At 42.8% G+C, this 232467-nt stretch overlaps 1 protein-coding gene and 1 long non-coding RNA gene across 15 annotated transcripts; one reads left to right on the forward strand and one right to left on the reverse strand.

The window, feature by feature from the left end:
- Positions 1 to 8062: 8062 nt before the first annotated feature.
- On the reverse strand, positions 8063 to 18113 carry LOC128350252 (uncharacterized). The gene is made up of 3 exons (XR_008319211.1): positions 17976 to 18113; positions 9569 to 9660; positions 8063 to 8571 (listed from the first exon to the last, which is right to left on the reverse strand). It is a non-coding gene; the product is annotated as an uncharacterized LOC128350252 (long non-coding RNA).
- Positions 18114 to 69600: 51487 nt separating this feature from the next.
- On the forward strand, positions 69601 to 205016 carry AGPAT3 (1-acylglycerol-3-phosphate O-acyltransferase 3). 14 transcript variants are annotated; one of them, XM_053308237.1, is made up of 11 exons: positions 74457 to 74530; positions 97769 to 97870; positions 146977 to 147042; positions 173823 to 174049; positions 184482 to 184651; positions 184922 to 185083; positions 187474 to 187627; positions 190242 to 190344; positions 193876 to 193951; positions 195851 to 196049; positions 203038 to 205016. In XM_053308237.1, exons 4-11 carry the CDS (start codon positions 173872 to 173874, stop codon positions 203124 to 203126), a joined length of 1131 nt encoding a protein of 376 aa, XP_053164212.1. In that variant the 5' UTR covers positions 74457 to 74530; positions 97769 to 97870; positions 146977 to 147042; positions 173823 to 173871; the 3' UTR covers positions 203127 to 205016. The 14 variants fall into 14 exon arrangements, with proteins under 14 accessions (XP_053164223.1, XP_053164210.1, XP_053164211.1 ...); XM_053308238.1 differs by lacking the exons at positions 74457 to 74530; positions 97769 to 97870; positions 146977 to 147042 and adding exons at positions 134950 to 134984; positions 135923 to 135992; positions 136157 to 136205; XM_053308236.1 differs by lacking the exons at positions 74457 to 74530; positions 146977 to 147042 and adding an exon at positions 69806 to 69930.
- The last annotated feature ends 27451 nt before the right edge of the window (positions 205017 to 232467 follow it).

Consider the following 232467-nt stretch of genomic DNA (forward strand, 5'->3'; position numbering starts at 1 on the left):
ACAAATCTATATCTCAGAGCCATTGCTTCACAAAGCAAAGCACCTGCTCTAATCCTCGCCCAATAAGAGCTTCTTGAGACGTGCCCAAGTGATGCAATTTTAATTTCAGAGCTGATTTCCATTTGGAAACAAAACTGTCTGATAACACTAAAGGAACAAGACCAGCTGGAAAGAAGACCAGGCTTAACAAAAATTTAATTATGCAAAACCATACTTTCGCTTTTGGAGTGGTGACCCCTGTTTCCCTACGAAGGACGGCATTTGCTGTACACCTGGGTACTTGAAAAATGGCCCTCGGGAATTTAGTTCGTACTGTTTCAAGCTAAGAGAGGTTTTCCAGAGGACTGATCTGTGCCCCATAAAGAATTTGGGGGTATATCTTGTCCTTCAACAATTTTATAGACACTGATACGAAAAAGGCCCTGGAGTAACAGAAGAACTTAATCACATTTGCCGTCTGTTGAGCACCTTGGGAAATATAATCAAGATGGGCTTTACGTATTCTGGTTTGGTGGAATACCACCCCCAAATAATTAAAAACCTTAACCTGTTCACTACTATGCCTGTTTATTGTCCATTTAAAGATTTTGAGGTGCTTTGAAAACACCATTATCTTGGAGTACAGGTGAAACTCAAAAAATTAGAATATCGTGCAAAAGTTCATTAATTTCAGTAATGCAAATTAAAAGGTGAAACTGATATATGAGATAGACGCATTACATGCAAAGCGAGATAAGTCAAGCCTTAATTTGTTATAATTGTGATGATCATTTCCTCAAAAGATGCCTGGCATATAATTTGCTGACAACGCTAAGGAGACTAATCGGTCGGTAGTTATTTGTTACCTCCCTTAATCCTTTCTTGTAATGTGGTACTATTATTGAAACATCTCAGTCCTCTGGGATTATAGCCAAAGCATCTATGTAAGTAAAGACAGAAGCAAGAAGGGGAGCCCACTAATCAAGGTTATTACTAACAAATTCAGTTATAATACAATCAACTTACAGGGCCTTTCCCTTCTTGCAGTTTTTAACTAGTGCTTCAATTTCTGAAACAGTAACTGGATCCCAATTTGGCAATTGACTAGGATTATAATCCACTATTACAATATCTGGTCCATCTTTTTGATATAAATTGGATAAATGACATACCCATATTTCAGCTGGTATTACTGATATAGGTGAAGAGGGAACCCTACCCATAGAACCTGTAATTAGATGCCAAAATTGAGTTTGGTTTTTTAGATTTGGAGGCATCAATAAATTCATCCCATTCAGCTCTTTTAGCCTGTAATTTCTTGTTTCTTACCAGTCTTATATTGATTCTTAAGCATTATTATAGTTGATTGTGCTACATTAGAAGTACCTGTATCATACAATTAAACATTCAAACATTCCCAATCAAACCAGGTGTACGAAGTATATTTAATAACCTTAGAGGGTGCTGGATTCATAGCTACTAGAGCTGATGTAAAAAAAGCCACCAATCAGTTGTATAATTCGACTTATACCATTTTGAGAACCTGTAATAATATCTGCCCGAAGGCCAACTACTTCAAAATAAGAGATTATTTTATCTACACATTGTTGGAAAACAGGTGTCCATCTAGATGTAATCCAGCCCGTTTCCATCTCCTCAGCAAGAGGCTGACAAGCTTCTAAATGGAATAATTCATTGAATGCCAGTGACAGAGTCAGAGGGGAATGGTTGCTTTCAATACGTGTAATAACCCCAAAATCCTTAAGGTAGGGTTCCCTTTAAGAAAAAGGTCATCCTCACAACCAGCCCTACTTGGGTAGGACATGGCTAGCCCAGGTAGAGTTGGTCATGAGAAACACCGGAATTGCTCTCGATCCTGCTGCTCTTCTCCCAGGTAGCCCAATCTTAAATCTAGGCAGAAAGTGAGGCAGGAAGATGAGCGTGCATTTCCTACCTCACTCTCTGCTCTTGTGGGTGCCTGAGCTGCCAGCAGCTGCTCCCAGACTGTCTGCAACCATCTTTACAATAAAGCCGGGGGGAAGAACTGGACCAGTAGCACAGTGATATCCCACGCTGTTTGTGTGGTGCATTGTAGAATACCTAGTGGCCCTGCTTTCTCCCCTCCGCCATCACCGCTTTTCAACTGCCACACCGCTCATGCAGACACGTGGGCAGCAGAGACCTGATTGGCCCAGCCTACCCCCTTGTGGTTGTGTGAACAACCTTAGAGCCTAGAGAACACATGGGGCCAATTTATTGTGCTGGCAGTGACTGTAAAAAATAGCAGACTGCTTTAAGAAACTGCTGGAGCAACATATCCCAGGTATTGCTGGACCCTTTCCCTTCAGAGCTACCAAAGTTCTGTGACCATCACAAGTACCTGCCTTAGTGGAGACTCTGGCTTAGCCTAGAACAAGTTAGGCAATTGCCCAACAATGCCGACCCCTGATACCATACCTTCCCCCCACCTCGCCATGGCTTCCTGAGAAGGAGAACAATAAGGTGGGAAGTTCTTCCTGTATGAAAATAATGCTTCCTTATGTTTATTCAAGACTTAATCCTAGTTGGAGATCTGTGGCTGTCAGTTATAGTGACCATAGCCTTTGGGTCTGGTGACTAGGGGTGTGCACAAAACAGGTTTACCGGTTTGGTTCAAGTCTAAACTGATCTGAGCATGTTTGGTTTTGTCGCACTGAACACACACCTCCACCCCGGCCCGGCTCAAATTCAAGCTGATTCGGGGGTTCTAAACTAATTTTAAAAATTATAATGGTTTTTCTAATGTGCAACTATGTTAATTTAGATGAACGTATGGTGTTGGGGTCATGATCAGCCACCTAATGGTGCAGCAGGAAAATGCTTGACTGCCAAGCAGAAGGTTGCCGGTTTGAATCCCCACTGGTATGTTGCCCAGACTACGGGAAACACCTATATCGGGCAGCAGAGATATAGGAAGATGCTGAAAGGCATAATCTCATACAGCGCAGGAGGAGACAATGGTAAACCCTTCCTGTATTCTACCAAAGAAAACCACAGGGCTCTGTTGGCACCAGGAGTCAAAATCGACTTGATGGCACACTTTACCTTTATGGTGTCATAATGTATCCATGGGAAGCCTGGAAAACAAAACCAGTTCTGGCAAGAATTAATCTTCCTACTTTCACTACAATCTTAACTGATAATTGCCATCTTCACAAGTTAGCCCACTTCTGTCTCAAACATTCACATGTCCGCCATCTTGAATTGGGGGGATGACATCACAAACTACAGGATTGAGGTGTCCCTACAACTATACCAAATTTGATCCAAATCGGTTCCTACTGGAGCCTCAAACATTCATGCATCCAGCATCTTAAACTGGAGTTGATGGCATAATCACAAACTACGACGTTGAGGTGTCCCTACAGCTGTAGCAAATTTGGTTCAAATCAGGCAGTTCTAAAGTTAGCCCTCTTGTGCATCAAATGTTCACATGTCCGCCATCTTGAATTGGAGACAAAGGACAAATAGTCTTTATTAGTACAGCCAATGGCCAGAATTACAAGAATAAAATAATTTAGAATTAACAACTTCATTCCAAATAACACCACAAATATAACAAAATTTAGCAACATTGAATAAATTATCCTCCTTACAATCCTTTAAAATTAAATTTAAGTAGTCCATTTTAGTTAATCATGGAAATATGATAGGTTGAGGAGAAATATTTCTTCCTAATGTCACTATAAAATTGGCAATACAAAAGGACATGAGCCATCTCAACTTCTCCTGATCCACACGGACAAACACAACAACGATAAGGAATATTTTGGAATCTCCCCTGCAGCACAGCTGTATTCATGGCGTTACAACAGGCCAAAGTTAAAGCCCAACATCTTGAATTGGGGTGGATGACTTCATCACAAACAATGCTGCCCTTTGTGTCACTCACTACAACTGCACCAAATTTGGTCCAAATTGGTTAGGTGGTCCACAAGTTAGCCCACTTGCACCTCAAATGTTCATGTGTCCGTCATGTAGAGTTGGGGTGGATAGCATCATTACAAACTATGCCCTTGAGCTGTCCCTACGGATTGCAAACTTGGTTCACAAGTTAGCCCAGTTACGCCTCAAACATTCATGCCATCTTGAATGGAGTGGATGACATCATAGCAATAGCAATAGCACTTACATTTATATACCGCTCTATAGCTGGAAGCTCTCTAAGCGGTTTACAATGATTTAGCATATTGCCCCCCAACATTCTGGGTACTCATTTTACCGACCTCGGAAAGATGGAAAGCTGAGTCAAATAACAAAGAACACTGTTGAGATGTCCCTAAGTGTCTCTACCACTGTACCCAGTTTGGTTCATATTGGTCCAGCCATTGTGAAATTGATACGGGGACACACACACACACACAGCCGGGTGATCTCATACGCTTACTTTCCTTAAGGAAAGTAGGCTAAAAAGATAACCATCTCTTATAGATGCGCCTACAGCAGTTCCCAAACACCCACACCAAACAGCTGTTCCAGCAAGAACAACATAACAAGGCCAGAGAAGCTGTTGCACTAATTGCTCTGTTAGGGCCCCTTCAGCCAGGAACAGCAACGCAGACACTTACTTATACAGGTAAGAAACATGAAGATATTAAATCCTAAGGCAAGCCTTCCTTCATTCATGCTTTCAGAAAGAACCCTCAACTTAGGAGGCTGTGTATAAATAGAAACATCAATTTGTTCTCATTTATTCAAATAGCATGTAATAGATGAACTGCATGAAGTACGCAGAGTTCCTGGCTGCACCACTGCATTTCTACCAGTCATCCAAGTTCTATTTTGAAGCATCCATGGAATTAAAAATACAGCAGAGCCTTCTAGAAGCAAAAATATTTCTCAATCACAAGGCTCGTTGTAAAGATTAGGGCTGTTACTTAAAAATTTTACACTTGTTTATTACTGTTCAAGTACAAAATACATATTTCAGTTCAACTATCAGTTCTTGTAAAAAAAAAATCTCCAAATTCACATATGCACTGACAGAGTCTGAGCTGTCAGGAACTGACCAGGGCCTTTCCCAGACAGCAGGCTTTACCGCTGGATTAAGAGGGGTGAGATACTGTGAGGCATATCTCAGGGTGAAATACTAAAAGTTGGGTGAAATACTAGGAGATATATCAGATATTTCAGATTCACCCAAAAACCCGATGCAAAATGGATTTTTTTTTAACACCAGACATATATTGGGCTGAACTCCAATGCACAAATCATGTATGAAGTGCTCCCCAATAGCTCAAAGGAACTTCAGTGTAAATCTGGACGATATTTGACTGTATACCTGTCTTTCCCAAGTAAAATTGCCATCTGGCAGGACTCCAGGAGAGGGATCTTGGGGTTGTGGGAGACAGCTTGTTGAAAGCGTTGAATCAGTATGTGGCAGCTGTGAAAAAGGCCAATTCCATGCTAGGGATCATTAGGAAGGGGATTGAAAATAAAACTGCTAATATTATAATGCTCTTATACAAATCTATGATGTGGCCACACCTGGAGTACTGTGTACAATTCTGGTCACCACATCTAAAAAAGGACATTATAGAACTGGAAAAGGTGTAGAAGAGGACAACCCAAGTTCACCAGGAGCCTAGAGCACCTTCCTTATGAGGCAAGGCTCCATCATTTATTTGATTTGATTTATTTGATTTATATACTGCCCTTCCAAAAATGACATCTAGGGCTTTTTAAAGAAGGGATGTGCAATTCAATTCAACCCCAAATCAATTTGGGTTGAATTGGGGGCAATTTGGAGATTCAACCTCAAATTGAACCACCCTCAAAATAAAGGGCCCAATTCAGGGTCAATCACCCCCAATTTGACCCACATTGATTCAGGTAATTCAGGTTCCATTTTGAGGTCCATTTTGCTGGGGAAATGGGCCTCAAAATGGTGCTTTTCCCACAGGATAGCAGGGTTTGGGATTGGCAGGTAGACCAGCACTCTACTCCGGATTTAGTGCATCTGCCCAGCCTCAAGGACTGGTTGCTCTGGGTGGGCAAGGATCCTTAGAAATTTAACTGTCATATCTGAAAAGCAAGTTTCTAGCCCTTAAGGTTCTGACAATGCGTTTGCAAATTTGTGGGCAGTGTAAAGGGGAGGAGCAATCACTAAGTCCAAGAGCATGTACTTTGCATAGGAAAGGTCACGGGGTAAATCCCTGGCTGAGCATCAGAGGCAGTCTTTCCATGAGGCAAGGTGGAGTAGTTACCTCACATGGTGGATTGGCACCAGCAAGCCCTAAAGGATTTGGTACCAAGGATCATCTTCACCCATAAAAGTCTTACGCACCCCTCACCCTGTGCACTCATTCTGATCAACATCTGAGGTCCTGCTTTAGGTGCCGCCCCCACCCCCCAGCGGGTGAACTTTGGTGGGCAACTACTAGGGTCAGGGCCTTTTCAGTTGTGACACTGGCGCTATGAAACCTCTTCCCCAGGGAAGACCATTTGGCCCCATGTTTTTTTGGCTGCCTTGTTAAATTGTGTCTTTTAAGTCTTTGGTGGAGGCTGGCAGCTGCTGGATTTCTCTTGCTTCCAGTTGAGACTGATTCCTTTTTTAGTTCCGAGACTTGTTTTGTTCTTCCCACTGCTATCTTTTTCTTCTGCTGATTGATGTGCTGTTTGCTATCAATTGTATTCTATGCAGTGCTCAATACCTAGTTAGCAGGAAGGAAGAATGGTTCTAACCATCATAATGCCCTCTTTCCCCCATTTAACTCTCCATCCACTCCACTCTCTTTGCAGGATGTTATAGAACTGAAATAATGCAAAACTGAAATAATGCTCATTAAATGCCACATACTCATTAAATGCCATTAAACTACACATGACATAAAATGCATATATAGAGGGGGGAGAGGGAGAGCTGCTGCTCAGCAATGCAATCTGGATTGGTGGTGTTAACTCTTTCCCTCATCTTGGTGGATTGATAAAATCCCCAGTCCAAAGCTACTATGTGTTGCTGCAGGAGAGAAACTGCTGTTGGTTATTCGGATGTAATCTGAAGTGTTTTACAGTGAAAGAAGGTCTCAGGGTTAGCAGTTAATTTGCGCTGTTTTACACCTGGTCTACCTCTGAGGTCTTGGACAGAAAAATCAAGGCTTTGTTGGGTGGAGTCTGTCATTTAACAGCATGCCACATTGAGCTTTATTTTGCATTTATTCCAAGATATTTATTGGGCAATAAATTGCTAGGGAACAGTAGCTTCCATTAAACATCTCGAGATGCATTAGGGATTACGCTATAATAGTAAAACTGCAGGAGGGAGGGAGGACTAGGATTGCTTGGAGCAGTGTATGCCCTGAAGTCCAAGATTTATACAAATCAATAGGACAGGCCAAAAAAAAAAAAAAAAAAGGCAAGCAGACATATGAGCTCATTAGAGAAGTCTGAACATTGTTGTAGCTGTGCAGCTCCTACCCCCATGGGAGGTGACTCACTGTCGCCAGTTGTGGTAGCCAGCATTTCCTCTGTTCTGGGGAGTGAGGGAGAGTCATCTACCTCTCTCCTTGGCTTTTGCATCTCATGCCTCCATTGTGCCTAACTGCATGCATTCCATAATAGGCTTGTGCCCGAAACGTTTCGGAGGCCATTCTAAAGGCCTCCAAAACGTTTCGGCACTGGGGCAGGATTTGGTGCTTCGGCACCAGCGGGGGTACTACTTTAAGGGCGGTGGAGGGTGTACTCACACCCCCCCACCGCATTTCCCCCGCCGGCGCTCTCCAAATTTCAAGCCCCTCGGGGCGGCAGCGTTCCTCCCTGCTGCCCCGTTGCCCCATTGGCCGGAAGTGGCCAGAAGTCGCGGGCGCGCGGGCGCCCATCATGCGCGAGTATGCCCGCCAGCCCACCATGCGCGCGCACGCACAACGGGCGCCCACGCGCTCGCGACTTCCAGCCACTTCTGGCCGACAGGGGGAATGGGGCAGCAGGGAGGAACGCTGCCGCCCCAAGGGGCTTGAAATTTGGAAAGAGCTGGCGGGGGAAATGCGGCGGGGGAGTGAGTACACCCTCCCCCACCCTTAAAGTAGTACCCCCGCTGGTGCCGAAGCCTATTCGGGCACATCCCTATTCCATAACCATGAAGCCCCACCTGCTGGATAGCCACAACATCATTGATCACGTTTTTGGAGTCACGCTGTGTGGCACAACCTCTCCCCCATGCCTGGGCTCCTTGACTATAAAACCTTGTCCTGTGCCAAATAAGCCACAACTGTCCTTTTATGGTGAAAGACAAACCATCAGCTGCAGAGGCTTCTAGTTCTACAGCACCCGTCTGTTTTGGACTCACAGTGGCAGTGTTGCCACATTCCTATCCTCTAAAAGGTTCTAAGCATTCATTGGGGGGGTTAGGGTAGGAAAAGGCCTATTACTTTAAGGCAAAAGCTCCACCTCAACTATGGATTGCAAATACATGTGCCCATAATGTTTAAATATGTGTCTGAAGTCGATGGAATGTTCCGTCCGTTACAAAAAGGCATACTGTGCATCTCTTCACAGGAAGCAACAAATTCTGCCTGAGTATCTGATTCGGTGGTTTCCAGGAATGTATGCAGGTGTCTGTGAAAGCGGGGAAGAGAGAGAAAACACAGGCACATCCTCCTTAGTAACACTTGACATATTAGGCCCATTCACTTGTTATGTTAAACACTTGTACGAGTGCACAGTGTACACAGGTTCAGATTTTTACACAGGCACAGTCATTCACATGTTATGTTGAATGCTGGTACAGAAGTACACTTCCTATCTGTACCATACATTTGAAGAGCCTGTTTCCAGGTTCACTTTTAAAATGAACACAGGTACAGTCATTCACACCAACACATGTACAGATATCTGTACACTCTTACAGCATAATGTCTGAATCTGGCTATTGTGTTATTGATATAACATGGTTCTCACCCATCAGCGCTGGGTCATGGGCAACCACTTTAGGATGTGCCAGAATCTGGTGTTGGGACCAGGAGAGCAAGGGAACAGGCCATTATTTGGGATCAGAAAACAACCTGGGAGTCAACACCATCCCAATCATATACAACCTGATATATGATGATGGCTTTAGAATTGAGGCTCCATGCACCCACACTTTGCCTTGGTCTTTCAGGTGGACATTAGGCTGGGGAGGGATGCATCCAGGCAGACATTTAACAGGTGCATCTTCCCTAATCACTTCCTAGAGATGTCTCTGATGAATTTCTGCCTGATGCATCTCTGATCAAGGCAAAGTGTGGGTGCATGGACCCCCATTTTTATAGCCATCATCATATACCAGACTGTACAAAGTCTTTACAAGCTTATACGGCATGGAAATTAAGATAGGCACCTTAACTTGCAATTTCCATTCTTTTTAGAGCACAAATGAAAATATAAAGCATCTTAACTTTCATCTTAAACCAAAAGTTTTTGGATTACTGAATTTTCAGTAATTTAGATTACTGAGTTTTGGATTACTGAATTTACTGATATTATTATACATAATATAATCAATTATACATAAAATGGTTGGCAGTATGTATCACTTAGTGAGTTTTAAAGATCAGATATATGAGTTAATTACAGGTATATTAATATTTATATTGCTAGTCCATCTGGTGTCCAAGTCAAGGTCTCTGTCACGGCTGCTGGAAGTCCCTCAGCATCCTCTCTGGTCTGCAAAGAAAATACAAGAGAAACTTTACTCAAAGTAGCCAGTTCAGACAGTCTCCCCCACAAACTCAGTCCACTCACCAGATAGCACAGGTCCAGAGAAAAAGCAGTGCCAGGCATTCCCTGGGGTGATGTTTCAGGTAGGGCAGTTGTCAAGACTCAGTCAGGTAGCAGAGTAGAAAAGGAGCCAGCGTGGTATAGTGGCTAGAGTACTAGGTTAGGACTGGGGAGACTCAAGTTCAAATTCCCGTTCAGCCATAAAATTAGCTGGGTGATTCTGGGCCAATCACTTCTCTCTCAGCCTAACCTACTTCACAGGGTTGTTGTGAGGAGAAACCTAAGTATGTAGTACACTGCTTTGGGCTCCTTGGAGAAAGAGCAGGATATAAAATGTAGTAGTAATAATAATATAATCAGAAAAAGCCTGGGTCTCTAGAGGCCAAACACATAGCTGAGGTGTTCTGTGAGGGTCTGAGGCCCAGCTACAACAGGCTCAAAGAGACTTACTGCTTCCAGCAATGCTCACTGCCTGCTAGCCTTGATTTATGGTGCTTTGAGTAATTGGGTTCCTCTTCTGATCAGCTGCCAATGATTCAGCATTTATCTTGCTTGTTAAGCAGTCTCTTTCTCCATCTACCGTATTTTACGGACTATAAGACGCTACGGACTATAAGACGCACCTTAATTTTAATCCAGTTTTTCAGAGTTTTAACATATTAAACTGTTAAAACATATAAGACGCTCCTGAATTTTGGCGGATATTTTTCGAGGAAAAAAGTGAGTCTTATAGTCCATAAAATACGGTAAGTGTTTCCAGCTGTCATTGTCTCTGCTCATATCTCCTTTGTCGGGGTGTTATTGTTTGTACGTTCTCTGGCTCTGGGCTTAGCTCTGTATCCTCCTTCTCCTGTACAGCTTCTGACGGCCCCTCAGGAGCTGAAGTCTCAACTTGGCCTGCCTCTGTTTCTTCCTGTGGCCCAACAGGTGAACTCTTATTCTGTTGCTCTGTTGGAGGGTTGCTAACTTCCTCCTTCTCTTCACTATCCGAAGGTAGGGGCATGACAGTGGATAAAGACATTTTGATTGTGCTGGAAATCCAATTGAACCAGATCAAGATGGTTAAAAGAGAGTCGCTGTGAAGTACATGTATGTGCTGAGGAAAATAACTATATGGGAATAATCATATGGTTGCTAAGTGTATTTATATCAATTTGGTTTTCTCTCATTTCAAAAAGAGAATCCTTAATAAGCCTATATTATAATGTTTAATTATAATATAATTATACTGTTGAAGAAAATAACTATATGGGAATAATCATATGCTTGCTAAGTGTATTTAAATCAATTTGGTTTTCTCTCATTTCAAAAAGAGAATCCTTAATAAGCCTATATTATAATGGAACTTTAAAAGACCAATGCAAGGAATGTATAGCTCATAGGGTTTTCTTGTTTAGGATGAGTGAACTTTATCCATAAAGACAATTTATGGAGTCAATTAGCTTATGCCTTCAAGGACCTTGTCCTCTTGTTTCAAAAAGCTGGCAAAGCCCTTCCTTCATCCATCTTGTCCTTTTTGGACTCCTTCAAGTGAAAGATCAACATGAGGAACCAAGGGCTGCTCTCATATTAAATTGGCAGCCCTCAGGGACATATTCCTGAAAGTGAATAGTCCTTTAGGAAGGAGAAGAAAGCAGTGAAAATCGCCCTTCTGCAGCTGCTGGGCTGCAGAAGAAGAAAGAAACACCAGTAATTTCCAATCTCTGTGTGTCCCTGCAGGGTGCCTTCCATTGTCAGAGTATTGTGGAGAATGTCAGCCACTCTGCATAATGTGCATTTTATGAGGCTACCTTGGACTTTTCTGGAAGCTGTAGTTGGATAATCAGCTCTTAATTCCATGAACCAATTCAGAAAAGCACAGAGCACTTTTTTGTTTGGCTTTTCACCCTATTTGAGAGTCTTATTGTTTATTTGTTTATTTCGGCCCAAGGCCAGCATAGAGAGTCTTACTTCAGTAATGTATGCTACTCAGTCTCGTATGGATCTACTTTGTCTCATGTGATACAAGTCAACAGGCAGAATAGGGTAAACTCTCTACCTGCTTCTAAACATGACCAGACATTTTTAACTGAAAAGTTTAGAATGTGTATGTTTCAGCCACGAACCTGTCTTCTGTCTCAAGAAAGAAAGAAAAACAAAAACAAAAACTGGTCTCTGTCCATCCTCAGTTGAACAAAATTAGCACTGATTGGCCTCCTTAAAACCACTTCATGCATGACTTTTCCCCTAACATGTAGATAAACCCTTTGTAGAAAAAACACATCTCCTCTCATGCTGAAAATGTATCCCAAGATACCTGATCCAAGTGTTCACAGCATAAGAAGATAATATATAATGAGGTATCTGCTTTTTTCCATGATGGAGATTATCTTCATAAAGGGAAAAAGTCATGTAAAGCAAACTATATCTCTTTCTTGCTTTCATGGCCATTTGATCTCACTGGCAATGCTACTGCAAGGTATCCGTCTAACATCCTCCCCTGCCCCACCACAACCTGCCCCCAGCCAGCCATCTGAAATTTTTAACCATAGATGTCAGGAATGAAACTGGAGATGTTCAACTTGGAAAGCATGTGCCCTACCACTGAACTATGGGCCCAAGGTATGTATCGTGCCAAAAGCAGTTCTATATATGAACCTCTCATTAATCCAGTTTTGTGCTTTAGTCAGATTCCTCAGAAAAGAAGATAGCAGATACTGAGCTTAGCCCCTGCACCACATTTAAAGTTCTTCCAACTGAATGGCCTGTGTTCAGTTCACAATCATGCCCATTTTCATGACAGACATGATAGCTACCTGTGGCTTGTGGAGCCCAGATGGAATGAACAAGTGCATCATCTCCATAAAAAGCTTGATGCATATACACTGATGAAATAAGAGGGGCACAATGCTTGCTTAATCCTGTTAATCCAAAAACATTGCCAGAAATGTGCTTTGTACATGCACACATGCATACACAAATATCAGGGGATCATCAGGGAATTTGGTGCAGGGTGTTATCAGTACACTGATGACACCCAAATCTATTTCTCCATGTCAGCTTCACCAGGCAATGGCATAACTTCCATAAATGCCTGTCTCAAGGCAGTAATTGGCTGGAGAAGGGATAACAAACTGAGACTGAATCCAAACAAGACAGAGGTGCTCATTGTAGGAAGCCACACTTCAGGAAATGGGATAGATCTGCCGGTTCTAGATGGGGTTACACTCCCCTAGAAGGAACAGGTTTGCAGTTTCGGAGTATTTCTGGACCCAACCCTCTCTCTGATTCCTCAGGTGGAGGCAGTGGCCAGGAGTGCTTTCTATCAGCTTTGGCTGGTTCACCAACTGCACCCTTTCCTGGAAATGAGTGACTTCGACAGTGGTGCACATGCTGGTAACCTCCAGGTTTGCCTACTGCAATGCACTCTACATGGGGCAGCTTTGTATGTTGTCCAGAAGCTGCAGTTGGTGCAGACCATGTTTGCTACCAGATTGGTCTCCGGGACATCCCGAAGAGACCATTTAATCTGGTTTTAAAAGAACTACACTGGCTACCAATAGTTTTCCGGGCAAAATACAAAGTCCTGGTTATTACCTATAAAGCCCTGAATGGCTTGAGCCTAGGGTATTTAAGAGAACGCCTTCTTTGCTATGAACCCCACCACCTATTAAGATCTTCAGGGGAGGTTCGTCGGAGGGTGCAACTGGCTCATCTAGTGCCGACTCAAATGTGAGCCTTCTCTGTAGTTGCCCCAGGGCTGTGGAATGCACTTCCTGCTGAGATTAGAGCTGCTCCATCTCTGTTGGCTTTTAGAAAACAGCTAAAGACACATCTTTTCAGCCAAGCATTTTAGCCATCTGGTAGTTTTATGGGTATTTTAATTTTATTTCTAAATATGTTTCAATTGTTAAAATTTCTTGGTTTGTTTTATTGCTGTAAACCACCTAGAGACTTTGATAGTGGGCAGTATACAAATATGTTTGATAGATAGATAGATAGTCTAGAAAATCTTAAAAAGTAGGTGGGACAAAGATCATCATTTTCTCTTTTTCCCCTAATACTAACACAGAAAAGAGTAAGACTGAACATTTATAAAACTGCAATTCAAAGACTTCTCTGTCAGTAGCCAAATCCACTTCTTGCTGAGTATTAACATAGATTTACTTTATTTCATAATTGAAATGACACAATTAATTTGAGGTCGATTTGTACCCTAATAGGATTTTTCTATAAAAGTGGGGGTGAATTGTACCCCAAGAAAAAATTAGGGTATTAGGTTTGTATGGGGAATAAAAGTCTTAAAATAATTTTTGCTCTGTGCTCTGTAATACATCTCCGAAAATGTGATAAAGTCATATTTTGTAACAATACAAATTTCTTACACTTCAGAATCATATTTTTAAAACCAGTCTTTGAATTCTCTTTTTGCTACCTTACTCTCTCTACATAAAACTTACTCTCTAGATATTTGCTAACTAACTAGCACTTTCTAGCATGCACCATATCATGGTAAATGGTGAATAGCAGGATCACAGTTTATCCCTCTTCAGTACATATGACACTAGTGTTTGTGGCCTGGAACGTAAAAAACCCCAAAATCAAGGATAGCAGGCTTCCTTGCAGGATGTGGTTGCATCCTTGGAGATATTTCAAACTTGTTGTACCCAATTGTGCCAACAAAGGTCAAGCAGTTGGTTAGCAGAATTGCTGCCAGCTCTGAACTGTCATGGTAAGGAAACTATCCACTTTTTTCCAGTTCTGTACCACAGATGTACTAGTTGTTGCATTACCTGGCTACCTAGCTGCTCTTTCATGTAGTGCAACAGACTGCCTGCCAAGGTAGATATCTCCTGCCCCAAGAGTGAAGGAATGTTGCAGCTACGGGTGTGCACGAACTTATAGTCGTGGTTTGGTTCAAATTTGGACTGAATTTGAACTGAACCGGCTGTCCCCAAATTAGTTTGGTCAAACCAGTCTATTTGACCACACCAGTTCGGCGGTTGGAGGGACTTTACTTGTAAAGGGGAATCCAGGGAGGATTTCTCTTTACAAATAAAGAGATGGAGGAATTCTCTAAAGGGCAGGGGGTGGGTGGCAAGAGAAGTAGTTTACTGGCCAGGCCTGGTTGCCGGTGTCACCACTTGCCTCCCTGGCACAGCCCAATTGCATGGCGATCCTCCTTTAGCAAACTGCCCCGTCACCTCTCTCGTCACCTCAAATTGGCCCAGTTCTTCAGTCTCCAAGCCTTAGAAGCTCAGTTCCAGAGTGGGTATATTGTCAGTATCCTCCACTGTACAGACAGATGCAAAGAACTCATTCAGCTTCTCTGCAATCTCCTTATTCTCCTTAATAATCCTGTTTTATAGTTGCTTCCCTTACAAGCAAAAAGCAATCTCATATAGATTTAACATATTCAGAAACAACTCAGTTTTCTCCTTCTCTTTTCCCTCGTTTTTCTTTCTGATTCCACCCCCAAAACTCTCTACAGGATCCCCACTGGGACAAACTTCTAAACAACAAAACATAAAAGATACTGGATAGAATACAACAAATCCCTTTCACATCCTCATCATCGAAGGGTACATCCAGCTCCCTGGCAGGTTTTCTGCTTCTGACATATTTATTATTGATTGATTGATTTGATTTGTATACCGCCCTTCCAAAATGGCTCAGGGAGGTTTACAATTAAAACAAACCACTAAAACAGTAAAGAGATAAAACAAATTAAAAAACATGACAATTAACAATTTAAAAACATTTTAAAACAACAATTAAACAATTACAGTGATTAAAAACCCCGAAACCGGGTTTTGAATTTTAAAATAAACCAGATATTAAAACCCCCAAAATTTAGGAAGCTGAGAAAGCTTGGGTGAAAAGATGGGTTTTCAGATGTTTTTTGAAAATTGCCAGAGATGGGGAGGATCGTATCTCAGCAGGAAGCGCATTCCACAATCTCGGGGCAGTGACTGAGAAGGCTCGTCTCTGTGTAGCCACCAAACAGGTTGGCGATAACTGGAGATGGACCTCCTCAGATGACCTCAATTCTTCATAATGATGAAGATGCTCTCTTAGATACCCAGGGCCTAAGCCGTTTAGGGCTTTGTAAGTTATAACTAGCACTTTGTATTTTGTCCGGAAACCTATTGGCAGCCAGTGTATCTCCATCAGTAAAGGAGTAACATGGTCTCTCTGAGATGACCCAGAGACCAACCTGGCTGCCGCGTTCTGAACCAACTGAAGTTTCAGGACTATGTACAAAGGCAGCCCCACGTAGAGCGCATTACAGAAGTCCAGTCTGGAGGTTACCAACAGATGTACCACAGTTTTGAGGTCATTGATCTTGAGAAATAGGCGCAGCTGGCGTATCAGCCGGAGCTGATAGAAAGCACCCCTGGCCACCACCTCAACCAGAGAAACCAGGGAGAGGTGTGAATCCAGGAGTACTCCCAGACTGCAAACCTGTTCCTTTTGGGGAAGTGTGACCCCATCTAGAACAGGCAGATCAAAATTGTATCTAGAGTTCTGACTTCTCACGATAAGTAGCTCCGTCTTATCTGGATTCCAATTTAAAAAGGGGGGAGCTTTACTCACCCCTTCCAGTAAAGTAACGTATTTCATGTAGTAATTGGGCGGCAGAAAAGGCTTCCTAGGAGCCATTTGCAGCCCAGCCGGCAAAGGAGAAGGGGGACGGTAGGGAGTTCTCCTGCCGTCCTCCTGTAATGGGGGACCATTTGACAAGAAGGGGGTGGAGGGGAGGGGGGAACCCCTTGATAGCCACAGGGGGTGGCCGCCAGCCGAGGGGGGCTTGCTTAGTTTGAAGAGGGCGGGCGGCAGGGACTTGGAGCGATCCTGCCACCCGATTATGTCTACCAAGGAGTCCGCGCAGCGACCGGAGTCGGAGATTGAAGCGGGCGGCACCCTGCCGCCCAATTACTACATGAAATACGTTACTTTACTGGAAGGGGTGAGTAAAGCTCCCCCTTTTTAAATTGGAACCCCCCACCCCAGTGCCGGACCGGTTCCGTGCACACCCCTACTCTCAATTACCTTGCCCAGCCATGGGAGATTGGAAACAGGCCTATAATTGCTCAGCTCTGAGGGATCTAATGCAGGCTTCTTTAGAAGAGGCCTAATGATTTTCTCCTTAAGACTAGGAGGCATCCTGTCCTCCCTCAGAGAAGCATTTATGGTTTCCACCAGGCTGTTTACAACGACCTCCCTGCTAGATCGAACAAGCCATGTTGGACAAGTGTCAAGAGAACAAGTGGTAGGCCTCACCACTCCAAGCAGCTTGTCCACATTCTCAGGAGTCACAAACTGAAACCTATCCAGTCAAATCACATAAGAGGAGTCATTGGGCACCTCCAGCTCAGACATCAAATTAATTGTGGAGTCTCCATCTAGGTCGTCCTGAATCCGAGAGATTTTATCTGCGAAAAATTCTTTAAACACATCACAGCGGGTAACTGATGACTCCAAATTCTGGTTCAAGGGAGTGGGGGCAGATACTAATCCCTTCACAACCCTGAACAACTCTGCTGGAGGTGAACTCGCAGAGGCAATACGGGCAGAAAAGAACTGCCTGTTTGCTGCACGTATTGCCTGAGCATAGATCTTTAGATGTGCTCTGTCACAATCTGTCAGATTCGAGTCAAGTCTTTCTCGCTGCTTCAGCCCCTGTAGATCTTCCGTATACCAAGGGACCAAATTTGAAGCGGGATGGAGGGGATGCTTAGGAGTAATCGTGTCTACTGCCCTGGTGAGCAAGTTGTTCCAATTCTCAAACAGGGCATCAACAGGATCACCAGCAAAGCCAACATTAAATCCCTCCAAGGCTTCTTGGAATCTTAACGGATCCAATAACCTCTTAAGGTGGACCATTCTAATGGGCCCTTCGCCCCTGTGAAGGTGGGAAGTGGTTGTAAGTCCAACCTTAACCAAATGGTGGTCCATCCATGACAATGGGGAAATCACAGGAGTCCCCACCCATGGAACACCACCCTGATCAGAGTAAAATACCAAATCAAGCGTGTTACCTGCAATATGCGTCGGTCCAGAGACCACTTGGGATAGGCCCATAGTTGTCATGGCCACTATGAACTCCTGAGCTACCCCGGACAGATTGGTCCCGAAGTGAACAATGAAGGCCCCCAGCACCAAGAGTCTGGGAGACTCCAACGCAAGTTCTGCGACCAAGTCTGTGAGCTCAGTAAGGGATTCCGCTGGGCAGTGGAATCCCTTGTTAGGGCTTGTTTCTATCTCTCAGCCTAACCTACCTTACAGGATTGTAGTGGGGACTGACCTGTACTCTTGGAGAAACATAAAGATAAAAATAAATAATGAATAAATGCCATAGGGGAGGGCAGGGGTGTAGCTAGGGGAGAAGGGGCCTGTGTTCTCCCCTCTCTCTGGCAGCCCATCTAAGTGGGGGAGATAATGACAAAAATAGGGAGGGGTGGAGCTGGGGTTCCTCAGGAGCTGGGGGAGGGGCCTAGGTTCTTTGAACCCATCTGATCAATTATAGCTACACTCCTGGGGGAAGGTCTGCATAATGGTGGGGAATTAGGAGCAGGTCAAGGGTCAGACTGAGCAGATTTCTTAGTGCAGATATCCAAGCTATATTTTCCCGTTATTTTTTCCCATTCATATGACGATCCAGCACTTGGAGACTATGAGGAAATTGACTAGATAGCTGTACATGTGTTGACCTGCTGTTTGCAACATGTTGGGCTTGCAAGAAAGTGTTGGGAAGTGCTAGGTGAATGCACGAAAGAGACTCCCTCTGTTAAAAACTAAACAAACATTTTATCATTCACTGGAACAAAATTTTCAGACTTCTTTGTTGGGGAAAAATAATATACACAATAATTCATGAGTTGGCTAACTCGTGAGCCTTAAAAAACACAAGGCATTTTCTGCAGAGGATGGCTTTTTATGCCCGCCCCCCCTTTTCATAATCTCATTTGCAGTTAGACTGTGAAAGCTATCTTCATTTCAATGAGGCTTTGAATGACAGCAAATGAAGGAAATAGTTCTAGAGTTATATCTAAATATTCTGTTTAATTCGGGGATATTTTAAGCTCTATTATTAAGAAAACTTCATCCTTGGATTAATGGCTAAGAGGCTCAGGATGCCTTTATATAGACTGAGACCCACAGCTACAAAAGGAGGTACAAGTGAGGTTCCTTTTGCTAGATTTTTGCATGCAGCACCCAGGGATATGCACAGTTTTGGGACTGCATTAGAAACCACGTACACTGCACTGATTACCTATTTGGAGGCGGGAAAGGCAGCATTCTGCCCCATCTTCTGCCTTCTTTCCACCTCAAAGTGGAGTAGGGGAGAGCTTTTATTCAGGTCCTTACACCCTTCTCCAAAAGATGACTTGCATGTCAAAGCTGACAGCATAAGCAACATTGGGCAGACAGGCATATCGTATGTACCGTACAAGCTATGTACATACAGCAGAACACAGATAGCCCACTGCTACATGTTTATATCTCTGGATCAGAGCTATAGGGGCTAATGATTATTTAGGAGACTGCTAAATTCTCAGGAATAGAATGCTGTGTGGACTATGGGTTTAAAGAAGCAAAGATTGCAGTCATTACAATAAAATGGATTCTTTTTCTTTGAACAGTCTCTCATGTGATCTTATCTGGGATAAAGGAAAGTTGGTGATTACTCTCATTAGTCTGGTCCCAGCATTTCTAGTCAAAACCTAGCAATATATTGTGATAGCATGGCTTTAAATAATGCCAAACATGGGTTATTTTGCAACAGTACTGGCTCAGAATCCCATTATTATTGTCTCCAGAGGAGTGGTTCCCAACGTAGGAGCCTCCAGATGTTGCTGAACTACATCAGCTCCAGCTACAAATTATTGTTGCTGGGGGTGATGGTAGTTGTAGTCCAGCAACATCTGGAGGCCCCCAGGTTGGGAACCCCTGCTCTAGTGAACAGCTTCACCGTTGTATTAGTATTTAGTCCATTGCTTCTTGTCTTGGCCCTCAGTGAATAGGTGAGCAGTTTGGTTTCTCTCTTCTGCTATGTACTTTGAATGTAATTAATAGGTTCCCTGTTAGAGGCTAGCACAGACCTTGCTTTTAAGAACAGCGTCCTGTTTAGGGGTAAATCTGTACCTCAGGGGCAGGTGTCTTGCAAGTTAATAGCTCGGCAACATTGGCCTTTCAAAATATTGTTGCCAGCACTTTGATATGCAGCATATCCAAAGTTTAGCCAGATACCCTGTGCCATTTATTTCCTGTGAATAAAGATGTGCTCTGGGTCACAAATGCACCTCAAATTACTTACAGGGTACATTTGTACCTCATATATCAATATAAGTATTTGGGGCACTAAACTAATCCAGCTTATTCCCAATGCTTTGTTTAAATTAAAGTTACACTGAAAGGTGTTAACTGCTTGCAGTACCTGCCCTCATGAGTACCTGATGCAATAGGTATTTTTGAGACTTTGGGGGTTTTTTTTTGTTCTGTTCTTTCTTTCTTTCTTTCTTTCTTTCTTTCTTTCTTTCTTTCTTTCTTTCTTTCTTTCTTTCTTTCTTTGCTGCATTTGTATCTTGCCATTCTTCCAAGCAGCACAAAATTGCTTACATAGTTCTCCCTGGTGGAGCTAGGAGCCTGGCAGCATCAGCTCTCAGCTGCAATGTCTCATAGTGACCACTGGGGCAGTTTTAGAGTCATGGATAAAAGTGCTGGACTCCTCCCCTCTTTGTTCTTCCAGTGTTAGTCTCCATTTTGCCTCTCTGGAGATGGCTGTCTGTTTTGGTCGGTCTCTTCAGCCATGAACTACAGCTGAAATTAAGATGTAGACATTTGTTTGTAACCTTTTCTTTAAATAAATACTTGTAGTTCTTCAACACTAAAGAACTGTCTCAGGACCTCTTGCTTTGCTGCTTTCTCACCCAACTGGTTTTGCTTTGCTATCTGGGGACTGAATTGCCAGTCTTCCCCTACACTTTCTCCTTGCAGGAGGGATCAGTGCTAAAGTCTGGATAGGGAAAGAGCAGTCCCACACACCACCATCCACTCTCCAACCGGGAAAAAGTGTATCCAAGCAGTGTTCCCTCTAATTCTTTTCATCAGTGAGCAGAATGAGGTTGGTTCTGGGCAGCAGTATCAGGGAGGTGTGTGCATATATGCATTATCATGTATAGACTAGTATTTTTAAGCCCGTTATGATAACGGGCGCTAGCTTTCTATCCCGTCTTTTCTGTCTCTCTCTCTCTCTCTTTCTGTCTCTTTTTTCCCCCCTTGTCCCCTCTCTCTTTTTGTTTTTGTTGTTGTCTCTGTTTTTGTTCTTCCTTATTTTGCTTATACTTTTTTTGGGGGGGGGTGGATGAATAACGGCCAAAATGGCCCATGAGAAGGTGGCCGCCCCCGCCTATCGCCCTCCCGCGCACCCAGCTGCCGGAGCCCACCTTACCCGCTCCAGCCCGAAGGAGAAGAGAGGAACTCGGGAACAGAGCTACTCTCTGTGTTAAGCTGCTGCCCATACTGTCGCAATGGACGCAATAGGCGTCCTTTGCATCCATAGCGGCAGTTTGAGCAGTGACTTAGCACAGAGAGGAGCTCTGCTCGTGAGCTCCTCTCTTTTCCCTCGGGCTGGAGCGGGTAAGGTGGTCTTCGGCAGCTGGGTGGGCGGGAGGGCGATAGGCGGGGGCGGCGACCTTCTCATGGGCCATTTTGGCCCTTAATCTTTTTTGGGGGGGAGCGGGGAAGGTGATTTTGGGCAGCTGGGAGGGCGGGTGAGCAGGCGGGGGCGGGGGTGACGGCTGTGAGTGGGCGGGGGCCTCGTTGGCGGCTTCGCCGCCACCTCGCCCAGCTTCCCTGTCCCCCGTCTCGGTCTTCCCCCGCCGCCATTGCCCTCGCCTTTTTCAGGGCGGCCGCTTCTGGTTGCCTTGGCCTCCTCTCGCCGTGCCGCAGCTCATGGCCGAGGCGGTGGCTCTGCCGCCGCCTCGGCCACTTTCCCCCGCCGCCACACACCGGCTAATGGCCGCGCGTGGCTGTGGGACACTGGTGTCTGCAGTCCTGTGTCCCTTGGGCTCTTCTGGGCCTGCGCTTCGCGCAGGCCCAGAACAGCCCAGGGAGGCAGGGACGCAGATCCCCAACGTTCCAAAGCCACGGCCACTCACTTAGCCTTTTATTATATAGGATATAACATGCACACACAGAAATACTTTCAATATTTGAAAGAGCCAATCAGGATGAGAAGATTTTACCAGTTCTGGATGGGGTTGCATTCCCCTTGAAGGAGCAAGTACACAGCTTGAGAGTATTACTGGACCCGGCTCTGCTTCTGGAAGCTCAAGTGGAGGCGGTGGCCAGGGGTGCTTTTGCACAGCTTTGGCTAGTGCGCCAGCTGCCCCTTTCTCGAGAAGGCAGACTGGCCACAGTTACCCATGCCTTAGTCACGTCATGGCTGGATTACTGTAACACGCTCTACGTGGGGCTGCCCTTGAAGAATATCTGGAAACTGCATAAGAACATAAGAACAGCATCTCTTTGTTTCTTTGCATTTTCTTCATGTAGGTTGATTCCGCCCCGCAAATATAAAGTAGAGTCCTTTATACAGAATATAAATTGAATGAATAACAACAACAACAATACACCTGCTGGATCAGGCCCAAGGCCCATCTAGTCCAGCATCCTGTTTCACACAGTGGCCCACCAGATGCTGCTGGAAGCCACAGGCAGGAGTTGAGGGCATGCCCTCTCTCCTGCTGTTACTCCCCCGCAGCTGGTACCCAGAGGCACCCTGTCCCCGAGGCTGGAGGTGGCCCACAGTCCTCCGACTAGCAGCCGTCAATAGACCTCTCCTCCATGAAATTATCCAAACCCCTCTTAAAGCCATCCAGGTTGTTGGCTGTCACCACATCTCATGGCAGAGAATTCCACAAGTTGATTATGCGTTGTGTGAAAAAGTACTTCCGTATAAGAACATAAGCTAGTGCAAAATATGGCAGCTAAGGTTTTATCCGGAGCTGCCTGGTGGGATCATATCACACCCATTTTGAAAGAGCTGCACAGGCTACCAGTTCATTTCTGGATGGTTTTGACCTTTAAAGTCCTTAATGGTTTGGGCCCGGGATATCTGTGGGACCGCCTGCTCCCAAGGGTTGCTGCCCTCTTGACGAGTTCATCTGAGGGGGCTCTGTTCTGGGTGCCAACAATGAAGGAGGCTCAGTTGTCGTGCACGCGGGACAGGGCCTTCTCTGTTGCTGCCCCCAGACTCTGGAATGCTCTCCCGGTGGCTATTTGCTCCTTGGTCGCCATAATAGTTTTTAGAAAGCGTGTTAAATATTGGCTTTTTACCCAGGCTTTTATGATTGTCTCTACTGCTGCTTATTTGTATTTTGTACAGATTTTATGCTTGTATTTTAAATATTTTTAATCATATTTGTTTTACATTTTAGCTTAATTTTTAATTGTCATTTTTTATAGACTTGTTTTTAATTTTTGTGTAAACCATCTTGGGATTGTTTTAATGAAAAGCGGTATATATATTTAACAATCAATAATAAAATAAATACTGAAGCAAAAAATATTTTGCAATTCTGTTCTAATTATAAAATTATAAAATATAAAATAATATTTATTATATTTGGAAAATTGGGTTGTATAGCTTTACAGTGTTAAACTAAGTATGCTAGCTTTTGGTTTTAAGCTGAGCTTTTAATATTCCATAAAGACAACATTTATTTTGTCTGAACACTTCTGAAAGTTGTGTCTTCTTGATATAGTGATTTGTTTTGAACTGTGTGTTAGACTCCTACTTGCTGTACTCTATTATCTTCTCTGCCACTTATCAAAATTTAATAATTCTAGGGGAATAGTGCTAGATTCCTTCAGAATACAGAATCTGGAATAACTGGATCACATACAGAACAAAAACCTTCAATTAATTAACTAGGAAATATATTTATAGCTGTTCTTGTTACTTAAACATGAATCTTCAATAGTCTTTTTTTCTTTTTCATAAAAATTCTGAATATCATATTTTAACTATTGTTCTCAGCAGAGTGTTAAAACTCAGTGATCTCAATAATAGTTAAAATATGTTCAGAATTTTTATGAAAAAGAAAAAAATTCTGAAAAAGAGGAAAAGACTCTATTACAGACCCATGTTTAAATAATGAAAACAGCTATAAATATATTCCAGATCTTGTCTACTGAGGGAATCTAGCACTATTCCCCAAGAATTATCAAATTTTGATAAGTGGCAGAGAAAATAATATAGTACAACAAGCAGGAGCCTAATGCACAGGTCAAAACCAATCACTATATCAAGAAGATGCTACTTTCAGAAAAGCTCAGGCAGAATAAATCTTGTCTTTATGGAATTTTAAGAACTCAGCTTCAACACCAAAACAGCATGTCCAAGAAAAGCAGAAACACGCCCCCCGCCCCACTCATTCCATTCGCCCTTCCTGTGGGGAAGGCACCTTAACTAGGGATGTGCACGGACTGCGAAGGCGCGGTTCGACACCGGGGAGGTGGTGTCGCTTTAAGGGCCGGGGTGTTGTACTTACCCCTCCCGCCGCTTTTCCCCCTCTGGCGCTCCATTTTTTTTAGTGAAATTTTTGGGGTGGCAGTGTTCCTCCTTGCTGCCCCTGCCCCCTTGTTGCCTGTGAAAAGCAGAAGTAATTTCTGCACATGCGCGCACTACTGATGCGCACACACGCGCCGCACACTTCACACATGCTGTGCGGTGTGTGCGCATCAGCGGCGTGTGCATGCATATCAGTGCCCAATATTTAATTAAAACAATTTTTTAAAAATCAATACTTATTATATAAGCTTCCCAGAGTTCTGTATGGAAGAAAGCTGGTGTTTTCCTACTGTACCACCTCCTTGTTCTATGATGCTCAGACAGGACCACACCACCACACAGCACCCACAATACTTTCTTTGTTTTATTTTTTAAAAATAAAAATAATTTGTTTTATTTCTAAAAACTATATGCAATCCTTCAACAGTGTTTCTAGAACAGGTTACAAAATATTTTACTGTTTTTTCTTCTTAAATGTGAAGCAAAAGAAAGTAAACATCCAATTTTATAAATAGATATAATTTTAAAATAAAATTCTTTATGTTCCCTTCCATATTTATGGTGTGTATGTTGCATCTATAGTTGCACCAGCACATAATAAAGCACATGTGTGCACACTGCCTTGATACTGCCACCCAGAACAAAACTCAGTCTACTCACTGATGAAAAAAATTTAGAAGGAACACTGGCATGGAGTAGAGAGAGTGGACAGAGTGAAATATATACCCCCCCTCTCTCTCACACACACACACCCCACTAGAACCAGGGGTCATCCCATGAAACTGAAGGCTGGGGAATTTAGGACCAACAAAAGGAAGTACTTTTTTACACAGCATATAATTTATCTATGGAATTCTTTGCCACAGGATGTAGTGATGGCCAATACTTGGATGGCTTTAAAGGCGGTTTAGACAAATTCATGGAGGACAGGTTTATCAATATCTAGTAGACTGGTGACTATAGGCCATCTCCAGCCTCAGAGGCAAGATGCCTCTAAATACCAGTTGCAGGGGAGCAACAACAGGAGAGAGACATGCCCTCACCTCTTGTCTGGGGCTTCTCAGAGGCACCTGGTGGGCCACTGTGTGAAACAGGATGCTGTATTAGACAGGTCTTGGGCCTGATCCAGCAGGGCTGTTATTACATTCTTATGAGATTAGACACTGTGTTCTATAGTCTGACACATTAACACAACCCTATTGCACCCCAGGTAGCTCTTTTGTATCTTTAAATACAGACCTCCCTCCCCACCCCCCTCCACTTTCCCCCTCTCTTCTAAAGCCCTAGTATTTGCTTTCAGGGTCCCAATAGAAAGTTTCCAGCAGAAATATTTTTGTCCACACGCCAGAAACCACAAATCACTGCCAAGTTGCTTACAATACACTTTACAGAATGTGCTTTCAGCTGTATCGAGATCACCCGCACAGAAACAGAACCATGCACTTCCACAGGCATTTGTGATAGGACCTGCTGTCTGCCTGACCGCACTGCGTTTGTGCCTATTATAACATTTGCCTTGGAAGCATTTTATGATTGATGCACTCAGATTCTGTCCTATGCAAAAGAAGTCCACCAACTCTTGCAGGCCTAGCCCAAGTTTGTTTGGCAGCTGAGGCAATGTGGCGAACTGTCTCAGCCATTGTGCGCTGTACATGCTGCAAGCCAGTTCCCCCCGAGCTCACCCCTTCAGTTTCCCCACTCATGGCCCACTTTCCCTCCATCTTCCCCTACATGAAGGTGGTAGCCACCACTGCTCTTCTGGCTTCCTCTGTGGGAAATTAATTAGAATAAAGTGTGTGGAGGACTTTCCCCCCATTTCCTGTCTTGCCTCCTACCTTTCCAAAGAGCAGGGAGCAGACAGGCAAGTGGGGGCAAGGGGTGGGGAGGAAAAGCACCTGTGGCAGCGGCAGCAGGCACTACAATTAGCACCAGCTTATGAGTAGGCTCTTTAAGTGCTGAGGAAATAGCAGTGAGATGATGAAGGAATCTAATTTGCTACCAATCCACCACCTGAGGTGGCAGCCTCACCTAGAGGCTTTGCACACAGGGCTTTTACTTCAAATCTCCTCCGGAATTGAGTGGGCCAGTCCACATATTAGCTGCATTTACCCCAAAGTAGCTGCAGGCTATCAGGGACCAGTACAGACAGGACTCTGGGGTTTTTTTTCCAATCAAGGCTGCACATTCTGGCTTAGCCTAAATTATGTCCAGCTTTTAAAAAATCCTCTCTGTACAGCGGCTTTTGCAAAAACAAAAACACCCCCCCCCCCGGCTTCTGTTATGCCCTCAAGTTTCTCTGTGATGTGTGGAGGGGCTTCTTTCCAAACTCGCACTTGAAATCCTCCAGGTGGCAGCAAAGGAGATTTCCAGTTGCAAGTGCTGGAGGCATAGGAGGGGTTGTGGCAGATTGATGCAATTCCATGGAGGGGGTCCTTTCAGCTCATGTTTCTGTCAGGTTACATTAGAGCTAGGCAGCCTACATAATACACACAGAGATGTCCCCTCGAGTGGAGGCTATTCCTTACAAACCATGCTCAGCGGAGAAAGCCCTCTCCAGTCCAGCCCCTGCAGGGATGCTGTGCTGAAGTCACAAACCAGGAGCAAGTGAGACACTGGCCACGGTTCCCCACAGGAGATGCTTTAAAGCACAGAAGGAACCGTCAGCTGTGCTGAATCGCAGAAGCATTTCTGCACTCTGGTGTGGACCCAGCTGTGGTGCTCGTGCCCCTGTCTGCAGAATGCTGCCACGAAGGCTTGCTAAAGATGAATAGCATTTCACACCATCCATGGGGAGAGAAGTAGGATGGCTGGCTGCGGAAGGAAGAGGGGCCACAGGGAGAATGAGAGAGTCCAGAAGGGGAGGGAGAAATTCCTGAGTTAAACCCAAGATGTAACCTGAACCCTTGTGTTCTGCTTGATCCCCGGCTGCTTGGTCTTGCGGTCTTCCCTAACTAACTGTCAAACTAACAAACAAACAAAAGCTCTCTCGCCTCCTCCTGATGGGATTGGTTGGATAAAAAACCGGTGGGGACGCACACAGTGGAACGCAAGCAGAACTGATGGGAACACAAGCTGTGGGAACACACACAGGAAAAAGATCTGCCGGGATTGTGGAGAGGAGCCGACCCTCTGTGAACTGTCCATTTACTCCCCCGAATTAAACATCTATGAATCTGCTGCAAAGCAGATTCGCTCTTTCGCGGCATGAAGCTGTGTGTGAATAGCTCAGACCTCAGTAGCAGGCCAGCCATGACTGTGCTATATGAAATTTGGCCAAGACTCAAACTGGTCAGTGAGGGGCAGGTCTGAAGATTCCATGTACAAGGGAAGACGGTACAACTGAGCTCAAACATTTCATCATATGCACAACAGAGAGAACTTGAAGGACAGGAATTGTTGCAGGGGCTCTCTTGGGTTGCACAGAGAAATTGTAGCTGACCAAAAGCTCTGTCAAAGCAGATTACTGAAGTGCAAGTACAACAATACATTTCTATTATATAACAACAAGCAGTCCTAGGGTACAATCTATCAACATTCCTAAACTTATTTTGCCATAATACAAAAAACTGAGAGCATTGCAATTCCAGCAGGTGGCAGTAAGCAGCTCATGGTAATTAATCTGGTCTTCACAGTACGGATGGCCCACACATGTAATTCTACCCAGCAAGAATTGCACATCTGGAACCCAGCTCCTAAGACAGCTCAAGGCCACCACCCCACTTATGATTTCAGCAGGTTAGAGAAAGGCCTGCCCACTCTGTCGTGGCACTGCAGCTTTGGAACTCAGTCTCCAGGGATACGGGAGTCTCAGTCTCCCGTTTGCCAGACCCCTACATTCATGGTTTTCAAATGGGTCATTATGACCTTTCCCCCCACAAGACTTTTAGCCGAATATTTTGGTATGAGCTGCTGTTTTTATTGTAATGATTGTTTATTGGGTATTTGTTGATGTTTTGTTATATTTTTAACTCTTCTTGTAGCCACTGTGTGATGTGAAGCCGAAAAGCAGGATATACATCTTTTAAATATTTATCATGTTGTGAACCGCCCTGAGCCATATCGGAAGGGTGGTATAGAAATCTAATAAATAAATAAATAAATAAATATTACTTAGGCTCTACAGGAGTTTCTCTCGCATCTCCTGTTTATGGCTTTATGACCTGGAAGTCATTCCATGACCTCTGGCCACTGCTTAGAAGGGCTGCGGTGAAGACAGTAGGGATGGGCCCGGACTGGTCCGGAGGTCATTGAAAAGGCCTTCAGACCGGTCCAGACCTGGGTGGTTCAGATTGGGGGTGGGGGTCGCTTTAAGAGGGATCGCTTTTTTCAGTGACGTGAAGCGCGCGCAAAGCATTACTGGGAGCTTTGCAGAGCCGCAGCGGGGCTCCAATTACTCTACTAATTACGGCACCACAGCGGAAAGCGGCGGGAGGGGTAAGTAAACTTTCCCGCCGCTCTTAAAGTGACCCCCACCCCAGTGCTGGACCACAGTGTGGAGGTTCCGTGCACACCCCTAGAAGACAGGCAGCAAGAGCTCGTCTGCCTTCCCCGGCAGACAAGCAGTGGCTGCCTGTCCCTCTTCCACCCTGCGTGCCCACATAAGCAGCAGCGCATGAAGGCCAGAACTGGGAGAGGGAGGACTTCCCTTTCCCGCATCCCAAAGCACCCTGTGCCATAGTGCGGTGGCACCACGCTCAGCATGGCCACTCCTTCCCTCCAGCTTGCTGCCAGAAATGGCGGCAGGCTGGTGGGGGGAAGCCTTTTAACCCATCAGCGATGGCTCTCACAATTGCCTGCCAAAGTTAAACAAACCGCAGGTTCATTTAACCTCAGCTAAACGCCGGGTTAAAAAGTCAGGCTAGCAGGGGTGGAAGCTCCAGGACTGGAAGTGATCCTGATGCTCCACACAAGCATCCCAACCCAGGCGAGGCTGCTCGTGTGAATAGCCTCATGAACTGCCTTGTCAAGATTAGGTTGTGCAGTGTAGAAATCTGGGTCAGGAATTTCAAAACAGTAATGGTACCTTGGCAGCACCAAATCTACCTAAGGAGGCCACTGGAAGCAGGGAGTCATGTTGTAAGGGCAATTTATCCACAAATGGAAATAGGTTAAGACTGGTTAAGACAAGTGCTGGGGGATTTGTCTACAGAAGACTGGGCTTAGGCTGCAATAGGAACAAGGCTGAGGAAGTTAAGGGTTGAAGGCTGTTTCTCACATTACCTTTAAAAGGTGCACCTGCAACATTGTCTACATGTAAACTTCAAGACAAACAACAAGAATACACTTACTGACACTTTAGCAATAAGCTGGAAGAAGGTATAGTGTATGTCAAGACACAAGTCCTTCTGGTCTCTCTATTGGCCTCTTCGATTGCGAAGGTGGGTGAGAAACCAGTGTGAGCTGAAGACTTGAGAGCATGCGGATAGCAGGGATCAAAAGCAAGGTCTGAGCACTTTTAAATGTTGAAGAAAATCCCATTGTTGTGAACCAAGCCTGATTTGTATATTAGATATGCTCCGGAGCTAGCATATGAAATTAGGCTGGTTTCACCGGTGTCACAAAGTGACCAGTTCTTTTATACAGTGACCATGTATAGTCTGGGTGCCAAGGTAGAAAGAAGATCAAAAACGCTCCTAAATGATTCAGTGGGCTTTATTGAGTATAGATGAATAATAACAGCCAGCGTGGTATAGTGGTTAGAGTGCTGGACTAGGACCGGGGAGACCCGAGTTCAAATCCACATTCAGCCATGATACTTGCTGGCTGACTCTGGGCCAGTCACTTCTCTCTCAGCCTAACCTACTTCACAGGGTTGTTTTGAGGAGAAACTTTAGTGCACCGCTCTGGGCTCCTTGGAGGAAGAGCAGGATACAAAATGTAAATAATAATCTAACTGAGCAGAAAACAGAACAATCAATCAGTACTACTAACAATATCTCAATCATAGCTAGCAACATTAACCCAGTGTTCCTAACTATCATATGTGTGTGTATTAAATCTTCTTAGAGCCTAATATAATTCAGATATAGATGGAAAGTGGGGGCGGGGGGTAAGGAAGGCTGAGCAATGGCATGGTTTAGGGAGAGCAGGAATTAGTAGAGGGAAGAGGGGGAAGAAGGGGGAAGGATTGAGGGATCCAAGGTTTGTGGAAGCAGCATATTACCAGGGTCAGAGGCTTGAGAGTGGTGAGGCTTTGGCTGCAGAGAAGATGCTGGTGCTGGAGAACAGGAGCTTGGGAGTTATGCAAGCTTCGAGCAGTCAAGCAGGCTGGTGGTAGTTTGCTCAGAGCGAGGTGGAGAGTGAGAGCACCATGGCTGGGGAAGTCTTGACTTCTCACTGCGCAGCAGAAGTCACAGACAGTTCCTGTCCATGGAAAGAGTTCCTGCTTGTTGCCCCACGGCTTTAGCAGCAAACTCTGTGATGACTCTTGAGCAAGTATTGCTTGTTGGGCAAAGATTGCTGACTGCCATGTGCAGAGACTCTCTTCTTATAGTGGTTCCATCCTTTGATGTCCATTTGAGTCTCCTGGATCACAAAAGGTGTTCATTCCTGTTATCCTCTGGATATTGTCTTTTAATTATCAGGATATTAGCTCAGTCCAGGGAGATTTCAATCCCGTATTCTGTTAGTTGCTATTCTGGAAAGGAGACTGTTCTATTTTGCCCAAAGCAAATCTGCATCTCTGAGCTGCAAATGGGCATCTTTTCTTGTCCCCAGATTTCTGGCACCTGGTCCCAGAAGATGTTAAAGGTCAGAGGAGTTAGATGTACACAAGAAGTAATTTAATTGCTGTCTCACACAAATAAACCTAATTCCTTCACTATCTGGTATGTAATTATAACAAAAGAATGTTTAAAGTAACATCAAAAAGGGGTACATGTTTGAGACTAGTTAATCAATACATTTGACTAAGACAGAAGCATCCTGTCAGCAAGGTAAGGGGATTACTGGAGAGCAAGTTAATTTTAGCAGTGTGAGACGGGTAATTAAGCCTGACCCATTGTGTCTCATTGTGTCTCTTGTGAGTTTCACAAGCGCTGATAAACAATGCTAGACAACCCTGCCTTCACAAATCATTTACCAGGCAGTCATGAGGTCTGGGTATCATGTGCTGGTTAGGTTATCTGAATTCAGGCATTAATTGATTTCTTAATAAAATGGAATCAGACACAGGCCTGGGTTCCATATAATTCTGGGTTGGTAGCTCTGGGTTGAATGTTGGAGTCAGGGTATCCCCAGTACCATGTGGTTGTATCCTGCTTGCTATGCATGAAGAGCTTGATTGAAACTAATGGGAAAGCTCTTATACATGTTGGAGAATTAGGATCATGTCAATGAGAATGGTACTGATATTCAAATTTTAAAAAATGCAGGTGCTTTAAAAAAGGAATCCAGGTTCAATCAGCAGACATCATAAAATTGAACATAGTATCTGGAAGACCATTTAAAATTATGAACAGCAGTTTTACCTTCCAGAGGTGTTGCTGATGCATAAAGGACACAGCAGACTGGTTGCATTTGACGCACTCACAAAAATAGTGATGTTATAAATAATCCAGGAGCACTGGAGGAAGTCAGGACTATTTCATAGTGCTTCTTCAGCTTTTATGGGTATCAATTAGCCAGCGGGTAAAGGAGAGCAAAATAATGTTAGCATGTTACCAATAGTTCTGGTTTTGCTGGCACATGCTGCATAACCTGATTTGCTTTCCAAAACTTGTTGTCTCCTTTGAATCAAGCTGAAGCATGTGTTTCCATTTTTCTCAGGACAGGGCCCCTCCTGCCTTTTCCTTTGCTCATATACTGTGTGCAGCAAAAGCAACAGAACAATGAGGAATTAATTTATATAGCACTATCTATGTCTTTTAGAGCGCAAAGGCTCACAGACTAAAAGGGACTCAAGGGAGACAACAGAGGAAGCCGGGCTGGGGGATTGATGCAGGGAAAGGCCAGGCAAAATATGCAATCAATTCATTTACAGTTACTTAGGTATATTTTCATAATAGTGTGGGGACTAGAGGGTTATACAAAGCTTAATGGGGGGAAAGGACTCAATTCCTTTCCCCATTAGAGCTCTCTTAAATGGGACTTAATTGATGGTTTTCTGCCCTGAACTTATTCAGGAAATGAATAAAATTCTTGTATGTGATAAAAGTGTGATTCATCTAGGGCTGACCCTACCATGCAGCAGAGTAAAGTGCATTTTATCAGGTGGTAAACCTGGGAGAGCAATAGATTTGAAGCCACCTCTCTCACTTGTTCACCTCTGCTTCAGCCAGCTGGGCGCTTTCCAGATTAGCTGCTCAACAGCAGCAAAATGCTTCCATTCAAGCAAATCGCTTTTGAAACATAAACAGCAGGGGCAGCAGACTCACGGAAACTAACAACCTGAAAAAAGAGCAACCCTTTTTACACCAGACACACGACGTCATAGCACTATATCACAGCGATTAAATTCGAAACAAGGCATCAGAAATGTGAATAGCACCCTGCTGTCAGCGTAGGGACTGCAGTGTCACAACACAAGAAGTGTGGAAGCACACTTCTGAGATCTGCCGTGACCCCGTTGCAGGGTGTAATCTGGAAAGCACCCTGGCACCACTCTAGCCAGCCCAAAGCTTTGGGTGTCACCACTCTAGCCCATGTCTATGGGCAGAAACATTCAAATCAACAAGCTTTTGCACTCTTTATAACTCTTCATCAGACTTGATGTTAAGTAAAGCAAAAGGTGGAGGCAGGGAGAGAAGGTGAGCATGATGTAGTAGCCCAAATATCTGCAGGTTAGAATTTATAATAAATTTCAGAAGGAATTCAGGAGGTGTAACACAGATTTCACTGGATTAGCCCAACTTGGTGCTAAAGACTGATTTCAGGACACAGAGAAGAGGGGAAAGCCTGGCTGTTCTCCCATTTTTAGAAGATATGAATTCTAGCAGTTGCTCAGTTCCGGATTTGGGATTTCCTAGCTAGGAAGGGGAAACATTAGAGTATTTGTTTGTGAAGGGCTGCATGGCCTAAGAATGGTATAATCTTCTTAAAATGTCCCATGTAACCATGGTTATAAGAACACGCTAGAACCAAAAGGCTCAAGGTGCCTGAAAATGTTGACTGTGACTCTGAAATCAAGACTATGGTCTGTCTTTATCAAAGAGACTTTTAAAGGTTTGAGTGACTTGTGATTTTTCAGCATTTCTCTCTTAACTCAGATAGAAACAAGATGTTGGTAGCTGCTATGGCAGAAAATCCCTTGCTCTTGATAGCAAGTCTTTGCTCAGTCAGCACAATGACAGGAATTATGAGGGTGTCCCATAATGTGACACAGAAAATATGGTACACAGAAAATGTGGTACTTTCTGTCCTGGCAAGGAGAAAGCATTGCAAATTAAGCAGTATTTGTTGCTTTAAAAGTGAAGCAAGTAAGCTAAAATCTGAGTGTTCTTCCCCTAGGGACAAATGACACACTTCAGATTTGCAGGGAATTCAGTTTGACAAGGCTGGAGAGGCCACTTGTGTTAAACATGATTCCTGTATAACCAAATTCTATCTGTGTGGATGGCAGACTTCAAAAGGCTTTCCTGCTAGGGCAAGACCTCTACCTTCCTGATACAATGAAGCTCTGACAGACCTTCAAGCTCTCTTACTCTTACTTGAGGCTTGTTTCATGGAGAAGGAAAACCCCACCTTTCACTTTCCCCTCTGTAATGGTTGACTCAGGCTGTAAATGTATCTGTGCTCTGCACCATCACCCAGCCAATAACAGAGTGATATCACTACTGATCACCGCACTATCATGGCGCAACCCCTAAGCTTTCAGGGTTTTTTGAGACAACCCACCTGTATCTATCAAGACTCCTGTTAAAGCCCTTTTAAACATGCCATGTTTTGAGTTGCTACTATTAGGCTGTCTCAGAGCTGCACCTGGTGTACTGCGGGGAGGGATTTTTAAATCTCCCACTGAGAGCTATTCTAAGAGGACTGTAAGGGAAACTGGTTTTCCCCTCCCATATATCATTAGTAGGAACCCTAGAGTACCGAGCTACATATAGTTTTAAAGCTCTGTAATTACAAAAAAGAAACCCATGTCCTCACTTCTTATTTTTTGAAGCAAAGAGAGAATTCAATTTGCCCTTAGTAAGCTCCCTGATAGATATTGGTCCATACAGAAGCAATTTTTTTTTAAGTCCAAGAATTACACCCTTTAAACCAGTTAGCATCCCCTGCTAACTGAGCAAAGAGGCACCTTTTAAAAGTGGTGGTTCTCTTTATTTAGCAGGGGGAGAGCAACTGGCCCTATCCATCCCCAGCACAGCATCCCTCCAGTGGCTGCTGCTGGTATCTACCTTATGTTTCTTTTTTAGATTGTGAGTCCTTTGGGGACAGGGAACCATTTTATTTATGTATTTATATCTATGTAAACTGCTTTGGAAACTTTTGTTGAAAAGCGGTATATAAATATCCATCGTATTTTTAGACTGAGAATGATTCAAAGAAGGGGAAAACTTACTCCATGCTTCCCTTCAAACTGATGAAGATTTTCAGTAATATAATTGGTAACACTATGTGGAAAGTGGTAGGCCTTGGCATTTCCCCCCAGCCACTCATTCTTTAATACAGCTCTGAATACCAGTGTAGAGATTCCATTTACATTGGCTGCCCAAAGCAAGCATGGCCTTTTTTTTGGAACTGCCTTTGGTTGAGTTAGTTCTTTGGTCTATATCCAGTCAAGCACTGCCTAAGAGGGGCTTCAGGCAGAGAAGTCCATTCTAGCCTTGCCACTGATGGGAATGGGCTGAAGCTCAGTGATGGAGCATCTGTTTTGCATGCAGAGGTCCCAGATTCAGTCCCTGACATCTCCAGGTAGGACTGGGAAAGACCCCTGCCTGAAACCCTGGAGAGGCACTGCCAGTCAGAGTTGACAAAATTGGGTTAGATGGACCAATGATCTGACTCAATAAGAGGCAGCTTCTTATGTCCCTATGCACTTCTAACTAAAGTTACCAGGAAGTTTTTCCACACATGGCGTTGAGCCCACATCTCCTCCTGAATGGAGGCTGTGAGTCCACATATCAGCTGGATTAACCCCAAAGTCCCTGCGAGCTATCAGGGACCAGTACACAACTGAATCTGCTTTCCCCCAAATTAAAAATTACTGCACATTCTAGCTTGGCCCAAATTATGTCAGGGGTAAAAAAAAATCCTCTAGTTGCGGCAGCTTTTCTTTGAAAACCTGAGCTTTCTTGAATGCCGTGAGACTTCTCCTTTGATGTATAGATTGGCCATTGGCAGTAATTCATGTTATGGTCTGCTCTGAGTGATTTGCAATTGCGTGCACTGGGCGGGGTGTGTGTGTGTGAGTTGTGGCAGATTGGTGAATCTCTGTTCTTCCTTAACCAGCTGCCAAGCATCTCATCTCCTCCTCTGTCTCTGATGGGATTGGAGCATCTGCTGATACTCCTCACAGCCTCCCCCTGTCTTGGAGGGTCAGCAAGTTGCCTGCCCGCATCTCTGGTCTGCTGTGCGGAGCCGAGCCAGCTCTGCTGCTGCCGTGTGACCCCCTTTCCCTGCTCGCCCTTGTGGGGGGTGGTAATGCCTTTGGAGCAAAGTGCCTCTGGGCTGTGAACACCTCCCTGCGTCCCACCCACCCACCCGCCTGCCTTCCCTTCCCTTCCTCACTCTCACCCGTAGTGTGTGCCTGTTTTGTTTTTCTGGCCGCTTGCTATGTCAAATCATGGGAAGTGGAGTGGCGGCAGCAGTGGCAAAAATCACCGCTGGTGCAGACCAACCAGGAGGATGCTGGGGATCAACTCCCAGCACCAGGCAAGAAGCACAGGGATGCAGCTGCAGTAGCAGCGGGGTGTGTGTGTGTGTGTGTGTGTGTGTGTGTGTGTGTGTGTGCCAAGTTGAAGCAGAGAAGCTTCTGCAGCTGTCCTCCATCACTGCTAGGGGTCCCGGGCATGCCCTCCCTGCCAGGCAACCCCTCCCCATCCACGCCATCACCCCCCACCAATGCCCCCGCCTTGCCTGCCTGGCCAGAGAGACTCTGGGAGTGCCACCGGTTTCTCCAAACATCACCCACCCCCAGCCCAGTCATGCGAGAAATGGAGAAAAAACCCAGAGGAGGAGAAAGATCGCAGGGAGTGAAGGGGGGAGCCGATGGCTATGTGAACAGTCCATCTAATTCCCCACATTAAACTGCCTCAAAGCAGCTGCGAAGTAGATTTGCTCCTCAGATACCCCGAGGCATAAAGCCATGTGTGAAAAACCTCCAGGTATTGAACTTGGGATCTTATGCATGCAAAGTACATGCTCTGCTAGTGAGCAATGAATCCCATCTATCTATTACCATGCATCTTGGTTATAAGGTAGAAAAGCTTGCCATATGGATTGCTGTCATTCTTTGGAGAAGATTCTTGCCATCCATTACCAGAAGCACAGAGAAAGCGAGTGTCCACATAATGGCAATAGGCCAAGCTTCCAACACGTTCTGTAGCTGGTTTCAGTCTGGCACTCGCTTGCTATTTTATGCTGGTTAAATTGCTCTGAACTGTTTTAATGCTGTGCTAGGTCATTTTATATTGTTGGTATCAGAACTTTATTTTTGTATTGGCCATTGTTTTGTGATTGTGTGAGCTGCCCTGTTAGTATCAAATAATGTGTGAAACTCAGAAAGACACTGGGAGTGTTGTCGTTTTTTCTGACTGACTTTCAGAGACAGGGTGAGTTATATTTCAGGGAGACACATCTGAACAATTCATTTATTTATTGAGTATATTTGTACACTGCCCCAAACTCACGTCTCTGGGCAGTTTGCAACAAACACAAAGCAAATTAAAACAGAAATTAAAACATTTGACATACAAGGAAATGAAAACAATGACATACAAAGATGACCTTTGATCTAATCTTATTTTAAAAAGAATAAATCTTCCAACACTTCACAGAGGTGAATAAGTATACTTGTCTTGCATAAAGTCAGCATAGGGTTCATAATATGAGAATGAGCAAACCAGGAGCTTTCATCAGCTCTGATGACAAGTCCTGCCAATTAAATTTTGGAATATGAATGACAAAAGATTCATTGTCCTGTTGACCAAAAATATGCTTATAAAAAGTAAATGATCACTTAGCTTTTTTGACTCACAAACAGCAACACTGTCCGGTTTCCAAAGGGGCAATCCTATGTACTCATTACTTAAAGGTAAAGTTGTGCTATCGAATCGGTGTCAACTCCTGGCGACCACAGAGCCCTGTGGTTTTTCTTCGGTAGAATACAGGAGCAGTTACCATTGCCTCCTCCCGTGCAGTGTGAGATGATGCCTTTCAGCATCTTCCTATATCACTGCTGCCTGACATAGGTGTTTCCCATAGCCTGGGAAACATACCAGCAGAGATTCAAACCAGCAACCTCTTGCTCCCTAGGCAAGCTACTTCCCTGCTGCACCATTTGGTACTTACATTCCATTAAATTAAGTGGGACTTGCTTCTAGGTGATGCTTGGGAATGGGATTGTGCTGTATTACACAAGGTGGACACAATTTGAGAGGCTCTTTCTGTCAGTTAAGAAAGTTCCAGTTGAACCACAAAAAGAAAATTAATATGATATACTGAACATTGAACTTTTAGTCAAGACTGAACATACTCTGCCAAAAAAAAAGTACTAGAGAACCCCAGTTCTGCACCAGGAAAAACTATGCTCTGCAACCTATATAGTTTACACAAATGGGTTTATGTTTGTTATTTAAATTGTTTTGGGGTATTTTAACTGGTTTTAAATGGTTTTTGAATGGTTTTTAAACTGTTTTTAGATTAGTAGTGTGTTTTAGATGGTGTTGCTTTTATGTCTTTTTAAATTTGTTGTGCACCACCCAGAACCTTTGGATGGGGTGGTCTATAAATTAAACAAATGAACAAATAAATAGCAACCGATACTAAGCCAGTCAGACAAGCAAGTTCTAGAATTTGATACACATTGGCCGACATACTTCACATGTCAGTCCAGTAATGATGCGTGCATACACAAGTTGTGCAACAGTGCAAATTGCACACATGACATTACACATGAGCAAGCCAATTGAAATAAGAGACTTACTCTTTGCACAATTGTGCCATGTCACAGGGCTACTGTATCCTTGCCTGATATGTCAGCCAGAAGAGCTGGTCTATGGAAAGAGAGCTGGTCCTGTGGTAGCAAGCATGAATTGTCCCCTTTGCTAAGCAGGGTGTACTCTGGTTTGCATTTGAATGGGAGACGACATGTGTGAGCACTGTAAGATACTTCCCTTAGGGGAGAGGGCTGCTCTGGGAAGAGTATCTACATGCTTGCTTGCATGCAGGAGGTTCCAAGTTCCCTCTCTGACATCTCCAGATAGGGCCGAGAGAGACTCCTGCCTGCAGCCTTGGAGGAGCCACTGCCAGTCTGTGTAGACAATACTGAGCTAGATGGACCAGTGGTCTGACTCAGTGTAAGCTATGTTCCTATGTGTATATATATACTAGCAACTGGCACTGTTCATATGCCTGTTTAAAAGGTATAGTTGGAAGGTTTGACCAAGATGTGCTATACAGCAGTGAAGGGGGAGTGCATGGCAGGAAAGTTGGGACAGACGGGAAAAGCCATAGCTACTTCATATTCTGCCAGACTAGTAATATAGAAATAGCGCACACACCTGTGGGTAGCACTCTGGCAACACTAATACAGTCCCAAACCAAAAAAGCGAAACTATCCTAGACACAAGGTTAATTCTCCCACAGAAATCAATGGTGGCCTAACAAGTGCATACCTTTGTCTTGATCAGCCTCCAGATTTGCATCTGATTTCCACACATTTGTTAAAAATGTGGACCAGATCACTTGTTTGCATATCACTAGCTGATAAGGCGATTGCGTGGAGTGACTTGTTTGCTTCAGTACTCTACAGTAAGCCTAAGGAACACTGCACCCTTTGAGACATTCAGATTTAAATAGAAAAACAAATAGAATCTTTATGTTCAGATTAAATCAAACAGGCTTAGAAACCCAGTGTTACTTAATGCAATAGAAGTGTATCTACCATGAAGATGACAGATTGGATGCCGAGGAACCCCAAGTAGTCCCAGTTGCAATCTGGCTTTCAGCTAATTAACAAAAACACCCTTCCTGAATCTCACTGGAGGCCTTTAAAAAGGATTCATAAGAGACAGCTTTCTATGATTTTTTTTTAAATTGCTAAAATGAAGGAAATATAAATTACAAATAAAGATTACAAGAAAGATAGAGGGGCATAGAAGAGGAGGAAGATACAAGATTCCTCCCTCTGGATTCTTCTCCAGGAGCCGAATCAGCCGGAAGACTCCCCTGCTCTGTCTGGCCTTTGTCCTCAGACAGCTAGTCACTGGGCTAGTTCAGATGAACTTCAGCCCACTGCCTCACTTACATGTGATGAAGCTGGAGCCTCCTTGCAAATGCACCCACCCTATGTCATTCAAGGATGTGCGGACACATTCTTGGCATGTCATCTTTTAGGAACATAGGAAGCTGCCATATACTGAGTCAGACCATTGGCCTATTTAGCTCAGTATTGTCTTCACAGACTGGCAGTGGCTTCTCCAAGGTTGCAGGCAGGAATCTCTCTCAGCCCTATATTAGAGAAGCCAGGGAGGGAACTTGAAACCTTCTGCTCTTCCCAGAGCGGCTTCATCCCCTGAGGGGAATATCTTGCAGTGCTCACACATCAGGTCTCCCATTCATATGCAACCAGGGCAGACTCTGCATAGCTATGGGGACTAGTCATGCTTGCTATCACAAGACCAGCTCTCCTCTCTAGGGCTCTCTTTTACTCACATGAAAGGGGTGATCATCTGAACCACCCTTCTTCACGTACTACAAAACCCAGGTTCATCTGAATTGAACCCCTCTCAAACCCATTTCAGGGGTTTGCCTTGGTTGAGTGGTAGAACATCACAGACCAAGCTCTTCCCCTTGCTGAAACTTGGAGATGAGAGGACTTTGAGAGTGATTGACAGGTTGCAGGGTCAGTTAGATGTCTGGGAATAAACATTTTTTTTAAATGGTAACAGCTGATGTTAATTATGTTGGTCCAAGTTTGTACAATATCACTTATAATAAGGAATTAAATACAAAAAATACATATCACATGTGCTGTATTAAGTGTGACATCACTTACAACTGTTATTTATGTCAAGACAATAATTTGGTGAATACTTATTAAAGAAAAACAATTGGGTGGTTGTGTTCATAGCGATGACCTATCACTACACCCAATATGGATATTGACCTGGCATTGATGGATATTGATTGGCAGGGATTGGCAGAATGCTCAGTTGGCCTCCAGCTGCAAAGGAGGAAAGCATGTGCTTCTCAGGAACCACTGATTTGTGGAGAAAGCTTGGAGGGTTTGGATTCCCACTATAAAGGTATGAGGTCTCTACCCATGATAGAGATCCTTTCCTGCTCTACCGGAACCCACAGATTTTTCCCTTGGTTGTCCACATGCAGGCTGGCTGAACACAGAGAAAAAAAGAGAGTAGGGTAAAATGCTTAAGTCTTGTGGTAGCAAGCATGACTTGTCCCCATAGCTAAGCAGGGTCTGCCCTGGTTGCATCTGAATGGGAGACTTGATGTGTGAGCACTGCAAGATATTCCCCTCAGGGGATGAAGCCGCTCTGAGAAGAGCAGAAGGTTTCAAGTTCCCTCCCTGGCTTCTCCAAGATAGGGCTGAGAGAGATTTCTGCCTGCAACCTTGGAGAAGCCGCTGCCAGTCTGTGAAGGCAATACTGAGCTAGATAGACCAATGGTCTGACTCAGTATATGGCAGTTTCCTATGTTCCTATGTAAAGAGGCTATTCTCACGATTGAAGAAAATCAGGCTAGCCTCCACTAGCCCAGTTTTCTGAAATCTTGAGAACCAATGGGCTTGGCTGTGAGCCCAGTGGTTCTAGAGCGGGTAACCCGCTCAAGTACCCCTCCCTTAAAACCAGGTTTGCGGAGCGAGCACTTCGCAAACCTGGTTTTCAAAATCATGAGTAGCCGCAGCGTGGCTCCATGCCACACCTACTCATGAGGAGACCCCCAGAGGGGAGGTGAAAAGCTGCCTCCCGGCTCTGGGGATCTCTCCAGTATGCCCTGAGCACTCGCTCAGGGCATACTGGAGCTTCCAGGGGCTGCATGGCCCCCGAACTCCCCAGCCTCCATCAGCTCCGTCATGGAGCCGGCAATCGTGTGGGTGGCTGATCCGGCCGCCCAGGGCTCCTGCTTGCTCAAGTGCGGGAAGAGCAGGCTTAGCCCGCTCTCTCTGCTCAACCTCGCAAACCGGGTCTCACTGATCGTGAGACCCGGCTCAATGTGTACAACCATCCCAGTTCTACCACTTCAGGCAGAACAACCTATTTTAAGGCTGACTTTCCCCCATTTGAAAACTGAATTTCATGATTTGCCTCTCCAGGGCTCTAGTGGTGAGAGATACCACCCTGTCAATACATAATTACGCATTTGATGTTCTTATAGGTTATCACTCTGGACTCTGTTTCTTCTTTAATAACTATCCACTGGATACTTGTCAACATAAATAACAGTTCTCAGTGAGAAAAGAGTAGTTCATGTGGTCCTCTGTAAGGGCCTACTTAGCACACTCCCTCAGGTTCAACACTGAGTTCTATGCTTCCAAAGAGCTGCCTCATAGAGTTCTACATTCACCATTGGGAATTGACTACTGGCTTGATGGCCCACAGCTAACCTCCAGGGCTACAGGACCCATATGGGGGTGCCAGGTAGAGGAAGCAGAGGCACCACAAGTCTCTAATGCCATCTCTGCTTTCTCTCACCCACCTCTTCATATGCAAAGGGGGCTGTCCCCACCTCTAGGGGACATTCTCATTTGCAGATGGGAAGATGGGTAGGAGAAGGCAATGGCATAAGAGACTCATGGCACTGCTGCTTTCTCTCCCCATTCACCGATGGGCTTCCTCCCAGAGCCCCTGTGATGATGCAGGGGCCTCTGGAAGGGAAAGCCCATTCACCTGAGAAGAGGGGAGAGTAGAGCAGGAGCCACAAGATAACCCTACAAGTCCTGCTGCTCTATGGAATTTTCCAGACAGCGATTTAATCCTGCTTCACGAGGGTTGAGGGGAGTTCAGAAGAGGATTTACAGCAACTCCAGTAAAGTAGTACAACAACGTGTTGTTCATATAGCCCATGGCATTGTTCAGTTTTTTTCATGATGATTGGCCCTTAATGCATAATATAAGCATCTTTTAAAAGTTTTACTTTGGAAGAGTGTTGAAAATGATAGGGTAGGATACTCTGGCATTTTTGTAGAGCCGTGTGGAAAGACCTGTGAGATGAAGCATAAGATGGAGGTGTACCTACCTGTCTGGGAGTGACTTTAGAGAGTGTCAGCTTCACTTGCCAGCCCTCTCAATTCCACTCCTGGGCAGACTTGCTTCCTTCACATTGCATTCTACTTCTGGTCAAAAGCTCCATCTAGTATTGATTAAAAAACAGAACAAAAAGGATAGCTTTCTCTCCCTACCTATTCATTATGTAGCTGATAGATAGGATAGGTCTTTCCTATCCCAAATGTATTTCACTAACAAATCAATTTAGTTTAGACTCTACAGTGATTTCCATGTATGTTATTTAAATAGCTGCAATAACTAAACTCTGCACTCTGTAACTGGAATGGTAGCTTCCTTGTTGCTTTGCTAAATAATCACTAACCCCAACAAAATACACAGCAGGTTTCACACTCTGTAGTGGAGGGATGAAGGGGACAAAGGAGATTATAGCCCAGTACAAAGAAAAAACAAAGTGGGGGGGGGCGTCTTTTGGGCGGTCTGGGAAGCCGATGTTCCTTTCCAGTTGGTGCACTTGGGAAGATAGAATTTATTATGTGTGTGTGTGTGTGTGTGTGCGTGCGTGTGTGTGCGCACACACACATGAATCATAAATTCTAATATTTATAATCACATATCTCCACAGCCATCTTATTTCTTATTTCTTTATGTAAACTGCTTGGGAAATGTTTGTTGAAAAAAAGGATATAAATGTTGTAGTTTGTAGTTGATTGTGCAAGAACACCAGTACATTAGAGTAACCCAGCAACGTTTCCTTTCACAAAGGAGAAGAAGTAACTACAGTTGCAGAAGTCACAAACTCCTGATAAATGAGGAAAGAGACACATTTTAAAATAGTACAGTTCCGTGGTGTCTGGGAAGTGGGGAGGAGGTGTGCGTGGTGCCCTACTATGCCATGGGATATCATTTTCAGTGAGGTAGGGATGCAGCAGATTGCGCTTGAGTACTGGTGTTACTGCACAAGAATGTCATTGGAACATTCTTTGAAAAAATTCTTCAGGCAACCGTAAGAATTGAAAGCACTTCTATTCCAGTGGAGAGCTTCCCACCCTGACTGCAGTGAGACCGCAAAACGTGGTTTGGAGTAAGTGCTCCATTACAGTCACTGGAACTTCCAGTGTTCAGTTTTGTTGTTGTGCAAGAACATCAGGAAAATAAATTTTAAAAAAGAAAAAGAAAATTACATTTGGGAGGTATCTGCAGGCACCACACATGTGCACACTCATGTACTCTCTTCACTACCTGGGCACAAGTGAATGCGCCAATCAGAAGCAGGAGATGGGCTTCCCAGCTCATCCACAACCATGTTGGCCAGAAATGGGTAGGATGGACAAGGGAAAGCCTGCTGTGTAAATGAACCAAAGAAGAAAAACCTTAAAACAATATAAGTGTGACAAATAAATAAATAGTAAACATGCCTGTTTTATCAGGCTTTTAGTTTATGAGGTTTTAACGTTTTATTTATGGTCATTTTGATCTGTTTATATGATTTTTAGGTTTCGGTTGGTTGTTTGGAATGTAAAACACACCGAGATTGTATATTAGGCAATATATAAATAAAACAAAATTTTAAAAAGGACAATAATATCCATACCAATTCCAATTTACTCTTATACACGCTTTATATACTCTCATTCTGACTTACAACACTTCCTCCCGCAGTAAAGCGACCAGTCTGAAGAACACCTATGTTCCAGGCAGCCACAGCTATATATTTGGGGCTCTTCGTAATGCTGTAAATCATTTTATATATTACAGCTAGGGGCAGAACACTCACCACAGAGAGGCCATTTTTAGTCTGAGTGTAATGTTCATTATAGCTAGGGCTGAAAGAGATTGAGTAAGGTTGTGGGTGAGTCAGGGCACACCCTATGCTGTTCTCAAAACAAAGCAATTTACAAGGCTTGCAGCAAACTGGTATTCTAGTTTGCATATTACTCAAAACCTCAGCTAAATTTCTGTTGCTAGAGAGCTCAGATCTATGGTCTTGCATGCAGACCTTTCAAATTTTCAGGTCTGAGCAATTCAGGTTTAGCAAAGCCTGTTAACTAACACCCAATTAGCTGGCTTTTAATACAAGTGAAACATGAGCTAACTAAATTGCTAATCTATCGAGACATTTAATTATTTTATACGTACCCATTGTTAATCACATGTGTGGCAGCTCTCGCGAGAGTTTCGTGAGCAGCTGCTGGACTAGTGACAGGGACAAGGGAGAAAATAGGTATGCCAGGAGCAGGCAGTGGCCTAACTGGCTGCTGGCAGCAGGCAGTGGGCTGCCTGGCTAGTGGGAGCAGCAAGTGGTGGCCGGCCGGTTGGTGGGAACAGCAGGCAGTGGCGGGCCGGCTGGCCATCAGGAACAGCAGGTGGCAGGCTACCCAGCCACCGGGAACAGTAGGCAGCGGGGGACAACCCGGCCGCCTGGAGCAGGCAGTGGCGGCAGGCCAGCCCAGTCACTGGGAACTGGCAGGCAGGTGGGTGGGAGGAGGCCCGCCAGCCAGAAGCTGCAGGTGGGGGGTGAAGAAGCGGGCCGGGTGGGGGTGGGAAGTGGACCAGTCGGGCAGCGGAGGCACAGATGATCTGTGCCCGGCCCAGGTAGTGTGTGTGTGTGTGTGTGTGTGTATATATATATATATAAAATACCTGTCGCTAATCCCACGTGTGGCAGCTCTCGCTAGAGTTCACGAACAACCTGCCGGCCGGGGAAGTGCCAGAGGCAAGGTGGGAAACAAAATGGGGGGGGGGACAAAATGGCCAGGCAGGGGCGAGGCAGGGGGGTGAAACGACAGTGGCGTTGGGCAGGACAAAAAAGGGTGGCAGTGGGAAGGAGGGTGGGCGTCGGAAGAAAGTGGTGGCGAGTGGACTGGGAAAGAAATCCAAGGCGGAGGCAAGTGGGTGGGGGAAACTAGAGGCATAGATGCTCTGTACCTGGCCCAACTAGTCATAACTAAATTACAAACAGAGTAGAATGGGGCTTCAAAATATTACTCCACTTTAAATGGGGCTTCAAAATATTACTCCACTTTAAAGCAGAGTAATAAAAAGCATTTAGATGTTTTTACTTTAACAATATGATCTGGATAAATGCAGATATTGAAATATCTACTCTCATTCTCTTGATTCTGCTTTGATTGTGAGTGAGAAACCACAGGCATTCTGTGAGAAGGTAAGGCCACGGGCAGGGCAGGCAAGTGCTATACCACTGTCCCATCATCTTGTGTTTGGTGTATATGCATTTGTTAATGTGTGAATAGTCTGTCAATTTCCCACAATTGGATCTTAAAGTGTGTGTGTGTGTGCGCGAGAGAGAGAGAGAAGGGGGGGGCTTTTTAACAAGAGGATTTAAATCTAACAAAAGGCTTAAAAAAAAAGAAAAACAGAGCCTGTGAATCAGAACTAGAAGACTTTAAACAGAGATATTTGAAGCCATCTGTGCCAAGGCAAATTTAACCCAAGCATTTCTGTTTGAGTCTACTAGTCTGTGTTTCTGTTTGAGTCTACACTGAGCCTATGTCTGCAGTTTTCTGCAGTTTTCTAAGAACAGGCTTATGGGGTGAGGCTCAGTCCAGTGCATGCTGAAGCAAACCAACATAGAGGACATAATAGCAGAAAAACACATAGGAAACTGCCATATGATGAGTCAGACTATTGGTCCATCTAGCGCAGTATTGTCTATATTTACTGAGAGCAGCTCCCCAAGGTTGCAGGTAGAAGTCCGAGTGAACCTGACACTTTCTGCATGCAACTCTCCCCCTGAGCTCTGGCTCCATCCTCTCAGGGAAGTATCTCACAGTGCTCACATGCAGTCTCCCATCCAAATGCAAACCAAGGCAGACCCTGCTTAGCAAAGAGCACCATTCATGCTTGCTACCACAGGACCAGCTCTCCTCCCCTTAATTTAAACTTGTTAATGCTAACTGTCATGCAGCACTGATTTAGAGCCATCTGATTCATTCAGCTGGTTGATTCAGCCCTGCACTTTGTTGCTAAACCATCATTCAACTATCTCTGCCATAGTTCAACATGAAGAAGGCAGCTGTAGTTAATTTTTAAAGAGAATTATATTGGGGCTTACACCTGCCTGGAAGCCACATCCTTGACCTCAGAGTCCTAGCCTAATCTTGCATGAGCTGAAGATTGGGGATGGGAGATACCCTGTATATGATCTGAGAAACTAACTTCCTCCCTCCCTCCCTCCCTCTTTATTATATTTATATACTGCCTGATATGAACATCTTTAGGCTGTGTGTACACACTTTAAACCACAACAAATAAAAAACAAAGTAAAAACCATTAAAAAAATCACAGAATAAAAAGTGACTATATGAATATGATGCATATTTATATACTGCTTTTCAACAAAAGTTCCCAAAGCAGTTTACATAGATATAAATAAATTAATAAATTTCATGGGATAAGAAAAATTAACAGTTTAAAATTAATTTTATTTAAAAGCCTGAAAAAACTGGTGGGTCGTCCTAAAAGCAATCAGAGATGGAAATGCTCTTTGTTTGACAGGGAGCATACACAGAGAAGGCTTGGTCTCAAGTTGGCACCAAACAAGCCAGTGGCAACCATAACTGGACCTTTCCAGATGATCTTAATAGGCGACAGGGTTCATGACAAAGAAGGTGCTCTCTTAAGTACCCTGTACCCAAGCTGTTAAGGGCTATATAGGTAATAACCAGCACTTCGTATTTCACTCAGAAACATATCTGTAGCCAGTGCAGTTCTTTTTAAACTGGTGTTATATCAGGGCTGCACAACTTCAGCCCTTTAGCTCTTTTTGGGCTACAACTCTCATCATCCCAAACCACAGTGGCCAGTAGCCAGGAATTATGGGGATTGTCGTTCAGCATCTGCAGGAGGGCCAAAGTTGTGCAGCCCTATGTTATATGGTTCCTTTGGGTTGTCCCAGAGACCAGTCTGGCTGCCGCATTCTGTACCAATTGTAGTTTCTGGACTACATACAAAGGCAGCCCCATATAGAGTGCATTACAGTAGTCAAGCCTGGAGGTTACCAGCATATGCTCCACTGGTTTAAGGTCATGTAACTCTGGAAATGGGTGTAGTTGACAGGGCCAGACTGGGGTCACTGAGAGGGTGGTGGAATGTATGTGGGGAGGGTGCCAGGTTTTGAGCAGAATGGGTAATTAAGGGTGGAAGTCAGGGTGCAGAAGCGCCCTGCAGGTGGGGTGCACCGGGAATATGCCCTATTGCCCTGTGGGCCAGTCTGAGCCTGGTAGTTGACGTTTCAGCCAAAGCTGATATGAAGTGCTCCTGGACACTGCTGCAACCGGAGAAACCAGGGAAAGTTTTGGATCCAGGAGTTGGATCCAGGAAAGCTTTGGATCCAGGAGTGCTCCCAAGCTAAGTACCTGATCTTTCACAGGGAGTGTAACCCCATCCAGAACAGGCAGATCTAAACCATCTCTTGGGTTCATGACAAAGAAGGTGCTCTCTTAAGTACTCTGCACCCAAGCTGTTAAGGGCCCCCTTAACAGCCTGACCCCCTACAGTCAATACCTACAGTCAATACCTGACCCCCTAGAGTCAATACCTCCTTCTTACTTTTACATTTGCTTTCTATATTCCAAAGCTGAGCTGAGGATCAAATTCAAGAGACAGACAAAGAAGCCTTTGGGCACTCTCTACCACAATAGCAATAGCACTTACATTTATATACCGCTCTATAGCCGGAGCTCTCTAAGCGGTTTACAATGATTTAGCATATTGCCCCCAACATTCTGGGTACTCATTTTACCGACCTCGGAAGGATGGAAGGCTGAGTCAACCTTGAGCCCCTGGTCAGGATCGAACTTGTAACCTTCTGGATACAGGGTGGCAGTTTTACCACTGCGCCACCAGGGGCTTACTGAGAGCAGCTATTGGTCTGCACTTCCTCTGACTTTGCTTTATGTCTCCACAGGTGTTGTGCTGAGTTTAATTCTTTGTCCAGTCTGTTTTTTGTTTAAACAGCAACTGCACTGGAGTCCTTGGCCTCCAGTGTTCACCTGACACTGGAGGCCAAAAGGTGTTCACCTGACTAGGGCAGCTGTTTTCAGGTTTGCTTATTGAGGCATGTCAGAACCTCGATACCAATCTATTGAAAAATGAGTCAGGCAACAGGGGTCCTCACTGTCGTCAGCACGTAGAGAGCATGCAATGCAAAGCCTTTGTCTTCCTAGCATTTTGCAAGGGGGCCTATATAATGAGGGAAGGAAGAGAATGTGGATTAGTCTTGCAGAGTTAGCTTTCTTTGCCTACACCAAAAGTTGTTATGATAAAGGTATTTTGTTATGACGACTACTACAAATATGTATATATTACTTTTCAACAAAAGTTCTCATCGCGATTTACACAGAAAAATAAATAAATAGTGGGGCAATTCTCATGATTGCCAAGAGAGAGCGGGAAGGGTGTGGGGGGAAGGCTGCTTTTAACTCATTTCCCCCCCAGTTGCCAGAGTTCTTTCAGTTTGCTCTACCAGACAAGTAGTGCTGCTGCATACCTGCAGCACTGAGCTCCAGAGGCCGGGACAATGTGTCCTGGCCCCCGGACATCTCACAATGCACCATGCAAGTGCGAGGTGCATTGTGAGGATTCCCCCAGTGATGGCTGGGTGCAGCCAGTGTTCACACCCAAGCAGTTACGTTTGCGCCCTTAACCTTGGCTAACCTAGATTTTTATACTAGGCAGTATATAAATTCAATCAATCAATCAATCATTAAATGGCGGGCTCCATAGACTGCTAGGACTGTGCATTTCGGAGACAAAGGGGAATTCAGACGTCAGAATTTTCGCCCACCCCCCACCAGGAGGCATCACAATGTGGGGCAAGTTCCCTGGGTACTGCACTGGTGTGTGTGGGGTTTAACTGGACACCCAGCACTGGTGCAGGGGCGGCTGGTGGCACAGCAATGTTCAGGAGTTTTGGGGGAGGCATGGGTAGAGAGTGACACTGCTTGGAGGATGCACAGGCTTCTGGGGTTTGTAGTCCTGCTCAGAACCCCTCCCATTTGAGAAGTTCTGAGTGGAACTACAAACCAAAGAAGCCTGCACTTCCTCCAAGCAGCCATGCGGGCTTCCCAGGTGGGCCAATGTCCCTTCCTGCCCATCCCCCCAACTCCCAAACATTGCCCTGCACCCATGCTGAGCAGCCAATTAAAGGGCTCCCACCACCAGCGTGGTACACTGTGATACCGTTTGGTGTCGGGGGCTGGGAATTCCAACTTTGTCAAAATTCCCCTTTTCCCAACATGCACAATCCTATTGGCTGCCTGCTTGTGATTAGCATGCCACAGCAAACCTTTATATAGACAGGGTGGCAGTATGTGGAATTGCAGGGCCAATGTGAGCAAAAGGGGGTCATGTCCAGGGTGGCAGCCCTAGGAGCTATACACATCTTCCTTCCTGCAATGAGAGCAAGAGCACCATTAGGTGGTGGCCCAGAGCCCCAAATCTCATCAACCACCACCACCACCACCTCCTCCTCTCCTCCTCCTTCTCCTCCATGACCTCTTCCAGAAAGGAAGTGCAGCAATGGAGGCACCTGCAGAGCATGGATGAATGCTACTCCCAGCCACACCTAACTCTCTGCTGCTTCCACCTTCGTAGGTGCTGTATTATAATATTGGAGACTTTTAAAAAAACGATTCTGGGGTGGGAGGTGATTAATTACCAAAAGGGGGCTGTGGGCCTGGATCTTTTCAGTACCTAGCAATGCCCCTGAGAGCTTTTACACCTCTTGGCTGCCGCTTTGTGAGTGGGAGTAAAGGTCTCACGCCTCTGTTTTTCACAGCAGTCGCAGCAGCAGTGCTAACAGCAACAGCAACATCAGCAGCTAGATCTTCTGTTTGTTGTGCTGAATGAAGAGTAGACAGTTTGGTTTGCTCAGCAGGATTCTGTAGTAGAACATTCTAATTCAGTCGCAATCAGAGGGCAGGATGGGAGTGGGGGTGGGGAACTTTCCCCCCCACTAAATTTAGAATGTGTGCAGATCTTATCAGTTAGACAAGACAGATGCCTCACTTTTTTTCAGAGATAAGCCAGGTGCTGATTTAAATCTAGAGAAACTGATTCACGTGAGCTCTCTTTGTGTAGGTAGAGAACAATATGTTAGATTCTCCTCTCCTGTACTGGAATATGAAAGAATGACAGTATAGCAGGGAAGAAATTGAAAAATCAATACAACATACTAAATTAATCAGATGTGGCACTGCAATACTACAATAAAAAATAGCATTCTTTTAGTGCAGGGGACAGGAAGCATTCTCTTAGGAATGTGGTTGTTGGTTTTACCCAATTTATTTTAATCACATGTACGTTATGCATATCATCTTTTTGGTCTGCAGAGTCCAATTGCCAAATTATTACTGATCAGCAGTGCAAGAATGGTTCAACTGTTGTGGTTGGGGATGATGGGAGTTGGTCCAACAACATCTGGAGTCCCAAGACTGGAACCCCTGATCTAAGATATTGGGCTGGCACAACAGCATGGATCAATGTGGCTACACCTGTAAGATAGTGCCCTTGCATAGCACAATATTGGCTGGAGAACGATCAGGGCATGGATGAATTGGAAGAGACTTTTAAAGTACCATTTACGGTCACTTTGAGTGCCATGGTTGGAGACAACCATGTTGCACAGTCTGGTCTCACATGCCTAGTATTTGGTAGGGACTGTTACTGGGATTTAGTAGTAGCAGCACAACAGAAAGTTCCTGCCAAGCTGTTGGACACCTCTATAAACCATTCTGTTTGCCATTGCAGCTACATGGAAATTTATGATAAGCTTATAAGGTGCTCAAAGACAAATGTCATTGGAGGCACCTTGCTGCCTTCAGTGGGATTAAAATAGGCAATGAGGTCAGGAAAGCACCAACATTTTAGGACAACCTCTGGTTTTGCATCTGTGAGGTAAAGGTAAAAGCTAAATTGCCTATTCCATATATGATCATTCTTCAAGAACACCCATATACTGGACTGATTCACTTCTACAAATTGAATAATTTTTGATGAAGGAACCTTTGCTTCAAAAGAGAGGGCCTATTTGTTCTGTGTTGCTAACAGTGTCCTTGTTATTGTGAGATTACAGTGTCAAAAACTACAGATTTATTTGTTTGTTTGAAACATTTATATACCACGCAAAATGCATGCTTTCAAGCCATCTCCTTTTCAGACATACTCTTTTCAGCTTCACTTTGACTGTATTGCAGAGTGAACATTGTCCTTGTTGAATCTTAGCTCTGCTTCCATGAAAATCTCTTTCCCCAGATTAAATCTGAAATGGCATATTTGCATCATTGTAATAGATGTTTGTTTCAGGCCTAGCCATCTCCCAAATGTGCATCTAGAAATGCAATCCCAAGGTCATTTACTAGGCAAAAAAACTCATGCAACAACGAAAAAAAGGAAGAAGAGCCCTGCTGGATCAGACCAATGGGGCAGAGCCACCATTGGGCAAACAGTTTCAAAGAACCCAGCCACCACCAATCAGGGGCCACGAGTGCAGCCCCAGACACGCCCCCTGCATCTGACATCAGGCGTGGGGGCATTATTTTGGTCTCAAACAAGGCTGCATGGCCGTTTGGAGCCCAAATCGGCCCAAACTGCCGTTGGCAGCACAGCTGGAGTGACTCTCCCTGCCTTAAAGGCAGGGAGAGCCACTCCTGGTTTCACTGCCAATACAGCGGGGCCGATCGATCTCCCTCCCAAACGGGGCTGTGCAGCCCCATTTAGGAAGGAGCGTGATCGGCCTATGCTGCATTGGCAGCGTGGCCGGAACGGCTGTCCCTGCCTTTAAGGCCTTTAAGGCAGGGAGAGTCGATCTGGCCCACTCTGCCCAATGCAGCACTGGCTGATCTCTTTTCCAAATGGGGCCACACGGCCCCATTTGGAAGAGAGACTGATCCCCGCATCTGAAGTCAGACGTGGGGCCAGGGGGGCGCGATGGAGGCTGCACATGGGCCATCGCCAGCCTCGCTCCACTCCTGGGCCATAAAATCTAGCATCTTGTTTCCCCACAATGGCCCATAAGATGCCTCTTGGAAGCCCTCAAGTGGAACGTGAAGCCCTCTCCTATTTTTCTTTTATTTATTTATTTAATTTATTTAACATTTTATATCCCGCTCTTCCTCCAAGGAGCCCAGAGCGGTGTACTACATACTTAAGTTTCTCCTCACAACAACCCTGTGAAGTAGGTTAGGCTGAGAGAGAAGTGACTGGCCCAGAGACACCCAGCAAGTCTCATGGCTGAATGGGGATTTGAACTCGGGTCTCCCCAGTCCTAGTCCAGCACTCTAACCACTACATCATGCTGGCTCCTACTGATGTCCACTCTTGTTGTTTCTGCCTCTAGCAACTGCTGATATCTGGACATGCTGCTTCTGAACATGAAGGTTCTACATTGCCATTGTGACTAGTAGACATTTATAGACCCATCATCCATTATCTGTCTTTTCCCCTTTTAAAGCTACCCAAACTAGGTGTAGCAAATTCCATAAGTTAATTAGGTGCTGTGTGAAGAATTATGCATCATGTGAAGAAAACTCTGTGCAACACTTCTCAGTAATACAAAGTTATTGGAAGGGCATGGATAGGCTCCAGAAACATTTACAGGGGCTGAGCAGCCAACTGATCAGTAGTGGTACCTCCAGCTTGCCTATTTCCACTACATACCCCAGTCTAGGGACCATATTAGGGCCCTTACCATGGTCATTGAGATATGAAAGAATCAATTTAAAATGCAAAGCATGCTGCTATTTCAAAAATAGTAATTTTGCTAATTGGTTTTTTTAAAAAGTTAAAAAAAAAAACTTTCAAAAGCACAAAGCTTGAGTTATAATTATCTTCAAGTCAGCATGTCCCTTTTAGCCATGAGCTGAGCTGCTGTTTGTGTTTCCAAGAAGTCTGGAGGTTAAGAGAGGAGAGCTGGTCTTGTGGCAGCAAGCATTAATTGTCCCCTTTGCTAAGCAGGACCTGCCCTATTATGCATTTGAATGGGAGACTACTTGTGAACACTGTTAGATATTTCCTTTAGGGGATGGGGTCGCTCTGGGAAGAGCAGGTTCCAAGTTCCCTCCCTGGCATCTCCAGATAGGGCTGAGACTCCTGCCGGTAACCTTGAAGAAGCCGCTGCCAATTTGGGTAGACAAAATACTGAGCTAGACTGACCAATGGCCTGACTCAGTAAAAGGCAGCTACATATGTTCTTATCCTCTATCTTAAGTGGATTAAAATGAGCTGTGTTTTGCCAGCCATTGGCTAAGCTGCTATGAAGTCATGGAGGTCGTTCACTGTAGTGATCAGCCTCCCCTCACTCTAAACAGTTAACAGGGAGTGAACCCTTGTCTTGACTGACAGGCTGGTGAACTCCAGGGCAGCCAATCAGTACACTGGGTGGGTGGAACCTAAAGAGCAGTTGCTGGGAATTCTTGGAACAAGAAGGGCAGGTAGTGTTGGAGAAGCATGTGTGGAAAGGGCTTAGTGAGGGGCATGGGGTTTTTGCTTCCTCATGATCAAAGCCACCATGGAGGTTTTTCTCATGGAATAACTGCAGGTCCTTGAGAGACAGGATTTTTGGAAGCTTGATTTTCATCAGGTGTTGGGTGAGTTTTCAAGGAAAAGGTGATTTAGCATAAGGAACAGTCTGTTAGTCAGATTTTGTGGTAGATACTTATATTTCTTTGAGTGTGTGCTTTGCATATTCCTGATACTGTTCTATTATTGTTTACCTGCAACGTAATTAAAATAAGATGCAGTAGTCTATGCTCAACTCACCTAAAGCATTGAAAAGACTGTAAACCTTTAAGCGTCTGTAAATGCCACCTGAAATTGAAACCTAAGACAACCTATTTTTGTAACCTACTTAGTATTTTTGAGTGTATTTAAAACCTAAATGCCTCAGACAGAAGCAGTCTGTAATAATTGAATAAAACTGTTTTTGTTGTTATTCTTTTCTTTTTCCAAGCCTCTCAGTTGTTTTTTAACTCAAGGAAAAGGGAGGGCAGAAAGGGGATTTCTCTGGTACAAAAGCATCCTCAAGTGCTCAGCAGCTATCAGTTTTTCTCATCCCGTGTAAGCTTACACGTGGAAGTTTTTTTTATTTATTTGCCCAATACCCAGTTACAGAGGGACCTTGGATTAAAGCACCCAATCCACTGGTCCAGTTCTCTGCAAGTTTTAGGATGCTTGATGGCAGCATTTTAAATCTACCAGAAATATAGAAAGGAGTTATGAGAAGTCAGCTCAGCAGGGATGACTCGGCATTTTCTTTCCCTCATGTGAACCAGCACTGAGACAAAGGCTTTAATTTGCTACATTCACACAATCAAAAACTGTGTTCTACTTGGTTATGTAGAAGCATGGTAAGAGGAAAACCTTGGTAGAGGTGATTGTATGGAAGCAAGGCAGGAGGAAAACCTGGGTAGCTTTTCCTTCTACCTTGCTCCCACACAATTACTTCTACCCAGGTTTTCCTCTTACCTTGCTTCCACACAAACGAAAATTGGGACACACAAAGCTCCCAAACCCAGGTAGAACACAGTTTTTGATTGTGTGAATGACCTCATGGGATGTTTATAAACATTCTAATTGCTCAGAAATCAGCACAAAGGGAGTTCTCCACACAACAGAATTTACTGCAAGTTTTCTGTGAGACTTTACTGCGAACTCAAAAACCCAATGCAAAAAGTGGATTTTTTTTTTACCCCAGATATAAATCAGGCTGCACTCTAACGTGCAGTGAAAAACCTGAATTGTCTGTGAAGTGCTCTCCGATAGCTCTCAGGGACTTCAGGGTAAATCTACCTGTATTTGAACACACACTCTCCATTCTGGAGGAGATACAAGCTAAAGGGCTTTAAAAGCCCTGTGTGAAAAACTTCCTGGGGCAGAAGAGGCTACCATTTATTTGTTTGTTTGTTTGTTTACTTACTATGTTTAAATCCCACTCTTTCTCCATGGAGCCCAGAGTGGTGTACATCGTTATGTTTATCTCCACAAAAGCCTGTGAGATACAGATTTTCTACTGGCTCATCTGCTTTCTGAAGGGCACTTGTAATATCTCCTGCTGGCTGGAATCACAAAGGAAAGATTAACAGAATTCTGGGCAGGAAAGCACTTTATTTCATTTGTATTTCACTCCCCCCCCCCCCGTTGAACTGGTGGTGTATATGACCTTTCCAGACAGTCTCCCATCCAGACTCTAACCAGATCCAGACCTGCTTAGCTTCAGCAAGGTTGCTTTATATTATGTAATCAGACCTTGCCCTCATACCTTATTATGTTTACAAATGGTAAACAGAAGGGAATCATATGGACTTAAGCATGATAAATGCAAGTCTATGGTCTCCCTATATGCTATATATGTATAGGATCAGAATGTTCATCCAGTTAACATCAATGCTACTTACACAAACATAACAGTAATAAAATGTAAGGCAGACAAACTTATTGCATATAGAAACACACCTTTAAATCTCATTCCTGAAACATTATTGCTTATATTGATAATGTAGCACTCTCTAAGTTGCTTGCAGTTTAAAAAAGGAGGTGGTGGTGTGCGTGGAAGGTTGACATGGATGTAGTCTGATGCTTCCATAGGAAAACATAAATTTCCTCAACAGTAGTAATCTTAAGAGCTTCTGGGATAAGGCATCTCTGGTAGGGATGATTTATAAGTATCCAGTGAAAGTGTAGTTTCATAACAGGTGGGAAAATGAACCTCACCCTCCTGTTTGTTTGGTAATAGCATTTTAATAAGACTTTCCCAGGGGTCCCTATTAGCACATCACTGGGTGTGTTGTGCAATGTGTTTCACACTAGAAATGCCATTTCTGGATCTTCAGAGGTGAACAAAAAGATTCTTTTTTTTTGCTCATCACAGTGGCAGGAAATCTAACTGATCCTTGTCAGATGGAAGCCACAAATACCACTTCCACCTGGCTTGCCTTTAATGTAATATAGTTATGCAAGAAAATGAAGATGCAAGTCAGATGGTGTCTTTCCCCTTTGCTGATCAGCCAGTTGTGCTATAGTAAACTATATTTATTATTATTTAAAATATTTATATATATTATAGTAAACTATTATTATTATTTAAAATATTTCTATACCACCCCAAACTTGCGTCTCTGGGTGGTTTATAATTAAAATCAATTAAAACATCAGATCATTAAGAATTAAAATCATTTAAAACATTGACAACATTTAAAACCCAATATTAAAAAATTTGAAACTATAAATCTAATTAAAAGCCTGGGTGAATAAATATGTCTTTAGTGCCTTTTTAAAAGTTGCCAGGGATCGGGTGTCTCTTATTTCAGTAGGGAGTGCATTCCAAAGTCCAGGGGCAGCAACGGAGAAGGTCCGCTCCTGAGTAGCCGCCAGACAAGTTGGCGCAACTGCAGATGATCTTTACAAGCAGTGGGGCTCATGGCAAAGAAGACGTTCTCTTAAATAACCTTAATATTTCTTAAACATCCTAATAGCACCATTTTTTTTAAAGACAGCCATAGCGAAGGGCTCAAGTAACATTATACCTCCAAAAGCCATGAATCATTTTATAAATTTATTTTGTAAAGAATTCTTCACTGAGAACAAAGAATGTAGCTAATATATCCCTAGATATTAATCACAGTGCTGTAGATCTAACTTTTAATTAATACAGTTTAATGAAGGACATGTGTTATTATTTTAATGGGTTTTGTGCTATCCGTTTTGTGCTATCCATGTCATGCGCAGGGTGCATCCGCTACTTCCGGGTACTTCCAGTAAATGTAGCGAAGGGGGCAGCAGGGATGTATGCTGCCGCCCTGGGGAATGTTTAAGGAACTGAGCGTCGGTGGGGGAAATACAGTGTGTGGGGGGGTAGTGCATCACCCCCCGCTCTTAAAGCTGCACACATACCCCACCATCAAACCGACCCCTGCCGGTTCCGTGCACATCCCTACCCTCAGGTCTGATGGTACTCAACCTGCTACTGAGAAAGACCTGAGGATCTCTCAGAGTACCGATGGTGTTTATGATGCAGTTAGACTAAAGCCCTTTGGACATCTAGCAGCTGATGTTGCCATGTGGGGGTGGGGGGGAATCCAAAGCAGCAACGACAGAATTACAATGGGAACATGGAACGTAAGAAGCATGAATATGGGAAAGCTTGACACAGTGAAAGATGAAATGAATCAACTACAGATTGACATATTGGGCATCAGTGAATTAAAATGGACTGGAATTGGACACTTCCAGTAAGAAAATCATACCGTTGACTACTCAGGACATGAAAACCAAGGAAGGAACAGTGTTGCTTTCATGGTCAGGAAGGATATAGCAATGACACTTCTTGGGTACAATGTAGTCAGTGACCTACTAATAACAATTAGATTTCATGGACAACCTTTTAACATGACAGTTCTTCAAGTCTATGCCCCAATGACTGACGCAGAAGAAGTGGAAGTTGATAAGTTTTATGCTCAAGTTCAGTCTGAAATTGACAGAACATGCAAGCAAGATGTGATGCTGGTAGTTGGAGACTGGAATGCCAAAGTTAGAAAAGGTAAGGAGGAAAACACAGTCAGCCTATATGGCCTAGGAAACAGAAACAGAAACGAAGCAGGAAAACGGCTTATTTGTTCCTGCCAAGCCAGTGATCTCTTCATTGCTAACACATTTGCACATGTGTTGCACAAAGCGGCACCTGCAGGGGCGTAGCTATAATTGAGCAAAAGGGTTCAAAGAACATGGGCCACCAGCTCCTAAGGGCCCTCCAGGTCCACCCCTCCCTGTTTTCTTTATTATCTCCCTCACTCTGGGGGGTCACCAGAGAGAGGGATGAACACGGGCCCCCTCTCCCCTAGCTATGCCCCACCTGTACACGTAGACATCACCAGATGGAGTACACAGAAATCAAATTGATTACATTATTGGTGAAAGGAAGTGGAAAAGCTCAGTTATAACAGTGAAGACATGGCCAGGGGCTGATTGTGGAACCGATCATGAACTGCTCATGTGCAAATTCCAAGTCAAGCTAAAGTGGAAAAACAAGCTATCCAGCTTCCACGATATGATCTTGAGAATGCACCCACCTTTTTCAAGTTGAACATCAGGAAACACTTTGAAGTTCTGGACCTCATTGATCGGGAACCAGAGGAACTGTGGAATGAAATCAAAGAAGTTGTTAAGGATGAATGTGAAAAGAGACTGCCAAAGGCCAAGAAACAGAAGAAAGCAAAATGGATGTCAGAACAGATGGTGGAAATTGCCCAGAAGAGGAGAGAAGCCAAAGTCAAGAAAGATAAAGACCTCAGGAAGGAACTTAATAGGGAATTTCAGAAAGCTGTTAGAAGAGACAAGGAGCAGTATTACAATGACATCTGTAAAGACCTTTGAGACATGGAAAAACAGAGCAAGTTTTCCAAAAGATCTCTGAACTCAGAGGGAGGTTCCAACCTCGAACTGGTATGTTAAGGGATGACAAAGGACAGACAGTAGCTGATTCAGAGAAGATCAAACAGAGATGGAAGGAGTATACTGAAAATCTGTACAGCAGGGACGTCAACATCCAAGATACTCTAAAAGATATTCCCTACTTGCAAGAACCTCTAGTACGGGAAGATGAAGTTAGATCAGCACTCCCATCATTACCAAGTCGGAAGGCTACAGGAATTGATAGAATAGCTACAGAAATATGGCAGGCAACGGAAGAAGGATCACTCAAGGCTCTAACCAAACTATGCCAGCAAATCTGGAGAACGACACAGTGGCCAACAGATTGGAAGAGGTCAGTCTACATACCCATACCAAAGAAAGGATACTTAACAGATTGTACAAACCATCACACAATATCCTTAATTTCACATGCTAGCAGAATAATGCTCAGGATCATCCAATGCAGATTAGAGCCCTACGTGGAAAGGGAAATGCCGGATAGGGATGGGTCCGGACCGGTCCGGAGGCCATTGTAAAGGCCTCCGGACTGTCTGGACCGGTTCGGACCTGGCCGGTCCGGTCCGGGTGGAGGGGGTTTCTTTAAGGGCAGGGAGGGTTTACTTACCCCTGCCGCTGCTTTGCCCCCTCCAGTGCTCGTATTTACTGTTGTAATTGGGGCGGCAGGATACCTCCCTGCCGCCCCTTCTTGCTGCTCAATGCAAAAGGCTCCGACAAGCCTTCTGCGCAAGCTTCACGTTTCCCCGATGCCGGAGGCCCAGTCTACCCAGCCTCGGCCCCTGCTGGCGGGTAGACTGGGCCTCCGGCGGCCCGGTCTACCCGCCAGCAGGGGCTGAGGCCGGGCAGACCGGGCCTCCAGCGTTGGGGAGACATGAAGCTTGCGCGTGGCATGCGCAGAAGGCTTGTCGGAGCCTTTTGCATTGAGCAGCAAGAAGGGGCGGCAGGGAGGTATCCTGCCGCCCCAATTTCTACAGTAAATACGAGCACTGGAGGGGGACAAATGGCGGGAGGAGTAAGTAAACCCTCCCCGCCCGTAAAGGAACCCTCTCCACAGTGCCGGACTGCAGCTGTGCGGTTCCGTGCACACCCCTAATGCCGGATGTTCAAGCTGGTTTCAGAAAAGGCTGAGGAACAAGAGTCATCATTGCTGATGCATGCTGGATAATTGAGAAAGCCAAAGGATACCAGAAAGAAGTCAATATATGCTTTATTGACTACAGAAAAGCCTTCACTTGCGTCGACCATGCCAAATTGTGGAATATCCTTAGGAAAATGGGTGTCCCCGAACATCTCATTGTTCTCATGAGAAACCTATACACAGGACAGGAAGCCACAGTCTAGATGGAACATGGTGAAACAGACTGGTTCCAAATTGGCAAAGGAGTAAGACAAGGCTGTATACTTTCTCTTTCTTTATTCAACTTATATACTGAACATATACTGAGAGACACTGGATTGGAAGAAGATGAGCATGGTTTTAAAGTTGGAGGAAGAAACATCAATAACCTGTGCTACACTGATGACACCACTCTGATAGCTGAGAATATGGATGATCTGCAAGCTCTAGTAATGAAAGTCAAGGAACACAGTAAAAAAAAGGGGGGGGGGGCTACAACTAAACATAAAGGAAACTAAACTAATGACAATGGGTACAGCAACCAGCCCCAGAACTTTTAATGAAGACACTGAACTGGTGGATAGCTTCTGCCTTTTATGATTGACCATCAAATACAGCAGTCAAGAAATATGCCACAGAATAGCACTTTGTAGGGTTGCAATTAATGCCTTGGAAAGGATATTTCAATGCTGTGACATGTCTATACCTACAAGGATTAGAATCATTCGGACCATGATTTTCCTTGTGACACTCCATGGATGCAAAAGCTGGACTATGAAGAAGCAAGATAGAAAAAGTATTGATGCTTTTGAACTTTGGAGCTGAAGAAGACTTTTGAGGATACCATGGACAGCCAGGAAAACAAACAAATGGATCATAGAACAAAACAATCCAGAATTTTCACTCGAGGCGCAAATGACCAGGCTCAAACTATCATACTTCAGACACATTATACAAAGACCCAGTGATACGATAAGGGGATGGACATTGGTGGTGGTTGATTTCCCCCTTATCCTACCACATGCAGCCAACAAGCTGTCTCAAACGTTCATTTTCTGAGATTCATGGGTGATTCTGGAGAAGGAAAGATATCACACACACACACCTGTGAGTTTTAATGGGCTTTATTAAGGCTAATGATTACAAGTGTAGGTGATTAGGCATATAGACAAGTAGTTATCAATTTCATTTTTCTATTATTGTAGCGTAGTGTTCAGTAACAGCTAAAAGCATTCCTAAAATCATTTTTCCCTTTGCCAAAATGCAGAGCTGCTAACTAGGAATCAATTTAGCCTCCCGAAAAGCAGGCAGTTTAGGAATTCAGTTCTAAGCAAATGCAAGGCATCTTTGACTTAACAGAAAAAGCATTTATTTCTAACCCTTCTACTAAATGTTGAATAGTTTAAAACAGTTTCATTTCATTAGGAGCAAGTAGCTGAAGGCCTTTTTCTATCTCCTGATTGTCCCCAAAACAATACTAGAAGCTGTGTTGGCAGAGAGAGAAAAAAGCTAAAGTACAGTTTTCAAGGAGGGAGGAAGACCGACAAGAGGAATGTCCATTAAAGCAGCTTAGGAAGAAGGGAGGAGGAGGAACTGGAAGGAGGAGAGGGGGAGACAGACTGGATGCCGTTTCCTGCCACCTGGCAAACGATGGCCATGGCAGGGGCTTCGCTGGAGCTCAGGATAGGTAAGATAAGATCCAGGGACAGAGAGAGAGAAGGTGGGGAACAGGTGTGTTAGTCAGAAGTGGTTGGTTTGTGATGGCATGGATTTGGGCAATATTTACCAGTTTCCAGGAGCTGGAATGAAATCTCCACTGGCTTCTCTGGTGGGAGGGTGACTGGCTCTGAAGATACAGAGAGGGGCTACATGGTGCCTATTCCATGAAGAAGCCCATGCCTACCCTTCCCCATGAATGGCTGTCTGCAGCTTTTTATAACTTTTTGGCCACCTCTCAAAGCCAAAATAATCACCTCATCTACTCCGAGTGTCTCCTCTTTGATAAACAAATTCCGGCCTGGCTCCCCGAATTCCTCTCTTGCCTTTCATGTGAGGAGCCAATCAGGAGCCCAGCCTGGCTCTTTGTCTGATCAAATTCAAGATAGAGACACTTTTTAAATGTCCAGCTGGCCCTGGCTTGTAGCCATTTCAGATCTTTTGTTGATGCTCTTCAGCCCAGAGAAATATGTTAGAAGGACAGAGAATGTTCCATAACCAAGTGTTATATGAAGGTGTTAGCCCCCATAGCACGGAGTAGGCGTTATCATCTATATGTGGTTTCTTATAATTTCCTAAATCAGCTAGATATGATTATGCTTGACATGTCAAACTAGTTCTCATGACTGGTTTTAGCAAGTTACGAGCAGCAAAGGCTTTTTGCAAGGCAGTAAACAGCTTCAAGGCTGGGAGCGTGAGGGAAAATTCCCCTTTCCCCCCAGACTCTCAAGAATAAGCATTTCTGTTCACTGGCTTGTTTTAGAGAGAGAGAGAGAAAAAATCAAAGTCAGGCTTCAGCTTCCTGCCAAAATGACAATTCAGATGCAGACCCCAATCTAGCCTTTGGGCTTTTTGGGGTCTCAGAGCAGGCCCTGGTTCTAAAAAGGGGTCCACCCACCTGTTCGTATCACCAGCTCCCTTGAGCAGTTTGTAATGCTGGAAAACGTTGAAGGAAAGAGAAGAGGACGACCAGCAGCAAGGTGGGTGGACTCAATTATGACAGCAATGAATGCACCACTGAGAGACCTTAAAGGCCAAGCTGAAGACAGATCATCCTGGAGAGAATTTATCTATGTGGTTACTAAGTCAACACCAACTTGACAGCACTTAATCAATCAGTCAATCAATGTGTCTGTCTGACATGGTGTTCTCTCAGTATTAATATTGATGCTGTGTGTTTTGTGATTGGCCTTCTAATTGTTTCCGTCTCTAAAGAATGATAGAAATCTGGGGCAAACTTCTATACCCAGCACCATTTTAGGTATAATAGAGGTCTCCATGCAAACAACATGTCTGGCCCAATGGAGTTAGGCCCCAATAAGCACATGTTTATGGGTACCATACTCTTAATAACTAGGCCAAAAGAATTATTGGGGGTAAATAAACTTAGCCAGAATGCTTCCAGATGAGAATACAATTTATTTTACCATGAAATACATGTAAAACCCCCCACTGGCCCCCAAATTGCCGCCAGGCAACTAAAAATAAAAATACTAGCAATATCCAACTAGCATTGCGCAAATGAGATAAGTTGCACACTTAATGGCTTATGCCATGATTCCACTTCTTGTTTGTGGAGCTGCATGAAGAAGTTGTGATGCTCTGAGGTGCTGAGCAACCACTAGTCTAAGATTTTCTCTGAGATACCTAAAAGATTGCGCAACAGTTTGCACAAGGCATTGTGAAAGCTGTTCTGCAACATGCCAACATCTTCTGTTAGTCCAAGAACTAGTGTGGAACAGAGCTCCTTTCTTTGCACAACATTCTTGTGTTATGTTAGGTCTATGCAGCGTAAGGCCTGGGGGCTGGATCCGGCCCGAGGGGCCTTTTTTGCTGGCCCGAAGGTAGGAATATTCTACCTTCAGCAGGAGCCATGAAGCCTGGCCCGCAGGTAGGAATATCCTACAACAACAGAAGGAGCTATTACGTCATTACACTATTGCATCACTAGTCTAGATGTTGGCCATTGTTTATACCAGTACTTACCCTTAGCTGGTATAATAAGCAGGTGTGTATAGCTTAGATTACAGAAGAATCTGTTGCTAAATAAAGCCATTTCTAGGTTAGAAATCAATGTCCTTTCAACCTCTAGGGCTGTTACCAGCCACGCTTATTCTACCTGGCTCCCAGGAGCCTCCCTGTTGGCTTGCATCTTCAGGCTTCAAGACTGCACTTTGTATATGCTCAGGAGCTGCACTGCAATGTGAGCTCTTGGTTTATAGTACACATGGGGACAAGTCACTTAGTTGGTGATAGGCTAGTCACCCCTAGATTTGGCTGCAAACAAAGAAAATTGGAATGGGGATAAGATGTACCCCCTCTCCCCAGATGGGAGGCCCAGCTAAGTATACTGGAGAGTTAACCTTCAAGGACACCCTGTACTTGGCGTGAACCACCTTACTATCCTCCTTTCACAGGAGATAACACAACTTGCTAAGGAACAGATCTTGCCAAGCAGGGAGAAAGTAGATAAGATGGCGAAGTAATTTTCTCCCCATCACAAAGGAGATGAGTCAGTGACGTGACTTAGAGGTGTACCCACTGAAATTATTGATAAGATTATTGGAGAGCCCATCCCAACACAGATATTCTTTCATGCACCTGCATACTCTGATTTTCATCACAAACTGCCTTACTTGCAAAAGGCACACCCCCATTGTTACACCCAGGAACCAACGATCAGAAACAATGCATTCTGAACAGGTCCGTCTGGCCCTTCTGTTCAGCAAAGCATGACAATAGGTATGTGACCCCAAGGCACATTTTGGGATATAAGTATGCCCAGTTCCATGACCCCATGTGCTTCCTCGTATATTACATTTGGGACTCCACTGCAACAGCGTGCTCCCTTGTGCCTCCCACTTGGGACTCCATCAGACGCTTCAGCAAACCATCTTCACTCACCCTCCTATGCAATACTTGGGGCCCCACTGGGCATTCCATATGCTCCCTTGCAGCCTCAAAAGAGCTTGAAATAACTACCTGGATCGGTCCTTGTGTCAATCCACCCAGCTTACCTAGCAGGCATAGGAAGCTGGACCCACAGAGGAGCCATTCTCGTGTGCATCACTCCTTATACTAATCCTTGCAATCCTCCTGTGAGTCTCCAGCTGCTTGAAGCCCTGTTGCCTAGAGACAGGTACAGTATAGCGGTTGTCCGGCTCTCAGGGCCCCAATCTATAACTTCTTTTCAAACTTCCCCCTTCCCCCTCTCCTAGCCTCTTTCTCTTGCCCGCCTGGGAAACTTACACAATTAGACCTTAAAACACCTCATTGTAGATGGTTTATTTAGAAACATACTTATATTGCTCTTTAAAGTTAGAAGCACCTTGCTATAGTTAAATTGCTTAGTAACATATTTTAATTGATTTAACCACACCATTCTCTTCCTGTATCTACCTTTACGTTTAATATGTTCTTCCTTTTTGAAACTACATCCTTGTCTGGAATCCAGTCATTCCTTGAGTCCAAACATTTGCACAAATTAAAACTGGTGAAGCTGACCCCTTTAACAGCTAATTCCCCATACAAGCTCCAACATTGGGGGTGCCAGCCAAACACCCTGGGGTCAGTTTCATTAACAGGGCAGGCAGGCACATTATGGAGTTTTCGCCAGTTTTATACAGAAAGCGAAATGAAAGATTCAAGCTGAACTCAAGTCTCAAGCCATCTAAGACTTGGCTGCATTCTTGTGGACTGCAGCCCTTGTTTCATCTTTCTCAACCTGTTTAGAAATGAAATTCCAAAATCTACTGAGGTCAGTGGGCATTTTGTCATTGATTTCAAATGAGGTCGCAGTTTCATCCTAAATCTATGTTTTAGGTAGTATTTTGAACACAGTTCTATAAATTATCAGGGCTGGATACTTTAAGTATGTATTAAAATATTTACAAATGAATATGAAGATTGCATATAATTTACTTGACTTGGAACTGCCTTATTTGTAAACGAATCACAACTCAGAATGAACTGTGAGACAGCAATCCAGTTCAGGCAATATATATAAAATTAAGATAAGGTATCCTTCCTAATGAGATATAGAGAGGAGGACATAATTACTGTTATCCTTGGCATCACTGTATATTGAGGAAGATAACTGAATGAGATTTCCACAGATTATGAGGGGAAATCAATGAAAATCATGCAGTGTTTCCAGAGGGAGATGCTAACTACATCCACAGATAAAGAATTTCATCTCTGTGAGGAAACACATAAATGTTCTTCCTTTTTAACATAAATGTGGGACTGGTATGTGTGACAAAGTTGTATTGGTATGAAATAAATGGTACTGATATTACAGCAGTAAGGGAAATTCTCTCAATATGATAGATTAACATAGAGCCATTACCTGCTAGAACCCTACTTAATTTTGATGGCTGCTCACATGTAAAATGTACTGCTCTTACAACATATCTTTCTTTAGAGACAGCACATGCTGTTCCTCAAACATATTGTTATGCACACTCACCACTTCCCCAAGTGGTGAGAAGTTCCAGGGGCGCAGCACTACTTGGATTTTTCTTTGGAGGAAAGACCACTAGACTTGGAAGTATTTGGTTTATTTACAGATATTCCAGTTTGAGCATTAGAAGGCGGTGAAATAGCAGTGTACTCCTGAAAATCAGAAACAGATTACATCAGATCCTCAAAATGAAAACCCTGCATCCTGGTATTTCAGCTCTCTGCAATTTCTTATGCTCAGTCACAGTCTGTTTCACTCAGAAGCTGTCTCTCTGTTTTCCAAGCTGCTTTAAAAAAAAATCCTTCATGCACAGGGGTGAGGGTGGGATGATTTACCTTACAGTCATATCAACCTCTCTCATCAGGTGGCGGTGGATACCTGCCATTTTACCACACTAAGATGGCTTCCCCCTTCAAAATATTTCAGTGCCATTAGCTTCCCATTCCAAATCACCCTCTGGTCTCCTGGACTATCAGTCAGTGATCTGCTTAAGAAAAAAAGTTGTCCAGTCCTTAATATCACCCAAAGTTGTTACAATATACAATACAGCCTCTCTGAACAAATCTGATCTATCATCTAAATCTGCACACCTATGCAGAATTACTTGGGAATAAGCCCCATCGAAGTCAGTAGAGCCTACTACTAAATAAAGCTGCATAGAAGCAGGCCCTATTGCAGTTTGATGTAGTAGGCTCCCATTTATTGATACTACATTCATTGTGGCTGGCCTTCCAAGTATGTATCTACAAAGACAGATTGGCCTCTGAAGAGAACTCCTGTGCTTCACACTATTTTAGGTATATGGAAGGCCTCTATCCAGTGGCGGATTACCAAATTGACAGTAAAGGCAGCTGTCTATGGCAGCAAATCTTGGGAAGCAACATTTTGGAGGGAAGCTTAATTCTTTCCCCCCAAATCTTTAAAAATGCTGCTGTGTAGCGGCAGAGGCTCCGTCCGCCTCCCAAACTATCACAGGAAATGAGGTGCACGTGCGCCCATGCACGGAGGCCCCAAATTGCCCGCTCGGTGTCATTTGTGAGTAAGCTGGGCTTGAGCGAGGACTTCTTTCACCACCGTCCTCCAGTGCCCAACCTCACCTCCTGTAATGGTTTAGGAGGTGGGTGGAGCCTCCGCCACTACACAGTGGCGTTTTAAAAGATAAAGCAGAATTGAGTTTCCCTCCCCCACAAGCCCTCTTACTTTTGTCTCTGGGGAGGCAAATATTTGGCTGCCTATGGGCGGCAAAAAGATTAATCCGCCCCACCTGACCCCACTGGTGCTCAAAATGAATATCGGGAGAGTGGGATCAGGGTTGCGCCCTCTGGCCCTTTCCGCAACCTCCTTGTATTCACTGCACAAGAGCTGCGTGTGACCACCAAAGCACAGACAGGCTGTGTAGCAAGGTCTGAGTGGGCCCAGGGACGAAATGTGAAGATGGGCCTCTGTCCCCTATCTCCCCACCTTCTTCGTTAGAGAGGTGGCTCAGTTGTTGCTTCAGGGGCCCAGGTACATTTGTCCCTCCTAGCAGGGGTGTAGCAAGATTGGAGTGGGCCCAGAGACAAGATTTTGAAAAGCCCCCACCTCACTGAAGCTCAGCTCATGAAGTAAAGAAATCTTAAATGAGGCTGAATAGTGGCAACAAAAAGCATAGTAAAATTTTATGTGCCACAATAGAACATCATCCTAAATTATTTTTAAAAAGATTTTGTAAATTGTGGACAATGCAAGTCATTTAATGGTACTAGAGAAAGACATGCTGTTCTGGTAGCTCCAGGTCTTAACACTCACATCAATTTTGGAGGATGAATGCAACTGAAGGAAGCCCGGGCGGGTACGTGGCTGGGGGAGTCAGTCATGTGACTTGCCTCTGCCCCCCCCACAAGGCAGTGGGCCCCCAGACAACTGTCTCCCCTTGCCCTATTATAGTTACACCCCTGCCTCCTAGGTCATTTATAGCTACACCCCTGATATGCTCCCTACTTGTGATCCATATAAGCAAAACTGAGGCGGATGGGTCGTACTTAGGAAACCTATACAGTTGTCCCTTGTGAGGGTTCCTTTCCTGGAAAACCTTGCAGTTGGTGAATTCGAGGTTGATAAGGCATTAAAACAAATGGGAAACGGGGTTAGGGGAAACGGGGTCACAAAAAGAATGGAGAAAAGTTTAAAATAGGGAAAAAACACCTCCTGAACCCTCAAAATGACCACAACACCTGGAAATGACCTCCTGACCCCCCAAATTCCCCAACTCCCCCCCCAAATTTTTAAAAATAAAATAAAATAAAAAATTCACCAAACCACAGATGCTCAGGTTGTGGTTGGTGAGACTTGCCAGAATCTCCCAGTTGCAGACACCCATCCTCTGGGTATCTCTGAGGGTGCACATATACTAAAGCTCACTGAGGAGGAATTGTGTTGCCCCTTGGCCCTCACAAGACACTCTTAACTGTTGCTCTCACAGTTAAGGTGGCCGAAAGAAGGGTGTCTCTTTCTCATCCCTTCTCTAGGCATGGCTCTGCGTGAGATGTGGCACTGAATCGGCATTAGCGGGTGGTGAGAGCGACTACAGGACCGGGCTGGGGTTTGGGAGTGGAAGTTGCTTGAAATAATTAACTACGTCCGAGGGTGCGATGATCCCACGTTACGTGACGCGACTCTGGGAAGGAGCTGGGGAGGGGGCGGAATTGGGGGTCGGTCGGTCAGTGGGCGGTTTGAAAGAGCATCGCCAGCCGCCGCTTCTTTGAGAGGGGCGAGCAGCGAGAGCAGCCTGCGGATGTTGCTTCTGCCCCCCAATTCAGTGAGCGGGACTCAGGAGGCGGGCGCTAGAACTGCAGAGGCCGCGGCTGCTGCTCGGTTCCCCGGCACTTCTTCAGGACCCAAACCTCAGGCAGCTTGCACAGAGAGCGAGCGGCGGCAGCGATGCAAATGCCTGCCCGGGCCTCCGCCCTGGCACGAGCCTGATTCCTTCCAGCAGCAAGGCTACAAATGCGAACGCTCTCCGCAAGGAGAAGGGGGGCTTCATACAGAGGCCGACGAGCGTTTGGCCCCAAGGACCCGACCACCACCGACGCTGCCGGCGCGTCCTCTACGGCGTCCTCCGCTCGCCACCAGCTCAGCTCTCCTGCCCCCGGTGGCCTGGGAGGAACTGAACTGTCGTTGCACAGGAAGTAGCGGCTGATGGGAGCACCCATCCCACACAACACACACACACACATTCTCGCGGGCACATAGAGAGGCAGCTGGGTCTGCCGCACTCCATGCAAGAAGAAGCTGCCTGCACCGGAGCAAGGAGCCACCGCAATAGGATCCCTGCTTGCCGCCTTCCTGGAGGAGCCGCCGCCGCCGCCGCAGCAGCGACATAGTCAGTATCCACAGCAGCACAGAGGCGGCGGCCTCAGTTGCGGTAACTGGTGCGGTGGAAAAGGGCGACTGCTGCTGCTCCTTGGGGGAGGTGGTGGCTACGGGATCGGAGCTGGATCGACGGTTGGGCACCGAGCTGGGGCACAGCCACGGGACAGGAGAAGTTCCCTCTCTCCCGGAGGAAGCGGAGGCGGGCAGGTTGCAGGTTGGTACTGCTTTAGCAGGGATCAGAGGATGCAGGCGGGGCCGGGCAGTTGCTGGCAGTAGATCGGGTTCCTTCCTTCACGCCCCCTCCCCCGTTAGGAACCTTTTCATTGTTCTTTCTCGTGGCACCACAGCGTTCTCCCCGCCTTACCCCTTTTGCAGGTGGCGGGTGCTCAGCTGAACCGCCGTTTCCCTGGGCGCTTTCTCCTCCATTATTCCCCCCAAACCCATCCATGCAGCCCTCTCTTTGCTGCAGTCCTTTCCCTAGTGTCTCCACTCCCTCCTTCTTTTGCAATCCGCTTTCCCAAGCTGCCAACTTCTTTCTGCTCACTTCCCTTCTTTTCTCTCTGTGTGTAACCGTAATGGATTAGTCTGATCCGCCTCCCCGCTCCCCTTCCCCCATAACACTGCATTGTGAGAGCTGTTGTCTTACATCGGTGGCTACGGATAGCGTACCTCCTTCCTTTAATTTCGCCAGTTTTCTGAATTACTTCGGCGCGGTGGTAGCGACGAGCAGGGGTGACAGCCCTGGTGACGAGAGACCTCTAGGTCTGTCTGTAGTGAGTGTCTTACTTCTGCATTGACTTCCCCTTTAATTTGACAGCAGTGGGTTTGCCCTGCATTACTGAAGGAGCTCCTTGTCTCCTTACACACACCCTTATCATTCATCATGTCCCCTTTTGCTTTCACTAAAGACTAAAACTGTAGCTTTGCTGTCTGTTCTTGTGCATTGCTGCTTTGCATGATTGCCTTTCTGCTGGGTGCTATAAGGAGAGGAAAAGCTGCCATGCCATGTTGTGGGTTCCTTTAAACCTTGCTTGGACCCATTCCATTTCATCTAGCCATTATTTTTGTAGCCAGGAAATGTCAGCAGGCATTTCTTTTCTGTAGTGAGGCTGAGTAGTTTAGGAGCATCACTATAACAGAAACTGTAAAGATCTATAAATTTGGGTTGTTCAATTTTGTCCGAGTGTGAATGTGTATATGTGTGTGGACAAATGCAAGTGATGTTGCTTAAGGCCTACTCCACTGTTTTATTTCAAGGAAATTATTATTATTAAAGTTTTTCTCGGCAACAACAACAAAAGTTCTCAAAGCAGTTTACATAGCAAAACAAATGAGAAAATGATTCATTTTCCCCAAAGGTGTCTGTCTGTCTGTCTGCCTGTCTGTCTCTCTCACTCAGTCACACACACACACACACACACACACACACACCAGCAGCCACTGGAGAAATGCTGTGCTGAATAGGGACAGTTGCGCCCTCCCTGTTAAATAGAAGAGATCTACCACTGGAAAAGGTGCCTCTTGAATTGAAGGCTAAGAGGTGTGGGATTTGTGTAGTTTGGTTCAGTTTGTGCTTTTAAATGGTTTGGATAGACTTAGATTTTTGCAAGTACAACAAGGAAGGGTCATAGAGCTAAGGGGTGTGTGTGTGTATGTATGTACATTCAAGTTGAAGCTACTAGTGGTGTACTGTTCTCTATGCAGGATTGCTTTGTAAGCAACATTTTATAGTATTAAGTGTGGTGTGAGTATTTCAGTGGATCAGACAGCTGATGTGTGCAGCAGCTACCCAACCTGTGAGCCCGTACAGATGAGATGGCCAAACTACCCTGGGGGGTGAGCTTGGCTATCTGTATCATTCTGCCAAGCTTTTGGAAGGATTTTTGCCACATGTTGAGTGCAGATGTGTGGTAAAATGGTAGTCTGTAACTGTCCTCTCCATATACTCCAGAACCTATGAAGTACAGTCCTCCTGATTAGATATAACTTATAATTCTGGAACTGTACTGTGTTTGCCTGCAAAGTACAATAAACTTCCAGAATTATTAGTTATATCTAATCACAAGGCCATTAGTACCAGGTGGACCACTGAACAATCTCCAAGACGAGGTATGGCAAAATTACTTGTTTTGTTTGGTGGTTTATAAAGCCACTCAAACAGAAGAGGTGGTGGTAAACCTGTGTCTGGACTGTGCCACTTCATGCTACAGGAGAGGACTTGCATGATCAAATATTGTTCCATTGTTTTTAAAACAAATCCTTGCATGTAGAAAACCAGATGTTAGGGAGATGGATTCTAGCCTAGCCTTTTTTCTGACACACTGGTGTTCCATGTGTGAGAATCTGTTATCACAGGGGGAGCATTCCATCATATGAGCCTTCACTTGCAGTCTAAAATGATACAGTTGAGATTCAGATTTACCATCTAAGCTTCTGTTTGTGAGAACTAGGCCTTGGTGCTCAGTCCCAGGATTTCATGCTTTGGGTACACTCTTATCTGGAGATGCCATGTGCTGATGAACTAGATCCAGACACTCAGCTTGTTGTATTATTTATTTAGAGAGACTGGGGTTGTTTGTTTTTTTATAAGCTGAACAATGGTAATTCTTATTCTCTCTCGCCAGTGAGAATTTGTGTCATTGCTATACTTACAGACACATACAACCTGCCCTTGCAAGGTATTTTGAATTGCTTTTTATCTTTTTCAGGCTACTATTGTTTGTAGAATGTAATATTTTATGATTTCATATTGGTCTGAAATGGTGATATCCCTAAATTTTTATACAAAGCTATCTATCTGGGCCTGTCAAGCATGTATTGGATCAAAAGATTATGAATGTCAGATTATTATGTGTTCTAATATTTAAAACAAAATAAAAATCCAAAATAAATTAGTACTTACTCTCTGATCTCCCTGCCAGACAGCAGTGTTAATATTCCTCTTTACTTTTGTATACAAAGCCTTTTGTTATCTTTGTTCTTTCCTTTCTGCTTCTCACTATTTACCAGTGCATGTGCAACATGGTTCATGCTAGTGCTCTGTAGTTCATCTGCTTATTAATTAGCCAATTGTTGATTGGAAAACTTAGTTCTGTCCCTTGATTTTGCTCTATGTTGGAGCTTAAAAAAAAAGAAAGAAAGTGTATGGACTGACTTGGAACATGTTCAGTTGTGTTCCCTGAATCACTGTTTTTATGGAGACAAACTCCATCTCTGAAGTACATAAACGGGACTTTGGTCTAAGGAATTCTTTAGGTATTTTCTCGTGCCTCTTAGCAGTTACTTGTCTTGGCTTGCCGCATTTAGCGTCTAAAGTTAATTCATTAGTAAGAATTCTAATTTATGTTCTGCTGTGCCTACATTTTGTGTTCTGTTTGTTCCAAATTAATATTGCTTTTGGTTTAATAACTTCTCCCTTAGGTAGAAGCTCTCATACCCACATAAAGTCTTCAGTTATCAGAAAACAGCTGTACAGTATAATGAAAATAATATGGAGGGGAGGCAAACTGTGTGCTTGGAAAGCCATGCAAGTTAAATAAGAAAGTTCTCTACCTATGTTCCATTTTATGTTTTTTCTGAACCTCATCTATTTGCCTGTGCATAAAGAAAATGTTAAGGTAGTGTTAACTACCCTGGATTTGATTCCAGTGTAAAATCTTATTAGTCTACTCTTAGTCGTGAGTTTTAAGTCATCCCTGAGCATTTCTGAGCAGTCAGAATGCCTCTGGTGGTGATGCAGGGATTTTTATGTGTTAAGTTTGGTGTCTATGGCTGATGGATGCTGCAGCTGCTGACAATCTAGCAGGCTGGGGAGTTCAAGGGCCTGTCCATTAACTTTGCAAACTTCAATTTCCCCATCTCCATGTGATCGTGTACTGACACTACTTTGTAAAGACCCTAGCAAAGAAGAAATAGACCTGAAACAATTTTTTTGGCCCCAAATGATTCATGATCATATCTGCCCATTCTGGTTTGTTTGAAATATTCTCCAGTTTACGTAAGAAACTCATGTGTGAGCAGGATTCTGTGTAGGCACTGTAACCCAGAAGAGATTAGACCATGGCATCTAAATCTAACTTTTAATATCTGATGGCACTACTTAAATAGTTATTATTTATCATTTAACAGCTTCTTATCAGTGCTAAATAGTGACAGTTCTTATTTTCCCTTTGTATGTATGAATAGGTGAAGGTAATTAATTTGTTCCTATTACTGGAGTTTTCCTTAAAGTTATCTGGACAGTGTAATATTATCTGATCTTACTCAGGAACTGGATATCACAACTTGCCTAAAATGCATTGCATTCCAAAAGTCTTGCTAACTGAGGATTTAGTTATGAAATATCCATGTGAAAATGTGCTCATTGGATTTGTTAAAGCAAGGGCTATTTGTATTATTTGTATGCCTCTTTCATATGACGGGCACTAGATAGGCTCTGGGATTTTCATGTATAGACTCTGAAACCACTCTATCAATCTGCATGTGCAGAGTGTCACTTGAAAGCTCATGGGTCTGGGTGAAGAGGAAGTGATCCTCAATCTTTAACAAAGATTGTTAAGAATCAATCAGATGTTTGATTGATTAAGAATCAGATTTTAAGAATCAGATGTTAAACTCCTGCTAAGTGCTCAGCTGATTGGTCCCTCTGTGAAATGGGAACAAAGTGGCAACAGGGAGTCTATGACACTCCTGCCTGCAATATCTGCACTGTGACATCAGAACAGGTCAAACACTGGCATCAGGATAGGCAGAGCTGGCAGAGAGGTGGAAGAGATCATGGCAAGACCTGAGAAGGATGAGGAAACTGTGATCAAGTAGGTTTGACAATAACAGTTGCTGTGCTAGCAGATCCTTTGCTAAGTGTACTTATGTTCCTTTGTCAAAATTTTAAGGTTACGATATTTTTTTTGTTCCTTTATGTGGTGAATGTCACTTTCAAAACTGAAAAGAAAAGCATGTCTCTAAAGGTCTGAGGGGGAGACGTTTCTACCCAGGAAGTTAAGATTGGGGAGGATCTGCAGGAGGGCTTTTTTGTGGCGTCTCCAGTATCATGGAATATTTCCCCCCTAAATGCCAACCAAAGCTCATTGTTTGTAGAAAAGTGAGGAAAACTGCCTTATTTCCAGCTAGGTTTTTTTTTAGCGATTTAAGTGAATGAGAATAACTAAACTGTTATTATTTATTTTTGTTGTGGTGCTGGATGTTGATCGCAGCGATATTGGTTATAAGCTACGTTGAATCCCTGTGAAAATTTTGGTCATAGCCCAGCAAAAGTTTAACACTTTTGTTGATTTTAACTGGGAGAACTAGCATGTGCTTAACTCTCTCCCTTTGAAATTAGGAGGATTTAACTTTGTCTGAATTATATTCTTCTTTGATGCTACATAATTTGAGCTTAACAGTCAGAGGCCCAGACCAGATAGTCTGCTAACTATGATCTAGTTGCTAGATTAACTGAACCTCAGGAAACTGTGGGCTTGCATGCTCCAACCTCTCCTCTCTCTCACATGTGAGAGGCTGAAGGTAAGCTTGTGTCTGGCATGTCCAGTTTTGTCAAATGTGTACCATCTTTCCCGCTAATGCCTGCCATTACTGGTTCTAGAGGAGCCTCTTCTGTGGAATTGGAGCCCACTAGATGTCTGGGAAGGCATGCAGGGGCATCTAGGAAATGTAGTTTCTCTGAGCACTATACCCATGGGGAAAGTTATATTCGTATGCACCTTACCAGCTGTCCCTGTATGCCTTCTTGATTATTCCTGTAGGCTTTAGTTCCATATGAGACACTCTTGGTGTCAGAGGTGTCCCTTGGTTTTCTGAAGAGGTGGTTGCACTGGAGGCAATTGTCTCTATGTAGCACCAGGGTCGTGGTGGTACACATTTATTGGAATCTGATATTCTGACACATAGGCCTAGTGGAGGAAGAAAGCTTTTGCTTCCTCTTTAAAACAAACCACAGTTACATGTTACATACAGACTTGGGGAACCATGATTTAATATAGTATAGCATGTTAAGAAATTATTGCTTGAATAAACCAGGATATCAAACCTCAGAGGAACTAAAGATTGAACAAATAAAATCAGGATATCAACCTGTGATTTTAAAGTTCTGTCCACCAATATATCTTAGTTTGTGAGGGGGAAAAAATCATTCACCAGATGTTGCAGGTTAAAAGCAAAACAGTTTTAGTGTAAAATACACCATCTTCAGTTGCTAATACAGACTGAATGTCTCAGCAGTTCTTAAATTCGTTCCCATGAACAATAGGTGGGGGAGAACAAATAATTAAGGCAGTAGAACAAATAATTAACACAGTTTCCACCATTCAAAGACTAATAAATTTCATAGCCAGAACCATCTCCTCCTTAACATTTATATCTGGTTTTAACTTCCTTCTATATATTGCCTCATAAGAACCGTACTGCTGGATCAGGCTCAAGGTCCATCTAGTCTAGTATCTTGTTCCACACAGTGCCCCCGCCAGATGCCACTGAAAGCTTACAGGCAGTAGTTGAGGGCATGCCCTCTCTCCTGCTGTTACTCCCCTGTAACTGGTATTCAGAGGCATCCTGCCTCTGAGGCTGGAGGTGGCCTGTAGCCCTCCGACTAGTAGCCACTGATAGACCTCTCATCTTGGCAGAGAATTCCAAAGAATTCCATCGCAGAGAATTCCAAAAGTTGATTATGTGTTGTGTGAAAAAGTACTTCCGTTTGTTGGTCCTAAATTTCTTTGCAATCAATTTCATGGGATGACCCCTGATTCTAGTGTTAAGTGTGTGAGAGAGAAATTTTCTCTATCCACTTTCTCCATACCATGCATGATTTTATAGACCTTTATCATGTTTCCCCACAGTCATATTTTTTCCTAAACTAAAAAGCCCCAGGTGTTGTAGCCTTTCCTCATAAGAAAGGTGCTCTATGCCCCTGATCATCTTGGTTGCCCTCTTCTGCACTTTTTCTAGTTCTACAACGTCCTTTTTTAGATGTGGTGACCAGAATTGTATGCAATACTCCAGGATGGCTGCACCATAGTTTTGTATAAGGGCATTATAATATTAGCAGTTTTATTTTCAACTCTCTTCCTAATGATCCCTAGCATGGAATTGGCCTTTTTCACAGGTGCCGCACATTGAGGCGACACTTTCAACGAGCTGTCCACCACGACCCCAAGATCCCTCTCCTGGTCAGTCACTGACAACTCAGATCCCATCAGTGTATACTTGAAGTTGGGTTTTTTTGTCCCAACGTGCATCACTTTACACTTGCCAACATTGAAGCGCATTTGCCATTTTGTCACCCACTCACCCAGTTTGGAGAGATCCTTTTGGAGCTCCTCACAATCTGTTTTGGATTTCACTACCCTAAATAGTTTGGTATCATCTGCAAATTTGGCCACCTTGATGCTTACACCAACTTCTAGATCATTTATGAATAAATTAAAGAGCACTAGTCCCAGTATAGATCCCTTTATTTTATGCTTCTTCGTTTCTTTCCACCATCAATACAGAAATTTTAGTTCCAGCCAGCATGCCTCTCTTTCATATGCACATACCATGGTTTGGCACAACTCCCATTATATTGCATATCAGACAAATGCTCACTATATCTATCTCTTAAAGGTCTTTCCGTTTCACCTATATAAAAGGAGGAGCGTTCCAAACCATCAGTCTTGTATATCACCTCCTTGGTACTTCATCAAACTTCTCCCCTTTCACAAATAGTTTCACAGTCAAGACACACTTCTTGTTATATAATCAAGAAATAACCAATCGATGTTTCAACCTTGTGGAAACACTACACAACATTAGCTTTAAACCCCTTTTTTTCCCAGAAGCGTCTGAGTCTGTCAGATGAATCTGTCTGCAATAAATAGAATTTCCAACAATGGCAGATCTTTTATAAATTTCACCTTGAATTTATATTTAAATTTTACATTCACATTTGAATTTCAAATCCTGGTTTGCTCGAGCTGTGATTTAACAAACACAATTCCCCAGGTTCATACGTAATGTGGACATGCAATTTATTCTTAAAATGAAAGCAAAAGCTTTCATTCTCCTCTCTTGTGTGCGAGAGGAGAAGAGAGGAGTAGGGTATTCTTGGGCCATGGGTTAATGTTGCATCTGAACCAGTCCCGTGTTCTTCTAGGTTAAATGTATAACAGAATTTCATAATTTTGGTAATTCAAAGGGGGGAAATGTAACAGTTTAACTTGGGGTTTTAAAAATCTGTTTTAACAATACTGAGCAGGTTCAGATGATTGCTGGCTAGTTCATACGATGAGGGTTTAAAAGGTTTGAGGTGTGTGTGGGTGTGTGTGTGTGTGTGTGTGTGTGTAGAGGTGGTTCAGATGAGATCCCCTCCTCCCACCTATACACAATGAAGGGATGCCCTGAGAGGAAATCAGGATGTTCTCCTGTGATGTCAGGGCAGTGCATGTGTGCCAGCTGGCAGTTGTCCAAACCAGTCCCCTGAGAAGCTCCTTGCCACCTCCATATTTGGGATTTGGGATATGTTTTACTGCAGTGTGTTATATATCTTAGTAGAGCTTGAGCAAATCTTACCTTGCTGGTTCAGGTGTAATGGTAGCGATTAATCAATGGAGAGTGAGCATGGTAGGGGGAGCTCATGAGGACAGAATTCACTCATGTAACATCAAGCCATGATTCGTCCATTATAGCTGAACTAGTGCAATATGTGAATTGCCTCCATTTCTTATTTTGTCTGCACTTTCCCTCAAGATCTTCCTTCATTTACTTTTACCTCCAGTTTCTGTTTCTCAGTTCATTGTCTACTCTTTCTTCTCTCAGCTTGTTTCTGGTCTCCCTTACCTTTAAAGGTAAAGTGTGCCGTCAAGTCAATTTTGACTCTTGACACCCACAGAGCCCTGTAGTTTTCTTTGGTAGAATACAGGAGGGGTTTACCATTGCCTCCTCCTGCGCAGTATGAGCTTATGCCTTTCAGCATCTTCCTGTATCACTGCTGCCCGATATAGTACCAGTGGGGATTCGACCCGGCAACCTTCTGCTTGTTAGTCAAGCATTTCCCTGCTCTGCTACTTAAGGTGGCACCTCCCTTCCCCTTAAGCTTTGTTATTTCTTGAGGCTTCTTCTCAGTCCTCAACTTACTCTGAAAAGCTGTTCCTCTCCCTGAGGCTTGTGTGAAGTTTTAATTCTAGTCAAACTAGCAACCATTCCTTTTTTCTCAGAAGTTGGACTGCAAATATTCTACCAGCATTGTTTCTTAAGCATTTTAATGTTTCTGAACTTTCAGCCAGTCAGCAGGTTTACTGTCACAAGCACAATACCATATGGTTAACAACTAATGATGTTAAATGATATTTTCCCCCAAAAGTTGTGAATAGAAGGATGAAGCTTTTGCCTTTGATTTCTATAATTACGTTATTTGTGTCATCTGGTCTTTGTTTCCTTCTTTCATTTTGCAGTGATAGACCTATTTGGATTTCTTTTTCTTATTTTATTTATTTTTCAGCTTTTTTTATTCTGCTTTCCTGTAAACTGCCCAGAGCCACATGAGTTGGATGATATAGAAATATAATAAAGAACTACAATAATTAAATATTCAAGACAGCAACCAAAAGTTCAAAATTTAAAATAAGTATAACACTGTCAAAACAAAATTTCAGCTACAGTTAAAAGATCAAAAAGAGTACCAAAGGAGCTTCAGAGTTGCTTGAAAATTAGGGGTGTGCATGAAACAAATTTTGAGTTTCTTTTCAAGCTCCAAACGAAATGCAAAACGCTCAAAACATTTTGTTTGAAACAGTGATCAAGCCAGCTGTTTTGACAAACTCAAAATATTTTGAGTGTTTTGAGCCCCATTTTGGAGGGCTGTTTTTCCAGAGAGAGCTGGTCTACCAGTTGGGGTTGACAGGTAGACTAGTTCTCTGAGGTGGGCTGATTCACTGTCTGGAGTAGAGACCTGGTCTACCCACTTCACATGGAGGGTAGACCAAACTTCTGCTCTGGACTTAGCATGTCAGCCCGCCTTGGAGGACTGGTCTACGCATTGTGTGAGGCGGATTGACCAGGCCTCCGCTCTGGACTTAGTGCGTTGGCCTGTCTTGGAGGACTGGTCTACCTGCCAGTCTCAATCAGCAGACCAGCTCTTCCGGGAAAAACAGCCCTGCTAAAAGCTCTTTCTGCTTGTGCCCACCTGCTGCTCTTAAAATGTCTAGGTACATTTAGCAGGGCCTCAAGAGTCTGCCAGATTCACAAGGGTGGAGGTGATCCTTCAGATGCTCTAGTTCCAGGCCATTTAAGGATTTTAAGGTCCCAGTCTGCTTTTTGAATTGAACCTGGAAACAAACTATTAGCTAGTGCAGATGCTATAGTATCAGAGTTGTATGTTCCAGCCTGCCAGCTCAGGTCAGAATTCTGGGAGCTGCAGTCTGAACCAATGGAAGGTTCTAGGCTATCTTCAAAGGCAGCCCCACATAATCATGGAATTAAGTCATTGACTTAATATTCATGAAGCTATCAAAAACATCTTGGTGTTCTCCCTTCTTTTCCAAGAGATGTAAACACAGGGGATCCTGCTGCTCAATCAAGGAGTGTTTCTAATACCCAGGTTGCTCTCCAGAGCAGCTTTTGCAGGAGAGTTCTGGATGGAATGGAGATAGGTGACCTGCCTGTGTTTTAATGCAACCTAGCTGGGCCAAGTGCAGAGCACCTGTGCTTCCAGCCAGCTGGCCCACCCACCTGCCACCACTGCCTTCTTCCCCCGCTGGCCTGCCTGCCGCCTTTTTCTTTCTCCCTTGCCCTGCTACTTTCAGGCTAGCTGGGTGCCACCTTCTTCTCTCCCCTCCCCCACACTTTCTGATGGGCTGGCCGGCTTCTTCTCCCACCCCTCTTCTGCCGGTTTCAGGCTGGCCAGCTGGCCAGCTTCTTCTCACCCACCCACCTGCCACTTTCTGGCTGGCTGGGCGCCAGTTTCTTCTGTGTCCCGCCTGCTGGCTTCTTCTGCTGCCCACCTACACCCTGCCACTGCTGCTTGTTGGCTGGCTGGCCAGCTTCTTCTCGCCCACCCACCGCTTCCCATCTGCCCTCCCCCCCCACTTTCTGGGCAGCTGGGCTCCAGCTTCTTCTCTCTCCCACCTGCCAGCTTCTTCTCCTGCCCACCGCCGCTTTCAGGCCGGCCGGCTGCCACTGCCACCACCATATTCTTTCCCCCACCCATCCTGTGGCTCTCTGTCAGCTCTCCAAACTCTTGCGAGAGCTGCCACACATGAGATTAGCCACAGGTATGTCTTAAAAAATAATATATAAAGAAGATGCCTTGCAAATGTGCAGCAGTGTCTTCGGCTCCAAGCCATAGTTGCTAGCAAATGTTGAAGGAGCATTATTGGTTTGGTGATGGAGAATAATTTCTACAAAATGATGTTTTGAAACAACGCCCATCTTGTTCTGAGTTTTTTCTTCTTGCACTCATTAGAGTTTACTCTAAACTGGTGGTCCTTATTGCTTATTTGCTCTTGTCCCAGTCTTACAAATAAGTACAAAAATTACCCTTTCACATCTGTACCCATGTGGCACAGGATGGCTTGAGCTAGCAAACTACTGGGTATTTATTTTAGGCAAATGGCTAATAGTCATGTGTAGCATGTGTAGATTTAGGTTCTTTTCTACCTCTGCCAGTTTCCATACACCTATCCAGACTGTTAATATGGAGTTCTACTCTTTAGATAGATGTGGGGGAATTGGTGGAGGTAGATAAGAACCTGTGACGTGATGGAGGAGTGTGGGAGTTTTCCATTCGTATATTTTAACAATTTTGGGAAGGGGTTTTCAGGAGCAGTAGGAATGAATCCATACTTGGAGAATGCAAACCATGATGTGCATGGATGTGTATACATGGAAGACTTTTAACAACATGATTTTGTTGAGAACTGTTAAACTGAAAAAAGTGGGGGGGAAAGGCCCTAGAAAAGCATTCTGGGGATATGGTTTACTCTTCAGTTGCTATGATGAAATTTTGCATTTAAAAATATATCTCAATTGCCCCTATACTTGCCGACACAACCATCTTATTTTACATCTGTGACAGCCTGTTTTGAAATGTGGCTCTGGACTCAGTCATTCACATCTGTGAAAGCATGGAAGATAAGCCCAGGAAGAGTTTTCAGCTAACGTATTTGATAAATTGGCAAACCAAATGCTGTCTTTTTGTAATTTTTAAAGTGTCCATCAGGCATAAGAGAGGATGCCAGAGAGACATTTGGAGGTGAGAATGTTGCTAATAACAGCTCAGTAGAGCATAAAACTGAGTATCTGTGCTGACATGTTTTGTCTTCAGGAAATCATTTGATCTGGGTTCTGAACCCAGAACCTGTTTTTGTTCCACATCATGAAGTAGGCATATAGGCATTTACAAGTTTGGGGATATATGGAGTTTTCCTGTATGGCAATTTTATCTGTATGTTGTGGATACGGAAATTAAATCACCCCATCTTTCCGTATTTCATTTGATTCAGCTAGGCCTAGATATGATGACCTACCTGTAATTGTTTTGCCTATAATCTCTTCACTTAATGTTTGTGTTTAAGGATGTTTGTAGATTTTGAAAAAATTAATCAATTTTACCTATCTAAGTTTGCCCTTGCTTCTCAAACATAAGAATTAGTGAGGAAAATTTGAAGCTAAATTAAAAACGTTAATTCTAAATTTGGGTTTAAGTAACAGTAGAACCTGGAGAGAATCTATCTATGTGGTCGCTAAGAGTCGACACCGACTTGACGGCATTTAATCAATCAATCAATCAATCAATCAGCAATAGGACATGGACAGTGTAAAATGTCCACATGACCTATAGTTGTTAGGCAAATTGGAATGCTGAATATTTTTTGTAGTTAGAATTTTCTGCTTGATCATGAAAAATCTTAGGATAAAAACAGTGAACATTTTAATGGAGCTGGTCTTTGGGCTTCCTCACTGACTCTCTCATTTACTATTTGTAAGTACAGGTATACTCTTTGAAACGACTTTTCATGAAATGCCATGCATAATCAATACTATGTGGGGAAGAGAGGGGCGGAGAGGAGAGCTGGTGGTAGCAAACACAACTTGCCCCCTTAGCTAAGCAGGGTTTGCCCTGGTTGCATATGAATCGGAGGCTAGAAGTGTGAGCACTGTAAGATGTTCTCCTCAGGGGATGAAGCTGCTCTGGGGAGAGCAGAAGGTTTCAAAGTTTCCTCCCTGGTTTCTCCAAGCTAGGGCTGAGAGAGATTCCTGCCTACAACCTTGGAGATGCTGCTGCCAGTCTGTGAAGATAATACTGCGCTAAATAGACCAATGGTCTGACTCAGTATATGACAGCTTCCTATGTTCCTAGGAGAGCTGGTTTTGTGGTAGCAAGCATGAATTGTCCCCTTTGCTAAACAGGCTCTGCGCTGGTTTGCATTTGTATGGGAGACTACATGTAAGGTATTCCTCTTAGGGGAAGGGGATGCTCTGGAAGAGCATCTGCATGCTTGCATGCAGAAGGTTCCAAGTTCCCTCCCTGGCATCTCCAAGATAGGGCTGAGAGAAACTCCAGCCTGCAACCTGGGAGAAGCCACTGCCAGTCTGTGTAGACAATACTGAGCTACATGAACCAATGGTCTGATTTAGTTTATGGCAGCTTCCTGTGCTCATATGTTGATGTCTTAAGCTTGTCTGTATTTGTGCCTGAAGTTTTCTCTATGGAGTTCTTTTCATATTAATTATTGTCATTGCAATACCCCCATGAGCATGAACACACAGTGCAGTGTAATTTCTGGATTGGAGTCTTACACAGTAGTTTTCTCATACGTTTTACAGCTAATCTCAATATTGGAGTATAAAAGGTCATCTAGAGTCAATCCACTACATGTATAGGAAGCTTGTGTTGTGGGAAGTGGTCTTCCTGCATGCTTGGAGGAAAAAGAAAATAGTAATTTTGAGGGATTAGTGAGTGTCCTTTAGTTTTTTTGGACAACATTTGGGAGATATAACCTTTAGTCATCTTCACTTTTCTACTTGCAACTTAAACAGCCCCTTTAGACACTCTGTGTATGCATTGGGCTTGCAATGATTGGTTAATTAATTGGTTAGTTTAATTGACTGAAACACCTGATTAAAAAGTTAATTATCGTAGGGCTTTAAATAATAATAATAATAATAATACACACAGTGCCTTGAAGAATATATCAAGTACAGTGAAGAAGGTGTGCTTAAAATGGTCAATAACGAGAAACTATTATTTATTTATTTGAAACATTTGATATACCGCCCACTCCGAAGACTCTGGGTGGTGTACAAAAACATGCAAAACAAGACAGCATTAACATTACATTCTAAATAAAACTAAAGTAACTAACGGGGTGGTGGTGGACATAGATAAACTACAGGGTAAAAGCCTGGCGAAAAAGAAAAGTCTTCAATAAGGATTTCAAAATCGACAAAGAAGGAGCTAAACAAATCTGCAGGGGAAGGGAATTCCAGAGAAGTGGGGCGGCAACCAAGAAGGCCCTTTCACGGGTCCTAGCACCCCGAACCTCTTGGAAATCGGGGACCGACAAAAGGGCCATCTGACCAGATCTGACCGGACGGGATGTAACTGGATGGGAGAGGCGGGTCTGTAGGTAGACAGGTGCCAAACCCCGCAAGGCTTTGAAGGTCAAAACCAGGACCTTAAATTGAAGTCGGTAGCGAATAGGCAACCAGTGCAATGACTGCAGGAGAGGTGTTACCCTGTCATATTTTCTGGCAACCATAAGTAAACGAGCCGCTGCATTCTGGACCCATTGTAGCTTTTCGATCATCCTCAAAGGTAACCCTAGATAGAGGGCGTTACAATAATCTAGGCGGGAGATATGGGTCACTGACACTAATGCTTGCCGATCAAGTAATAATGCTTGCCGATAATGCTTGACGCATCAGATGGAGCTGGGCAAAGGCACTTCTGGCTGCAGCCTCCACCTGCTGTTCAAGCAGGAGATGCGAATCCAAAAGGAACCCCAAGTCATGTACAAGCTCCTTCGGGGACAGCGCCACCCCATCTAAAACAAGGTTCACATCCAGCTGTTGGATGTGAGGATGCGAGGGCTGAGTAAAAGTAGTTCAGTCTTGGTGGGATTTAGTCTGAGCTTATTTTGATTCATCCAGACCTTAACAGCTTCCAGGCAGCGAGTAAGCACAGAAACATCATCTCCAGAATGGTCTGGGATGGCAATATACAGCTGAGTATCATCAGCGTATTGATGAAATCTCACCCCAGACTGGGAAATGACCTGACCCAGCGGCTCCATATAGATGTTAAAGAGGACAGGGGCAAGAACTGAACCCTGGGGAACTCCATAAAGGAGTGGCCATGGGTCAGAGCATCTGTCCTCAATGCATACTGACTGGACACACCCGCTAAGGTAAGATTGGAACCACTGTAAGTGCCCCCAATACCCAACCCACGCAGGCGATCAAGGAGGATAGCATGATCGATGGTGTCAAAAGCTGCTGAGAGATCTAAAAGGACGAGGAGAGGGACACTACCCTCATCAGGGTCCCAAAGAAGGTCATCTACCAGAGCGAGCAATGCTGTCTCTGTGCTATGCCGAGGCCTGAAACCTGACTGATAAGAATTAAGATAGCCAGTTTCCTCTAAGACCCTCTCAAGCTGGGCACATACAACCCTCTCTAACACCTTTGCTACAAAAGAGAGGTTGGAGATCGGCCTATAGTTGTCAAGGACCTCAGGGTCCAGGGAGGGTTTCTTCAAGTGAGGGCAAACTATCACCTATTTAAGGGCTGCTGGTATGAAACCCTCATGTAACGAGGAGTTAACCAACTCCTGTAGCCAAGAATTAACATTCCCGCTAGCTGTTCTAACCAGCCAGGAGGGACAAGGGTCCAAGCAACATGTTGCCGCATCCATACCCGAGAGAATTGTGTCCATATCCTCAACCAACTCAAAGGTGTCCCATATAACATCACAGGGCGGAATCTCCTCTATATGATCAGATCCTACAGAAGTAGAGTCCAACTCTAGCTGAAGGCAGGTGACTTTATCAGCAAAGAATTGAGCAAATTGATCACAGCGGCCAGATTGAACATCTACTGACTCCTCTCTCCTAAGAAGGGAGCGGGTAATCCGAAATAAAGCTGCTGGATGAGAGTCAGCTGATGTGATAAGAGCAGAGAAATAGTGGGATTTCACCACTCTTATCATCCTAGAATATTCCCAAATATAGGCAAGTAGTCGTATTTGGTCATCTTCGGCACCAGTTTTCCTCCAACGGCGTTCAAAGCGTCTTTTGGTCTGTTTCATCTCCCTAAGCTCCTCAGAGAACCAAGGGAGCTGGGATCCACGAACCGTAAGAGGAAGCTTGGGAGCAATTTCATCTAACGCCCTCGTGGCCTCAATGTTCCAAGATTCCACGAGCTGTGATGGAGAAACGCCTACCAGATTGCAAGGAATGTCCCCAAGAGCCTCCTGGAATCCGACAGGATCCATGAGGCACCTGGGGCGGACCATCTGTGTTGTACTGCTGTCCCGGTAGAGACGGGGCTGCTGCAGTCTGCATATTAATCAGAAAATGATCGGACCATGGCAGGGTAGAGATGACAATATTTTCCATGACCAGATTTGCCTGCCATTGCCCTGAAAGATAAACCAAGTCCAAGGTATGTCCACCCATATGAGTCGGGCCCGAAATGATCTGAGACAAGCCCATGGCAGCCATAGAGCTCATGAACTCCCAAACCATAGAACCCCCATAAGAAGCTGGAAGATTAAAATCCCCCAGAACCATAAGTCTAGGGGTCATAATCATCAGGCCTGATACCAAATCAAGGAGCTCGGAAAGGGCAGCAGATGGACAACGAGGAGGTCGATAAATCAGGAGAAGCCCACGTTTGTCACGTTGACCCAGACTTATAGAAAGACATTTGCACCCCGTCACCTGTGGGATAGGGCCCCTGATCAACATAAGATCTTCTTTAAAAATCACCGCGACACACCACCCCGACCGTGACCTCGGGGATGATGAAACACAGAGAAGCCAGGTGGACACATCTCAGTGAGGGGAACAACCCCATCTGGATCTAACCAGGTCTCAGTGATGCAAGCCAAATCTGCCTGTTCATCTAAAAGGAGATGAAACATGTATTAAACACCAATGAAACAAAGCAGGCCTACAAGAAAGAACAAGTCAAGAACCAAACAGAAAAATGGAAAAATAAGCCACTGCATGGTCAATATTTGCACAATGTAAGTGGAAAATCAGACATCACCAAGACCTGGAAATGGCTTAAGAATGGCAACTTGAAGAAAGAAACTGAGGGTTTAATACTGGCTGCACAAGAACAGGCACTAAGAACAAATGCCATAAGAGCAAAAGTTGAAAAATCAACAACAAACAACAAGTGCCACCTTTGTAAAGAAGCAGGTGAAACAGTGGACCACCTAATCAGCTGTTGTAAAAAGATCGCACAAACTGACTACAAACAAAGGTATGACAAGGTAGCAGGGATGATCTGCAAAAAATACTGGATGTTACTGGAACATCTGCAAAAAATACAAGCTACCTGTAGCCAAAGATTGGTGGGACCATAAAACTGAAAAAATTGTAGAAAATGAAGATGCAAAAATATTTTGGGACTTCCGACTACAAACAGACAAACATCTGCCACACAATACACCAGATGTAACTGTAGTCGAGAAGAAAGAAAAACAAGTCAAAATAATCAACATAGCAATAGAATAGAAGAAAAAGAAATAGAAAAAAATCACCAAATACAAAGAGCTACAAATTGAAATTGAAAGGCTGTGGCAGAAGAAGACCAAAATAATCCCAGTGGTAATTGGCGCCCTAGGTGCAATTCCAAAACAACTTGAAGAGCACCTCAGTACCACAGGGGCCACAGAAATCACCATCAGCCAATTACCGTATTTTACGGACTATAAGACGCTACGGACTATAAGACGCACCTTAATTTTAATCCAGTTTTTCAGAGTTTTAACATAGTAAACTGTTAAAACATATAAGACGCTCCTGAATTTTGGCGGATATTTTTCGAGGAAAAAAGTGAGTCTTATAGTCCATAAAATACGGTATAAAAAGCAACTTTACTGGGAACAGCCTATATTCTGCGATGATATCTATAATAACAGCAACAACATTGATAACAAAATTCAGCCATCCCAGGTCCTTGGGAAGGACTCTATGACTGGATAAAACAAACCAGTCAATAACACCTGTCTGTGTAAACAAGAAATAATAATACAAATACTTAAAAGCTGCAGGTGGTAGGACCCTCTTTAGAAGAGACATTCCCTCTTCCTCACACTAGAATAAATGTTTTTATAAGATGGTGGCTGTTGGAAAATGCTTAGGCATCAGTATGGAGTACCAGTGTGTAGCAGGTGCCATCTTAAGAGTTATCTCCATCTTTTGGGTGAGAAACTAAACTGGCACCTGCTACCTGCTGTAGCTGTGTGATGATGTAAGGCAAGTGTCCATGTCCTACTTATTTGGTTATCTTTGCAAGAGCTGGCAACAAACCTTATTCAAGAAGAGTTCAACCTGTCCCCTATGTTTTTCAGGGAATAATGTCTTGTTTTATATTCCAGGAACAAATTAAATTTCGTTTAAAACTATTGTTCTTAATCTGCATTCATGTGTAATCACTAAAACATATGCAATTTATTGACTAAGATTTTTTGTAAATCAAATGACAGCTCTGTATACACATTGTGTATATGTAATGCATGCCCTGGAGTATGCTTCCAAAGATTCTTTGAATTTTGAGTGTTGGAATTATTTATTTCTAATTCCTAATATTCCCCATTTACTGCAATTTTAGCCATGATGTTATTGAGTTCTGACCAGCTGTTTGCCTGCTGCCCAGAAAATGAAGCACACACTCCAGAAACCAAGTTAACATTTTATTCTCTTTCATGAGGACAACTTGTCAGCCAGGAGATGATGATGTTGGAGGCTGGGGCTCAGGTTTATTAACTTTTAAAAACTGAATTAGATTTTTCCCCATTTTTAATTTCTTAGGGGTTTTTTACCGCCTTTTCTTAAAACAATCTCAAGGCAGTTTACAAAACATTTTAAAACAATACAAAGCTATTAAACTGTTATACAAATATTAAATTGGAATATAAAAATACAAATCTAATTAAGTTTTTAAAATATGAAGAGATGACACTATTCCATTTTTATAACCATCCCATAAGCGAGTCTAATAAGAAATTGACATACTTTACTGGAAGAAGGAAATAAAGTACATGAGACAACATTCTGAGTTTTCCAGTAACTTGTTTGTTTTTATAAACCAAATGGTGGATTTGGATTACTGATTTTTGTGGAGTTTTCCCCCGTACCAAGAGGTAACTTCAGTAATCAGAGTAATCAGTTTCTCCTCATGGTGGTGATCCACATGGAACAGAATTTTATAATGAGCTGAGAACATATTTGACCAGCTCTCCTACTACCTAGCCATCTTCTTTTTTCGGACTTTCTTAGATTGGATGCACGAGGATTGATGGTTTTAAGGCACTGCCAAGAGTGCGTTGTACCCATTAATAATATCAACTTTCATATGCACCTCTGAAAGCAGAAAATTGCCATGCTGTAGGAAAGAAGAGTGATGATGTGAGGCTGAGGTATTGAGTAGTCTGGAATCTATGGTCTACAGTAGTATGGTAGTATGGTCTAATGATAGCCTTCACATATGAAGCTGTGAACTGACCCTGTGTTTGCGCATGCAGATGGTAAATATAAATTGTTTTAATTATCTAATGTTCCCTGAAGAATTGTTGTTGGCAGCCTATTGATAGGCTCTGTTCTGCTCATGAACCAAAAGGGTAAAGGGTTTAAGCTTTATTTGAGGTGTACTGTACCTGCAGTATCCTGACAGTCTTGGTTCCAGTCAAACCTAATCTTTTGCTTTTGTGAGCATTAATTTCATGCTTGAAAAGAGCCTGAGTAGTTTCCACTGATTAATCAAGTGTAACGTTTAAATCTCATTGCGTACTGCAAGGAAAAACTGTGATAGAGAAAGCAACATTTTTGTTGCAAGTTTGGCTAGTGTGTGTAGTACCATTTAAATTTAAATCCTGGCTTTTCCTCCCAATAGAGGCACACTGTCAGGGTTGCTTGATATGCTAATAGTGTGAGTCTTTTTTGTAGCTGTCTGTTTGATATCTGTAATTCTACTCTCGTGCAAAGTAGGTTATTCATTCAACTGGAAATGTTTGTATCTCTCAACAAATTTGCATTGCAGCCTATGAAAATAACTGTATTTAAACCTTTTTTGGGACTTTGATATAAAGGAAATTGTATTCTTCTGGTCTTGTACATTATGTTATTTACTAGGTGAAGTTCTGTCAGAAATGATTGTCAAGAAGCACTTCTCACTACTCTTCAGACAATCCTGGACTTTTCTGTTATCTACTCTGCAGTAAAGGGGCCTTGAGGGAAAATCGACACACTTGCTCCTAGCCTGGCTCTGCCCCACTTCTCTTTCCTGTTGCTCACTTCTCTTCCCTCACTGCTCAGCTTTCTCTGTATTAATGACATTAACAATTAATGTGAGAGGGATGTGCTGATTAAATAACTATAAAGGTAAAGTGTGCCCTCGAGTCGGTGTCGACTCCTGGCAACCACAGAGCCATGTGGTATTTCTTTGGTAGAATACAGGATGGGTTTACCATTGCCATCTCCCACACAGTATGAGATGATGCCTTTCAGCATCTTCCTATATCGCTGCTGCCCGATATAGGTGCTTCCTATAGTTTGGGAAACATACCAGTGGGGATTTGAACCGGCAACCTCATGCTTGCTAGGCAAGTCATTTCCCACTGTGTCATTAGGTGGCTTAATAACTATACACAGCACAATAATGTCAGATGTGTTTGAAATTCAAATGATTGTATTTTTTAAAAAAATTTTTAACACATAATTATTTCTTCAGAACAGGGATTGTGTAGTGTGCTGGCAATACTGGAACCTGTGTTGATGACAGTTGTTGGTTTTATGTGTCATGGCTGTTTGTTTTTCTGTTGTAGGCAGCTGTATTTTTAACAGTGGTTTGGAGATTTAGGGATGCAATTTCTTGGCCAGCAGATGTTGCTGCTTGGCATGAGCTTGTGAAAAGGAAAGGAGATGTGGACCTAAAACAAAGAACAGTAGAATGTTGCTGGCTTCTTGGCTTTTCAGAGGTCCAGTTCTCTACTGAAAGCAATGACACTTAAGCCTGATTCAGATAGTATCCAAAAGCCCTGCTGTAGCCATGTACAGCAGGGCAAATGGGGGATCAGTCCACCCCTGCAATCATAAATGTGTCTGCCATCACACAGGGCTTTTCCCTCTGTGGACAACCCCCTGTGAATGGTGGGGTGCGTGGATGAGTGACATGGTGGGGTGGGACTTCCTCCCCCTTCACCCACTATACATGGCTAAAGCAGGGCTTTTTAATAACACCTGAAGGAGGCTTTAGTTTAAGGGTAATTGCATAAAGGTAATAAAGTGTCTGAGGTGGCTGTCTTCTGTAGGAGGATGGAGTATATATTAGGTCTGAATTTTCTGAACCCTTAAATGTCCTGGAAGGTGAATGGAATATTGGGTTTTGGAGCATGAGCAACCAGTACTGCACACTTGGAAATTAGATGTATTAGATCAGGGATCCTCAGTGCTGGGCCCCCAGATGTTAGTGGACCAACTCCCATAATCCCAAGCCCCAGTGGCCTTTGGGATTATGGGAGCTGAAGTCCAATAACATCTGGGGGCCCAACGTTGAGGATCCCTGTGTTAGATTATACTTGCTTAACCTGCACAGAGCATCTGCGCAATAGTGCTTGTTTGCTCCCCTCATTCCCTGTCACAGCCCTCCTCACCTCAATCTTTCCACCCTCACCTAAGCCACACTCCTGCTCCTCCTTCTCCATCCGATTGCTTCCATCCCCCTCAACCCTCTTGGTCATGGCCGCAGTGTAGCTGGTGCCTATTGGCCAAGCTGCAGCCTCCTATCCCCAGAGACCTCCCTACTCTTACCCGAGCCCCACTCCTGCTTCTCCCCACAGGAGGAGCAGCAGCAGCATTTGACTGGGCCCTTCCTCGTTGCTGCCAGTCCCATCACCACTTGTTCCCCTCAGGCCGCTGGCAGGCCTAGGCCCGCCCCTTGCCTACCTGCCTCACTCCGCCAATGGCCTCAGTAGCTCCAAACAGCAGCAGTGGTTGATTGGGCCCTTCCTTGCTGCCAATAGGTTCTGCCATGGCCGCTCGTTCCCCTCAGGCCTCTGACAGGCTCGGTCCTGTCCCTCACCCTTCCTTCTTTCTCTCTTCCCCTCTCTTCTTTCTCTCTCTCCTCCACTCGTGCTTCCCTTCTGTCTTTCTTCCCACTCCCTCCTTTCTCTCTCTTCCTCCCTTCTGGAATTAACAGATCTTGTTCATCTTGTATCCTCATCTTATTCACACAGTGGCAGCCTTCTTCTCCTGAAGGGGCTTTCCTCCTTCACAATCCCTCTCTTCACAGACTCCTGCTCACTATCATTTTAGATTCCTCTCCTCTACAATCAAGAACATCTTCTGACCAGTACCAGTTGCATTCCAACTGACCTTAACCATCACAGGCTCCTCCTCCCTATATGCATATGGAATCCCCGTTGCCCAATCACCATGGTGCTTCTGCTCTCACAGGCTCCTCCTCCCTTTCTGCATATGGAATCCCCACTGACCAATCAGGTGCTCACAAACTCTCACGAGAGCTGCCATGCACAGGATTAGCCATGGGTATGCCTTAGAGAATTATATATTTAGATTTGTATGCTGTACGTCCTTCAGTGAATTCTGTATTGCATTTAAGCCTCCCAACAATTTTGAGAAAGGGCAGTCTGAGGGAGACTGGTTTGCCCACAGATAGGTGGAATTTGAATGTCTCCATAGCCACATCTAGTGATGAGCCTGGACCGTTCCAGAGGCCATTCTACAGGCCTCCGGACCGGTCCGGACATGGGCGGTTCAAGGTTCGGGTGATTTGGGGTGGGGGGTTCCTTTAAGAGTGGGGGGAAGGTTTACTTACCCCTCCCGCCGGGAAAGTGGCAGGAGGGGTAAGTAAGCCCTCCCCCTGCTCTTAAAGGACCCCCCCCACCCCAGTGCCGGACCGCAGTTCCGCGGTTCTGTGCATATCCCTAGCCACATCTAATATGTTTTAAGCTCTGCTGAGTTGGCTGTATCTAAAGGAACAATTGTGATTTTCCATTACTGTGGAATTAGCCTTCTCATCACCAGCACCCCATGAAAATTTTGGAATACAGTACTGTATATAATTTACCAACCACAAATAAAAATTTCAGTGGATAAAGTATAGGAAAATCTCCACAAAGTGTGAGGGTGGAGGCTTTGAAGTATTCCGTTACTGAACAAAAGTGAAGCATTGATGGAGTACTAAAATCAGATCCCAAGAGCTAAATGATGCAGTTCATTATCTTTCTTTTTGTTGTTGTTCTCTATAATATCTGTGTGATATTTGAGATCTGTTATAAGGTGCCAGAACTGCCAAAGCAGTTTCATTATATCTTCCTGCCAAGCAGAATAAGGGTTTTTGTGTATCTGCATATTTTGGGGTAGCTCTTGAAAAATAAAAGAAAATCTAGCTTCTTTCTCTTTCCCCTGCGAGTGTTAAATGTATATTATAAGGGGTGGAGAAAAACATCTTCATGCATTTCAAAGACCATATCATAGAGACAAACTAGTTAATAGCTATGGAAATATATTCAGTATTTTCTGGAATGAGGGACATGTTAGTGGCTATGTGAATTATAAGGACATAGGACCAACTCTGCTGGATCAGGCCCAAGGCCTATCCAGCCCAGCATCCTGTTTCACATAGTGGCCAATCAGATGCCTCTGAGAAGCCACAGGCAAGAGCTGAGGACATGCCCTTTCTCTTGCTGTTCCTCCCTGCAACTTGTATTTAGAGGCATCTTGCCTCTGAGGCTGGAGGTGGCCTATAGCTATCAGACTAGTAGCCACTGATAGACCTGTCCTCCATTAATTTATATAAACCCCTTTTAATGACATCCAAGCTAGTGACTATCACCACATCCCATGGCAGATAATCACATAGATTAATTATGTTCTAGAAAGAATGGCTAGAAATGGACATAGATGATATCCACAATTCTTGGGACCGCAATTGATGGCTTTTGCTGGCCGTCAACCTCCCAATCAGAGAAGGCACATGAAGAGAGAGAATTATATGCGGTGTGAAGAAGTACTTCTTTTTGTCGGTCCTAAATCTCCTGGCCATCAGTTTCATGGAATGACCCCTGGTTCTAGTGTAGTGAGAGAAGGAGAAAAATTTCTATGTACTCCATGGATAATTTTATGCACTTCTATCATGTCTCCCCATAGTCACATCTTTTCCAAACTAAAAAGTCTCAGATGCTGTAGCCTGGCCTCATAAGGAAGGTGCTCCAGGTGCCTGATGGTCTTGGTTTCCCTCTTCTGCACCTTTTCCAGTTCTATAATATCCTTCTTAAGATACAGTAACCAGAACTGTTTGCAGTACTCCAAATGTGGCTGCACTGTAGATTTATATGAAGGCATTATAATGTTGACATTTTTATTTTCAATCCCCTCCCTAATGATCCCTAGCATAGAATTTGCCTTTTTCACAGCTGCCATATTCAACACGTTCAACAAGCTTTCCACCACAGCCACAAGATCTGTCTCCTGGTCAGTCACTGACAGCTCAGACCCCATCAGTGTATATGTGAAGCTGGGGTTCTTTGCCCCAATATGCATCACTTTACATTGAACCACATTTGTCATTTTGTTGCCCACTCCCCCAGTTTGGAGATCCTTTTGGCGCTCTTCACAATCTGATGTGGATTTTACTAGCCTAAATAGTTTAGTGTCATCTGCAATTTGGCCACTTCACTGCTTACCCCAACTTCTAGATCATTTATAAACAAGTTAAAAAGCACTGGTCCTAGTACAGATTCCTGGGGGATCTCACTTCTTTCTTACTTCCATTGTGAAGACTGTCCATTTATTCCTACCCTGTGTTTCCTGTCCTCATCCACTTACCAATCTGCAACTCAACCTATCAGCTTATCCCATGTCTGCTAAGTTTACTCAAGAGCCTTTGGTGGGGAACTTTGTCAAAAGCTTTTTGGAAGTCCTAGAATACTGTGTCAACCAGATCACTTTTATCCACATGTCTGTTAACACTCTCAAAGAACTCCAAAAGGTTAGTGAGGCAAGACTGGCCCTTGCAGAAGCCATGCTGGTTCTCCTTCAGCAAGGTCTGTTCTATATAACAATTTTGTCCTTGAGTATGCTTTCCATAAATATAAATGACACAGACATTAAGCTATCTGGCCTGTAATTACCTGGATGCCTTTCTGAAAATCAGAGCTACATTGGCTACTTTCCAGTCCTCTGGTACAGACCCTGATTGTAGGGACAAGTTACATATTTTTGCTAGCAGGTTAGTAATTTCATGTTTGAGTTTCTTAAAAACTTGGTCATTTTTAAATTTTTCAAGATAGTTTAGAACATCTTCTCTCATCACCAGTTGATTGGTGCAATTCTTCAACCTCCAAGCCTGTGAAGCTCAGTTCTAGAGCGGGTATATGCTCAGTATCCTCCATGGTCAAGACAAATGCAAATATCTCATTCAGCTTCTCTGCAGTCTCCTTATCCTCCTTGATAACCCCTTTCATGCCCTCATCATCATCATCATCGGGTCCAACCACCTCCTTGGCAGGTTCTCTACTTCTGATATATTTAAATAAGTTTTTATTGTTCTCCTTGACACTTCAGGCTATATGTTCCTCAAACTTTCTTTTTGCTTCCCTTATTGACTCCTTGCATTTATTTTGCCAGAGTTTGTTGCTTTCTATTCTCTCAGTTTGGGCAGGGCTTGCATTTTCTGATAGAAATCTTCTTCCCTTTTATAGCTTGCCTGACTCTACTTCTTAGCCATGCTGGCGTCATCCTGAACTTGGTAGTACCTTTTTGGTATACATTCTATACTCCTTTTTGGTATACATTCTATATGTATACCTATTATTGAGGTTTTAAATAAGTTCCATGCTTTCTGGAGTGATTTGACCCTCCTGACTTTCCATTTTAGCTTCCTTTTTACTAATCCCCTCGTTTTTGAGAAGTTTGCTCTTCTAGTCAAGTGCATCTGTGTTGGACTTACTTGGCAGTGCTCCACTCACATATAAGCTGAATTGGATCACACTATGGTTACAGTTCCCCAATGGTTCTAGAACACTGACATCTCACACCAGGTCCTGGACACCACTCAGGATTAAGTCCAAGGTTGCCTTCTCTGTAGTTGGTTCCGTGACCAAGTGTTCTAAGGCACAGTCATTTAGCATGTCTAGAAATTTGGCCTCTCTGTCAGTACCTGAATGTGAATTTGCCCACTCTGTGTGTGAGTAATTTAAGTCACCCAATATTACAGTTCTGTCTCTCTTTGACACCTCTCTTATTTGCTTCTCCAGGTCACCTTCAGTCTTTTGATCTGTCAGGCAATAGTACGTCCCTAATGACATTTCCTTTCAGTCCTTATATTGTCATCCACAATGTTTCTGTGGAGGACTCCGGTCCTAGGTTTTCTAGATTGTTAGATTCTGTTCCTTCTTTAATATACAGTGCTACCCCCAATCTGCCCCTCTCTATCCTTTCTGTAGAGTTTTTATCCAGGAATAAGTGTCCCATAGGTTCTCACTGTTCGACCAGGTTTCCTTTATGCCCACTATATCTATGTTTTCATTAGCAACCAAGCACTTCGGCTCGCCCATCTTCGCTTGGAGGCTTCTGGCATTAAAAATATTTTAATAGCTATTTGTTTTTTTATTGTAGGGAGGGAGGGTCTAAAAATTTTTTTAGTCTTTATTTGAGATAATATTATTATTTGCTTAGTTTTTTTTGTTGTCAGGGATGATTGTCATGGTTATCTGGTGCCTGTGATGGTATCATTCTTTCCTCTAGTGATTCACAGAAGTACTTATGCAAAGCTGCCTGTCAGGCTGATATAATAGGCATGTGTGCAGCTCATCAGGTTACTTATTTATCTGTGTGGAGAGTGATGACTTTTAGAGGTGTTTTTTGTTTTATTGTTCATTATTTCTCCTTCCACCAAAAACTGCAGGTATATTTCAAATCCAGAATATATATTTATTTCTTATCACACTGGCAGGGTTTTTATTTTAAAGGGTCACTTTGAGAATGGGGGGCAGGGAAGAGTTGGAAGGCTGACCAGAGCTCCAGCCCATATTTTCCCAACAGATTTCCATTATTTGGAGTTGCCACTTCCTCCACACCTTTCCTCTACCTCCGAAGGGGGCACATATTGGACTGGATTTGGCCCAGGGACCTCCAGTTGCTGGTACCTAAATGTCTGAGCAAACATATCTAGCTATGTCTAGCTTTTAGAATCTGCCCTTAGTTCAGAGTGTGAACTTGGAAGTTTAGCTCAAGTAAAAGTTTCCTGAACTACTTAGGGCTGATGGATGAAATAAATTAGTTTAGCCTTCTACTGAAGGATGTTTTACTGACCATCCTAGGCGCTGTCTTCATGAACTAAAAATGGCGATGTCTTTTGTCACATAGCAATATTAAAGAGGCATTATGGGACAGAAATAAAACAATTACCTCTAGCCTGGTGGAAAAGACTCAGATTGAAGTCAGTTTTATTGGACTAATGGTTGCATTAGGAATGAAGATTGGTGTGGGTTGTTTTTTTTAAAATGTACAGCTCAATCCTATGTGTAACTACTCAGAAGTAAGCCCAACTGGTTTCAAGTGGACTTAATCCCTAGTAAGTATACATATAGGGCTGCAGTCATGGATGTGTAGACACACCTAGGATTGTGCTGCATACCTGAGATTTGGAACCATACACCAGCTGCAGCCATGACTGTAAATAGAGCAATGCTACCTTGCCAGTGTGGAAGCGTAACAAAAATATGCCAAGTTTCTGTTAGCTTTGAATATTAGTATAACAAGTTTGACAATAACCTAACATTTTTGTGCTTGAATTGTTTTTAACAGATTGGGAGGCGATTATATTTAGAAAGTTGATGGCTACCTTGGCTTGGTTTGGTTTTGAAATGCTGAGTTTTCCCTTCACAAATATTTATCCCACTGATCATGGTAAGGAATATGAAGGAAATGGCTGACTTACTTAATATTCATGAACAGGCTTTGCATAAAAGAGGAATGTTACTATTGACTTCTAAAATGAGATCACCCAGTTGAGAAGCCAACTTAAAAGTAAGGTGGTGCAAATCACCATGAACAAAAATAGATCTTTAAATCATTAATTTGAATCAGGTTGCCCATTGGTACTTTATATCTTTCTTCAACAGCAGTGTGTACTAATTGATTAATTTATGCATTAAAACAGGCCTTGACAATTTTTCTTTGGATCTAGGAGTCAGCCTCAAAATTGGGAAGTCAGACAAGAGGCACTTGACCAAATTTCTGGACTTAGTCACGGATATTATAGAGGGGTAAATGGTCTACTCATTATTCCCTTTAAAAGTAACATACTTAAAACAGAAATAGGGCTACCTGGGGCAAATAGATTTTATTAAATAATTCCACCTCTGAATAACCTAGTCTAGGCATGACAATTACATATCTAGGTGACATGGCTCCTTGGCTCCTGGAGTTTGTCAAGCCCTGCATTAAAACATATTAATGTACAACTGAATATAACATGTCCTTATCTAGTATATTATAATTTTATTGATATTTTAATTAATTTTAAAACATGTTATTTGGTACATTATTTAATATATAACTGTTCATTATGTGTCAAGCTGCATTTCTTTGGGGATCTTAGCTAGAAATAAATCACTACTTAGGTCGGCCCAGAATAAACCTGAAATCATCCATGATCTGATTCTGGATGAAGGGGCCGATCTGGTATGTATTACAGAGACTTGGTTGTGGGAGGCTGGTGGCCTGGTCTGGTCCCAGCTTCTTCCTCCAGGGTACTCTGTTGAGGAGCAGGGGAGAGGACATTAGCGGGGAGGTGGAGTGGCTGTGGTCTATAAGAACAATATCTCCCTTGTCGGATCCCTGTCAAAGTGTCTGACCATATTGAATGTGTGTACCTAAGTTTGGGGACCAGGGATAGACTGGGACATCTGTTGGTATACTGATTGCCCTGCTGCTCAACGGAGTCCCTAACTGAGCTGATGAACTTGGTCTCGGGCTTGGCGTTGGAGTCTTCCAGGCTTGTGGTGTTCGGGGACTTCAATATCAACTTTGGGACCAATTTGTCCGGGGTGGTTCGGGCGGCCATGACAACTATGGGCCTATCCCAAGTGGTCTCAGGACCAATGCATATTGCGGGTCACATGCTTGATCTGGTCTTTCACTCTGAACAATGTAGTGTTCTGTGGGTGGGGGCTCTGGTGATTTCCCCATTGTCATGGATGGACCACCATCTGGTTAAGGTAGGACTCACGACCACGTCCCACTTCTGCAGGGGCAGAGGGCCCATTAGGATGGTCCACCCAAGAAGTTTACTGGATCTTATAGGATTCCAGGAAGCCTTGGAGGGATTTAGTGTTGGCTCTGATGATGATCCTGTTGACATTCTGGTGGAGAATTGGAATAATCAACTCACCAGTGCAGTGGATACGATTGGTTCTAAGCGTCCTCTCTGACCTGCTTTGAAATTGGCCCCTTGGTATACAGAAGCACTACGGGGACTGAAGTGGCAAGGTAAACAACAAGAGCACAGGTGGAGGAAGACTCAGCTCAGATCTGACAGATTATAGAAAGCATTTGAAGATCTATGCTTAGGTGATACATACGGCAAAGAAGCGATTCTTTTCTTCCCATAACGTGTCCGCAAGTTCACGTTCGGCGGAGTTGTTGAGGGTTGTGAAGGGGCTAATGTGTGCCCCTTTCCCCTTGAATCAGTACTTGGAACCAACAATTATTCGCTGTAACCTTTTAAATGAGCGTTTTGTGGATAAAATCACTCGTATTCGGGCCGACATAGATTCACACTCCACAGTTGTTACAGAGTTTGATGCTGATGTGTCCACCAGCAACCCTTATGTGATGATCCTGGATCAGTTTCAGTTTGTGACCCCTGAGGATGTGGGCAAATTGCTTGGAATGGTGCGGCCAACCACCTGCCCTCTTGATCCTTGCCTGGCATGGCTTATAAAATCTGGCAAGGAAGCTGTTGTAGAGGGCCTGGTAGAGATCATAAATGCTTCTCTGAGGGAGGGCAGGATGCCTCCTTGTCTTAAGGAGGCAATCATTAGACCAATTCTGAAGAAGCCTGCCTTGGATCCCTCAGACCTAAGCAATTAAGGCCTGTCTCCAATCTTCCATGGCTGGGCAAGGTGATTGAGAAGGTGGCAAGGTGATTGAGAAGGTGGTGGCCTCCCAGCTTCAGGTGGTCTTGGAGGAAACTGATCATCTAGACCCATTTAAAACTCGCTTTCAAATGGAGACTGCCTTGGCTGGCCTGATCGATGATCTTCAATTGGGAATTGACAGAGGGAGTGTGACTCTGTTGGTCCTTTTAGATCTCTCGGTGGCTTTCAATACTGTTGACCATAGTATCCTTCTGGAATGTCTGAGGATAATCTCTAGGGCAGATTCCAGATTGTGTCCCTTGCAGACTGTTGTTCTTCAAAATCTGAACTCTTGTATGGTGTCCCTCAGGGCTCCATACTGTCTCTGATGTTGTTTAACATTTACATGAAACTGCTGGGAGAGATCATCAGGAGATTTGGTGCAGGGTGTTATCAGTATGCTAACTAGTTATCACTATTCTCCATGTCAACATCATCGAGAGAAGGCATAACCTCCCTAAACGCCTGCCTGGAGGCAGTAGTGGGCTGGATAAGGGATAACAAACTGAGGTTGAATCCAGATAAGATGGAGGAATTTATTGTGCAGGGTTGGAACTGGGGAGATGATTTTGATCTGCCTGTTCTGGCTGGGGTCACGCTTCCCCAGAAGGAACAGGTACATAGTCTGGGGGTGCTTCTGGACACAAACCTCTCCCTGGTATCCCAGGTTGAGGTGATGGCCAGAGGTGCTTTTTATCGGCTTTGGCTGATACACCAGGTGCGTCCATTTCTTGAGATGAATGACCTCAAAATGAGGTCATATGACCTCATATGCTGGTACCCTCTAGGCTGGATTACTGTAATGCACATTATGTGGGGCTGCCTTTGAATGTAGTCTGGAAATTGCAGTTGGTTCAGAATGCAGCAGCCAGGTTGGTCTCTGGATGATCTAGGAGAGACCATATTACTCCTGTGTTGAAAGAACTACACTGGCTGCCGAGACGTTTCTGGGCAAAATACAAGGTGCTGGTTATTACCTATAAAGCCCTAAACAGCTTAGGCCCTGGGTATTTAAGAGAATGTCTTCTTCGCCATGAGCTGCACCACCTGTTAAGATCTTCTGGAGAGTTTTGTCTGCGGGTGCCACCAGCATGCCTGGCAGCTACTCAGAAACTGGCCTTCTCCATTGCAGCCCCTGGACTTTGGGATGCCCTCCCTGTTCAAATAAGAGCCTCCCCATCTCTGGCAACTTTTAAAATGGCACTGAAGACTCATTTATTCACCCTGGCTTTTAATTAGATTTATGGTTCTAAGAAGAAAAAGGGGGGGAGGGGGGTCTCTTTCTGATGTTTTAAATTTTAATTCTAAACTGCCCGGGGGATGCAAGTTTTGGGTGGTATAGAAATGTAAATAAATAAATAAATAAAAATCCAACTTCTTAAAAATCACATTTTATCCACCCTGCACAAAAGTGATGTGATGGATCTGCTTACTCTTCATAGCTGACCATGACTGTGCATTGATTTGCAAATGCATGGTAAAATATTAATGCATCCAGAAATATTTTGGCATCTGCCTTGCTCGATCAAGAATTCTATCAGCACCCAGAACTGTGTGAACCAGGACTTGGCCCCAATGGCAGCATGCTATATACTCTTGTGCAGCCTGCCCCTAGAGAGACTGTTGTTGGGACAGAGGGTGGGATATACATATTTTAATAAAAATAAATAAATAAATGAAAATCCTTATGGATAAAGTATTCCATAGCTCCTCTATATTTATTTATTATGTTTATATACCACCTAAGAAAAAATTCTCTAGGCAGTATGTAAATGTAATTGTAGTATGTATGTATATATTAATTCTCTTTATGCCTTTTATCTTTGCTAAAACCAATAGAAAATTGACAGATTTCCCTTGCACTCAGGTCTCAGTTTCTCAAGTCCCTGATCTTACTTAACACCTGTGTTTTACCTTGTAAGGGTTTCTGTCATCTTCACCTTGGCAATTACCTTTTCTTCCTCTTTTGAAAAAGCAACTCAAATTGAAGACCATTGTAATAACGATGTCTTGGTGGAAATCAAATTTTTCCTGGAATATTTGCAAACTATGGTGGTTAAGTTATTTAATCCTGCCTATAGGATGGATCCTTCTGGATAGGATAGGGAACATGGTTAGTCCCCTGTAACACAGCTTCACAGTGTGTATTGTCAAATGTAAATATGTGGAGCAAGTAAGTTTCTTCAATAACAAATTTCTATCTTGTATCAAGTCCCATTGATACAGAGAACTTCTGATCACTTTGTGTAAATTTGCCCTGTTTGTTTGTTCGTTTGTTTGGGGAGGTTGGGGGGTACAATGAAACGAAATGAGGTTCTTTTCAGTTTCATTTGTATAGTAACCAAGGAACAGAACCTGGATATCATTGTACAGTTTTTTCATGAGTTAAATTGCCTAATCTGGAGCATTATTTCCTGCAGAAGTATGAAGTCTAGTTCACTTTCAAACAGGCAGTGTGAGGTTGTAAAAAAACCTAGGTGACCATTAGGTGTGTCATTAATTGTGACACACTTGCTGATGATTGTGTTTTATGAAATGTAAGAATATATCAGATTGAGATTGCTGGTTTTTCATTGTTTTACAAATGAGGCATTCCTATATAAGAGAAAAATAAATTTTGTGGGAAAATGTCAAGTTCTTCAGTGTATCTGTACATATGGTGTGAAAGGGATTTTTATTGCCGATGTTTAATTACAGATAAAATAATCAACTTGAGCACCAAGAGGAGGATTTTGGACTTGTGGAAAAAAGAAAAATTCCAAAAAGCTTTTCCACTCAGTTCTAAGAATATACTATTTTTGGCTGAAAAACCATCTGAAAAAACTGAGACTTCTACATTCAGGGAAATGCATTTTGTATGAAACTTTGTGTTTGTTGAATAGAGAATTTATTCCCTGTAAGAACCTATTGAAAGGGAAAGATTTGAGTGGATTCAGATGTTTAAAACAGGGGTAGGGGAAGAGGAAATGCAGATGAGTTTTGCGGGAGGAGACTTATGGGCTATTACCTTTGGCAGTTCTGGCAAGTGTGGGAAAAGAGAAGGCATCATGTACATTTTCTCCTCCACCCCCTCCGCTTTAGGACATCCAGAACTGTTTGTATAGTGTTCTCATCTCATCAAAACAGCACAAAAGCCAATTCTGAAGTTTCTGGGGAAATGGAAACAAAAAAAGTATTGGGCAGAAACCAATCTTTTAAGAAAAGGAGCTTAAGATGCTACAAGTGCTTTTATCTGTACTTATGACAAAATACCAATTTCTTACTCTGTAGGACTAACTATTTATATGCTATTATAAACTATTTATTTACTTCATTTATATCCCTTTCTTTTTCCAAGAAGCCCAGAACAGTATACATGATTGTGCTTATCTTTACAACCTTGTGAGGTAGGTTAGGCTGAGTGAATGGCCTAGAATCATCCAGTGAGTTTCATGGCCGAATGGGAATTTGAACTTGGGCTGTCATCCTATGCATACTTTTGGGCAGTAAGCCCCATTGAACATACAGGGATGTACTTCTGAGTACATATATACATTGTTGTGTTGTAATAGAGTGAGCTCATAAATCATCAGTTCAAAATTTCCTTCAACCTTGAGGGCAGAAGGGATCTATATCAGGAGCTGCCTGGGTTAAGACTGATAACCATGAACTCTTTATATAGCTGCCTTGTACGGCAGAGCTGAATTACAATAGTCTTGTCAGAAGTTTTCAGTCCCTGGGCTGCCCCTCTCCCAACTGGATTTACTACTGGATCCTTCCAGAACAGGAAGAATATAAAGACTTCCTGTTTTGACTTGGGCTTTGCCTTGCTACCTACCACCCAACCCACAAAAGAAAGGTCAAGTGGGCAACTTTTATTTTATTTTTTTTTAAAAAACTTTCCCCCCAAAACCCATAGGATCCTATGGGGGTTTAGGTTGAAAATAAATAAATAAAAATTGCCTGCTTGCCTGTTTCTTTTGTGGGTAGGTAGCAGCCATCATAGCAATAGCACTTACATTTATATACCGCTCTATAGCCGGAGCTCTCTAAGCGGTTTACAATGATTTAGCATATTGCCCCCAACATTCTGGGTACTCATTTTACCGACCTCAGAAGGATGGAAGGCTGAGTCAACCTTGAGCCCCTGGTCAGGATCGAACTTGTAACCTTCTGGTTACAGGGCGGCAGTTTTACCACTGCGCCACCAGGGGCTCATGCCATACCACCCAACCTACCTTGGTGTCCCTAGGACCTACCCATGGGGAACAATGGGGTAATTCAAGTTCCCCATTGTTCCTTCTGGGCAAAACAAGCAGAGTGTAGTGCACACATTTTGCAACCCTGCCTTGAAAAACAACACTGCAGAACAGGAGCAACACACGCAGTCCCTCCCAACACAGAACAATACATTTTGCCAAACACACATTCCAAAGATAGCCAAAAAAGAATCACTGACCCAGAATCCACTGCCAGCTACAGTACCTGTGCTCCAGGAACATCATTGGCATAACTTGCTCTCTCACACAGTTCTCTCACTTGCGGTAGCTGCCACAGCAGCACCCTTAGCAGCCTGCAAGCATAGCCATAAGCTCAAATACAGCAATGTCTTCAGCCATATTTTGACTGAGCGAGTACACCTTGCAATGCAGATTGCAGTAGCTGCCACAGCAGCACCCTTAGCAGCCTGCAAGCATAGCCATAAGCTCAAATACAGCAATGTCTTCAGTCATATTTTGACTGAGTGAGTACACCTTGAAATGCAGATTGCAGAGCAGTAAGTGAAGCACAAGTTGATCAAGGCCTGACATGGAGCTCATCACAGCAATCACCTAGAAATAACATACAGAGAGCAGTCACATTTCTCGCCACAATACCATCTCCCAAACAGACTGAACCACAGGTCAAGGCATCCATCCATCCATCCACATCCAAATGTAGTGGTTAGAGTGCTGGACTAGGACCAAGGAGACCCGAGTTCAAATCCCCATTCAGCCATGAAACTAGCTGGGTGACTCTGGGCTAGCCACTTCTCTCTCAGCCTAACCTACTTCACAGGGTTGTTGTGAAAGAGAAACTCGAGTGTGTAGTACACTGCTCTGGGCTCCTTGGAGGAAGAGCGAGATATAAATGTAATAATAATAATAATAATAATAATAATAATAAATAAAAATTCTGCCTCTGTCAATCTGAGATCTAGCAAAACCAGATAGTTATACCAGCAAGGAGTAGCATAGCATTATACTCAATGCTGAAAAAATAAACACAAAATCAAACCTTCCTTGATGCCTTCGTCCTCTCCTGATGTAAGGGCTCTCTCTGCTTCCCAGTCCCTTTGAATATATTTTGAAATTCCCTCCTTTTTGTTCCCCATCTGTCAATCTGAGATCCAGCAATAGTTATAGCAGCAATAGGTAGCACAACATTATACTGGCACAGTTGTGCCAGCAGAGTTAAGATGAGGAGTGTTTTCAACATTCTGCCATTATGTCTTTTTAGCATTCCCCCCGAATTCACTAGTTTGAAATTTATTAGTTTGAAAAACACCAGCCTAGTGATTTTTGAGTACTCTGCATAACAGGGAAAATAACTAAGGGAAAGTTAGCTAAGAGCATAACTGAGCCTGCCCACTGAGAATTCTGAAGCCAATGTTGGGAAGGGCAAGTCCTGGCAATTTCTAGTGAGTTACTTCCAGGTTCTGAACATAGGTGCCTGATAAGGACAGTCTATGAGCACTTTGGCATTTGTGTAGTAAAACAAGCATTCCTCCATCTCCCTTTCTTTAAAGGGCATTTGTTTTCTCCCTCTGCCCCCTTTCTCTCACCCCCACCAAAGTGGGGAGCAAGGACCCTCAGCAAAGCTTGGAATAAATTACTAGAAAGTAAATCCACTGATTCCACTGAAGCTTACTTCTGAGTAAACATACATAGGAATCAGGACCATCAGAAATCCTAGGCAAGAATGTGGGTTCTCTCCCAGCCGCGCTTTCTTCTAGCTCCTCAGCAAAACATAAGGTGGGGGACCCTTCTGATGGGGAAACCACATTTATTTTGGGGGGGCTTACTTCTGAGTTAAAATGTATAGTAATGGGACCAAAGACCCCATGCTAGGAAGTTCTAAAGAAGGAGCCTTAAGGAAATCCTAAAAACCATACCCACCCAGCACCAAGAAGCCATCATTTTGGTGTAGATTGCTCTTGAACATGGAGCTTCTATATCAGAGCCAAACTGGAAGCTTCACTTGGCCATATTTAAGAAATGAAGCCTCCATATTCTCAGGTAGTTTGGCTCTCATTAGGAACTTGCATGTTCAAGGGTAGGGGCGGTTTGAAGGTGGCCGGGGTGCCGCTTCAGGAGTGGGGAAGGGTGCACTTACCCCTTCCACCGCTCCCCCCCCTCCCAGCTTCCTTTGTTAAGAAAGCTGATCAGGGCAGCAGCATACCTCCCTGCTGCCCTGTTGCCCCTGTTGGCTGAATATGCCTGGAAGCCCCCGATGCACCTGTGCGCGCCGACACATCAGGGACTTCCGGCCAACGGGGCGGCAGGGAGGTACGCTGCCTCCTCGATCAGCTTTCTTAACAAAGGATGCCGGCGGGGGAAAGTGGCAGGAGGGGTAAGTGCACCCTCCTCCGCTGCCTTTGAACCAGCAGAACCGGCAGTTCTTCGAACCAGTTTGGAGGCCCATAAAGGGCTCCAAATCAGTTCTGTGCACATCCCTATTCAAGGGCAGTCTACACCACAATAATAGTTTGTTGGCACTGGGTGGAAATGGTTTCTGGGATTTGCTTGATGTACCTCTTCCGGAGCTTTCTGGAAGCATGTAGCTGAACACTGAGAATTTGAAAGAAGATGCAGGGCTGGAGTACATATGCCTTTTCCAGCAGCATTTTGATAACTGAACCTGCAATTCTGTGTGCATATCTAGAAGGAAGTAAACTCCATTTAACTCAGTGGGACTTGCTTCCATATAATGAGGGGACAGTTAAACAATCCCTGAAAAATGGGGTTTGAGGAGGGGAGAAAATGTCTGTTTAAAAATGTGGGTGGAAAACAATGTGAAAATCCTGTGAGGTAAACCCACCACCCCCACCCAGCACACAGATTGTTCTTAAATAATCTGATATTAGCCACAGTGTTCCACAGAATATAAGATCTGTTCATATATTTTAAACAAAAATGCCAGTAATCCCTCCTCTCCTACTTGATAGAGAATACAGTAGGGATGTGTGAGTTGGCTCTCATGATCTGAATTTGAACCGTAACCCTCCCTCCGCAAAGGGAGGTGCTGGTCTGAGTTTGAATCAGACCGCCCCCTGGTTTGAAGAACTGGCTCGGAGGGTATACTTGTAAAGGGGAATCCGACAAAAGGGGGATATTTACCTTTAGTTTCCCGCTGGCAGGGTGACACAAATGGCGGGTTGACACACCTGCAGAGGCCAAGATTGGGCTGACACTAGCTTGGCTTCTCATTTGGGAGGCTGGGGCAGGGGGGCAGTTGGAGGAACCCCTGCTGCCACCTCAGATGTTGCGACCACCTCCACAGTCGGGAAACTAAAGGTAAATATCACTCGTTCGCCGCTCCCCCTCCCCTTTCTTAGTCTGGGGAATTCCCCCTTTACTTGTAAAAGGGAATCCTAGCTGGATTCCAAAGTCATTAACATTAAAATAATTTAAAACCCAACATGAAAATTATTAAAACTATACATCTAATTAAAGCCTGGGTAAACAAATATGTCTTCAGTGCCTTTTTAAAAGTTGCCAGAGATGGGGTGGCTCTTATCTCAACAGGGAGCACATTCCAAAGCCCAGGGGGAGCAACAGAGAAGGCCCGTCCCCTGGTAGCCACCAGATAAGCCGGTGGCAACCGTAGATGAAGATCTCAATGGGCGATGGGGCTCATAGTGAAGAAGACATTGAGCCGGGTCTCACGATCAGTGAGACCCAGTTCTTGAGAGAGCGTGGGGAGAGCGAGCTAAGCCCACTCTCCCCACACACGAGCAGGGAGGGAGCCCTGGGCGGCCAGATCGGCCACCCATACAATTGCTGGCTCCGTGACGGAGCTGGCGGGGGCTGGGGAGCTTGGGGGCTGCGTGGCCCCGGAAGCTCCAGTATGGCCTGCGCAAGCACACAGAGCATAATGGGGAGACCCCTGGAGCCAGGAGGCGGCTTTTTGCCTCTCCTCCGGTGGTTTACTCATGAGGAGCTGCGGCTACTCACGATCGGGAAGCCCAGGTTTGCAGAGCTTGCGCCACAAACCCAGGCTTCGGGGACGGCTACAAAAGCGGGCTAGCCGCTTGTAACCAGTGGTTTACATGATCAACAAAAATCGGGCTAGGCTCTTCTAGCCCAATTTTTGCTGATCGTGAGAAGAGCCCCATTCTCTTAAAAATCCAGGGCCTAAGCTGTTTAGGGTTTATAGGTAATAACCAGCACCTTGTATTTTGACCAGAAACTTATCGACAGCCAGTGTAGCTCTTTTAACATAGGAGTAATATGGTCTCTCTGAGATGACCCAGAGACCAACCTGGCCACCGCATTCTGTACCAACTACAGTTTTTGGACTACGTACAAAAGCAGCCCCACATAGAGCACATTGCAGTAGTCCAGTCTGGAAGTTACCAGTATATGTACTACCGTTCTGAGGTCGTTCATCTCAAGAAAAGGACACACATTTTGGATATATTTTACATCTCTCAAGCTGGCCCACGAGCCGGCTCAGTGGCTGAACTGGACTGGTTTGGCCAAGTCTGGATTGGTTAAAATCTGGTTTGGTTTTGAACCGAAGCAGCCAAATGGCCAGCTTGCATACCCCTAGAATACAGCAATAAAGAGATAGCAACTGACATAATGAGGAACATTACTCAAAATCCTACTGAAATTAAAAGCACATGTTAAGGAATGCTTAATTTCCTTTTTAATTTCAGTGAGACTACTTTGAGGAAACCATGATCCTGTCAGCCATTAAGTGGAGGCCTGAGGCTTAATGGGGGGAAATCTATTCCATCTGTGCTCAGAGGCTACTTCACTTGTGTGCATTTTTTTAAATGTTCTACTTTCTAGACAGAAGGAAAAGAGACGGACACTAATAAGTATCACTAAAACATGCCACAGCCTTATTATAAGAAGAAGAGCCAAGGCCAGAAGAGCTCATATCAGCTCCTTAGGGCCCAAGTGTAACCAGAGAACAGGCCCTGGAAAGGTGGGCAAAGGGCTGCTGCTCAAGTCCGGTGTATCCTGAGTGAAGGAAGGAGAAAAAGAAGTAGACATAAGAGCTCATATAAGTTTCCATCCTTTCAAAGAGTTGGGGTTTCAAGAACTGGGGGGATTTTGTTCTCTAGGGATCATCTTAAACTGAAGGTTTTTGGATTACTGAACTTTATACTTAGTGCTGAGAAACCCCCGGCCCCCCAAATCAAAATCAAGCCTCCTTCCTCCTTTCCTGATGTAAGGGCTCTCTCTTCCTCCCAGTCTCTTTGCATGCATTTTGAAATTCCCTCCAAAGTGTCCCCCCTCCCTCTTCCCTTCCCCCAGCCAATGGGGGTTCAGTTGTCCATGCCAACACTTGATTTTAATGACAACAAGCCAACCCAAAAGCAAGGAGCTCCCAAGCCAATCAGAAACCAATACCAGAAACTAAAATGTCACATGAACCGCGCAAATTGATTTGCCCTAAATTGGGGCTGATTCAGTTTGAACTTGAATCAGCTCCTTAATTTAAGGGGTGATTTGATTCATGGTTGAATCAGCGAATTGCCCCCGATTGAGCACGAATCGAATTTCACATCCCTCTTCTCTGCTTCAGCCCCTTTCTGCAATATGTGGCTAATACTGGCCTACATTTGCAGAATTGTTGTAAGAATAACTGATATAGTGTCAATGAACACTTTAAAGTGGCATATATATGTGTGTGTGCTAAATTCCAATCCGTTTTGCACTGAAGACTTAAAATATGATCTGCTTTTCTTCTTCTGCCTGTGACAATTGTCCCCTTCATTTTAAGGCTGAGGCATATGAGCATATGAAACTGCCTTATACCATTGGTCCCTCCAGCCCAGAATTGTCTACAGTGACTGTCAGCAGCTCTCCAGGCTTTCAGATAGGAATCTTTCCCAGCCCTACTTGGAGATGCCTAGGATTGAGCTTGGGGCTTCTGAGTGCAAAGCGTGTGCTGCAAAGCATGAGCTATAGCCCCTTCCAAAATGTCTTCTCTGGATGAAATGTTTACCTTTTGCATGCAAGAACAGAAGTACCCAACATAGTTGTTAGTTAACTAGTATGCACATTTGAACTTTGATAAACTTTATTAAGAACTTTGAGTTCTTAATAAAGAACTTTTTGTTTGTGCTGACTAGCTGACCTCCTGATTAATGCATATGTAAACTGCTTCTTTCCATGGAGGAGTCATGCTTTGGTTACAAATTAAAACGTTCTACATATTTTTTGGTAGAACTTTATGTATTTTTTGGTAGAATGCACAAAGACAGTGCAGAAATGGATACAGACAAAGTAGTTGTTCATTGTGCATTTTATAGCAACTCTCTCTATGTCTTGGTATCCGTTCCTGTTGCATGGATAGCAGTACCTGCCCACACCTGATCCCTGAACAGCTAGGGATAAGGTAAAGTTTCTCATACTGTATTATGTAGTTCAGCACGGCAAAGCAAAAACTGACATTGTTCAGAATAGTATAGAAATTGCAGTTCTCTGTTATGAATGAACTCGGGGCTGTGGTTTAATTAACTAGAGCTAGAATAAACTAGAACCAAACTGTGGCTTGATACCTGGTTTGTTTTAAAGCCTGTCTGCTCTGCCAGCCAGGATTATGAACAGCAAGATGTTCGGCATTTAGTGGGTAGATACATTTATGTAAACAATTTAAAGGATGGAGATAATAGTTGCCTTTCTATCTTAACCATTTAACTCCTGAAATGGGGGACTAGAGATTCCCATCCTGCTCTACTCTGTTGTCATGAAAAATGCTTGGATATCTTGCTCTTACTAATACCAGCATAGTCACTTTCCTGTATTTCTAGTTTTGTGCTCATGCACTAAACCAATAGTGTGGGAAGCTTCCATGGCAATATGGCCAGTTGTCACATGCAGTACAGCAAATGGATTGACAAGACTGTTTTCTCTCCAACGTGAGGGAGTTTTGCTATAGCCATTGCACATGGTGATATTTCGTTCATTGCTGCATGCATGGCAGCCCCATTATCATGGGGTACTATAACACTCTTTGAAGAGTGTTATATGCCATATCTCAGACTGCTTTTGAAAGCACTCTCCGTTTCAGAGGAGACTTGTCACTTGGCGTGGGAACTGGTATCTTGAGAAACACAAGTTCAGAGCCTTCTTGGACATTTGGTACTACTTTGATTAGATCTAGCCTGTGGGTAGAAATTAGTTTAGAATGAAGTCATAGGAACATAGAAACATAGGAACCTGCCATATATGGAGTCAGACCTTTGGTCTATCTAGTTCAGTATTGTCTTCACAGACTAGCAGTGGCTTCTCCAAGGTTGCAGGCAGGAATCTCTCTCAGCTCTATCTTGGAGATGCCAGGGAGGGAACTTGGAACCTTCTGCTCTTCCCAGAGAGGCTCCATCCCGAGGGGAATACCTTACAGTGCTCACACTTCTAATTTCCCATTCATATGCAACCAGGGTAGACCCTGCTTAGCTAAGGGGACAAGTCATGCTTGCTTCCACAAGAACAGCTCAGCTCTCCTCTCCTCAGACCAGCTCTCCTCTCCTCGTCAAAGGGACAAGCTGACAGTGTGATGTTATAGTTGCTCATGGCACTGAAGCAAGTAGATTTCAGAAGAGGAAACTCCCTGGAGGACGTCCTAATGAACCAACAATGCTTCTGGAATATTCTTGTGGTAGCAAGCATGAATTGTTCCCTTTGCTAAGCAGGGTCTGCCTTGGTTTGTATTTGAATCTGAGACTACATGTGAGCATTGTAAGATATTCCCCTTGGGGGATGGGGTTGCCCTGGGAAGAGCATTTGAATGCTTGCATGCCAAAGGTCCCAGGTTCTCTTCATGGTGTCTCCCGATAGGGTTGAGAGAGACTCTTGCCTGTAACCTTGGAGAAGCTGCTGCCAGTCTGGTTAGACAGTACTGAGCTAGATGGACCAAGGGTCTGACTTGATCTGACCTTGGAAGGCAGCTTCCTAGCTCCACTGCTGGCACAGCAGTGAAGGCAAATTTCATCGATCTCCCTTCCCCCAAAAAGCACTTTATGCCGCCCAAAAATATGTCCCTGAGGGTCATACATTGGACTTCCAGGAGAAGGGGAGGTTGCTGAAATTCCACGCATGCATGCATGCATGCATGCGTGCGCGCGCGCGCACACACACACACACACACACACACACACACATGGAGCATTAGTCAGGAACTCTTTAGTAGTGCTGGTGCCACACTGGTGGTGCTTCTGCTGTTGCCTTGCTGCTTTGTAACTCAGAATGTCAGCCCTTGTGTTTGTTTTCAGAATTGGCACCATTGTAGTTTCAACATTTGCAGTGCATCAGTCGGTGTGCTAGCCCTAAGGAAGTTACAATTTGATTAAACATATACTCTGGGAATATAGCAGTGGTGTGTGATTAGAATAAATTGTCACAACTCTGGAACTTGTGCTTTTGTAGTCTCTTGAAATTTAGCTGTTTGCTTTGCAGTGAAATTAAAATTTCCATCAAGTACTGCTGCAGCACATTAAAATATTAGCTAGTTCAAATGTACTTGCTGTTCCAAGAGGGAGCTGAAATTGTAGTTGCTATGTAGCGCTAGTTCCCTAAAGATTCATGTATATGCTAAATAAACTCGATCCTTCAGGTACAAGGAACATCTCTCCTGCCATCAGCCCTGCCTCCCATTAAGACTACTGCAAGAGGTCCTGCTACAGATGCATTGGATTGTTGCATGTTGATGAGCAAGCACAAGCTACTTCCCCACTTCCTTAAAGATTTTCCCTCAGTGTCAGGAAATATTAGGAATGCCTGTATCCCACTGATTATAACTGGATATTTAAACTTAAGCTGAGTTTGGCATGGCTTCTGATTTCCATGGATTTTTAACATGCAGCCTGACTTGTCTGGCTTATGAAAGTTAATTATGCTCAAGACAAATTGAAACCTCCAGACTTGGCACTAGTGGTTCTTTGTGGCTGGGAATCTGTCAAAATCCAGAGACCAGCAGAGGACAAACCCAAGACGCTGGGGCAATCTCCCACTTCCTGTTTGGGAGAGGTGCCTGGGAGCAGCAGAGGAAGCATTGTGTTGAAGAGTCATGGTCTGCTCTCACCTCTAGGCAGCTTTCCTACTGAGATATGGGAGATTTCCCCTGAGGCCCATGTATAATTGCAGAGGTCTCTTGAATGAGCTCCTATTTCCTGAGGTGAAATTTGGGAGGTGTGCCTGGAGGAGAGAGCAGAGGACCATTCTTGCATTCTCAGAACCAGTGTGCTTTAGTGGTTAGATTGTTGGACTAGGACTGGGGAGATCTGCGTTCAAGTCCCCATTCAGTCATGAAACTCACTGGATGACTCGGGACCAGTCACTTCTCTTTCAACCTAACCTACCTCACAGGGTTGTTGTGAGGATAAGCATAACCATATACACTCCTTGGAGAAAGAGTGGGGTGTTATACAGACCTCTGGAGCATCTCCCATTTCCTGGTAGGAGTACTGGGAGGAGCAAAGCAGTATCCCTGTGGGATTCAATGGAATACAAGTTTGTTGCACTCTGCTTCAGCTGGCATAGCTGCAATGGGGTGATAGGAAGGGGCCCATGATTTGGGGGAGAGCCTAGAAGAGAGGGAGATCTGCAGATACTTTGGTGCCCAAGAAACTGCAAAAACATGCAGCTGGCCCTTGAAATCTTAGATTTACACTGAATGGTATCTAATATATATATGTATGGAAGTAAAGTCCACTGACTTCTGTGGAACTTCGTTCTTGGTAAACATACTGCAATCATACGTTCTCTACACTTTTCCCTCCATAATCAGAGCCCATCCTTCATTATTGGGTTGTGTACCCAGCAAGCCTCACGAACAGGCAGATCATTATCACAGCAAATTTCCGGTTAGGAGTAGGTGGAGCCACCAGCCCCAGTTCCATTCCTGTCTTGCTTAAGCAAACAGCAAATAAAGAATTCTATACTTCACAGGCTTGTTCAGCCCTTTCCCTATATTTCCCCCACTTTCCAACTCTTTTCCTTTTGGTATAAGGATGGGAAGGGAGTCTGGTTCTTTATTTTAATAAAAATTACAAATGCCTTTTTTTGTTTTTTCAATTCGGCTGATTAGATCATTTGCCTTGTTTTCCTTACTTTGTATTTGGGAATTCCCTCCATGGACCCTACCCAAGCGGCAGAAGCCCTCATGGGCTCACTATCAGAGGACCCCCCCTTTGGAAGCCCAAATTGTGACTCAGGCTTCAGCTGTACCAAAGAAAAAGCAAAACCACTCTTCCTCCCTGGACAGTCTCCACTTTCAGTACTGGGCAATGCCCTTTGGGCTATCATCAGCCCCAAGGGTGTTCACAAAGATCATGGTGGCCTTGATAGCACACATGCGCATGCAGGCCATTCACATAAACCCATTCCTGGACAATCTCCTGATCCATGCACTGTCTCTTCACATCACCCAGAGGGATGTTCACAAAACTCTCTGCCTACTCCAATCACACGGCTTCATTGTGAACCACCAGAAGAGCCATCTCCTTCCGACTCAGTGACTACACCATCTAGGGGCCATCTTCGACACCTCGACCGGCCAAGGTTCTCTTCTGCAAGACTGAAGGGAGAAGATTTCCCTCCTAACATCCGCAGTTCTGAGCAAACCCTCTGCAGACCTCATGCTTCTGGCCCAACTACTGGGCTCCATGATCTCACACCTAGAGTGCACACCATGGGCCAGATGGCATTCTCACACCCTTCAATGGTTCCTTCTTCCCTTCCAGGAACAGCTCATGGCCCACACCCACAGAATGCTCCACATTCCTCTCTCTCCATCTCTCCCTCAGCTGGTGGAGGTCAACTGCCCTACTGAGAGGTCTCCCTCTAACAACCCTCAGGTGCATTACCATCACCATGGACGCCAGTCAGGGGCTGGGGAGTCCATTGCTGCAACCACTTCACCCAGGGCAGGTGGAGCCCTCGAGAACAAGGGAAGACGATCAACTTTCTAGTACTGAGAGCCATTTGGCTTGCCCTGATTCACTTCTTACCTCTCATTAGACACAGTAACATACAGCAAAATATCACGTGAACAATCATGGAGGCATGAGATTGAGATCCTTTATGATGGAGTCCAATCTGCCCTTCACTTGGGCAGAGAAGAACTTACACTTCATAGTGACCAAACACTTGAGTGGACTGCAACCTAAGAGTGGACTGGCTCAGCCATCAAAGGGTAGACCCTGTGGAATGGTTTGTCCATCTGGAAGTATTCCAGCTGATGTCTCAGACCTTAGGGACTCCAGTCCTTGACCTGTTCGCAACCAGTCGCAATAATCAACTTCCAGGGTTTTTCTCCTGGTTCAATCACCTGCAAGCGGAGGCAACAGACGTCTGTTGCCAAAGACCAGTGGCTGGAAGGTCTCCTCTATGCATTTCCTCCCACAGCAATAATTGCAAAGGTCATTTGAAAACTTCAGCAAGAGCAAGCTCTCCTCATCTTGGTGGCTCCCTGCTGGCCATGAAGGCCGTAGTTTGCCAGTCTCATGTCTCTGTCCATCTGCCCTCCGTGGCAGCTCCCCAAACACATCTTCTTTTACAAGGACCAATCCTACATCCTGACCCCGATTAGCTCCAACTCATCATGTAGACATTGAGCAGGCATCTCTAGTATACCAAGGTTATGATTCCAAGGTTCCAGACACCATCCTAGCAGCCATATGGCCTTCCCCTACTAGAATGTACCAGGCCATGTGGATGGCCTTCTCTCGGGCTAGACAAAAGAGTTTTCTACAGACAACAGCCGGAGTCCCGGAAGTACTGACATTTCTTCAGTCAGGGTTGGACCTAGGTCTTTGTCCTACTATGCTCCGCAGACAGACATCTGCTCTAGCTTCCATCTTGGACATCAGTGCATTGGGCTCCTCATCTTCTCTCCTCCATCCTCACATCAGATGTTTCTTCAGGGGGGCAAACAACCTAGCCCCTCCACCTGTGCGCAGGTTTCCATCCTGGAATCTGAATAAGGTGCTCAGTGTCCTCACCCAGGCACCGTTTGAAGCGCTCCACACCACATCCTTCAAGATCCTTTCTTACAAAGTTTTGTTCTTTGTGGCAATTACTTCGGCCCATCGAGTTTCTGAGTTGGGTGCTCTATCACAAAAACACAAGGAGCTGTGTTTTTTTCAGTAAGACACAGTTATCCTCAGCCTTGACCCAACGTTCATTCCTATGATTAATTTTTCATTCCACAGATCTCAGCCAGTTGTGGTCCCTTCCTTCTGCCCCTCACTGGGACATGCCAAGGAAAAGAAGTGGCACACCCATGATGTGAGAAGGGCACTTTGTATCTATATCCGCCAGACCAAACCTTCCCGGAAGTTGAACACTCTCTTCATATCCTTCTTACTGGCATCCTTGGGCAACAAAGTTTCTAAAACAACTCTTTCAAGATGGATTTGAGTGGCAATTGTGCTGGCGTATGAATTGATGCACATTCCGCCCCTCGAGGCATCACAGCTCATTTCACCAGGGGTGCCTCAGCCTCGGCAGCATTCTCAGCAAATGCTGCTCTCCAGACCATTTGCCAGGCAGCTACGTGAACTTCGATCATTCCCTTTGTTCAGCATTTTACAATCACATCTTTCAGATCAGGCAACCTTTGGCTGCACCGTTCTACAGCAAGTTGTGTAATATCCGCTTCCTGTCCCATTCTCTTGGTGGTAGATCTTGGTATGTCCCTATTGTGAAAGTTGGGCTCCGATTATGGTGGAAAAAGAAACATTGGTCTTACCTGTGAAGGGTTCTTTTTCGCCCTAATCGGAGTCCATCCGACCCACCCGCGATACTACACACTCTCTGTGTCTTCCTTTGTGCCTAAAATATCTTTGATCTCCAGTTCTCCGAGAGTCACTCAGGGGTGTGTGTGTGTATGTGTGTGTTGCCAGTTGAGGTGGCATCTGGCTCCCAGAGATATCAGTTTTTCCTTTACTACTCTTACCATATCTTCTGTTTGCAATTGAATTCTCTTTACTATAGCTCTCTCTACGTCTCATGACATCTTCTGCATAACAGTCTGGAACTGAGGCTAGTGGCTCTACCTACCCCTAACCGGAAATTTGCTGTGATAATGACCTGTCTGTTCTTGAGGCATGCTGGGCACAACCCTTGATGTTGGACTCTGATTACGGCAAAAAAGAACCCTTCACAGGTAAAAAAGAAACCCTTCACAAGTAAGACCAATGTTTCTTTCTCTGGATTGAATCCTGTATGGATACATGACCTGGATTGTCCAGCTTTTCCTAGAGCACCTTGATCTCATTTAAAGAGTTACTACTTTCATTTATAATAAGCCTTTGTAGTTACTCAATCATCTGGGATGAGTGAAATGTTCTTTCCTGACTAGTATCTTACCAGGTCTGCCTCAAGCTGCTATGTAAAGTGTGGGGGTGGAGGCAGTAAGATGATTTTTTAAATTCATCTACAAGATTCTTAATGATTGCTTATGCATTCAGTTTTCAGCTTTAATATCACATCTACTAATAGAAGCAAATTTGGTATCGTTCTGAATGCATTATTTTTTACTTTGGCCGAGAGATTATCCTGTTTGCTCACTTTATTATGTACTGAGGCCCAAAAGAAGAACTTACATAAATCTTAATCATATTGACTAACCAATAGCAACCTGTTTATGGTGAGGAAGTGGCACACATTTTTACTTATAATTAGGGCTGCAATGGGTTAGATTAATTTATTTTAAAACAATGATGATCAATTAAGAATTTCCCAGTAGTTCAGGAGATTTTTTAAAAAATAATAATCATACAAGTGTGTGTGTGTGTATATGTTTTAAATAAAAATTAATAAAATAAATACAAATTGATCGCAATCACCATTTTAAGAGACATTTCTTCCTGTAAGGCTGAGAATGAAGATGGTATCCTTTAAGATTATGCATGAATAATCTAAGAAATGAAACAAATTTTCTTTAAAATTATTGTTTCTATTATAGGCATACTGATGTAGGATTAATCAACTATAGCTTGTATGATTGACAAATACTTAATTGATTGTCGAATACTTAATTTATGTGAGATTGTTGGATTTGGAACAATGATCATATTATTTCCTAAGATAGTCAAAATAAATGTATTTGGGCGGCGAAAAAACAGAGCATACTTTGCGTAGCATATAATTCTTATATGACTGTTTTGTGCAAGTGTACAGTAAATTGTCCAGGGATAATAGCAAAAGAAGTTACAAAGCATTCTTCCTCAACATATATATATGTTTGGAAAGTTTAGAACAATAAATATTGGCACTGGGGGGATGTTGTAGTTCAACCACAACTGGAGAGCCAAGATTGCCTGCCCTTGGTTTAGAACAAAGATGGGAGGACATAATGCTCATGGGTGCAATTTTCATAACAAGGAGGGGATAAATGACCAATACAGGGATTGTGAACTTAGCAAAAGAGAACGAGGTAGTTAATTGAGCTAAGTACTGTTATTTGAAGTATGCATTGTAGGTAGAATCCTGGTGGGAGGGGGAGGTTCATATCTTACTGACTGTTGCATTCACTGCAAACTTATAAGGCCAGAAAATATCTATGTTTTATAGCTACATTGCCATGGGATGTATGAGATAAATATGGTTGACAATTTTCTGCACAACTGTAACAAGTACAGTCAGTGATCAGGTTTTACTTTTATTGACTTGTCAGTAATCGCCTCTCATATAGGCATTTTTTCCTAGCAAATGGTATAGATAAGGGTTGCTGTTTTTAATTACCATTGTTTCTGAACTGACAGAAAGCGTGCACTGTTGTCAGCTTGATATTTGAACGTTTGAGAAAACCTGCAAATTTCCTGAAAGTTCTTTGTTAGTTCATAATGCTGGCAAATGTGTGCGGATGGTCTGGATCTTCTTCCCTGCCCCCTCTCCATAGTACCAGCTTTTTTGGAGAGCCACTTGTATATTTAACAGACCTGGGAGCAAGAGAGGGTTTCAGATCTGGATGGGGAACAGCTACTACATAAGAGATTTTCAAGACACAATCAAAGTAATTGGAGATCTTCTGTACCACATCAAACCTACTTCTCATGGATAACTGTTCCCAAACATCCTGTCTAGGACTAAAGCACTGAGTAGGGTACCCTGCTCTGCAGTACAATCTGCCTCTGTCATTGACATTCCTTTTTGAAGTATGAGTCCAGACACTGGGCATTGTTCTTGGTGACATGGTTATAGCGGCTAAGCAGAAACTCACTGTGTGGTCTGCACAATTGTGCTTACAATAATGAGGGAACAGACACCCCATAGGGGAAACTGAGAGACAAAGATGTTAATACTATTTTGCTTGTGGCTCTGAAAAAAACCGGAGAAAATTAATGTATAGTACCTATAAAGATCCATGTGAAGAATAAGCTGATGAAATAAAATGATTGATTCTCATTAGTAAATAATTATGAGGAATGTTGCTTTGGGGTAGTTTATGTGCCACTAAAGAAAAGCCATTGAAATTTAATTCTGGAACTCACTAAGTCTTCAAGCGCTTGTTTTGAATGTTTCCTCTTTATCCTGGATTTCTTTGTTGTTCTGCATAAGGGAGAATTGAAGCAGTTTGCCTTGAATTTCTGTCTTTATATTCAGAATACACTTCTGTGCTGTAAAGATGGGCTCTTATGTATGCCCAGGGGTGAAGAAATGTTGGCTCAGTTCACCAGCCAGACAAAAATTTTACTAGTCAGATGCTGTGGGCAGTACACTTGCTTTCGGGAAGAAGCTATACCAGCCTGCCACATTGTATAAATGCACTCAGTGATGATCATACATGCATACCCAAGCATAATCTGTTTCTCAAGACTTCTTATAATATGATCCAACACTGTGATTTCATGTACATAGTAAATGAGTTAGATCGAAATTGAAATAATCACTTACCTATATATTTGGCTTTTGTGTCCTTTAGTATCTTGTGCAGATTGTGCACTGGAGAACCACTTGTCAATGGCTTTCTCAGGATTGAAGTCTGGCACAGAGGATCCATTCAGGTTTATTGTCATTAGGTCACTTAAACTTTCATTTTCAAGTGAACATCTGAATTTATTCTTTATTAAATTCATCTGACTGAAACCTCTCTCACAGCTTGAGGCAGAAGTAGGAAGCGCACAAATAATTTCCAGAGGTTTGGTGAGAATGGGGAAATGGTCTTCTTGTGAAGTGGACTTTGCCAATATGTCACTTATTGGCGTGTCCTTAGCAAAAACTTTAAACTTGTACCACTACCCAAGCACTTTGTTCTTAGATTTGGCTCATTTTCATGATTTCCACAAATAACAGACTTCTGATGATCCAGAAGTATGGTAATTTCAGACACTCCAAATACTTCTAATTGTAATTCTGATTTTGTCTTGGCCAGGTATATGTCTCAAACACTGAGGTAGCTCCTGCAGTGGCATTTGCTTCTTCATTCATGAATCTTTCTTTGACACTTAATACCAGATTCAATAATCTGATTTATGTCTTTTAAATATCTATTTTGACCTTCTTGTGCTTGAGTTAACTTAACATCTTTGAAAATGCCAGTTGTGGAACTTTTAAGAAATGTTTCTTCCATTTGACCAATAGTCATTCTTAAATTTTCTAAATCATGCAGCCGTTTAGAGACATGAACTTTAACATGACCAAGAAACAAATCTTTTTTCTGAAATACTAGTGGCAGATTTTTGAAAATTGCCAAGAAGTCCATCAGAAAATGCAGTGTTGCCACAATCTGGTATCTTTTTAGTGTCTTCAGGATGTCCTTGGCTTTACTTGACTCTGTGTTACTGCCAGAGGAAACATTTTCCAGATGTGTTATCAAGCAACTTCAGTCAATCAAAACTGCCCTTATTGTGCTTACTTTGCTTGCAACCCATCTGACAGTGTGGAGTTTATGTAACTTTAAGAGTTTTATTGTCCCTAGTTCATGATTTCTTTTGGAAGAATTAGTGTAGAATTTGAATAGTGATATCAAAACACTGTCAACTTCCTCTAGAAAGAGTACATTTTTTTCATGGACTTCAGAACTGACAGCTGTAACTGATGTGCAACAGAGTGCACAGCTACAAGATGTTTCTGACTTAGTACCATTTTTTGTTGCCAGTCAATCAAGGCTGCAGCTCCATCAGTTCCCAGACCAACCAACTATTTCCTATTCATCCAATTTAGATTAGCTCTTTGTCTATACTTTCCAAATATCCTGTGGAAGTACTATTTTCTAATGGGGCTATGGCCAGGAAAGATTATTCTATTTTGCCACCATGCAAATACCTTGCAAACAGTAGTGGAGCCAGGCCAATGGTGGCCTGTGTCCAGCCGCCATGGCGGCCCCACTTGTCCCGCCTCCTATGTCTGACATCAGATGCGGGGGGGGGGCGTGGTCTGGCTCGTGAATGGGGCCATGCTGCCTCATTCAGGAGCTAGATCGGGGCCAGGAGTGGGTCTCCCTGCCTTAAAGGCAGGGAGAGCCGTGCCTGGCTGTGCTGCAAATGCAGCACTGGACATTTACTTGCTGAATGGGGCCACATGTCAAGTCCGTGAGGCACAGCCCCTGAGGGGCAGCGTCCAGGTTCTTTGAACTCAGTCGCCCAATAGTGGCTACGCCCCTTCTTGGAAACATAATTACCTTGCAAACATAATTATGTACATCACCGCCTAGAGATATACATATTAGGCGGTATAAAAGTATGATAGATAGATAGATAGATAGATAGATAGATAGATAGATAGATAGATAGATAATCTCCTCAGTAGAATATTTATCTGTTGATCCATCTAGCAGTATAGAACAGAATTCAGAATCTTTCTCTTCACTTACTGTATCTTCCCTCACACATTCTGCAATATAATTCATAAACTCTCTACAGCTTGTTCAGCTGGTATAGTGGTCCAGGATGTCAACATTCATTTTACTTGTTAGCTCATACAATCCTGGCATGTCAGTGAAAGGTTTGGTGTTTTTGACAATGTAATACGCTATATTGAAAAGTGTATTTAGATGCTGAAACATCTGTTTGTTAATTTCTTTCTTGCACTTTGCAAGCGGGGTTACTTTGGGCATTTTTATCAGCATTAAATGCTTTTATGCACTTTTTGTGTTGCTTTGACATGTCATAGAACTTGAAAGTTTCACATTGAAATGGTGCTTTAAAGCCACCAACAACAATGAGATGTGCCGTCATGAAGGTGTTTGAATCTTTGACACACAGAACAATTTGCTATGCTTGTATCTTTATTATATCCCAGCCACTCATATGCCATCTGCCACGTAGCCAAAAATGCTCATTTATCTGCTGGCTTACATGCCACACTTTGAGAAAGTTGACGTGTATTTGCAGAGCCCCCAGTAACCAGTCGCAGACTGCCTGGCCTGCAAGCCTCCTCCTTCCAGTGCTCTCAGAGCGAGTGAACAGCACAGCATGGCGTGGCTGCAGCACAGCACAGTGCGGCTGAAGGCACCTTCTCAGGCTTGGTGGGGAGGCATGCGAAGCAGAGCGCCACGTTGCCTGGCAGGCCACGAGGCAAGGAAGGTGGGAAGGACTGACCAGCAAGGCCACAGACTTGGCTCCCACTGCAGGCGCTCCATGCTGGCTGAGTTTTCAGCAGGCAAGATATGAACTCTCCACATGTGTTGCCCGCCCACCCACCAGCCACATGCCCTGAAGGAGAGAGAGGCGCTAACATAAGGATAGGCGAGGGAGGGCACCACTCAGCTCAGCCGGCTCTGCTCCATCCCGAAGCCCTGTGAGGAGGCAAGAGCTTTTTAAAACTCCTTGGGCCTTAATATGTATGTATTACTTTTCAACAAAAAGTTTACAAAGTTATTTTCATAGCAGAATGAATGGGGGAAAGTAAAATAATAATAATAATAATAATAATAATAATAATAATAATAATAAATAAAAAATAATAAATAATGATGATGATGATACACTGGAACATCTGCAAAAAATACAAGCTACCTGTAGCCAAACATTGGTGGGACCATAAAATTGAAAAAGTTGAAGAAAATGAAGATGCAAAAATATTATGGGACTTCCGGCTACAAACAGACAAACATCTGCTACACAATACACCAGATATAATTGTAGTCGAGAAGAAAGAAAAACAAGTCAAAATAATCGACATAGCAATACCAGGGGATAGCAGAATAGAAGAAAAAGAAATAGAAAAAATCACAAAATACAAAGATCTACAAATTGAAATTGAAAGGCTGTGGCAGAAAAAGACCAAAATAATCCCAGTGGTAATTGGCGCCCTGGGTGCAGTCCCAAAAGACCTTGAAGAGCACCTCAACACCATAGGGGCCACAGAAATCACCATCAGCCAATTACAAAAAGCAACTTCTGGGAACAGCCTATATTCTGCGATGATATCTATAACAGCAACAACATTGACAATAAAATTCAGCCATCCCAGGTCCTTGGAAAGGACTTGATGTCTGGATAAAACAAACCAGTCAATAACACCTGTCTGACTGTGTAAACAACAACAACAACAACAATTAATGAGAAGATGGTTCCCCATCCCATAGGGGCTTGCAGCCTAAAAGAAATACATGAGTCACCAGCAACAGCCACTTTGAATAAGGACAGTTGTCTCTTTGCTATAAGAGCCATCATTTTAAAAGGTACCCCTTTGCTGAGTTATCAAGAATTGTCCCAGGAATTCAGTGCTCTTCATTACAGGGCCTGGGAGTTAGTGGTGGCTCCTATTGACCCGAAGTGTGGCTCCCTGACTAATTGTTTATTAGGCCTGTGCAAAGCTTCAGATGAAGCCAAGTATTCCGCATAGCTCCCCCGGCACCACGCAGAGGTGACTGTACTCACTGAGCAGTCCTGCACTTTCCCAGTGCTGTTGGGACTCCTTTAAGGAAAATGGAGCCCCAGCACCATATTGGATGGTACACATGACGCTCTGGGTAGTGGTTCCCAGTGCTGTCCCCTATCCAGAGCTTGATGAAGAAAGTGCTAATAAGGATTACACTACACATCAGTCCATGAAGACCTTCTAAGATGATGCTGAGGCTTCACAGGGCTCTGTTTCTCTGTTTCCTTCCTGCCCCCAGGTGCTGAGGAAAGTGCAGCACTCACAGAGGTTAGCATAATGGGAACTGGCTCTCACACTGCAAGTTGTATTTTTTGGTGTGTGTTTTTTGCCAGTGGCCCTTGCTTGAAAAATAGTGATATCACTGTAGTAGTTTGTACTGTTTGTCACCATTTAAATGTAACTTTTTTGACAAGTGCATTTATGTGGTAGGCTCTTTACTTATGGTAGAAAAATGACATCTCTCCTGTGCACACAATATCCTTTTCTTCAACTGTAGTTAAAAATTGTTAAATTGCTTATTGTTTTGGGTTTTCTTAACTCTTAACTGCTAGTTGAACACAGAAAAACCTATCTAAAACTACTTTGACATATTGTAATACTCCCTGCTTTTTGAGGAGACTGTTGAAGGTCATGCCAAAGTTGTGTTTTATATCATACTAGCTGGGCCGGGCACAGAGCATCTCCACTTCCAGCAGGACCACCCACTGGTGCTGCCTCCCGCCTGCCCCTGCCCCCCCCCACGCTTTCTGGATGGTGGGCTGGCCAAAAAGCCAGCCTGCCACCTCCCGCCTGCCTGCCAACTCCCAACAGCGGCCGCCTACTCCCAGCGACCGGACCAACCCACCACAGCCTCCTGCCCTGCCGGCTGGGCCAGCCCACCGCTGCCTCCTGCTGGCTGGGCTGGCCCTCCTCCTCCTCCTCCCAGAAGCCAGCCCAGCCCACTGCCACCTCCTGCTCCTCCCAGCAGTCGGGCTGGCCTGCTGCTGCCTCCTCTGGCCGCTAACCAGCATCGCTATTTTTTTCCCCATCCCCGTTACTATCCTATCTAGCAGCTGCTTGCAAACTCTAGCAAGAGCTGCCACGCATGGGATTAGTGATGGGTATGTTTAAGAGAATTAAATATATTAAATATATAAATTAGAGAGCTTGAGGAGAAAGGTGTCTTAAAGACCGGTCTTTAACCCTTTACCTACTGTGGCTCAGTTTCATTCTAACAGGAATTTTCTGCTGCACTCTAATGGGCCTCCTTTAATCATGTGTGGGGAAAACATGGCCATGCATCTCTCCTCCCCGGTAGACCAGCACCTATTTGTATGAAGGACCAGTTTCTATGAATTGACTCTATACATTATTATTTATTATTATTATTGCATTTATATCCCGCTCTTCTTCCAGGGAGCCCAGAGCGGTGTACGACATACTTAAGTTTCCTCTCACAACAACCCTGTGAAGTAGGCTAGGCTGAGAGAGAAGTGACTGGCCCAGGGTCACCCAGCAAGTCTCATGGCTGAATGGGGATTTGAACTTGGGTCTTCCCGGTCCTACTCTAGCACTCTAACCACTACACCACGCTGGCTCAAATACTTTGAAGTAGACTTTCAGCTGTGCTTTAGGGGACAGTTTGGATGAAGCACCCCCTCCCCCATGCAGTTCGGTGCCAGTGCCCCAGGTGAGGGGAGATGTGCATGCCCCTGCTTCTCTCCAGTGCAGTTAAAGGAGGCCAGTTGGAGTATTGTCTGAGCTGGCCCTTTTTGGTGTCTTCCTTTCCCCAGTTTGTTTGACTATATCTTGGAGCATTTGGAGTTGGGCAAATTAAATAGATTTATGTTCAGATAGGCCTATAACCTGACTGTAACATGACAGTGACTAGAGCACTTAATTTCTTTTCTGCTTTCTAGAGGCGTATCTAGGGAAAATAGCACCTAGGGCAAGCACTGAAATTGCGCCCCCCTCCCAGCCCCCGAAATATCTGACACCCATCTTTCAGATAACTTCACCATAATATCAGCTCAAAAATAAAAGTCGAGATTCTTAATCTTTTAATTAACAAATTATGACACTGCCTGAAAATTATAACTGTACCTTACTTGCTTTCACTAATGCAAACTGCTGAGGCAGCACAGATACAGCCTTCTTCAGAAAGCAGGAATCACACCTGTCAGCTATTCAGACAGGTACTGGAGACTGGATGGAGTCCTTACATTCCCTGATCAGCATGTTTATTGCATTCCAAATCCAGCAGTGTGTATTAGCAACCCCCCTGCCCCCGCCAGCTGCTATCTGCCAGCAAGCAGCAACATTCACATTTTTTATATCCCACTCTTCCTCCAAGAAGATTGGATTTGAGCGGGATGTGGGGTTGCTACAGAGCCTGCATAATTTAAGGAAGTTTAAGGAATAAAGAGTGCACCTTGGGATTGGTGTTTTTGTCTGGAAGAGTTTTCAGTCATGTGCACTGTTCCTTCTTATGCGTGTGCATGTGCTCACAAGTTTTCTGATGTCTGCTCAGTTAATTTTAGATCCCACTCAGGTTGAATCAGGAAGACCCCACTCTCAATGCTTGTGCGCACACACTGCCTTGATACTCCTGCCTAGAACAAAACTCATTCTGCACTCAGATGAAAAAAAATTAGAGAGAACACTGGTCATGTGTTATCTTATGATATGAAGAATAAACACTCTACCATATTCAACTAGCAATGTAGGAAGTACACTATTTTGCCTTTGTATAAGTGTTCCTTATAACTGAAGCTTTCTTATGGCATTGAAGAAATGTATATCCAAGTATTACCCACAAATCACACACAGATTAAATTATAAAACAGTGCTTTTAACTGATTCACAATGCAGACTAGAGCATCTGGGACACAACCTACCATGCATGCAGCATCTACAGGTCCTCTCCAGAATGTGAGCAGGGTAGAATCACACACACACACACCTGGCAATTAGATTGTTTAATGTGTGAACTACTGAAAGACAGAACACAAAAGAAAAAGAGACTACCAGATAAACCCAAACATTTCTTCACCTGTTAAAAAAAGGCATAGGTTAGTGCTCTCAGGCATACCCCTTCTACACATTTTAATAAACTGAAATTATAAGCTCTCATTCTTCAACATAGCTTAAAACTTGTTCAACCAAAAATAGCTAGAAAGAAAACAAACATACATGGACACTATTAGGGGGAGGGGGGAACCCCTTAAAAAGTTTCAGGCAATCACAATTGAGCCAGCCCTTCTCATAGCTAGAGTTCCATGTGGGAGGGGGAGGGAAAGGGAGGAGAGAAGCACCCCAAGGGGGGGAGTCTCACCGAGCACACCAAGCAACCTTGTCCTTGCCTTCACCTCTCTTTAGCAAGGGAAACATACACATACACACACACAAGAACACCTGATTTGTTTTTTTTAACAGTACAGTAGTGCCTGCGCCCCCTGTGTGCTACTCCCCGCCAGTTCCACCCACCTGGGCTCCACGAGTGTTGCTGATTATTTTCAGGGAGCATTTGCTGCCTGAAAGCATCTATTCCCCTTTCACTCCCTCCAGAGAGGGAGAGAAAGGGAGAAGAGATGCTTTCAGGCAGCAAGCCTGCCCTGAAATGAGACTGAAGAGCTCGCTCTGGCTCTTTAGAGCTCAAGGCCATGCCCCCTTTGCATGTGATGTGTCACTTTGCACCCCCCTGCAACTGGCGCCTAGGGCACATGCCCTGCCTGCCCCACCCTGATTACACATCTGCTGCTTTCTATCCCGCTTAAACAACATTTACACATGGTACAGTGTCACAGAGAGCCTTAAATACTTTTTCTGCTCTTGTATGTGAACCTTATCTTGGCTAATGCTTCTGCCCTTTCTGTCTCATTGCTATTTTTAAGATACTCCTACAGTGTACCATTTCTCTATAAGGAGAACACTTAAAGAGAGAGTGTTTGTGGGTTGCCCCGCCACTGTAGAACTGCTTCTGGCAGTTTGCAAAAATCTGAACCATCCTTTTCAGAAGGGGCTGTAAGACTGTTGTGGGGATGAGGATTCCTTATCTCTGGGTTAAGCAACTATATGGACTAATTTTAACTTTACTACTGTTTATGGCGTGTTATGGTGTCATGTGGGGAGGTGAAACAGATGAGCTTTCAGACCTCTTTCATTGCTAATTTAAGGGCCTTACTGATGACAAATGTTACCATAATGTCTAGTAAAATGCAGGTGTCTTTTAAGATGCCCTGTGAAAATTATGGCAATCGTTACATTCCCTTCTAAATGCTACTTTTACTGCCAAGTTGGCTGAAAAAGTACTTGTTGAGTACGGAGAGAAGTTATCCACTCTGCTTTTAAAGGTGTTGAGTGCAACTGGCTCAGTTGGGAATCCCAGAACATGAGTGCTGCTTTCAGGTTTGCCCACTGAAAAATCCCAGGTGTTCTCCTGCTGCAACTCTGTTATTCCAGAGCAAAAAAAGGGGGTACCCAAGTGACTTCTCACTTTGGACTGAACCAAAGGGGGAAAGGGAGTCTATGATGTCCTCTTATCATACCTTCACGTACTTACTTGTGGATTCTTATCCCAAAAAGCTATAGTTGCTGACAACACAAGTGAGGCATGCCAGTAGCATCAAGCACTGGCTGCCCTACAGTTTTCTTGCAACCAGTGATGTATTCTGAACGCAGACTCTAGGAGATATGTAGTCCTGGTCACTGGACTGGTGTGTTGGGCTGTACATCAGAACCTCTCACTACTGCTGCTGCTGCTGCTATTGCTTTCAATGCTTCTCTCAACTATTGTGTCTACTAGAACATCGATAGGAGCAGTGTTTGAACTGGGGATTGGCATGGCGGATATAGCTGAGGCCCACACACACTAGCTGGGGCCCCACTGCTGAAAGCCTCTGGCTCTGCAGCTCTTATGATGTTCCCTTTATATGTCGAACCCCATAAGAAATGTTTAATGCAATTAAGCATTTTAAAATGTTTAAGTCCATAAATTAAAGATAATTTAATTCTCCTCCCTTAGAATTGTTTTTCATTTTTTAAAAAGGTGATATGGGAAGATCTAGTAGCTGTTATAGCACAATGGGTACGGCTAACTTACTTTGTTCTTGCAGACAAAAAGATATACAGTGAGAACCAAGAGGCTTCATAGAATAATACTCAGATTATCCTTGCTGTTGCTGCTTGTATAAAACTGTCTGCAGAATTGGTGGTGTTGGGAATTGTGTTGGTAAAATGATATACATTTTACACAAACAATAGTTAAGATTCTATTATAAAATTGGTTTAAATGCACAAAGGTGAAAGTCAGAATTCCCTGCATCTCTGAGCTCTTTTAAGAAAAAAACTGTTCCGTTACTTCAGAGGTATCATTTGTCTCCCATGTGGGCTTTCTGCTAATTAACACAGGAAAAACACAACCTCAAGTAGGTATCTAGAGGACTATTATAAAAATAAATATTGTGGTAAGGAACTGTTGATGCATCTTTATCTGAGGCTATACAATCCTGGATTAATTAACTCAGAAAATCCTCTATCCCCTGGATCTGTATTTACCATCACTAATTCAGAATATAGTTCCCTGTCTACCCATAAACTTTCACTGAAAGAAAATGGAAAGCCCACCCCTTTGCAGTCAAAGAGTTAATTGTGATTGATGAATCCCATGCGTTCTTGCAGAGTGTGTCATAAGAACCTGGAATTTCTGGGCAAACCTGATTAAATCACCACAGTTCACCAGCATTTAACGCAGATCACATAGGGCTGAGAGAGATTCCGGCCTACAACCTTTGAGAAGCCGCTGCCACTCTGTGTAGACAATACTGAGCTAGATGGACCTATGGTCTGACTCAGTGTATGGCAGCTTCCTATGTTCCTATGAGTGTGTGGAACTCACTGATTGTAGTTTACTCTTTAACCATGATTGCTCTGGTCATGAGAATGTGGCCACAATTTGCCGGTTTTGCTTGGCAGTCACCTTGAGGCACCACAGCCTAAATTTCTTCAAGCCAGTCAAAAAGGCAGGATGTTACCACAATTGAAAAGCTCATCATTGGATATTACAGCACTTTGAAGGTGCCTTTTGGTCTTTGTAGAATTTAAATTGCCCCTTTGTTTCTTGATGATGAGCTGTAAAATGTGGACTTCATAGGATTTCTCCAGTCAGGCATTTTAACACTTATATTCTATGCATCAGAATTTTTTGTTCTTCTTGTTGTACAGTATTATCGCAGTCTTTTCCTTTTCAGTTTTGAAGCCTAGCTAGGGAAAAAACAGTTTAGGAACAGCCTGGGATGGGAAGGGCATTTGCAGGAGTGATTAGTTTTAGAAATTTTATGAAGTATAGTTTTAGAGTAGGGATGCATGAAAGGCACATGCATGCAGAAGCTGCCTTTTGAGTTGAACCACAAACTGGTTTGTGTTAGAACCAGTGCACAAACTGTGGTTCATGTACGTCCCTATTTTGAAGTAATGAAAATGGAATTGCCATGATTTTGGGAAACCATCTATTAAATATTGTCTCCAAAAACATGCATTGTGCTGTTTGACATAAACTCAATCTTCTCTTTGCCATCTTTCTCTGTGACATAAGAATGGAGGAAGAGCCCTGCTGGATCAAACCAAAGGATCTTACTATCCTGCATGCTATTTCTCACAGTGACCAACCAAATGTGTCCCTTTTCTGCTGTTGCTTCTCAGCAGTCTCAGTCTCTGAATCTGAAAGTTTCAAATAGTCAGCATGATAGCATTGACAGACCTGCCTTCCATGAATTTACCAGACACTTTAGTGTTGTCTGCAGCAGGATTTATCAATATACAAGGTTTTTCCATGCATTTCCCAGGAGTCACAGTTTTCATTTATTTTTTAAAAGCTGATAAGTTCTCAGTGATACATTTGAAACTGCATGGGTAAAATATTTTAAGGATCAAAAATCAGGAGACAAAATAAAAAGTTCAGATTAGTTTGTCTTTTAATTTGCAAGTCCTTTTTATATAGAGATTTCCCCCCAAGACTGACCCAAGTCAAAGACCCTAGATAATATGAGCACTGTCTCCTGATGTTTGGCATTTGGCATCTTAATGAAAATGACATACAAATTGCACATATAATCACAGCGCTCTGGACCAAGAGGTGCTTGGTCTTTTGTGATGAGGCCTTTTGTGATGAGTATGAGGCTCACATCTGCATTGAAGTATTATGGTACTGAAGGACAGCATGTTAAAAATGCTGCAGTTGTGCTTATGATAATACTTCTGCTATTTCTGTGACTGCTAAAGGCACGCCAGTAGAGACCAATAAATCTGAGTTTTGCCGGTAGAAAATTAATCCTTTGTTTCCTGTTCTTTGAAATATTCTTGGCTTCAGCATACCTAGTTATTCTAAGACATTTCCCTAACTGCTGTGTATAATGGAGCTCTTGTTCAGGGAAACTTGAACAGTCGGTGCTTGGTCTTAAACATACAAATTACTCTTCCATTTCTGGTCTGCACTGCTGTTGTTTTTAAAGAGCAAGGATCATAACTGTAGAACAGTCCCCTGCCATAAGGAGTTAAGCTGTTAGCAACACTTGCTGTGATCAACAGGCTTCTGAAGTGGAACTTGGATCTAAGATTGATTGCTTCTATTTTTAGATCCACCAAAAAGAGATTTAAGTGTAATGAAAGAGGAACTTAGATGGCTCGTTATTTTGGTTTACCCCAAAGCTGCACAGGTTTTCAGAGTAAAACACCATGGCTCTGCTTATAACTGTAGAGTTCAAATGAATGATGATACATTGTTAAATCTTGAACTTAATTTTTTTTAATGGTTTATTTCTATAATAGAAAATTATTCCTTCATTCTTACCCTGCTAGTGAATGGAGAGTGAAAATAATAAATATTATTATGGGTTTGTATAACAAAGAGATCTTGTTACTGTTATGCAGCCATCCTTGCAAACCCTTCTTCTGCATACTGTCCTTTTCTTGCTGCATAGCTATTTAAAAAAACCAAAAATATCTCTTTGTAATAAAAACCCACAACAGTACTACTACATCTTCATTATTGTTATTGTTATTATTTATTATTTACATCTGAAATTAAGACAAGGTTGTAAGGAGTGAACATTGCCCCCGCTCCCCCATAGCAGTTTGTTTGTTTGTTTGTTTGTTTGTCTATCAAATTTGTACACCGCCCCAGACTTTTGTCTCTGGGCAGTTTACAGTTGCCTGTATTTAGGCCTTTTACCTCTTTGGGATGACTTTGAAGGAATTTCCATAGTGAATATACAAAAATACGTTCTATTTGAATAGCCAAAAGCTATTAATTTACAGCAGCTGTAACCATATTTTTGTTTTGCTTTTAGGTTGTTACTGGTATTTAAATGCCTGCAAATCTATCAATAGCACCCATCCTTTAGCCTTTGTCATCAACCCCACACTTGTCTGTCCTACACTCAGTCAAAGAGAATCTCCTGCTTGCGCACTCTCGCTCTCTCTCTTTCTTCCTTTTATCAGTGAAGGCAGGTATCAGTTTTTAAGTGTGGTATTCTGATTTCAAAAAAATTGTCATTTGATCTAAGACGCTGTTCTCACATGCAGCCTAACCCGGCCTAGAGACGCTCAGCCCAGGTTAGGCTGCACGTGAGAACTGCTGGGATTGGCCCCAATCCTGGTGGGGCAGCGCCGCCTAGCCCCACTGTTTACCCTGGCTGTTAGCTGATGTTAAGGGAGTGAGTGCTCCCTTACCCCTGGCTACTTGCTCATATATGAGACTTTGGAACGCTCTTCCCATGGGAATAAGAGTCTCCCCGTCTCTAGCGGCTTTTAAAAAGTGTCTGAAGACTTACCTTTTTACCCAGGCTTTTTAACTTTTTAAATTTTAGATTGTTATTGATGTGTTCTAAACTGTTTTTAGCATTTAATTGCTTTTAATGTTTTGTTTAGTGTTTTGTTGTTGTGAACTGCCCTGAGACTTTGGTTTGGGATGGTATACAGATATGTTAAATAAATAAATAAACAAATAAATATGAGCACGGACTGCTCCCAGCCTGGTTGCACCCAGAGATGGGTGTCTAGAGCATCCGTCTCTTGGGGTAATCCCCCAATGCTGGCTCTTGACGCTGCATGGAGCAGACTGATCATATGGGAGTGCAGAGCGTGCTCCCACCAACAAAACAACGATTGTCTGGGCAGGAAGGCAAGGTTTGGGAAGCCGCCCACCCGCCTGGTAGGTCGTGTGAATGCCCCACATGTGTTAGATCCCAGTTATTGTTCACAGCTTTTCCCCAGTAACCCTTCTAATGTGCAAGAAGCTTTGTTAACTAATAAGATTATGTCTTAAATAAAGAATTAAACTTTAGTGAAAGTCTAATAGAATATTTAAGGAAGAGAACATCCGTGTTGAGAAATATTGCAAAAGGAGCTGTATTCTTAGGGAGATACATGATCTGTTTGATTTATAAAAACTAGTTCTGATGTTTTCTTTCTGTGGAGTGGGGTAGAACTGAGGAAACAGAAGTTTTATATTTGTTATTTGCTTAAATTATTTCGATACTATATGCAAACAGATGCCAGTCAAGCTACTATAGAGCTATTAATTTTGTGGCCAAATAAAGGTTGGAGGGTATGATCCTTGCATGTGGTGTAAATCTAATTGTAAATCTTGATGTTGTATAGTTTTGCTGTGTGTTTCTAATGTTAACTATGTTTAAAATAAAAAACCCACTCATCTGTTAGAATCTCTTGATTACTGATCCACTGGGTATTTTCTGGAGTGTTAGTAATTATGCAGTGTTTTATATGAAACAGTAGAAATCTAAAGGTTTGTCTCTGCACTTTGATAGTTCAAATTTCTATGCCCCACCACATTCTTAGCAGCAGGTAAATTTAGATGATATTGGAAACTTGCAGTGTGATGGAGTGAGTCATAAGACGACTTCTTGGAAATATTATTTTTTAATTCTTTTTCCTCTCTATCAGCATGAAGATTTCATTTCGAGGTTCTATTTGTGCATCTTTCATGTAAATCAGAGGCCAATTTTAAGTTTCATATACTTAATTGAACTGGTTTGTGCAATGGGAGTTTTTCCTGTAGTAATCCTATTTCAATAGAAGTATAATTCCCCAGTTTTTGTATCTTACAGCAGTGGGCAAGGAAGAGAAAGTAAGCAAAATTATATTAGCCAGTTGGAAATGAGCCTTTCACAATAAATTAATCTTGTTCTGCCACTGTTACTCCCAAGAATTGTGGAGTGGACATCTTAATTCCTTTTATGCTAAAAAATATTAGCTGAGACACAGTTTGATAACGACCAAAGCAAATGAAAGCTTATTGTTGTATTCCTTACCCTGTTGCAAAGCAAATTAAGTCTCTCAAGATATTAACCAATGTTTGGAGCAGCTTTTGAGTCTGATTTTGAGTCCCTAATCCAAATACGCCTGGGAAAAATCTACACAGATTTTGAAAATGCACAATGCTCCAGTCTCTCTAAGTGTAACTTGTATATTTGCTACTTGAAGCCACATCAAATATCTGTCATCCAATAATTGTTTCAATTTTGGGATTTATCTGGGACTTAAGGGGAGAAGAACAGGTTTTATGGAGATATAACTATTGTAAGACGTATTTGAATAGGTCACAATGAACATGCATGATAACTCCCCCATTTTCAGGCCTGGGCTATAAAATAGATAATACCGTGGAACTCATGAAGGCCACTTGCTAGATAAATAAGACTGGTGCCTTTGTTCTAAGCAAGGAAACCAGAAAGAAACTCTTCCATGCTTGCTAACTTGCTTATCTAGAAAGTCTTTCCTAATTAAGTTAGCATTTTCTTTTGTATTAAGCTACTGATGGACAACAGGATAAATGGATCCAAGATGGCTCCTATTGTGTGGATACTCTATTTGCTACTTAATTTATCTGCTAGGCTTCATTTAGTTTTATGAGAAATATTCTCAGGCTGCAACACACTTTTATGGACAAAATTCATGCAGCAAAACATTTCCTTCCAATATACTTTGGAATACTAATCTGAATCTGGAAATATTTGCTGTATCATTGTTTATAGGCCTCACACAGTTTAGTTCTGTTGAGGTATTGGGCAGGCAAAAACTATTTTTGTTCATTAAAAGCAGAATTGCACATAGATAGTTCTCTGCTTCTCAGATGTGTATAGATTTCAAATAAAACTGTTTTCTTTGGAATTTCAGATATTACATTGGGATACCTTTTGCAAAATGTCCTGGAACATAGGAAGCTGCCATATATTGAGTCAAACCACTGGTCTGTCTAGCTTAGTATTGTCTTCGCAGACTGGCAGCGGCTTCTCCAAGGTTGCCGGCAGGAATCTCTCTCAGCCCTATCTTGGAGAAGCCAGGGAGAGAACTTGAAGCCTTCTGCTCCTCCCAGAGTGGCTTCATCCCCTGAGGGGAATATCTTACAGTGCTCACACTTCTAGTCTCCCTTTCATATGTAACCAGGGTGGACCCAGTTTAGCCAAGGGGAGAAGTCATGCTTGCTATCACAAGACCAGTAACTCTTCTCTCCAGTATCTATGTTTCTGTGAGCAATATCATATGTCAGGTGGGAACTTTTGAATTACAGTTGTAGCTTCTTGCATGTTTTCCCATGCTTTGCAGTATATATGGAAATCATGCAAATTTCCAAAGTGGATATCCTTGTAGCTCATAGAAATGTTGCCAGGAGGACTCTTCTGTGTGCAGAAGGAATTCAGTTAGCCCATTTTGCTCCTTTTACAGACCTGAGTTTATAGTTTTATGATCTGATATATCATGTGGGTGACTGTTTTCCTATTTTCTATGTTAAGGGAACTTTAGGTCTAATTTGACAAGCACTGGAACTATTGCTGAACGGATTAGAAAATTCATTTTTTGGAGGTATTCCCAATTATACTATTCATTTGCATAGTTTTTATTCATATACATCTACACAGGATGTGTGAAGGATTCTGCTTTTAGTTTTAAATATGGACAAAGAGTATTTTTTAGAATATAATTGGCAACACAGTATAAATTAATATTTATTATTTTATACATTTTAGAAAAGGCCTATGGAATACTGGCTGATACCAAAACTCTTCTATACTAATGGTAACTTTTATTCTCATCTATCCTCCTTTTATGCAAGGGCTAGTATTATAGAATCACTGTTAACTGTTCAGCACTGTAATTTAAAACTTGTTAGAGATGTAAAATAATGTTTCCCCCTAACACAGCAATTATGGGATTTTTATATTCTGAAAATCCTTCTGTCAAGGCTAACTGGCTAAAAACATAATTTAGAAATCAGTTTAGTTGAAAAGTTGTTCTGGAGAGTCTCCCAGTCTTCAAGAGCAGGATTTCAGGGGCTGCAGTGGGTGATGAGTATCAGCAAAACTTGGGGGGCCCGCCTTGAGTGAGTGAAGTGCTTTCCATTTTCACAGCTGTACCTTTGGATCCAAGCCAAACAGTGTTTTATTGGCCTTTTTTAGAATTACATATTTCAGCTTCTGAATAGGAATTTTGACAAGCAATAGAGACTAAAGTTATAATTCATTTTTCTTGTACGGTGGAAAGAATAGAAAAGGATTGTGGCTTCCGTTGATAGTAACTGTGGAAACCAGTTATCTGCTGACATAATTTTATTGTTGTGATCCACTGATAGATAAAATTTTATACACTCCATAAAAGTCGTCTTTTTTTAAAGCTGGCTGGAGCTAGAGATCAAGGGCAGGAAATGCAAATAGCAAAATGTCCTCTTCGTCCACAAAATGATCAGTTGACTCTTCAGTAATGAAACTTGCCTGTTATCTATTTCATTAATTTATTTGGGAAGGCACTATCTTAGTTCTGAAAAACCAATGAACTCACTAAATATATGAACAAAGTGAATTTGTGCACAAATTTGTGCACATTGAATTGTGAAAGAATATATATATTTTAAATCCTCTTTGAAAAGACTGAACATTTAAGGCTTTGCTTTTTAAATGGCTGTGAAGCCATTGAAAATTCGCTCTGTTGAATTGCTCTCTGACCTTGATCTTCTATTGAAATAAATACAAGCTTTCAAACTAGAACAGCTGAAATTTTGAAACAATAGAACATTCCTTTAAAAAATGTCTAGGTGCATATACTCTCGTACTCTCTGCCATCCCTCCCCCCAGCATAGAATGCAAGAGATCTTTGTCAAGTGTAGCATGGCAATTTGCCTTAAGACGATTATTGGATTAGGGCAAAGACTTGGTATGCCGACATGGCCAGTAACATTTAGTGCAATGCATTTACTATCTTCTTGTTATTTAATTCACTTATGTCCAGGTTATGTTGATTTTCTTACAGTGCTGGTCCTTTGAAAACTTGGATGGTTTAACAAAAATGCTTTGGTGAAAATAGGAGAAGAAACCTGCCCTCGTTTTCCTGTTGCTGAGGAGGCAGCTTTTAGTAATGGCAATCTTTCCAGATTTATCTCTGTGTGCTTTTGTCATCATAATCCTTCCTTCTTGTCAAGACTGATCTGTTCTTCAACCAGGGACTGACATCTTCTTGTTTTTCTTGTTCTGTTTTTCCCATCATTACTTCTTTGTTTTATAAAAACAAAAGAAAGTTAGAAAGATGTTGGCAAACCAATCAGGAATATGTTTATTAACGGGAGTTTGTGCTACATTGATTGCTCTGGCTTTAGCCTATTATCTGTACTGGTAAGTAAGTCTCTTGCGCAACAATTTCATGTAGGTTTATTTTCTTCTGCATGGTGTTAGCATTGCATGTGTTTTTAGGGAACTTATTTGTATCAGATGTGGTTCAATACAGTGCCTTGTGTCCTTAGCTGGGTCTCTCTCGCTGTCCACACTGACATCCGTTATTTCTAGAGCTCAGGTGTTTGTTTTTAATCTTTCATACAGAAATGGGAAGCAGAATCATAGATACTTAAAATGGTGATAGAAAATTGACTTCCTTGTTTTTAGTATCTATAGGTTTCAAATTCACACTCCATTTATTTTGCATCTCTGACCATGCCTGACATATTTTTGCTAATACAGCTGCATATGCAAAACTGTAGTGTCTGCCCAGAAGTTGTAGAATGCTTTCTAGGAACTTAGGATTTTAGGTTGTTTTGGTCTCTGGTTATGCTTGTTTGCTTAGTTATTGATAACCATAAGAAGCTATTCATAGAGAAGGGAAAATTGTTGAGAATTTTCTAGTGCAGAAAATGCACTGCACTGGCAAGGTAATGGAAATAATTTATTTTTTTTTGCTACTGCTGGACATGTGCTTCCTTACACTTCAATTTCAGAGGATGAAATGCAATGTGAGAACCTGAGCTACTATTTTTAATGGGGTGCCTAGACAAACATTATAGTGAAAACACTGAAAGTGGAAAATGGATTATACTAAATTTGCCTTGAAAAAAATAAAAATAAAAATCTGAAAACGTTCAGGTGTAACAAGATGATCTCATCCTTCAGCATAAATAAAATGAAAGCTGTTTTTAAAACTGAAAGTATTCAAGTTTGTAGTTGTGTTTATATCAGCATTATATAAGCTCAAATGGGGCTTTGTAGTTAAATTTGGTCTATTTATGTGCTTCTCTTGAACCTAGGCTTTGAAAACCCAAGAGTACCATCCAAGTTGCTTATTATATGATTGATGATCTAGAATAGGAATAGGTAACATTGTATTCGAAGCTCTTATTTATAACTACAGATGTTTGGTAGAGCTTAAATTTAAGAGGAAAAACCAATTATGTTTCAGTCTCTTGTGGTTGCTAATGATGTTGCTAAACTTCATAGTAGCCTGGCTTGGAATATTTATTTGGCAGTCTCAAAAAGTGCTTAACTTGAATTACAGCCACACAGGTAGGCTTCAATATGTAGTAACAAGAACATCCAATTTGGTCCTCAATGCCAACAAACTACCTCATTTCTGCAGAACACATATTTAAAGTTTAATGTTGCATCAGTGTTTACATTGTCTTTAAAACATTAATTCTCTACACTCAATTAAATTTTTGGTGGCATATATTTCCATAATAGCAGTTGAAAGAATACATATTTCTATATACTAACAATGACTTAGCCCAAAAAATAATTCATCTGTGCCAAGTGTACAGACTCCAGACAGAAAGATTCCAGACATTTTTCTGATGAAAGAAAAATTGTCAAAATTTAGTACAGTAAAAATGCTAGGCTCTGACACACTTATCTGCGTCTCTGAAAAACAACAGTTCCTCTACAAGTGGTGGTCTATTACAGATATCAGTGCAAATGTCGCATTTTAAAATTAACATCACATTTTCAATATGGTTCAAAAATATTTTGAATTTTAAAAAATAAATAAATGTCTGACATAGAAATATTAGCTTAAATTGTATGTTGTATATTTGGGGAGAAGAAAGGGTTAGGTGAACTTTGCAGTGAGTAATTCTTGATTGTTGGAGACAAATAAATCTGGAACAGTAGATTTATTTGTTGGCTTGGAAGAACCGCAAAATAGTTCAGATAACTGACTACTCCTTTACCCCGATAACCATTGTCTACAAGATCTCCTGAGAGCATTTGTTCCTTTATTAACTTACTTGAGATTTGCTGCTCTTGTAGATTGTCTCACTGTGTTTTTCAGTCAGGATGAGATGAGATCAGAGATTGCTGGTAGCCAGCTTTGCAAATTGAGAGATTAGCCTGATTTTGCTGTCATTCTACTAGTGATCTCTTGCTCCCCTTGGAGTCAAAGCAACCTGTTTGCATGTTGCTGGAAAAGTCTGCTTCTTTCCATCTAAAATAACTGTATTAACCTCTGGGTAAGGATATGGATGTACTTCTATGGGTAAGGATATGGATGTACTTCTATGGCTGAAAAGAGGGCGAGGGGATGATAGTATTTAGTACATGGAGCAATAGAGCACTGGGAGGAAGCTGGATTGGACTCTTTGGGGAAGAAAGTACTGTGGTACTGTTTATCTTGATCAGGTGCTGTTATCAACACATGCTTCGGACTAGACACTAGATCTGTACAAATGGTGTCAGGAGCAGTTAAGATGCTTCCCTACAGTTAGCAGTCATGAGTATTTGGCTAATACTTGGGAAGAGCCTTGAGAGCAGTGGACTAGTAGCAGACCCATTGAGGCGTCCAGTAGTGCTTTTGCTCTGTAGACAGTTGAAACACACAAAAGTGTTCTGGAAAAGGTTAGAAGGTAACTGTCTCTCTTAATATCCCTAGAAGTTTCAACTGTGCAACAAGGATTTGTTTCTGAGGGTTGATGATGCCCAAAACACACTTTAGAGCAGAAGCTGCAGTGCTTCTAGGCCTGAGTAGCCAGCGACTAGATTACTCTTGCTTGCATTGATCAGTTACAAATGGGAACAATTCCGGAAATGATAAGTGACCCCACCTTTCATTGAGGATGCTCAGGACAGCGGAGGATATTTAAATTAAATCTTTTCCAACAATTGGTTAACGTTTTGAATAAATAATATAGACGGCAAGGTATCTATCTATATATTTAATTCTCTAAGGCATATCTGTGGCTAATCCCATGTGTATGGGAACTCATCTTGTGAGAGTTCGTGAGCAAAAGCACCTAATTGGGCAGTGGGAATTCCATATGCAGATGGGGGGGGGAGCCTGTGAGAGCAGAAGCACCATGGGGATTGGGCAATGGGGATTCCATATGCATATAGGGAGGAGGAGCCTGCGATGGTTAAGGTCAGTTGGAATGCAACTGTTACTGGTTGGAAGATGTTATTGATTGTAGAGGAGAGGAATCTATATATCTAAAAGGATACTGGGCAGGGGTCTGCGAAGAGAGGGGTTGTGAGGGAGGGAGGAGCCCTTTGAGGAGAAGGAGGCTGCCATTGTGTGAATTGGATGAGGAAACAAGATTAACAAGATCTGTTAACTCAGGAAGGAACAGAGAGAGAGAGAAAGGAAGAAAGAAGGGAGGGAGGGAAAGAAAGAGGGGGAAGCGAATGGAGAGAGAAAGAGAGGGGAATAGAGAAAGAAGGAAGGGTGAGGGATGGGCCTAAGCCTGTCAGTGGCCTGAGGGGAACGAGCGGCCATGGCGGCAGCAGCAAAGAAGGGCCCAGTCAACCACTGCTGCTGTTTGGGGTTACCGAGTCAACCACTGCTTCTGTTTGGGCCATTGGGGAGGTCTCTGGGATAGGGGGTTCCAGCTTGGCCAATAGTGCCAGCAATGCTGCAGCCTCCAAGAGGGGTGAGGGGAATGGAGTAAGGGGGTGGAGGAGGAGGAGCAGGAGTGCAGCTCAGGTGAGGGTGGAGAGATCTCTGAGGTGAGGCAGGGTGTGCCAGGGGGTGAGGGGAGCAATCAGGTACTAGTGCGCAGATGCTCTGCGTGGGTTAAGCTAGTTCTTAAATATTTTAGAAGTGTGTAATCCCCCCCCCCTTGTACTCAAATCTATATACTGTAAAATCTTTATACCCAAATCTATATACTATATTCCCTTATATATTATTTAGCATTCCTATGTTGCAGTTGGAAATGAGGGGGAAAGAAAGGGTTTTGAGTTTTCTGATTATTGTAAAAATATTTTAAAAACCTTTTTCTAGCAAATTGCTAGTTCTGTTTGATAAATTCATATTTTGCATCAGGATGAGTATAAATGCAAACTATGAGATGCTTAGGAACCTCTGTACCCAAAATTCAGGCAGCAAGGATAGGTGACATTTGGATTATGATACTTGGCCATTACTATTTCATTTCCAGTCTGCATGCATGAGATGTTTTAAGGAATCTTAGAGAAGCACAGTTTAATTGGATTGAACTTTTATCCTATGTTTTGCTTGCTGACCTATATATACTCACAAGGGTTGCTTGAGTCCTGTGCACTAGTTTGTTGGCTTCCATAACTACAGGTAAGCAGACACAAGCTATAGTTTTCTTCGCTTTATAGATGCTCTCTCCAGATTCTGCCTGACTCTTTTTTAAAATCATGTTTAAGGCTGCCTCCCATTCTAACTGAAAATCTTTTGATAGACGAGTTTATAATCTCTTGGATTATATATATTTTAGGGGCAGGCAATCATTTTTGTAAGTTTTTACTGGACTTGGAGAAATGAAGCCTTAACTATTGGCCTTTGAGTGCTTACTAACATGTGTCTAAAAATGCCCCTTGTTTTTTGCCAGTGGTCTGTGCTCCTGGTAAACAGTCGCTAATTGCCCACTAGTCAAATAAACATCCATGAGTTGTCATCTGTGATTTTTTTTAAAAGGCTGGATATCCAATCTATTCCTTTGCAAGGGCTTGAGGTCATTAAGGACCCCCTCCTAACTGAGTAGGGGTTTTCGTGGTTCGGTCTGAACTCAGGCCGGACTGTGGTCTGTGAACTGGTTTGCTCGAACTGCTTCCAAAGGTAATAAAAGACGGCAGGGGAGCAGTGAGAGAGAGACACCTTTAAAACTGTGAAAGAGAAGACGCTTCCTGGCAAGCCCGCGCAGCGCCCTCCCCCCACTCTCTCAACTGCTGTCCTTATCCCACCTCAACACAGCATCCCTCCAGTGACTGTTGTTGGTCTCGTGCTTCTTTTTAGATTGTGAGCCCTTTTGGGACATGGAGCCATCTTTATTACTTTTCTATGTGAACTGCTTTGAGAATGTTTGTTATAGTTGTAGAGGTAGATACCAATCAGAAGTTGATGAAACGTGAAAATACAATATTGGGTTTAAAATATATAGACTGGGGTCTAAAGAGCATGTTGTTCTATACATCCACTGCAGTTTTTCAGGTCTCCTATTTTCACTATAGCTTCTCAGGTCCTCTCATTCATGAACACCGGGAAAGCCTCCAGTGTGTTCAAGGTAGTGCAAGGGCTACATCAAAGGGAAAACTGGAAATCCTTTTATGCACACCCAAGGTTCTTTGGATCCTGGCTGTGCTGTACCATATCATTGATGGTCATTCCCGCTTCCCCCCACCCCCCATTATGCCTCTGGGCCAGTCACTTCTCTCTCAGCCTAACCTACTTCACAGGGTTGTTGTGAGGAGAAACTTAAGTATGGAGTACACCGCTCTGGGCTCCTTGGAGGAAGAGTGGGATATAAAATTTAAATAATAATGACATTTGTCCAGCGTAGCCATAGGGAAGCTAAGATGGCTGATTCTGAAATGTCTGGAAGTGCCAAGCCACTAAGTGATACTGACCACCACGCTGTATTTTAGAAGCATTTAAAACAGAGGGTTGAATGGGTGGGTGGGAAACCCCCTTTTTAATATTAATGATTTATTATTGGATATATATCAGATAGTGAATTCTGACTTTAATGTGTTTCTAAAAAGTCCAGTCACACTTGTATCTGTTTGTGAGGCCTTAATAATTCAGGACACTTCCCTGTTCTGAAGCATGTGTTTTCTATTCCTTATTCTGAAGCATATTCTAAAACAAGTAAGGAAATTGTTTTTTTTTATAATAGTACTGCAAAACCAGTACTTCAAAAATTGTCCAGTATCTAAGTATCCAAAGTGATACTGAGGTGGATAGTGCCATGTGTGAAGCAACCCTAGTTGGGCTTACAACAGTTGCAACCCCAACTAGGGTTGCTTCACCCATGCCACAGTCTGAAAAACAACAACAACTGTCCACTCAGTATCACTTTGGATAGTTACTGGACAATTACTTTGCCCTTTAACTTCAGAGACAGTTAAGAGAAACAAATATCTGTCTCTCTGAAATGAAAGCTAACATAAAATTGATGTGCTTAGAATAACTTCCTCAGTGACACATTTCCACTTTTACAGAGTGCTTCTAGAGCATGAGCAGTGCTGGGCAGTATTAGCCCCCATGTGCAGCAGCACAAGCACTGAGAGAGCTATGCGATGGCTCCGAGCGTGTCCCCACAGATACTTCAAATGTGCGCACTTCTTTAATCAGGATATCGGCCAGGGTCCAAAAAAAGTCATGCCCGAGTATTTCCTTGTGGCTTGGTGGGGCTCAGATTTCTGAATCTCTTTGCAGCAAGAACAGGTTGAGAGCATCTGAATGAACATCTTGCTTATTCATTTGGGATACTGGTAGCCTCCGATGCATTTGTGGGTTACCACAGACAATGCACTACTAAGGGACTGTTCTCTTAATAGATTATCTGATAGCTTGAATGCTTTGAACTATGCAGATGATGCTGTGCTTTGCCTTAAATAGATTACGTTTGCTATATTTATAGTGGTTTGGTTCATGTAAAGCAGCAAGCTGCTGAGAGAAGCTAAGATTCTTGGCTCTAGCAAGTGCATTGCTTTTCTAAATCTTGTGGTTTGTATCTTTGGGCTGTTGTTGGCCTTATTCCAGAGACTTTTCTAGACAGGTGACCAACATTTTTGCCATTCCCAGGTTCAGCAGAGATTCTTTTTTGTCACAAAAAGAATCCAAATACACACACACATGCATAAGGACGCACGCACGCACGCGCGCGCGCACACACACACACACACTTTTAATTACAATAAAATTCTATTCTTAAGGGACACAGTTCTGTTTAAGGAGTTATATACACTAAATCAGGGATTCTCAACGTGTGGGTCCCCAGATGTAATTGGACTTCAACTCCCATAATTCCCAGCCAAAGGCCACTGGGGCTGGGGATTATGGGAGTTGAAGTCCAATAACATCTGGGGACCCACACGTTGAGAAACCCTGCACTAAATTATTAAAATCACATCTGTGTATGTAACATAATCATAAAATTGTCTCTATAGAGGTTAAAGAGTTCAGTGCCCTAAATATTCCTCAATAAAATTTGAGAAGTCCAAATCAATCTTCTTTTTGCTGGGGAATAGCATATTCTGGTTCCATCAGCATTTGTATATTGTTATATTGCTGTCAGCTGCCAAACACATTTTAACCCAAGAATGAGTCTTCTTCAGTGGCAAGAGATATCACTATAGAACAAAACATGTATATAAGGCTATCACAATGGAGGCTAGTGCATAAATATAATAATAATAATATAAATCACCACATAGAACAAAAAAGTAAACTAAATTGTAATAGTTTAATAACACAATATAATCAGAGGCAGAAAGAGTAAACCTGGATGTAGGCCAATGTCCACCTTAATATTTATTTATTATTATTTATTTGTTTGATTTTTATACCGCCCTTCCGAAATGGCTCAGGGCGGTTTACAATTAAAAACAGAAACTATTAAAAGCAATAACAATTAAAACAGAAATATAAATATGAACACCAATTAAAAACATACTACTCGGGAACGGGCCTTCTCCGTTGCTGCCCCTGGACTTGGGAATGCGCTCCCTGTTGAAATAAGAGTCTCCCAATCTCTGGAAACTTTTTAAAACGCACTGAAGAGAGGCTTTCACCCAGGCTCTTAATTAGATTTATAATTTAATAAAATAATACTGGGTTTTTAATGTTTTTAATGTTAATTGTTAATTGATTTGATGTTTTAGATGATTTTAATTGTAAACCGCCCAGAAACGCAAGTTTTGGGTGGTATAGAAATATTTTAAATTATATATATATATATATATATATATATATATATATATATATATATATATATATTCATCTCCATCCAGCCTAAGGATAGGGTTCCTACTAGCTGTTCCCTTCAGCTTTCTCTGTTAGTCCATCTAAATGATTTAAATTTATTTATTTATTATTTATTTATTAACGTTCATAACCCGCTTTTCCTCCGAGGAGCTCAGAGCAGTGTACATGCTTATTGTTATCCTCACAACAACGCTGTGAGGTAGGTTAGGCTGAGAGACAGGCCCCTAGCCAGCTGGTGGCATGGTGTGTACGTAAAGGTAAAGTGTGCCATCAAGTCAATTTCGACTCCTGGCGCCCACAGAGCCCTGTGATTTTCTTTGGTAGAATACAGGAGGGGTTTACCATTGCCTCCTCCCACGCAGTATGAGATGATGCCTTTCAGCATCTTCCTGTATCGCTGCTGTATAGTACGAGTGGGGATTCGAACCGGCAACCTTTTGCTCATTAGTCAAGCATTTCCCTGCTGCACCATTAAGTGGCTTGGTGTGTATGAGGCTTGCATTTGCTTGTGTCTAATGCAGCTTTTATGTTTTGTTATTCTTATTCTTATCTAAATATACACAACAAAGGTTCATGAATGAAATTAGAATACAATTTAAAACAATGGCCATTGTATTGCACTTAACCCGCAAGTCAATTAACTTCTTCATTTAAACCAAATGGGGCCACGTCTTCAATGTATGGATCCAATACAACTCCCTTCGAGCCAACCAAGTATGCTAATCCATTCTCTTGTTGTGGACCTGTTCTGTACACCAGAACCTCAAGCTTTATACCTGGTGTCGGAATTCTATAAAGTGTTTAACTAGCGAGGCTTGCATTTGCTTGTTTCTAATGCAGCTTTTATGTTTTGTTATTCTTATTCTAATCTGTCTTGTGGTCATGCCCACATATAGCAATGCACAGGGACATTGTATAATATACATAAATAACAACTTGGTTGCTACAATTTACAAAATTCCTTATATGATATATTTTCTGATCCTGGGGATTTTGAAGTATTGCAGTCTTTGAGCAATTGCCACACACTGAACAATGGCCACATCTGAACTGTCCCTTATCAACATCTCCATTTATCAATGTGGTATTTTTGGAAGATCCATTAGACAGATCACTGTGTACCAGTATATCCTTCAAGTTAGCACTTCTTTTATGAGCAAACATAGGTTGTCCTTCACCACCCCTGGATGACTTGTAATAAATACCAATATCTTCTAATTATCAATTGAATATTTCTTCTCAGGGACCTTCAGCAGTTGGCAGTAAAATATTGTTCTGGGTATAACTTATTTAACTTTGGTAGTTTTCTAATTGTACTGTTTTAAGATTTCTTCTGCATTACATTAGGGATCTTGTTTCTATACAGCAGGAGGATTTTGTGAACATCAGAGCTTCATTGGAGCCTGGAGCAAACATAAACAAGCAAACAAAAGTAAGATGTATTTTGGGGTGTGAGTGGGAAGATATTCATACATCTAAAAAAAATAAAAATAGCACTCTGCCTAGTGTTTTGCCTTAGCTTGGATATGAAATACTACAGGACAGAATGTAACACTTAAATTATCAGAAGTCTTAAGCTTACTAAAATTGTATCCTAAAGTGCAAAATCCAGTTAACTGCTTCAGCTGACAGAGATCTCCACCCCAGTGAGTATGTGTTTTAAAAGAAACTATAGTTCAGCCAATGCATGTCTGGATTCCTGGGTGTTTTCCAGATTTGCGGCTTTTACTGCTGTGTTTTCCAGATTGGAGGCTTTATTGTGGGAAGAAGTGTTGTAAGTTAGAAGGAGCGTATATAAAGCATGCATAAGCATAAATTGGAGTTAGTACAGGCCATAAACATTGCTGCCTTTTTATTATGGTTCATTACATTTCCCCCCCCTTCCTTCGCTTTGTTCACACAACAGGCTTCCCCTTATCCATCCTGCCCATTTCTGACCAATAGGGTTGTAAAGGAAGTGGGAGCCCCACCTACTGCTTCTGATTGGCACATTCACCTATGCACAGATAGTGAAGAGGGTATGTGTGTGTCCACATGTATGGTGCTTGCAGATCCCACCCTTAAATGAGATTTTATGTCTTTCCCCCCTTAAATTTATTTTTCCGTTATTCTTGTGCAACAACAACTGCACAATAGTTCAACAGGAAGCTCCAGCTTCTCCATGCTTTATTCTCCATGCACCACACTTCCTCAAACAGGTTAAAAAACAAACAAACCTACCTTTTAATCTAAGCTTTTCCATCATTGGTTAATTTCTACCATTTCTTTTGTATGTTTTCTGTTTAATCTTTGTTTTGCTGCTTTTTAATTTATTTTTGAAAGTTTTATGTTAGATCATTTGAATCTATATCTATATCTATATCTATATTCCTTTTTCTGCAGAAAGGCAAGAACTAGCTCTAAATCCATAATACTTTCCCCCTGATGAATGTTGGCAGCCAAGGTAGATTCTTTAGAATCTGCTGGATTTTCTGTTCTCAATTGAGAAATTCCTTTGTCCATGTAGTTTTTAGGGCCCTCAAATGAAAATGTGTATTGTATGAAGCAGAGGCTTCTCTAAGTCTATTTTTTTAAAAACCCCAAAAACTTCCTGTACCTCCTTGAGACAAAGATGGTTACAAAACTGCACTTTGGGTCTCTCTGGATTCCCACCCTCCAGCTTTTTCTTAATATATGGCATGATGAATCACTTGTTGGAGATGTTCTAGTCATAATAAAAGTATTTACCTTTTTTGGCTTTTGGTTGTTTTTGTTTGAGCTGCTGTCAGTCAAGATGATAACCATGCTGTTGAATAATGATGAGCCTATTTCAGATAGTTGCTATTGTTGGCTCATACATTTCCACATTGCAGTAGAACAAGGCTTGACAAATTGCAGCCACTAGGAAGCCATGGCTCCTAGAATTTTAACTGTGGTGCTTGCACTAAGCTATTCAGAGGAAGAGTTATTTAATGAAATATTTAATTGTTCCATGAAGCCCTGTTCCAAGTATGTTACATGTAAAGGAGTTAAAGAGAAGCCCTTTCAAACACACACCCCGCCAAATATCTATCACTAAGTCCGGTAATTTTCTCAAGTGTTTACCATCAACATTAAACGATCCAGAAGTCAAGACATACACCGCAGATTAGCACTTGGTAGGGTTGCAATGAAGGCCTTGGAAAAGTTATTTAGATGCTGTGACGTGTCTATATATACAAAGATTAGAATTGTTCAGACAATGGTTTTCTCATGACACTCTATGAATGTGAAAGCTGGACTTTGAAGAAGCAAGATAGAAAAGTATTGATGCTTTTGAATTTGGGTGCTGGAGAAGACTTTTGAAGTTACCATGACTGCCAGGAAAACAAACAAAAGGATCATAGAACAAATCAATCCAGAATTTTCACTCGAGGCACAAATGACCAGGCTCAAACTATCATACTTTGGACACATTATGCGAAGACCCAGCTCCCTTGAGAAGTCCATGATGCTGGGGGAAGTTTAAGGAAAGAGAAGAAGAGGATGACCGGCAGCAAGGTGGATGGACTCAATTACGATAACAATGAATACACCACTGAGAGACCTTAAAGGCCAAGTTGAAGACAGATTATCCTGGAGAGAATCTATCTATGTGGTTGCTAAGAGTCAACACCGACATGATGGCACTTAATCAATCAATTAGTCAATCTAGAGCCAAAGAAAAATTGTCAAGGCCTGTGTGAAGGAATTAGGCCTGAACCTCCTCCTTTTGTGTTACAAATTTCTATACTGAATATGTATTTGCTTACTCCCTATGTTCTGTGTTTAAAAAGCTGTGTAGAGGCCAAAGGTTCATTGCTGTTCAAACTGTTCTACAGTTTGGTATGGGAGGGAGAAGAGTTGTACTGGTTAAATTTTGGAGGGAAGAGAGGGTATGATTCAATTGGATCTGTTTTAAAATAATGGAGGAAACTTGAGTTGTTTTGATTGGTTTGTTTAGAAGAATTGGAGGGGGGAAAGAGAATAATTGGAGGCTTGCCTGCAGCAGAAATTTAGTTCTAGTGAAGGAGCTCAAGGAGTGCAAGTTCCAGTTGGAGTGGAAGCTGGGGTCTTAGAGAGCAAGGAGAGAAGAGCTGAGAAATGCTGCTGAAATTGGAGCTGAAAAATCACTGGGAGAGTTGAGCTGAAACTTTCTAGAGAACTGAATCACTCTCAAAGCAGCTGAAAGATCAGTCTGGAATAGAACCACCAGAACTGTATAGAAAGAGCAAGACCTGAGGCTGAGAAAGCCAAGCTCTCTGCAGAAGCTGACTAGAAATTATTATAAGAAAATTCCTGGTAAGGACTGGTAAGTTAGGGCACACTATTAGATGTAGGTTAGTTTGGATGCATTTGTCTTGTACTTTTATTTGTCCCTTATGTTCATTTTGGCTGCTGTTTCTTTGTACTAAAATTTCCAAAAGAACTACTACTTAGAATTGAACAGTTTTAAAGCAAAATTTCTCTTTTTTTGAATTTAACAAACTATAGCCTCTGTCTGTTTTCCCCACCCGATGCTTAGAAGTCATTCCACCCGACCTAACTTTGAAGGAAACAGAGGTTTGGGAGGTTGTTTTAGTAGACATGGCCAGAAAAAAAAATACAAAAGTATACTTTGTGGCAGCAGTTAAGCTAAAGATCACTCAGCGGGTTGAGACTGGGCCATGACAGCCTGTGACAGAAAAAAGTTTTCAGTTTCTTGGAATAATGGAAATTGTTGACAAATTATTAATTATTGATTTGTTTTCAAACTTGTTTCAAAGTGTTTGAGGGCTCACCCTTACTATGACATAAAGCTGTATTTAATGACTGGTATCCTGTGGGCCTCCCCAGTTCTTCGCTTGCACTGCAATAAAATGAGAAACTGTTCTCCTTTTCTTATGTGGAGCAGACAAGGCTCCTTTCAGAATACCTGACATTAACTGTGATATGATGTCTTTTATGTACAGTCTTTCATGTTACTGCCATTTATGTTGTTCCTGCCTTAAAGGGCCCCTGTGAAGTTTGGCTCAGGCACTGTCTGCAGCCTCCCAGCCAAAGACTGAGTTGTGTTTTTAGTTGTTTGGTTCTCACAGTTTCAGTTCATTTCCATTTCAGCTAATCAGCTTATTGTTTGAGCCCTACATGTTTTGATACATTACCTTAATAGATGAAATAGCATTGAAAAGGGAGGGCACTGTTGCATCTTAGAGCTTGTCACTTTGTATACAGAACAGCAGCTCTGAATAAGATTTAGTGTGCTGTACAAAAGCTGGCAAATCTATACTGAAACGGGTTTGAAGAAGGAGAGAAAAGTCATTAAGAAAATGAAACTGCATATTACATTTCCCACCGCAAGTACAGTATAGATAGACACAACTTATCTGCAAGAGCATTGCAGATAAGTATTGCTGTACTGCCCACCTCCTGCATTCATTTTTCATGTGGTGTGTGTGGTGTGTGTGTGTGAGAGAGAGAGCGAGAGAGAGCAGGAGGGGAGAGTCCAGCATCTACCTAGACAAGGAGATAAAACAGGATTTTGTAGCGTCTCTTTGGACTGGTGTAAATGTATAGCAGATTTGTGTGTTTTCCACTCAGTTGCTTATGTGGAACCAATCACTATTTTGCCCTTAGATGAGCAGATGAATGGCAAATTGGCATGCGTATTGAGGCTTGCAGATTGCTACTTGAATTGGTGGATCTGGGTGGGTCACTAAAGCGCAATGTGAAAAATGCCATTGGCAAAGATGAGATACTAAGTCAAATGGGTAAGAAAGTTTGAAAGAAATAGTTAATGTGATTCTGTAACTTGTGCAGTGCAGACTCACTGGGGGAAATGTTTTTGTATAATATAAATAAGGTACATGAAGTAGATGAACAGCACAGACTTGTGGCCTGCAGATCGAGAGCTTCAGTCATTAAAGATCTACTTGTGCATTTATGGTTTTATTGCCTTTTGTGTGTGTGTGTGTGTGTGTGAAGCTGCCCTTCCCAAATTTCCAAGTCGCACCAAAATGTAATGAGTAGTTTCCAGTTTGGGTAGGGAAGAACGAAGTTGCTGTATCAGAAACTCTGAACCCCTCGGGTATACATGTATATGTTTGATAGATCCTAGCCAATAGGTCTGGATCTTTTGGAAATTAGAGGCAGAAGTCCCACAGAAACAAATGGAGATTGTGCAAAAATAATGCAGTGCTCCTCTTTATTTCAGTGAAGTTGATATAGGATTTTTTTTTAAAAAAACAACAACAACTAAAGACACATCTTTTTGGAAAGGCTTTTTAATGTTTTACCCGCTGCTTATCTCTGATAGGCTTCTTAGTTTTTAGTTTTTTACTTACAACTCTTAATTTGAAACATTTAAAATTCAAAAGTTTTTAATTTTTAAATGTGGTTTTAGCCTGCTCTATTAACTTTTGTAGTAGTAGTAGTAGTATTTTATTAATGTTCTGAACTGTCCAGAGCAGTAGTCTTCTGGAGAGGTGGGGGTATAAATATTTTAAATAAATAATATATTACACAAATGGAAATGGCTGCTTGGTCAGAAGTTCTAGATCAGTTTGTGTATAAGGGTGAGGGGCCTTTGCTCACAGCATCTCTGTTTAATGGTTGCCTGTGTGTGCTGTACCTGAGTATTGAGGAAAATCTAACAGGAGGAGGGGCCTCCAAATTTTTTGTTGGAATATGCTGTTAGTTGAGATTATTTCCCTTATATTTTCCCCCCTTTTATAAATCAGCTGACTTGGACAATTGTCTGCCAGCAGATGCAGTGGGGACCAGGATGTGCTCAGGGCTTGCTCCTCCTGAATTCACTGCAGGATGTCACAACATGCTGTCAGGACATTTAACGGCATGGTATGTGTGGGGGGGATTCATCTGAATTATTCCTGTATACCTGCTCCAAGCCCCAGGATTTTGGAGTGTGTGTAGATTCAGATGAACACCCCTCTCGCATGGTAAAAGGACTCTCCAATAGCACACCTGGATGTCCTGCAGTGATGTCAGGCTGGGTGTGCTCCCAGTGTGACCTCCCCTCCTGGTCACATGATGAGGCTAGTGATAATGCAGTCTGGCCCAATAATAATTTGGGGGAGGGAAATTATTTGTTGGAGTGGGAAGAGGGAGATGTTCAATAGTATTTTAATTATGATAATAGTTTCAGTGTGAAACTAGTGCTGTGCATTACAAAAAATCTAGCAAAACTAGACTTTGATCTTATCAAGTAATATAAAGCACTTGCTTTGCAGTTGCGTGCTCCCCCTCCGAACAGTAACAGCAGGGAGGGCTGTGAAGGCTTTAACCCTTTGTCCCAGCCATGGTCTTGATCGGCATTATGACCCACCACAGCTGCTCTTTGCCCTGGGGATGGGGGGAAGCTCCTATTGGTGCCAATGGGAAACTCCTCCCAGGGCAAACATCAGAGGTGGGACCTCCAATCTGGATTGGAACCACAAAGCGAGCAAAGGATTAAAGCTGTCTTTCCCTCAAATCAGAGTTCCAATCCAGATTACATTCCCGCACCCTGTAGCAGCTATTTAGAGGGACACACACACACACACACACACACACACACACACACACACACACACAAGCACACACTTTACATAATGTATAGTTTGACCCTTATGTTTGACCCTTTTCTGTTTAGGTAGTTGCTGGGTCTAAATGCCTGTGAATGGCATCCAAACAGTTAGTCTGTAAAGAGTTTAAGACTTTCTTCTTACTACTGCAACAGATTTAAGAAATTATATCATGGCATACTTTTGTTTCAACAGTTGCATGGGTATCTTCAGTTGGGGTGTGTGTGTGTGTACATTCATCATATTTAATGTATATATATTATTACAGAGGGAGAGAATTATTGTAAATGATGGGCCAGATGGCCATCAGTAACACAGAATTCTTTGCAAATCATTTTCATTGTCTGACCATAATTACTTGCAGTCTCTATACTTGCTGCTGAATTTTTGAGGTTGGCAAATAAACTTTATCCACCTGAGGATGCTGTTCATTAGTTAGCTCACTGAAAATTTTTAAAGGCACACCTTAAAGGTATTCACAACCTAAAAGCATGAAATACTTTTTGAGCTTGTAACAAAACATCAGACAATGAGAGTTCAAGTCCTGCAAAACATTGCTTCAGGCGGAGTGGCCCACAAAAGGATGGTGGGGCGAAACCAAAGTGACCTCTTGGAGGTGCTCCACTAACCTGTAGTTTGTAAATCTAAAGATTGAGTTTAGAGTTTATGCAAACTTTGGATTAGCTCTGAAAGGTATGAGACAGTTTTTCAGCATACACAGGGCTGCTTAGACAAAGGAAGCAAAAATGGTTATACCCCATATTTTAGAAATACAACATTTTTTTTTCAAATTCAGTTTTTATTGATTTTAACAATAATAATATTATCATTCATAACAAGCAAAATAAAAAAAAATGGACTTCCCGCACACCTCTCTACGTGAAACATCAGCTATAAAATTTACCCTTGCTATAATAATAATTCAAAACATAAATTTAAACCCTTACAAACACAGTTAATCTACCCAACCTGTATTTTTTTTTTAAATTTCAAATCCTTCTGTAAGATCCATAGCAGGAAAATAATTTTTTAGATACAACAAAAATGGTTTCCAATCTTCTTTGAAACATTCTAAGTTTTGGTCTCTTATAAGTTTTGCCATCTCCGCATATTCCAAAATTTTTATCAGCCAATCTTCTTTTGAAGGCAGTTCATTACTCTTCCATTTCTGTGCATATATTATTCTGGCCGCCGTAGAAGCATACATAAAGAATGTTAAGTTATTTGTAGAAATTACTCCTTGTGTTATTCCCAGCAGGAAGGATTCTGGCTTCTTAGGAAATGTCATTTTAAATATTTTCTTTAACTCATTCTATATCATATCCCAATAGGCCTTAGCCTTCCCACAGGTCCACCACATATGAAAAAAAAGTACCTTCAGAATGTCCACACTTCCAACATTTGTTTGAAACATTTTGTACATTAATGCCAATTTTTTTGGTGTCAAGTACCATCTATACATCATTTTATAATAGTTTTCTTTTAAAGCATAACATGCAGTGAATTTTAAATCATTTCCCCATAACTTTTCCCAGGCTGCCATTTCTATATTACACCCCACATCTTGAGCCCACTTTATCATAGTTGTTTTAACCACTTCCTCTCTTGTCTCCTCCAGAAGCAACAGTTTATACATTTTAGAAACTAATTTTTCATCATTTTGACATAATTCCTTCTCAAAACTAGAAATCTGATCCTCAAATCCAACTTTAAAGTCTTTCTTATATATCTCATTTAACTGATGATACTGAAACCAATCTCTGACCAAATTTTGTATTTCAGTTAAACTTTTTAACTTACAATCCTTTTCCTGAAAATGTAACAAATCCCTATAGGTACCCCAACACATTTGCATATTTACTTCTTTACGTGATAAGGCTTCAATCGGAGATATCCATAACGGAGTTTTAGGTTCCAACCATTTTTTATATTTTAACCACACCCTCATTAAACTCCTTCTCACATAGTGGTTCAGAAAGTCTTTATGTATTTTACTTTTTTCATACTACAGATACGCATGCCATCCAAACCTTCTGTCAAATCCTTCCAAATCAAGAATTCTAGGGTTTCTTAATGTTATCCATATTTTTAGCCATGTCAAACAAACAGCATCAAAGTATAACCTTAAGTCTGGCAAGGTAAGACCACCTCTTCAGAAATACAGCATTTGACAGTTGCCTCAGCTCTTCCGTGAAACTCATTGGTTCCTTCCATGGCAGAGATCAGGAAAAGGTTTTTGAATAAATAAAATATATTGAAAGACATCTTGTACTCATGCAAGTGTTGGAGTTTGTCTACATGAATTAAAACATTTTGTAGGTGGTAGTCTTATGACATTTTAAAATTGCACTTGTGTAGCAGCAGGTGGGAAGGAATCTCACAAATAGTTAAGAATGCATCATTGATGGTTTATAATGCTATTGCTGTAAATGTTTTACAAAGCTGAGGATTTACCTTATGTAATGCAAAAATATGCAATGAAGATTGTCACTTTGCTTGTTCATTGTCTGCTTTAAATTACAAAGCATCCTTACTAATCCATTCCATTTCCAGATGGAATGAAACTGGCAGTCTTAGGAGTACATGTGTGACTGTTGTTCCCATATTGTAACATGTACTTAGCCAGTACTTAGAAAAAAGTCACTTCTTAAAGCTTTCTATTGAAACTCTTGCCTATCTCCGTGGTTTATTAATTGTTAACTGCAATTCTATGCATGGGTCAAATGCATAGTGAGATTAGGACCATGTCCACCACCCTGCCCACACCAGGCTCTCAGCCTGCTATATGTGCACTGAAGTCCATGTATGCACCAAGGCCTACATGCACAGAGCCTTGCGTGCATAGGTCTCCTGTTCATGCTTTCTGCACTCCTTGACTTTGTACTGTACAATTGGTGCAAATGGGCCTGTGCACATTGTTCTCTGAGGGTGTAGTAGTGCCCTATACAGATGTGAACTTCAGTATGCAAACAGCCTGACTGAGGTAGGGTAGACTAACCTGATCCTCCACCATGTTGTAGAGTTAGACTGTCAGCATAGGGACACTCTATTTCTGATTATAATGAACAAAAGCTGTAAAAGGTATGTCTGGTACGAAAATCTAGAAGGAATATTGCTGTTGTTAAATTTGCTCATGCCTTTCTGTGTGGAGCTTCTTCTGGATCACAGCACCAGCCTAACTTTTTCGCTGGAATTGCCTCCAGAAAATGACTCTCCTGTCAGTTTCTCATTGATGAGAATTAGCATGATCTCATCAGTAATATCAATGGTATATCAATTAAATTATCATTGTGAGACAAGCAGTAGTTCAAAATGGCCAACGTGAATCATTCTTCAGAGGACAGTGCAGATAGAGAATTTGTTTTAACAATTTCCATCCCCTTGATGGAAAGCTTTGGAGGTAACGTTTGTTGTATTGTCTGTGCATGGGCATCTGACATAGACATTCATAGCTTAAAATGTAAAAGCTGAGAAATTGGTAGAAATCTTGTATATTTTGAAGAGTGTGTGTGAAATAAAGTCATACCAATGACCTACAGATACCAAATTTTGCGAATGTAATCCTGCCACTGAAATTAGCTGAGTGCACTACTTTTTACAGTGGAATATGCTTGATGTATGCTTAATTTTTTTTTGTATTATTTAGAAGAAATGCTGAAGATAATGATCATGTTTTAACTGTTATTGTTCTCAACAGATTTTAACACTCAATAATCAGATTAATAATTCACAAACAACATCATGTCCAAGAGAAGCAGACAATCTTTCTCAGTCGAACTTACTATGATTCAAATTTAGCATATGTGGTAATTATTCAATAAAAGAATGTTTAAAGTTGAAATCTTACAAATTTCAAAGTGTTTTTTTACCTCCCTTTTGCAAACACATTAATTTTTTTTTAAAAAAAATGACATATATTTAATTTCTTGAACTTTTCTCTAAGTGTAAGGTAAAGTGTGCCATCAAGTCTATTTTGACTCCTGGCTCCCACAGAACCCTGTGGTTTTCTTTTGGTAGAACACAGGAGGGATTTACCATTGCCTCCTCCTGCGCAGTATGACATGATGTCTTTTAGCATCTTCCCTCCCATGGCTGTTGTTGGTGTTTGCCTTATGTTTCTTTTTAGATTGTGAGCCCTTTGGGGACAGGGGGTCATCTTATTTATGTATTTATTTTTTTATGTAAACCACTTTGAGAATTTTGTTGAAGAGCGATATAAAAATATTCGTAGTAGTAGCAGCAGTAGTAGTATTATATTGCTGCTGCCCAATATAGGTGTTTCCCATATCAGCGCGGATTCAAACCAGCAAGCTTCTGCTTGTTAGTCAAGCATTTTCTCACTTAAGGTGGTTCATCTAAGTGTAGTCTACGCAAAATGACTTTGCTCAGTCAATGATAGGCCTCAGCTACTGATGGGGAATAAATGTAAAGCTTGTGAATAAAGCTGAAGTAATTACTATGGGTCTAATGTTTCAGAATCAACTTGCTGGTCGGTAAGGAATCCTGGATTACAGAAATAGTGCTCACTAATGAAGTCTGATGCAAGTTGGCAGTGTCCTAGATAATTTAGCAGAATTTAACATTTGTTGAGCTGTCTATATATGGTTTCCATCTCTTTTTGGGAGAGTAAGCAAAATTAGGCTATGGGATAAGACTTGATTTTCCATGATGTCATGCTTTTGTGTTGTCAAAATTTTTCTTCTTAGAACCCACCCATCAAGTTCAGACATGTCATCTCTAGACTTACAGATTTGTAAACGTTGCTTTCATTACATCCTTCTCTAAAGTTAAATAATAATTCTTTATCATATTTCACTTGTGGAGAATGATATTTGAAAACAGTATCCAGATAGACTTGAGAGTGAGTGAGTGAGTGAGTGAGTGAGTGAGAGAGAGAGAGAGACTGACTGACACTGATGGCATTTTTGAAATATTCATAAAATATGGTTTGAGCCAGGATATGGAGCGATGGGATCTTGACCCATCTGAAATGTCAAGGCATTCATAACACCATTGTGTTATGAAAGAAACAGTGCCCTTGTGATAATCTCAAAAATGGTTTGAATCTTATTTTGTAAAAGAAATATAGTTTGTACCTGGGGAAAATTCCAACTGCATAAAAAGTTTAAAAATTTTTTAAATAGATGTCCCCCACTAGATGTCCTAGTGGAGAACTCCCATGCTGTTGATGTGGACATCTATATTCTTTTTAATAGACACTTGTAGGTTGAATGCCAGTCTGTGAAGACAAGTCTGTGAAGACAACACTGAGCTAGATAGAGCAATGGTCTGACTCAGTGTATGGCAGCCTCCTATGTTCTTGTGTTCCTACGAATGTTCCATCAATTGCAAGCCTCTTCCATCAAGTCTCAACCTAAAATTTCATAATGACCATCTTGCTTTATGAGGCTTATGTTTTATGGAGCAGAATAATATGTTATCACTGTAACTGGATTCCTTGGCATCTCTGAATGTGATTCTTCTTTTCCGTTTTTTAACCAGACCTGCTTTAGTGGAATTAACATTTATCAGTCTACTGTTACTTTTTAATTGTACTGCAGTTCTTGTAAGTAGCTGCAGCTCTTCCCCACTCACTCTTAGGTTGATTTGTGTTGTTAGCGCCAGTGTGACATTGAGTGTATATACAATCTACGGTCAAGGGAATTATTAATTAATTAATTATTCAATTTCTATACCGCCCTTCCAAAAATGGCTCAGGACGGTTTACACAGAGAAATAACAAATAAATAAGAGATGCATTTTTCTTTGTTTAAAACCTGGGTCTCATAATCTAAAAGAGGTCATTGAAAGAACCATCCTCAAGAATGACCTCAGAACAGTAGTATATATGCTGGTAACCTCCAGACTTGACTACTGAAATACAATCTATGTGAGGCTGCCTTTGTATGTAGTCTGGAAACTACAGTTGGTACAGAATGCAGCAGCTAGGAATGTGCATAGAACCGGTTCTGTGCACTCCCGGGAGGGCGGGGGGTGGGTTCGCTTTAAGGGGCAGGGAAAGCGCTGCCTATCTGCCAGTCCCTGCCACGCCATCTCCAACCCCTCTGCCAGTGCTCTTCCAAAAAGTGGGCATATGGGGTTGCAGGGTGCCTACTTGCAGCCGGAATCAGTGTTGTTGCCACGCAACTGCCCTGAGACTCTGGAATGTGCTCCCTGCGGAGATAAGAGCTTCCCCATCTCTGACAAGTTTTTAAAAGTACCTCAAGACTTATCTCTTCACCCAGGCTTTTTAATTTGACTGTGGTTTTAAATTGTTTCAATGTATTTATCTTCTGTGTTTTAACTTGTTTTATGTTGTAAACTGGCCAAAGATTAAAGTTTGGGGTGGTATACAAATTTGATAGATAAATAAGTTTAAGTCCTTATCTACTCCCCATGCATCTAGAAGCAGGAATATTTTATAAGCCAGCCTGTTCCGTTATGACCAGATCATGAACGGGGCCCACAAAGGAGTGACTGTGAGGGTGTAGATTGGCAAGGCAGGTTGGAATTGCAGCACCACAGATCATTCCAAGGGAACAAGTTGACAAGGCATACCAAAGTCTTAAATACCTCAACACATAACCTTCTGGGCTCTGCTCCAGAACCATTGAGCATGAGGCTCCTGGTGCAGGAGATGACAGTTCTTTGGGGGGGCTTCACTCTGAGGCAGTGTCCCCTCTGACAGGAATTCCCAGATGTTGCTTACTACAACTCCCAGTATCCACCGCTGCAAAGGCATTTGGCTGGGAATTCTGAGAATTGTAGCCGTCAACATCTGGGAATTCCTATTACAGGGAACACTGCTCTGAGGATGCTGCTTATGAGCAGCCTGAAGGCCAGTGCATGAGACCATTCTGACTGAGGAGGCTGCTTTTTAAAATTTATCTGTGCATCATGCCTCCTCCAGCTCGCCACTCCACAATGAATGTCATTTGACTCATTTTCCAGAAGCAGAACATAGAATCTTTTTCATAGGCCATGTTGAGAGGGTTTTATAGCTTCTCTCAGAATTAATACAAGGAGCCACCCAGGGATATATACTAGCCCTCAGATAGGGAAGTGATGTGACTGCTGGAGGATGGCTTCTAGAAGCAATTGTCATTTATGAAAGGGGATGTTTGTGACAGGAGTGAACAGTTAGCAATATAACAAGGTGGCAAGCTTTCTTATGTGTGTTTGTGCTTCTGTATAACTGATAATCTTTTAAGCAAGATGAACATAAGAACAGCCCTGCTAGATCAGGCCCAAGGCCTATCTAGTACATCATCCTGTTTCACACAGTGGCCTACCAGATGCATCTGGGTAGCCCACAGGCAAGAGGTGAGGGCATGCCCTCTCTCTTGCTGTTGCTCCACTGCAACTGGTATTCAGAGGCATCTTGCCTCTGAGCTGGAGGTGGCCCATAGCCATCAGACATGTAGCCACTGATACTAGTCCTCCATGAATTTGTCTAAGCCATCCAAGCTAGTAGCCGTCATCACATCCCATGGCAAAGAATTCCATAATAGATTGATTATGAGCTGTGTAAAAAAGTACTTCCTCTTGTGAGTCCTAAATTTCCCAACCTTCAGTGTCATGGGGTGACCCCCTGGTTCTAGTATTGTGAGAGAGGGCGAAAAAATTCTCTCTGTCCACTCTCTCTGCTCCATGCATAATTTTATACACTCCGATCATGTCTCCCCTTAGTCGCCTCTTTTCCAAACTAAAGAGCCCCAGGGGCTGTAGCCTTGCATCATAAGGAAGGTACTCCAGGCCCCAATCATCTTGTAGTTAAGTCAGAAGCCAGTGATGATTACTATATATGGGACCAGGCCACTCTTGGGTGTGAATGTTAATATACACATCCCTTTTTAATTTTGAAGTTGAAAGTCAAAAGACTGTCTTCCGATACCTCAAAAAGATTGTTTGTAACAATGATTCACTGTGGTGGGAGGAATTTGGCAACAGCTGGTAATTATCTGTATCTTTGTTGGCATAAGCCAGAATTCCAATTAGACGACAAAGCTAACAGGCAAGGGCAGCTGTACATATTAAAAGGCGCTCTGGAGCCATTACTCTACTGTACTTTGCATACCTTTCACAACTTTTGCAAGATGATGGCATGCGTAATACCAAGTGATTGTGAATTATTATTTCCACATTCTTTGTTATTTATTTATTTACTACATTTTAATACTGCCTTTCTGCCTTGACAAAGGCACCCAAAGCCGTTCACAATATTAAAAGAAGCAAATTACTGAAGATTAATAAAACGTTTCCGTCTGTTGGGCCTTGCTTGCCTTCATCTCAGGGCACACTGGTCTTTCAGTACTCCTGGGAAGTAGGGTGCATGCATGAAGTGTGTGATAATCAAATTACTTTGCCACTCAGTGGATCATTTGCAGGGTTCCAAAAGAAATGCTTTATAGAAAGGTCGCTAAGACCCTGTTGAGGTCCTCCACATAGGGCATGATTGCAGCTGATTATTCACTATAGGAAGTGCCCCAGTGCGAGCACTGGCCTCTCTGTCTGGTCAGTTCTCCACTGGAAGTGGAGAAGAAGGTCTCGCCAGCAGGATAAACAGGATGAAACAGTTCTAGAACAGCAGTGTTCAAAGGATTGTTGAATCTGTATAAGGGTAGGTAAAGATTCTTCCAGTGTTGACAGTTCCTTCAGGATTCTCTTGAGATATTTGGAGTGTGTGTAGGGATGTGATTCAGATCATTAGCCCCTCCATGCAACAAAGGGATGTGTGCAGAGTGCATTGAGGCATCCAATGCTCTTGGTGCAGCCCACTGCTCTTGGTGCAGCCATATCTTTATCGCATGTGCTATCTCATCTGAACCAACCCAGAGAGATTTCTTTATCTTGGCAAGAACAGTTTTTGAGGACCCGGCTACAACATTTTACCACTTTTTAATCATCCTCCAAAATCATACAGAAGGCCACATCTTACATCTGTATTAATTGCACTACAGCAAGATCAGCAGGTCATAAACTTTATACTGGAGCTTTGGATCTGTATGCTGGTCCACCAGCTGCCTGTCTTGCTGTACATTCTGTTGGGGCTTAGAGCTTGTAGAGTGATGAGTATGAAAAATAGTATGTGAAAGTGCTCCTATGAAAAAAACGCTTTAAAAGAAAAAAGGAATTTGTTTAACTTGAAAACTTACATTTTTCTAGTTGTGTGCAGATAGATGCTCACTGACCATCTTCATTTTAAAACTGTGTGCGGAGGTTTGCAACTGTTTCTTCTGGTTCATGAAAATGTGAGACCATAAAGTGTGCTTCCCCTTCCATAGGCTCAGCCTAATTCTTGAGTTTTGCCTTCTTGCCTCTTGGAAATAAACAATAACACAATTGTTCCTCCAATGTCTTCTACACATATTGTGAAAATTTGCTTGTTTTATCTTCAACGGTGTAGTTGGGATGGATTTGATTGATTGAATTAGTTAATTGACTAATGATAATGCATTATCTATTTTATTTATTTATTTATTTAAAATATTTATACCCCACCCCTCCAGTACACTACTGCTAGGGGCATCTCACAACATTAATAAAAAAATACAATGTAAAATAAAACTAATAAAGTTAACTATATTTAGCAAGTTAAAAGTCCAAGCTAAAACCACATTTAAAATCACAGGGTTGTTTTTTTAAGTTTCAAATTAAAAGTTATTTTAAAAGCAAAAAACTGATAACTATAAAAACTAAAGAAATAACCAGATATAAACAGAAATGAAATATTTAAAAGCCTATTTTTAAAAAATGTGTTTTCAGTTGCTATTTAAAAACACTGAGGAAGGGAGCATGGTGAAGCTTTTCAGGGAAGGTGTTCCAAAGCTGAGCGGCCACAACCAAAAAGGCACCGTCTCTAGTCCTCGCCAACCAGATCTCTGTTAGTGGCAGGGCCATAAGCAGGGCCTGAGATGCTAATCAGAGGGCCCTGGCAGTTTCATATGGGTGAATGCAGTCCAACAAATACTCCGGCCCCAATCCAAGCTTTAAAGGTCAAGACCAGCATCTTGAATCTAGCCCGGAAGCGGACCAATAACCAATGAAGCTCCCGCAGGGTGGGTGTGACACTCATAAAGCGGCTTGCACCCATGAGCACCCTTGCAGCAACATTCTGGACCAGCTGAAGCTTCCAAACAGTCCTTGACTTATCCTTGACTTGTACTCCAAATACCCCATTTTGCTATCAAATCTGGAGGATGCAGAATACTGGAAACTGGCATTTTATTTCTCAAAAGTCTACCCTTCCTTAGCAGGGCTCTCTAAGCAGTTCTTTAGGAGACGCAGACAGGAGGACTAAATTCCTGACTGTCAGAGCTGTACAGTGGAACAGTCTGCCTCACACAGTGGTGGGCTCTCTTTTGCTAGAGACTTTCAGAGACTAGGCAACCATCTGTCAGGGATGCTATAGCAGCTTCCTGCACTGTGCAGAGTGTTGGACTGGAAGACCTCCAAGGTCCCTTCTTGTTCTGTGAGTCTGTGGTTTGAGTTCTTACAAATGGTTTCATTATGTCATGTTTCCTAAACAAATCTGTGCCAGATTCCTCCCCCCGACTTGAGATAGATCTCTTATTGTAGATATGGAATATTTTGGATCCTACATTTAAGGTTTGTAAGATGCTACTTATGCATATTTAAATAGAAACTGTTTTAAAAATTTCTAAGCATTTATTTTTTGGATGAAGATTGTGCTTGGGTCTCACATGATTTATTTGTTTCACTAAAAGGTTTTTGTTTTTTTAACCTGGGTAAGCTTGCCCATTGTCTTCCTTAGCTCATCAGTCCTGTTACGCAGTTATCTAGGATGAATAGGTATGTGTGTGCATAGTATTTTCAGTCACTATTTTCAAAAATGGTTAGGACATAGGAAACTGCCATATACTGAGTCAGACCATTGGTCTATCTAGCTCAGTATTGTCTTCACAGACTGGCAGTGGCTTCTCCAAGGTTGCAGGCAGGAATCTCTCTCATCCCTATCTTGGAGAAGCCAGGGAGGGAACTTGAAACCTTCTGCTCTTCCCTGTCTCCCATTCAGATGCAACCAGGGCAGACCCTGCTTAGCTATGGGGACAAGTCATGCCTGATACCACAAGACCAGCTCTCCTCTCAAAGTAAATCCATCTAGATAGTTATGTGCCTTCACTGCCTTGTATTGTAAATTCTCCAAGGTGACATTCTTGGAGAAATCTCCTGCACCTTCATGTCCATTTTTGGTCTTGGAGAAGAAATCATTTACTTAGTAACATTCTTTTTCCTTTGTGTGTTGACTTACTAAGGTGCCTTTGAGAAATGTTGCTGTAAGATATACATCAAAGGTGGTGGTTGTTTTGTCATTTTTAGCTGCTTATTTTTATACTGTACACCACTTTGAGTTCCAACTTTTGGAAGAAAGGTAGTATATTAAATGAAATAAATAAAGTTTCCCCCCTCCAAACCTTTTTCATGGTTTTGAGGGCTAGAAACATATTTTAATGAAAAAATCCTTGAGTTCGACTTGTTGGGTATCATGAAGATGTTTGAAGTATTCCACTCCTGTGCTTGCATGTGCAGTGACTATTTCGGCAGGCACAGCAAATACAGAAATGAGCAGTGTAATGGAAAAGTCTGTATTCAGAACGTGCAACTTAATACTTGGCTTCAAGAAATCAACCTGTGTGCTAATGCTCTCTCCATGACTTGATCTGAGCATTAATGAGAGTATTTCTCCCTAAGCAAATGACCAATTTAGACTCTACCCCACAATTATAAAGCACTGCTTCCATGTGAAGGAATGGTGGCACTGCAGAAAAATGCTGGTTTCAGAAATGTCTGTGTAATCTATGAAGATTTCCTAAAAATAATACATTTAAAACTGTATGAGGAAATGACTGATTATGCTAGATGGCTATTGGGTCCTGCTCACAGGACTGACTCTCTGAAACCAATTATATGACGCAAGTTTTGGGCGGTGTAGCACAGCGGGGAAATGCTTGACTAATAAGCAGAAGGTTTCCGGTTCGAATTCCCACTAATACTATATCAGGCAGCAGCGATATAGGAAGATGCTGAAAGGCATCATCTCATACTGCATGGGAGGAGGCATAAACCCCTCCTGGATTCTACCAAAGAAAATCACAGGGCTCTGTGGGCGCCAGGAGTCAAAATCGACTTGACGACACACTTTACTTTTACTTAGAAATATTTTTAAATAAATAAATATGGCTAATTCTTTCCAGTGTAACTTTTCCACATGTAGAGAGGACTTCCCTTTCCTGCTACCCTGTTGGTGTTTTCCTATTGTTTCTAGACTTCACATCCAGAGGGAGCAGTAGTATAAGCTGAAAGGTGATAATTAAGGTACTAAGAGCAACAACAGCGCAATTATCATCTGAGATAATTTCATGTGTGTTAAACACAGACTGAAATCCTTAAGAAGCGAAAGGATGGTTATGTTGTATTATGAAAAAGAATTTTTTGTTTCCACTGCCAGTTGAATGAAAGGAGCTCAAGTGGAATGGTATTTTATCTTGCAGCGACCTGGGGACAAGCGATGTATTTAAAAAGATAACTGTATACACTCTATGAATGTTTTCAGGTACCTGTCCTGGGTATGGTGTCCCAACACTATACTTAAGTGTTCAGGAGCCCCCCCCCCCCGGCCCATATATATAGCACTTGGTTTGGATGGATTCACATTCACTTACCAATTGTTTGTATGCATATGAGTGACTTCCAGCACTGTCACATAGAGAAGCAGGTATCTCCATGCCATGAAGATAACAACTACTTCTTCTTGCTGCTGCTCTTGTTGTTGTAATTATTTTATTTATTTTAAGCACAATTGTTTTTATCTATATTTAATTAGGCTCTGTGTCTCAGAGTCAAAACTTTAACCAGAGAAGCACAGCCTGAAGCTTCCATGTCAGGAGTAGAGCAACTGCATGATGTGTGCACTCTGGATGAGTCTCTGTGAACTGCATAACATACTGGGACCTTGCTGTGTGCAGCAGGTGTTGTTTCACTGCCAGAAGCAAGCATGGCATGTAGAACCTATCACTGATGTGAAATGTGGCCCATTGGATCTTTAGAAGGATAAACATTTGGCCCTCTTCTCCAAAGACAATGTCACCTCTGCTTTAGGCACCATTGGATTTTTTATGTTTCTTGCTCCTTTCCCCCTCATGTTCTGGCTCTGGAATGAATTGAAACCTACTCAATGTTCTTGTGGTGTTAAAAGCAAAGGTGCAGCGGGGAGGTAACTTGCCTAGGGAGCAAGAGGTTGCTGGTTCAGATCCCTGCAGGTATGGGAAACACCTATATCGGGCAGCAGCGATATAGGAAGATGCTGAAAAGCATCATCTCTACTACGCGGGAGATGGCAATGGGTAAACCCCTCGTGTATTCTACCAAAGAAAACCACAGGGCTCTGTGGGTGCCAGGAGTCGACACTGACTCGATGACACAATTTTACATTTAGTTAAAAGAAGGCAACTGATGAGCAGGAATTAGAATCATTTTGTCTTTTAATATGGAAACTCATTTTGTAATAGGAACACTTAGCACATGAATAGCAGGATTCTGAGTGATTGAAAAATGTGTTTTAGAACCTGACTATTAGTGCATTTCATCTTAAGAATTTGATAGCCTATAACTAGAGAAGGCTTTACCACAAAACAGATATAGGTGGCTGCTTGGGTGACATAAAGTGAGATGTGGATGACCAGCAGTTTTTCAAGAACCAAATATAGTAAGGTTTGGATTTTGCTGACATATATTGGAGGTGATGGACTGGTGTTTTAGAGATAAAAACACAAAGACAATATCATTTGGATTTACAAACAACACTAATAATCCCAAAAGAATCCAATACTGACTATATAAATATTATAAAAAATCATCAAACTACACACACATGACATTGGCGCGCGCACACACACATACACATATATACAGTCAAAATTATTTAAAATCATAAAATGTACATATACCACTACTCACTAAAAACCTGATAAAGTTCAAATTAATACAATCCTACAAAATTCCCATGTTGTACAAAAACTAGTATGTTGTATCCAAGGTCCAATCTTGTGTTTAGAATTGTGATGCAATTCCAAAAGGAAATAGTTTATCTGTTTGAAGAAGAAAATTGATATTCTTAAAATAGTTCAAAAATGTCCACGTACTAGTAATATTTCAGAGATAAATAGTCCATCAATTCCAGAAGAGAACAGCCACACAGCATCTCATGCGTGTCAGAGATAACTTCCTGAAAGGATTTTCTTCTAAAAGCCAGCCAAATGTGTTTTGACCCAAAATGGTCTTCTTCAGTGGGCTATCTTCTTTATATATATTTCTCTTAGGCATACCCGTCACTAATCCCATGAGTGGCAGCTCTCGCAAGACTTCACAAGCACCTGCCCGAATAGCGACAGAGATGGGGGAGAAAACAGTGATGGTGGGCTGTGGGGCGGCTGGTCAGTGGGAGGAGGCGGCCACCAGTGGAAGGTGGCAGGCCAGCTGGCTGGTGGGCGGGAGGAGGTGGCAGGCCGGTAGGAGGGATGGAGAGTGTGTGGGTGGCAGCTGGCTGGCCGGCCAGCAGGGTAAATAAGCACCGCGGGGGTGGGGGTGGGGAGAAAATTGCTGCGGCAAACTAGAGGCGCAGATGCTCTGTGAACAGACCAGCCAGTTCTGTATAAACTAGAGATAGTTATGAAAAGCAAAGTCTGTGAAATCAGACCCTATAGGGACCTAACTGTAGAGGATATAACTGTGAAAAGCAAATATGCTCTCAAATGAAATCAGATCCTATTCTCCAGGGAATATAGAAGAAATAGCCGTGAAAAGCAAGGTCAGCACTCTCTCAAAAGAAACTGGGCCCATAAAACTGAAGAAATCAACAGCTAACTCCCTCTCAGAGTCTTTGTGCACTCAAACGCAGTGTGCCTCATGGGCAGAGGTTTTATTGGGCCAGATCTGGCCATCCCCCTTGAGAGGAGGCTCTGGGCTGCCCATTGCCAGAGAGGCCTCCTCCTCCTTCTCCTTCATCTTCCAGCTCCATCTGAGGCCAAGATCCCAGATCTCGTCGGAGGTCTAGTTATTATTAAATATAGGTCTCCTCGTAATAATTCCTTGATAACCAATACAAGAGGCTTACTACCATGTTGCCTGAAAAAGTTGTAGCTGCACACTGCATCTCAGCAGTTGCCTTGGTTCTGACTTGCAGAGTAAGACGTGTGCCATGTAATTGCATATTATGTCCACTCATTACTGGACATAAGTGAACATGCATATTATTTCCACTCATTACTTTGGCGCCAAGCCTTGGTCTCTAACCTCCAGCCCTCTTCCTCTACACTGCAGAGGAATCAGAATTGCTGTCTGTGCACACTTTACAGGGGAACTAGGCTGTAATGGAGGCTGGACAATTGAGCTTGAAGGCCTGCGGGCTCCATGTTTGACACCCCTGCTCTATATATGTGCTACATATATATTTAATAATAATTTAGCTACATGTTGAATGTAATGACATGGAATCCCGATGGGAAGGAATGATTGCAACACCAAACCAATTTGGAAATTAAGTGATTGGAAGGAAGGATAGGAGCCCATGGGGAGCACTCCTGTCTTTCCATCCCGTCTTCACAACTCTGTTCTGGTTTCATTCCCCGTTGCCCCCCTTCTCATTGATCTACATCCTTTTCCTATACCTGTTTTTCTTATTCCAACAATAAAGCTATGGGCAGCCCACTCTTCCCAGCCAAATCTTATGAACTTGATGTCTATCTCCAGTGTTGGTAGAATTTCTTTAACATTCATAGGTTACATATTGAGCAGTAGTTGTTTGAAATGATGGTTCCTGAATAGATATCACCTGTCCCTCACCTTCTCCCATATGTACAGTATGAATCTGTAGGTGCCCCTGCCACTATTCCACCATAATCACACTTCTCTTCAAACCTAACTTGATATAATCCACGTACCCTTAAACTTAGTCCTAGAATTTGGCTGTGCTTCTTCCACGCAAGGTGCTCCCTACCCCTTACTTTCTGCACCAGCTTTGAGGAATGCTCTTGTACTGGAGGTTCATAAGCCCCTACAGCTAACGTTAAAAAGTGGTTTTCTGTTCTCTTTTTGAAGGTAGTTGATATTGTAGTCTCCGTCTCCTGGCTTTTGGGTGATGGGGCTGTTGTGATGCAGTTGGCTGAGCTTCTTTGCTTGCTTCTTGTTGCTGCATTTTGGATTGGAGCTTCTGTGGTTCTGCTTTTTCATTTGTTTTTGTTATTTTAGTATGGTGTTTTATTACATTGTTGCATGCTGCCTTAGATTGTTTCAAAATACAGGGTACAAATGTGTTAAAATGAACTTTTAAGAATTGAGTTAAACTATTCTAACTAAAGCCTATGGAAGCAAACTTAACATTTGCTGCCACCACTGCCTCCCCCACTCCCAAACATGCCTGCAGGTATGCACAACCTGTGTCTCCCTTTCTCTTTTCCTGGTATATATTCCCTCGGCAGCACCTCAGTGCCCACTTCACATAGAAGCAGTGCTCCCAACTCCTAGCTGCCTGCTAAGCTTGGCACACATGCCCCATCTCTCCTTATACCCCAGTATAACCTCCTCCCTCTAGCAGCTGTGTCCCTGTAGGAATACACTAGCTTCCTACCCCAGCCTCTTCTCCAGCATCATACACCTCCCATTTCCAGACTTCTTCCTCCAGAACAGCCTCTCTAAACTCCTGCTCTATGATGATACAGACACTTGCCCCAATCCCTGGCAGCCTGCATCTCTCTTCCTCTCCACATACTATGCCTGCTAAACCTTGTTATGCTGGAAGCTTCTGCCTTTGTGCCGTCTTGCACTTTCTTGTTGCTCCTGATCTGCAAAAGGAGAGGATGGGGCCTGAAAACTGAGGCAGTGTGGGGGGACATGAAGCCTAAGTTGCAAGTGAGTGTATTGTGGGAGTTTGTACAATATCTCACTGCTTATGTGGTGTGCAAGGGTCCGGGCCCTGTCACTTCAGACAGCCGGAAGCAGGGTTGCATGATTGAATGCTCCTCCATACAAAGCATCTGTTACACTTAGAAAAGGAGCAGCTCTGGAAGAAGGATTCTTGCCTAGCCTTCTCCCTGATTTGTTTACTAATTTACTGTTGGAGGAACAGTTAGTTAAGCAAACCCACCTACAGTCTGAAGTGGTACAACCCAGACACAGGTTTGCCACCTGTGGGAGAACAAGGTGCTGTCTGCCAGAGACTTGCGTTTTGGGCAGTATATAAATATATTAAATATATAGAGCCCCTCGAAATTCTGGGCTTTACTTGGATTTTAAGCATCTCACCCAGATTGCTTAGCCCACCCTGATTCGCCAGGATTTGAGCTTTCTCTTTCTTTCTTTTTTTTAAAGCTAACCTCTAGCCCTTGTAGAAGTGGAGTTATGGAGCAAAACATGCAGTCACTATTCTGCTCAAAAATTATTTTCAAGCCAATTCACATAATATGCAAATTAGGCACCTGGAAAGCCAGCATATGGCAAACCTAGCCAGGTCAGGATGTGACCTGCTCTGCTGCAGAGAAGCCTTGTCATATAACAGGATAAGCCCCAAGGAAATCTGCATACGTTTGTTTGCCAGAATAGTACCGTATTTACCCCCAACACCACCTTAAGTGGCGCAGTGGGGAAATGCTTGATGTTTGAACCAGCAGAAGGTTGCCGGTTCAAATCCCTGCTGGTTCTATATTGGGCAGCAGTGATATTGTCGCACCTCCCTGGTCTGAGTTTTCCTTCCAACCAATCACAAATCTCAGCACAGGGGAGAGAGCTTTTAAAAAAACTATTTGACAGCTAAGAGTGCAAGACCAGCATAACAAATTACCAAACAGCAGGATGCTTAACCCTTGCCTCTGTGAATGATTGCCTTCATCACATAATGTTTACATACATACACACTGCTAATGGACTCTATTTGTCCCATTTTCTAACACTTAGACACATTTTAAAAAACTTTTTTTTAAAAAAGCAGGATGGTGGCGAGCAGCTCTCCCGCCTCCTAAACGATGAAGAGAAACTGCCCAGGGACAGGGGCAGGGCTGGCTAGGGTGCGCAGCACACTGGTGAGTGGCGTGACAGGGTAGCAATGGAGGGACTGACTCGTAGGAGTCTCTCGAGCACTCACCCCCGCTGGCCACTGACTATCCGGGAGGGAGGGCAGGTGAAGAGCTCCCATCCTCATCTGCTTCCAAATGAGGGAGACTGGCCCATTTCAGGCTCCTGTGCACGTATGCGTGTGCACAGAAGCCTGAAATCAGCCCGTCTGGCTTATTTGGAGTCAGACAGGACCAAGGATGGGAACTCTTCGCCCGTCCTCCCTCCCTCCCTCCCGGACAGTCAGTGACCGGCAGCCGCAGTGGTAGGTGCTCTAGAGACTCCAAGTCAGTCCGCCACTGCCCTGTTGCACCACTTGCCAGCGTGCCTCTTGCCCCTGGCCCTGCCCCCAGAGCAGCTTCCCTTCATTGTTTGGGAGGCGGAAGAGCTGCTCTCACCGCCATCCTGCTCTGCCGCTGCTGCTCATTAGCTTTAAAATGGTGCTCATTCGCTTTAAAAGTAAAACAAAGAACCACCCCTAAGAGGCCATGCCCCCGGTCCCCCCCCCAGTCCCTGTCTCGATTTATGCCAATGCAGAGTTGTGTTGGCAACCACCCACCCCCAGCACTTGCAATTGCAAATCTCTTAGAGCAGATCATACCCCAAACAGCTGTCAAAACTCCCCTTCACTGAGTTTTGAAAAACGTGGATTTACTGACATGATCAACAGAAACATAACAGAGAAAACTGCAGGGCCCCGGGTTATTTTTCAAAAGCCTCTGAAACTAGATGATTTTTTTTTAACTGGACATATTTCGGGCTAAGCCAGAATTCGCAGCCGCCATTCGGGGGAAGTCAAAGTCCTGTCTGGCCTGGTCCCTGATAGCCTGCAGGGATGTCGGGGTAAATCCAGCTAATATGTGGACTGGCACACTCCAATCAGGAGTGGATTCACAATAGAAGCCCTGTGTGAAAAGCTTCCAGCTGGCCCTACTGAGCAGATCTCTTCTGACCAGGTTATGTTCCCACCTAGCTAGAAACATGTTACATCCACTATGTCTTTTGTTTGTTACATCCACTATGCCCCCTAGTGGTGGCTGCCATGGAGCAGACACAAATTCCATTTCTCTCAATTGAATATCAAGGACATTGAAAACACTGTAACAGTAAAAGTACTGTAGATTACAGATTTTGAAAAAAACTAAATGAAAGATGTATCTCAGCAGCACCCTTGTATTTTTGAAAATATCTATACCTCCAAACAGATGTGCTTAAATTCCCTCCTCACAAACAAAAAAATTGTGGTAAATGCCAGAGGCAGGGAGAGTGCCTCCATTTAAAAAATGCTATCAATTCATCATCTTTCATCAAATTTCTTAGATTTTGGACACTGTGTGTACCCTTTGCTCAAGAGAGAGCCAATGTGGTATAGTGGTTAGAGTGCTGGACTAGGATCAGGGAGACCCAAGTTCAAATCCCATTCAGCCATGATACTAGCTGGGTGACTCTGGGCCAGTCACTTCTCTCTCAGCCTAGCCTACTTCACAGGGTTGTTGTGAAAGAGAAATTTAAGTATGTAGTACAGCACTCTGGGCTCCTTGGGGGAAGAGCGGGATATAAATGTAATAATAATAATAATAATAATAATAATAATAAGGAATTTGCTGTTCCAACTTTCATGATGACAAGACAAATCCTCTTGATTTAATAAGGAATTGAATGTTTGTGTGTTTCTGCCCCATGTTTTTGCAATAGAGCCATAGCCCTATAATATATATGCACTTGCATATACGTATCACAGGATTTTGCTTTCTTAATGTAACACTCAACTTAGCTTGGGGCAAAGTGTTAAGCTCAGAGTTCAGGTAGTCTGGAATAATTATACTCAAAACCATGCCTGCTATTTTGAGCATATATTGCCCTGGTCAACAACTAGCTTTGCAAAAGAGAAAAGAGGGCAGAGAAGCCGATTCCCACACCAACCACCTTGAGGCAAGTCCCATTTTACTTCCGCTGCTTCCTTCATACATCCCACTATGGGCTGGCAACTGTGGGCCCTGGAACTTATGGGAAGTTGTGGAAGTTATTGATTCATGGACTGCCAGTTCCAAATACTCAGGCTGTAATTCTGTGTATAGTTATAGTTATTTGGGAGTGAGCACCATTGAATAGAATGAGATGGAGGTGAAACCTGCCTTTCAATGAATGGCCTGGGGGACAACTGTAAAGACGAGGCACTTATATTTCCCTATCCCTCAAAAATAATTGCTTTCTATGTAACGTGGCTTCGGAAGCTAGGGCTTTTGGAAAATCAACTTACTGTTTGGGAATTGCAAGTGCACAGGAGATGTCGTGTTATCGTTGATAGCAAGAGCTCCTGTTACTAGTGCTTGGAAATGGACTGTGACCTAGTGCTAACCAACTCTTGACTCACAGCCAAGAGAAACCTGAGTGGAATGAGCTTGGAGATGAAAATGTGTGTTATGATTCTCTGGCTTCTCTTTAGAGATGAGGATCTCTCAAGGTGTCTTTCCTAGTTTATGGATATTTCATTTGCTAAGCACAGTTTTTTCTTTCCTTCTTTCTGCAGGACGGTTATTCTGAGTGAAGGACCTTGCAAGCGCGACTAAGTGGTTATCATGGGCTTAATTGCATTTCTGAAGACTCAGTTTATAGTTCATCTCCTGATTGGGTTTGTCTTCGTTGTGAGTGGGTTCATCATTAACTTCATCCAGCTATGCACGCTAATCCTCTGGCCTATAAACAAGCAGTTTTATCGACAAGTAAACTGTCGCCTTTCCTATTCATTGTGGAGCCGTGAGTATGCTGTGATTGTATGACTTACCTAGTAATGTACATTGTCTAGGCAACAGGTTCAAATTATGGGGTGTGTCTTCCTCGGGACAGGAGGTTGCGTGTGCACATTGCATGTGCGCGTGTGTGCAAACATGCTGGGAGTGCTCTGTAGCCGAGGATTATTTCTGCATGGGGGCTTGCTCATGCCTTGTCTCTCCTTGTACTAGTAGGCATGGGCTGGTGTATGAGCAAGACAGGCACAGCATAGGGACTGGGCAAGCAGTAGATGGAAGAAGAAGCCACTCAGTTCCTACTCCTTTTCTGAGCCATTGTCCAGAGCAGCTGTGCTAGCCTTGCTATTGCCTCCTACTCTCCTCCTCTTCTCAGCACGATAGAAGTCACTTGCCTGCACAAATAAGGAAAATCCTTCATGCTTCCAGCTACTAGGTGTTCAAGTAAGCCAGTACTGGTAATTCTTTCTCTGGTGCAAGCCTTGACAGGCCCTCTCCACACCTTCTGTAATCTGTGGAGAGGAAAAGAAGTGATTTTTTTTGCTATGGATAGTAATAAAATTGATACTGATCTGACATACCTCTTTGCCTTGCTCCACTCTTCCCTTGGGTTTGTGATAACATACATTCCCAGCTTACTGCTTCCTCCTGCCTTTTCCCACAAACAGATCTGCATAAGCATTCCCAGACAGGGCTTTTAGTTTGCTTCTCCACCGGAATGGAGGGTGTGCATTCTCATGGCCGGATTCATGCCGGTCAATGTGAGATATTAGGGATCACTTCACAGATGATTCAGGGTTTTCCTTCGGGTTTTTCCTCATCTGGGGTAAAAAAATCCCACTTTTTGCATCTGATTTTGGGGCAAATTCAAACTCGCAGTAAAGCCTGCTGTTTGGGAAAGCTCCATGTTTTCTCATATTTCTCCAGGACCTGTTTCCCCCCTCAGTCCTTTGGAGATTTTCTTTCCTTTGGAGATTTTTTGAATGTATAATTCAAAAACCTCCCACAGATGCCAATGTTTTTCTCTCTCCTGCTGACATCGGCTACTCTAATGTTCACTCCAGAGCTCGCTATCTTCTGACCCTTGCTTGCACAAAGGATCAATATGTTAAAACAACTTCCATATTGTCACCTAGATTCCTATTTAGGGCCTGTCATAAGGAACAAAGTCCAGAAAGGTAGCCATGTTGGTTTGTTACACAATTCTGTAAGCCTTTAAAAACACAAGATTGTGTTTTTAAAGGCTGGCAGATTTAAGTCTTTTGCACCTTTTCAGTGCTACAAGATTCTCATAAGGCACTGGGAAAATTATGAAGGAGCAAATGGACACAACAAACAATCCTTTCAGCTTGCCCCATGGTGAAGTGTTGCTAAACTGCTGGTTTTTTGACTGGGTGGCTTCAGGAGCACGTTAATTACTGAGACTGCTTGCTCCTCCACCTGCCTGCCCTCAGTCCATACGCCTGGCCCTTCCCACACGCAGGAAGGCTGACAGCCTCTGCATCTGCTTTATGCAGCATTTTTGTACGGAGTTGCCGGGAGGCTCTTGTCTCCAGTGACCTTACTTTGAAAAATGCTGAAGAACTGGCAGCTCCCACTAACCTGGCAGGAAGAGGATTGGTTGACAGGGAAAGGGATATATTATTTTTGACTTCAGGCATGTGAGAGCCTGCTGGAAAACTAGATAAGTTGAAATCCTTATAAGCACTGAATGGCCTTTGGCCATACCCAAATTCATCCCTGTGAAACTTTTTCTCACTCAAGTATTATACAAATGGCACCATTTATTAATGTCACTAAATTCTCCTATTCAGGCCCTTAATTTGTTATCCAGAAGGCACTTGAAGCTTTACGTAATATCTAGGTGCCTTTCTCTCTCCCCTCCTGCCCCCCCCTTTTTATTTTAACTTCTTTTGCTGCTATTGTTTACATTGAGTCTACAGCTATGGCAGAGATAGCTCTGCTAGGAATAGTGTGTGAACACCAAATTCTGTTTGCAGCTTCTGGATTGGGTAGATTGACCGGCACGAATCCGGCTTGTAGGTAGGGAACTACAGGCAGGAAAGGCTGCAATTCATTAGGTAGATGACCCATTTACTGAGACAGGGAATAGCTATCAGCTGAGTGGGTAGTTGGGAGCCTTGCTTCCAGTGTAGGAAGTTGCCAGTGCTTGCCTCTTTGCAGGAGAGGCAGGAAGATAATATCATAGTGATATTATCATATATTTTTACATTTTATTTTTGGTATGTATAACTTCCAAGAGGTTCAGTCCATGTCCTTCCCAGTTGAAAGTTTCAAAATAGAAGAACAGAGAAAGAGTCTGCACATGAGATCTTTGGAAGCTGCTGTGTTACCTTATTCACACACTACATTCAACTCACATATTGTCATGTACAGTTGTCATAGCTCCTACCAGAGCCAGAGGAGGAGGGGGCAATTCACTGGGGTTGAATCCTTGCTCTAAGGGATTTACAGTAGGCTTCCAACATCCACTTTATTTTGATGTGGAACAAATCACTCTTTCCATATAAGATTCCAGGGTGGGGTGGTGGTAGAAACTGGCAAATCCCTCCCTAAAAGGGCTGAACAGTCCTTGGCCTTCAAAGGCAAGTGACTAAGGCAGACCCAAAATGAAGAGTAGCACACTTCACCAACAAGGGTTTATTATTACATTAAAAGAAAAACAAGAGTATGCACTAAGGACAATTGTCTCTTCATAACACAGATCGTAAGAGAAAGAGTTTCATTAACCATGCAACTCAGATACAAGCAGTACAATAAAGGAAAATAACTCTCCTCACACATCTAACTGAACTAGTCCCTATTCTTCTACTACTCACTGGCGGGGGCCTTCCAATTCCTGAGCGGCTTCTCAGCCGCTGCTTTCTCAGGGCACTCTTGGGTCAAACTAAAAGAAGAAAGCTTTCTCTTCTGCTGCTGCGGGCTATGTGTGTAGATACCACCCAGTCCTCTGGACTGGTCCTTCTCTTTTGATTTCCCTGGGCTTTCCTCCCAGCAGTTGCTTTTATTGAGGCCTAGCCCTCCCCTAAAGCCTTACTATTACTACAATAGTGTACGTACATCCTGATCTGTATGCATGTACAGTTATCCAGGCATTACGTTAAATGCATGTACAGTAGAATACTTGCTATCTGTACCCTGGATTTGAGGGGGCCTTAAAAACTGTTTGTTGTTTTAACAGTTATCCATTCAATACACTGTACATGTGTACAGATGCCGGTATGCATGTACAGCATACGGTCTGAATAGGGCTAGGGTACATGGCAGTAGGCTAGATTTTCCTGTGGTTTGACTCTGCCAGGCAGCTGCTTATACCATTAACCTCCCAAACATGGATGGCAGGCTGAGCACATGGAATATATGGGACTTATTAGTATTAGTGTGAACCAGGAGGAAACAGAATGTTTGTTTTTTGTTCTTTTGGTTTTTTGAATTGCCTGTTTTGCTGCTGGAAACAAATGTTTCTAGATGTGCCTTGGGATTCCTTAGCCAGTTGGAACCCAAAGTCTGCACTGATTCTCTCATGGGACTAGCCAACCTGTTCCTTTGTTGCTTCCTGACCATTATTTCTGAGCCTCTGTATGGTGTTCAAGTCAATGAAAGATTCTGATAGCGTTTGGTGCTCTCCCCTCCAAATCAAATGGGCTCTGCAGACATTGTCTTGAACTTCCCACAGCTTTGGGAAGAAAGAGCAAATTATTATGTGACAAGAGTAGGCAAGTGCTAGGAGTAGACAAGTGCTATGTGTAGAATGGCGAGGGAGGGATCAGGCTATGTAAAAGCATTTTTGAACATGGCTTGCAAATTATTGATGAAGTTCAAATATTCTCATATTTACTTCTTAAAGACTAACATAGCATATTTTTAAAAAAATTTATTTTTAACTTTTTATTTTAATAAAAAATAATTTTTTTAGAAATGAATTCCTAATTCTCAAAGTAGTAGCAAGAAGTTGGCATTTGTTACATGCACATGGACTTGTTATATAAATTAATTTTAGAGATCAAGCTGTGATTCTTATGAAAGTGATGTCTTGGGATTGATTTACACACACAGTACAAAACATCACTTCTTGACTCACAATTGAGCATATGAACTGCCTCCTCTCTGATAAAGGTTACATTTAAGGTGCTATGAAGCAATCCAGAAGTTCCTGATGGTGGTCTGTGATTTTAGTTTTCCATGTTCCTGTCCATACTAGAGGCCATTCTTCAAAAGAAGTTTCATATAAATGGCACACTATTTTCTTTTTTTTATACAATAGTTATTTAATGAGTTAATTTTGGAATCATCATCCTTTTCTTCACAGTAGGATGCCAGCCATGTGGAAGTCATTCACAGACTCGCTCCCTTAGGAGATGACGGTCTCTTGCTGAGTAGCTCTTAACTAAAATTATCAATGCTGCACTTCTGTGAAAAGCTCCTTCCTGTTGTAAAGCAGCATTGATGTTTCGTCTGACTTCCTGCATAGAGAAAACACTTCACTGCGTATTTAATTCATGAAGAGAATCTATATTTCAGCCTTATTCATTCTGCCTACCTCCAGATGACTTGGTGCTTTTTAATAGCTCAGCATGCTCAGTTTTTAGTTTATTATTGCTACTAATCTATTCAGACCTAAATGGATAGTTTATTATTGTATGATTTCTGTAGTCTCTGCAGCCTCAGAAATTATGGAGTTGGGCCCTGTTACTTGTAAAGCTTTTTTGCATTTGCATTCTAAAGTATCACCATGCCATTTTTCACCCATTGCTAGTTGATGTTCTCTGCTGTTCAATTATTCAAAGAGAAAACCAACAGGTGCAGAAACAAATTTGGGATTTATACAGCTGGTATCACTAAAGTGTTTTTGAGGAAATGGCTTTTCATCAGGGAGTGGATCTGTTCTGAGATGACTTGTTCCAAAAGGAGCTATCCTAATAAAAATATTTCATAATGATAATCTTCTTGTTTATAATTTTTGATGACAAGAGAAAGAAGACACTTAAGGAGGAGGAATATAGAACTGATAAGTATTCCCATGAGGCCCAGTGTGGCTGGTACTGCCAGAATTACTTTCACAGACTTCTGCATAAGTATGTGGAAATGATTTTTGCCATAGCCTTAGAAAAGCCTGTACTATTGGCAATCCAGGAAATGTGGTGCACCTATACAACAGTAATTATGGGCTACTTATTAGAACAAAAGAGTTGTGGCCTTGCCAACAAAAACTCTAAGACCTGGAAAGTGACTTCAGACCCACTTTGCTGGCCATCAGGTAATGGTTCATACAGCCAAGTTGTGTGATTCATGTCCAGGTGAGAGGGAACTACCAATGTTTGGTCCACATATGTTTTTGGACTACAACTCCCATCATTCCTAGCCACAATGGGTAAAGTCCATCATGGGATGGTGGTGGGAAAATTGGAGTTGTAGTCCAAAAACATCTGGGGTTCCAAGGCTGGGAACTCCTTATATAATGAATGGATTTTTAAAAAATTATTCTGCTGTCTTTGTGGGTATATATTGATGGTTTCAGAGACAGTAATTGGTTTAATAAATTACAATTAAATAAATCATTAAAAGAATGTCTATCTACTCACAAAACTGGAACAAGTTGTTCTAGAAAGAACTAATCAGCCTACTTTTCTTTCACTGTCTCTACAACTGGACTAAATTTGGTTCAAATTGAGGTCCACAAGTTAGATCTCTTGCACTTCAAATGTTCATGCGTCCGCCATCTGTATTGGAGTGGATGACATCATTACAAACTACACCATTGAGGTGTCCCTGTGTTTCACTCACTACAACTGTACCAAATTTGGTTCAAATCGCTTAGACAGTCCTCAAGTTAGTGCACTTGTGCCTCAAAAGTTCACATGTCCACTATCTTGGATCGGGGTGGATGACATCATCACAAACTGCATTATTGGGGCATCCCTATGTGTCCATAAGTCACCTTAAGTGGTGCAGTGGGGAAATGCTTGACTAACAAGCAGAAAGTTTCCGGTTCGAATCCCCGCTGGTACTATTTCGGGCAGCAGAGATATATGAAGGTGCTGAAAGGCATCATCTCAGACTGTGCGGGACGAGGCAGTGGTAAACCTCTCCTGTATTCTACCAAAGAAAACCACAGGGCTCTTTTGGTGCCAGGAGTTGAAATCTTTGATGGCACACTTTACCTTATGTGTCCATACAGCTGTAGCAAATTTGGTTCAAATCAGTTAGACTGTCCACAAGTTAGTGCACTTGTGCCTCAAAAGTTTACAACTTGAATTGGGTTGGATGACATTGTCACAAACTACACTATTGGGACATCCCTATGTGTCCCCACAGCTGCAGCAAATTTGGTTCAAATCGGTTAAGGGGTTCACAAGTTAGCCCACTTGCACTTCCACCATCTTGAATCGGTGTGGATGACATCACAAACTATGCCATTGAGGTGTCCCTGTGTGTCACTCACTGCAACTGTACCCAATATGGTTCAAATAGGTTAGACAGTCCACAAATTACCCGGCTTGCGCCTCAGACGTTCACATGACTACCATCTTGGATTGAGGTGGATTACATAATCACAAACTACACCCTGTTATCCCTACAGCTGTAGCAAACTTGGTTCAAATCGGTTAAGTGGTTTACAAGTTAGCCCACTTGCACCACAAACAATGCCATTGAGGTATTCCTGTGTGTCACTCACTGCAACTGTACCCAATTTAGTTCAAATGGGTTAGGCAGTCCATAAATTAACCTGCTTGTGCCTCAGATGTTCACGCGGCCACCATTTTGAATTGGAGTGGATGACATCATCACACACCATGCCATCAGGGCATCCCTATGTGTCCCTACAGCTGTAGCAAATTTGGTTCAAATCGGTTAGGCTGTTCACAAGTTAGTCCACTTGCACCCCAAAAGTTTACGCGTCTGCCATATTGAATCAGTGTGGATGACATCATCACAAACTACATTGTTGAGGTGTCCCTGTGTGTCACTTATTGCAACTGTACCTAATTTGCTTTAAATTGATTGGACAGTCCACAAATTAGCCCGCTTGTGCCTCAGATGTTCACGTGGCTGCCAACTTGAATTGGAGTGGATGACATCATACACACCACACCATTTGGCCATCCCTATGTGCCCTAGAGCTGTAGCAAATTTGGTTCAAATCAGTTAGGTGGTCCACAAGTTAGCCCACCATCTTGGATCGGGGTGGGTGACATCATCACAAACTACACTGTTGAGGTGTCCCTACAACTGTGCCCGGTTTGTTTCATATTGGTCCAGGCGTTGTGAAGTTAATAGAGAGGGACACACGGACAGATGGACAAACACACACAGAATGCTGGGTGATCTCATAAGCCTCCTGGAAAGTAGGCTAAAAAACGAGCTGGCAGCTTTCGTAGCAAGTTCAACCCATATTCACCTTACTGTGTATAGTGTTCTTCAGGCTGCCCTGTGATATCACTGGCCAAGATCCAGCAAGTTAGTATTGGATTACATAAGGAATTGCACTTATTCAGTCAAACATTTAATTGACTTTTTTCTGTGAAGAGCCGGTCTTCATTTCCACACCCGGCTGTTTTTGTAACTCCCTTTAGTTTCAAAAGCTGCCTTCCATCCAGCACAGGCTGCTCCTGTTTGAGGAAAAACTAGTCTCAAGTTTCATTGGGCTATTATTATTATTATTATTATTATTATTATTATTATTATTATTATTATTTCGATTCCTATACTGCCCTTTCAAAAATGGCTCAGGGAAGTTTACACAGAGAAATAACAAACAAATAAGATGGAACCCTGTCCTCAAAGGGCTCACATTCTAAAAAGAAACACAAGGTAGACACCAGCAACACTCACTGGAAGTACTGTGCTGTGGGTGGATAGGGCCAGTTACTCTCCCCTGCTAAAAAAAGAGAATCCCCACGGTAAAAGGTGTCTCTTTGCCACAATCATGTGGGTTTGGAAGATTTTTCAGTGCCCTAAATACATCATGATATGATTTGGCATGTTTATCAGACTTAGTAAACAAAACAGGAGAGAGAGCTAGTCTTGTGGGAGAGACAGCTGGTCTTGTGGTAGCAAGCATGACTTGTCCCCATAGCTAAGCGGGGTCTGCCCTGGTTGCATATGAATTGGAGACTTGATGTGTGAGCACTGCAAGATATTCCCCTCAGGGGATGGCGCCGCTCTGGGAAGAGCAGAAGGTTTCAAGTTCCCTCCCTGGCTTCTGCAAGATAGGACTGAGAGAGATTCCTGCCTGCATCCTTGGAGAAGTTGCTGCCAGTCTGTGAAGATAATACTGAGCTAGATAGACCAATGGTCTGACTCAGTATATGGCAGTTTCCTATGTTCCTAACGAACAAACGTACCTCATGTTAATTTTATGGCTATATAAATATTTCAAGTTTTCCTAATAGCCACAAATATTTGCATTGAAATATTTGGGTTTTTTTAAAAGTCAAATACATTTTGGTAGTTCAAATGTTATACTCAAACATCTAACCAGGGGCGTAGCAAGGTTGTAATGGGCCCTAGGACAAAATGCCCATGATCCAAAATAAGTTAGTCATGAATATGTCCCAATGGCTGACATGATGGCCAGCCTACAGCCTCCATAATATCTACCCCGAGGTTACTGCAGACTTCCAAGCCAGCCCTGAAGTCGTTTTGAAATGGTGATTGAGGAAGCTGCATTTCTGCAAGTTTCCCCATTGTTGTGAATGGGGAAACCTCCAGAAATGTAGCTTCTGCAATCACTGCTTCACAATAACTTCAGGGCTGCCTTTGAAGGTTCGCAGCAGCCCTTAGGCAGACCATTACAGAGGTGCATCATGTTAGCCACTGTAATTAATGGGATTTAAGTTAGTCATGACTAACATTTTATTGATTTCAGTGGTGCTTATGGTTAACTAGATGGGATGCTGTCCATTGCTTCTAGAAACTTCCTCAAAACTGTTCTTATGATTTAGGGCTCATGGCTTTTCAACAGTTCTTAAGTTCTCAGTGCTTTGTTGTTGTTGTTGCTGCTGCTGCTGCTGTTAATTATTAATTCTTATTGATTATATACTATTTTTCAACAAAAAAGTTAAATCTCTTAAGAAGCCTAAAGACAGAGCCGTAATTCATAATATAAGTTTAGAGAAGTTTCTAACATATGTGTGTTCGTGTGTACGTGTACACTCACACACAGCTCGCCAATTCTTGTACATTATGTTGTTATAAATTATGCATTTCTCTGACTTCCCATTTCTCTTGCTTTTAAACCATACCATTAAGAGTAAAGATTAGTGCTGAAAAAATATTTCAGGAGCCAGCATCAGGGTTTTGTTTTGTTTTGTTAGGGGCCAATTTAGGCCAGACTAAAAAACTACCATCACCACACACACATCAAACTTCTTAGATGTCAATGTTGGATATTTAGGAGCTGAAAAAAACATATCATGAACCAAGCAACAGATTTTTATTTTTTTTTAAGGAAGCCAGTTTTACCCAAAGATTTTTTTAAAAAAAATCAAACTCTTAAATGTCGATATTGGATATTTAGAAGCCCAGACAATTAGGATTCCAAGCTTTTTCCAGCCCTGCTGAAGTAAGTACTTCAGGCTATAACATTGCTGTAGACCTCATTCTCTGTTCTTTTCATTTCCCCCTCAAACTATTTTGTGTTCTTAGGAACTGTCAAAAATAGGGTATGTTCTTGCAGTCTCAAAATCCTTCAGACTGTCCATGGCAGCCACAGGGTTCCATCCTTTTGAAAGACAGACATACAGACTGGCATATACAGAGATTTCAGATGGTACAGATGAAACTTGGTCAGTTCATTCGATGTAAAAGAACGAGAAAGAACAAAGTGTTGTGAATACCCTCAGCTGTACAATGAGCTATCAAATAGACAGCAACAGGAACAGATTAATGCACTCAACAGTCTTGAAACTGTGCATAGGAGGAAATTTGATGGGGTTTTTTGCTTCTTCCACAGTTTTAGGTCATTACACACTGTTGGAGTAAACTGAATGGGCTTTGGTATCAGTGCTGATGCAACTGACTGCTTTAACCATGGTTAAAAGAGTGGGTGTGACTCTCAGAGACGTATTTTTTTAAGGCAAAGAAGACTTAAGGGGACAGGGGAGTGTAATGAAAATCGCTCCCCCACATACTTGCATACCTTGCTGCTCCACACATTCTGGCTGAGCTCCAGGCAGCCTCTTTGTGCAGAACACAGCTTCAGTATGTCCCGATCTGACTGCTCTGGATGCCAGCCACTATCTTTAAAAATGAAGCTCGTATTTTTTCAGTATTCAAATGAAATTGTGGGCATCAAGAAATCTCTCCTTTATAAATCAAGCAAGCAAAGTGGGTCAAAAAGGAGACCAAGATGGTTTCTGTCTCCATATCTTGCAGCCTAGTACTTAATACGTGGTGTTTCTTTCCTTTTCTAAATCTAGAATTAGTGATGTTGCTGGAATGGTGGTCGGGCACAGAATGCACTTTATTCTCAGATCAGGCCGCAGTGGATAAGTTTGGAAAAGAACATGTTATCATCATCCTGAACCACAACTTTGAAATAGATTTTCTGTGTGGCTGGACCATGACAGAGCGCTTTGGCGTGTTGGGGGTGAGTGGTTGTCGTGACATTATAGCTTTATAAATCATAAAGTTAGTATTTTTGCTGTTGGCTTTTTATTTGGGAGATGGAAGTAGTTAGATTGTTGTTGATGGGGTTTTTTTTTATGCCCACATTAGACAAACTTGCTTCCTGCTAAAAACAAAAGTTGAATTACTAGCAACTCTCATTAGACCACTTCAGAACACTTTTGAAAATGTACTGCTTGCAAATGGTATTACAGATAAATAAATTGATGCCCTCTTGTTCTGTTTCTTTCAGAGTTCAAAAGTTCTTGCTAAGAAAGAACTACTATACGTGCCCCTAATTGGCTGGACATGGTACTTCCTGGAAATTGTTTTCTGCAAAAGGAAATGGGAAGAAGACAGAGACACAGTTGTTGAAGGGCTAAAACGATTGTCTGATTATCCAGAATATATGTGGGTATGTGAGTTTTTGGACATCACTACTTCTGTACTTTGAACAAAATTGTTTAAGGTGTAGTTTTTGTGTAGCCTGTTCATTGTTGTATTTATAGAAATAACATTTGGACCCATGTCTAATAATATATGTAAAAGTATGGTATATAATGGCTGCCCGTCCCCCCAAGTGTTGCAATAGATGGATGAGAATTTAAATCTTTGTGGTTTCTCTCATGTGATAAGAACAGCCTCAGCAGGCATGTTTGCGTAAGGGACAAAAGTGTATCTTAGAATAAGAAGTGCGGAAGTGGCCTTGGGATGTCGCTCTGTTGCTCTATGCTGTTTTCCTTTATTTATATTTATTTTATTTTTACATTTATATCCGGCTCTTCCTCCAAGGAGCCCAGAGCGGTGTACTACATACTTGAGTTTCTCCTCACAACAACCCTGTGAAGTAGGTTAGGCTGAGAGAGAAGTGACTGGCCCAGAGTCACCCAGCTAGTATCATGGCTGAATGGGGATTTGAACTCGGGTCTCCCTGGTCCTAGTCCACCACTCTAACCACTACACCACACTGGCTTATAGGAATATAGGAATATATCTGAAAATCACATGTAACATGAAACTGACCATAAGCGTGTCTATTTTGCCCAGTGTAAATGTTGGTAAGTCAATGTGTATATGAGCATCTCACCTTGAGGAGAGGCTACATTGACAAATTTTCTTTGGATCTAGATGCCAGTCTCAACATATTGAAGCCAGACAATGGACACTTTACAAAATTACCGGAGTTAGTGATGGACATTGGGGGGTGGGGTGTAAATTGACTTTTCTCTATCCCCTTTACATACTTAGAACAGAAACAGAACTGCCTGGGACAAATAAAGCCTTTATTAAATAAATCTACCTCTGAATATCTTCGTCTAGGTGCCATGGCTCCCTGACGCCTGGGATTGTCAAGCCCTGGTTTACATGTTAGGGCCATGGAAAGATTTGGCTTCAATTCCTTGAAGAGAATGGTCTCAGTGGTGCATCAGCTGGTAACCTCCAGGCTTGATGATTGCAATGTGCTCTACGTGGGGCTACCTTTGTATGTCATTCAGAAACTTCTGTTAGTTCAAAATGCAGCAGTCAGACTGGTCTCTGGGGTAACCCAGAAAGATCATATTATGCCTGTCTTAAAATGGTTGCATTGGCTACCGATGTTTCCGAGCGAAATACAAAGTACTGGTTATTACCTTTAAAACCCTGAATGATTTGGGTCTGGGCTACCTTAGGGAGTGCCTTCTTCTGTATGATCCCCATCGCACGTTGAGGTCATCTGGAGAGGTCCATCTCCAGTTACCACTGGTACGTCTGGTGGTGACTCGGAGCCGGGCCTTCTCTGTAGCTGCTCCTGCTCTATGGAATGCGCTCCGGCAGATATCCACAGTTTAGGCATGTTGTTGGCTTTTAAGAGAGCCCTAAAAACTTACTTGTTTGGCCTGGCCTTCCAAGGTATTTAAATTGTTTTTAAGTATTTTAATTGATTTCAAAGGACTCTGAATTGTTTTTATATTGTTTTAAGCAGTGTGTTTTTAAATGGTGTTTGTTTTAATTTTTTTTTTATTTGTTGTGCACCACCGAGAACCTTTGGATGGGGCAGTCTAGAAATGCAATAAATAAATAATAAATAAATGTCCATGCTGAATCATCTGCTCCTCAACCCAGCCCCTGCAGGAAAGCAATGGCTTCCAGTGCTACTCTCCCCTCAGAACGGTCCTGTGCCTAGCCCTGGGGAAAGCTGTTAAAGGGATTCACTGATGTCATAGGAACAGAGGAAGCTGCCATATACTGAGTCAGACCAGTGGTCTATCTAGCTCAGTATTGTCTTCACAGACTGGCAGCGGCTTCTCCAAGGTTGCAGGCAGGAATCTCTCTCAGTCCTATCTTGCAGAAGCCAGGGAGGGAACTTGAAACTTTCTGTTCTTCCCAGAGCGGCGCCATCCCCTGAGGGGAATATCTTACAGTGCTCACACTTCTAGTCTCCCTTTCATATGCAACCAGGATGGACCCTGCTTAGCTAAGGGGACAAGTCATGCTTGCTACCACAAGACCAGATTTCCTCTCATGTCACACAAGACATGCAGGTAGTGCTGGAAAATGTAGTCCTTCTCAGCACTTTCCCCATAGAGTCCTATGGTTGACAAGTCTCTGCAGGAGATTATCAGCCAATGGCTGCTTCCTGAGATAAGCTAGGGGGAGTTTCCACCAGTCTCTGAGCTCTTGCTATCCTGCAATCCTCCTTTTGATGTAACTGTTTCTGAATCAAGGTTCTGTGCCACAACACTGTGCTTAGTTCAGTCTCATATGCACTATGATTTAATTTGAATAGTAACACTGGATGTTTTCCCCTTTTGTTCTGTGCCATAGTTTCTCTTGTATTGTGAAGGCACCCGTTTTACGGAGACCAAGCATCGTATCAGTATGGAAGTGGCAGAATCCAAGGGATTGCCTAAACTCAAATATCACCTGTTGCCCAGAACCAAAGGTTTCACTACTGCTGTCCAGTGTCTCAGGGGAACAGGTATCCCTTAACAGTATTTCCTTAACCTTATCTTGAAGTGTTTGCTAAATGGATTCTTCAGCATAATCACTGCTGCTGGTCACTCCAGTTTGTTGTTAAAAATGCAAAATCGGTATTGATTTCAATGTCATTTTAAAATGCTGGATTTGATTTTGTAAATAATCTTAATACATTAATTAGCTCCCCTTTTGAATTAAGAGGAATTAATAATGCTACTTAGCACTTCACATTTCTGAAGTGGTGTACAAACATTGCCTAATTAGCACTCCCAGCATGCATGTGAGGTGTAAGCTTGTGTTGTGCCACACAGATGAGGCTGTTAAATAGGACAGATGGCTGGCTAAATAGTATTGATGGGTTACATGCTTTACTATGTCTTTGAAGCAAGCAGTATGAAAGCTACTGTACTGCAGATGGGGGGGGGGGCATAAGGCTCTAAAAAGTTGCAGAATCCCCTTCTCCATCACGGAAAGATTAATTTATTATGTTGTACATTCACCATCCCTATTGCCCTCCTTATCACCAGCTGCCATGCAGATGTAAAAAACCTATTTTTAAGTGTCCAGTGACATCATGGATTCCAGAACCTATTTTGCTATTTGAAATCAATATCGTTTTCAGTTACTACAATCCAAATAAATAATAGGAGTGATTTAACAGAAATCAGTGGGAGTCAAACTTCCTCTTAAGTACTGTGGTACATAAATTACAAGAACAAACAAACAGTCCTGCTGGATCAGGCCAAAGACCTATCTAGTCCAGTATCCTGTTTCACACAGTAGCCACCAAATGCCTCTGAGAAGCCCACACACAAGACGTGAGGGCATGCCCTCTCTCCTGCTGTTACTCCCCTGCAACTGGTATTTAGAGGCATCTTGCCTCTGAGGCTGGAGGTGGCCTATACCCCTCAGACTAGTAGCCATTGGTAGACCTGTTCTCCAAGAATTTGTCTAAGCCCCTTTTAAAGCATCCCAGGCTGGTGGCCATCACCACATCTTGTGACAGAGAATTCCATAGATTAAGTATGCGCTGTGTGAAAAAGTACTTCCTTTTGTTGGTCCTAAATTTCTTGGCAATCAGTTTCATGGGATTATCCCTGGTTCTAGTGTTATGAGGGAGGGGGGAATTATCTCTATCCATTCTTTCCACATACCATGGATAATTTTATAGACTTATATCATGTCTCCCCTTAGTCGCCTCTTTTCTAAACTAAAAAGCCCAGATGCTGTAGTCTAGCCTCATAAGGAAGGTGCTCCAGGCCCCTGATCATCTTGGCTGTCCTCTTCTGCACCCTTTCCAGTTCTATAATGACCTTCTTTAGGTGTGGTGACCAGGATTTTACACAGTACTCCAAATGTGGCAGCACCATAGATTTGTATACGGGCATGATTATTTTAGCATTTTAATTTTCAATCTCTGTACACTGAGTCAACACTTCCAACAAGCTGTCCACCACGAACCCAAGATCTCTCTGCTGTTCAGTCACTGACAGCTCAGACCCCATCAGTGTGACCTTCAGTTGGGGTTTTTTATACACACTCAGATCTTCATTGTATATGTGAAGTTGGGCTTTCTTGCCCCAATATGCATCACTTGCTTACACTGAAGTGCATTTGCCATTTTGTCTCCCACTCACCCAGTTTGGAGATATCTGTTTTGGAGCTCCTCACAATCTGTTTTGGATTTCAGCAAATAGTTTAGTGTTATCTGCAAACTTGGCTACTTTGCTGCTTACCCCAGCTTCTAGATCATTTATGAACAAGTTAAAGAGCACTGGTTCCAGTACAGATCCCTCCTCCCCCCACCTCTTACTCCCCTCCATTGTGAAAACTGTCCATTTATTACTATCCTCTGTTTCCTGTCCTTCAACCAGGTACTAATCCACACATGAAACTTCCTCTTATCCCATGACTACTAAGTTTGCCCAAGAGCCTTTGATGAGGATGTCCCAGGATTGTCCTGAACTTATGAGAGTCAGTGAAATCCAGGAATATTGAGCTAGATGGGTGACCTTAAGGATGTCACAGTTTCTGTTTCCTTTCTGAAAGATGGAAATTATATTATCCAACTTCTAATATGGTTGTGAGGTAGAGAGGCGGAGCATCTAAAATACACTGTGTGTTAAAAATGTCCTGTTTTTGAGTTGCCCTTCAATTTCCTGTAGTTCTCGAACCAGCCTCTGATTTGTGAACTTCCTTTCCCCCCTGTGCCCACCTCCTGATTAATTTTGCATAGTTTGCTATTGCATCCAAACTGGGCAAACAGTGATTGTAACAAGCTATAGCCTGCCCAGTTGGATATAACTATGATTTGCACAAAATCAGAAGTCAGGGAAGGTGCAATAGTTTGGCATTGCTTTCAAACCAGACCTTAAAGAACTAGGAAATTTATGTCCAGCTAAGTGCAATGAGTGTGGCTGCTCTCATCCATTTAGTACTCTTGGGAAACACATTGTCTGACCAGTAGAACAGTGTGAGCAGTTTCCTGTGCTGCCAGTCTCAGATGTACCTTCATTTGCATCTGTGTTTGTGTGCATCCATGTTATTAATTGTAATTAATAAGTTGAATCCTGGCAGTCCAGAGACTGAAATAACTCTCTCGTTGCTTGGAACAGTTTCAGCAGTGTATGATGTAACGTTAAACTTCCGAGGAAACAAGAATCCATCCTTACTAGGAATTCTTTATGGGAAGAAATATGAAGCAGATATGTGTGTCAGGTAAGCATATATGCACAATGCATATTTCAGAAATGTGAAGCAACTGCATTCACCTAGTTTCTTTTCCCATGATTTAAGAGCTTTCATCTTTTTATGCTTCTTGGAAAGTGTTCCACCATTAATATCTGAGCATAGACATCTATGGGCATCCAAACACTTAAATAAAAATAAAACTTGTTCTGGATGTGTTCCAGCCAGTTCCACAGTCTACACGGTTACTGAACATATGTGATGCAAAATTCCATAAACGTGTATGACCACCTCATAACAATCTGATAAACAGCATAGTACCATCCAGTTGTGTTGAATGTGGTTGATTATCAAAATCTTTCCGGGGTCAAGATCAGTCTGGCTTGGTCCTCAGATCCAGTTGTCAAACTTGTTAAGTCTGACCTGCTGCTGGACAATATTGATTGGTTTCCTGACCTCTCCATTGTTTTTTTTAATGAATTGCAACTGTACTTTCTGGCTGGGTCAGCTGCAGGCCAAGCTGAAAAAAGTTTTTTGTCTATGGCTGTCTGTCTCCCCACTCTCATACACTGTATTTCCTTTCCTTATATAAATCTAAAACATAATTGTAAGGGCCTTATCGCCTTTGCTGCCCTGTGGATGAACTTGTAATGATGGCTACTATTATCTGGCTTATAGTTAGTTAGGGAGAGCAGAGATTATAGTTCAAAGTTATCAAATAGAAGGCCTCGGAGCTTTTTGGAGTCCCCAGGGTGGACTGCAGCATTACAGCACTCCACAGAAATTGCTGAACCATCTGCAAAGCTGTGGGGGGAGGCGGTGTGGCATGGAGGTGGGTGGCTTTTGGCCAGTGGAGGAGGAAATGTGTGGCAGATATGTTAGGGCTGGCAGGAGGTGAGGTGCAATTTGGAGGGCAAGCAGTAGCATATGGGAAGGTTGCTTAGACAGTGGGGATTGGGAGCTGCCGTGGGAGGCTCGGGCCCAGAAAAGGGGAGTTCAGCAGAGGGTTGACTGGGGACAAAAGAGGTACCGGGGGAAAGAGTTGGGGGGTATTTTTAGAAATTCACCATTCTCCTTGCCACAGGGCTGTCCCCCCTCCCAGCAGTGCTGTTTTCGTTTTTACGTTATTTTATTTATTTATTCATTCATTCATTCGTTCATTTATTCAATCAATCAATCCTATTTTACACCGTCGGATATGTACGTCTCTAGGTGGTGTACAATATTTAAAACAATATAAAAAAGTAAACACAGCTTAGAATTCCACAAAGCACAATAAAAACAATCTCATAAAACAAGTTATTAAAGCAAATTAATATGTTTTAATTTGCTCAGTTGTGGTTTTGAGCATTTATTGTGTGGAGAATTTGGCCTTCTAACCCATCTGAATTTGGCAGTTCTGGTCTAGCTACTACTCAACATTTCTCTGTGGTGAAACCTTCAGATATACCAGTTTGATTTTCTATTCTTTCGACAAGAATTCCCCTCCACTCAGCAAGTGGTGTGTTCAGAAAAACTGTTTGCTAAACTGTTTGCTACGTTCCCTTGTATCTCGCCACTTGTTTTTCCGACCTTGCTCAAAAGAAAGAACTTACACAGCATCCTTGATATGCACTTGCAGAAGGAGAATCCACAATAAGAACCAAAGTGGTGTAGGTAAATCTTCCTCCTTCCCCAACAGAGCCTATATTGTAGTAATAGGCTCTGTCACCATGTACAAGAGTTCCTTCATTAATTTCTGAGTTCAGATGACCTGGCCCAATATTTGATCATCTGTAGCCTTTGCCTGGCTGTGTGTATTTGGTTTTTTATCTTAATTCTCTGTATGTTATTTTCTGTATAAAACAAAAGCAAACTTTTGAAGGTTCACCTTTATAATAGACTCCAGTTGAGAGAGAATTGTTTACTGCATAATCTAAATGTTCTGGCTGTGGGTACCCTCTAGTGGAAGATCCATTGAAGTGATGGAACAATGCAGGATTTTCAATGATGTTTGAATTAAACTGTGCTACAGAGCTCAATATTGCTATAGCTAATTAGAATAGCTAAGAATTAATGCTTTCCAGCAAGGGAGGCATTAAGTAATTTGGAACATGTAAGTATATCTTTCAGGTGTTTTTTGGACATGTGACCACTTGTGTAGCTATTTGGCTTAAGTGTAGATATATTGCAAGCAGAGTAGTATATGTTCTAAATAGGAGAAAACACTCTGCTAAAAACTGGGGAATAGCATTCAGTTTTATATAACCTCTGGGAAAGATCCTACATCTCCCAGGAATCTTTTCTGTGCAAGGCTCCATGAAATAAATGTTGGACATTTCAATGGACACAATAAAGTATTTCTAAGTTGTAGCTCCTCCCTTTTAGCTGCTCTGGCTTTCTGTGACAAAGGCTCCTCTATAAAGCTTTGCAACTTCTGCTGTGTTAATCTGCTCAAATGTTGTTATGTTGCCATGGGTGTCACACTTCTACGTTTTTGAAATCTGATTAAGTGTGGCAGCAGAGAGGGAGGAGAGATTAAATCTTTACTAGTTGTCTGGAGTTCAGCCACTGCCACTTCACTGCTAAATGAGGAATTCTGCAGGACAGTCGTCACTTGCTTCCTAATTCTCAGCATATCAGACCTGATAGTGATTACTCGAGAGCAAGAAAAGGCATTTCATACATGCTCTAATGCTGTTAATTATTACTTGAGATGTGGCATGGAAAGCAGATTATCCCACACTGTTAGGAGGGCATCCATTATACGAGTTGCGGCTCCCACTTGCTCCAATCAGACAGGGCTTATCTAAATGAGAATTCTTCCCATGATCCCTAAGCATTGGCCACTCCCAGTTCTGGTCTTCATGGAACAGGGTTCTTTGAGCGCTCTCTCTCCCTCCCTCTCTCACAAAAGCTCCTCTTTGCTATTACCATATTTTTCTAATTTTCTTCCTATCCTTTTATTCAACCCCACTTTCCCTGCTTCCTTCCTTTAGTGTCATTTTAGTGGGGGGAGGGAACCTTTTTTTTTTTTTTTAATCCATGATTTGCCTTTTCATGCTTTGTCCTCTCGTGGAGCTAGAGCCTTATCTGCCTCCACAGTCTCTTTGTGGGCTCAATGCCTGAGGAGCCTTCTGCTTTGGGAAACTTCCTCAGCAGGGCCTAATCATGGGTGTGCTCCATTTAAAAAAGCCCGTGCAAGACTTTTTATATCTCTCTGCCACATAAAAGATGGTTGGCTGACAGCACCAAGGCATTGTCAAGCCTCTAAAATCAAACTATGGATGGTTTGGTTGCATTCAGTCACTGTCAGTAAACACTGTCTTTTCAAGTTGTACTTAAACTGATGCAACACAATTGTGCATTTTTCATGTCTTTGTATAAAAATATACATGTCTAGGTAAGAGTTTTGGGAAGGGAAAGGTAGAGGGCAGATGAATGAATCAACAGCCTCTTTCTTTCTTTCTTTTTTAAATAAACTATTCAGGGTTCCAAAATATATGCTATTTTATTCTGTAGAGCAGCTATAATGTACACGTATTGTGATTATTTTTATTCTAACCTCTTTAAACAAATTAGGAGGTTTCCTCTTGAAGATATCCCTTTGGATGAAAAGGAAGCAGCAAAGTGGCTTCATAAACTTTATCAGGAAAAGGTAAATAGCTTGTCTGCCTTTAAGATTTTATAGAATAAGATGCTAATATAATGCATAATATACTATGCTAATATAATAAAGTAGTAGAAGTAATTAAGATACCCTTGGGCTGGATGGCCTGGCTCCCCACACTCCACATTCAGATTGTAAAGCTACAACCTTAAACTTGGAAGTAAAGTATCATTGAATAAATGAAACAGACTTCTTACAAAATATGCTTGGAATTGGATGAGTGTTTGTCAAAGCCAATGTTTCTCAAGGATTGATTAAAAGATTTGAAGGCTCTGTACTGAGCCCCAAGCAATGGTGACCCTTAAGCTATACTTTCCCTTCTTTCTTCTCCCCGCCTTTTGGCAGGATTCAACACACCTAGGCTGGCAGACAGACCTAATTGCTTCTCTGAGTATATGTCAATGGAGGCTGAAATAGTAGGAAACTAATTACAACTGTGAATGTTATATAGCTGTCAAGTCAGTGGGAAATGCTTAGATTTAAAGTGCAACTGTTTGCGACCTGATCTCCTGTTGATACTGTTCTTCTCAAGGGAATAATAAGGCCTTTGGATTGGCATGGTAACTAGCTATCTTATGATGGCTTGGTGCAGGATGGAAGCAAATATTGCAAATGAGCTATAAAAGGTAGGGCTTTCTTAGCATGTTAGCATCAGAAGTAGTGATGGGTCAGATCTTAAAAAGTGGGAGGGATGTTGAATATTGGATTTCATGAATTCAAAATGATCAAATTCATTTTAATCGGGTCTAGGCTCCTCAAAAATCTAGGCCAATTAAACATTGGTTCATTTGAGCCTAATTTGGTATCCTCCAGCCATAAGCCCAAACTAGCACCCCATTCCCAAAACTGGGCCCACCTTGAATTCCAATTTTTGGGAGAAAGGCAATATATAAATAAATGAATAAATTACTGAGATGAAGGGGGGGCATGGCTTGTGGCAACCATAAACCTTTAGGGCTGGGTTCTGCCGTAAGCATGTACAGCAACATCCAATGACAACAGGAAGCATGGGAACTACTTCCCAACATCAGTATATGCTGCTACGTATGTGAAGCTGCTCAGTAGGTTTGAACAAGTGGTGGGGGGGGTTGTTGGAAGGGGGGCCTCCAGGTCCCATCATGCTCTTGGAAGCATCATGACAAATTCAACAGAGTCCACTTTCAAATAGGATTGCAGTAAACTCAAGAGTTCAATGGTCACTCTCCAAAAAGAAGAAGAAGTTTTAACTGGGCCAAATTGGGCCAGGAGAAGTTTTTAAAGTGTGTAACTCTCCTTAACTGATTGTTGTGAATGAACTTCAAAAGTTATTGAGTTGCATGAGCATCCCATTGTCATACATTTTTTAAGGGCAAGTTCTTGTATTTTTGTTTAAGCAGTAGTCATTCCACATGCTGGATTGACAGCAGTTGTAGGTTATCAAATAATGACTGCAAACTGTGTGAATGATGTAATGTGTAAAGCAGACATTTAGCTTTCAGGAAAGTGCCCTACACCTTGTCACTTGCCCTCTTCTCTGTTTTTCTTCAGTCGGTCCACTGATGGCATTTCTCTGATATGATTTTTATAGATGATATATTCTTTCCAAGCAATATAAAAAATGATATAGGAATACAAAAACAATGTGATGCAGAAGAAGGCGCAAATGATCAATAGGAACAGGGTTGGGTTGGCAGTAAAAATGGAATTTTCAGTAGTAAGAGCTAGTATCTCTTAATGGTTTGTTTCTTTAAGTAGTTATGATTCAACAACAAAAAAACACAAATACTTCCCACTGCAAATAGATGCAGGCTTTTATGACAATATTAAAATGTATAGGCTTTGGATTATCTGAGCACAGGCCTATATGTACCTATATTAGGAAGCTTTTTCTTTGTTTCTCTCTCCAAGGATGCTTTGCAAGAGAAGTATAATCAAGAAGGTATATTTCCTGGGCAGCAATTCAAACCTCCCAGAAGACCATGGACTCTCCTAAACTTTCTCTTCTGGGCCACAGTTCTCCTGTCTCCTCTTTTCAAATTTGGTTTTGGAATTTTTGCAAGTGGATCACCTCTTCTGATTCTTGCATTCCTGGGCTTTGTTGGAGCAGGTAATAAATCTAAAGAAGAAATGTTCCTTTGGGCCATTTTAGACTGGGGGAGAGGGAAATGGAAAGGGAACAAGAACCAAACTTATGTTTGTTAAATGCAGTTCTTTATTATTATATTTCTGCATTGCATCATAGTGGGTGCATTAGCACATTGAGAAATGAGCTCCAAATCTGACTGCTATATTATTTAGAAAGACTTCTTTTTTTTTTATTAGGACAACTCAGGGCATGTCACACTTTGCTTTATCTTCACAACAGCCATTTCAGTAGATTAATCTGAGTGATAAATCCTATTCACATGCTATGTTCAACACTTGTACAATCTGTGTATAGTGTACACAAGTACAGATTTATATGCAGATACAGTTATTCATTTTAGGCTAAATGCAAGTATAGCAGTACACTTCCCAAAGATATCATGCATTTGAGAGAACTGTACACAGGTTCACTTTTTAAATGAATGCAGATCTAGTCATTCACACAAAGACAAATATGTATGTACAGGCTTCTGAATGCAGGTACAACATAATGTCTGAATAGGGCTATAGTCCCTATCCATCTAGAGAGCATGATGGTCAAACCCAACCCAACACCTTTAGCAACAGCATCATACAGACTCCTCCATACTTTTTTTCTGACAGACTTTGTGCTGCTAACTTTGTAGGCCACAGTTAAAAGTCTGTTGACTTCAGTGGGCTCAAGTGTGCTTAATCTGTGTTAGATAATGTTGTATTGTGTTGTATTGTATTGTATTTCTTAAGGTTACAATCATTTGCATCCCTCAGTGTATTGCTTAGTGTTTTATGTCATGGACATTGCACTTAATAGTCACACTGTTTAATCCTCATAATGAGGGTTCTGACCCTTTAACTTGTCTAGAGTTGTACCCATGGTAGGAGGAACCAAGTACTGCATCAAACAAGTAGCTGGCCTCCCCTATCACCTCCACCCACTGCTAGGCACCCATCGTGACTTAAAAGAAATACACTCTCTACACACATGGTGTGCATGTGCTATACTTAATGTGAATTGTACTGTTGGTTTTTCTTTCTAACATGGGACAAAGTTTGCCCCTCCCCAGAAGCTAATGTTGACCCTCCTATGCCCCCACGTTTTTTTCTTCCACCCCTAGACTTCCATATTAATGCAGAACCTGAGAGATTTGACTTTTGTTCTATCCTGTCTTGGCTCCACAGATAGTCTTAAAACTGTCTGGGCAATGCCCAGTGACATCTCTGAAGTGATGGGCTAATGTCCGGCTGAAGCAGGAGACATTCTGCAAAGAATCAAATAGATGCTCACTCATTTTTCATAATCCATACCTGTTCCAGTCTTTGTTAAAGTACAGAATTATGATTATTTTTAGCAGAGATTATGAACAACCCACATCTGTGGTGTGTGTAGGTAGATAGGTAGGTAGGTAAATAAAAGTGGGGATCTGCAAGGAAATGTTGCACTGTATTCTCAGCCCCTAACAGGAGTGCTTGTGTTCACGGCTCTTACCAGCCTGGAATAGGTGTCTTGAATTGCTGTTTGAATCCTACAGGACTCCGGAAAGAGGGAAAAGGAACACTTCTTTTTCCTTATGCACACTTCTAAAGCCTTTCTCTGCTTTGCTGTACACAGAGATGCACCTAGGTAATTTTGGAGTTTCCCCCGCACCCCCAGCTGCAGGTTAGGCATCATCCCCCTACACACACACACACACACACACACACACACACACTATTACACGTGCAGTATTTCTAACCCATGAGTTCTTGAGAGCACAAACGGCAAGAATGTAAGAATATAAAACAAGGAGGTTCCAACCTTGAATTAAGGGATACCAAAGGACAGATAGTAACCGATTCAGAGACGATCAAACAGAGATGGAAGGAATATACTGAAAATCTGTAAAGCAGGGAGGTCAAAAAATGAAATTTTCTCGAAGATATTCCCCTGCAAGAACCTCTAGGATGGGAAGATGAAGTTAGATCAGCACTTTTGTCATTACCAAGTTGGAAGGCTACAGGAATTGATGGAATAGCTACAGAAATATGGCAGGCAACAAAAGAAGAATCAGTCAACGTTCTAACCAAACTATGCCAGCAAAATTGGAGAACAACACACTGGCCAACAGACTGGAAGAGGTCAGTATACTTGCCAATACCAAAGAAAGGAGACTTATACAGCTCTGGGCTCCTTGGAGAAAGAGCGGGATATAAATAAATGAATAAATAAATAAATTAAATTAAATTAAATTGCCCAATATCCTTAATTTCACATGCTACCAAAATAATGCTCAGGATCATCCAACACAGATTTGAGCCCTACATGGAAAGGGAAATGCCTGATGTTCAAGCTGTTTTCCGAAAAGGCCAAGGAACAAGAGACATCATTGGTGATTCAAACTGGATAATTGCGAAAGCCAAAGAATATAAAAAAGAAGTCAATATGTGCATTATTGACTACAGAAAAGCCTTTGATTGAGTAAACCATGTCAAGTTGTGGAATATTCTTAGGAAAATGATGGGCATCTCAGAATGTCTCATTGTTCCCATGAGAAACCTATACACAGAACAGGAAGCCACAGTCCAGACAGAACATGGTGAAACAGACTGGTTCCAGATCAGCAAAGGAGTAAGACAAGGCTGTATACTTTCTCCTTATTTATTCAACTTTTATGCTGAACATATACTGAGAGAAGCTGGATTGGAAGAAGATGAGCGTGGTTTTTAAGTTGGAGGAAGAAACATCAGTAACCTGCGTTACGCTGATGAAACCACTCTGATAGCTGAGAATGTGGATGATCTGCAAGCTCTAGTGATGAAAGTCAAGGAGCACAGTGAAAAAATCGGACTAAATGTCAAGAAGACTAAACTAATAACTATGGGTACAGCAACCATACTTCGAATTGACACTGAAGACACTGAAGTGGTGGATAGCTTCTGCCTTTTAGGACTGACAATCAGCAGTAAAGGATCCAGGAGTCAAAAAATACACCACAGGCTAGCACCTAGTAGGGTTGCAATGAAGGCCTTGGAAATGATATTTAGATGCCGTGATGTGTCTATACCTACAAAGATTAGAATGGTTTGGACCATGGTTTTTCCTGTGACACTCTATGGATGCAAAAGCTGGACTTTGAAGAAGCAAGATAGAAAAAGTATTGACGCTATTGAATTTGGGTGCTGGAGAAGACTTTTGAGGATACCATGGACAGCCAGGAAAACAAACACATGGATCAGAAAACAAATCAATTCTCATTCAAAGTGCAAATGACCAAGCCTATACTATCACATTTGGGATACATTATGTGAAAACCCAGCTCCCTTGAGAAGTCCATGATGCTGGGAAAATTTGAAGGAGAGAGAAAGAAGAGGATGGCCAGCAGCAAGGTGGATGGACTCGATTACTATAGCAATGAATGCACCACTGAGAGACCTTAAAGGCCAAGTGTAATGACCCCCACAGGGGTCATGGAGGATGATTCCTCAGATGAAGACCCAGAGCAGTGGGAGCAGGTTGAAACTCCGGTTGACTCAGCAGAGCTGGTGCTGACAGGCTTGCAGGCCACTTTGTCTCCTTCTCTTCCTCCTCCTGATAAAACCTCCAAGGCCTCTGAAGTCGAGGTGCCTGTCCCAGATCCCCGGCAGCAACATGTGGCCAGAGTGCAGGCTCAAAGGGAGGAATGCCGGAGTTCAGAGAGACTAGCCAGAAGGAACAGATGTTCGAGCTCTGACCTGGCTGCATCTTCCTGACAAGGCACAGCTGCTGTGATGAGCGGGGTTCTTAGCACACAGCCTGTTTAGAGCAGCCTGAAAGCCAGATCTGTGCTGGAAACAACTTCTGTGGTGACCAGCCTTTACCCTGAGCTGCCATGATCCTGGAATCGGAACCTGTTTTGTTTTGACTGACTATGATCTGTGTCCCGTCCCCGCCCCCACAATCCTGACATCTGTGGAATTCCCAGTGCTGACCTTGTTCAACGTTTGGACTATGCTTCATCTCTGTTCCTGTCTGACTGCATCTGTCGGCTCTCTCTTCCACTGTGGAAGGAGTGCTTTCAGAGCTGCTAGGCAGCCGGCCAACACAGGTCATTACACCATGTTGAAGAGAGATCATCCTGGAGAGAATCTACCTATGTGGTTGCTAAGAGTTGACACCGACTTGATGGCACTTAATCAATCAACCAATGAATATTTATGCAAATATGCATTAGCAGAAACATTTCAACACCCAACTTAACATATTCCCATCCCACATATTTCTTTCCCTACTCCTCCCTGTCTCTAAAGCACCCGGTTCAGATCACAATCACGCTTGGCCACTCGTGCACACAGTGCAGGCCAGTGGCACAGCACAGCAACCACACCACCAAGGACAGACTAAATAAGATTTGGGAGCCCCCCAAAAGTGTGGATGTACTGGACTTCAGCCCCAAAGTCCAGGGATAAGAGCACTTCTAGCTGTACAATATTTATGGGCTCAAGTTCAGTGCATTGTCCTTCCCGCCCCCTGCCCCTTCACTCCTTCCTGAAACCTCCAGCATATAGCATAGGAACCTTTTAATGTTTTTGACCTTACAGTATGCATCCCCTAATCCCTCCCCTCCCCTGCCATGGGTACTGTCAGCTGCTAGGGATGCAGGCAAACCAGTTCCTGCCTCTGTTCCTCCCCCCGCCCCCATTTTTTTCAAATTGACACCTGCTTCAGCATTTCACGGGGCAACTTTCCTCAGCATTCCATAGATCCTGAGCATGGGTCTTTCAAAAATTTCAATCATTTACTTTACAAACCAATATACTCCTGCACGTCTAGGGAGTCACTTGAGTATGTACAAACCACCATCTGATGTTTGAGGAGCTATTTCACCTCCAGACTGATAGGCATGGGGCCAACCCAGCTTCAGTATTAGAAGGAATCGGTGAGGCCTGCTACAAAATGTTGCAGTGTATCTCTAGCTCCTAAAAGGAGTGCTCCTGTTCAGATCTCCAGCCATCCTGGAACAACAGACTGGTAGTATTGGCCTCGCAGGGAGACAAGACAAGGAACCTGAGCATTTTATTGTTATAATTATTGGGGGCGGGCAGCAGAAAGGTGTCCTTCCTTCCTTCCTTCTGAAACATTCCTGTATAGTGCAGGGAGGAGGGGAGATTGCTAATCCAACAAATCCCACTCCCTCAAACTGATCTTCCCTATCGAGGATCGTTGATGTTATGTTTGAGCTTACTAATGCAATCTTTCCCACTCCTTTCTGTTTTTCTGTATGTTTTTCAACTGACACCTTCAATGTTCTATGTCTCCGCTGCTACCAACTATATACCCTCAACATTCTATAAGGTCCTGGAAGTTCACAGGGCTATTTTAGAGATTTTTTTAAAAAAAATTCTATATATATTTCTCTTAAACGAACCCGTTGCTAATTCCTTGTGTGGCAGCTCTCATGAGAGTTCGCGAACAGCTGCCAGATAGTGGCGGGGACAGATGGGCGGATGCCGGCCAGGGCGGGTGGTGAGGGACAGAGATGGCCAAGCCGGCCAGCTGGTGGGGAGGGAAAGTGCCATAGGAGGGCAGTGAGAGAAAGTGGACTGGGAGGGGGAGAACGGAGTGGGGCTGAAGGGAGGGAGGAGAATGGAGTGGGGCTGAAGGGAGGGGGGAGAACAGACCAGCTGAAGGGAGGGGGGAGAACAGACTGGGGCTGAAGGGAGGGGGGAGAATGGGCTGGGGCTGAAGGGATGGAGACGAAATGAAGATGGGGGGAGAGACAGGGGTGCAGATGCTCTGCACCGCATGAGCTAGTTTATTTTGATTTACAAACTTCTATTCTGCATTTCTAGGAGTCTCCCAAGCTTGTAGAAACTACTTTATTTTTTGTAGCCCTGTTTCACTTGCAGACTGACCACCTGAGTTTGCTGTTAATATATAGAAGAACTCCGTTATTTGTGGGGGTTCCATTCTGCGGGATAGGGTAGTGAATCCACAAATAACGGAGCATTAGGGCTGTGGAAATTGGGTGGCGGGGGGGGGAGTTACCGTGCTGCCAAAAATTGGCCAAAAATCGTGATCCCACCATTCCCCCCACCAAATCACCCCCAGTTGCCCCCAAAAGAGCCCTGCCATGATCCAGAGACATCCATGGCACCAAAAATCAGCCAATAATAGCAGTTTTCCTCCTGTTGCTCTCCCCAAATCACCCCCAAAAGAGCCCTGTCATGCTCCAGAGCTGCCCATGGCATCGAAAATCGTCCAAAAATTGCAGTTTCCATCCCATCTTCCCTCCCCAAATTACCCCCAATTTCCCCCCAAAGAGCCCTGATGTACTCCAGAGGCTCCCACAGCACTGAAAACTGACCAAAACCAGCAGTTGCCATTTTTTCTCCCCAATCACCCCCATTGCCCCCCAGAGTCACCCAAAAGTGGCATACCATGCTCCAGAGGCACCCACGATGCCAAAATTAGCAGCCTCCCATTTTCTAAGTAAAGGAGCTCCTGAACACAAAATGGGCCGTTCCAGCCACCTTGACCTGCGAATATGCGGGTTTAACCCTTCCCCCCCATTCCCCCCCCCACACATATGCTGTGGTTGGGTGCTAATTACTTGACCACGGATATGTGAAATTGCGAGTACTGGACCTGCGATTAACAAGGTCCTCCTGTATAGGAGATATAATATATAAAATAGATATATTTTATACATCTGCCATAATAAGAGCCTCCCCATCTCTGACAGTTCTTAAAGGGCTGTTAAGATGCATTTATTCATCCAGGATTTTAATTAGTCTTATAGAATGTGTTATGGTTTTAAATTCTTTTCATGTTTTACTCTGTTTGTGTTAAGTTTTATGAGTTTTGGGCAGTAAGTATATAAATATGCTAAATAAATAAATATGCTAAATAAAATAGATACATGCGGTCATTACTTCCTACACTCACTGTAATCTACAAAGACCATGTATCACTAAATTCAGTGTTTCTCTCTCTCCCCATCCCCTCTATTTTAAAGCTTCCTTTGGAGTTCGTAGACTGATAGGAGTAACGGAAATAGAAAAAGGCTCCAGCTATGGCAACCAAGAAATCAAGAAAAAGAAATAATTCTACAGGTGCAGTCTGAACACATAACGAGACTATGGTATCAAATTAACTTCATTGAAAGAAAGACACTTAGAAAACTTATCTTTTTTTCTTATTAACTGATAACTAATAATACTTGAGCCAAGACTGAAGAAACTGAAAGAGTCGAGAGAAGAGGAAACAATTGACTACTTACCTGCCTAAGGATCACTGTATTCATAACTTTTGGAGAAAATCTGGGCTAAAAACCAACCCTTTTCTGCTCTGTTGTGGGTGTGAGGGAGAACTTACAGGTGGAGCTACATGCATCTTCAGATAACTGGTGTGTCTTTCAAGAGTGCAACACTCGCTTTGCAAGAGGAGCTACTGAATGTTTCTTCTTGCTAAAACCAATGTAATATTTTCTTAGCATCTTTTTTTAAAAATAAGGCTGCATGCATTGCAGCAAAACTCCAGTTACTTTAGTGCAGTTCCTTTGAAAGGAAGCCACCTGGAAAAGCTACTTCATCCTTGCATATATGTTACTTTTAGTTTAATATTTATTAACTTCCACACGATAATGGAATTTTGATGGCAGCAGGATCTTACTGATAAGCACATACTAGAGACCAGGTGGCACTACAATGGATAAAAATGTCAAACTTTTTTCCACCTCCTTCCCCACATGTGTATCCCAGTTAAAACTGGAGCATGCTTCACTCAGATTCCTACATACATTGGACTTGCCGGTTTTGACCCTGAGATTTGGACATGTGTAACCAAGGCTGCTCAGTCATCTGGTGTTGGGGTTTCTTCCAGAGGTCCATTCTGCTTCAGTTCTCCTGCATGGCTTGTTGTGAAAAACAGCATAAACCAGCATAGGAGTCTGGAAATACCTTGTTGTTTTTTTAACTATTAGAATATGTACCTCTTGGGCTGCAATCCTAAGCATGCTTACTTGAAAGTATTTTCATCTGAAATTAGTAGAATTTTCTTCCAGGTAAATGTGCTAAGGGCCCGGATATCAACCACCTGTGTTATTACAGAAGATTGCTATGGAAATCAACAGTCACCTAGAAACTTTTAAAAATGTATTGAATTTTTACGTTTACAAATCTAAACGTCTGGCGATCCAAATTTCTGTATCTTTCTGTTGCAAATTAGAATTACTGGTATGATTTCTACCACTTCTGACTCCAAAAACACAGGAGCTACTTCTGATACAAACAACCTCCATATGGTGGCTGCTCAATGCATTAAGATTCCTTCCCTGTGGAAAGCCATTTATCTGAAGTAGCCTGTGGAGGCACCTTTACCATATTATCACAAGCCAACCATGTTAGATTGGCATGGTAACTCTAGGCTTCTTCAGCAGGCTCTAGATATAACATAACTGTAGGCTCTAGATGAATGGCTTGCTATGAGGCAGCCTCCCCAGAAGCTATTTGTGTGCAACTGTCTTAATAAAGATGTGCAGATTGGCATATATTTTGAGGTGTGTGTGCGGGGGCTGTATTTATAAGTGTGTGGCAATGGCACATTTCTTCTTCCAGAGCTGGGACCACATTTTTTCATTAACTCCGTACCAGAAAAATCTGTGAATTAAACTCTATAAATAAAATGCAAAGCAGGACTAGGCCCTGCTGCTCCTTATTATCTAATATTAACGCACACATTCTTATCTTAGGGAATTTGATTATTAATTTTTAATTGTATTAAATCGCTGGTGTTCGTGTTCTCTCTCTCTCTCTCTCTCTCTCTCTCTCTCTCTCTCTCTCATACCCAGGGGTAAATGAATAATATTTTACTTTCAAAATGTAACTGTTGACATTAACCTTTTTTCCCCATCTGCAGAAACTCATTTAAGAATTTTGAGAATACCTTTGTAGTTTGCCACTTTGAAGCTTGGAAAAATTACTTGCAGAAACTCCTTATCTGTGCTTTATCATGATTATTTGCTTAGAGGTTTCTAAATGAGGTTTTTAAAGTTGTTTTATGGGCCATGATCAGAACAGTTGATATGCATGCATGGAAGAGAATGCCAAGCAGGAGAATTGTACAGGCAGCTGGAATTTCACTTGCTATTCCACACTAGTTCTTGCTGATGAAGAGAGAGTGGGGTCATACACACAATCAAAAACGGTGTTCTCCCCAGGTTTGGGAGCTGTGTGTGCTCCCAATTTCCGGTTGTGTGGAAGCAAGGTAAGAGGAAAGCCTGGGTAAAGTGATTGTGTGGAAGCAAGATAGGTTTTCCTCCTACCTTGCTTCTACACAATCACTTCTACCCAGGTTTTCCTCTGACCTTGCTTCCACACAACCGGAAATTGGGAGCACACACAGCTCCCAAACCCAGGGAGAACACAGTTTTTGATTGTGTGAATGACCTTAGTCTGTCTTTCCTAGTGGCTTGTCTCTTCAACAGAGAGAACAGCTATAACAGAAGCAGTATTGTATGTAGTCAAATTCGTTCCTGCATGTACATATCAGTGCTTTGGATCATAGTCCATAGTATCCATGCATTTTACTCTTAACACACACACCACCCCCCGCAAAACATTGCATTATCAGTCCCAGAATAGGCAAACTATGCTTCCTGAGAGGGAATAAAATCTACCCTGACTGTAAGGGCAGATAACTCATTAACTTCATTGGAAGTTGAACATGTGCTTCTTGGGGAAGGGCCAAATCCCACCTGCTTTTTGTTTGTTTTTAATCCAAGTTAGAACGATAAACAGATAAGCTTCTACTTTTATTTTCTCACCAGAATACTGAAACAGTCAGGCTTGCTTTAAACAAAACAAAACCAAAACCTTACTGGTCAAATAACTCATGCTTGGTGGAAAGTTGTATTTTCTTTTTTCTTTAACAGATGCTGTATAATTGCTTTCTGAAGATGAAGTTGAATATATTTTAATTGCACTCTATTAAAAAAAGCAAAGGAGGCTTGTAAAGTAGGAAGATCCTGGCTGTGTGTTACAATTACATGTGAGCAATGAAATCTAAATTGGTAGATAAATCTAAATTGGTAGTGGGGTGGTGGGGTGGTGGTGACTGTGCAGGAAGAGGTTACAAGGAAGAAAAGTATGAACGCATAACCTTTCTAAAATGAGTGTCCAGTTTAGTGCAGAAACCTCCTGCTTAAAGGTAATGGGAGTAGTGCATGTATATTATGGGGAGAAAAAGCAGATGTTTTTCTTTTGTTTTATTTTCATATCATGACATATTGATCATATTTTGTTTTGAAAACATAGTAAAGGGTACACATTAATTTGCAATTCTAGAAAGACATATCAATTTCCAATACTGAAGTGTACAACATTGCACAATATACTACATGACAGCTCATCTTTTCAGCTTGAACTTTGGTTTGTCTCTTCAAGTAGTTGTTTTTTTAAAAAAAAAATATGCAGAGAATGTATGAAAGAATATTACTGGAAATAGCAGTAAGTGTGTCTCATAAAGAATATCAAGTGGTTTGGATTGGAACAGTGAGCATAGATTTTATACCTTTCACTATTTTCTTCTGGTTTAATAGAACATAGCTTGTATATTTGACTACCAAGCCCTTTGAGAGCAATAATAAACAAAATATATCATGAACTTTCTCTCTTTCTCTCTTTTTTTTTTGGCAGCAGTGGTAGGGATCTACATTATTCAGTTTTAATCATTCATTGTGACCCTTCCACTCCCTTCCATTTTCAGTGCTTTGTTTATGCTTTGATCTGTTAGATTAAACTAACAGTCTTGTCACACCTTAAAAACTAACATCAATTGTATTTCAGCATAAGCTTTTGTGGACTACAGTCCACTTAATCAGATATATGAAGTGCCCTCCTCAGTTTGCATGTGTGCGCATGTGCATGCACACACACACAAATATTTGTAAAGGTGGGATCAAAGCATGATATAATGGAAGAAATATCCTGTTCCTGCCAAGTGAAGGTGGCACTTCATGCCAAGGGCATAGCTATAATTGAGCGAAAGGGTTCAAAGAACACGGGCCCCCAGCTCCTGACGGCCCTCCAGCTCCATGCCTCCCTATTTTCCTCATTATCTCCCTCACTCGGGGGGGGGGGCGCCAGAGAGAAGGATGGACACGGGCCCCCTCTCCCCTAGCTATGTCCCTGCTTCATGCATTGGGTGAAGTGGATTGTAGCCCACAAGCTCTTGTGCTGAAATATCATTGTTAGTCTTTAAGGTGCTACAAGACATTTTGCTGTAGCAGACTAGCATGGCTATACCTCTGGAAATCAGATTAAAATGTACCTTTTAATATGGGTTGGGTTCCAAAGCATAGATATATCTGAGCTTGAGTGTGCCCTATGGATTTTTTTTTTAAATTCCTTGTATAGCAGACTGCCTATTTTATATCAAACAGATTGCATTTTAAACTGCCCTTAGTTTTCAAAAAAGGCTTGCAAAACAGCGTGGTTGTCCTGCAGATCAAAACACACAACCCCCTCTGGTTTTAGAAAACTAGTTGTGCTTCTCTTTCTGTCCAAGCCATTGTTTGCAGCTGGGTGCAAGCCCATTAAGACCAACAGGATTTAATGGCATCTAACTGGTCACCTTAAGTGGCGCGGCGGGGAAATGCTTGACTAACAAGCAGAAGGTTGCTGGTTTGAATCCCTGCTAGTATGTTTCCCATACAACACCTATATTGGGCAGCAGTGATATAGGAAGATGCTGAAAGGCACCATCTTATAAGGTGTGGGAGGAGGCAATGGTAAACCCCTCCTGTATTCTACCAAAGAAAACCACAGGGCTCTGTGGGCACCAGGAGTCAAAATCGACTTGACGGCAGACTTTACCTTTGACTGTATACTACATTGGGACCATTATTTTTAGTCCATATGACAGCACTTTCAATATACTAAATGCCTTCATCATTCCATACAAAAGATATGAACAAGAAAAGCTGAAATTCCTCAAGTGGAGATTAGTCCCAGTTCATATGTTTTTTCCAAATTAAATGGCAGATAAATAGTTTTGATTCTTGTGAGGAATTATATCTAATGCTTTACTAATTCAGCCCATTCAACAAATTCCTGTAGCACCTTAAAGATTAAAAAACTTCTAGTATAAAGTCTGGTAGTCTGCAGTCCTCTTCAACAGTTGCATAAAATTGTATCTTCAATTGGCAGATATATTCATGGATAAAGAGGGTGGGAAGTATAATCAGTGAGACAAAGTGGCTGTGAAATGCAAGAGGTTCAGAAGAAAAGCACAATTACAACTCACAACCGCAGTAAATGTGTTATCCCCAGTCTTTCTGGTTTTGCTGTATCAATTAGCATATCTAGCAGGAGAGGAAACCATTAGGCCCTACTGCTTACTAGGGATGTGCACAAAACCGGTTCACCCGGTTCGGTTCGGATCTGAACCGGGTCCGAACCAGGAGGGAGTGGTTCGGTTTTGGTTTTGTCCAAACCACCCCCTGGTTCGGTTCGGATCCGAACCGGTTTGGATTGGTTCGGACACCTGAAAATTGGTAGGATGGTAGCTGGCACCCAGGGGTACCTGTCACCCAAACCCCAAAGCAATCGGACACTCGTACGATTTTTTATGAATTTTTGAAAATTATTTTTATTTTTTCTTATAGGATATAATGGGACACGAACCAGGCCATTATTCCTTATTGTGGAGCACCCATGGGTGCCAACAACCATGCAAACCCTGAAGCAATCAGACACTCCTCTGATTTTTTATGAATATTTGAAATATTTTTAATTATTTTTCTCATAGAGTATAATGGGACCCAAACCAGTACATATCCCCTATTGTGGAGCACCTAGGGGCACAAAAGCGGGGTGGGTGGTAGACAGACAGGGGTGCCTACCACCCAAAAAATCCCAAGGCAATTGGACATTCCTCTGATTATTGGTGAATTGTTAAAGTATTTTTGAATTCCTCATAGAGAATAATTAGGATTGCAGCAAATGTATAGGTTCACGTCGGGGGAAAGGACAGCATATTGGAGTGGATTCATGGTGTCTCATTGAAAATCTCATTTGCTATCATAGAATCCACACTCAATACCTCAGAAACAAGAGAACCCTGTACCCCATGGGTTAGAAAGCCATGGGGGTGGTTGGCACCCTATGTGCACTACACCACCACTTGCTCTGGGCCACCCCAGCACCCCCCAAGTGCACTTATGGGGCTGCTGAAAGCTCCATTATAACTTATTATGAGGAAAAACCTTAAAGACGTGTAAACTTCAACAATTAACCAAAAATCAGCCCTTTGCCCAAATCCTTTGAAAAAATTCAGGTAGCTTCCTTGCCCACCCTAGGAACTACCACCCACCACACTCCACTCTATGACACCCCTTTCCCCCCGACGTGAACCTATACATTTGCTGCAATCCTAATTATTCTCTATGAGGAATTCAAAAATACTTTAACAATTCCTTGTATGGGGGTGGTTCGGTTCGGATCCAAACCTCCAAACTGCCCCCGGTTCGGATCCGAACCGGTTCGCACATCCCTACTGCTTACTTCCCACCTCTCATACCCCAGTGTGTAGCTCTACAAAATGTGCCAATGCAGGGAGAAACTATAGACATCTTTAAACATGTTGCTTGGCCCTGCATGTTTCTATTTTTTTTTCATAGACAGTAGTTTGGGGACTGGAGGGTGGTCCAGATGAGAGAACTGAATGAGGAAGAGGACAGCTGGTCTTGTGGTAGCAAGCATGACTTGTCTCATTAGCTAAGTAGGGTCTGCTCTGGTTGCATATGAATGGGAAACTAGAAGTGTGAGCACTGTAAGATATTCCCCTCAGGGGATGGAGCCGCTCTGGGAAGAGCAGAAGGCTCCAAGTTCCCTCCCTGGCATCTCCAAGATAGGGCTGAGAGAGATTCCTGCCTGCAACCTTGGAGAAGCTGCTGCCAGTCAGTGTATACAATACTGAACTAGATTGACCTATGGTCTGACTCAGTATATGGCAGCTTCCTACGTTCTAACTACAGCAAGGGAAAGGAGTAATTTAACCTGCTATTTGCCCTGGGTTGGAAGCTGGCATTGCAGCCAATAAATATGTAGGGGCTATTCACACCACGCGGGCAGGCACAGGGGGAAGCCAGAGTTCAACCTATCTTCTCCCAGATGACCGCTCTGAGCCAAGGCGGTGTGCAAGCTTCATGCCCATGCAACCAGTACTGCTGAGAGCAGCACGGATGACTATCTGTGCTGCTCCCAGCAATGTGGGTAAACAGGGTCCGGAACTTGTCCCAGCCTCTGAGAATCCCACAGTGGAGGATTCCCCATGCGGATGGGTGCTCTAGGCACCTGTCTATGTCAGCACGAGCTGCAAGCTGACACATGATCCCGGAGCTGAGGTTAAGGGCACATTTATGCCCCTTAACCTCAGCTAGGAGCTGGGCTTCGGCGCTGGGTTTAGTGCCACAGCACCGCCGGGATCTGCACAGATCCCAGCAGCTCTCACACCCAGCCCAATCCAGGCTTGGCTGCTCATGAAAACAGCCTCGTACTGTTGGATGCACCAGAGCAGAACTCAACTTAAGGCATACTTGCTAAATATCACAATGGTGGCCAAAAGCCTTGACCAATTCTTTCAGCATGTGACTCCTTCTGTAGTAATGCCCTGCTTGTTGAGCAGCCTTCTTTCTCTTATTTGTGTCTTCAGTTTCCAACTTAACAGGACAGATGTTGTTCCCTTGATCTTCTCAACTCTCTAGCTAACATCTTGACTAATGCTATGCTTGTGCAAGGAATTGTACTAGCACAAGGCTGTTGTGCTGTCTGCAGCTTGTGCTCTAGACTAGTGTTGCAACAAGCTATGCAATCTGGCACGCTTTGTATGTCTTGCACAATAGCACAATTCCAGAAATTCCCATGGTTTACTAAAACTATGTGATCTTCTTGCACTAGTGCATTTGTTGTGCAAATGCAGCATTAGTCGGGATGTTGGCCACTGGTCTTTGCTCTTCCCCTTCACTTCCCTTTTCTGTTGTATTTAAGATTTTAACATTTAAAGATGTCCATTTTCTCATGTGCCTTCTCCATCTTTGATTTCTTACCATGTCTCTCATTTATTGGTGCCAATCTCCTTTCTAAACCTGGAATTGTTTCCTTTCAGAGCTGTGCATCTTTACAGTGGCCTTACTCTACTTCTAGAACTGACTCCTGATATCTGGCTTTTACATCCTTTAAGAAATTGCTACTTGTTCTCTGAAGCCTTCCAAGATTCATCTCCCCCATAGTTTCCCTTTCCTATTGCCACATAGTTCTTAACATGTAAGCTTGCACGTGGGGCCATGCTCAGCTTTAGGACTGCACAGCAATTCACAACTTTGAAGTATTCAGTGGATAAATGATGGCTATTTTACTACTTTGCCTTTCTATTTATGTTTCTGTTATTTCTTAATACTGTCAAAGTACTAAATGGTGTTTACTACTACTGTATGACAAGATTAAGTCTAAGATGTCATGGAGGCTTCTGCATGTGGAAGGAAGGATTATTCAGTGGTTGCTGTCTGTTTCTCTGGCATCAGTGCTATCCACCATGGAAGCTGGTTTTCGCCTGCCTGCCACATGGCACAATGTTCTGTAAAGCTGAGGTGAAGATAGATCACGATCTCAAAACACCAGCATAGAAGGCAGGAAAATGTCAGAAGAAGTAACGTCCTTAAAAGCAATGTCATCTTGATGGAAAACTAAATGGTTCTCTTTCACCCTATTATGTACAATTTTTAAAAGGTGCCAGATTACTCTAAGGGGTAGGCTGACTTCAGTTGTGTGTGAGAGTGTGTGTGTCTACTTTTTGTTTGTTTGCTAGAATGTCTGTAGTCCAGCTAGAATGTCTGTAGTCAAGTTTATTAAGGATTACTTAAAACTGTTAAAGAAAAACAAATCTCTATAGTGATCCTGAGTGTGCATCTAACTTAAGGAAGTTAAGTGCCTTCAGGGGCCACCTAATCCAGCATTAATTGCAAAAATTCCAGCAACCAGCACATATTAGGTGGTCCACTAGAAATTGGCCAGTGGTTTCTGTGTTTCTAGGACAAAGTGTTCTAATAGTGTAGTGTGCGCCAACATGAAAAGGACATTTTCCCATAATGTTTTGAAGACTAAGCTTTCTGTTGGTATCAGATGTTTTCAGTAATGTTTGTTCTGCAATTTTCAGCAGCTGCCAAAACTAATGCAATTTAAAAAAAAAATCCCAATAGTGTAGTCAATGATGATTTAAACTCCAAAGAATTTGGTTTTGATCAATTGTCTGCAGTTCTTACTCTAAGTACCTTATTAAGAGAATGGGAAGCTGAAACAGTATTTGTTCATTGTATCATCAGACAACTCCTTCCATAGTTCCACTCTTGTAGAGAAGGCCCTCAGCAGTCCAGAGCATGGTCTAAGGGCACATAATACAGCCATCTTGTAGCTAAACAAATAAAAGTCTGGTCAATGTCTGGATGGAGCCCTCCTGAGAACCCCATGTAAGTTGCCTCAGGCTCCAGCATGGAAGGCAGGGCATGGATGTAATAATTAACAAATTTGCATAGTAACAGCTGACAAGCAGAACAATATATACTACTAAGCATTGATATAGCACAAAGTGGCTTGCACAGACCACCCTACCAAATAAGGGTAAATGTTATCATATCCATATTACATATGAAGCCTGAAGATGAGAAAAAATGGCTTGTGACCTGATGAATTTCATGGTTCAGACAATGATTTGGACCAGGAAATTCCTGTGTCGCAGCTCAGACTCTTAGCCCCTATGCAGCACTAAGGTACAATAGAAGTGCATGCTTCTCACAGTCGTGGCCAACCGGAGACTCTGCAGTTGTTGTATTACACAATTTATTGTGGCTGGGAATAATAGAAACTGTAGTTAGCTAGCAGCTAGAGACCACCTCTTAGTACAAGTGCTTATTGTGGGTGATTGTTTATACTGGACAAAGCGTTAATGATTTACATTTATCATATAATGCTCTTTTTAGGCGATTCCATAAAAGCACTACCAGAACCCTCATACTTATATTTTATCTTCCGTTACTGCTGTTGGTTGCTTCTGAAGCCTCTGTCAACAGTTTCCAGAAATGTCATAGTCCCAAGAAAGATAACATCTCTACTGAACACAGCGCAAAACTTCAATCACAAGAAAGTTCTCTTCTCACCAAGGCTGCTGAAAAGAGTTAGAGGCTCATAACAAATGTATATAGAGTTGCATATGAGGTTATTTCCCTCTGAAAACAAAGGTATCCATTATTTAATGGGCTGTAGGATCCCTGCCAGATAACCATTTCTCTTGTCATAATGCTCCCTTTCCCCTGAATTGCTATCTTTTTGACTGACAAAGCTGCATGCCCTTCGCAACTGCACGAGAGGCAGAAATTCAGCAGATGGAACTGACAGCTTTGCTTTTTGTCTTGAACTCAGATTCTTTGCTCAGCCTCAAAAGGGGCATCCGAACTAATGATAGGGATTCATCAGAAAGCACTCTTTGGTCTCCCAACATTGGTTTTCAGTTGGCTTGTGCTTTGCTCTGACCTCCACCAAGTGGCACCAGTGGCATCACCAATATATTGTTAAGGGTTTTGTTTTGTTTTGTTTTGTTTTTTAAAGAGAAGGAGAAAGAGGATGAAAGAAAGGGAGTGCGGGGTTGGGAGGGAGACAGACTGACAGCCAGACTAATGATGCACCAGTATTATGACAAAAGCACCGGTGCTATGGGAGAAGCACCGGTGCCTCTGAAGAGTTCAACTAACTCAGCCCAAATGCTCATGCAGCAAGGGGTGGGGAACAAATTTAACAATCCCTTTTATCCTGGAGAGCTCTGTGCTACCCAAAAACAAGGCCCTGAGGGTTGTACAGGCCTCAGGGACATATTTTTGGGTGGCATAGAGTGCTTCTAAGGCAAGGCTGCTCAGCTTCGGCCCTCCTGCAGATGTTGGCCTACAACTCCCATAACCCTTGGCTATTGGGCACTGTGGCTGGGGATTATGGGAGCTGTAGTCCAAAAACAGCTGGGGAGCCTAAGTTTAGCAGGCCTAAGGGAAGGGGAGGTTGTTGAAATCCTCCCCCCCCCAAGCACTAGTGGAGCTCTTCAGAAGCACTGGTATTATGTTAGTCTTCTAGATGATCGCCACAGGAGAGAAGATGAGAAAGATTAATGCTTAAAAGGAAAAAAAATGGTTGCTGAGGTTCTAGAAATATTGGAGTGCATTGACTTACAATACCATTATTTGGCCATATATAACATAACTGCACGGTGTGGATTATTATAGTCCTATTATTATACCTCTTGCTCATGCAAATTCTATAGTGTTGTAGCTATACACGGGTATATCCAGAATTGCTACATGATTCCTTGAGCAGATATTCTGTAGGTAAGGGAGTAAAAACAATCCAAAAATGTAAACAAAGGAAAAAGCAAAAAATAAAATTATTCTAGTAAACCCATCTAATCACAACATTACTGCACGATCATGGCTGAACAGATGGTGGGAAGCAGGTGAAAGGTTTGGAAAGTTATCATTAGTTACTCAGGAAAATAGGGGTTAAACTTGCCCCTTTTATGTTTCCTGAAAAATCAGAATGCTGCAATCTGTAAAGTAATGTCTTAGTTCTGCCAGTTATTGTATAATTTTCTGTCAACCACTCGGACTCCTCATTACTGGTTTTCCATGTACTACTTACAAAGAAATAAAGGCTGAGATAAATTAATTGAAAGTGAAAGTTAATCCTATCTCTCTGCCAGTCTTCTATCCTGTTCCTGAAACACAAGATACTCTTAGACTCTGTCCTCCTCCTGGCAAAAGAACTTGAGCTATGCAAATCTTTGAAATAGGTAGGATATGTATGACAGTAGAAGATATAGGGGCAGTAGAGCTGTCAAAGATAAATTTTTGAGCCCAACGACATACGCTCTGGCTACTGATAAAATTGCTGGAAGCTACTCTCTGGTACGGTGAGGCAATCTGTTTTAAGCTACTTTTAATATGATCTCATAGAAAAACAAGATTAAAAATTAGTGGCCGACATACTACGCAATGATATGTCAGTCTAGTAATGGTTCACGCACACAAGTTGTGCAATTGGTGTCAGGGAAGAGCAAGCCTATTCCACCTGAGGAGAGACCATGTCCTTGTGACACAGGGCAGGTTGAAACTATAGCACATGGTCTCCTCTTCTGCCCCTTTTACAGCGATAGTTGCACCAACCTCATCCTGCCAGTACTCCTCAAGTACCCTGGTCGCTCAAGTAAATTCTATACCTTGCTGCTCCTCTTGGATGAAGACCCCACCATCACACACACACACACACAATACTGCCAAGTTCTGTGCCTACTGTGCTGTGTAGAATCCACAGGGCCATGGCAACTCCCGCCTAGAGGGAACATGGGCTGAGCCTACAAAATCCAACCTTAGCCTCTGCTCTCACACAAGCTATTGTAACCTCCGTTTATTTTAATATTTTACTTTACATACTTTAATTTTTCTTATGTCTTTTGGAACACTCTTAATTATTTTAAAGTACTCTTACATGTAGAGTCCTTCTGACCAACTGTTTACTTGAATGTAGACGTCTCTCTCGTAGACAGTCTCAGTTCTATTTTAAATTGTAGATTTTAAATTTTTTTTAAAAAAATTCTCCCTTATTACTACCCAACACGTTAATAGTTTCATAAATGTAGTTCTATATTTTATATTGTACCCCTGCCTGTACCTCATGTATTCTGCTACTCTTATGCTGGTTGATTGGTTGAGTAAGCCCATTGGAAATAATGGGCTTACTCTTGTGAGATATCATTTGTGTAATTTTGGTGTTTGGGCACTTAACATTATTAGGCTTATATACTGTTGTGCAACATGTCAGCCATTAAATATAAATACACAAATTTCCTTCTAGCTATCCCAGCTACAGATCTTTTTTTTTTTTTTTTTCCCAGAAACAAAATGCACACAGCTTGGTAAGTTAGTTGCTCTAGTTTTATTGTGCAGGAAGAAACCATGACCAATTTGCTTCCCAAATGGGAATGGCGTTATTCCTATATTAACTAATCATCAAAACACTTGTTTCAAAGGCAAACAGTTGATCAAGTAATCACACAATGGACATGTTCATATCCAGTCTAAACACTATGGATGTGCATGGAACTGGTTTGGCGTTCCTTTTCTGGAGCGCCAAATCAGTTCAAAGTGCTGGCATTTGAGCTGGTCTGGAGGCTGCGGGGGTTACTATAAGGCAGAGGCGTAACTAGGGAAAATTGCGCCTGGGGCAAGCACTGAAATGGTGCCCCTCCCACTGCGCCCCCCCCCATCGCCCCCCCAACATACTACATTATACTTAGGTTTTTCCTCACAAGCGCCCGCCACCGCCGCCAAGCCAGGCCACTGACTGGCCGCCAGGTGCCAGCAAAGCAATGGGGGGGGGGCGTAGGCAGCGCGGAAGGGACCGCTCGTGGGGAAGGGGGCACCGACACGCTCCCTTGACTGCTGCAGCGCTGCTGCACTGAGCAGGAAACATTTGTATTAACAAAAATTTAAACATTTAAAAAAAAAATTTGGTCATGGCGGCGCCCCCCCCCGTGACCAGAAAAGATGGCGCCCGGGGCACGTGCCCCCCCTGCCCCCCCCATAGTTACGCCTCTGCTATAAGGGGCAAGGAGGGTGCCTCCTACCTGCCCATCCCTGCTCCACCGCTTTCCCCCTGTCAGCCATTTGCATGGAAATGCTGAATGGGGCTGCAATGAGGAATGCTGCAGTCCATGCTTTTTGGGAGAGCGCTAGCGGGGGGCAAGTGGGGGGGGGCAGGGATGGGCAAGTAGGAGGCACCTTCCCTGCCCCTTAAAGTAACCCTTCCTGCCCTCCCAGGCAGAGGCGCTCTTACCCCTGGACTTTGGGGCTGAAGTCCAGGGCCTCATACCTCCTGCCCCCCAATCCTCTTTAGTCTGTCCTGGGTGGTGTGGTTTGTGCCCTCAAGAACCTACATGTTAAAAAATGATGCTTAACTCGCAGTGAGCGGGGTCGGGGGGAGGCTCCAAAGGCCTTTAGGTCGAGGCCCCAAAATTACCTATGTGCACCTCTGCTCCTGGGAGTGCACATCACTACTAATCACATATCAAGAACTGACAACTCAGTGTCCAATCTATATATATAATTCTCCTGGGTGTGCCCAGGAAAAATGCGTCCCAGCAGCCCAGCTGATTGGCTGGGCTGCGGGGGCGCCTGATTGGTCCTGGCGCACCCAAGAGAATTGGCTGGCTGGGCGGCTGCGGAGGCAAGGCGGCGGGCCAGGCCGCGGTGGCACTCTCGGCCCGGCCGGCCGCAGTGGTGGCGGCACTCACGGCCCGGCCGGCTGCAGCAGCGGAGGCACTCTTGGCCTGGGCGGCGGCAGCGGCACTCTCGGCCCGGCCGCCCGGCCGCCCGCGGCGGCAGCAGCACTCTTCTCCCGGCCACCCGTGGCGGCGCTCTCGGCCCAGCCGCCCGCGGCGGCGGCACTCTCGGCCCGGCCGCCCGCCCACGGCAGCACTCTAGGGGGGTGTGGAGCGAGGAGGCGGCGGCGACATGGTGGGGGGGTGAGGCAGAGGTAGCCGCCGACGGTGGCACGGCTGGCTCTGCCCCCAGTCCCCAAGATGGCGGGGAACAGCTGTGTCCAGCTAGAGGCGCAGATGCTCTGCGCCCGGGCCCACTAGTTATTAAAGAATTCCTGTTATCTGATGTGGACATCTGACAAAAAGGGATTTGAAATCTTACATTTTGCATGTTTCCTTGTGTGACTGAAGTTCACGCAAGGTTCTGAAGTTCTGTAGTTGCAGTCTCTGGCTAAATATATACAACAGAGGGTGGACAGGCCAATTATTAGGAGGCATCTGCAAAGGCAACATACTGCATGAAGCCTGGACAGCCTAGTGCCTTCTTTCAATAATAAACTGCTCAGACTGAGAGAGGCTGTTTCTCACAAGTAGCCAAGCCAGCTTTGCTGCCCATGAGAACTGCCGGAATCCATATGGATCTGCTGCTGTGGCGCCAAACCCAGCTTTCAAGCCCAGCTTTTAGCCAGGGTTAATAGAGCGAGCACTCAGTTAACCCAGGCTCTGGGATTATGTGTCAGCGTGGATTGCTTGCAAGCCTAGAGTGTCTGTCCCCTGGGGAAATCCCCCAATGCACCATGCTTGTTGCACGGTGCATTGTGGGATTCCCCCGGCCTCTGGAACGCCATGCCGACCACCACTACCGCAGCAATCGTGTGCAAGGCGGTGCAGCTGGGGCCAGTCCCAGATCAGCTGTGAGGAAGGTAGGCTTAACCCTGCCTCCCCCCCACACCTGCCACATGGTCATGTGAAGGCCCCAGGGAGCAATACAGCATGCCAGAGCTATATAGCAAGCAACAGAAAAGATTTGGCTGTCATGTGACTCCCAGGATCAGGAGGATTCCAGCCCGTGGTGGCATCTACATCCTGACTTGAAACACCTGTTGTTCTCCATCCAGCAGCCATGGTGGCACAGAGAAAAGCAAGCTGGTGTTTTACCTGCAAAGGTCCTGGTGCAAGCCCTGCAGTACTTTTATTTCTTTTATTATTTCTTTTACTATTATTTCTTACTATTATTATAGCTTTCATTTCTTTTGGAATTCCTTCCAATAGCTTATACTCTTCACCTGCCAGTTGCAAGAATGGTGCACAAAATATGATTCTGCTTTCAGTGCAGGGAGATAAAGACTGTTTTCTAGAGAGAGCCACTCACCACCTATAGAATGTTTTCTGGAAGCACACCATTTATGTCTTCAAAATTGGCTAAAGTTTTTGTTGCAAATATCATTATAGCCCACACTACAACAAAAGTGTGTGTGTGTGTGTGTGGTATGTGTGTTTGTGTGCTGGAAGGTAACTTTGAGATTTTGCACAACCATCATCAAAACTTGTTCATTCCATCTTCCTGTATTACAGACTTGTGCACTGTGTTTGGTTAGGAAGTATTTTACAATGTTACATTCTGGGCGAGGGAGTTGCTCCCTCCACCACCCCCCCTTAAAACTTCCACCAGAACTTAAACTTCATAGACTTTTACAGAGCATTCACCACTAGGTGGCGTTAGTGAACTGTGTAAATGTTCATTCACTAATCTAGGACAAATCTGCAAGTTCTAACAGTTGCACAAGGCAGTTTACAATAACAAAACAAAAATCAATACAATTAAAGATTAAGACTTGCATATGGGGTGGTATATAAATATGTTAAATAAAATAATAAATAAATAATAAATAAAACAGATAAGACAAAGCAGCAACCACTAGAATGGCACAGAGATTAATATAAACTAAAGGCCACTTTAATTGTTTTTTTTTTAAAGAAGGATTTTCTTCCATCAGAACAGGGAATAGTGGGTATAAAATAAGCCTCTTGAGATAGGGAGTTCCATAACCTAAGTACAGCTAAGGAGAAGATCCTCTCATCTGTGCCTGCTAATGATTCCTCTAACAAAGGCAGAACGTAGGAGGACCTCCCCAGATTACCACAAGGCATAGGCAGGCTCATATGGAGAGATATGGTCCTTCAGATACTTTAGACCCAAGTTGTTTGGAGTTTTGAAGGTAACGATCAACATTTTTTAAAGCTGGCTTCTAATGTGGGCCTATTAATTAATTGGAAGCCAGTATAGCTGTCTCAGGAGCAGTGTAAAATATAGTCCAGAGGATCAGTCCCACCCAGCAGCTTGGCTGTCATATTCTACACTATCTGCAGTTTCTGAACACTCCTCAAGGGTCTCCCCATGTAGAGTGTGCTACAATCACCCAGTCTTGAGATGGCCAAAGCATGTATTTTCATAGCCAAGTCTGCTTTTTCAATATATGGATGTAGTTGATACATCAGTCTGGGCAAAGGCACCCCTCACAACCACTGCCACCTGGGCACCCAGCTCGGATTGGTATTGAGCACCCCCGGACTGTGGATCTGAGTTTTCAGACGGAGTCCAACATCAGTTGAAATGCTATACCTTGAGTAGCATCTCTCTTGACCAGGAGCACCTCTGTCTTACTGGGATTAAGTTGGTGTATATCATGGATGGATTAGCTAAGCAAACAGCATGCCACTGGGAAATTCTTTACACATCCTTTACAAAATGGTGTGTTCCCTTTTAATCTACGACTACTACAGATATTTATATACCACTCTTCAACCAAAGTTCTCCAAGCGGTTTACATAGAAAAACAAACACATAAATAAGATGGTCCCCTGACCCCAAAGGTCTCACAATCTAAAAAGAAACCTAAAGTAAACACCAGCAACAGCCACTGGAGGGATGCTGTGTTCAGGTTGGATAGTGCCAGTTGCTCTCCCCGTGCTAAATATAAGAGACTCACCACTTTAACAGGTGTCTCTTTGCTGAGTTAGCAGGGGCTATCTGTGGCACTAATTTACATTTCCCATCATGTTTTGCCCTTGCAGTACCAGAGGATGGGGCACAGCATGATGAGAAATCTAACCTGGCCAAGGACCTATACGAATATGAAGCTCCCTATACGAATACGATTAATATTTATATACCATTTTTCAACAAAAGGGCCAGTTGCTCTCCCCCAGATAAATAAAGTGAATCACCACTTTTAAAAGGTGCCTTTTAGCTCAGTAGCAAGGGTTGCTCAGTTATCAGGGGTTAACAATTGACCCCTGGTCCCTAGCTAGCCATTAGTTGTGGTTGCCCCCAATCCCCTCTCTTCCCTCAGATCCTTTTCTGACACATGAGCAGAGGGCTTAGGAGAGAAGTGGGTCTTCTGTCATTTGCCTTGAGAAATGGAGATGGTAAGAAATAGTGGGATTTCTCCTGTTGCTCAGAAATGATTCCTGCTGTTTCTTACCTTCTCAAAAAATGGCAATGGAAATGAGACCTATGGTGAGGAGATCTTTGTGGTGCTCAGTGTCCTGCTCACTAAAGGACTGGGAACACTTGCCACTGGCAAGCAGATTTGTAGATCCCTGAACATGGCACCACAGTTTAATAGGAAGCATCTGCTGTCATAGCCGCTGTCCACTCAAAGGGGGGTGCTGGCTGGGGCAGGGGCTTCAGCGGTGTCGGCCCTTTGATGGACATGGGTCCTTGCAGGGGTGTAGCTATAATTGAGCAGATGGGTTCAAAGAACCTGGGCCCCCAGCTCCTGAGGGCCCCACAGCTCCACCCCTCCCTATTTTCTTCATTATCTCCCTCACTCCAAGGGGCCACCGGGAGAGGGGTGAACATGGGCCCCCTCTCCCCTAGCTACAACCCTGGATCCTTGGGCTGGAGGTACCTAAATCTGGTTGACTCCTGACATCACCTCTGTGCTTAGCTTTTCATGCCAAATTAGGACATGTCTGTTCCTCAATACTTTTTAAGTGTTGCTGCTTTGGCTATTTTGTGGTCTTTACCTGATTTTATGGGGCATTCATTTAGGCTGTTAACTCTAAGTAGGTATAGTAAGGAATCCTTTGTTCCAAGCCACCTGGAATGTGTACTCTGGCAAGGGGGATGAGGATATTTGCCTGGATGGCATTGGTTGGAAAATGTGAGATAGACCCATTTAGTTTTTCTGGTGCTGATAGCTAGGTTTTGGGGGGTGAGGGTGGGGAGACCTGAACTGATGTTGCTCAGGTGCCTACACTGCTTGTGTGTCTCTGGAATACCTGCTCAACCTGTATGTTTATAAACAAATTGATTCTTACACTCTACGATGGCAACCCTAAGCATACATACTTGGGAGTAATGTATACTGTTTAGTCTGAACTGGAGCCATCACAAAAGAAAGCCATGCATCAGTTACTGATACAAGAATGACATGCAGAAGGAAACTGGTTAGTTATGGAGTTTTTCAGGATGTTTTATAAACTGCCCCCCCCCCCAAACCCTATCTCCCCTTTCAATTGCTCAGCATTTAAAATGAAGCAACAGACTGATGGTGTTGCCATGGAAGCCTCTTCATATGGCAGTAGAAAACTTTAAGACATGGAGGCTGAAGTGATTAATAGAAGAGCTTGCTGCTCAGCTCAGTGGGTTTAAGACCACAAGGAGTGTGTGTGTGTGTGTTTTCTCTTTCTTGTAGACCACAAAGAGATTGATAAAAAGAAGGTAACAATAGAGCCACAGAAGCCTAGAAAACAGACCACAGGAATTCTTTGCCTAATGCAAGGCAAAATTAATGGCTGTCGGGATCTATGATTTTTAGTCACAGCTATCTTAGATAATGTCCAGCTAAGCAAAGCGAGAGGGGAGTGAACAAGTTCAGGATGGCCCCAGCCATTCTCATTACTTAATGATTTGTTCTTTTCTGCTCTTTTCCCCAGATGGCGTGGGTCCCCTCTCTTCCCACTTTCTTTTTGCTTTGAAAGCTGCATTAATGTATTATCTCATATTTCAGATTGTAGAGGGAAAATTGAGTTTGTATTTGCTCTGCATAATGATTTTATTCATAATTTATTATGAAGGCCTAGGTCATTCTCATCACAGATCAATGGACAGGCTCACACTAAAATGCTCCTTGGCAGGATTATCATATTGAAAGACAGAGCGGACTCATTCCTTCTCACACAGTCCTTTCTCCTACAGTTTATCTCCTTCCTCCACAAACAGACAATATACTTCAGTTTACTTTTCAGATTTTAAAAATTCTTTCCCCCCTCTGCAAACTTAGGGCTATGTTTTTTATTTACTTTGCGGAGAGGTGTCCTGAACCTTTTGGTTGAGGGGGTGTATGGACATCTCCTTTCATACAGCACATTGCACATTTTGCAAAGTTTTCTCTTTGGGCTTAACTTTTGGGTTTTATCTGCTGTCCCCAGGTTCCTAGGAATCAGAGCAATCCCAAAGCTGCAGCCCCTCTTTGAGAAACTAAATCAATTTCTAAATTTAACTACAGTACATTACATTTGAAAAGTTAATTTCAAATGTTTGAAATTAACATTTCAAATCAGGTTGGGGTATTCCAGGATAAGTCTTAGAACTCTGCACCCCCTCCCGCTTGGCTCTCTCTCGCTGGGTTCAACAGCCCTCCCTCCAGAATGATCCTCCCTTCATTTACTCCTCTTAGATCTGTAACCTGTAGACTGTTTAGGCGCTTGGGGAGGCTATGATCTAGAGTACTTCAGTTCAGAAAAGAATATCATAGTACACAGAGAGAGGATAGCATCAAGGGAAACAGGCAATTTAGAAAAATAAAATAAAATAAAATAAAGCTGATTTCTATACTCTGGCTTTGCATGGCTCTAGTTTTAGTAGTTGCGAGTTGGCACTACTGTTTTAACAGTTACTAACCCAAGAAACAAATACGTATTAGAATCAAAATGATGGAAAGTTTCCATCAGCAGACAGATGCAATAGCTTCCACAGTGGGTAGGGGAACTTTCCTCCCAAAAGGAATAAGAACATAAGAACAGCCTTGCTGGATCAGACCCAAGGCCCATCTAGTCCAGCATCCTGTTCCACACAGTGGCCCACCAGATGCCACTGGAAGCCTACAGGCAGGAGATGAGGGCATGCCCTCTCTCCTGCTCTTACTCTCCTGCAACTGGTACTCAGAGGCATCCTGCCTCTGGATGTGGAGGCTGGAGGTGACCTATAGCCCTCTGATTAGTAGTCATTGATAGACTCTCCTCCATGAAGGATGCTAGGAGGAGGAGGAAGAGGAGGAGAAGTTTTGCCTGGCCTCGGCAGGTTTGGAAGACTTTGTTCTGTGTTATAAGCAAGCTTAAAATCAGTCCATATTAGCAAGGTTCCTGGGGGTGTTAAGTAATTTCCTTTGGAAGTAATTTCCCTTAACATGTAGATGGTGGGTAAACAGGATTATCTCCACAATTCCCTTGACAGGACTGGTAGACATTGCTGATTAATATTTCAAAAGAATAAGAACATAAAAAAGCCCTGCTGGATCAGGCTCAAGGTCTATCTAGTCAAGCATCCTTCCACACAGTGGCCCACCGGATGCCTCTGGGAAACCAGAGAAAGGGCTGAGGACATGGCCTTTCTCCTACTGCTATTCCCCTGCAACTGGTATTTAGAGGCATCTTGCCTCTGAAGCTGGAGGTGGCCTATAGCCCTCAGTCTAGTAGCCTGTCTTCCATGAATTTATCTAAACCTCTCTAAAAGCCATCCAGACTGTTGGCTGTCACCACATATTGTGGCAAAGAATTCCATAGGATGATTATGTGTTGTATGAAAAAGTACTTTGTTGGTCCTAAATTTCTTGGCAATTAGTTTCACAGGGTGACCCCTGGTTCTAGTGTTTTGAGAGAGGGAGAAAAAATTTTCTCTATCAATTTTCTCCACACCATGTATGATTTTATAGACCTCTATCATGTCTCCCCACAGTCATCTTTTTTCCAAACTAGAAAGCCCCAGGTGCTGTAGCCTTTCCCCATAAGGAAGGTGCTCCAGGCCCCTGATCATCTTAGTTGCCCTCTTTGGCACCTTTTCCAGTTCTACAATGTCCTTCGTAAGATATGGTGACCAGAACTGCATGCAGTACTCCAAGCGTGGTCGCACCATAGTGTTGTATAAGGGCATTATAATATTAGCCGTTTTATTTTCAAATCCCTTCCTAATGATTCCTAGCATGGAACTGGCCTTTTTTCACAGCTGCTGCACATTGAGTCAACACTTTCAACAAGCTGCCCACCATGACCCCAAGATCCCTCTTATGGTCAGTCACTGATAGCTAGACCCCATCAGAATATACTTGAAGTTGGGGGTTTTATCCCAATATGGATCACTTTATACTTGTTAACATTGAACCGCATTTGCCATTTTGTTGCCCACTTCCCCAGTTTGGAGAGAGCCTTTTGGAGCTGCTCACAATCTCTTTTGGATTTCCCTACCCTGAATAGTTTAGTGAAATCTGCAAGACTGGCCACCTCACTGCTTACACCAACTTCTAGATCATGTCCTCTTCTCCCAGGACTGTTAAGTTTTCTCAAGAGTCTTGATGAGGAACTTTGTCGAAAGCTTTTTGAAAGTCCAGGTATACTATGTCAACTGGATCACCTTTATCCACACACCTGTTGATGTTCTCAAAAGAATTCCAAAAGGTTGGTGAGGCAAGATTTACCTTTGCAGAAGCCATGCCGGTTTTCCTTCAGCAGAGCCTGTTCTTCTATATGATTAACAATGTTGTCCCCTTGAGAATGTTTTCCATTAATCTGATGGCCTAATGATTAGGCCATCAAGATAAGTAGAACGTCATTGTCTACCTCATGAAATACATTTATTTATTTATTTAACATATTTTATACCACCCAAAACTCACATCTCTGGGCAGTTTACATTTACATTTGAGAAAACCTCTCAGTGCTCAAGTCTTTACCAAAAGAAGGTTGGTAAAGGTAAAGTGTGCCGTTGAGTCGGTGTTGACTCCTGGCGACCACAGAGCCCTGTGGTTCTCTTTGGTAGAATACAGGAGGGGTTTACCATTGCCATCTCCCACGCAGTATGAGATGATGCCTTTCAGCATCTTCCAATATCACTGCTGCCTGATATAGGTGTTTCCCATAGTCTGGGAAACATACTAGTGGGGATTTGAATTGGCAACCTCTGGCTTGCTAGTCAAGTCCTTTTGTAGCCCACATTAAAAGAAGGTTGGTAATTAATTGGAATCTGAATTTTCCAGGACTTGCAAGTGTATAAAAGAGGGCTGGCTGACATATTCCGCAGTGTACTGTGGCTAGTTCTAATATGTCCACATTGCTTTGGGCATCTAAAACAACACCATTGCTGCTCTTGTGCAAATATGTAGAACTGCACAATTGCATCTGCACAATACTATGGCCATGATTGCTATACTGTTCCCTCTCCACACTGTACAAAGAGTAGCTGGGGGTGAAATTTTCAAAGGGTAAATAGCACAAGGGGGCAAGGGTTAATCCCCTCTTGCATTACAGTCCAGACAGCTGCCTTTTTAAAGGAAAGAGACATGGCCCATGTTGAAGTAATGACAGCGAAACATTTGCATGAATCAGTTTTGTATATAATATCAGTAGCAAGAATAGTATATGCAAGAAAATGGAAAAACATGCAGAAATTCTTTTGAAAAGGATGTGGGAAATTACAGTCCTGTATTGCTAAAACTGAAGGTTATATTAAATCTGAAACAAGATATGATACAATAGTATGCTGGAGTATCTAGTGAATGTACTTTCTGTAAGTAGAACAGGTTATGAATTTTGATTAGTTTCAAGAAATATATAAACACGAATAATTCTACTATCTTTAAGATATACTAACATATTAAATTTCATGTGGTAGAAATTGGAGTTTAATGTGTATTTATAGTAATTTTATCTAGTAATGTATACACTTAAAAAAAGAAAGATGTTGCCAGTCTTAAGTACACACTTCACAACACTTCTAATGTAATGTATCATTTGACCTGAGGCTGCAGTTCAGTCCAAGCTTACTTGTGCTTTTCTAGCCAGCTTATTCTATTGCTGTGCAACTTTGCTCTTCTTCCTGGGGACATCACATGTTAATGCATGCATGGTCTTATTTATTTTGGCAAATGAATATACACTTCCTTATTTAGGCTGCCCATGCTGCTCCGTCTTGAATAAGGAACCTGGGAACTTTCATTAAGATACTGTTGGATACCACTCATACTTTTAAAATCATTATTCTTTGGATACACTTTTGCACTAATCATGTGCCCATTTTACAGCACATTTAATCCACATTTATCCAATGTACTCATAGGCTTGATTTTCAAAAAGGGAATACTACCAGTGACCAGTGTGTTCACTTTATGCCACATTGTCCAAAGATATATTGGAAAATTAAATAAAAACTTGTGGCTTTTGTTAGCTTGTCTGCAGCTTTTGAGTTAGTGAACAGAAAGCACCTGTTTCACATTGGTTACTCCATAATAATATTGATAGAAGTTTACTTTTTACACGGGGGAAATGTATATACTATTACAAACCTGAGATATATGCTTGAGATTGAATTTGATATGAGATGAAACTGATTAAGGATAACAATTTTGGGAAGGACTCACACGAACATGACATCAGAATGATTTTTAATTACCAGTTTTCCCTGTGGTATCATTATCTAAAACAGGGATTCTCAACCTTGGGTCCCCATATGTTATTGGACTTCAACTCCCATAATCCCCAGCCCCAGTGGCCTTTGGTTGGGGATTATGGGAGTTGAAGTCCACTAACATCTGGGGACCCAATGTTGAGAATCCCTGATCTAAAAGTTGCCTACGCCCAACAGCACTATATGCAAAACTGAATATTCCATCAATGAAGGGAAGCACAAGGCTATGCTTCCAAACTATGCCATCTGATGTTCTTGAAAGCAAATTCACACACACACACACACACCCCAAGTATGTATATGCAGCTTGCGGAAGATAGAGATATCGCCAACATCCAGAGCAGTAAGCTGCATGTGCTAGCAAGTTGCATTATGTCTGGACCTTGTGTTCCAGATTAGTGTTGCACAAATGTAACATGCATTGTTTGTTTTATTATTATTATTTTTATTAATTCAATTTCTATACCGCCCTTCCAAAAATGGCTCAGGGCAGTTTATACAAAGAAATAACAAATAAATAAGTTGGCTCCCTGTCCTCAAAGGGCTCACAATCTAAAAAGAAACATGATAGACACCAGCAACAGTCACTGGAGGTACTGTTCTGGGGGTGGATAGGGCCAGTTACCCTCCCCCTGCTAAATAAAGAGAATCACCACACTAAAAGGTGCCTCTTTGCCAAGTTAGCAAGTGTTCTTGTTTTAACAAGAACATCTGTGTAAGAGTGCTATAGTGCAGTTGTGCTTTTAAGCAAATGCCCGTTTTTAGCACAACTAAGTCATCCCCTTGCAGTAGCACAACAGTGCTTGTTTTGCATGTGGTTCCCTGGTCTGGATGTTGGCCACTGCTCTCTGTTGTACTAAGTAAAGTAGAGTGTGCCATCAAGTTGATTTCGACTCCTGGAGCCCACAGAGCCCTGTGGTTGTCTTTGGTAGAATACAGGAGGGGTTTACCATTGCCTCCTCCTGCACAGAATGAGATGGTGCCTTTCAGCATCTTCCTATATCACTGCTGCCTGATATAGACGTTCCCTATAGTCTGAGAAACATACCAGCGGGGATTTGAACCGGCAACCTTCTGCTTGTTAGTCAAGCATTTCCCCGCTGTGCCACTTAAGGTGTTTATTGTACTAGCCATTATATAATTCAATTGCTAGATTTATGTTGAGGTTGTCAGAGTCCTTTACTGAGTTGTGAGAATTGCTTCCTGTTAACAAATCAAGATAAATATGCCATCTATTGTGGCAACACTTTAAAAACAACAACAATTAAAAAACTGAGTGGTCCACTCCATTACTGTTTCCTGTACTGGTGATCATCTGACTTAATTACTATACTTAAACTATTGAGCAGATATCTTTTGATCTTTCCATCATTATGTTCAAATTATTCTAGGTCTTTTTATTTAAAAGTTTCATGTGCGTCAAACAATATGCTTTACTGGATTAAATCTGGCGGGTTTATCCTATATTGTGTGATGGTTTATGATTACAAACAATACACTTGAATGATTTATATTCTAGGATTTCTTCAAGGTGGCTGGTGGTGGGACTGAGATGCCTGTAACTAAGTAGCTGCAGTTCTTCAAGGCCGCCTCATTGGTTTAATTTAAAGCAGCAAGGTAACCATTTCCATTTTCTTTCCACTATCTATTAAAAGGCCAGCTTCCTTACTGAACCACAGTAAGCTCAGGGCTGATTTGTGTAACCATCTATGCTAGCCCGATGGGTTGAATGAATCTTTATCTGTCATCAAAATGATCATGTGATGTTTCAAGTCAATAGCCCTGCTTGCCTGTTGGCATCCAGGTGGGTCAATTTCAAAGTTTAAAATTGCATCACATGCAGATGGGTTAGCTGTACATTGACCCAGTGTGTGGGTATGACCCTGTGTATGGCAGCTGTGGAAAAAGGCAAATTCCTTGCTAGGGATCATTAGGAAGGGGAGAGAAAACAAAACTGCTAATATTGTAATGCCCTTACACAAATCTATAGTGCTGCCACATTTAGAACACTGATCAACATCCCATCTAATGTAGTGTGGATGTAATACTAAGTGTGCCCATGCTGTGGAGAACTTTCTTAGCTATATAAAACTAACTAAATCTAATTAGATTTAGATTTATTTAGATTTATATCATATAGATTTATATGACTAAATCTAGTCATATAAATCTAACTAAATAAATAAATACTATGTCATGAGGAATGAGTACTGTATGGGGTCGGGGTTATGACGTTATGTAAGATGTATTTTATAGAATTGTGTTGCTGTGTATGTTATTGCTTGTAAGCCACCCTGAGTCCTATGGGAGTAGGGTGACATATAAATCTAACTAAGTAAATAAATAAATCTAAATAAATAAACATAGTATTAGGCATAGAAGGGGGGTGGTGGGATTTTGATGATCTGCTCCTCCTCTGCAAGTGGCTTACAGCACACAAAAACATGTCCCTGGCAGCCACACAGCCCTCAGGGTCATATTTTCAGGAGGCACAGGGTACTTCTTGAGGCAAAGCAGATAATACAATTTCACTACTGCCAGCTCCATGCACAGACAGAACAGTAGTGGAGCATTTCTCCCTGCAGCACAGACGCATCTTTGTGGCACATCCATACTACGTTAGTCAGGATGTCTGTCCAGCTGTACAATATCCATTTGAGATGTGACAGCTTGAACTGGGCATAGTTCTAGTTGCAACATCTCAAACAAATATTGTAGAGCTATACAGAGTGCAGAGGAGGGCAGCCAAAACAATCTGGGGGCTGAAGCATCTTCCATCATCGGTCGATGATTAGGGTCTTTCATTTGAGGGGAAAAGGCATGTAAGAGTGGACATGATGATTGACACATAGAATTATGCATAATGTGGAGAAAAGTGGCTAGGGAGATGTTTTTCTCCTTCTCTCACAATACTATAACCAGGAGATTTAGGATGGAAAAAAGGAAGTACTTCTTCACACAGTGCATAATTAATCTATGGAATTAACTGTGCACAAGACCTGGTAACGGTTACTAATTTAGATGGTCTTAATGGGGACAAATTCATGCAGGACAAATTCTATCAATAGCTACTCTGTATGCTATCTCCAGTTTGGGGCATTACACATGTGACTACCAGTTACAGGTGAGCAATGGCAGAAGTACTAGTACAGCTTCATGTCTTGTTTGTGGGTTTACAAGAGACACCTGGTGGCCCACTGTGGGGGAACAGATGTTGGGACTAGATAGGTCTTGTCCTGATCCTGCAGGACTCTTATGTTTTTATGCTTGTAATAGATTCCTTAGTTTTCCTTTTGGGGTGTATTTATAAAATTACTCTTTCTCTCTCATCTTCTTTCTATACATTTCTCCTAGGCGTACCTGTCGCTAATCCCATGCATGGCAGCTCTCACAAGAGTTTGGGATAGCAACGGGATAGCCGGGGGTGGGGTGGGGGAATGATGACAGCAGCCAGCCAGTTGGCCGGCGGGGAAACAAAACGCCGGCGAGCAGAAGGGTGACCGGTAGGTGGGGGTGGGGGAGAGGCTGGCTGGCTGGTCAGCGGGTGGGGGAAAGAGGGCAGCCGGCCGGCCAGCAGGTGGGAAGATGATGGCCAGATGGGTGGGAAGAAAATGGCGGCATGCAGGCAGGCAAAGCGGTGGGAGGGAACAGCAGTGGAGGTTGGTGGGGAAACGGCAGCAGAGGCGGGTGGGGAAGAAGACAGTGATGGCAGCGGCGGCAAACTAGAGGCCAGGGTGGATGGTCGCTGGGCGGGGAGGAGAAGTAGTGGCGGGGAGGAGAACCCTAGCCACCAAAGAAGAATGAACTGGGGGGATGACAATGAACTGGGGCAGGGGAGAACGAAATGGGGCTGAAGGGGGAGGAGAGACAGGGAGAACTAGGGGTGCGCTCTGGGAAGAGCATCTGCATGGTTCCAAGTTCCCTGCTTGGCATCTCCAAGATACGACTGTGAGAGACTCTTGCATGCAACCTTGAAGAAGCCACTGCCAGTCTGGATAGACAATACTGAGCTAGATGGACCAATGGTCTGACTCGGTATAAGGCAGCTTCCTATGTTCCTGCTGTCCTAAACATTCATTTATTCATTCATTCCATTTTATATCCCGCTCTTCCTCCAAGGAGCCCAGAGCGGTGTACTACATCATTAAGTTTCTCTTCACAACAATCCTGTGAAGTAGGTTAAGCTGAGAGAGAAGTGACTGGCCCAGAGTCATCTAGCAAGTATCATGGCTGAATGGAGATTTGAACTCAGGTCTCCCGGTCCTAGTTCAGGACTCTAACCACTACACCACGCTGGCACCATATAGTGCCATTATAATTAAGTAAATGTGCTTGCATTTGGCATTTCCACTTAAACCAGTTAAGACTGTATTCCTAACATAATTATCAGGAAGCAAACTCTATTAAACTCAATGGGACTTCGTTCTGAGAAAACATTACAAGTCTGATCCGGTTATAAGTCTAAGAACTCTGGTTTGGGGCCCTAGGCTGTAAGATCATGAAGAGTACTTCTGTTTAAATAGCCCTGCATGTACGTTGCTTACTTTCATTAAAAAACAACAACAAATGAATAGGAATAAAACAGAACAAAAGACAACTAGCATTGCTGAGTGATGTACATTGTAAGGCAAAAGTAAATTGCTCTCATCATAGACAAAATAGTTTTTAAAAGTGGCTAGTCATTATTTGTATAGTGCTATCTACATAAAATGTAAGCATAAACTACTTTCCCTATTGTTCCTTTACAAAGGGACTATGACAGAGAAATTGCTTTCAGTATAAAGTAATAAAGTTATATTTGGAACTTTATCCTTAGTGCTTTGAAGATAAATGAAAGCAGTGTGCTCAGCCAACTATTATTCTCTGCTTGGATTTACCTGTGTTTGCTGGATACACTCTCAGATGCCTCTCAGTATTCCCTAAGAAGCAACACTATTTTAATCAGGCACGGCTCCAACAGGGTTCTTCAGAGTGGCAACAAATACTGAACAGAGAGGATCTTGCAAGCCATTACCATAACACTGATTAACTTGGGCCACACTTAACCATGCATTTACAAAATTCTGAAATAACTGCATTGTCTTCAGTGGCATCACTCAAAAGTCAGTGCTTGAGAACCATAGCCTGTCAGATGCAATCCCACTATACTTACCTGAAAATAAATCTCATTGAATTCAGTGGGGTTTACTTTGGAATAAACAACAAGAAAAATATATTTATATACCATTTTTCAACAAAAGGTTCCAAAGTGGTTTAATAAATTAATAAATCTTAGAATTATGGTACTGGTCTGCTCTGCAAATAAATGAAGTTCGAGTGTTTGGCTAAAGCACTCAGCACGATGGCCGACAT

Source organism: Hemicordylus capensis, chromosome 3, assembly GCF_027244095.1.
Source record: "Hemicordylus capensis ecotype Gifberg chromosome 3, rHemCap1.1.pri, whole genome shotgun sequence".
In the NCBI taxonomy this organism is placed as follows: Eukaryota; Metazoa; Chordata; class Lepidosauria; order Squamata; family Cordylidae; genus Hemicordylus; species Hemicordylus capensis.

Coding starts and splice junctions, on each gene's coding strand:
- AGPAT3 (XM_053308235.1), top strand. CDS start 173,872: ATGGGCTTAATTGCATTTCTGAAGACTCAGTTTATAGTTCATCTCCTG. Junction 184,652..184,921: donor AGCGCTTTGGCGTGTTGGGG/GTGAGTGGTTGT, acceptor TGTTTCTTTCAG/AGTTCAAAAGTTCTTGCTAA. Junction 190,345..193,875: donor GAAGCAGATATGTGTGTCAG/GTAAGCATATAT, acceptor TAAACAAATTAG/GAGGTTTCCTCTTGAAGATA.